The 288,358-nt window shown below is 36.9% G+C and overlaps 1 protein-coding gene and 2 long non-coding RNA genes across 7 annotated transcripts; 2 read left to right on the top strand and 1 right to left on the bottom strand.

Moving 5' to 3' along the window:
• Positions 1 to 3,401: 3,401 nt before the first annotated feature.
• Positions 3,402 to 15,243, top strand: LOC128312621 (uncharacterized). Its single transcript, XR_008292124.1, has 3 exons — positions 3,402 to 3,536; positions 9,187 to 9,379; positions 14,049 to 15,243. It is a non-coding gene; the product is annotated as an uncharacterized LOC128312621 (long non-coding RNA).
• Positions 15,244 to 102,920: 87,677 nt separating this feature from the next.
• CABCOCO1 (ciliary associated calcium binding coiled-coil 1) lies at positions 102,921 to 221,289 on the top strand. 5 transcript variants are annotated; one of them, XR_008292414.1, is made up of 10 exons: positions 103,061 to 103,242; positions 108,615 to 108,635; positions 115,659 to 115,762; positions 121,139 to 121,308; positions 132,619 to 132,763; positions 137,905 to 137,977; positions 215,030 to 215,152; positions 215,579 to 215,719; positions 219,441 to 219,828; positions 220,896 to 221,289. XR_008292414.1 is itself a non-coding variant. In XM_053207908.1 (9 exons), the coding sequence occupies exons 1-9, from the start codon at positions 103,162 to 103,164 to the stop codon at positions 220,968 to 220,970; spliced, it is 933 nt and encodes a 310-aa protein (XP_053063883.1). In that variant the 5' UTR covers positions 103,067 to 103,161; the 3' UTR covers positions 220,971 to 221,289. The 5 variants fall into 5 exon arrangements, 4 of the variants coding, with proteins under 4 accessions (XP_026917883.1, XP_053063883.1, XP_026917882.2 ...); XM_053207908.1 differs by lacking the exon at positions 219,441 to 219,828 and having other exon boundaries at positions 103,067 to 103,242; XM_027062081.2 differs by lacking the exons at positions 108,615 to 108,635; positions 219,441 to 219,828 and having other exon boundaries at positions 103,069 to 103,242.
• On the bottom strand, positions 117,111 to 215,583 carry LOC128312729 (uncharacterized). Its single transcript, XR_008292415.1, has 3 exons — positions 214,989 to 215,583; positions 118,365 to 118,461; positions 117,111 to 117,373 (listed from the first exon to the last, which is right to left on the bottom strand). It is a non-coding gene; the product is annotated as an uncharacterized LOC128312729 (long non-coding RNA).
• Positions 221,290 to 288,358: the final 67,069 nt, after the last annotated feature.

The following is a 288,358-nucleotide window of genomic DNA, read 5'->3' on the forward strand; positions in this document are numbered from 1 at the left end:
CCTAATACAGGTGGGATGTGCTACTGGCATCTAATGGGTAGAGTCACTGCTACACTTCCTATAAAGAGGAGGACAGCTCTCCACAGTAAGTGGATTTATCAGTGCAGTAAAGAATTATCCAAGCAAAATGTCAACAGTACTAAATGTGAGAAACCCTGGTTACAGTATTGTTTCTCAAACATTTTTTTTACCTCAGTAATATTTACCCTGTTTGCTTGTGATATACTCTATTTTCTGTTCTGTTTTCTGATGCTGGTCTCCATTCACTAAGTTTAATTCATGATACACTATTAAGTTTCAATGTGCAGTTAGAAAAATCCTCTATTAAAGGAACTGAAAGAAGGTGAGTGGTTGGAACCCAGAAAGCAAGGTGAGGCAGGCTGGGGTGAGACTATTTCCTAGAGGCCATATTAAGGATTTTGGTCCTTATCCAAAAAGGAAGACACTGAAAGCTTGTGAGCAAGGGGATGACATAATTAGATTTTTATTACCGTACACAGGAGTACTGTCCAACAGAAATACAAGGGATGCCACATTTCTAATACTAAGTTTTCCAGTATCCTCATCTTTTTAACAAGGTAAAAAAGAAATGAGTAAAATTAATTTTTATACTATGCTTTATTTAACCCAATAGATCATTTTAACCTGCAATCATATTATGCATCACTTGGTGCTTGCATGAGTTATAAGTCCCTTAGTTAATGAGTGCTAGTATTGATCCGTATCAAGGCATTAGTCTTTCCTCATTACCTACCCCAAGTTTCCCTGGAAGGCAGTTTTTTTGCCTTTTTAAAGTGTGTGTGTGTGTTGTGTGTGTGTTGTGTGTGTGTTGTGTGTGTGTGTGTGTGTGTTGTGTGTGTGTGTGTGTGTTCTGGGCTTAAAAATCTACCTGTGTTCCACTCACCATGTTATTCCACGTCTTTGCTTTGTCACATGTTAAACAGACATGCGCTTACGTGGTACAGATTTCCTGACCACTCTGGGCTCTGCCTCACAGCTGCAGTTCACCCATCAGTCACTCTGCCTCAACAGGAACAAGCATTACCATGTCTGGAATGATCTTTCCTATTGTTACATTTTACAGCATATACAACTAGGAAACAAAACATCTTTTTTAAATGTGTTTGTTACAGAAGTTATATATTTCATATGTTTCATGCAGATAGATTAAATATGTATATATATATATATGTGGAAATAAAATGGGATGACACAATATAAATTGCTCTGAACCCTTCTTTTCCCACTTAACAATAGCTGTCGCCTTCTTGCTATGTTATTAGAGCACTCTTTGGCATCTGTATCTATCAGGGGTGGAATGAATTCCTCATCCCTTCATTTCAAATTGCTTCCTGCCTTTTTGCTATTCTAAACACCTCTGCATAAACATTTATGTTAGTGTTTCTGCCCTTGTTTTATTATTTTTTTTAAGAATAAGATTTTAGAGGAAAATATTTCCATGTAAAAGGTTATGCAAATGTTAAGGGTCTCAATACAGCCAAACTGCTTCCAGAGAGGTCAGCTGGGTTCTCCTTCCCCAGCAGTCTGCAATGCTGGAGTGCCAAAACGCACACCTGTCCAATCAAACGCTTTGTCTTTGCCAATTTGATAGAGGAGGAAGTGTCATTTCATCTTTGTATTAATTTGCATTTATTTTATTACAAGCAAATCTGCATGAACTTTTTTTCAAGTGTATATTGGTGATTTGTATATATTTGTGCATCTTTTATGCATGTCTTTAGTCCATTTTTCCTCTCAGAAAAATCATCTTTTTCTCATTCATTCATAAATGATCTTAATATATAAAGAATATTAACTCTCAATAACATATGTTTTAAATATTTATCAGTTGATCATTAACTGGGGGAGACGGGAACTTGGGTGATATTTTCATTTAATATTTATGTCTGTCAATCTTTTTATGTAGCTTCTGACTTAATATCACATGAGCAAGTCATTATTCAATATAGGTTACATAAACATTCATTAATATTTTGTTATATTACTTTTACAGTCTCATTTTCAATATTTAAATATTTAATCTATATATACTTAATTTGATACAAAGTAAGAATATAATTTAATTATTTTCCAAATAATTAGCCTATTAGAACAATATACCAAAAGTATAATCGATTCTTTGTTCACTGACTTGATTTTCCAACTTTATTACATAGAAATGTTCTACTAAATGAAGTAATATAGGATTGAGTTAAAGGGGAGGATACTTTGACAGCTAAAAACAGTAGTAAGATCTCTAAATATGAAACAGATGTCCAATTTTTCTAAAACTTTGTTAGGCAATGTGTATGCAGTTGCTAAAAGCCTCAATTTTTTTTAATGTTTATTTATTTTTGAGAGAGAGAGAGCGAGAGAGAGAGAGAGAGAGAGAGAGACAAAGTGTGAGTGGGATGGGGGAGAGAGGAAGGGAGACAGAATCCAATGCAGGCTCCAGGCTCTGAGCTGTCAGCACAGAGCCCAATGAGGAGCTCAAACTCATGAACTGTGAGATCATGATCTGAGCCAAAATTGGAAGCTTAACCGACTGAGCCACCCAGGTGGCCCAATAAAAGCCTCGATTAAATGTGAAATTAAAGTATAAAATAAATTTCCAAAGTTATTTCTTATCTCTCAGTTATAATTTCTAGTTCTCTCAGTTTACTTGAAACAACTTTTATGAAGCAGAGGAAATTGGGAAGAAAATTTGCCAGTGTTAAGCTTCAGCAGGTAATTGAGTTTCTAACTTTAATGGTATCTTATTAACTTCCTTGAAATATTAATCAAGAAAAGTCGAACATCAAAATTCTTCTCGTGATAAAGGAGTTCTTGTTGCTCTTAGTAATGACCCAAATTTTAACTAATGGAAAAATTTTTAACTTTTTATTATGGAAACTTAAAAACACACACAGAAGTAGAGAGAATAATATGATAAACCTGCTTATACCCACCACCAAGCTTCAATAATTTTTAAATTCCTACTTTTAGGGCTCTTGTATTTCCTTAATTACAAAGCCACCATCACCTTAACATAATGTAAAACATTTTCTTAAATCTTCAATAATCACTATTCTTCACAAGTCCCCCATTGTTTTTTTTTTCACTTTTTAAAAAATTTACAGGATGCCTGAGTGGCTCAGTCAGTTAAGCAGTCAACTCTTGATTTTGGCTTAGGTCATGATATCAGGGTTATGAAACCAAGCCCAAGCCCCTCATCAGGCTCTGGTGCTGGGTGTGGTGCCTGCTTAAGGTTCTCTCTCTTTCTCCCTCTACCTCTCTCGTCCTCCCCATCTGCTCACACATACTTTTTCTCTCTCTAAAAAAAATTGCATATGGATTTTTGACTCAAATAAGGTGCATACATTGCAGTTTACTGATATATATCTTGTCTCTTTATAGATTCACCTTCAATATTCTGGGTTTTTATCTTTGTATTTTTTTTATTTTTGTTTTGCTAAAGAGACTGCTATTTTGTCATACAGAATTCCTACAATCTGACTTCTGCTGATTGCATCTCCATAGTGAGATATAGAAGAAAGGTAAGATTCAGATTCAATTTTCGGTGTGTATGCCATGACTGTTTTATGGGTAATTTTGTATATTTCTATCAGGAGGTGCATGATATCTACTGTCTCTATTTTTTAATGTCAGTAACCATTGGTAATCATTACAATACAGTACGGGTAGTATTCCAATTCTACCATTTCTTACTCTTTATTATCCGGCATACGTAGTAAGAAGCTTGGTTTCATCAATTGTTTGACTACTGTAACATGCAGATAATACTGGAAAGTCTGGGCAAATATTTGGATCACTCTGTTTACTAGCTTTTAAAATAATGGGTTCTTCTCTAGCATCCAGAAATCACAATTAATTCTGAGTTTTGCATATTTGATACATCTAATGTTTCCTTTCCAGCTGATTATCCCATCTTTGTTCAGTGGGAGCTAATTCAGGTTAACTATTGAGTCCTTTTGTTATTAACAGACTGTTTGGTAACTTCTGTTCTATCAGGTACAACATGTGCCAAGTTTCCCTTGTACATTTCTTAAATCAGATCCAGCATTCAGTCATTCTTTAAAAAGCCTAGTTTCCTTAGTTGGTTAAATGATATTTCACAGAGCCAATCTGGGTGCTGATGGGAATCAACTGGCCTGACAATTGTTTCCTGGCTTTTTCACAGGACCAATTTACAAAATATCTGTTTTATTAAGAGATACATTGATAGTGCATACTGATGCTTCCATTTCAAATTCAGGATTATATATTTATATCAATATCTCCTTTCCTTCATGATGAAAAGCCTTTTAATGATGTCAGTATGATGAAAGCTTTTTAGTGAGGTCAGTATAATTATTTGCTCTATCACACAACACATAAAACAGTCTCAGAATAACCATAGCACCACTGCCACCCATAACATAATTGAAAATAGCATTTACACATGTTCTGCAGCTCTTTCTCTGCTTAGAGTACATCCTACTTGTAATGTAGTTAGACTACTGAGTTTTAAAGTCATTTGGGATAGTTGTCTCCATGAGATTAGGTCAACTGAAGATAGAATTAAATTCATCATTTTAAGATATTGCTTTTTGGGGCACCTGGGTGGCTCAGCCAATTGAGCATCCGACTCTTGATTTCAGCCCAGGTCATGATCTCAGGGTCACAGGATCGAGCCCTGCATGAGGCTCCACACTGAGCATGAGGCTTGCTTAAGATTCTCTCTCTCTCTCTGTCTCTTTCTCTCTCTCTCCCTCTGCTCCTGTCCCCTGCTTGTGCTTTCTCTCTTAAAAAGAAGAAGAACGGGGCGACTGGGTGGCTTGGTCTTTTAAGCGTCCGACTTCGGCTCAGGTCATGATGTAACAGTCCGTGAGTTCGAGCCCCGCTTCGGGCCTTGCGCTGACAGCTCAGAGCCTGGAGCCTGTTTCAGATTCTGTGTCTCCCTCTCTCTGCCCCTCCCCCATTCATGCTCTGTCTTTCTCTGTCTCAAAAATAAATAAACGTTAAAAAAAAGAGAAGAGACATTGCTTTTTCATTACATTTTCTTTTATGATAATGTAAAATTTTTTAACTTTCCAAAGTCAAATCATCCAAATAAGGTATATTTAAAGAGATCTGTCTCTTCCACCCTATTCTTTACCCTCCCATTATAAGTAAGCTTTTTTTTAAATTTTGATTTTATGGTTATATTTTCATTGTTTGTTAATAAACATTCATATCTCCTCTTTTTGAAACATTAGCATATTTTTACCACCTTGTTGTTGTCTTCATCAATATATCCTGGAGATCATTCCACAATGATACAGAAAGGTATTTCTCATTCTATTTAAATGACTTAATTGTGCAGATATGCAAGTTTAACAACAAGCCTTACTGATAGATATTGGGATTGTTCCTAGTCTTTTCTATTACCCCTGATGCTGTAATAGTTTTGTGTATCTTTTCAAATGTTTTGCCCATGTTTTGGTCTTAATAAATTTCTACAAGTGTAATTGCTGGATCAAACATAGATAGTTTTGTTAGATATTGGAAAATCCTCCTCCACAGACTGTCTACAATTTTCACAAGGAATATATAAAAATGTCTATTTATCCATAGCCTTTTCAGTCAAGTATGCTGTCAGACTTTGGAATTTTGCCCATCCGATGGGTAAAAAAAGGTCTAATGGTATTTTTAATTTGCATTTCTTTTGTCATAAATGAGGTTAAACATTTTCCATTTCATTTTCTATTTCTGTGAACTTTCTATTCATTTCACTAGCACATTCTTTATGGAGCATTTGCTCCATTTTCAGAAGGTCTTTATATTTTAGAGATTATTAGTCTGTGTCTGTGATTAACTGCAAATATTTTCCCAGAGGTTTTAATTTATCTTTTTGCTGTGTTTAATCAGCTATACAAACTTTTTTAGTTTCCCAGAATTAAACTAAGCACTCTTTTCTTTTATTGCTTTTAGAATTTTGAGTAACATTTTGAAATATTTTTGCAAATTCCAGGTAATAGAAAAATTCACTCATGTTTCCTTCTAGGACTTGCAATGTTGTGTAGTTCTTTCTTACCCCCTGCATTTATCCATTTGTATTTCTGACCCATTTGGAAATTAATGTGATATATAGGAAAATTATTGAGATAATAAGTAATATGAAAACAAAGATGGGTGTAAAACATTTTTGATAATCTATAATTTTAATGATCTCTTTATTTTCTCCATTTATCTACTATACTTATTCGTTTAGGGGGAAGAAAAAAATCATGTTCTATAATGTAATTCCATGATTCAGTATATTATCTTTATTTTTATTATATTAATTCAACAACTGGCCAGACAATGGATGAGCTTAAGCCAAAATAAACTCGCTATAAAAAAGAAAGATGCAACATTTTTGGCCCATCTGATAATTTCCAGAAACATCTTAAATATATTATCACTAATATCAGCATTTCCATTTTTCTATGTTTACCTCATTATAATAGGCTGACAATTTTTTTAAACATTCCAAACACCAAAAATTGCTCAAGCAAACATGATGACAGAGTTCCAAAAACTGTTTTAAGAATCAGAGGTATGCTCTGGAGCAACAGAGTTGGTGATTCACATATACATAGCAACCCATATTTGGCTGATGTACCTTAGGTACGTTAGTGTGCGAAGTACAGAAAAATGTGTCACATGAAAATTGAAAGCGATTTCAAATTGTTAAAAATACATAGATCCGTTTTCAGACTTTCTATTTTGTCTTATTATGCTACCTACTATTGCTGTTACCACACTGTTTTAATTATTGCAATGTTATACATATTTTAATATCTGGTTGAGATCATAAAATGGAGAGGAGTCAGGACTTTCTCTAGTTACTTGGACTTCCCCAGCTGGACACCCTTCTCTAGAGCACAGTTAGAACAAACACTTGGCAATGATGTTTTATGGCTCATTATGATGTGTATTGAAATTTCTAATATTCTGTAAGAGGAAGTATAACCATGGATGGTGGGCAGAGTAACTCCTCCCCTGCAAGATGTCTATGTCTTAATCCTCCAAACCTGTGAATATGTTACATTATGTGGCAAAGGGGAATGAAGTTTGCAGATATAATTAAAGTTACCAATTAGCTGACTTTAAAATAGGGGGGTTATACTAGATTATCTACGTAGGCCCATGTAATCAAAGAGGTCCTTGAACATGAAAGTGGGAAGCAGGAGCATCAGTGTCAGAGGGACACAGAGTGCTAGTGTTTCAGCTGGCCATTGCTGACTTTGAAGATGGAAGGGGACCATGAGCCAAGGAATGTGGGCAGCTTCTAAGAGTTGAAAAAATAAAGGAAAGGGATTTTCCTTTCGGGCTTCCAGAAGGAACACAGCCCTACCCACAACTCGATTGTAGTCCAGTGAGACCATATCAGATTTCTGACCTCTAAACTTTTATGTAATAGTTTGTATTGTTTTAAGCCAGCAAGTTTGTGGTAATTTGTTACATCAACCATAAAAAACTAATGCGCCATGGAAGTTTAAGCATCCCGCAAATAATACATTAGGACACATTGTATTAAATTATGATTTTATTTGGATTGAGTTATTTGTTTATTCATAGGAATCCCCCAAATCTAGGCAAGAAGCTATGCGAACCCAGGCAAAAATTAGGTTATGATTTTATTCTTAGAATCTTCTTTCTATTCAAGAACTATTGATAGAGATCCTGCTATATGAAGAACACATTTTAGTTACCTCATCTGTGCACGTATCTGTATGAACACATACATACTCACATAACTAAGTTTTCATAGGTTCCCAATATTATCTCATGCACTCCACTTATAGAAATTTATGCTATAAACTTACCTTCAACTGCTTCTTGCTATAAAATTTACCTTTCCTGTCTTTCATTCATCAGCCACTCAGTCAAACATTTATTGAATACCTACAGTGTTATGGGAATGTGCTTATTCAGGAGATTCAGATGTGTCCCTCTGTATCTTTCCCTCTCAACTTTGGAATGCAAAAAACTCATGAGATCAACTACATTAGTTGCTGATACTAATGGAAGTCCATTGTGTTTAGTGGGTGTGTTTTAATGGGGGGGGGAACATTTGCAGAACACTCCAAGGGCAATAGGCAACACTGAACAGTTTCAGCAGTGTACTAATAGTCAAAACATTATGGCCACCATGTTGAGAACGGATTGGAGGGAGACAAGATTGAAATATGGAGACTGGGGTGCCTGGGTGGCTCAATCAGTTAGGTGTCAGACTTCAGCCCAAGTCATGATCTCGGGGTTTGTGGGTTTGAGCCCTGCATCGGGCTCTGTGCTGACAGCTCAGAGCCTGGAGCCTGCTTTGGATTCTGTTCCTCCCTCGCTTTCTGCCCCTCCGCCACTCACACACACTCTCTCTCTCCCTCTCTCTCTCTCTCAAAATAAACATTTTTTTTTAATTTTAAAAAATTAAAAAAAAGAAAATATGGAGACTAGTCAGAAAGCAGTGGAAGATACCTAGAGGGAGAGATGCCTAGGATGCTGGCTGCAAGAATGAGGAGAAGCATTTGGATTCTAGAAAACTTAGGAGTTAAAACTAACAGGAATAGGTGGTGGTTTGGTGAGAACAAATAAAGAACTGAGGATCACAATGAGTGACTGTTTGGATGGTAGTAGCAGATCTAGATCTGGGGAATAATGGGAGGGGAAAGCACCCTTCTGGAGAAGATCAGATGTAGAAGAAGACACCTGTTTAATTGGAATGGAGGGTGGTGACTAATCAATGTTGATATTATCATGGGTGCTAATGTCCAAAAGAACTTTTATAGGTGGGGTTTAGAAACAATTCTGTGGTTTTGTTTCCTAACTCAAAGGAATTAGAAATAACAGAAATTTCAAACCAAGATGGAGAACTTAAGACCAACTTAAAGAAAAGGTCAGAGCAGGTATGGAGGTCTCTTGGAAGGAGAGGTGATTTTTGGAGCTCTTCATATCATTCTGTAGAGTTAGAGACCCATCTCATCTGCTTATTAGATAACGCCAGTGTATACTTATCCTCACATATGGGCCATAATGTAGCCCTGGAAAAAGCAGTGACCTGAATTATCTTTAATGAGCCACATGATCCAGGAAAATGCAGACTGTTTTCCCAGAGCTATTGTGATTGACTGCATTCCCAGTGCATTAGTGACTGAAGTCCCCTATTTGGTTTTGGTTGTACAGACACTGCTGAAATGCATCACTGAAGCCTAACCTGGAACTTGTAAGAATGAGTGCTACCCAGGCAACAAAGAAGAAAGTAAATGCAAAGACAGTCTTGAAAAAAGTGAAACGATGTGTCCTCTCTCACTCACCTGATGCCTATTCTGAGGTAGACTCATCTCAGATTGTTCACTGAGGTCCTCACCATGAAAAAGTATGATTTTTGTGCCTGTCTATTCTGAAGATTCCTGAAAAGACCTAATAGGTTGCTGGGTTTTTCCAAATATAATTTGCTCTGGAGACACTGTGAAAGAAAAGAATTATTGATCTGAACTAATAACATAAAGACTGTGAGAAATCCCAGAGAGACTGCAGGCTGTTGCGAATTGGTCTGGGAAGAGTTGGGAATCCCCTTAGGACCAAGGCAGCCTGACAGCAGCAATGAAGTATAGATTGGAGCAGATTTTTTAAGCTCTGCTCTTGTCTTATCCTTCATTGCCTTTGGATAATCATTGCCTGCTCCTTTACATCAGAAATCATACGTAAAAACAAAGGCCTATGGATATGGATGTCCTTTGTTTTTAATTTTTTAAATGTTTATTTATTTTTGAGAGAAAGAGAGCACAAGCAAGGCAGGGGCCGAGAGAGAGGGAGGCACAGAATCCAGAGCAGGCTCCAGGCTCTGAGTTGTCAGGCACAGAACACGATGTGTGGCTTGAACTCTTGAGTTGTGAGATCCTGACCTGAGCTGAAGTTCGACCCTTAAATGACTGAGCCATGCAGGTGCCCCTGGGTGTGAATATTCTTAGAGCAGCCTTAGCCTTTTGAGGGTAAGGAGAAGGTGTAAGTATAAGCTGCCCAGTCACTCTTGCCTATTCATTAATCCAACTCCTTTCCACCAAACCCCCAGGGCTGAAAATTTATAACCCTAAAGGATTGTCACCTAGTGCTGCCCCTAAGAGTTAGAAGTGAATGCTAAAAACAGGGCTATTGCCAAATGGAATGGAGCAAACTAGATTAGTCTGAAAGATTCTGTGGTGCCCAAGGCTCTACAGTTTATTCCTCTAATCCCTCCCTCATAACCACTGCCTGACCTTCAGTCCTTCCCTTATGTATCATAGACTTTTCACACTGTGGGTGTGGACCCATTAGTGGATAATTAAATTAATATAGTGATTAGTTACTAGTATTTTTCAATAAAATCAAATAGAGTACAAAATACCAGAGTGCATGGCTCCTCATAAAATACACATTTTTTTGTAATATATATAAAATAAATATACAAGTATCATTTTGTAAATCTATATCAAATGGGTCATGAGAGGTAAAATGTAATTCTTAGTGTAGAATAAAATCAAAAAATTTTAAAAGCCTCTGCAAGGCTGTTATCCCCAGGGAAACATGACTTCACTGAGAGATACAAGCTATAATATAAAGATAATAAACTGAACAAAAATAACCGTATGATGAAGAACTGTTGGAGCAGATAATCCAAATATGCATAAAGAATATACTCAAATAGGGGCACCTGGGTGGCCCAGGTGGTTAAGTGTCTGACCTCAGCTCAGGTCACGATCTCATAGTTCGTCAGGCTCTGTGCTAATAGCTCAGAGTCTGGAAACTGCTCCTGATTCTGTGTCTCCCTCTCTCTCTGCCCCTCATCCATTCATGCCCTGTCTCTTGCTCTCACTCTCTCTCTCTCTCTTAAAAATAAATACACATTAAAAAAATTTTTTTTAAAAGAATATACTCAAATGGAGAATGAGGATATTAGGAGTGTTACATGGTTCTAAGAAGAAAGAAAAAAAATAAGGTGAAATACGAGGTGTGAAAGTATGGTAGGTGAATAAAGAATACCAGTTGGTAATGTGTAAAACACTGAAATAGCAGACTGAGGACCTTTCCCAAAAGACAGCAGGAAAAGAAAATGAATGGGGACATATAAACAAAATAATACTTGGGAATATTAGAAATATAAAGAAAAGCAGATGAGTAATAGATACTGGATGGATATTTTTAAAAATATAAATTAAAAAGTATTTGATAAGGAAAATAAATTTTCCCAATTTAAAGTAGGATTAAAAAGAGGGCTTTTTAAAAATGAACCATTGGGACCTCATCAAGATAAAAAGCTTCTGCACAGCAAAGGAAACAATCAGAAAAACTAAAAGGCAACCAATGGAATGGGAGAAGATATTTGCAAAGAACAGATCTGATAAAAGGTTAGTATCCAAAATCTATAAAGAACTTATGAAACTAAACACCCAAAAAACAAATAACACAGTGAAGAAATGGGCAAAAGACATGAACAGACACTTCTCCAAAGAAGACATCCAGATGGCTAAAAGACACATGAAAACTTCTCAACATTACTCATCATCAGAATAATATAAATCAAAACCACAATGAGATTCCACCTAACACTGGTCAGAATGGCTAAAATTAACAACTCAGGCAACAACAGATGTTGGTGAGGATGTGGAGAAAGGGGAACACTTTTGCTGTGTTGGTGGGAATGCAAACTGGTGCAGTCACTTTGGAAAACAGTGTGGAAGTTCCTCAAAAAATTAAAAATAGAACTACCCTATGACCCAGCAATTGCACTACTAGGTATTTATCCAAAGGATATAGGTGTGCTGTTTCAAAGGTGCACATGCACCCCAATGTTTATTATAGCAGCTCTATGGACAATAGCCAAAGTATGGAAAGAGCCTAAATGTCCATTAACAGATGAATGGATAAAGAAGATGTGGTGTGTATATATGTACACACACACACACACACACACACACACACACACAATGGAGAATTACTTGGCAATCAAAAAAAATGAAATCTTACCATTTGCAACAAAGTGGATGGAACTAGAGTGTGTTATGCTAAGCGAAATTAGTCAGAGAAAGACAAATATCATGACTTCACTCATATGTGGAATTTAAGATACAACAGATGAATGTAAGGGAAGAGAATCAAAAATAATATAAAAACAGGGAGGGAGACAAAACATAAGAGACTCTTAAATACAGAGAACAAACTGAGGGTTGCTGGAGGGATTGTGGGTGGGAGGAGGGGCTAAATGGGCAAGGGGCATTAAGGAGGATACTTGTTGGGATGAACACTGGGTGTTATATGTAGGGGATGAGTCACTGGATTCTACTCCTGAAATCATTATTGTATTATATGCTAACTTGGATGTAAATTTTAAAAATAAGTAAGTAATTAAATTTTTTTTAATTTTAAAAAGAGGACTTCATGGGGCACAAAATAATGTATAAAATCCTACACTTGCACAAAGTATAGTAAAATGTAATAACACCCAAAAAAGAAAATCCTAAAAGTTTCCAGAATGAAAGAGCAGATATATTACAAAGAAACAAGAAGTACATTGAAAAGAAAGAGGCATGACACAGTATAATATTATTTCTGAGGTGTAGAAAGAAAAAGTCTGTGATTATAAAATTTTATATTTACCAACATGTCATTTAAATCTGATGGAAAACACATCCTTACAAGACTTGCTGAAGTCCAACGTTCAGGGCCTTCTTTAGGGAAAGCACTCAAACAAAATAAAGCTGATCCCAGGAGGATAACTGAAGACATTCAGACATTAATGTACTCAAATCACTTTTTGAAACATATTGTCATCTAAAAAATAAGGACAATATAAATTAAAATACACCTGAAACAAACCAGAACTAAAATTCTAAAAAATAAGAAGAAACAATGCATGAGAGAATATTTATCTTTTGGAAGGAAGATATAGATAGTCAAGAAATAAATATAAAATGGAATTTTTTTTTTAGAAAACTACAACTTACCAAAATAACCCCAGTGGAGATAGAGAATCTAAATAGATAATTTTTCATAGAAGAAATAAAAATAGTAGTTAAAGAGACCACTCCCCCAACACACAAAAGCACGTGGTCCAGAAGGTTTCACAAGAGATTCTATCAATTCTACTTTTATGAAACAATTAAAACATGACCCCAAAACCTGACAGAGATTTCCCCGTAAAAAATACAGACGAATCTCACTTAAAAATAGTGCTGCAAAATTTTTATATGACTTGTATATTAGCAAACAGAATCCAACAACACACTAAAGCATTATTATCATGTTTAAATAGGGTTAACTCAAGAAATACATGTGTGTTCCAACATTAGGAAACACTTAATGTAATTCATCATTATAGTCAAGTAAAGGGAAAAAAATATCATCTCCATAGATACAGGAAAGACACTTGACAAATTCGATATTGAATTTTATTCATTTTAAAACACTCATTAAAATAGGAATGAATGGAAGATGTTCTTAATATATTTTCTACCTATCTACCTATATATCTTATCTATTCAAATGCTGGTATCTTTGTTAATAAGGAAGCATTCGAGGCTGTCCTACAAAGGTCAGGAAAAGGCTAGCCACTAGTTCTCCTGCTATTAAACATTGTGTTAGGGGCGTGTCTCAGTCGGTAAAACGTCCAACTTCGGCTTAGGTCATGATCTCGGGGTCCGTGAGTTCAAGCCCTGCTTTGGGCTCTGTGCTGACAGCTCAGAGCCTAGAGCCTGTTTCGGATTCTGTGTCTCCCTCTGTCTCTGACCCTCCTCCATTCATGCTCTGTCTCTCTCTGTCCAAAAATAAATAAATGTTAAAAAAATTAAACATTATGTTGGAGTTACTGACCAATCAAATTAGACAAAAGTATATGCTATAGACTAATGTTTGTGTCTTCTTAGAATTCTTATGTCGAAACTATAATCCCCAAAGTGATAATATTTGAAGATGGGACATTTGGATCATGAGGGCAAGCTACCATGATGGGATCACTGGTCTTTTGAGAAGTGACAGAAAACCTGTTTCCCCCTTCTGTCTCCACAATGTAGGGATATAACCAGGAAGAGGGCTGTCACCAGGAACCAAATTGACTGGCACCTTGATCTTGGACTACCCAACCTCCAGAACTGTGATAAATAGATTTCTGTTGTTTAAGGCATCCAGACTATGGTATCTTGTTTCAACAGCCTGCACTAAGAGTATGTATGGTATGCTACCATTTATTTAAGAAAGAGTTGAGTTTGATAAGTAAGTTCTTTATAGATTTTGGATACTAGCCCTTTATCTGTATGTCACTTGCAAATATCTTCTCCCATTCCATTGGTGTCCTTTCAGTTTTGTTGATTGTTTCTTTTGCTGTGCAGAAGCTTCTTTTCTTGATGAGGTCCCAAAAGTTCATTTTTGCTTTTGTTTCCCTTTTCTCCAGAGACATGTCTAGTAAGAAGTTGCTGAGGCCAAGGTCAAAGAGGTTGCTTTCTATTTTCTCCTCTAGGATTTCGATGGTTTCCTGTCTCAAATTTAAGTCTTTCATCCATTTTGAGTTTATTTTTGTGTATGGGTAAGAAAGTGGTCCAGGTTCATTCTTATGCATGTCGCTGTCCAGTTTTCCCAGCACAATTTGCTGAAGAGACTGTCTTTTTTCCATTGAATACTCTTTACTGCTTTGTCAAAGATTAACTGGCCATACCTATGTGGGTCCATTTCTGGGTTCTCAATTCTGTTACAGCGATCTAAGTGTCTGTTTTAGTGCCAATATCATACTGTCTTACAACTTTGCAATACAGCTTGAAGTCCGGAATGGTGATGCCCCCCCTTTGGTTTTCTTTTTCAACATTATTCTGGCTATTCTGGGTCTTTTCTGGTTTCATACAATTTGTAGAATTGTTTGTTCTAGCTCTGGGAAGAATGCTGGTGTTATTTTGATAGAGACTGCATTGAATGTATAGCTTGCTTTGGGTAGTATAGACATTTTAACAATATTTAAGAAACAAAACAGATGAACATTGGGTAAGGAAAGAAAAAATAAGATAAAAACAGAGAGGAAGGCAAACCATAAGAGACTCTTAAATACAGAGAATAAACTTAGGGTTGCTGGAGGGGAGGTGGATGGAGGCATGGGCTAAGCATTAAGAAGGGCACTTGTTAGGATGATGATTGGGTGTTGTATGTAAGTGATGAATCACTGGGTTCTACTCCTGAAATCAATACTACACTGTATGTTAACTAACTTGAATTTAAACAAATAGATTATGTACTCTAAAAGAATAATTAAACAAATTAAATAATCCTGTGTAAATTACCAAAACATGGGGTTTTATACTCTGGTGATCTGGCACACTATTTCCTACTTCACCTCTTGGACTTCTTAGAATAAAAAAAAAAAAAGGAAAGTGGGTGGATACATAATTTTTAAAGCAGTTAACTGCAAGGGAATGGAGGGAACAGGACAAAGAGATAAAAGCTAGACCCACATGATTATAACCAAGTGGTCATTGATTAAAAAAGCATAGGCAATTCAACGGAGGAAGGATACTGTTTTCAACAAATGGTGCTATAGTATAATTGGGCATTCATATGCAAACAGATGAATCAGAACACAAGCCTTTCACATAAATGAACTAAATATAATTTTACTATCATTCCCAACAATTGCACTCTTATGACTTTACCCAAATAAATTATGTCCATACAAAAATCAGTACACAAATACTTATAGTAGCTTTACTCATAATTGCCCAAAACTGAAAGTAACCAGTATATTTTTCAATAGGTGAATAGGTAAACTACGGTAATACAGCAATGCATTATTTTTCAGAGATTTAAAGAAATTAGTTATTGTGGCTCCTGGGTGGCTCAGTCAGTTAAGTTTACAACTCTTGGTTTAGTCTCAGGTTATGATCTTGCGGTTTCATGAATTGGAGTCCATGTCAGAGCCTGCACTGACAGCACAGAGCCTGCTTGGGATTCTCTCTCTTCCTCTCTCTCTGCCCCTCCCCCACTTGTGCTGTCTCTGTTTCTCTCAAAATTAATAAATAAACACAAAAATGTTTAAAAATGAAAAAAGAAAAATTAGTTATCAAGTCACGAAAAGAAATAAAGACACCTGAAATGTGTATATTAAGTCAAAGAAGTCAGTCTGAAAAGGCTGCATACTATATAATTCCAACAATATGACATTTTGGAAAAGGAAAACTATAGACAGTGAAAGATCAGTGGTTTCCAGGTTTAGAAGAAGAGAGAAGGGCTGAAAGGTAGAGCACAGGGGACTTTTAAGGTGTAAAACCATCTGTGTGAAACTTTAATGATAAATACATTCTATAATGCATTTGTCAAAACCCATAGAACTGTACAAAAAGAGTGAATCATAATGTAAGTAATGCTTATTAATTAGTTATTAATAATGTATCAATATTCATTAATTATAATGCACCACACTCATGTACCATGCTATTTAAAGAACTTAATAATAAAAGAAAATGGGGGAAGGCATATCGGTTGGGAATATGGAATTCTGTGCTATCTGCTAAGTTATCCTGTAAAGCCAAGAATGTGCTAAAAAAAAAGGTAATAATTTTTACCAGTTTTATTGAGATGTAATTGGTATATAACAATTTTATAAGTTTAAAGTGTGCAAATATAATGATTTGATGTATATATATATATGAAATGAATATCATAACAGTTTAGTTAATATCCATCACCTCATACACTTAAGAACTTTTAAGATCTACTGTTGTAGCATCATTCAAATATACAATATTGTTAACTATAGTTATCATGCTGTATATTAAATCCCCAGAACTTATTTATCTTATAACTGGAAGTGTGTACCTTTTGACCACCCCACCAATTTCCCCAGACCCGTACCTCCTGCCTCTGACAACCACCAATCTATTCTTTGTTTCTAAGGATTTGGCTTTTTAGATTCCACATATAAGTGAATTCATATAGTATTAATCTTTCTGTCTGGCTTATTTCATATAGCATAATACTTCAAAGTCCATCCAAGTGTCACAAATGGCAGGATTCCTTTTTTATGGCTGAATAATATTCTTCATGCATTCATCCATTGGTGGAAACTTAGGTTGTTTCCATGTCTTGGCTATAATGCTGCAATGAACATAGGGGTGCATATATCTCTTCAGGACAGTAATTTCTTTTCCTTCAGGTAAATATCCAGAAGTGGAATTGCTGGATCATATGACAGTTTCTCTATTAATTAATTTTAAAAGTATTTTTAATTATATAGAATATATAATTATAATCAAATTATATATTATATAATTAAATTGTATTTAATCATAATTAAATTATATGTAATTTATTAAATTATATATTGATTAAATTATGAACAGAATTTAATTTATAATTACAATTACAAATTTGTAATTTATATTATATACAATATAATTATATTTAATTAAATGATAATTGAATTATATTATTAATATATTGTTATTAATAATATACTATTAATATGTTATAATTATATTATATATGATTATAATTAAATTATATGTTATATATTATGCCATATAATACATATTATATATGATAATTTATAATTATATTTAACTAATTATATATTATATATAATATATAAAATATTATAAATATTTTTAAGTATTTTAATTACTAGCTAGTCTGTTAAGCATCTGACTTTGGCTCAAGTCATGATCTGGTGGTTCATGAGTTTGAACCCTGCACTGGGCTGTCTGCTGTCAACACAGAGTCTGCTTCAGATCCTCTGTTCCCTTCTCTCTATGTTCCTTTCTTGCTTGCACACTGTGTCTCTCAAAAATACATAAACATTTAAAAAATTATTTTAAAAAAGTGAAAAGAATGTGTATGGGTCACCCTAAGTGACTTTAAAATATAATAATTTGACTACATAAGCCTAGTGAATAAATCATAAGGATAAAATAACTGCAAAAAAAATCTTAAGTTGTTTTAACAATCATATTGTTGGTGTTATAATAGATATTGTTCTTCTGATGCTGTTGTGTATGTAATGTAGGATTCAGCAAGTAGTTATTACTTGATAGACTAATTCTAATAGGCCTAGTGTTATTGGTAGTTACGATTCTCAGTGAGAGAGAGAACATATATGTAATATTTTTAAAAGTTTAATAAAAACAAAAATTCTGTGGTTCTGAATTAGAATAATAAGAATTAATTACATATTCCTAGCTTTATGGAAAAATTTGAAAGTAATAATCAACTCGGTGTAAGTAATATGCACTCCTAGCACCCAGAATATAGCATTTTACTCTAAAAAGAAGCAGGGTTCCTCAGGGAAATGACTGATTTTTTAGGGACAGAAACGTACATGATAAGTGTGAATATCACAATGAAAAGAAAGAAGCTATCAAAACCTACTATAACTGTATCAAAATGATTTAGGAGCCAAACTGAAGGGTCCAAGAATGGAAAAGTATCAATAATGAACATAATTTCAGTGGCTAGAAACATATCAAATATATTTAAATCCATGAGTTCATGACGACTTTTCTTAAAAAAGAAAAAAAAAGAATAAAAAAGAAAAAGGAAATGATTCCTGTTTGAGGAAGCCAGATATCCTGGTTAATTTTATGTATTAAATTGAATGGGCCACAGAGTAACCTATTTGCTCAAACATTATTTTGGGTGTACCTATAAGGGTATTTTTGTATGAGATTAACTTTTGAATTATTAAACTGAGTAAAGGATGTTGTCCTTTCTAATGTGGGTGACACTCATACAATCAGTAGAAGGCTTGATTAGAGCAAAAAGTCTGACCCCCCTGAAGAATGAACTTCACTTGCCTGACTGCTGAGCTGGGACATCAGTCTTCTCTTGCCCTTGGACTAGAACTTAACACCATCAGCAGTTCTGGTTCTCAGGCCTTCAGACTCTGATTGGAACTATACTACTGGCTTTCCTGGTCTCCAGCTCACTGTTTGCAGATCTTGGGACTTAGCCTCCATACAGGTAAGCCAATTCCTTAAAATAAATCGCGTATACACAAATACACACTCTATTGGCTCTGTTTCTCTGGAGATCCCTGATACCAGGGGACCACCTCAGTACTTTTAAAAACCTGTAAATAAAAAGAATCAAACTGTAATCCTGCCTTTGTATATGAATGGTATCAGGTGTTTTTGCAGCCCTAATGACTTCATGGATCTAAGAATTGATCATCAGAGACAGACAGAAAAACCGTGTAGTATGTGACTCTTGATTAAAGAGGAAAATACCACCTTTGAAGAACTCTTATCAAGACCTTAGATCCAAATATTAATTCGTAGCAAATACACTGACAAGAGAAACCTGTTAAATGGCATCACAGGGATACAGTCTGTAAAATGCCAACTATGAGATAATCTATACGACAACCAGTACAGCTTTATCTACAGTAGGGGGAAAAAAAAGATTGCAAGAAAAAAAAACTATGAAGAGAAAACCTAGAGATTAAAAATATTTTTAAGAAAAAATTATAATGAGTGGATTTTATTTGGACTTTAGTTTCAAAAAGAAAACTGTAAAAATAAATAATGAGCAGAGGGGTGCATATATCTCCTCAGATGAGTGTTTTTGTTTTCTTTGGATAAACACCCAGAAATGGAATTGTTAGATCATATGGTAGTTTTATTTATTTATTTTTTTTTGAGGAGCCTCCATACTGTTTTCCATAGTGGCTCCACCAATTTATATTCCAGGCAGTGCATGACGATTATCTTTCTCTACATCCTTATCACCACTCGTTATTTTTTGACTTTTTGATAATAGCCAGTTTGACAGGTATGAGGTGATATTTTATTGTTATATGCCTGAAACTAATAGGCTATTGTATGTCAATTATACTTAAATAATGAAATAAAATAAAATAAAATAAAATAAATGATAACCTGCAAGTTTAAACTCTTCATGCTTGCTGATTTAATAATTGTGTTTATTTTTTATTTGTTAGAGATACTTTCTAAAATATTTATTGATAAAATAATTTAATATTGGAGATGTTACTTAAAAATAATGTTAGAAGAGGGAAGGTGAGTGGGAGAGGGAAACAGGAGCTGATAATTGCAAGGTTTGTGGTGTATCCAGGGCACTTAATAATTTTTTCCTGTGTGCTTTTAGTATGTTTTAAAATGTCTGTGTTACACATTTTTTATTTATATTACTAATGCATAGTAAAGAACAAGTGTTATCTGAGCTATTTTTAAAAACAAATCTAACATTTGTCCAGTGATTTAAAAAAAATGTACTCACAAAAGAGAAAGAGAATAGTGCAAAAAAACGGGGATAGAAGCCAAACTTTGATTTGTGGATTTAATGTTGGAGCCATAAAAATATTTTATATGATTATAAAATAAAATTCAATCAAAAAGAAATCATTAAAAAACTAAAAATGAAACAAATGAAGCTAACTCAGTCTCCAGTTGGTGGCATAATCATGCAGGGAAGATCTATTGCAAATGACTTTAAGATGCAGTAATTTTATTTTATAATCTCAGTGGGAAACAATCTAAGAATAAACCATTTTTGGTAATCATGTTTTGGGTGGTAGCAATGGTATTGTTCTAAAACTGGTGTATTTGTAATCTGGGATAGAGTAAATGAGTAATTATTAATTTTTTGTCACTAAAAACTGAGAATTTGGGCATGGGAGAAAATAGATATGATGTAAATTTAATGAGGGTAAGTAAATACTCAGTCCTGAAGTTGATTTGGAAGTAATAGTACAAATATATAATGCATTTTATCATATAATGTATTTTTTCTTGCTCCAGCCATGAAAAGTCCTAGAAACAATGACCAGTATCAACAATGTAATTAGGTTCTTATTGCTGCTATAACAAATTACCACCTAATGGCTTAAAATAGTGCAAATATTCTGTCACAGGTCTGGAGGTCAGAAATTCAAAATCAGTTTGACTGAGCTAGATTCAAATTGTCACCAGAGCTGGTTCTAAGCTCTACGAAAGGAACCAATTCCTTGTTTTTTCCCACTTTTATAGGCTGCCTACATAGAATGTATCTTTTCATACTTGTATTATGGTTATGTGTTTTAAGTCTTAATCTTTTAGAGATACATTGTGAAATATTTATGGTTAAAATGACTTTGTTTCAAAGTAATTTTAGTAGTTGTGGGGTGGTGGGCATGAGGAAGTTAAAGGTGAAATAATATTGGCAATTGATTGTAACAGTTGAAGTAAGATGGTGGTCTATTTGTTTTATTTTACTATTTTCTCTGTTTTTAACTTGATGGAAAGTTTGCATAATAAAAAGTGTTTTACAAAAATCTTTAGTTATAAATAAATGTTCAGTATGATTCTTAGGTTAAGGTAACTACATTGAAACAAATACATTCAGAAACAAAAGAATGCATAGCTTAAATTTTAAACCAGATGAAGAAAACCTAATCTGTCCAATGGAAAATAGGATAGAAGAAAAATAAAAGTAAAACAAATAAAAATTATTAAATAATAAAGTAGGATGAAATGCTAATATAACACAAATAAGTGGAGCAAATTCATGCGAGAAGAAATAGAGAATCTGAATAGCCATATATCTATTCTAAAAATTGAATCAATGATTGATAACCATCTGAAACAGAAGGCACAAGACCCAGAAAGGTTCACTGGTAAATTCTACCAAATATTTAAGAGAAAAATTATCAGTTTACTGCAATCTCTTGCAGAAGATAAAAACAGAGGAAATACTTTCTAACTCATTTATGAGTCTAGCATTACCCTAATACCAAAATTAGACAAGAAAAATAAGAAATTACAAGAAAAGTACACACCAATATCTCTCATGAATATAGATGTAAAAATTCCCAAGAAAATATTAGCAAATTAAATTCAACAATGTAAAAAAAGAATCCCACACCATGTCCAAGTGGGATTTGTCCTGGGTATGCAAGCTTTGTTCAACATTCAAAAATCAAGTAAAGCAATCTATTGCATCAACAGGCCAAAGAAGAAAATCATACATCCATACCAATAGATGCAGAAAAAGCAGTTGACCAAGTTCAACACCCATTCATAATAATAATAATAAAAAAGCTCTCGGTAAACTAGGACTAGAGGGAAAATTTTTCAACTTGATAAAGAATATCTACAAAAAACTTACAGCTAATATCATAGTTAATGGTGAGAAACTTAAAGTTTTCCCACTAAGATCAGGTTAAGGCAAGAATGCTTCCTTTCACCACTTCTTTTCATCATTGAAGTGGAAGTCCTAGCTAATGCAAAAAGAAAAGGTAGAAAAAGTGAAAAGATTGGGAAGGAAGAAATAAAATTGTCTTTGTTTGCAGATAACATTATTGTAGATGTCTATGTAGAAAGTTTGAAAGAAGTGACAAAAAACAAAAACAAAAAAATGGGGGCTAAAAAGGGATTACAGCAAGGTTTCATGAACCAAGTTAATAGAAAAAAAAGGATGCAAAAGTCAATTACTTTCTTATATACCAGCAGTGAACAAGTGGAATTTGAAATTAAAAATTCAATATCATTTAAATTAGCACTCCCCAAAATAAAATACTTAAAAATAAATCTAATAAAATGCACGAGCTCTATAAGAGCAAAACCAAGAAATTCTGACAAATGAAATCCAAAAAGAAATAAATGGAAAAATAATCCATATCATGGATAGGAAGATTCATTATTGTCAACATGTCAATTCTTCCCAACTTGATGAAGGTATTCAATGCAATCACAATAAAAACCCTCAGAAACTATTTAATGAATATTGAAAAATGCATTCTAAAGTCTATATGGAGAGGCAAAAGACCCAGAACAACCAACACAGTGTTGAAGAAGAACAAATTGGATAACTGACACTACCTGACTTCAAGACTTACTGTAAAGCTACAGTTATCAAGACAATGTAATATTGGTGAAAAAACAGACAAATATAGATCAATAGGAGAGAATAGAGGGCTCAGAAATAGACCCACATAAATGTAGTCAACTGTTCTTTGACAAAGAAGTAAAGGCAACACAATGGAGTGTAGGTCATCTTTTCAACAAATCATGTTCAAACAACTGGGCACCCACAAGAAAAGAATAAATAAACTAGACAGAGACTTTTTGCAAAAATTAACTGAAAACTGGACCACATATCTAAATATAAGATGCAAAACCATAAAACCCTAGAAGATAACAGGAGGAAACTAAGGTGACCTTATGTATAGTGATGAATTTTTAGATATAACACCAAAGGCACATCCATGAAAGAACACATTGATAAGCTGGGATTCATTAAAGTTATAAAGTTTTGTCTTGTGAAAACAATTTTAAGAGAATAAACAAGCAAGTCATAGATTGGCAGAAAATATTTGCAAAAGGTATACCTGATAATGTACTATTATCCAAAATCTGCAAATAACTCTTTAAACTCAATAATAAGAAAAACAACCCAATTAAAAATGGGCCATAGACTTTAACACATCACCAAGGAAGATATACAGATGGCAAATAGGCGTATGAAAAGATGTTCCACATCATATGTCTTTAGGGAAATGAAAATTAAAGCAAGGAGATGGTACTACACATTTATTAGAATGGCCAAAATCCAGAACATTGAAATCACCAGCTGCTGACAAGGATGTGGAGTAATAGGACTTCTCACTTATTGCTGAGGGGAATGCAAAATGGTACAGTCACTTTGGAAGACAATTTGGATGCTTCCTACAAAACTAAACACGCTCTTATTTTATGATCCAGCAATCATGCTCTTTGTTATTTACCTAAAAAAGTGAAAACTTGTCTCCACACGGAAACTTGCACGTTAATATTTATAGAAGCTTGTTCATAACTATTAAAACAGCAACCAAGATATCCTTCAGTAGGCAAAGTGATAAATAAACTGTGGTACATCTAGACAATGGAATATTATTCAGCTCTAAAAAAAAAATGAGTTACCAAGCCATGAAAAGACATGGAAGAATCTTGAATGCATACTAAAAGAAAGAAGTCAATCTAAAAAAGCGATATCTTCTATAAATCTAACTCTGACATTCTGGAAAAGGAAAAATTATGAAGGTAGTAAAAAGTTTAGTGGTTGCTAGTGCGGGTTGGGGAGGGATGAATAGAATAAATAGGTGGATCACAGACGATTCTTAGGGGAGTGAAAATACTCTGTTTGATGCCATAATGATAGATACATGCCATTATACATTTGTTTACACCCATAAAATCTTCAATCCCAGAAGTGAATCATACTGTAAACTATAGACTTTGGGTGAATATGATGTGTCACTGTAGGTTCATCAATTATAACAAATGTACCATTCTGGTGGGGAATGATGATAATACATGCGTGGTATATGGGTAGCCTCTATAATTCTCCCTCAATTATACTGTGAACCAAATATTTCTCTAAAGAAATAAAGTCCTAATAATTAAAAAAAAGCTAATGATGACTCATGCCACCATATATTGACATATTACAAATACATTCTAACAAAAACATTTTTACTCTCACAAAAGCAGACAAATTATAACTGATTAAAGAATTCAGAAACAGACCATTTTTATATGATGAAAGTTGAACTATAATAGGGGAAAACACAGACTAGTAAATGTTGTTGGGGGGGGGGCGGGAAACTGGATCACTATATGGAAATAAACCTGATTTTCCACTTAACACCATAACAAAAGAGCAATATGCGATCAATTATCAATATAAATGTGAAAGGTAAAACTGCAATGAAGGCACTAGATAGTGAATAAGCAGGAAAATGACAGAGAGGAGTTAACACTTCCTGTAAGGAAATAGTATAAAGTAAGTTCCCCCATTTTTTTGTAACCTGAAGGCAAACCATAATCAAGTTGTATGAGCTGGCTAAAACTTTAGACTAGGCTACTTAAAGAACTAGAGGATAGGTTTCAGAGCAACTATCATAATGGGAAAGTGAGAGGAAATTTTAGAAAGTAGAAATCCAGACAAAGAAAACCCCAAATTCTTTTTGTGAACTTTGTCCAAGCATCTGGCTAATATTAAAAGAAATAAGTCAATCTGAATATATTCAAAGAATAGATTTAGTAGTCTAACTAATGATAAAGAAAAAAAAAAGGAACGAAACTGAACTGAAATTTGGACTGTCATTCCCTATACAGGAGACAGAGATTCTCAGTTTGAGTTCGGTTGATTTAATTGCCTACTAGAAGAAAAAAGAATCAGCATTCTTTGAAGAAACATAACAGAACCCAGAGTCTCCACAGCATATCATTCCCAATGTCCAGGATGCAGTTCAAAATTCCTTTTAAGAAAAACAGAATAATGCTATCCATTCTTAATAAAACAATTAATCAACAGAGACTAAACAACCAAACCTGAGATGACTCAAATGTTGTAATTATTAGAGAAGGATTTAAAAATATCTATTATAACTATGATCAATGATATAAAGAAAAATATATGTACATTCAAGGAGAAGATAGAAATTTTCAGCACAGAAATAGAAACTATAGAAAGAAATTAATGGAAAATCTAGAACTGGAATATAGATCATCAAATAAAAACTTCAGTGGCTAGCCTAATATCAGAATGGAAATGACAGAGAAAGAGGAGATTGGTAAATAGAAATTATTCAATCTGAGGATGAATAGGGACCAGTAGTACAATACCAAATATTCAGTTATATGTGTATTTGGAACTCTAGAAGAAGAGAGAGAGAATGGAACAGAAGAAGGATTTAAAGAAAAAAGTTGGTATATAATGTTGAAAAACATCTTTCTGTCTTAAACTAAATCTCCCAAACACAAACCATATGTAAAAATTGCATAAAAGCACTGCACTGAGGGCATCACATACAGAAGCACTCAAGGTGAATGTGCATTCAGGGAAACGGTTGAATCTAGAGATTACTGAGTCACTCCTCACAAAGGTGTTGAATAAACAGGAAAAATAATTGGAAAATACAGATAATTTAAGAAATGATGTGGGGGAAACTGGATGATTCTCAATCTCTCTATTTGCTGTTCTTATTTATTTATACATAAATTCTAAGTAAAATGAACCACTGACTGATTACAGAGTTGCTTACTTGAATTCCTTCACACCACACTACCCCTCTCTACCATGACCTTTGACAAATGGGAATACTTTTCAACCAACTCACAAGATGAGCTAAAGAAAGAATCTGAGAATCTAGCAGAGATGGGCAAATTTAAGACAAAAGGCAATCCTGCTCTTCTTGCTTTCTGAGGCATCCTCAGGGATAAATGGCCAAGCCAAGAAGGAATTCAGTTACGAGTTATCATGAAATTGAGCTCTAAAACAAAGCCAAGCAGACCCCTAAACCAAAGGTTTCCTGAAAGTCTAGGATCTACATTGGGAAGGTTGGGCCACTTTTTCTTCTTTCTGTAGTACTCTGTGGGTCTCCCAGGCCATCACTTGGGCAAAATAAGCTCTTAAAGAGTCTTCAGTTTTAATGAGGAGTCTCATCAAATGGAGCAAACACTGAACCAGATTATCAAGCTTAGAAGTAAGGCCTAAAAGTAAAGGCAGGTACTAGTGTTATTTCAATAACCTACTTTCTCTCTTTCCATAATAGTTCCCTTTCTGGCCTACCTTTTTTCATTCTACCAGACAACCAGTGTTCTGAGGCTGTTTCCCCCAATGTTTCCTATTTTTTGTGTTCATGTTCTTTCTGACACAGTCCAAAATACTTTACTTTTCTCCTCAGTATCTTCCCAAATTAGAGCTCACTTCTCCTCTGTCACAGCCATTTAAGCTCTGTTAATTACTAGCTAACAAAAGAGAATAAAGGTAGGCATTACTGATAAGTAATAACAGAATGTGAAAGTCTTTCCTGATGTAGCTTTCCATTGTGGCTAAAACCTTTAGAGTCTTAAAGGCAGATGAGTGAGTAACTAGGATATTCCCCATACTATGGAGGAGTCCATAGAGGAACTGACTCCAGAGGGAGAGTTGGACAGGGAAGAGCCTCAGTAACCAGGCTCCCATTTCAAAAGAGCTGATCTGCTTTTTCCTGCTTTCATGTTAAGGTTCTGAATAGATTTAGCAGAGGGAAGAGCATATGACTATTTTAAATTTAAAAAGAAAAACCAGTGAGGTAGAGGGCTGTGGGTAGGAGCTTCCTAACGGTTCCTGAGCTTCAGTGTAAATGTGAGCCCTGTCATAGTCTCATTCTGTCAGGAAGTCCTATGTCATGAGTCCCAGGCTGCCTCAAAATGTGTCAGAGGGGTAAGGAGTGTTATTTTACAAATTGCTCTCAGTATTTCTATTCCTGAAAGTGATTATTGTACAGTTTTTTCCAGTTTTATTGAGAAATAATTGACAACATTGTATAAGTTTAGGGTGTGCAGAATGATGTTTTGATTTACGTATATTGTGAAATGATTACCACAATAGGTTTAGTTAACATCCTTCAGTTCATATGGCTATTATAAAAAGAAAACAATTCTTTCTGTGATGAGAACTCTTAAGATCTACTCTCTTAACAGCTTTTCCATCTACCATACACCAGTGCTAGTTACTATTATCAGGGTTTATATTACATCCCTAGTAATGTAATCCCTACTCCTCCCTCGCTTTTCCCATCCTCTGCCTCTGTTAACCAGATCAGGATTTCTTTGGCTAGTCAGGGTCTTTTGTGGTTCCATGTAAATTTTAGGAGTGTTTTTTTCTATTTCTGTAAAAAATGCCATTGGAATCCTAAGAGGAATTACATTGAATCTATAGATGACTTTTGGAAATGTTGATACAACATTAATTCTTCCAATCCATGAACACAGGATACCTTTCCATTGATTTGTGTCTTCTTCAATTTCTTTCTTCAATCTGGTTTTCAAAGTTGTCCTGTAGCTCTTTGGTTAAATGTATTTCTAAATATTTTATTGTTTTCGATGTTATTGTAAATGGAATTGATTTCTTTATTTCTTCTTCAGAAAACTTGTTAGTGTTACTGAAGTTTTTAAATGCTCTTGCAACTGTAAATCATACACACACACACACACACACACACACACACACACACACCATATTGTCATCTCCACAGCCAGTGTTGATCCTCAGAAGTATTACAGAATTGTCATATGACAGGATGGGCTTTTTTTTCCTTTTCATTTTAAAACATCCCTGTCTGCTTACTTGTTTTAGTCCCCTGCAGTGAATGAAGAAAACCTTGCAAAGGTTTACAGATACAGGTTAGACTCCCTAAGCAAAGAACACTGCAGGATGCTTTTATATGTAATGAGAACTCCCCAAATCCACATTCTTAAAGCAATCCAGGTATCTAAATTACTGATGCATTAAATTCACTCAGATAATACAGTAGTAAATAAAATAACTTTTAACACAAACATCATTGGCCAGTTTTCTAAGAGTTTTCATAAACTGAAATGTATCTTCATAATCAAATTCCTTTGGCTTTCCTTTGTATTGTTTCAACTTTGTACATATAAACTAAGATTTAAAGCGTATAGGTAATTCAATAAACATTTAATGCAGAATGTTTGTCATTAGAAGAAATGTTTGTCATTATACACTAGGCCCTTATATTAAGAAAGAACAGTAAACAGAAATATTGTTTTCATTTCTTCAAATGTTAAAGCCAGAGCAGTCTACGGGTGAAAGTAATGCTGAGTCTAGTTCAGCTGAAAGATAGAAAGAAAAACCTATAAAAGAGAGGTAGAGAAGGCGGGAAAGAGAGAGGGAAAAGGAAGAGATTACCCACATTGGATTCCAGTTCTAAATCAGCACTTCAGTTTACAAATCCTCCACCAAGGGGTTTAGTAGAGGAGAACTGCAGTATTTGAGCCACTAAATCAATTTAAGTCACATTAATGATTTGTACACCTTAAAACTGTTAGTTTTAGCAATTCCGTAGCATTCCTGATTTCAAATGAACACGTTTGTAATCACGAGAACTGCTATCTGGTTGTGGAGGCAAAGGGAGATAGGGATCGGCAGTGGTCACACTACATGATTATCCAATTATGTTTAATGGAGAGCTCATAGTGAATGCGAATGATAAGAATTCTTGTTTCAGCCTAAATCAATGTTTCACCTTGCTTAAAAAGTTGCTAAAATATGGAGTAAATGTTCCCCTTTAGTATTGGAGTTATAGAATATAATTACAATGTAGTAAAATAAGTGAAAAGAAACCAACTTTTTTTTCAATATGTGAAATTTATTGTCAAATTGGTTTCCATATAACACCCAGTGCTCATCCCAAAAGGTGACCTCCTCAATACCCATCACCCACCCTCCCCTCCCTCCCATCCCCCATCAACCCTCAGTTTGTTCTCAGTTTTTAAAGGTCTCTTATGCTTTGGCTCTCTCCCACTCTAACCTCTTTTTTTTTCCTTCCCCTCCCCCATGGGTTTCTATAAGTTTCTCAGGATCCACATAAGAGTGAAAACATATGGTATCTGTCTTTCTCTGTATGGCTTATTTCACTTAGCATAACACTCTCCAGTTCCATCCACGTTGCTACAAAGGGCCATATTTCATTCTTTCTCATTGCCACGTAGTACTCCATTGTGTATATAAACCACAATTTCTTCATTCATCAGTTGATGGACATTTAGGCTCTTTCCATCATTTGGCTATTGTTGAGAGTGCTGCTATAAACATTGGAGTACAAGTGCCCTTATGCATTAGTACTCCTGTATCCCTTGGGTAAATTCCTAGCAGTGCTACTGCTGGGTCATAGGGTAGGTCTATTTTTAATTTTTTGAGGAACCTCCACACTGTTTTCCAGAGTGGCTGCACCAATATGCATTCCCACCAACAATGCAAGAGGGTTCCTGTTTCTCCACATCCTCTCCAGCATCTATAGTCTCCTGATTTGTTCATTTTGGCCACTCTGACTGGCGTGAGGTGCTATCTGAGTGTGGTTTTGATTTGTATTTCCCCGATGAGGAGCGACGTTGAGCATCTTTTCATGTGCCTGTTGGCCATCTGGATGTCTTCTTTAAAGAAGTGTCTATTCATGTTTTCTGCCCATTTCTTCACTGGGTTATTTGTTTTTCGGGTGTGGAGGCAAGGGAATTAAAAGCAAAAATGAACTACTGGGACCTTGTGAAGATAAAAAGCTTCTGCACAGCAAAAGAAACAACCAACAAAACTAAAAGGCAACCAACGGAATGGGAAAAGATATTTGCAAATGATATATCGGACACAGGGCTAGTATCCAAAATCTATAAAGAAACCAACTTTTAACAACTATATAACTTAATGTATTTAGCTTTGATTTAATGCTTAGATTATATCTTCAGTAGTAAAAAATATGTTTTAATTGAATTAATAAATAATTAATAAATTAGATTGTCATGATTCCCTCTCCCCCTCAAATCTCTCCTTCTTTTTCCTTTCTTTTCTCAACTGGTGACATGACCACCTATCAATATATAGTTAGTCTCTGGTAACACTGACTGTAATAAGTTCATAAATGTACAAATGAACAAATATAAAAATTATGAGTAACAATAACAGTGTACTTCCCTAGGCCAGGCTCTGCATCAAGTACCAGGGATTCCTCTATGATTAAGACATGGCAGCTCCCTGGAGGAACTGAGTGTTCAGCATCCTCACTAAGGACTGATTTCTATTTTCACTAGTGGCTTCATTAGAGCAAAAGAATAACAGCTTTTAATTCTTTGCACGGCCAGGTGGATGGCTTGGTCACAGTGGATTCAAGGTATATTCGACTTACAGTAAGCGTTCATATGAAAAACTTCATTAGAAATGCCTGGAGGACAATGGAGACACCATGTTAGGAACATGTTTCTCACTGAATGAGTGCTAATAAATGCTTCTCTTCCCTCTTCATAGAAGGTCTAGTCTTGGTTTGAAGCTGTGTTTCACTAAGTGGATCGCCTCTACCAAATTTATAATTTTTGCCATTATCTATGCATTATCTATGCATCAAGTAAATACTTAAATACTCGATAATTTTATTTACCATGCCTCACAATATTTACGTAGTTTATCCTAAGCAATAATATAAGTGAATCAAGTTTTTATATGCCTGCTATATACTTTCTACTACATACTAAAATGTATAATTAAAATCTAACATGTTTATTGATGCACCTCCCTAAAACTTCTCATCCAATTTATCCCAGGAATGTGAGAACCATTCTTGGGAAAACACTGGTTTAGTGCAATATGGGATCTGTTCCAATTGGGAAAATGGCACTATTAATAATTGTAAGTCATATTTTTTAAATGCAGGTATAACTGATTTTAACACATGGAAAAACAATCTGTACAATGCTAATCTGACTCAACATGGGTGTCCCAAGAGATTAAGGAAAATAGCATTTGTCAGATACTTTGTTGAAACAATGATGTTAGAAAAATTTTGTCTGAAATAATAGGTCTTGAGCCTTTTTAAAATTTACTCACAGTAAGCAGACAATCATTAATTTGTGACAACTTTCTTATAAATTTATTATAAGAGAAACTCCAGTCATGTCTCAAAATCCATTAACAATATAATTAGAAAGTAATTTCAAATAAATTCTTCAGGAGGTTCCTTCCTCTCAAGCAAAGGAGGTTGAAGAACAAAGCCCCATGTGAAAAAAACCTTTGGGGGGCCTCCTGGGTGGCTCAGTTAGTTAAGCATGGGACTCTTGGTTTCAGCTCAGGTGGTGATCTCACAATTCCTGAGTTCAAACCCTGTGTGGAGCTGTGCACTAACAGCACAGAGAGTGCTTGGAATTCTCTCTCCCTCTGTCTCTTTGCCCCTACCCAACTTGTGCTCTCTCTCTCTCTCTCAAAATAAACAAATAAACTAAAAACTAATTAAAAAAAAGATAAAAACCTTTGGGAAATCATGATATCAGGGTCTCTTAACATGAACTGGTTCCCAGGCAACACCCTTTCATGATTCCTTCATTAATGCCCATGGAAGTGATTGACTGTAGTTTTACTCTGCTTAAGCCATTCCCACAAGTAGAGATGTAGCACATGGTACAATATTGCGTGCCCAGGGTCATGCTTGCTCTTATGAGGAGACCTTCATGGGAGATGCGATCTCTGGTCTCTCAAGCAGCCTACAGTCTAGCTGATGAGACAGAGAGAAATTGAAGATAATTTACAGCCACGGGCTAAATCATGAACCAGTGTCAATCAGCACTGAAGGAAAGGGAGATCAAGGGGACCAGAATCCTTCAGAAAAACTTTATGGAACAAATGGAACTCAGACTGACCTTGTGATTGGTCACAGTCAAAGAAACAAAAAGAAAGAAAGGCATGCCAGAAAAGATAAAACATGAACGAGGAGACAGATGCCAGTGGGAGTGAGCTGGTGTTTCGCCTTCCCTCGTGGGGCATTGCGGAGACTGGACTAATCATCCCTGGGACTGCCAGCCTGTGTTTGTTAAAATACATCATTGCCAAGATAAAAGAAAAAAGAGATTTAGTTTTCACAAAATAAAAAAAACTTCCAGAAAAACTGAATGCATTCCCTTAGGGTAAAACAAAGCATGGAGAATTCCAACTCCAAAAGCAGAATTTTTCCGAGTTTGAAATAATAGGGGGAACAGAACTGGAAGCCAGTATGTAGCCCTAGGAAGGAGCTTACCACTATATGCTGCAGCCACACATTTTCCCCTTTTCTTTATATTAACATCACATCATTGCTCACATTTATTTCCTTGGGGATGGGTATCTGTTTCTCATTAGAACCCCTCCTTTATCTTCCTTTTTGGTATCCTTTCTCAATTATTAAATTTTATGCCAATTAATCCTATTAATAAAAGACCCCAGATTCAAGTAACATTATTTTTTCTTCTCAGGTTTGGAATTGCTTAAGCAGACAAAGGGTAGAGTCAAATCAATTGTCCCCATGGGCATTAATGAAGGAATCATGAAAGGGTGTTGCCTGGGAACCTGGTTCATGTTGAGAGACCCTGATAGGGTGATTTTTCACAGGTTTTTTCACATGAGCCTTTGTCCTTCATCCTCTTCCTGCTGACTTTGCTTCATGTAGAATTTTTGCCCTCACAGCCAGATGTGCCTGGTTGGGAGGAGAAAATATCAGCCCCAAATGGACATTCCCTAATACTCCAGTATTTAGATATGTGTAGGAAGATACCTGGACTGTGGGGACTGTGTTTATCCAAATGATTTGACAGTCTTCATTGTTCCATTTGAATCATTCTAGGAAAATGTAGATTTTTATCATTTGCCTATAATTTATTATTGAGTATTACTATCGCACTAGAAATTGGTGGCTTAGTCTTAAAATTTAATGTTAAAATTGTACCACAATTCAGATTTTACAAAGCTCTTCTTAAACAAGTTACTTCACCTGCTTTCTCCCCACTGAGTCGTTGAGCTACCTTAATATCATTCATACAGAAATAGTTCCTCATTTTGAGGGAACAGCCAATGAGCAAACTTCAATCCCAAGCATATGCATAAGGGGCACTATATTAATGCTTTCAATTCTGATAACGTTGGCAGAGATCCTGATATCAACCTGAGGCACACCCTCTCTCTCTGTTCAAAACAAATGTACCCTGACTGCTTCAACTTCAAACTAAAATGCAGCATCACTCAATACGCTTGTGTGAGTACTATAGTTCAGGGGGAAACTGTATTTATGAAAACTTCAGACTAAATTAAGAATAGGCTTCTGGATGCAAATGTACAAGGAAGGCAAGGGAAATAGGGAAAACAAGCCCATTTATTATCATTACCTTCTAGAAAATACCCAACACACTTTGCACTTTGCACACTTTGCAAGATATAAGAACACCCTTGACGGGTGATCTTGTTTCTGTGTCATGATGTTTGCAGAGAGGGTCTGGCACACCGACAGCACTCCCAGCAACAGTCTAGGGAATTGGTTTTCCTCTTTGGGAAGTCATAAATCTTGCGGCTGTTTACCATGACCTAACAAAACCTCTGTCTGAAGGAATGGCAGACGCATTCTGAATCTAATCTCTGACATCAGCCTGGGCTGGCTGGTAACGTGTGTTTACACAGAGCCCTCCGAAAGCTGTGACATGTGATGAGTGTCACGGCCCTGCCTTCCTTGGGCAGCCTAATTGCCTATCACTACCTGATACAGTAGGGAAGCGGCCCCTCACCAGGCTGGAGAAACCCAGAAGAGTAAGGGGAAGCACTTACAAGGCAAAGTCTGAAACCAAAGGAATGCAAACATGGATTCAACAGATTTCCAACACTTATAATCAATACATTTGGCAAAATCACATGTCTTGTAGTTTCTATTCCAGAGAGATCTTAAAGAAATAAGATGACAACAGGAAGAAGCTACAACTAAAACTGACAGATGGAAATAACAACTGCATGGCCTGGGACTCGGGCTGCAAGAGAAACCACAAAAAATCAGACCAGAAGAGCTTTCTCCTTAGATGAAGAGCACCCAGGAGGCAGGAAGAGAGATGGGGCTAGGAGGCAGGAGGGAAGCTTCCGGAACAAACCATAAAAGTGCATAACTGGGCCTGCCAATGGTGGCATTAAGGAAAGTGGCTGGAAAATCAATATGGAAAGGAAAAATTTTTTTAAAGAAGTCTTGAGAAAAATGAAAAACAGCCTCATTAAAACATTTGGAAGTGATTATAAAAACCACCTTGAAATAATCAGTGTTAAACACAGCTTCAGAAAAATGTACTGGGATTTGGCTCAATTAACTCTTTCAGTCCTACACCTATGTCAGTTTCCACGGACACAACATTTTACTAAAAAAAACCCTCCATCACACTGTCTCAGTTCTAAATAGGAAGCCATTAATACAAAGAGGAAGTGGCTGGAACTAAATTGAGAGAGATATGAATTAAAATACCCATGCAAATTAACTCTGATTTTTTCTTTAAAATGTAGAAAATTCAAAAAAGAACTCCAAGCAATTCCATCACGATTTTACACAAAAGGGAGCCACTTAAAACGAAATATTTGTAATTAACTGATAAAGAAACTGTATTATTACATCGGACTTTCCTGATTCATTTGTTAAATGATACAATTTCCTTGGCCAGAGGAGAAGTCACAGCAGAAGTGGGGCTTAAGAAAATCAGCAAAGGGGTGTGTGGACTTCCTGGCCCTTCCTCTAGCACCATGGTCCCCTGACCAGAGGTCACTGACACCCGAGGCCAGAATTGCAAGGAGCCCATGAACCTTAAGGACCTAAGGTTCTATATGTGTTTATTTATACTTTTTTTCCTCTTGGGCAAAAGGTCTGTTAACTTTTCAGCAGCATCTCAATCGTAATCTTAAAGAAAATTTAAGATTAAATTGTAATATGAATAAGTGACTACTTTCACACTGTGGGGGGGGAGGGCAGGTAACCCTAACAATGCTGCCACTCATTAGCTTCCTATTAACTCCTGTTAGAATAAAAGTCTTCTACATGAATATAAACATAAACATATGCCTGTATATACATATACTTACATAATATATGGGTGTGTATACATCAACATATATATGTGTATATACATATGTAATATATGGATGTATATACATATATGTGTATTCATGTTAGTATATACATAAACAACAAATCCTCTTTCTCTTAGGAATAGCCTCTTTGAATTTTAGCAGGCCATGTGGCTACCCCAATACAAGTGACATTCATGCTCCCTTGCAGGTTTGTGTGACAATCTGGCATCTAAATTCTAGACAATGGGCTGTAAAGAAAGTATCCTTAAAGGGAGGATCATTCTCTTTCTTTCTGCTTCTCCCTTCCTCTTGACTAGAATATGGATGTGATGGTGGAAGCTTCCAGATTTAATGAACACCTTGGTCTATGGTTTGATTTTGGGAAAGTGAGAAGAAGGTGGGACATGAGAAATAAATAAGCTTGTATATTGGTCATACCACCATTATTTGGGGTTTTTATTTTTGTATTCCTTGCAGCCTAATCTAATTTGAACACCTCTAAAGAAATATCACTCATTTAGATGCATCAGAAAGATAAACCTTGAGACTAAGAATGGACTATCTCCAATGTCATGGAGATAGGATGTTGATGTTGTAAGGGCAGCTGGTTCTGGATGCAAGCTGTTTCTACGACAGGAGAACCCTTACGCCCCAGCTCCTCAGACAATGAGGGAGGGTCTGCCTCAGGAAAATGGCCATAGGTTATATTGAGAAACAACAATTTCTTGGTAGAGCCATAAGAACAGGAGCGTGGGTAGCCATTGCTCTACCTAACACTGCTCGAGACAGTTTCCTTTTGCTGCCTACATCAAGTCCACCACCAGCCAAAGATGTCAGTGTATAGTAGGTCTCTGTTGTGCTTGGCGCCGTGGACCCACTGCTCTTGCCTCCAACTGCAACAACAGGGAGATCCTAGTTCCTGGGAAATTCAGTAGACTATTTTGGATTTTCATCCACATTATGTAATGGACTGAACATAACACTTCTAGTGTTTTCAGGCTTGTTATGGAAAGGAGGGGCCAAGGAGGAAAGAAAGATATCTCTATGACAGCGAGATGGGGCTTGGAGTCATTTGATTTGAATATTAAAAGACAGATGACCTTGTTTTGAACCCCTAGATGATGACATGGGACATATCAGTTACCTGTGTAAGATTTCACTTAACATAAGGTTAAAATCACTGCCTTACTCAGAATGAAAGCTCAGGATTTTGTAGCACACTGCTTTAAATGCCAGACTTCAGGTCAGAAAAACAGGTTTTGAATCCCAGCTCCCCCTTTTAATGATCATGGATGCCTAATTTAGTCTTTCTGAATCTCCATTAGCCTGGCTTTGTGTCCAAGAAACACTATACCAGACTTCTCACCCATTCAATGATTGGCAAATGACTTTCATTTTGAGTCTCAATTCAAGTAGTTTGGTTGCCGCCCGTTGGAGTACTATGTTGAAGATCTTGATGTAGCCTAACTTCACTGGGAAAGTGTTCTGAGTCCTCAGGGATGCACAACAGGGGTACATGCGTGGAAAGGGAAGAGGTCCAACACTTGCCATGTATTTAGCTTTCTTGTTCCAGACTCATGCAATAATTTGCATGGACAAGCACATACCTTGTAAAGTCAGAGAAACACAAGAAATAAACCAGAAAATTTGCCACAAAAAGCAGAAATTCCCCAAGGGTTTCAGGTGAAAAGAAAGATTCTGGCAACAGAAACTCATATATGGAATTTAACCTCTCATTTACACAGGTTCTAGAAGAAAACATCTGAATATATGTTTGTATATATAACATTTAAATGAACATGGTTGATATCGAAATGACTATACATAGTTGAATAACATCCATAAATATGCAAATCCACAAACCATGTCAATTAGCTTAATACCAGCTTTCATCCTCCACCATCTTGGAAATTCCTGATGATCACCATTTAGGGCACGTCAGAGGTGAAGGGCTGGGAAGTCCCCAAAAGGGACACAGTTTATCATAATTTTTTTCTCAAGTTTTACTACCGAGTTCATATGTGACTTCCTATGGGGTTAAAAGTTAGGGAGGCCAAATGACCAAGAACGGAAATGGGCATTTGACTCTCTTCTTCCAACGTTGCTCCACTGTGGCTCTCTCTCCCTGAAGACTGCAGTGTCTGTGCTAAACAAGAACAAAGCATGGTTGGTCCTATACCCAGTTAGGAGGTAGATCAAGAAACAAGCTGATATGGGAATCACGTGAAAGTTGCAACTTTATTTTGTTTTTATTGTTTATTTTTGAGAGACAGAGAAAGAGTGTGAGTAGAGGAGGGGCAGAGAAAGAGTGAGACACAGGATCCAAGGCAGGCTCCGGGCTCTGAGCTCTCAGCACAGATCCTAACACAGGGCTCGAACCCATAACTGTGAGATCATAACCTGAGCTGAAGTCAGAAGCTTAACTGACTGGGCCACCAGGTGCCCCATAAGGAAAACTGCAGCTTTAATTGCAAATTCCAGTTCAAACCAACCTTGATCTGGACCATAACAAACTCAAGCAGTTTGGAAATATTCTATATTGCTTTACATCTTTTTGATTAGCTGGTGAGATCAAACCAGAGTATCTCTGTAGCAACACTCTAATTGCTTCTTGGCCCCAGTTGTCTTTCCAGTCCCCATTTGCTGGCAGTGTCATAGCTAGCCTTATGAAGAAAAACAAAAGGCCTAATAAATACTCTGCAAGAAGCCTTCTCTGATACCATCAGACTAATCTCTTCTTCCGTATTCACCGAGTTCTTTAGAATCTCACCCATCACTATAGGCACTATATACTATACAGATACACATTATGTTAATACTAGTGATAAATACATATGCATTTGTTATGTATATGTGCTTATAACATACAAATATATATGCATATTATGAATACATTTATTGAATAATATTTATATAAATAATGTGTATATACATTGTTTTAATACTAGTGATAAATATATGCATATAATGTATGTATATACAAATGCATAAAATACATATGTACATATATATGTGCATGTCACGAGACTCAGGAACTTCTAGAAGGCTTTCTATATAACCAGTAAGATTTAGCACTTTGTTGGGGCGCCTGGGTGGCGCAGTCGGTTAAGTGTCCAACTTCAGCCAGGTCATGATCTCGCGGTCCTTGAGTTCGAGCCCCACGTCGGGCTCTGTGCTGACTGCTCAGAGCCTGGAGCCTGTTTCAGATTCTGTGTCTCTCTCTCTCTCTGCCCCTCCCCTGTTCATGCTCTGTCTCTCTCTGTCCCAAAAATAAATAAACGTTGAAAAAAAAATTAAAAAAAAAAAAGATTTAGCACTTTGCACAAAGTATGTGCTCATATCCATTACGACATGTTCAGTCACAAATAGCAGAAGCAATCCCCTCAAAATGGCTTAAACAGATTAGGAGCTATATTTTCTTCACTGAGTAAGAAGCCTGGTAAAACAGGTAAGGAGTCCCTGGCCAGTACAACATCTCACAATGTCATTTGGAACCCAGGCTCTATCGGGCTCTTGCACTTTTGCTTAGGATGTACTATTCACAGAAGCACCTCATGAACTCCACACAGTTCTTCCCCATCCAGCCTTGCATCCACATCACAGCGAGGAAGGATGGAAAGCAAAGAGCATTTGTCACGTGGATCAGCCCCTCCCTTAACCTTAATTAGCTTTCTGGGAGCCCAATCCTGTGACTTATCTTCATATCTCACTAGGTCAAACTATGTCACTACCCTTGCTACAAGAGAAGTGGGTGAATGTAATATTTATAACACGTGCACTACCACACCAAATGACATTGAGGATCATTTAGTTAGTAAAAAGGGGGGCAAACAGATGATTGATATAGGTGACAAGCAGTGTTACAGCATCTGGAATGTTTTCCAGTTGTTACATGAGATTCCTGGCCAATCATTTCTACACACTCTGTCTTTTTTAGTATGTGTTTTGAAGACAGTGTTAGCATAACAAAAAAGCTATATATAACATATTTATTTAGACATACTCATTGGAATTACTTCTTTCCCACAGCCTTCAGTCATTAGACTCAAATGCCAACAAATTTTTTTTAAGTATGAGAATTATCTCAAAAGAAATGAGAAGACAGTTATTCACTCCTAGATGAGTCAACTCTTAATAGATTTATTTGAATTGTGATAAAGAGATTTTAAAGATCAGAAATCCTCAATATAGGAAAATTAAGTGGTTAAATAACAACAGCTATAATCTGCAATTATTCTCTAGACCTCTCATTTGTCACTTAATTAAATGTGCCCTCAATCATAATTCTGTTCTCTTCAACAGCACTACAAGCTCCCCAAGGGCCCCCAACCAAACTCTATGATTCTTTGACTCTCAGTGCTGAGAGCCCTGCACTCCGTCAGTGCTTAAGAATTGCTTGTTGAAGATTCTGGAGAGGAAAGAATTTCCTAAAACTACTGTTCTAAGCACTGAACAAATATGTTGTTAACATGCATTAAACTGAAAAGCATTTTTGTAAGGGACTAAGGCCCAATAGGAGACCGTACAGATGAGGTTAATCTTAGTTGATAGCAATTTTGCAATCAAGATCAAACAAATTATTAGTCTTTATCCTTTCGTTAATTCTTCTCACACTTCAAAGATGATAACAGAGATGTCTACGCTTCAAAGGAGGTTCCTGGAATACAAAGGGAATTTAGCAATAACCTAATCCAAACCCTTTGTTTACAGATAAAGAAACTGAGTCTTGGAGAAGTCAAGGGGCTTGAAGCTATTTAGCTCCTGAGTAGAACAAGTTTCCAGGCTTCTGAAACTCTTGATAAAATCAGTACAGTGGACTGAATATTCCGTCTCCATTCAAATGTTTTCTTTCTCAAAGTGTTGTGTCAAGTGGCCTGATTGTTTTACATTAACATGTTTCATCAAGACTTGAGAAATGCTTTTTATAAATGCTGAACTGAGGCAGGTACAACCATCTGTCTTTGCTAACCTTTGTCAGTGGCATCCCCAGCTTTAAGGAAACACATTTTGGGGCTCAGTACTATCATGTGAGAAATAGGTCTGCCTAGAGAGGGCCTTGAGGATTTCAGGACCACCATGGCAGTGAAAAGATTGTGAGCCGTGATACTATCAGTGCTTTGGGTGGAATAATTAAGCCACCATTTGTGTGACAGGGCTGTGGTCATTCCTAAGGGCAGAAGTGCATTCTATCAAACGACACCAAAATTAAATTCAAGGAAAGGGACTCACAGCAATGACAGCTATTTGAGACTGAATAAGTGCTCCCAAGAAGTGCTCCAAGGGAAAGCCAGGAGATAAGATGGCATGACAAAAAAGAAAATGCCTCTTCTAACTCAGCCAGTACCAGTGTGACCCTTGGCATGACATACTCTATCTCTGAGCTTTATTCTCAATGTCTTTGGAATGAGGTTGAACAATACATTTCACTCTAAGTTCCCTACCAGTTCTAAGTTTTAAAGCTTCTCAGTGGTAAGAATTCCAAAAAGCTCACTTTATTAACATTTCTTTCTTTATGGGTAAACATGTAAAAAGTCTTATAACAAAGTCACTTTCCTCTTGATGGGCTTTTTTATATGTCTTCTTACTTTCCAAGAAAACTGCTGTGTTTTATCAAATCTTTCAATCATTGTTTCTAAATATGAGCCGTGATTGGATGGTTTCCTGAGATAGCATAAAAAATACGTGGTTCTTACTCTCCCTTTGCTGTTTCATCCAACTTTTTTTTTCTGACCATTATGCCAAAAACATAGGATTCTAGGTTGTGTTGAAATGAAAATAAGATGATTTCCCAAACTTATTTAACTGCCAAAATTATATAGCCATCACAAAAGGCAAATATTTAACTTCCAACATATTGATAGAAAATAGAACCATTATTATTAATTATTATTAACCGAAGCCTCCTCTTTTGCTTGTTGATTCTTTCATGCTAGTCCATCACTCAGCCTGTGAATCAGACCTCCCAGAATAACCTGATTGGGGCAAATTCAGCACATTTTAGTTTAATTTTCTTCAATTCAAACACAACTTGCATAAAGAGGTGAGCGTCTAACAATTCAAAGGAACAAACCATTAAATTAAAATTCCTAACTTGATTGTTTGAATCACACTGGGATAAATTTACATCCTCCATAGCACTGTGGGAATTCACTCTGTGGGAGATTTTTCTGGCTACATTTTTTAAGCAAACCTTTTCTTTTCTCTTCTTTTTGAAAGGGTGAATTACTTGTCGCTGTACCTTTAACGATAAGATGAAAGAAATAAAAACTGGGCTCCAGGAGAAAACAATGAGGCAATAATTCTGAAATTAAAATACAGCACATGATATATCAATATAATTGTCCTGCGTATGTGAAGATAACTCTGCTTTGATGGTGTTATTTCCTGAGCACGCAAAACCTAATAAAATCTGGAGGGCTGAACTGATGAGAAATTCAGTGTTAGACATTATGAAAAACACACACTAAAATAGCCAAACAAAATTACTGAAAAACAATTTTAGTGGCAAATTATTTATCTAAGTAATGCAGGAAGATTTATAGAGATCTTCCAACATTAAAATAAATTAGTTACATAAAACACTTAACTTCCTTGACAAAGGAAAAGGATATGATTATGTAACTATTTGTTTGACCTTGAACAACTCCGTTCACATTTCTGTGGCTCGGTTTCTTCATGTTTTATTATTCATACTTGATGAAACCTTAAATTTTTCTAAAATTTCTATGACTATTCTCTGTGCTGATACTCCCCCCTCCTTGTCTTTTATTCATCTCATTTCTTCAAAATGGAATCATTAATTATAAAATAGAAAAAATAGGTTTGGTTTTGATCGTATCACAAATTGATTATATAAATACCAAACTGCAACAGAATCAGTCATGGAAGTATCCAGGATGATGCTTCCAAGTATCCAAGTAAGCATGAGGCATCCAAAGGAAAAAACAAAAAGATGCTAGCCTTCACTACACAAGTAACAGGGGGACAACATATTTGCTTGATGTGACCTTGGGCGTATCATTGAACTGTTCTGCATCCATTTTCTTTTCCGTGTATGTAAAGTGGAGGCAATAACAATATCTGTTACAGAATCACTGGGAGACTTAAATGAGATAATTTCTACCTAAATCTAGGAACTGCCATATAGTGAAAGCTCAATAAATATTTCCCATAGTTAGCATTTTACTGTAATTCTTACAGATAAGCTTTCCGCTGTGTTTACCATTTGGGGAATAAATTTCAGCAACCAGAACATTCCACTTCAACATGAGCATTGCTAGTTAACACGACGTAGGAGAAGTTTGGTAGAAGTTTTTCAGCTCTTTCCTTATAAATAATAAAACAATCACTCAAATAAGAACTAATTATCTTATAAGAAAGTGATGAACCTTGATTTGCATAGTCATAAAAAAGGAATTTGCAAGCTACAGCTTTGCTAGGATGAAAAAGATGGAGAAGGAGGAAGAAAGATTTGTTGTTCCAATTTCTTGGTATTTGTCCCTAGGTTTTGAATTATGTTCCCACATGATTGGTCCCTTAAACTTATAAACCTACAAATCCAGCTTTATAAAAGCTCCAAAGGTTTTTTTTAATTTTATTTTTTATTTTTTAAAATTTACATCCAAATTAGTTAGCATATAGTGCAACAATAATTTCAGGAGTAGATTACTTAGTGCCCCTTACCCATTTAGCCCATCCTCCCTCCCACAACCCCTCCAGTAACCCTCAGTTTGTTCTCCATAGTTATGAGTCTCTTATGCTTTGTCTCCCTCCCTGTTTTAATATGATTTTTGCTTCTCTTCCCTTATGTTCATCTGTTTTGTCTCTTAAAGTCCTCATATGAGTGAAGTCATATGACATTTGTCTTTCTCTGACTAATTTTGCTTAGCATAATACTCTCTAGTTCCATCCAATCTTGCAAATGGCAAGATTTCATTCTTTTTGATTGCCGAGTAATACTCCATTGTGTCTTCTTCATCCATTCATCCATCGATGGACATTTGGGCTCTTTCCATACTTTGGCTATTGTTGATAGTGCTTCTATAAACATGGGGGCGCATGTATCCTTCAAAGGGTTTTTTTAAATATACTTTTTATAATCTTCTCTTCTCCCTATTCCACTAACAGCTCTTGCTCACATGGACATACTGGGTTTCTACCAGCTCACTTGGAAGGCATGACAGTACAGGTCTTGCTTCGTTGCTCAGATGTTGACATATTATACCAAGGAAATCCTCTTGCCTCAACCTGCACTGGTCATTCCTAACCCCAAATTGTTTGAGTAGGGCCAATTTATTCACCTGATGTTGATATAGAGAAAAAGATCTCCAACAGTTGTAAAAATTAAATAAAATGATACAATTTTTAGCAAAGGGCTTAGAAGAGTAAGAAAATAATTAGAGTCAGGGAAACTTAATCCTCAATCCCCAAGAATCTTTGGAGAAACTAAGAAGGATTCTTTGGTTTCATTTCATATGTAAAATGAGACATTAGGTGAATTTTATGTGGCAAATACTTAGAATGCTTAAGTGCTCAATAGCAAGGATACTATTAGTGATGGTTTTCTTTACTTGGATTCGGGTGGTTGCAATAATAATAATTACAATGAGGTGAGTCATAGACTAGGTATGTCACATGCCACTTTTTTACAAGTTCTTGACCTTTTCACATCTTGACCACAAAAGAATAAGAGACATTTTTTTGGTTATTTGCTCTGATATTTGCACCCTATTTGCCCCTTATAGCACCTACTAAAATTTGCAAAGTTACATTTATTTCACAGCCTCATTGATTGTTCTTCTTTAATCTGATTTTTTTTTAGAATAAATTTACCAGAGCTCTTATGATTCCATACACACAGTAAGAAACTTGTACTATTCGATTCTCCTCTTTGTCCAGCACACAAACATTCATTTACCCACCATTGAATCAATCTATGGTTTTCTTTGTCATTTCTCCTGACTATACTCTGGTCACCTAGTGTGGATTCCAAAAATGCTCTTGTCCTAGAAAAGACAATCACAGGCTTCTCTCCTAAAGGGAAACTTCTGCAAACACGGATGAGGAGGCATGAGATAACTATGTCAGATGGAGAAAGGAAGGAAAGATATTTCATAATCAGAAACTTGCATCAACCTCTGAGTAACTGAGTTGCATCAACCTCTGAGTAACTGAGTTGTTTATCGATTAGATTTCTTTATGTACCAGCAACAGAAGCCAATTCTGGCTAACTTAGCCAAGCACTAAAAAAAATAGGGTGGGGAAACTGTAATTTGTCACCACATAAAACTGAAAAGTCCAGGAGTAATGGCTTTGGCATCATTTGATCCACAGGCTCATATGTTATCATTTGTGTCCGGTTTCTCTCCAACTTCTTGTTCTGTCTTCTTTCATAACGTTTTATTATCTGGGCTCCAATAGTGACAAGAAGATTGCCAAGAACTCTAGGGCACATCAACTCAGGTTCAGTTCTACCAGGAAAGAAAGCATGCATCTCAGAAGCCCTAGAAAGGCCTTGGAATGAACTTCCTTGACATGCTTTTGTCTTAACTCAATCAATCACCATGACTGAGGAAAAGGAACTATGCTAATTAGGTTAAGCTTAAGTCACAGGTGCACATGAAGGCCAAAATATGGACTGAGAATGGAGAGGAGGTTCTTACCTAAGATAAAATTAATAATCTGATACCTGGAACATAGGAGACACTAACAACAATAATAAAGCTAGCATTTTATTGGTCCTTTGTGTCTTACTATATACTAGGAATTATTCTATGCACTTTATGTATACTAATTCATTTAATCTTCACACCAAGGTACATGTGATTATTATCTCATTTTGCAGGTGAGGATATTGAGCCTTAAAGCAGTTAAAAAGAATCTTCTCGTAATTACCCAGGTACTTCCTGATAGAGTTAAGATTTTCACCCAGGCAATCTTAAGCCAGAGTGTCTTTATAACAATTCTAATATGCCAACTGTGTTATGTCTAGTGGGGGAAAAGTCTGTTACAATTGTGTATTTTCATAGACTTGAGGTAAGTACTTCTGCTCATTGATTTACCTCCAGACCCTAAGTATAGTATTTGGCATATAAGAAGCATTTGTTGAATGAATGAGTTAGCAAATGAATAAAAGAGTGAATGGATGATGTATGAAGCCTACTGCAATCTATCTCAGCAAACTTGAAACTTCAACTAAATCATAAATTCCTGAAGACAGTCATATCTTATGAGTTCTCTGTGCCTTTTCCAAAGGGAAGCACAGTGTTAAATACATAAGGAACTTTAAAAATAACAACTACAGGCACCTGGGTGGTTCAGTTGGTTAAGTGTCTGACTTTGGCTCAGGTCATGATCTCACGGTTTGTGGGTTTGAGCCCCATGTCAGGCACTGTGCTGACAGCTCAGAGGGCGGAGCCTGCTTCAATTCTGTCTCCCTCTTTCTCTGCCCCTCCCCCTCTCGTGCTCTGTCTCCATCTCTCAAAAATGAATAAAAGTTAAAAAAAAATCTACTTATCCAAAGCCTACCTTGCCCAATAAACTTTACAGAGTAATATAATTTAGTCTTTATAGCAAGTGGCCCCTTTTACGGATGACAAAAACTGATGCTGAAAAAGATGACACCCTTAAGGTCAGATAACTAGCAGTGGGAGAGCTGATATTAAAAGTCTTGTCAGTCTTACCATCACTGATGTTTTTCACAACCTGTTCTCTGTGGTACTTCTTCCCTAAGAGTCCACTCTACAAGACGTCATACAGAGTAACCAAGCATTTGTGTATTGACAAGCTCCTATGTAGGTGGAACTGTGCATGTATGAAAGTCTAAAAAAATTCACATTCAGTATTTAAATTTAAAAGGTAATTTTTCAGAACCATACACTGGTTGGAAGGAGGTGTGTTTTCTTTCATGATAGTGATAGGAAAAGAAAAGAGGAAATTTTAAGTAAAGAAGAAATAGTCAAGGCAACTAATGTGATACCATGTCAGGCAGGTGAACAAAAGGGTCTATCAGGTGAGGAGACCCAAAGATAAGCACCCTTTATTGAAAATGATTTGACCTGCCTTAAGTCTCCTGAATTCAAATCAGGAATCTGCCAAGGGTGCTCAAATGCACTCAGCCAGTCACCTGCAATAAAGACAATGAATGGGCTCCGGAATTCTCTGTTACTGAAGTCATTGTGAAAAATTTTAGGGTTTTGTTTCTGTATTAGATTACTTGTCAGCTGAATCAAAAGTTTGGGACTAACAGTAAGGAATAAATCAGTGCAGAATGCACGCCTTTCTCCTCAAAGACTCCAATAATATAAAATTACTAGAGCGAGCTAAGTTGGAATATACTGAATAACTGAATATATTTATACATCACAGATGGTGTGGAAGGCTGCCAGTGATACCTTGGGGATAACTTAAAGTCTGGCTTTCCTAGGGGCAGAGAGATAAAATAGCCAAAATAGAATCCCTTCAAACTTGAATCAAAGAGATGGAATGAAAATGTAAACTCATTTAAAAACTCGGAGGACTTATCTACCCTAATACAAACCAAGGGAATAACTCAATACCTTTGAAAAAACTATATTGTTTCTTATCAAACCATCAGAGTAAAAGGTCTTCGGAAAAATAAATAGGCCCACAATGCCACCATACAGACGAAAAATCTGAGACTGTGTGTTCAAAGGCAAAGTGGAAAGGAGAAGAGATGAATCCATTTTTTGTATAATTCACATAAACTATTCTCCATTTTACAGGGGCTGGAGACTCAGAATTAACCAGACTGGCAATGTTGATTTAACTCACAGAGCAATTTATAATTTTATTTTTATTAGAACCAAAGGACACTTTAAAAATCTAGTCCAACCAATTCATTATATAGCTCAGACAATCCAGGTTCAAAGGTATTAAGCTGCCTGCCCCAGGTCACACCACTAGTTCAGCTGTAGAAGAAAAAAATAAATATCTAGGATGCCTAGCTCCTAGCCAACTGTTTTTTCCAACACACTATACACTTGACTTGGTTTCTGTGTCTATTATACTTTTTCTGGCAGCCACATTTATGAAGACTTATCTAAATATAAGCAAAACAGCATTTTAGGGAGCTGAATTTAGTTGCAAAAGAAAGTGCCAAATCTGAATTTCCTTAAAATGTATTAAGGCAATATTTTATCATCATTTTCATCAAAATATCTACTGGACACCTGTGAAGTTCACAGTATAGTTGAGCTAAATATTCTACCTTGATTTCATTCCGGAATAATTTGGAACTAATGTTTTCTTAATATTAATCTTAATGAATTCATTAACCTAGTAGGGCAAAAAAGTTTCCAAAGTATATGAATGCATATATATGTATGATTATGTATATATCCTCTTCGATGAGATCATGTTTCCTGTCTTTTCTACTTATGACCTCATTGTTATTATAGGGCCTCTTGACATGTTTAGAGTATGATCATTATATGTGTTTAATTTCACAAAGATTATGCTAGTAAGAACTGTATTTTATTCTTCCTTTCATTGGTATAAAGCTTAAATATTCTTTTCATAAGTCTGACTCCTTGTCATCAGATAATCTATTTTAAATGAATTTTCCTTCTCTTGGTTCCAAAATGCAAATTGAGGCGGGCACTCAGGAAAGATTATTCCTTTGTTTTTAGGCTGCTTTTTTTCAACTAAGATGTAGATCTATCTTGATACCCATAAGGACTTTTAAGAATGCTGGTCCAATATTTATTGTCCAATAATTATTGTGACTGAATGCTGATGATCTAGTGAAGGAGAACTATCATGTGGTTTGAAGTAGGATAGTCTTCTCTTCCTGCCCAAATTTGCAGTTATGTGTTTTCTCAGGATAGTGTTGTGTATCATAGGACCTCTGCAACTGGGTGAACCACCTCATCCACATGCCAGACATCCTGGGCACAATCATTTTTTGTAAGAGGTGAAAGGATTAAGGTTGAGATATATTCTCAGTGTGCATGCAATAAGTCCACTCAATTCCCTGAGATGGCCAGTGTTAATCTCTTGATATTATCCATATTCTACTGTCATTAATGGCATCACATTCTGGTTTGGGGGCAGAAATTCCTTTCCTCTGATTGACTTAATAGAAGAATTAATAAAGCACAGACTTGCACAAATAACAATTTCAGAGGAACTGCACACTCCAGAATTTGACTCTATTCTGAGTTTCTCCAAATAACAGCTTATTAGATCACAAAATACTCTGCATTTGCAATGGTTCATCTCTCTGAGAAGGTTAATGGAAAGTGGGTAGATGAGTCTAAGTTGTATCCAGCTTGCCAAACACACCTTCCTTTTATGTGAATTTAAATGATCTCTAGCATTTTCTTCAGGTATAGATAAAGAGCCACACAACTGTATCCTTAAGAGTAACTCTAAAATCTATTACTTAAGTCTTAAGCGCTTCCACATTAGTAAAACAAGGGGCCTGTGGAAGTTTTGAATCCCATATGGGACATATAGTCTTGTCCCTATACTTATGTCTCCTATTGAACACTGAAAGTATTACTGGGGTCTTCAATAGAGCAATCAATAAATAATCGCTATTTGATATGGCCCAAATCTGAGACTTGAGTAAATTAAAAGAAGTAGCAATTTGTTTACTTCATTCATTCATTCACCCATTCATCCACCCAACAAATAGTCATACATGCCTGGCCTTTTAAAATTTCTGACCAGATAGAAACAAACAAACAAACAAACAAACACATTTTCAAAGAATTTTACTGGCTTCTCTTGCCAAACACTTAAATCATGGGTTTGTAACCATACAGAGAAGTCTCACAGATTCCTTAGAGAAATTATTGAAAGCTATGGACCTTCCACAAAACAAACAAAACAAAACACAACACAACACAACAAAACAAAACAAAACAAAACAAAACATCTAAGTCCAGACAAACACACAAATATTTCAGTTGTCCCTAAAATTTACCTAAAGATACATGCTTAAAAATCATTGCTCTAAGGGACACCTGGGTGGTTCAGTCAGTTAAGCATCCACCTCTTGACTTCAGCTCAGGTCATAATCTCATGGTTCCTGGGTTGGAGCCCTGCATAGGGATCCACCAGGGTGGAGCCTGTTTGGGATTCTCTCTCTCCCTCTCTCTCTGTCCCTTTCTCGCTCTCTCTCTTTGAAAATAAATACACTTTAAAAAATCACTGCTGTGTCAAAGTCCTGCCAATTAATAAGCTGCTGATAGTCCATATCCTGTCAGTGTCATACTTTCCCCATCCTCAGTAATCACTCTACCACACACACACACACACACACCATTTGGCAAATTCACCACCTGTTAAGCTCATTGTTCTATTGCAGGGCAAAATATACATTCTCAAAAACTATAACTATTCAGTACAAAAAGTAAAAGAAGACTAGTTCCTTTATTTGTATAGGTAGGATAAACACAAATGTTTGTGTGTTGAAAGAATTTTAGAGAACTTTAAAAACTATTTTAAAGACTAATTTATGATTTCAATGACAAATAGTACAATTTTTCTCCACAAAGGTAAGAAAAAAAAATCAACATAAGTGTACATTGATAAAATCAGTGAATCCCAGACATTCTGCCTGAAAAAGCAGATTGTACCCTACCCAGAGTTGTTGATTTCATTAATTTCCCCCATCTAATCTAATGGGACTGCTTCCACTTTCATGGCTGCGGCTGAGGCCCAGCATGTGTTCCATGACCTACATATACAAATAGGAGTCCTGGCTGGCAGATGATTGCTTCTGCAGCAGAGCAATGTCCCATTGCTCCAGTTCATGGAGATTTGGCCCAGCTTGTCTCGGCTAGACCTCAACATTTCTCATGTCCCTCTGGGATCTTGGTTTGGGTACCTCTGAACCCGGGGAAGGGCTTTGGGGGGCCCAGGAATGACAGGTAGAGGCAGATTCTGCACGTGACAGCTTTAGCCATAGAAAGTCTTCATGTCTTGCAAGTTTAAAGACAGAAGAAGTATTTTCTTCTAGCACATTAAATGATCCTAAATATAAATCAATTGGCTTTGACAATTTCAATATCCACTAAATAAATCAAATCTAATGTATGAAGACAAACATCTCAATGAATATTAAGGCATCAGTGAACCAAAAATCTGATAGTATTAAGGAATTATTATTTTTTAGGAGTGTATTGGTGATTTTTTTAAAGGTGTTCTTAACATTTACAAACACATACTGAAACATTTATGGATGAAATGATGTGATGTCTGGGATTTGCTTCAAATAACCTAGAGAGCAAGGAAGTGCTGAAGAGTGGATGAAACCACTTGGGTCAGAGGTTGATAATATGTAAACACTGAGAGGCTACTTGGGAGTTTATTGCATTATTCTCTCTCTTTTCACACGTTTGAAATTTTTCATAATAAAAAGGGATTTTTTTAATAAAAGAGAAATCACAAAAAAGTAGAAGCAACCCAAATGTCCCTCCACTGATGAATGGATGAATAATATGTGGTATATCCACACAATGGAATACTATTTGTCCATAAAAGAATAATGAAGTAAGAGAGATGCTACCACATGGATGAACCTTAAAAGCATTATGCTAAATGAAAGAATCCAGCTACAAAGAACCACATATTGTTTGATTCTGTTTGTATGAAATGTCCAAAATCGACAAATCTCTGGAAACAAAAATTAGATTAGCAGTTGCCTAAGACTGGGGAAGATGTGAGGACTTCGGCATGATGGTTAAGGAAAGTAGGGATTTGGGGGAGTTCAAAATATTTGTAAATTGATTGTAGTAATGGATGCACAACTCTATGGATATAATAAAAGCCATTGAAGTGTATACTTAATAAAGAAGACATATGGGGAACAATTTATAAAAAATTTACTATCAGCTTTGTGTTTGACATCATTAAAGAAGTAGTATTAATTTTGTTAGAAGAGATAATAATATGGTAGAGATAGATAGATAGATAGATAGATAGATAGATAGATAGATATGGACATTTCTCACTTTTTTATAATAGCATACCAAAGTATTTAAAGATGAAACATGGTATCTGGGATTTGCTTTAAAATCATTGCAAGAAATAGGTGAAGCAATGTGGCAAAATCTACATGGTTGTTATATTAAAGTGATAGGTGTATAGAATCCATTATACTTTTCTTCTTATGTGTGTTTAAAAGATTTCAGGATAAAAAAATTAGAAAACAAAATCAATAAGATTTCGGAAAGGAGACATTTTGTGCCAGAATGGTTATTTGTATGTGAAGACTGCCATCTTCTACAGAATACTAGTTCCATGTTAATAATCATTACTTAAAATGGGATAATGTGGCCAAATAAGATCATTAGACCTTTCATCATCTTTACCTTGTGAAGAAATAAGGTGAATCTGCAAGATTGAAGATATGCTATGTTATCCCAAAAGTTCTTTTCCCTGTACATGCTGTTTATTAGATCAAAGAAACAAACAAACGAAAAAACAGCAAGGTAAGATCATTCTGCAAAACACAGCCCATCATTTTTCACCACTGTGACATGTCGTCCTGCAAGCAGCCCAAACTTATACTGGTATCAATCTTTCCATTTAGAGGTAAGGGGCTAATAATAGACTAGTTCAATTTTTTTTTAAATATCTCAAATTCTCATTTGTTTGAAAATTGTCTATGGTTTAGGACAAGACACAGTCCATACCCATGGTGCACGATTGGAAGCATATAGTTGGTATTGGCAAGCTTTGCTCCCACTGAATTCCTAGAGTTTTGCCTCGGTACGGTATTCCATGAGCTGAAGTTTGTGGTGTTGGAGGAATAGCTGGTTTTGGTTGACCAACTCAGCGATCCATGCCAAACAACCCCAGTGTTTCAGTTATTCCAGTCCTTCAGAATATAGTGTGCACCCATGACACAGATTCATGGAACAAATCCAATGTTCATAACCCCCTAGAAATTCCATCATCACCTCGTGGCAGAAACTTTCCTGTCGATCAAGGGATGAGAATCTTGAGGAGCTATTCCATGAACTACACTTTTGCCTTCTGCTTTCCTCCATCTTTCAGTGACTCCCTTTAACGTTCAAGCCTTTTTGAAGGATCACAGAATTTGAATTGCAAATTAATGCTGCAGTTAGCTCAGATGTGATAAAATACATCTAAAAGACTCTAAATCTTAGGTACATTAACATTTGCTTCAAGGTGATTCCAAGAATGGATATCAACAATTCACCTTTCACATTAAAACTTAGCATCCACTAAACTGGCTACTCATGGAAAATAATTGTTGAGGCCCTCTAGACACACTGTTGTGTTACAGAGTTAAAAGTATCAGGTCTAAAATCAGACTGCATTTGAAGTTCAGCTTCACTGTAGGTTAGCTATTTAGAATACCTTAGCTAACCTTTCTAATCTTCAACGATTCTCTGAAAGGGCAATATAATAGTACCTACTTTTATGACTTTCATGAGGACTAAATGAAATGATATGGATAACATAAAGTGTTTAATGTAGTATTTGCACATAGTATATTAAAATGCTAGCTGTCATTATAGGTTTTTTAGATTCTTGTATTTTTTTCTCAAAAAATAGTATTTACTAAACACACTTGGGGACAACATCGATTTAAATAGAATCAACTTCTGTCCCCCATATCAAGCATAGAACCCTTATATGTGGATGCTCAAAAGTTTATTACTGAAGATGGTGGATGAATGATCAAATCAGGCTCTGCAAAGACTATAGATAAAAATGTTGTAGAGTTTTTGAGCTGGTGGCAGGAGAGAAACTTCCCCTCATTTCACTGAGGATCTATAGTGTATCCTGCTACAGAGAATTGGAATATCTTTCTCTAAATGAAGCTTAGTATGTTACTGAAAAGATCATCATGACCAAATTCCATGTTACCTTGGCATCAGAATTTCTTTGAATCTGATTATTATCTTAAGCCACATTCCAATGATCGCAAGGTGTCCTGTGGGGAAAATAATTACTCAATTGCTAGTAGTTGGCAGATATCCCACTTGGAAAAAAAAAAACAAACAAACAAACCCAACACTTTAAACTTGCCTTTGCATTCCTCAACTCAATACCAGTAAAATCAAAAGTGGATTGTGATTAAAATGAAGGCATTGTTATGCACTAACATTGACTGTATATATTTTCTAAATTATGTTCTTTTTGGTTTTAAGAAAAAGGTTGGTTCTTCAGGGTGTTTCCTTGCCACATGAATTAAATTTTAAACCTTACTTTTCCTAGTGAGAAAAGTATTAAAGCTCTACATATGACCCTAAATGACATATGATCTACCAATGACTTCATTACTGTTCATTTTCAGACTTTACATTCAAAAGTGACATAAGTGGAGAAGACTTACTGCTTAAAAACTGACCTCTTTGTTTAAAATGTTCAAAAAATATACAAATTGAAGAAGTACAAGTTTGTTTCAAATTCAGAAGCACCAATATAATGATTTGTTTTTAAAGTTACAGTTTTCAAGAAAAGTCACAATATAACATCTTTAATTTGCAGTCATTCTTAGGGATTTCTAAACATCTTTCTGGGCTGAATTTAGTATGTAGTACATAAGTAAAAGAATTGTTTTTTTCAATAATTCAAAATATTTTAGTGGTCAACCATGTATTCAAGCTTGGAGTCGCTTGGAGAAAATGAGATCCATGGTTTCTTCCTAGATTTTCCAAATTATTAGTTATATTACTAGTGTTGGTCCCAGGGTCTCTCAAGGGTTCTGTTTCCTCCTTTCTAACACAGGGGACTGGACTAAATGACCACTAACATTCCTTTCAGTGCTCTGACCTTATGTTGGGACTAACTAGATTATGGGAAAATCTAAATCACTGTGAACTGAAAGAAATGTGAAGGAAGCTTTTGATAGTAAAATATTGTGAAATACCCAAACCTTATTGAATCACAATCAGGCTTTAATGTAAACAACATCTGGATGTTATTGTTAAGAACCAAGTGCAAAAGGGAAAATCCAAATTATGTTAATGTTACACTGGCTAACATTGGAACCTTGGGAAAAGAAACAATTTAAAAGAAAAACAAGACAGGAATGACCCATAAGAAAAGTGCACTTACTATAAACCAGAGTATATTCAAAAGATATACAGAAATCAGGGAAACTAACAAAACCAGAAAGGTGAAATATTGTATCAAAATAACCCTTTATATTAATGTTGGCCTAACTGATTTTCTAATGTTATATCTTAAATATAATACAAATCTATATCTTTATGAAAGTCTACATGATAGACATTACACAGACAAGAGTTCTGTCTTAAAATGTGTTCAATTAGATTTACAACTGCTTTTCTCAGACCGTTAAACATTTTCATCTGAGCTTTCCAGTAAAAACATTTTTAGTGGTTATGGCTACTATTTAGAAGGGAATTAGATGGGAACATTCTCACTGGTGGGGCTCAAATTTTTGCTAAAAATTTCCTTGCCCTCATTTGACAATACTGAACGTCTTCCTGGGGCTATTTTTGTCCACACATCACTCAAGATTCCACCACAGCAGAATCTTATGAAGCATATACCAGGGCGAAAACCTCAGGGTTATGTGAAAACACAGTAATAATAAAAAAACAGTGATAGCTAGCACTCCTATCATTTATTGACAACCCAAAATATAAGCCTGTCATATACCAAGATGTACCAGAGGGGCGTTATCTTTGTATTCGAGTTAAAGAAACCAAATTGAAGCTCAAAGATGTTAAATAAGTTATGTAAAGTCAGGGACCTGGCAAGTAGCAGGGCTAGAATTTAAACCCAGGTCTACTAGCTTCTGGAGTCCACACTCATCCACTGTGCCATGCTGGAATCGACAGACACGGCAGGACGTGAGGTCAATATGCATGCAAAATGTGTGCGTATGCATGTGCTCGAACACAGGCACAGGCCCATTTCTCGGCAGTGAGAGTCTATTGCTTCAATCAACTTCTCAAAGAAGGGCACGACACCCCTCCCCTCAAATTAATAACTCCAGCAGTGAATCCAGCAGATCTTGGCCGAATACCTCACTTGGGGAAAGAGGCAGGGGAAGAGAGGGAAGAGAACTAGATTAAGAAGTTCCCAACCAATTACTTCATATACATTCTCATCTGTATATTTCATATATGCAAAGTGCTTTAAAATGTACATGGCTTTTCTTTTCTTTTTTTCTTTTTTTCATCCTTACCAAACCCTTGCTAGACTCTCTGCTCTTGCAAGGAGGAAATAGAGACTCAGAGTAGGTAACTCCTGTAAGAGCTCAGCACAAGTGAAGGCTAAACTTCCCCAGTCCACACTTCAGATCTGGTCTACTTCTCATTCTGAGGATGAATTCCCTGGGGATGTGCCATCAGGCTGGCCATCTAGGCTCTCAGAGCCTCTGCTCTCTCATTTGAGCTGGGTCTTTCAAGTTCTCCTTAGTTCTAACACTCCAAAATTATTGGGGTCCATGCCACATGCTCTAGAAAATATTACAAGAAAAGAATTTCCAACCCTTTCTGCTGTCCACCAGGGAAGGGAAGAACTTCAATTTCCATCTGAATAATTATTTTTTAATGTGGGTTTCTTTTTAATATAAGTAAGCTTTAATAAAGTATCCCTTTCTCCTTGTTTCAGAACCAAATTTTAAAGTAATTTCAAAATACTGTCCCCATCCAAAAAATACTATTTCCCTTCCCAGGCTACTAAAGGATCCAACTATTCAGGAAAACACTCTTGTTCCAACAGTTGTACACCAAAACTAAATTGCAAATTTTGGCAGATGCCTAATCTATGAATTTTCTTAATCTCACATTTTTCTGACCCTTTCCACAGTGTTTCTATATATCTTATATGTCTTTTAGGCTGTTCAACTTCCAAAAATAGTCAAATATTTCACTACAAGCTTAAACATGCCAAATACGCACAAATCTTAACCATCATTAGTCCAAAAACAGTGAGAAGGAGGTAATGGGGAGCAATAAAGGGAAACATATAGATGTATATTGTAGACTCATGGACCCTTGATAATTCTTCTAGAGGGAGCAGGGGGAGATGAGAGAAAGAGAGGGGGGAAGAGACAGAGAGACAGAGAGAGCACATCATTTTAGATAACCTAGAATAACCTGAGATCACAGCTACCAAGGGAATAAAGCAGACAAAGGATTCCCTCTGAAACACCTCCTGCTTGGAGTTGCTCTGCCATCTTCCTCCATCTATCCTCTGGTGCAGACCCGTGGCATTTGCTGTGGGGCAAACGTTTAGGTTTGTGGCCCTGTGAAGGCTATGAGCATCTGCCTACTGTTCTATTTGCTCTCTAGCCAATTGGAGCAATTAAATCTCTGCAGCCCTGCTTAGGTAATTTGAAAACCAATGATCAAAGGAACTGCCCCTTGTCTGATGCACATTCCAAAACACTGAACTCCTCCAAAAGCTGCCATACCTGGTTTCCATCTTAAGAAAATAGAGAGATCAGCTCTTGAGTGGCAAGCCTGTGTCAGGGTTCTCCCTTGTCAGCATGACAGAAACACAATGTGGACTATCTTTTTGGCATAGCATCTACACATGACCACTAAATATTTTCACCGAGGGGATTTTGACTCTTAGATTCGTGGCTTTTACAGACTCTTAGACGTGCCCTTAACTGGTTTAATTGGTTTTCTTTAAATAAGTGAAAAACAAATCAGACTAATTTAAATCTGAAAAAAAATCCCAATTATTATTTCTTAATAACTAGACTTTGTCTTTAAGCTCTCACTTAAGGTGATACCTCTAATCTCCTTTAGTGATGCCCATGCATTAGCCCCCACCCAAATATGTCATTCATTTTCCTGTATAAACTTCCCTAGATCCTGTCTTGTGTTCCTGGGCTGTTTACAAAAACAGATAAAGGAAATGACTCCTTACTTTGTTCTTTTATCCGTATGGCATAGATGTGTCTGAGAATGGAAGTCACGGGTCCCATGGGCAGAGAGTAGAGGAAGGGAGAGAAATGATTTATGATGGTCAAAGTGTGGGATGGTGCAGGAAGATAAGAGAATAAAGCAACCTCTTGCATGAGCCTTGTTCTCTAGGATGATTAAAAATAAACAGCTAATCTTTCCTTCTGCTTAAGTGAAAGTTTTGCAGTGACATGTGGGTGGAGAAGGAGGCCATTCCTTCTCCTGAGCACTCTTGAAATCAAATCAGTCAAAACAAATGTTTATCAAATATTTACTATGTACAAGACTCTATTAAAAATTTCACCCTCTGTACTTGAATTAGTTCAGATTTAGCTAACAGCTACTTTTTGCCCTTCTTCTTATCCCTCCTGGATCTTCTAACCTAGAGTCTTACCCAGCTCCTATTTTCCCATTAAATTCTAAGATCATATGAGGCTATTTTAAGCATTGGCTGTTCGTCATCAAAACTTTTTTCTCACCCATATGTACACCGGGTAGTTATTTTGACATATATTTACCAAGCTACGCACTATGGTTCCTGGCACATCCCTTCACCAGAAAGCTGATTAAACATGTAAGTCAAGAGTTTTGCACAAGCCTCAAAGGACATGTGATTTGTTGCCCAAATGATTTTTCTCAAGAATGCCCATAATTCTACAACTTTAAAAATTGTAAAGCACTTGATAGTATGACTGTGTCTTGCATTTCACTTCTGTTCTTCACAAGCACAGGGATATAAATAAACTAGAATCTCAATAGATATGTATTAAATAGGCTTTATTCATTCTCCTTCTAGATGTGATTCTTTCTCAGAAACTGAGTTCATTTTCTCCCTTTCTTAGCTGCTATATAAAAGTGATTCCAATTCAGCCTCATGGCTGGTATTATCTGAGATTTGCCTAACAAAAGTAGTCCAGCTTCACAAGAGAAAGGATAAATCTCACTGTGTGTATATTTACATTATATATTATAGGAAAATATAAATATGTAATAAACAAGCAAACAATCAAGAATAAATAAATAAATAATAGCTTTGCGGTGGGCTGTGTGAAGAAAACACATGAAAAAGGCAAGGAGTGGAGCTGTAAGACAGAGTGAAAAGAACCAGGGATGGGTAAAAGAATCCACACAGAGTATATTCACTACCTCCCACTGAGTCTAATATGAGCAGAGACCCGTGCTAATGTTGATATGAGATAATACATGTAAAGTGTTTGGAACAGGGCCTAGCACACAGTAAGTGCTCAATAAAGCTTTTTTATTGCTACTGATTTTGGTGTGCTTACTATGTGCTTGGGACTATGAGGTGTTGGGGATACAATGGGAACAAAGCCAACTGGGAACCAGTACTCATGGATCTCATGATGAAATGAGCAAAATAAACATGAAACAAATATACAGGTTTTCCCTGCTATCCAAAAGAAGAACATTCCTATGGAACCTTTCTTGAGCCAAAATGGCATAAAGCAGAGAAGCAATTACCATTAATTTATATGAAAAAAATGTTGAGCATTCCCAGACCCCAAAAATAACCTCTCTTGGGCTTTTCAGATACCTTAGGACATATTTTGCCAATGGATACACAAGATAAATCAAGATAAAGCACAGATGCTCACAGGTAGTTCAAAGCTATGGCGTCTTGCTGCTGAGGTGCTGAGTGTAGTTCTGGGGGAAGGAGCCTGGTAGGGCCCCTCTTGCTGCTCAGGCCTTCTGACTCAAGAAGCGTTCACTGCAAAGCAAAGCTGAACACTATTTTCACTTCTTGTCTTTTTCATAAAAGTGAAAATATTCTTCCGATTTTTTTTAGTTTGTGAAAACAGGCACTTACTGTGAATATTTTGTAAAAGTAAAGTGGTGTGATAGGAACTTTAGAAAAGCTGGGGGTGGGGGGATTCTTGTGTATATAAATGAACATTTTCAAATTGTGACAGGTCATATGATAGAAACAGAATGCATGTGCTCCTTTCAAAAGAGAGGCCAAGGGAGGTCTGATGAGACATTGATACTGGTTTGGGGACATCAGCTGGGAAGATGTCTTCCCCCCCCCCCATGACCTCTTTGTGTTCCTTCTCCAAAGAAAAGAAAAATATTGTCTTCTCTACTTTAATTATATCAGAGTTACTTGTGAGCTCTATCCCCTTAGTTATAATTCTGTATAAAGCAAGCTTTGTTCTCAGTTATCCCTGTATTTTTTTTCCTGACTAGTGATGAAGTGCTATGGTTTTTGGCATCAGACAAATCTGGGTTACAATCCCCCTTATGAGCTGTGTGCCTCTGGCCATTTTCTTCATCTGTAAAAATGTGAAAACTAAAATCGCCTCCTTCAGAGAGATGGAGTGAGATAAATAAAATAATTTATGGAATGCCATTATCACAGTTACTGACAAAGGGTAAGTGCTCAATAAATAGAGTATAATAAGAATTCGAAATTTTAGATTATTCATAACATTTCAGTGGGTTTGTTATTGAACAACCTTTATGTTATTCCTGATTATACCAATTTCACCTTCATCAATCCAGTCTCCTCCAGGAAGAAAGAAAGAAAGCTCTACAAAACTTATATAAGTAAATATTCCTCAATTTGCTTCACTATGAACTTAATTTGTGAACAAACACCTCAAGGAGCTATGGAAATCTCATCTGGTTTGTTTGTGTGTTTGTTTGTTTGTTTGTTTAATGTGGATGTCAGTCTCTCCCATATCACCAATTAGCTGCTGGTCACTAGAACAATCCATGTCGTCTTTCACATAAATACTAAAATTTCCAAAAGCAAAGCCTGTAAAAAGCGAGGGAAAGGGATCATTCTCTCTGCCAACTCCTTTCCAGATTCTTCCAGTTTCGTTAGAATGACAACTAACTTATTCCTTCTTTTTACGTTTTTTTTTCTCAAAAAACATGGATAAGCATTTGCATTTTAAAAAGTGGCAATTATCACTGTGAGGCATTCGGATTGAAAGCCAACATCCACTCTTGCCATATTTCATCACAGTGTGCCTGAAGGCCTTCACTCCCCTTTTATAGTGCATGCAGATTCACCCTCAGACAGTTCTAGTGTTCCACAATGATTGTAACAAATTATCTTTTCTATGAATTGTGGAAACTATTGTCCAGTGCTGTGTACACACACAGAGAGTGGGTATAATTACCTGACCCCAAAAGATCTGAACAATGCCCTTACCAACAAGAGTTAGCTCTCTGAACTTAACAAAGCTTTTGGGTGCTATTTCCTTATTCAGTCTTCCCAGTTCCATGGAGAATGGCAGCTGTCACAGCCCCAATGTACAGATGGAGAGAAACCAAATTCTAGAGAGCTTAGAGAATTTCTAAAAGCCACTATCAATGATATTTATTATTTATGAGTCACTCATTAACAGGCCATCTGAAAGAGTTTAGCCTGGAAAGGTCTCCTCATTTTGATGGAATAGGAAGCAAATGTTTTCAATCCATGTTCAGTTGGGATATGTGCTCACACAGCAAAAAAAAAAAAAAAAAGAAAGAAAGAAAAAGAAAAAGAAAAACTTGTAGCACATCCATCACTGTAGTCCTCAGAATGTTGATTTTGTCTGGTTTGGATACCCCATCAGATTCAAGTATGGAGATAAAAGAGCCTAGATCACAGGTGTGATACTCTCCCAGGTGGGATGCATTCTCCAAGTGCAATATCTGTCTCCCTTCTAGAAAGTCCTACCCCTTGGGCCCAGCTGGCTGCTTCATAAACCCAGGTTTCTCATCACAGGAGCAGCTAGGTGAGACAGTGTGACCACTTCAAAGCAAAGTCACCACTTCTGGAAGTCTCTAAACATACGCCCTTTTGTCTCTCGGCCATAAGAAGGGGCAGAAATTTTCTGGGAGCCTGGATGTGGCTCAGTTGGTTAAGTGATGGCTCAGGTTATGATCTTGCGGTTCATGAGTTTGAGCCCCACATCAGATGAACTGCTGTCAGTGCAGAGCCTGCTTCAAATCCTCCGTCCCTGTCTCTCTCTGTCCCCCTCTGCTTGCACTCTTTCAAAAGTAAATAAACATCAAAAAAAAAAAAAAAAAAAAGAAGAAGGGGCAGACATTTTCAAATACACCAGAAGAGAATGTAAAATCTTTATTCACGGAAGCCTTCCCTTAAAAGTAAAAACTTGTAGTTCTTTTATGTCACTGTGAATGGGGGACATTTAAAAAATGCTATAGAACAGCAAACCAATGCTATAGAGCAGCAAGCCTGCCATCTATTTTTGTAAATAAAGTTTTATTAGAACATAGCCATTCCTTTAATTTATGGTTTGGCTATGAATTCCATGTTATAATGGGGGACACTGTTTGGCTCACAAAGCCTAAAATATTTACTACTTGTCCTTTTACATAAACGTTTGCTGACTCCTACTGTATAATGTGGTCCCAAAGTGTGAGGCAGCATAACATCCTGGTTTAAAGCACAGGCTCTAAAGTCAGTATTCTGTTTAAAGCCTGGTTTTGCTGTTGAGTAACTGAGACTTCATGCAAAGTATCCAAAACTTCTCTGGGCCTCGGTGTCCTCATCTGTAAAACAGGAAGATTAATAGCATCTACCTAAGAGAAGTGTGGAAAAGATTAATTGAGATAATACATCTAAAGGGTTTCAAATATTGCCTGGCATAAAACATCTTTATTAGTATCACATTGGCAACAGCTGTATAAACTGAACTCCAACAGAAAAGCTTCAGCTGAGTTGTAAATGGCACTTACACATGCATGTAAGAATTTCCAAGATTCATCGCTGTGTTATACAAAGGGGATTCTCAGCTTATTTCCAGTGACAAGCAATAGGCTGACATAAATGACAGCTTAGGAACATAGCCATTTTATATCCTTCCTTCACAGTATCCCCAAACCATTGCTTTTGATTTCAATAGCTTATGTCTACATATGTCATACATTAGTCTGTAGTCAGACATTCAGACTTCAAATTATTTGATCTTCAAACTTGTCATTCTTCATGTATTTTGTCTTCATATCATCTCCCTTGGATTTTTTTTTATGCCTAGCACTCACTCCTTAATACCGATTTTACAACACCCACAAATTTTAGAGGTTATGGAGGATGTTGGAGAGGAGAACCCTCACACTTCCACTTAAGCCAATGATACTCGAAAGATAGTGTACCAAAATCTCTGGAGTTGTTATTTAAAATGAAGGTCCCACCCCCGCCTCCCCGAGAATTTTATTTCATAGGACTGGGATGTTTCTAGAAAACTGCTTCAGTAGGACACAATACAGCTGATTCTTACATTGAATCATACTTTGGAAAACACTAACCTATTCCTCCTCTTTCTTCTACTTTATCAAGAGAAAGGCTTTTTGAAGTAGAACATACATCACCATGTCCCCTTTCTCTCTGGAAAACTGGCTGGTATATATTGGGGGCTAGCAAAGGTGGGAGTGGGGTTAATATTTTGATGGGCCTACATTGGTCCCAGCTGGATAGCACAAATGGACTTACTGAAAAGAAAACAGAACTTTATGTCTGCATGTAGGAACAGTATAGATTTTCGGAGATGCGTAATGATGCATACCATGTACCAGAGGGTAAAATTAAGCTCATAAGACTTTTCAGCTATAGTTGATACTTTGGAACATGAGGGTCCTTCCAGATCAATTTAAACTATCTGGTTGAACTATCTGCTTTAGTTATTACATGATTTTTTTTTTTTTGGCTTTGCCAGTTTCAATTTGTAACTCCAAGTTTGGGAAAACCATCTCAAGTTAAAGGCTGGTTTTTAAAATCATTGTGTTCACCGCTAACCACACTCCCCCCCCCCCCCCCACCCCAGCAATGGAATGAATTCTTAGTAATATGCTGAGGGCATGCAGCTCTGCCAAGATTTACTTCCTGTTTCTACTTGGGCTGGATTAGTATTATTTTCCAATGTCCCGAAATTGCATGTCAGAATTTATTTGAAAACATAATAATTTGGAAATGGATATCCTGCTAATTGGAGCATCTGTCTCTAGCTACAGCTCTTTTCTTTTTGTAACATCCTGATTTATAATGATCATCTCACCTTTGCAGATATTGCAGTATTTAGGAATAATGCTCAACCGTGTTCTGTCTCCGAAATAACATAAAGTCATCTTGGGTTATGCTATTATTCTACTACCTACGAATTATCTCTGTGCTTCACTCCCTATCGGTTTGGTTTGTTGCCAAAGTGGTGATTTATGTCTGCTTGCTTCTAGACTATATTATTGCAATGCTTTCATATACAGACTAACTGATTAGACTCTACACAGAAAGAAAGAAACACAGTTCAGTTAGTCATGTATGTTACACACAATTCCCTGTTTCCTTAGGCTTCCTCGTGGTTTCCTTTCCTGAGGTGGGGCATGGAAGCCATACCACCAAAGTCAACACCCTGACCATTTCCATTAAGGTCTTTGAAGCTTATACATTTTAGGTCTCTTGAATTAAAAGTATCACATCTAGTATAGCAAAAGAGCTGCTGATAGTTTGAAAATGGGAAGTTTTATCCAAACAGCTGTGCAAACTAGAGCTGATTTTGCTTTTCCTCTTAGTTTTCTTTCAGATGTTCTGTATGGTTCAACATGATGTATACAAACAGCCTTATCCTTATGGAGTTGGACCTTTTGGATTGCCTGGTGTGAAGGAATGATGGTCCTGGAGGAGGAGTTTCTCACATAGTCTACTGTCTCTCTTCATGCAGCTGACTTTTATCCAGCATCCCTGGCCGATAACCATTCAGCAACCCTCTGGTCACTTTCAGTAATGAGGGTCTCAGTATTTTAAACACAGCTGGCTACCACTGTTGCAAATTTCTAGTTGTTGTTTCTTTCTTCCTTTTCAATAGGATCCCAAGCCTCCTCTGGGGTAATCTCCGCCTTGAAGCCTTGTTTTGTTTTACTGTCTTTTCTATAGCACTTGCTGTGGACTGGTTGTGTTCCCCCAGATTCATATTTGAAACTCGTATCACCAGTGTGATGGTATTTGGAGATGGGGCCTTTGCAAAGTAATTAATTAGGTCATGAGGAAGGAATCCTTATGATGGCATTAGTGCCTTTATGACAACAGGCAGGAGACAGCTTGCTTCTTTTCTCTCTCTCTGCCAAATAAGGGTACAAGATGAACTTTTGTAAGTCAAGAAGAAGGGCTTCACCAAGAATATGCCATGCTGTCACTCTGATCTCTGAATTCCAGCTTCCAGAGCTGTGCGAAAGATGGTGATGACCATCCAGAGGAAAAGACAGTTCTCCCATTTGTCTTAAGCCCCTTCACCAACTAAACATATCCAATTTATTTTGCTATCCCTCACATCCCTGGTTTGCAAACATTTTACCTTTCTGTTCAAGTTTTTAGCAAGTACCTCTCATTGCCAATGTCTCTCCCTGATGAGCCCATGTGATCCTGGTATTATTACTTAACCACTTCCTAACTTGTACTGCAATAGACATTATTGGGCTATATTTTCCTACTTAAAAACTCTAAATCCTAAGAAATTCACAGAAGAAACCCAAGGTAGACAAAAATACTTATCAGACAAAGCACTCTGCACAACTCTAAGGGAGAGTAATACACACACACACATGCACAATGACTAATGGATTGTGACTAATGACTGAAATTTCCTGTTTACTTCCTGAAAGAATGGACATAATATTATTTTTTTATAGTTTGAAAGGACAGAATCCAAATGATAATAATTATTATTCTGGAGTGAAAGTATTACAGGTAGTTTTTGTCGCTTTTGCTTATTTTGATACTTCTAATTTTTTCTACAAAGAATCAGCATTGTAGGGGTGCCTGGGTCGTTAAGTCAGTTAAATGTCTGACTCTTGATTTCAGTTCAGGTCATGATCTCACGGTACATGGGATTGAGCCCCAGGGTAGGCTTTGCATAGACAATGCAGAGCCTGCTTAGGATTCTCTCTCACGCTATCTCTCTCTGCCCCTTCCCCGCTTATTCTCTCTCTCTTTCTCTCTCTCTCTCTCTCAAATTAAGTAAAATAAACATTAAAAAAAAAGAACCAGCATTGTTTATGTAACTTTTTTCGAGACAGTCATAAGAAAGACCAAATATTCTAAAAATAATTTGTCAATTATTTACTCTTTACTATGGCATAGACGACTCCCAAATGTGTACACTCTGGGCATTAAAAACCTTGGAAATTATATTTTAAAATCTTTCAGTATAAAACAATTATAGTTTTATAATTGAGACAAAATTATGAGAAATTTTCTATGACCCTAAAGTAAAGACAAGGATTCTGAACAAAGAATTCATTAGAAACATTCAAGCAAAAGCACTGCCTCTGGGTACATTGCTTTAAGTCCATTTTTTTTTAACCTTAATGTGGAAGATACACATACGATGATGTTAGCCCATGGTAACACACAACAGAAAATGTATTATTAAACTTGGAATACTTATAAGCATCCTTAGACAAAAATGCCCAAAGTAGCTGCCTGAATTGAGACATCTGGAAAATGGAGGCTTTATGTGTTGACCTAGGATAATTTGCTATGATGCTGGTGATTTTCTATTCATTTTCTTCAGTACTTTTCAAAAAGACTATTGTATTTAAAAACCAAATTGCTGGCACCACGCAATTTGAAAAAAAAAATACATCAAGTACACAAATTACTGGAGAAAAATGCTGCCTGTAGTTTCCAACCAAGTCAGCTCCACAGAAAATGTCATGTCAAAATCCTGCAGGGTCATCCTTTCTACATTTGAGGATGAATTTATTACCTTATTACCCAGACCATGACAGCATTCTAGAGCAAAAGCTGCCTGTGTAATGGAAGCTTATGCAAACATTGATTTCTTGTGGTTAACTTCCAAATGTCTTCGGATTATTCTTGTGCGCTCTTGGAACTTATCTCTTCACCCAGCAGCAGACAAGGGAGTTAATATATGGTGCGTGTGTGTCCATTTCTGTTGACACAATGCACAGGCTATCAGTCGCTATTAATTCCAGGAGAGGAAGGGCAGGGCAGAGGGCAGGCAAAGCGGAATCCCAACGAAACAGAAAAAAGAATACGTCCTGTCAGATCTCTTTTTGTCGAGCAGTTCAGTTGGGCACCACTGATCTTTTAAAGTCTGTGTTTGTACTACCTTCAATTACTTGTACGTGTCATTGTTTGTATAGCACAGAAACATGAATTAAATCTGTCAGGCTTTTGATCTGCATGCCAAGTCAACAGTGTAGTCATTGTAAGCACTTATCCAAAAAAATCCCAACCCTCCTCACCGCCCCCCCCCCGAAAAAAAAAACACAAAACACTTTGTATTTGGCCGTGAAGAAGAGAGGGAACATTTTTTGCTCTTTTGACTATTTTTATCACTCTTCCTGTACTATTCCTTTTTAAAATGACATTTTTTTGTCAGTACGGAAAAAAAATCTCTTGTCAGATGCAGTGCTTAATTATAGATTTTGAGATCTGTGAAGGCTTGCATTACTTTCTTCCATTCAGGACATAGCCACACAAGTAATGGAGAGAGAAAGGTAAGTAGTAACCCAGGGAAAATACTGTTTTGTGTTGGTCATGGTACGACAGTGTGCAGTTTCTTCCCTTAGTAGTTTTTATAAAACTGAATACTCTGGAAGTAGAACATGAAACAATCTTTCAGGAAGAAAAGGGAGGAGACACTGAGTTTCGTTCAAGCTGAAGTTCAACATTAAAAAAACATAATCATCTACTGGAAAAAATTAAACTGGCACTCTCCATTTTGTCTAATCACCCAAAATAAACACTCTTATCATGTAGAGTGCTTCAAGAAAGAAGAAAATTCTTTCCAAATCCTGTCGTTGAAAGCACAAAATCTGAGGACTAAGATTAAAAGCTCCCTAATTTTTTATTTAGCTTGTTTTATGGTTAATATTAATAGAAAAAACTGTGCAATCGTTTTACATTTTAATAGTCACAAATAGTTAGAAGATGGATAGCACTGATGGTTGAACAATCCCTAGATTTCAGTTTATTAACTGTTTCTTAGGCATCTAATAAGTAGGAGATTGACTCCGTCTAGCCGTTTGCTGTGGAAAGGGATGGGGCAAACTCTAAGGAAGACAAGCAAGGTGAAGCAAAGGATCTCGATCATAACCTATGTGACCAAACTCTGATTAACAGAGCAGCCTCCTTACGATGGAAAATCATTTTGAATTCATAGCTAATCCTTATCCCCACAAAACAATCTGGAGGTAAACCAATCAGTTTCCAGCATGGAGAGTTAAGTCTCTGGAGCTTCTGGGTTAACATCTTTAATGAAAGCTACATTTATTTTCTTTGAGGAGCTTAAAAGGACTCCCCCATCTGACCAGCAATTAATATCCAGACCAGCGATGTGCTGAAAAATCACTCTGACCATAACCGAAGTCACTCCAAGTTACCTCTTTCAGACTAAGATGAGAACATGAGAACAAAAACGCTACTGAATGTGTTGTCTTGGGTCTTTTTGTCTGGCTGACCTCTCTGTAGATGAAAAATCGGTGACAGCTGTAGCTGTGTATGGCACAAACATCGCTCTCAGTATTCTGTGTAACACACACACTTCAGCTCGCTTTGCTTTGTTTCCAGAGGCGTTTATTCTCGAGTTTCAAAGCTGAGAGGCAAGAAAAAGTGCCAATTGAAGTCAAAAACAAAACAGTGAGGAGATACACTTTAATAGATTCATCTGCATCGCTTTGTTAGCAGTCTGTGGTTCAGACTTTTCATTTCTCCATCACTCAAATGAAGTACATCTGAGTCACATAAAGATATAGTCTCTTAATAGCAAATTGTCATAGGAGGGGTGATAATTTGTGGCCCCTCATTCCAGCGAATAAAGTTTGCAAGTGGCAATGGAAGAATTTCAGGTTTTGTTTGGACTGGAAGCTGCCAGCTTCCAGTGTTTGATTATCGACATAAACCAAGTATTTCATCCTGCTAAAGTGGAGTAGAAATCTCATGAGAGCATGCCTTTAAACAGTATTTCTAGTACTTCCTGCTTTCAAATGTGTTTTCTCCCTGCCCCCTCTCTCTGTCTCTGACTCTGCTCTCTCTTTGTCTTTTCTGTCTCTCTCTCTGTCTCTTTGGCTCTTTTCCTCTCTCTCTCTCTCTTTCTCTGTCTCTCATGTGTGTGGTTCTCTTTCATAAGTTTTGGCCAGATCTGAAAGCAACAGGAATCTTAGAAATAGTTTTTTGTGCTTTTGTCCATCAACAATGCCTGCATTTGAACTTACTTGCTGAATATCACAGGTCTGAACTCTGTCATATAAGGACAGGAAGTATCCCAAGCATTCAGTATGACTGAGTTGTGGGAATATGTAAAATTTCAGAGTTAATAACGAATGGATACCAGTGGGTTAAAGTCGCACTCTACCAAAAATGCCTGTCAGAAAAATCAGGAAACTTTGAGTCTGAAAATGAAGGTGATGCTCTTTTCCATGCCTTAATAAAAGACCAAACAAACACATAACAAACACATCCTTCTATGTAAGTGATGAGGAAAACCTGGCCTTTAGTTAAGACAGCAGCTGCCATGTTTGTGATAATGTTCTCTAAGCCTCATGGGGGGCATCACAGTAGTTGATTCAGTAATCAGCCCTGATTCTGAAGAATCTTGCTGTAACAGCCCATACTCAAAGTTTTAAATGGAGGGAGACCCTATAGCTTAGCAGTTATAAATTTGGAACGTGGAGCCAGACAGACCTGAGTTGAAGTCCCAGTTCTGTCATTTACTGGCTGTGTGGCCTTGGGCAAATTACTTTACTCTCTGAGCCTGTGTACTCAACCATTAGAAGTGGAAAATAAAAGAGCTTTACACGTTTGTACAAGTTTGTCTATATTTGCTGGAAGGATTAAGAGACAAAACTCCTATAAAGAGCTGGCAGGTAATATGTGCCCAGTGCAGGGCAATGACCTCATTTTATTATTATTGAAGTAAAGGTTCTACATCAGTTGTCAGGAGGCCCCTGGGGAGTTAGTTCCTTGATTTACCCCAGAGTAGAATTCTTCACACTCAGTGAAACTTCCAGTGGCTCCCAGAGGAGGTAACAGAGGACAGGGAGGCAAGGAGAATGGCAAAGGAAGAAGGAAGTGGAGGAGAAAGTTTCGCTTGTTGACTAATATGCTGTTGACTCTGACCCTCCCTGCTGAAGGGAGAAAATTAAGCTCCAGCCTTTGAACTCTAAACTGTGAACTAAAACTATAGGCATGTGCCGGACATCTTCCCACTTGCCACTCCAGAGATAACCAAGGAAGGCTGGTGGGAGCCGGGGCATTTGCGAAACATAAAACAGAAATGGGGGAACCGGAGATGGACAAAGTCTTAGTTCCATAAATATTATGCCAAGTGCAGGGTGGTAGGGGTGAGGTTGAGCAAGGGGCAGCTTTGGAGACCCCTACTGAGAAGGAATTCTAAGCTCTGCTCTTGAATGTCAGTCCCGCAAGCAGATATCCACAGCCTCAAGAACACACTCTGCACGCCCACACATGCACGCTTGCACGTATGCACACACAAGCACAAGTGCCCTTCTGATTTCAGAAATACTTCCAGCATAAGCATTTAATTACCTAATAGACAGTTTAAGACTTAAAGCTAAGAGTTGGAGCCCAAACTAGCACTTAGCATACAGACACTTTACTGTCAGTACTTAGCCTAGAAGTGCTCTCTGATAGAATACCTAAAAGCTCACCAAACGGCTTCTCAGAAAAAAAAATTATTATAACTAAATATAGTAAATGTCAAGACAGTAAATAGGACCTAGTTGTTTAAGCCAAAAAATGTTTTCTCTATCCCTTGTCTCATCCTAACTGTTGGCAACCCTGTTTTCTCTACTCCAAATAGATCCCAAATCTGGCCACATTTCACCAGTGCTCATTCCCACCTCTCATCCAAGCACCACCACTTCTCACCTGTTGCTTCTCTCAGCCTTTGGGAATCCACGGTTTACACAAAAGTCAAAGAAATTGTTCTAAATGGAAATCAGAGCACATTGCCCCCTGCTCACCTTCCTCCAGTGTCTGGGAAGACAGGGAGCTTTCTAGACTCACACCTGACTTGACTCCCCAGCCCTTGGTCCCTTCATTTGAACCTTGAGAACCTTGCTCCCACTTTAGCTCCTTTGCACATTCTGTCCCCTCTGCCTCGAACATTTGCCTCCAAAATTTCCCGTGGCTGTCTCTTTGTATTCCTTTAAAATGTTTGTTTATTTTTGAGAGAGCAGGGGAGAGGCAGAAAGAGAGAGAGACAGAGGATCTGAAGCAGACTCCAGGCTCTATGTTAACAGCGGAGAGCCCAATGTGGGGCTGGAGCTCATGAACTGTGAGATCATGCCCTGAGCCGTCGTCGGAGGCTAATTGACTGAGCCACCCAGGCGCCCCGTGGGTATTATCCACATCTCATTTGAAGTGACACTTCTCCTCAGGGTTCTTTGCGGACCACTCAGGGAAATGGTCACCATCCTCACAGCCACACCCTCACATCAGTGTTCTCCTGGCTCCATAGCTCTTACTGCTATGTGACCGTATCTTGGTCATTACCTTGTCTACTTGCCTAGTGTCTGCTTCCCCTAGCCTAGAATATAAGCTCTGTAAGGGCAGACACTTTCTCTTATTTGCCACTGAATCTTCCATACCTAGAACACCGTCTGACATGTGTTCTTGTTGAGTAAGTGTGTGTCGAGTGCTTCCTATGAACAAGCATGATAGTGAGTTCTTTATATGGTATATTTTATTTAATATTCCCCAACATATTGAAGATGGGTACAATTAGTATCCCCATTTTCACAGAAGGAGTATGAGACTTATATAGATTAATAACTTGTCTAATCAGGCAGCAAGTAGATGATGGCACCTGTCTTTTAAAAATAAAGTCTACTGAGGCATAATTTATCTATAGTAAAATGTCCCCATTTTAAGTATAGAGATAAATGAGCTTTGATAAATGTATGCAGCCATGCAATCAGCACTACAATTAAGATATAGAATAATTGCTATACCCCAAAGGGTTCCGTTGTGTCTTTTCTAAGCCATCCCTAACTAACCCTGGCCCCTGGCAACCAGCGATCTGCTTTCTATCGCTATAGATTAGATATAGCATAGACTCCCTTGTGGCATCTATGTTTAAACCCAGTTTGGAAACCACGCTCAGCTACTTTGTTTGGCCCTAAAGCCATTTCTGGCATTACCATCTTCTTTGATGCATGAACAGGTGACATTCAGAAATTTAGATCAAATTGCTATATACTCCAAAAATTTTATAATAAAAACTGATTGTGCAAACATAAATAAAGATTTGTATCAATTAATATACAATATTTGTATTGTATTTGTATCAATTAATACACAATAACTAAACAGCCATCATTTATTAAGGTAAAAAAATACTCCAAAACTTGGTTCAAATTCTGGTTTTGCATCTTATTAGGTTTTTGACCTTGAATTAGTTTTTCACATACCAAGTTTTAGTTTCCTGATCTACATATAAAAATGCAGATAATTTTATGCAGAGGTGGTAAAAAGATTGTGAGAGATCTCGTAATTAACATAAAACACAGGTACCTGCACCTAACAGGGCATAGATAACTGTAACACTCATTACTACTTCTATTCCAGAAGCTGGGCCACATTGCCTTAAATTCTTAGTAGTGTTTGTCTTTTCAAAGCATGACGATTGCCTGTTGAGACTGGGGCATCTCTGTGAAATAGGTAGAGAAAGGAATTATTACTGAGATTGTTCAGATGGAGAAATCACAGTCAAAGTGACTTGCACAGGCTGCAAACAGAGCTGTTGGCAGAGTGAGGTCAAGAACACAGATTTTTCCAAAGACTTTCAAAGTAATTCCTGTACATTATTCATCGCCTCTGTATTTTTGTTAAGCTAGCGGGAGAAAACTACCTTCATTGCATTTAGTAAGTGGGGAATCTAAGGCAAGGGTGTGTTAAATACCTATTCAAATTGTTAATGTTAAATAATGGCAGAGCAAGGATTAAAACTTTAGCCTGTGGATTTATCGTTTTCTTATCGCTGAGTGTGTCTATTCCACAAGCTTTAAAACTGGAGCTTTCCATAAATGAATTACCAATCAAAAAGAATGGAGAGAATTAAGAAGACAGAAGGGAAATGGGAAGAACACTTAGGAAATTTGACGAATAAAGATAAATACTGAAAATAGTAGAAGTTGTGAATATGGCCCATATGTTCTTCTGAAGCCAGAAATTACCCAGACAAATAGGTGGGAATATATGACTGCTAGACAGACAATGTACCAGAAATACCCATTTAAGGATAGAGTAATCAATATGTTATCAAGAAATGTGTCTTCAGGATCATGGAGAATGTGCTATTCGAATGATGACTCAGAAATTTCAAAATTCTTGGCCTGTGGCTGCATAAAATGAGTTATTGGCTTGAACAAGAGCAGAGAAGACAGACTTGCAATGCAGAAAAAAAAAATTGACTCCCTCTTAGCTAGCTCCTTGCAAAAGAATGTTGTGATAGTTGGTGAAGAAGCACTTTCTAAAATAAGAATATCTGTTTGGGGTACAGAACAATTCTTAATATCTCGGTGTTTAAAAGCAGTAGTTTCCAGCAGTGTTTAAAATTAATAGAGTATGATGTTCCAGAATTCCTCTGCCCCTTTTCTGAAGACACAGAGTGGGGAGGAGGGTTATGCCGCTGTTAAGTCAGGAGGTACATAAGGCATACTTCTTGACTACTTGCTGGCACAGACTTCATTCTACACCCTACCTGCCAACCCACTTTTCTTGCCCTTTAAGATACAGCAGAGTGAAGGTTATGCCTTCAGCGTTTTGATGGAGATATAGAACCTCATTCTTTAAGAGAAAGATACTTTCTGAGTATTTGTAAGGAGATCTTATTCCCAGGAGGGCTTAATGAATACCACAGGTGCTGATATGTCAAGAACACTTTAAGAACAGTCCTGCCTAGAGGCAGAATGACAAATCTTAGTGGGAGGTGTTTGAATTATGCTGGAATTCAGAACATGCAATGACACACTACAGTATTTTACATCAGTTCATTCCTATCCCTAGCTCGTAATAAAAAGAACAAAACAACACTCCATGTTTCCACACACTTAGGATGTGTGGGATGTATGTATATACGTGGTTAGGGTTGGAGACAGAGAGTGTCCTTACTCCTTATTGAAGTGATTCTCTCCATGTTTGAGGTCCACAGTTCATTTTAACAGTTGATCTAAGAGAGAATATACAGGTAGGAAAAGATAGACCCTCAAAAAATGGGGAATCAGTAAAGGTTGTCACCAATGTCTTTTTATGGGACCTCTCTCCCCCACTATGTGACTTTGTGATTCCCTTTATGTTCAGTTTGCCTATCCTAACCCCCCCACCCCACCATTACTCAAAAGTCATATGCCAGAACTTTCCTGAGCCTTTGTCAAAATATTGAACTGGACCCTTTCCCCTTCAAGGCACAATGACATGTGATTGCAAATGTGTCTACCATGGCTCGCATAACATCTTTTAAAAAAAAATCTTTATTTATTTATTTTGAGAGAGAGAGAGCTCACGAGCACTCGAGAGTGAGCATGAGTAGGGGAGGGACAGAGAGAGAGGAAAAGAGGGAATCCCAAGCAGGCTCCACACTGCCAGTGATCTCACCAACTGTGAGATCATGACCTGAGCCAAAATCAAGAATTGGATGCTTAACCAACTGAGCTACCCAGGCACCCCACTGCATAGCATCTATTCAGATGCAATTTAGTGCCAAACAAAAATGAACACTGTTCACATACAAACCTGAATTCTATACTGCTCCAGAAGAATCGGATATCCACAAATACCTGCAATGCATCAGTCTCCAGGAGTCCAATGCACCATCCTGCAATGCCACAGTCTCCAGGAGTGGGGTGGCCTGGCGCTGCCCCCTCTCAAACAGGGTAGGAACACGGCAGTTTCCCAAGCTACCAGACGGTGCCCTCCACCTTTTTTTTACCGTCTACTGTGAGCTGGGCTGTGTGGTTAGGGACTGTGGGAACATAATGGGCAGGAGCTCCCCAGCCAGAAGCACAGAGGGGAGTCCAGAGGCCGGGGAGGGGGCCTCAGTGGTCAGAAGGTACGTCGTTGTTGGCCATTCACCTACAAGTACCAAGTAATCCACACAGATTTAGGGAGATCTTTACTGTCTGTTTATTTTGTTATTTTACCATAGAGCACAAGCTAAATTAAAATAACAAAAGGAAGGAATCAAAGACCAAAACTACCTACAGCCCCATCATCCAAACAAATCAGTGTTGTCTTTAAATGTGTTACCGGGGGGGGGGGGAACTTTTTCCTAGGCACATTTAGTGATTACCTATTTGAGGTAATGTAGATGAAACTGTGTTATTATATATGTTCCCTTTATATTACATTAGGAACCTGCTTACCGTTTTGCCCTCCTCTTTTTATCTCTTTCCAGTACCCAAGGAACACTCTAGGAACACGTAACTTCTATAAACATAGATGTAGGAGCGTTTTGTTAGGAAAAAATAGGTTCGTGCTGTATACATTTCTCTGCAACCTGCTTTTCTCATCTAACAACACACCATAGATACAGGGGAGGTGTGTGGGACTTATAAACCTGTGACCAAGTTTCACTGAGTGTCCTAGGAAGTCTTTGTCTCTTCACAGACGTTGTCTCCAGCCACATGGCTCTCCCTAATGATCAGCAGGGATCCACAAAACAGACACAAGTCACCCTTTAATTAACTTACTCGGGATTTAGCTATGAGAAAATCTGAAAATAAGCTATTTTAACTCTAGCATGTATATGAATATGAAGTATGATATATTATTTTATTCTGAATTATATATAGGGAGGAGCGCCATAATCTTTTCAGTGTTGAGTTATTCTAAGAATCTGAATCATGTCTCATTTATGTGTGTGTGGGTTAATTAATTAATTTTAAAACTTTGATCATGAATGAGACAAAAAAAAATTTTGTCTTGGGACGCCTGGATGGTTCAGTCAGTTGAATGTCATGACCTCAGGGTTTATGAGTTCTAACCCCACATAGGGCTCACTGCTGTCAACTATCCTCTGTCCCCCCTCTCTTTGTCCCTCCCCCACTCACGCGCATGCTTTCTCTCTCTGTTTTTCTCTCTCTCAAAAATAAATAAACATTAAAAAAAATTGTCTCTAAATAAAGTTAATAGAGGTGGGTTCACAGAGGCATCATGAAGGTTATAGGCGATGAATTTATGTGGAAAGTTCTGGATCCCTTCTGGCACTCCGTAAGGGTATTCCCTTCCCACTTCTGCCCACGTCCTCTGTCACAGTCCTCAAGGCTTGGCCCCTGAACACCTCTTTCAGGAAACCCTTCCCAACCTCCCTCTTTCTGTCTCCTTGTCAATTCCCTTACAACATTCTTAGTTGTTTTCTACATTTTTGGTATCCATGTCTCCACTGCCAGTTTGAAAGCTCCTGGAAGGCAGGAACCAAATTGCTCTATCCCCAAGGATTTCTTGGACTGAATGAAGACAAGTGACTTCTACTCACATACTAGGAGACACACAGAACAGGGGAATGTGGGGAAAGAAGGAAGATCCCCAGTGCAAACATTGCAGGTGGTTATCGTCCCCAAAAGGTTTGGGGCACTCTGGCCTCCTGTCCCTCTCTCCTTTCTCCCCTTGGTCCTTCTGGCTTTTTCCTGCTTATAGTCAGCCTCTCTTTTTCCACTCAGGTGTTGGATACAAGTGTTAAATGCCTCATTGGCACCGTTCTTCTGGAGACTCCAGAGAGTAGATGCCTTCAAGTGGCTCCAAAGACCACAGGCCCATCCGGGCTGTGGCGGCAGGGCAGGAGCCTGCCTCCTGGCTTTCAAGTGGGTGCAACATCAAAGGAGGCTGCAACTCTGTTTCCTTACCAGCCTTTGCCACAGCTTTCATTTGGGGCTTTACCCAGTTTCCAGATGTACAACCTGGCTTCTTCTTCTACTTCTTTTTTTTTTTTTTTAAGGGGCCAAAGTGTATTCTTTAAGCACTATTTGAAAGAAAATATGGCTTTCAATAGTCCATCGGGTATCTTTATAGCTTTGTAGTCATTCAAAATAAAATTAGGTAGACGTGCCATGATAAAGAGGATTTTAAGATTAAAAAAAAATTCATTGCTGTCATTTGTCTCCTAAATAATAACAATAGATGAGCTATAGTCTCTTTTATCTGAATTTTTGCTGTCTTCGTTTACTCCATGACACAGTGCCCAAGACCTACATTATTGCATTAAGTTTGCAAAGCTATCGAGATGCCCTTGAGTAAGATTCATCATCTTGTCCTAAATTCTCCACACGCTCCACTAAAAGCCTAGTGGCAGACTGAAGGGATTGTCAGAAAGCATAAAAGACAAAATAAAAATTTTATGCTCTTTTAGGCAAGTGAAGATTTGCCCTCTAGCAATTTCTGATATTAACTCACTAATCCTCACAACCCATCTAGAGGATAGATTTCGGGAAGGAGCAGCCCCTTGTCATCTCAATCACCTTCAAAACTTGCACCAAACGGAGCACTGGCCATTCCCCTGGGCTTGGTCTGAACATCTCCTCAGAGCCCAGGAGGAGCCAGCACTGAGACAGGCAGGATTCAGAATGCGTCTCTCCAACTGCCTACCTCTGTCACCAGGACCAGCAGTGGCCCAGAATCTGTGCCTGGTGGAAGGCACCTCTGTTGCCATCTTGAATTTTTGTTCAGATGCACGTTGATCAAGAAATCCTGCATCTTCATTTTATACTGGGCCTGCCAAAATAATATAGTCAACCCTGTCTCTCATGCCTTCTAGAAGAAAAGACATTGGTGGTGTAGCATTTAGGCCAAGACATGTGTCCTTGATCTCCATACAGATGCCAATGATGCAAGAGTAAAGTACACTATCCTCTTGCCTTATTGGTACTCTAGTGTTGCTCTGCTTGTTTCAAAGCACATGGGGGCTTGTGCTGAGAATGGTATCTAACAGTGAAGTCTAGCTATTTTCCTTCTCTATTCTATTTAATGCCACATTTACTTTATGTTTTCTTGGTTTGAAATCCTGTTTACTTTACTTTACAGTGTTTTTAATTGTTGCCATATAACACCATACCTTCTTTGCATGTGGCATCTCAACAATGTGCAATTTCTAATAGTCAGCATGAAATCATAACTTAGGAAAACATTGCTGAGCTAATTACAGGGACTATCAAAATAAATCCAAATCTTTTCTGGGCCACAGTCCATATCTGAATCATAATAAGTGTGAAAATGTTTACAAATCATTACAAATTTTCCACGTAGTTTCGCTCAGTGTTAGGACCAATAGTGTTTTTCTAGTCATTTGAGTCGATGGGTTGGATCATCTCCAGTGAGAACACTGATTTTAGAAAAGAGTTCCTTAGAGATTATAAAAATCAAAAGACAAAATTAAAATATCCCTTAAAACGCAAACTGTAAGGAACATTGTTCATAGAGCTATTTGAATACACCCAGAACACAATATATTATTTATTTTGGAAAACATTTCACTGATGTTATAAAGGTAAGAAATAGAAGGAAAGTAGACAGGCACTTTATTTTGTCTATTGTAATGAATTTACATGTGAAGAAAATCCTGTTTATAAGCCTAAAAATTGTATGGTAGTGCAGCTGTTTGTTTTACAACAAAATAAAGGAGAATTATTTTAATAGGTATCCACCTAAAATTACTTTGATGACATTGGAATTTAACTGGTACCTTAGGGAGAATTCTGAGACTGATTTTTTGTTACTTTATACAGGATTCATTGTACCTACTATGTGCAGCACATTGAAGAATCCATTCATGTTGCACATTTCTTACTCCCTCACATGTTCTTTTTTAAGCTTTTTTTTTTTTTTTTGAGACAGAGAAAGAGAGAGAGGGAGAGACCTAGGGATGGGCAGAGAGAGAGGGAGAGAAAGAATCACAAGCAGGCACTGCGTTGTCAGAACAGAACATGACATGAGGTTCAATCCCACAAACTGTGAGATCATGACCTGAGCCAAAATTAAGAATCAGATGCTTAACTGACTGAGCCACTCAGGTTCCCCCCTTCAACATGTTCTTAGTCCTACTAGACTGAACTAGAAATGTATTTTAAGACACAGTGAACTCAGTTCTTTCAAATTCCTAAAGCTGTGCCTGTAAAAAGCTAAATATTGTATTTTGAAATTTAAGTAGGGGGTGTTTAGTTTTTGTATTCTGATAAAATTGGTTATGTGTGCTTGGGTCTAAAAATGAGTTTCAGGGAGTCCATGAACCCTCAAAATTGTATGTGAAATTTTGGGTGGAGGAAATTTGTTCTGGAATGAACTTTGTAACTGTTACCTGATTCTTAAAGAGTCCAGGACTCCAAGCATCACCAGACTGCCCAAAGTTCTGCCTTCTTCTAGGCTAGTTGGTCACTATCATGAGACCCTGACACACTCAAACACCATGAAAGTCCAAAATAAGTCAAATTCCTTATTCTGAAAATTCTCTAAGATTCTATGGTTGCCTCATTTTGTTCTACTTGGCATCATTCAGTTCTGCAATTATTTTTCCTGTGAGGTATACATTCTCCATGGGGATACAAACTACTTTTGAGCCATAATTATTTTTAGTCTACTGGAGCTTAGATACATATTGTATCTTCAGATAGTCATGCAGTGTGAGCCATAGTGTTCTGAGAATGTCAGAATCGAGAGCATACATTTGTTTGATAGAAACAGAAAAGAATTTCCAACTTGATTAGTATTTCGTTAAATAATATGTGTGGAAATAAGAAGGATTATATGTTGATGATGCTATGAATTGCTAAAAGTAGAAATTATGATTGTGGTCAAAATGATTCACACGAATTCATTCCAATCTCATTTCTATCTTGCTTAATAATGATTTTTTTCTAAAGCAGAAAATTCAGTTACACGATAACACAAAATAAGACAAATAATCTGTCTTTGGGTTCAAAGCTTTGAATACCACCGTCCAGAGATTCTGCAATGTGCTATATTTAATTTAATTGATCTAGACTTCCTGTCCAATGATAGTAATCTTTCCATGTGCCCCTGCATTGGGAGGAGATTGAGAAAATTTGAATAGAAGTAACTAATTCTTTAAATATCATCATGCTGACATACTTATGTCCATAATGATTACTAATCTGTGAAAAAGCAAAGAATTTGATGATATGTAAAATAAAGAACTGTGGTAATATCTAACATTTGGTCTCAAGCTTGGGACATGCCAGTAGCTTTGGGGAGATGTAGCAGACATTTGGGTTTACTCATTATCCATTGTCTTTTTCTCTTAGTTAGCATACTCTAATTCCTTTTGAGTATCCTTTCTTCCCAATATAGCCTGTTTAGTGATGGAGAGCCAATTTATCTCCAACACCAGAAATGTATCCAGACTGGCAAAAATAGCAAATCCATTCTCAGACATAATGACCAGAGCCCACTGAGGGTCAGTGAAACATGAGGAGATCTTTGCTGAGAGTTCCTGAAAAAAATGTTTGTACCCTCTTCTCTAAGAGCTGCCAGAGGAAATCTTCTCTTACTGCTCAATGTGAATTAAGAAGCATTTGGTTCTTCAAAGCTAAGTCTTTCTTGGATGAAGCAGATACTTTGCAGGCAGAGAGGAGAGTCATAAGAAAAGTAGGATTTTGATAATATAGTTTAATTTCTTTTAAAATTTTTCATTGGGGTATAAATGACATGTAACATTATATTAGCTTTAAGTGTACAGCATAATAATTCCATATTTGTATATAGTACAAAATGATCACTACAATAAATCTAATTAACATTAATTACCATACACATTTGCAAAATTTTTTCTCTTGTGATGGGAACTTTTAAGATCCATTATCGTAGCAACTTTCAAATATACTATACAGCCTTACTAGCCATAGTCACCATGCTGCACATTACAACTCCAGGACTAATGTACTTTGTCTTTCTCTGACTTACTTAATTTAGCATAATGCCCTCAAGGTCCATTCCTGTTTTTGCAAATAGCAAGATTTCCTTTTTTATGGTTGATTAATATTCCATTGTATAGATATGCCACATTTTCTTTATCTGTTCATCCATGACAGACACTTAGGTTGTTTCCATATCTTGGTTATTGTAAATAATGCTGTGGTGAATATGGGAGGGTATATATTCTTTGAGTTAGTGTTCACATTTTCTTCAGAGAAATATTCAGAAGTAGGATTGCTGGACCATATGGTAGCTCTACTTTAATTTTTTGAGGAACCTCCAAACTCTATCCTTGATTAATTTCTGAATCAAACCTTGCTTGAGCTCTGACCTACCTTTGACTCACCAGCTAGTTAACAAGTTACTATTTGGGTTGTTTTTTTCTGTATCATACAGATGAGGTTGTAACATCTACAAATTTAGAAATACTACTGACAAGGCATATAATTAAACACATCTGCAAGTTTTGTCTCCAAATACTATCACTAATCACTTTTTTAATAATATGGAATGAGAAATATTTTTAAAGGTAATAATGAAATCTCAGAGTTTTTTCCTAGATTCAAGAGATGAATGTCATTTATTGAATGATAATAATGAAAGCAATATTAATTGACTATACACTATGTTCACAATAATAAGCAAAAGATATTTTCTTTATGAGGAAACTGAGGCTTAGTTTAAGTAACTTGTCAAGAGTCACCAAGTAAGTGGCAGAGCCAGGACCTGAATCTGTGTCTGTCAGACAGCAAAGATTCTGCTCTGAACTAACCATGTATTCAAACTTCAACAGACTAAACATAATTATTGCTGAAAAGCAGTTGGCATTCTCATGGAAGTACATGCCTTACTCACAAGAACAATAATCAAAAAGTTAAATGATACCAAAGCACAACAAAATGATGGACCAGTAGAATCTCAGAGAATTTTCACAACCCCATACTCTCAAGCGAGTGGCAGAGTGGTACCAGGAAGAGATGTGGTCTACTTGCAGGAAGTTAAATAATTGAGCTACCTGGGTTTTAGGCTCCTCATCTTGCAAATAGCCTGGTGAACTGAAAAAAATTTAAATTCCTTTCCAGCTCATAGAGTCTTGTAAGATTTGTCAGAGGAAGATTTCAGAGCAAACTCATGTGAAGTTTCAGTTCCAGTTTTTACTTAAAATTTTTTAAAAGTTTACTTATTTTTGAGAGAGAGAGAGAGAGACAGACAGAGTGTGAGTGGGGGAGACACAGAATCTGAAGACACAGAATCTCCAGGTTCTGAGCTGTCAGCACAGCGTTGGGCTCGAACTCACCGACCACGAGATCATGATCCGAGCCGAAGTCGGATGCTTAAGCAGCTGAGTCACCCATGTGCCCCTCACTTTAGTCTTTAAATATGGAACTAAATTTGTCTTTTGGGCGATAATAGATATTCCTCATTAAAAGGATTCTAAATCGTGGCTACATAATTTCAACCCCTGGATAAGTTAGTCCATGAAATAACACAACCAGGAAAAATAAGATTTTTTTTCAAAGAAATATGGCTGATGTTCTTCCAGGCATTTAACACACTTTGGTCTAACTTGGATTTTTCTGATCAATTGTTGGCTGATTCTGTTATATTACATTACATAGATTTTCAAAATATGTTACTTATAACATTGGGAGTTTTCCTGCCAATAACTTCATGGTTTTAAATTTCCAATAGGAAAATTAGAAGGAAGATGAATATTTGTTGTTGAGTCTTGTGATTTTCATCTTAACCTGCTATTTTACAAATTGGCTCAAGAGCTCTAGGTTGAATTCAGATGTCAAAGGAAAACTCTACCTTGACTGATTGCTTTCCAAGGATCAGAGTTGGATAAATGTGTCATAGTGTTCCTTTGACAATGATATTTTAAATGAAAAGCTAGTATCAAAGTCACTGAATTAAGATCTTATTTCACGTTTTCAATGACCACACTCCATCTTCCTCAGACATCTACCAGTTTGCATATAAACCAGTAAACCTGTCTACACCTTCCATCCCCAGAGGTCTAGCCCACACCCCATCACTTCTTAAAATTACTAATGCAGGTGTATTACATAGAAGCTCTTAAGAGGACCACAGTCTTTCATAAGAGAAAAAATGTCAGAAATATTTTGCAACATTACATAGAATGACCCAGTCTGACAAATTGACGTATAGTGCATCAATATAATATTGCCATAGAGCAATAAATAAGCACAGGAAGTCTGTGGATGACTGGAAGCCACATGAACATTTTCAGGTCTCCTGGGTCCTATCTAGTGCACAGAAGAAGTAATTTATTAAATGGAACTCCAGCCATGTAAAATCTTATATGTGGCTTTGAAGGGTAAGTTACATCCTGAGAAAGTTAGGCTAATTGAACTCCTTTATAGCCCCATTCTTGTCAATGAACTTTGTGGAATTTGAAAATAACCCAGGACCTGTGAGTTCACTAGTAATTTATAAATTTAGTATAATTCTTCCCTAAATTTGCCCCAGTGTACCACATAATAGAGACTTATTAAAATGGTTAATAGTGAAAATTGGGTTGACATGAGCAGCATTCAAATATTTATTAAAATAACATCCAAGAGGCCCACAACCCTCAGCACTCATTATTAATACATTAAATGGCAGGTGCACACAGCAAATGATTGATCTTCTAAAGGCCTGAAAGAGTTAATGCAATTGCCTCATTCACGCCAACTTAATAGTGGAAACTATGAGAATCTGATTCTTTAGCATTCATTCATTGAAAGAGCCAGTTGTCATTATTTCTAAAAGAACCAGATACAGTAGTCCTTATTTCCTCCCACTTTCCAGGAACATATTTGTCGAATAAAGTGCACATTGAGTAATATTTTTGTGTTGACTTGCACCATTCTCCCATAAAAATATTCTTTCCTAGACAGGTTGTTCCTCTCTGTCTGCCAAACACATTTTACCTTTTTCCCATCACTAACCATATTGCCTAGTATTCCTTCATCTGGAACTATATCTCTTCAACCTTGCTACATTCTACCAAGCCTTCTGATCCAGTTCCAATGTTGCTACCAACCCCACCCTTCCCCCCCACCCCCCGCAACTAAAGTCATCTTTCTATACATGTTGTCCTCTCCACAATGAGTTCATAGGCAGCTTGGAGATAGAAAACATGCCTTGCCTCTCTTGGCATCCCCCACTGTATATAAGACAATTTCATTCTTATAATCTAGGCTCACAATGTAGATCCCAGAAGGTTGACTTAGAGAGGGAGCATCTTCTTTTTCTTATTAACACTCAATTTGCAATTGGTCCTGGAGCTGCTGGACACACTGCTATATCTTTGTATTAATTCTGCTGTGCTGATTGTGGTTTTTCAAACTATATGCCATCAAGGAGATGGCTCTTTTAAAAAAACCTGGCAATGAAGGAAAGAATAAGCCTAATTCAATTGCATAAAGAGAAGGTCAGATCAGGAAAGGTATTGCTTTATGGACAGGGGCTTGGAGGGAGGCTGAGAATGTCCATAGGTTGCAGCAAAGAGGATGGTGGAACAAGAGAGCCTGAAGTGATGGTCGATGGCATGTCTGCTCAGAAATAGAGAGGATGGGATCAGGTCAAAGAGTTTCACATACTTTTTAAATAATGTTTATTTATTTATTTTTGAGAAAGAAGAGAGAGAGAAAGAGTGCACAAAGTGGGGGAGGAGCAGAGAGAGAGTGGGTACAGAGGATCTGGAGGATCTCTGTGCCAACAGCAGACAGCCCGAGGTGGGGCTCAAACTCACGAACCATGAGATAATGACCTGAGCTGAAATAGGAGGCTCAACGCCCTGAGCCACCCAAGCACCCCATACATACTTAAAAAAAAATACACATGGATGTGCTGGGAGATAATGGAGAACACATCCAAGTTTTCAAACAAATGGATGCCCATTTGAAACCCAATATGTCATGTGAACATGGTCAACAGCCAGCATCCCTGCTGGCTATTTAGCATGTATTGAGTATTCCTCACCTACCAGACACTGCACCAAAACACTCGCATACGCTATTCCGTTTAGTTACCACCTTGGCAATTTAGCATGCTAACACCATGAAATTATTAAATGCATTAAAAACTTCTACCAGGAAAGCTTATCAAAAGGGTCATTTTGGTTTTTTAACTGAGTTGTAGCAGAAGGTCTTGGTGCCATTTACAGGAAGTGAAGGAATGTATTTACATACTGAGTGCCTCCAGAATAACTCCCTCCAAGAAAGTTCCCATGAGGCAGTTACAGTGCTGTTCTGGAGTTGTAATAAAGCAAATGATTCAGTAAGTTGAATCCTTCCATTGTGTGATTAACAAAGGCACAGAACATTTCACGTATCACCAAACTGCAGTGTGCTCACACTGAAACAGCTTCAGTCTGAGAGCCTTGAGGACTGGCCATATACCAGTGTAAACCGTTGTCAGGAGGAAAACCAGCCTTACCCGTAAAAATGTTTAGCTTAGTTAGAGCAGAGTCCAAAAACAGGCTTTTCTTATTGTTTCTGTTTCATTTTGTTCATTTACTATTTTCCTATTGCACAGGTAAACCAGGCATCATTGTAAGACAATTAAAAAAAAACAACCAAGGTGCACATTTTTCAGGCAACCCTTTCATATTTTTCAACAATATTACCAAGAAATACTCACCACAACAATATGAACCACCTGGACATCATTCACCAATGAGTATCAGTCACCAGATTTATGTTTTGAAATCATAGGTTAAAAAAAAAAATTCCCCAATCGTTGAGATGAGTTAATACGTAGAAATACAGCACAGCAGAAAATGTTACTACCACTACTGGTAAAGCTATGGAATATTTCAGAACATACAGAAAGAAGTAGAAACAAATTAAATTAAATTTTAAAAGATAGCCTAAAGCCAAGAAAGCAGGCTTAAGAGGCACAGTGTCTCAAGATTGCTTCACTCATGACATCAATGTCCATGCAAACTGCCCTAGATTGCCCTAGATTGCCCTACATTCTCCCAGAGAGCCTGCAGTTATAAAGAACTAAACTTAAACTCAAGAGGACAGTCTCACCTCACAGCTCAGACCCCACTTCTCTAATCAGTGCACAGGGATTCTTGAAACATAATCAAAACAGAGAGACTGAGACATTAAAACACAGAGAATGAAATATGAGTCTCAACAATACCTATAGCCTTCCAAAATTCAGAAGAAAAAAAAGATTACATTGTGATGAGACTGACAAAAAAAGAATATATATATTTATTTGCTGCTTTAAGTCATACAGTAGAAAGATTATATTACAGCCAGATTTTATTATTCTATTCAACACGCATAGATTTTTGAGGTATTCTATCTACCTCATATCAATAAATAACATTAAATGAAGTAGGACTGATTCATGGCTGGCATAAATTTTTTTCTGTATTACTATTTCTGTGGACATTGCTGCTTTAGTGTTTGCTCTCTGATACCAACACACACACACACACACACACACACACACACACACACCGCAATCATAACCATAAACTAAATGACTGCATACTCAGAATAGATGGCCGTTAGAAAATACTCACACTAATTGATAATGACATCATGCTGGTGTGCACATTACAATGTAAATGAGGCTTCCAGACTCATTTATGGCTCTTTTATTCAAAGTTTAGTACTTAGTACTCTTTTTTCATGGTTTAGAAGGTTCTTCTTAAGGCTGTGGGATTACTTATTCCTGCTGATTTTGCCCCTTGGAATTGGACCAAGAGTACCAATTTTTAACTGTATTTTAAAACAGATGCTTCCCAGCAATGAAACAGAATTGAAATGTCTAATGGAAACCACATTACTGAAAGAAAACAAGCAAAGAGAAAAACTGATTAACAGATTTATCCAGGCAGCCATTTGACTTTATTAAATATGAATTATTCTTTGCATCAAAACATAACGGTTTCCATGCTTCTGAGTGTGTGAAGAAAAAGCACCTAAATGAACACCCTTTCTACTGATATATTTTGAAAGGTGGTTTAGAATTTAGCTCAAACACATCTGTATGCTTAAGTGACTTTTCAGGGTCATATGAAAGATCGAGGAATAAGAGGCAGAACTCTAAACTTGCCGTGAAGTGTTTATAAAACTTCGCCAGATTTAGCAAAACCTGGAAAGAAGACTATGCAGATATAATGCCCAACTTGCCTCTGGCTCTTATTTGTGGTGATTCAGAGTGAGACCACATGCTTTCCCTACATCGCAACTCCTTTTTCTAAGAAGTCATATTTCTAGAAGCCTCCATCATTCTCCTCAACTCTAAGAAATATAAAGGAATATTGGGGGAATTCAGAGTTGGGGTCCTGATGGAGATGTACAGAATATTTTTCTTTTTCAAGTTGTGGAAGGCGAATGAATCACATTATTTGGTAGTAAATTTGTGAGTGCAAGTAGGTTTATGTTTAATCCACTTATAAGAACACCCCTCTATGTTTAAAATAGTTGCACTTAACATGTGTAAATCATAGCATGTAACTCATTGCCTAGATATTGTTTACCTGTTACATCTTCATAACAAAGGTGGGAGAAAACTTCCTGTGTTCAAAGACCTGAATAAGTTTTTAAAAAAACTAATATAAGGTCTACCAAAGTGAGGGGGGATAAAACACTTCATTACAAAAAATAAATTACTGAGATGTAAAATTGGGATCAGAAATGAAGGAAACATTAAGAGAAGTAGACTGTGATGATCTCACCAAGTGATATCACCGGAGTCATTCTTCAGTGCAGTAGTAATTTGGCAGAGGGATGGTCTGACAGTAGCTCTACGTTTTGCTTAGCTGAGAGCTTCCCTTGTAGCATAATACATCATGGAATTGAAAGCATTCAGCTTTGTTTTGCAATTCACAATTCAGCCCAGGTGGGCCACTATTACACAATAACCGTGCAGCTGTTAGTATCATTGCCTAAATTGCCCTTCCTTTTTAAAATTTACAGTATAATCTGCTCAACCAATAGATACTAATGTCCAAAAACTCAGCTCTTATTTACCATTTACTCCCTATAAAGGTCCAAAATAACTAACAAATCATTCTCAAAGGAATTCCAATTATGCTGCTTGTTCCCTCAAAGAGTATAAAGGAGTAAAATGTCAGCATTGTGTGTAAGAAATAAAGTACTCACAACACCTGCTAACAATACATACTGTATAAAGCACTTAGCCTGTAATGCGTTTCTGGAAATCATTTCAGAAATTTACAAACATAATTTTTGGCCTATCTTCCCACCATTGTAAAGACTCGACCATATGCTACAATTTTCATCTGAATTGCCTGGTTCTCTATTCCTGATGTTAGCATGGAGGGAGTGTTTTACAGATACAGAGGTTATGTCAAATACATAGATTTTTGTCAGTTAATGCTCATAAAAATTAATAGCTTTTGCTGAAACTTTCTGATCCCAGGGAAGTTCATTTTTTAGCTGATCGTGTTTGTCTTCATCCAAGAGCTGTTGACCACATCCAAAGAGCTTTGTTCAGTCTGACAAAATGATAAGTAGAGCATGTGTTTACTCATTTGTTTTCAAGGCTTTAAAAACATGTGTTTTTTTTTGATGTTCTAAGGGCCTTCAGAATGGATAATAAATTGAATTAGCAGGCTGAGGACTGAAAAGTCAAGTCCAGGTATAGTCCGTAACTTGTTAATAGACGATAACTGACATAACACAGTCTCCATATTTTACAGGCGAGATTGACTACAGGCTAAAGAAGCTTCTGGCCAATTTTGGCAATCTTTGTGGGATTTGTCAGAAGGGGAACATTTTTTTTCATAAAATTTCTGCAACATCATGTTGCAGAATGAACATGAAATGAGTACATATGCAAACAAATTTATTCAGCCTCTTGCCCCATACCAGCATATTATTTCTTTATTGTTCACACTATCCATGTGGGCTTAGTATCTATTTTCTGAAGTAATGGTTCCCTCTGACCTGGGTATTTCTACTCCAAAGTATTTTACTAGCAAGCATATGAATGAATACACCTGACAGTTTATGACCATAATCTCTGTGAGCAATTTCCGAGTTTGTGCTGTTAAAAAGTTACCGGATCCTTATCTTGTTGTTTTCTGCTCCTCCAAAATAGCTTTAGTCATTAATTATTTATTTTATATGTATGAAAAGTGTTTGCTGCCCAAGGACTTCAGGGCTTGTGCATAAAATTTAAACTAAATCCAGCAGCTAAAATCCCTCTTAAACTATAATGAAATTACCAAGTTAATGGAGCGGTATAATCAAACCAGAGTTAATAAATATGGTGTGGCCTTAATAGATGCCATAAGAACAAATGTCAATAGATATTGACAATTTGCCACATGAAAACATGACATTTATTATGTTTATACTCATGTTATGACACATTTATTATTTTTATGGTCCAGTTATACTAAGTGCATTGGAACCACACTATTGGACCTTATGGAAATAAAAGAAACAATTTTCCAATTTCCAAAAGGAAGTTACCCAGAATTTTTAAAAACAGCGCACATTAAAGTTTGCCAAAGGGGTTAGTCCATCAAGATGCACACATTCCCACTAACACACAGTTGAAAATGTGCCTTTAACGCTTGGTACAAAATCAAGAGTCTGGAGGAAAGGTTTTTAGTTGTAAACATACTTGATGGTGATTGTTGTACCTCTTTGTGTCTTTTATTCATTCTTCAGTGGGGAAAATATTTAAACTCGTGACAGTCTGTTTTTAGCATGTAAGCACATAATCCTTTGGAGAAAATGTGGCTCTTCACTTCTAGAAAACCTTGTAAACATCTGCTTGCAGACCACGTTCTGTATTTCAGCTTCCGAATTCAAGAATGAAGGCATGCTCAACACTGATTGCAGAGTATCTAGACCCTTTCACTTAAACTTGCTTTACCAAATCTTGCCTCAATTCTAACCTAGACCACACACAATGGGCCATATCACCTTTTGGATCTCATTGTACACAAGCTTCTGGTTTACATCTTCAAAGCAACAATGGTAAACTGCCAGAAAATGGAGATGTGTTTTTTACTTTGTTAAAAAAAGAAAGAAATCACATTATTGATTTACTATTTTCATTAACAACACTGAAATGCTTTTAGCTTTCCTTTACAAAAATGTTGGTGACTAAGCCGATGTTTTGGAAACAGGATTTGGACTGTGGAAACAAATTATTTTCAGGGGAAGATATGAGAAATTCTTTATGAAGAATCATAATTAATAAGTAGCTCCAGGAAGTTTGAGCACAATGGTTTGTGGGTATAAACTTAAAAAAAAAATTTGTTTTAAAAGAATCTCAGTTGATAGTGTTGAAAAGGAGTGGCTAGATACATGTAGGTTCATTATACTATTCTCTCTACTTTTGTGTGTAAGTTTGAAGTGTTCCACTAAAATATAGAAAATGACATTGCCTATTTATTATAGAAGATTTACGAAGTACAAATAAATAAAAATCACCATAAGACACTAAATATTTTAGTATTTCTCCAGTTCTTTTACTAAATATATATGTACATATATTTATTTATAAATATATAAATAAATATATATAAATATATAATAATATTTATAATAAATAATTATAAATAAATATATATTTATATATGATTATCACCCTGTATTTCTTATTTTGTACTATACTCCTTTTTAATTTATCATGAACAATTTCTCAAACATGACACTTCATGACCATATAAAATTTCATCTTATGAATCTAAACGGATTTATTTTATCTTTCCCCCATTATTAGACATTGCATTATTTCTCTCCCTGATTATAAACAATGTTACATCACAAACTACAGATGATATTTGTAGACATTTATGTTTATGTCCTTAGAATACATTAATAGAGATGTAATATCCAAGTTAGGGAGTAAGCAAACCCTTATGTTTTTATCTGTATTTTCACACGAACTTCCAGAAATTGTATTAATTCACATGTCCATAAGAAATACAGTATTTCGCTGCCTTACCCATGGGGGGATACATTCTCAGACCACCAGTGGATGCCTGAGACAGGGAATAGTACTAAACCCTATATATACGATGTTTTTCCTATATAGACATATAATAAAGTTTAATTTATAAATTAGGCACAGTAAGAAATTAATATCTAATAATAAAATAGAACAACTGTAACCATACACTGTAATAAAAGTTATGTGAAGTGATCTTTCAAAAAAAACTTGTACTGTACTCACCCTTCTTGTGATGATGTGAGATGATATAATCCCTGTGTGATAAGACAAAGCAGGTGGATGACGTAGGCATGTGACATAGCATCAGGCTACTAATGACCTTCTGACAGTATGTCAGAAGGAGGATCATCTGCTGTGATGGAGGGTAATTGAAGCCACAGAAAGTGAAACAAGAGGAGACCCCTGTACCTGACTGAGAGTGTTTCCTGTCCCACGCATTTGTGAATCTTGATAAGCAAGGCCTGCTACAATTACTTTAATTGATATTTCTTTCATCATTAGGGAGGTTGAACCTCTTTCATGTGTTTCTCTTCATTAATATTTCTTCTTTTGAGATGTACCCATATATACTTTTATCTAGTTTCCTGCTGGGGGCAGGGGGGTAAAATTTTCTTTTTCTTACTATCTCACATCCATTTCAATAAATCCACTAGTTCAAAACAAAATAAGGTTTTTTTTAAACAACATAAGTTTTGGTTACATATTTTGTGTCTTGATTTTTCCACATTAAGGCATGGTTTCCATATAAATGAAACCATTTTAAACTTATTAATCAACCACTGTAGACAATTCATTCTAGTGACCAAAGTAATAATTATGGAAATGATATTATGAACGCCCACTTCTCATGTTACTGGCAATAACCAACTTATATTCCACCTAAATAAGAAGGTAAACTTTAGGGGTACCTGGGTGGCGCAGTCGGTTAAGCGTCCGACTTCAGCCAGGTCACGATCTCGCGGTCCGTGAGTTCAAGCCCTGCGTCGGGCTCTGGGCTGATGGCTCAGAGCCTGGAGCCTGTTTCCGATTCTGTGTCTCCCTCTCTCTCTGCCCCTCGCCCGTTCATGCTCTGTCTCTCTCTGTCCCAAAAATAAATAAAAACGTTGAAAAAGAAAATTAAAAAAAAAAAAAAGAAGGTAAACTTTAGATGAAAGTCTGCTAGTGAGTTGAGGTATGATGGGGTAACATTATAGAGGTCTGTTGACATAACAGTGGCCATCTCAAATTCAAATGAATTGTTTCTTTGCCCCCAACATCCCAACAATAATGTCCCTCCAAGTTCACTCACCTAACATCAATGACTGAGTAATGAAATTATGAAAGTTTTTGCACTATTCTACTTCCTTAATGGTATAATTATATAGATTAACACAGGTAAGAGGGGAAAAAACTATTTTGATCACTGGACTATTTATATTCACAAAAGGAGTAATATTTTCTAGTTTCATTTGGGCAGCTATGGGCACAATATAGGTTATGTCCTAATTTCCTAGGTAGTTGCCATCTTTTAATCACTAACATGTTTACATCAATGAATTTCAAACTCTACCCTTCCCCCTGATATTTTTTAAATTAAGGCTCAATATGTAAATAGATGAAAATGTTATATAATTTACATATATATACTGCCTATAGTCTATATTAACATGGCATTGTTATAACTATAAACATTTATTTGCTGATTATAGCATATATTAATTTATAAGTATAAAAATTAGCATAATAAGACTGTTCCAGCCATGTCAGTCTCAATATTAAATTTATTCCAATATTCTGGCTTGGTTTCATAGTGTTAAAACAAAAACAAAACCTTGATCTACATAAATAATTGCAAATGGTAGGATAAAAAAGCAAACAAACAAAAAACAGAGCTTCCCCATAGTCTCAAGATATTCTCCAATTAAGCAATTCAGAACTTACGATAAAATCTAGGTTTAGTCACTAATTATATCTCAGCTTTTCTCAAATATAAGTCAGGCAAAAAGCATCTAAACCTAACAAACAGCAAATTACCTTTCATACCACATTATGTAAACATGTTATGGGTTCTCTTGTTAATGAATTGTCAACAATTCTGTAATGGTGAGAACATGTACCCAGCAGACATTCCTGATCCGACCCTGTGCTACACATGAGCTATTTCATCGTTTTATGTTGAACAGACATGCCAAGACCTGATTTTTTTTTAAATCATGCACATTTACACATGCCTAACCAATGAAACATTTATACAGTGTTCAAATGTGTGCTCAGAGGAAAAAAGTGTGCATGCGTGCATGCAAAAAGTTCCTAGCCCAATTTTAAGAAAGAGGTCAAGGTCCTCCAATCGGTAAGCATGTGGATTTTTGTATATGGGAACACATGTTTTTACACATAGTTTTAAAGAGATGGCTAATAATAGGTGCTTTGAAAAATTAACGTCACATCAAATTTCAGTGCAACCTCTAAACCACTGTCCTGAGACACAACACAATATAGAATAATTTAGGCTCTTAATCAGATGGTCCTGAGTTTAACTTCTATCACTTTTACTAAATAGCAGTGTAATCCTGAGTAAATAATTAATTTCTTTAAGCTTCAGTGACCACATCTGTTGTGAGATTTAAATGAGGTAATGTGCAGAAAGCAGTTAGAATGCTAGTTATGATAGTGGTGATGATAAACTTTGCTCAGTTAAAACTGCAATGTGCCCAGATTCTCCGAACCCCACCCTTCAGATCCCCTTTCCCTCTGCTGTATTTTTTTTCCATAGCACTTACTACTTTCTTTCTAACAAACCATGAACTAACAGCCAGTAGGATATGATTTCCAGAGAAAGAAGCATCACATATATCAGACTCTTTAAAGATCTTAACTTCTCAGACTCACATAGACAAAAAGCCTTCCAAAATGCTAATTAATGGGTTCTTATATTTGAAATAGAATCTAGGTTTATTAACTCACTAGAGTGGAATTTCTGATAGGAAATAAGGCTTTCACTAAATGCTTACAATAGTGCCTGCCGCCTAGTCAGTAGTCAATAAAATTTTGTGGAACAAATGGATGAATGAATGATAAGAAAATGCCTCAGGCCACATTATCAACAGTTTTAAACTGTCTTAAATTGTAGAGAAAATTTCTTTTACTCCATTTTCAGTTCTTAACACTCAATATAATCATATAATTAAGCACTACTTACTGGAGGTGGAGTTAGAAGCAGGAGTGAGTGAGTTCCTCGTAGTGAGTTTGTCTTTCCATGAATGGATACAACCCAAGCCAGTTTCATGGGCACCCCCACCTAGGTTTCAGTAGGGAAGAGAAGCCTCCCTAGGCAAAGAGGAGAGTTAAAGTCTACAGTGGCTTGCCACTCCAAGTAGAGCCTAGTACCTGCTGCTGCTGCAGAAGAGTAAAAAGAATTTTTCCAGGAGTCCATGGAAAAGCAGGCCCTTTTCTATCCATCCCAGAGAGAACAGTAATGTACCACCTTATACCCAAGCTATGTCTACTGGGATACTCGTGACTATGAGGTGGCACCATAATGGGCATGTGGTGATACTTTTATCACAGTAACAAGATAGAAGTCAAACATAAGTTTCAAATTGGCTATGGTATAGAGTTTGGGAACTACCACATATAATCTTCTCATACTCTTTACACGTCTAGCTTCCCAGCACATATAGACAATCAGCTCTTTCAAAAAAAGCTAATGACTTCTATTATTATAAAATAAAATATAAAATGGCCTAGTAAATTCTGTGATTCTTTAGTGTACTCCTCCAAAAGCTGCATGATGGCATCATGAATGCCTGTAGTGGAAATGCTTAGTCCAGCTTGGAGGCACACAAAAATGTGTTTCATCTGAAAGGACACACTTGAGCCCTTTGGTGAAATAGAAAATTAATGTTTAAAATTATACCATCAGGGCACCTGGGTGGCTCAGTCAGTTAAGTGTCCGACTTCGGCTCAGGTCATGATCTCACGGTTTGTGAGTTTGAGCCCTGCGTCGGGCTCTGTGCTGACAGCTCAGAGCCTGGAGCCTGTTTCAGATTCTGTGACTCCCTCTCTCTCTCTCTTACCCTCCCTCGTTCATGCTCTGTCTCTCTCTGTCTCAAAAATAAATAAATGTTAAACAAGTTAAAATTATACCATCTATTGTATTAGAATCAAGCATCACCATAGCTACATTGATTCATTTACTTTTTCATCAACCTGCTCTACCTATTAATTGAATGCTTATCAGAGCATTGCAGCAGCTGCTGTGGAGTAGAGAAGAAATCACAACATCTTATGACACCAATAAGTGGAATTAAGCTGTCTCTAAGGTGAGGTCTAAGAAGACACCAGAAGAGACCTTCTGTTTCCAAAATATAAACCCCATAATTTGGCAATCCTCTATTAAAACTGCATGCTTTTGAGCTACAAAAGAATTTTCCATCTTTAAGAGTCTCCTAGTATGGGGCACCTGGGTGGCGCAGTCGGTTAAGCGTCCGACTTCAGCCAGGTCACGATCTCGCGGTCCGTGAGTTCAAGCCCCGCGTCGGGCTCTGGGCTGATGGCTCAGAGCCTGGAGCCTGTTTCCGATTCTGTGTCTCCCTCTCTCTCTGCCCCTCCCCCATTCATGCTCTGTCTCTCTCTGTCCCAAAAATAAATAAACGTTGAAAAAAAAATTTAAAAGAGTCGCCTAGTAAAATACAAAGATACCTTAGTAGATGCTGTCATAACACCTCATACTTTAGTTATCACTATAGATAGGCCTTGGCTGATAACCTACTAAGAGTAAAACACTAAATGAATTAGCAATTATTGTGAAGGCACTGAGGAAGCAGGGTGGGGATGAGAGGAAGACATTGAGGGGAAGGTGGAAAGTTTCCAGTGGAAAACCTCACCAACCTACCCCGGCTCTGGAGTACACAGAACAGCTGAGGTAATGTGATGCAGTGGAGCAGAGCAAGTGAGCTGTGCAGTCACAGCACCTCGCTCATACTTGGGCCTGCCTGCTACATACTTAGCCACAAGACACAGGGTAAGTTGGCTCTCTGAGATTCTGTGTCCGCATCTGTAAAACAAAATAATACCACTGTATTAGGGTTCTCCAGAGAAACAGAATTGATGGGATATATACATATACATACAGAGAGAGAGATGTATCATAAGGAATCACCTCACATGGCTATGGACACTGAGATGTCCACAAGCTGCTGGAGGCCTAGGAAAGCCAGAGGTGGAGTCCAAGTCCAAAAGCCTCACAACCAGGGAGGCCAATAGTGTCACTCCTCCTCTGAGTCTGAGGGCAAACAAAGACCGTCTCAGCTCAACAGCCAGGAAGAGAAAGCAAATTCTTTTCTTCCTCCACCTTTTGGTTCTATTCAGGCCCTCTTGGGATTGGATGATGCCACCACATTAGAAAAGACAATCTACCTTTTTCAGTCTACTGATTCAAATGTAATCCCATTCAGAAATACCCTCACAGACACACTCAGAAATAATGTTGAGCCAAATATCTGGGCACTCTGTGGCCTAGTCAAGTAGTCCATAAAATTAGCCATGGTAAGTTCACCCCTTGTCAGCTGGCACCTGTATGCATCTCCTTAAACCATACTTAACCTCCAAATAAAGAAAATAACATGGTCATAATTCTGTTTAACGTGATACAACTATCCTGCGTTGGTGAAAATGCACCAACCCCTTCTCCAGAAAATCAGGTAAAGCCCAGGAGTGATGTTTAGTCTTCTCCTTGATTTCCTGTCACTTCAATGCCCTGAGGTAAAATTAATAATACATAAATACTATGATGTATTAAAGTGAACACATCTTATGTTACATAAGAGAGCAAGAGAGGAAAGAAAACACACATACACAAACACATTCATAACAAAGTAAGGAGAAAATACTCATGACAGTTACAGTCTTTATTTCTGAAACTAACCCTTGGTCATAGTTGGCATTTATAACCACCTTCTTCCACTAACTCAGTATGTATTCCCTTTGCCTTCAGCAAGTAACTTAGCTGGGTCATGGTTCTTTACCTGGTGTGGTAACCTGACCCTTCATTCCTGAAGAGACTGAGCCATTAGTAGCCCTGCCTGGGTAGGCTCGTTGTAGTTTTCCATTGACCTTAATCACAGGGCATGATAATACTAAGAGAGGACTTAGGGGTCTCCTGTATACTTGACATACTTTTCTTTACCTCTATGGTACAGAAGAAACCCCATTTCCCATTGGTGTTAAGTATCAGAGACTCCAGCCAACACTGTAACTCCTCTTTTGCCTGTTGATTTAGGGCCATGAGAAGCCCACAGTGGTCAGGTGGCAGTTTTAACTTTCAGTTTAATGGGATCATTGTTTTGTCTCCTGGTAGAAGCATTCCCCCCTCTGGAACTAAGACCCGGGGGGCCAGCAGAGCAGAAGGTCATGGGAACAGGAAGTGAAAATGTTGCCAGTGGGTTATTACGGCAGTAATAGTGAATGTTCTCACTACCATTTCCACTCTTGGATTCCTGTTTGCATGAATCCTAGCTATGGAAGGAATAACACAATGTACTGGATGCTCATTCAGAGCGTATATATCCTTCTGGACGATACCTTAGCCCTGCCAGGTACTGACACCTAGTTGGTATCTTCAAACTCAGTAACTGAGTTCCACTGTTCCATCAAACCCTCTACTTGAGGAGGAGGAGGAACATTGTTAAAACCAATGAGTGTGGGCCCACTGCCATGCTTCTTTTCCTGTGAAATAATTTCCTTTATCAAAAGCAATGCTGTGTAGAATACTGTCATAGTAGATCCTGATGATTAAATGAGATCATGCATGTTATTTTACTGTCTTAAAATCATAAATATGAATATATATCAAAAGTGTTTGATGACAGTAATATTGTCTATTTGCCAAAATGAACATTTTAGACAAAGAATGCTTTAGGAACTTATATTGTAATAGAATTTTCAGAGATGAAGATTCCTTAGAGATTACCTAGTGGCTTTCAAACTTTTTCAGGCCTGCAATCCTTCCTTCAAACAAAATTTATAAGACAGCTATTATGTAAAACAGGTAAAATTAGACTTGCTATATTTAAAAGTAGGATGGGGTGGGAGGTAGTGCAGAGAAGGAGGCAATGCTTGCCTGCCCAGTCAAGGCACTTCCCAGAATCCCCCAGGATAAGTCTTCTCAAAAATGCATTGAACGAGTAATGGAACCCCCTGCCACTAATTAAGTGGCACCCAGTCACCTTTCGGCAGTTTTAGAAGGGAAAAACATCAATGCAACTATTTGGATCATACAGATTTCACAAATGTAAAATAGGGGATGAATCTTGATTTTTAAAAAAATTCTTTATGGCTAACTCAAATCATGTGTTTAGAGATTCTGTTTGTACTTTATGAATTTGGGTCAGGCTGCCTTGGCCAACATTCTGGAAACAGGGTACAGTTTCTGTCAGCTAAAGCATGGGCATTTCGCTTACTGTGTCTGTCATTGTCTAGGTTTAACTTGATTTTTTTGCATTAGATTCCCAGTCCACCATTACGGATTGATGCTTCAAAAGTAGTTCACTGAAGCATAAAAGGAATGATGAAACTACTAACATAAATACTACCATAAAAAAACAATTTGTAAATGAACATAATTAATAGGATTTGTGTGCAAGTACAGATTATAAGTCTAAATGTGCTGCAATGAGTGAATCTGTGAACCACATGCATTCTCACAAGCACACTCCCCTGCCTGGTGCGCCTCTCCTGGATTCCTGATGAATGCCATAGCACATGGCATGGGAGGTTTTATTGGGAAAAGGTCAAACCTCCAATGCCAGGATCAGCATGAAGAGAAGAAGAAGGTACTACTCCTCCCCCACACTTCCTATCATTTGTGGAGAGAGCAGGACACGAGGAGTTTACATGCTGCTGAGACGGACAGCTGCTTAGGACATAGATGACATAGGTCCATGGGTAGTTACAATTCTCCCCTGCTTGTCATCAATCCTGAGGGTAGTCGAACTTGGGTGTAGCTCCTTCAGGCAGAGAATGGGTGAGGGTGGGTTGCAGTCCTACCTAAATAATTGTTTGAGATTTCTTATAGACGACACTGCTCACTTCGAAACAACGAAGTGGTGGACAACAATGGTGTTGAGCAAGCCAGGCTTTAGTCTTCTGTGTTAAATGTTCTGGAGTTAATTTTTGCTGATATCAGTGAAGATACCAGCGGGAAACAGATGGCAAAAGGTGGGAACTGAGGAAAGTTTAGTAAAGGAGCTATTTATAAACACGTGGGCAGAAGACATAAGGGAAGCAAGCAAGGGATGGGGAAGAATCCTGGGGCTGGCAGCAGGATGGAGGCATCACTTCTCCTAGGCCTGAGGGGCAAGGGGAGCTCATTACTAAAACCCAGAGAGAGCTGTAGCTCTGGAGAAGCTAAGGGATGGGCTGTGGTCTTGACGGCCTTTCATGTAGGAACGTACTACCTCCAACCTACAATCCTGCAGGGAAAAAATAGGGGATAATAAATGACCCTCACCTCACTCTTCCCCCCTCTAACCTCCTGCTGGTGTTTCCACTGGCCAAATTGAACAACAAGTCAGAGGGCAGAGGATGTAGTAAATCCAGCTATTGCAATCCATAGTAGTCAGACTTCCAGGGCACAAGACCAACTGGGGAAAGAAAAGAGTATATACAAAGGGCAAACAGAATACCCACACACCAAAGAAGACAGAGCCCAATGGTAGCCCTTGAGGGGACAGCTTGAGGAGAGTAAGGGAAGTAAGGGCATGGAGTGGTTTAAAGAGAGGTAAGAGTAAGATCCTACTCTTTCAATAAATTGATCAGGGAGAAAAAGAACAAGTTTTAAAACTATCTTAAAGAGGTCTCTGGATTAGGAAAAGAGAGTATTTTCTGATTTGGAAAAGAGGCTTGGTGTTTTCATTTGAAGAGCATAAGGGTCCACTATGAAGGGAATAATTGAAGAGAGGATAACAGATATACCCAGGCCTGGAGCATAGAGTATATGGAGAGTATAGAGTCTTGAAGACAAGTTGCAGGTAGTGAACAATGTCAAAATTGTACCAACTGTTTATTGGAAACCATTACCCCTCCACAGTTAGTCCTAGAATGCATACTACTATGGTAGGTTTACTATGCCATCTCCTAAACGTGTTTTATTAGGCTTTAAAATGTTCTCACGTATGATTTGAACAGATTAAGGCCCTTGATTGAAATGAGGAGACCAGATTTGAGGATTAGGTAAAGGTTAAGAAAATTAAACATATTTCAAAATTGATTAGCTATTGGAATACTTTCTAGGCTAAAACTAAATATGTAACAGAGAATGAAGGCAATTACAAATTAAAATGCATTTTATACTTTTTCTACATCTAACAATTTTAATGTATTCAAGGCTAAGATACGATGTGTTATCTAAATTCCATCTGCAGAACTTTGTGGTGTCTCAGAACCATTTAAAGGACAAATTGGAATTTTTCCAGCCTGATCTACTTAAGACTATCACAGGTGTTAACAGATTGAAGACCTCAGGAATCACATTGTTTGAACTACTAACATGTCATTAATAACACTAGTGATATTTCATTTCCTGTTAAAGAACTTCATTCATACCTAAAATGAGCCAATAACACAGGCACCATGAAAAGCAGAGTAGGCATGTTTCCCCACTGTAAGAAGACAGTGGACATTTCACTGTCAGTGCTTACTGCCATATATTACCACACTAGACCATCAACATCCATCAGAGCATTATTTAGTCCTTTCCTAAATGTTTCTCAGGTATTATTTTTTATTTTTTAATTTATTTTATTTTTTTAATGTTTCTTTATTTTTGAGACAGAGAGAGAGCATGAGAGGAGGAAGGGTAAAGAGAGAGGGAGACACAGAATCCGAAGCAGGCTCCAGGCTCTGAGCTGTCAGCACAGAGTCCGATGCAGGGCTCAAACCCACCAGTCATGAGATTATGACCTGAGCCCAAGTCGGATGCTTAATCGACTGAGCCACTCAGGTGCCCCTATTCATTTATTTATTTTGAGAGAGAGAGAGAGAGAGAGAGAGAGAGAGAGAGAGAATCCAAAGCAGGCTCCAGGCCCTGAGCTGTCAGCACAGAGCCTGACATGGGGCTCGAACCCACAAACTATGAGATCATGACCTGAGCTGAAGTCGGAGGCTTAACTGACTGAGCTACCCAGGTGCCCCTGAGCTACCCAGGTGCCCCTGTTTCTCAAGTATTTAAAAGTATGGTGTCTTTTAAACATTCAAAACTTGAATTGGCAAAATTATGAAAATGCCTCTCTTCAAAAAAACCGATTCTATTTGTAACATGTGCTCCACTCAGGTTTACAGGTATATGGATGGTAATACTTTTATGAGAACAGGGGCCGATCCAACTGATCAAAATAACGGTATCAAGCTATCCCACATTTCACTGTGATGTGGTAAAAGTCAAAGGTCTTTTCAAACAATAATTGTAAACTATAAGACCCATAGGTTTCCTTTTCTCTTCCATCCTATAACAATAAGATAAAAAATGGAATTTTGCAGCCTTTGGTTAGAAGCCTTTATCTTCAAAAGAGACCTGAGAAGGAAGACTTAACTGACCTTTCCATGTAAGAAAACGCATCACCTACTGAGATTTGTCTTCCTTGTGGGCACCTCCCTACAAAAGAAGTAGGAGGCTAAAATCAGCTTCAACTTGTGCAGATTAAAAGTAACCTTCAGGCTAATGGGTTTTCAACACCACTCCTTACCGGGCAAAAAATTTTGTGTCCCATAAAATTAAATTACCTCCTCGGAAATGACTTCTCCAATAAATTACACCATTAAATATAGTAAAAAAATGGAATTCCTAGAAAACAATTTTCCCCTCTCTGAGGGAACTCTCCCATCTCTGTGAAAATTGATTCCATCTTTAATGGAGTATCCATCTAGTCCAAAAAAAGGGGCACAGAAAACCTAAAAACTGTCAAAGAAATAGCAAGACAATTAAAGGCCAGAAAAATAAATCAGGTCTTTGAGGAAACTAGAACTGCAGTTTAGAGAATTCAATGCTTTAGCACTCTACCAAATGCTAAATTTAAAGAACATGGAGTGCTCTCACCTAGCAGAAGGTGACTTTTTATTTTCAGTTTCTTTGAAGTAGCTATCATAAGGAAACAATCAGATAATTAAGCATTGTAATGAGTTTGCGAGGTGGTAGTTCTTGTATTAACTCTGGCAATCACTATAAATTGACTATATTTTCACTAATTGCGGAAGTTCTAATGTAGTCCTTTTTAAATGGGGTTGGAAGTCATAAACACATTGTTGAATGACTACTCTGTATTAAGAACTAAACCAGTTTCTTTAGGGATGAAAATATCAAGACACTACAATCCACTTGAAACATTGGCCAAACATACACAAAACAAGAGAATTCATGAACATGGACTGATAGTACAAATTTTGTGCATAATTTGAACTGTGAGGCAATTGGGCACAATTCTCACGAGCCTATGCTCGTGTTCAGTTTGACCTGAAAGGCAATGGGCAAATATAAGAGGCCCATAATGAAATATTATCCTGGCAGCTATGCACAGTGTGGACTAAAGTCAAGAGAAATATAATACAAACTAATGGTAATCCTAATAATATCTAGCAGTTACAGGTGCCAGACATTGTTCTAAACATTCTCGTATATTAACGTGGTAAATCCTCACAGTAAGGCTAGGAGGCAGGCACTGTTATTATCTCATTTTACAGATGGGAAAAACCAAAACTTTTTTTTTTAAAAATGTCTGATTCTGGGGCGCCTGGGTGGCTCAGTTGGTTGAGCTTCCGACATTAGCTCAGGTCATGATCTTACAGTTAGTGGTTTGGAGCCCCATATCCGGCTCTGTGCTTACAGATCAGAGCCTGGAGCCTGCTTCAGATTTTGTGTCTCCCTCTCTCTCTACCCCTCATGCTCTGTCTCTGTCTCTAAAAAATGAATAAACCTTAAAAATATTGTTTAAAAATGTCTGATTTTTTTTAAATTTTTTTTTCAGCGTTTATTTATTTTTGGGACAGAGAGAGACAGAGCATGAACGGGGGAGGCGCAGAGAGAGAGGGAGACACAGAATCTGAAACGGGCTCCAGGCTCTGGGCCATCAGCCCAGAGCCCGACGCGGGGCTCGAACTCCCGGACCGCGAGATCGTGACCTGGCTGAAGTCGGATGCTCAACCGACTGCGCCACCCAGGCGCCCCAAAAATGTCTGATTTTTACAGGAAACTTTCTGCATAGCAACTTCCACGCAGGTAAATACAAGGTAGATTTTCAAAGCAGGTATTGTTATTCAGAGAAGAATACGAATACTGCCATTAATATATTATTTTTTAAATACTTTTATCATTGAAAACTTCAAATGTATCCAAAATAGAAAAAGTAGTGTAATGAGCACCCTCCTCCACGTACCCAGTCTTGATTCATCTACTCTACTTTCACTCAATGACGCAAACCCCTCCTCCCTCATTATTTTGGAGTAAATGCATACATTCTATCATCCCATCAACACTAAATCTTTCAATATGTATCTCTAATACGACACTTCTTTCTCCTAAACGTGACAATAACACCTTAAAATTACTGTAATTTCTCAATACCAATACAGTAAAATCTCAATACCAATCAATGATCAAGTTCCAATAATATGTCTCATTTCAGTATTTATTGAGAACTGGCTATGTTAGCATTAGATACTGCCATTTAAATTACCTCCCCCCCAACCCCCCCTTGCTTTCACTCTTACTAAAAGGAAGGAGCCTGTCTCTCTACCCGATGATTCAAAGCTCTGCTGTGAGGGGACTTCGCAGAGCTGCCCGCAGCAGCCGGGACCCAGGTCTCCGGCCGCCCCGGCCCCGCCCCTGCCTTTTCCCAGAGGGGCCCTCTTGCCGAACCGGAAGCCGCTTCGCAGATGAATCTGTTCCCCAGACCCAGACCCCGGCCCCGCCCCGGTTGCCTAGGCGACGAAAGGCCGCAACTCCGCGGCTAGTTAATGACGATGTCTGTGGGGACTACTCCCGGGGGAACGACCCCCGCGGCGACGACCCCGGCGGGAACCACACCGGAGTTAGAGGTACGCCGCTCCTTCCCCGCACCCGCGACCCCCCGAGTGCACGCCCCGGGCCCGTAGGGTCCGCGGCTGAGGCCGGCCCCCAGCGCCCGGGTTGGGAGCGCGGCACGGGATGAGGTCGGGTTGAGAGCGGGCCTAGGGCGGCGTCGGGGTCCCAGAGACAGGCGGGGATCACTGAGGCACCGCCCCGCGCCCCCGAGCCCTGCCGCAGACCGCGCGAAGTGCCCTCGGGTAGAAACTGTGGAAATAACTCCCTTGGACGTTTTCGGGTCCCCGCGACCTCACGACGGCGCGCTTCTCTTCGCTTCTCTGCCCTTGAAAGGGGATCTTGGAATCTAAAATGGGCCGGTCAGTTTTTGGAAAGTGCTACTGATTTTTTTGCAGTGATCACTGTTCTTACTGTTCAAAGGTCATGGAATAATAACTCTTCATTGTTGGTAGATTAACATTTGAAGGCCAGGGCTTGGTGTCTCCCTGGTTATTTTATCACTTCTCTAAATAAACACATGATAGGACAAAGGAGGGGCGCTGGAAACTCGACCTTGTGCTTATGGCTTAGTTGCACAGCATCAGCTTGTCGTTAGGAAAGTTATTTAACTTCCTTGGGTCCCAGTGGTTTCCTGTGTTAAAAGAAAAAAAAAAATTAAAAAAAGAAAAGGTTTATCTTTAGACCCCTCCCAACACCAACTCTCAAAAATAAATGGGTTTTAGGTAACTTTAATTACTCATAAGCTTAGTATGCTATGATTTTAATTAAGGACATATCTGCTTTGCCAGATATTGCTAAAAAAAAAAAAAGTTTAAATTTTCATGCACTGAGTCCATCATGTTGTTCTATGAAGTTTCTCTTCAGTTTTTTTTTTTAAGACTGCATAATAATGTTATAATTAACGTTGCTATGCTCAACTCTCTTATTAGTCTAAATAACATTTTTTTGTGTTCAGAAGATAAGTATTAGCTGCTATTTTATAAATGAGGAAACACGGAGTCAATAATTTAGTGCCTGGCTTCAGAGATATATACAAGTTGTTCCCAATCAAGATTCTTCTGAATACTGTATGCAGACCGCTAAAGCATGCTGGCTCTCCTATGAGCCTTTTGAAATTAGCATATATTAAAAACACATTTTAATGTGATAAACTGGTTACTAAGCTAGTTACTCCCTTGTGACCTCTAATGTAAGTAATACAGTTTCAAAAGTGGCAGAGGAAATTTCCCAATTAAATTGTTACTTAAATATATACAAAAACTTACCTAAGAAAATGCTCATTTGGCATTGTACACTGCATATACTTGTTTATCCATGTAGATATGTCCTTTCCAAGAAGACTGATAAATTTGGGGCTAATGAATCTGCACTTAAAAAAAAAATCATTTTTAAAGATGCAAAGAAGTGCAATACTCCATGAAAAGAAAATCACCTTTTTCTTTTTTTTTTTTTTTGGTTGGGTCAGATGAATGAGTTAGTTATAGACCTTAGATGATTATCTGCCATGTTAGCACCTGTCAGTGGGCACATTTGTTAATTTCCTGGAGGAGCAGGTATTCCCTGTAATAAGCAATTCAGAAAATGCTCAGTCTTTTAGTTAGTAACAAACTGAAGAAATCTAGATGGAATTTGGACTCACTTAGCTGTACTCACTTAGCCTGTACTGAAAGGAACAGGCATATGATATGCTGCTTGGTAGGAATGCCATTTTCCATTCTAATGAAAGCAGAGTTCCTGTAGGTCACAGAGAAGCCAGCTGATCCATCCAGCTAGCATTCATTAGAGTGACAAGGCCTGCCTGCAGTCCACTGGTGCCCACAATGTGTTTTAGGGGGCAGATGGAAAAGATGGCAAAGACCTCTCTGAGTCTGTTCCCAAGGCTACTGCTTTTCAGTTAGATACTGAAAAGCAGCTCAGCTCAGATTCTTTCCAGAGTTGATCCCCCAAGACCTAGTCCCTTATGGTGTCATTTCTAATATATTCTGTATCCAAATTGACTTAGCCAGTAGACCATCTAAGTCATCTGAGCCAAACAGTAGTGAAATATTTCCTTTTTCGCCAAGTCGATCAAAAATAAAGCATAAGCTTCCAGTAGTTTGAGGTTTCCAGACTTATGTGTTGTCAGTACCTAGAATAAAAACAATCAATTATCCTGATCACATAGTAGGCACTCAGTAAAACATGATAACTAATTAAAATCACAGGTAGTCTCACATACTCCAAGGAAGGTACTTATCATAAACCAAAATCTATTGAGATACTGTGAACAAGCAGGCATGAGATGCAGGTCCAGGATTTTTTTTTTTTTTTCTGTAAACACTGCATAAACTATTTTTGCCAACTTTTTGAATTCGACATTCCAGTTTCTTTAGTAACATGGGAGTAAATGCCTCCCTCTAGAAGATAAGACTAAATGTTTTGGAAATACCTGTGTAAATTCATAAGACTAGACAAAAATGACAAAAATCTGAAAATGTTTGCTATGTATAGATCTGAAAATGAAAGGTGTTTATAAATATTTATAAATTAAATCATAAATGAGTTTATAAATGAATACTTAGACTGTAATCATTAGTCTTTTATCAGTAGCTTGTTCATACATAAACTGACTTTCTTAGTATCTTAAAAAAAATACTGTTTAGGAAATATAATCATTTAAGTAGTATATACATAAAAGGACTATACTTCAACTCACATTGGAGACCTAAAAGAAAACATAAATGATTATTGCCCAATTGCTTCTTCTGAATTATGTCTCTGAGTGTTACCCCATTCCTAATGGATGACATTTACTCAGTGCCTTCGAGACTTTATCTTACTTACTGAAGTAAGGGCACTTACATAATCTTGGGTGGAAAGGTAGTGTTACTTGTCTTGGAGATCTTCAACATGTCCAGGAGGAGGCCATAGACAATTCTCTCTACATTAGGTGATCTCCCTACAGACCTTGAAAGCAGCCTTCACTGCATCATCAACAGGTTAGAGAGAAACTCTTGGGGCTCAACTTGAGCAGCAAGATGATCAGGGTCTTGCAATTTCTGTATCACTCAAGAGATATTTATTGAAACCATTTTTAGCACATACCATGGGAAAACCTGAGCAGAACCATGGGGAGGATGCCAAAAATATTACTTTTTAAAATATTGTTGAGAAGATAGTACTAATGTTCTTCAAAATGTTAATATGCAGTAGTATTATTTATAAAACATTTAGAACCTCTGGGAATAGTGGCTGTGGGTTTGGAGATATTGACAGACATTTGGGCTTGTCTTTCTTTTTACTAGTGGTCTTTGAGTTTCCTCTCTTATTTTAAAAGTCCTGCTTCTCCTCTCTTCAGCTCTTTAAGGTTATGCAAGTAAACTTTAATATTTTTCTAACATATAAAGTTTTATTTTACGGGGTGCCTGGGTGGCTCAGTTGGTTAAGCGTCTGACTTCGGCCCAGGTCATGATCTCACAGTCCGTGAGTTCGAGCCCCGCGTCGGGCTCTGTGCTGACAGCTCAGAGCCTGGAGCCCGTTTCAGATTCTGTGTCTCCCTCTCTCTCTGCCCCTCCCCTGTTCATGCTCTGTCTCTCTCTGTCTCAAAAGTAAACAAACGTTAAAAAAATAAATTAAAAAAAAGTTTTATTTTACTACAGTTATGTCTTTAACATTGCTAAAATGAATTTTTGATAGATATATTTGGTATATTTGAAATGAGGATCTAATTTTATCTTCTTCTAGACATGAACCATCAGTTATGCCAACTTCATTTACTAAATAAACTGTCCTCTCTTTCCATCGAAAATGGACTGTCACTATCACATGTGTATATACACATGAATAAACGCAAGGATGGCCAGAATAGTAGAACAGAATAGAGAATCCAAACTTATATATGTATACATGTATGTGTATAAATGTATATGTATGTATATATGTGTGTGTGTATATATATATATATGTATGTATTTTTGAATTTCCGAAAACTTATATATATTGTACATTATTATATTTTTAATATCCTTTCTTTTCCAGTGACCTAATTTGGAAAGGTTTCACTCACTATTTTTCTTCTTGAAGATGTATGTATTCTTGCATAATTTTAAAAAATTATTTTGTAAGTTTCCAGAATGATACAATTGAGATTCAAAATTGTCATCACATTACATTTATGATGTGGGAAGGATTTAATTTTTTAATTTGAAATTTTCCAGTGAAACTCCTTTATTAAGCCTTTTTATTAAACTTTTGATAAAGTTTGTAACTTCTTTAGGTCTATATCTTTATTATATTTATAACCAAGTATAGTTTAATCAAGTTTCTACCATTTCCATTTCTGATTAGTTTCTAATATAGAGAAAAGCCATTGGCCTTTATATATTTATGTTATGTAACCATCTTATCAAATTTCTTATTAACTCAAACCATGTTAGTACAATGTCAGGTTTCTTAGGTATGCAACCCTGTAATCTTCAAATAAAGATTTTTTATTTCTTCATTTTCAATATTTAAGACACATATTTAGTTTCTTATTATATTAGTTAGGTTCTCTGTAGAGTGTTGAATTACAATAATGTTACTAACCAAGATCCCTTTTTAGTTTCTGGTTTCATAAGAATGACTTCAGTTTTTCACCATTCAATCTGATGTTTTGGCAACCAATTATTTTTGTGTTTAAGTTTTTTTTTTTTCTATTTATGTTTTACTAAGAGTTTTGCTGCTGAATTCCAGCAAATGCTTGCTCATTATTTACTTATATAATTATACCATTTTAATCATTTAATTTGACATAAAAAATATGCTGCAGTTGTTAATGATGATCCATCCTCACATCTCTGAAATTAACCTTATTTGCTCACAGCTTATTTTTCTTTGAGTACACTGTTGGACACAACTTTCTAAGATAATATTTTAATTAAAATATTTGCATCTGAATTCATTAATGATTTTGGTTTATAATTTCCATTTTGCTCTAGTTTAGGTTTTTCTGTGTGGACTATGCTGACTGCTTAAAAATAAATTGTCTACAGTCTGTAATTATTAGACTAACAGAATTTATGTCTTCCTGATTGTTAGGTAGAACTTCAAGTGTACAACTGTGCGGGCATGGTGACTTTTAAAAAGTATACTTCCAGTTTAATTTGGTCAGTTCCATTGCCTTTTTCACCTCTGCTCAAATTTGACAACTTCTATATTCTAGGAAATCACCCATTGTCTTATAATTTCCAAATGTATTTCCATATAATGTGACATATAGTTATTTTTTCTTTTAATCACATTTGCCAAAGGTTTTTGCCTATTGTATTCATTATTTTAAAGATCTAGTTCTTGTTTTGACTTATCCTTCTTTCATCTATTATTTAAAAAAATATATATTTTTCTTTTTCTTACATTGGCTCCTTAGGATGGCCTGGACTGTAGTGAGGTGAGTGAGGCAGTCTCTTTGGGCACAAAATTTAGGGATGCCAAAATTTAGTAGTCAAGATGAACTTTAGTTGAAGGCATTTTTTAAAAATTGAAAGTTAATACAAAAAGCCCATAATGGATCAAAATTTTACATAGAGACAGCATCAGAGCTACTGAGTTTTCCTTTTGCCTTAGGCTCTGACATCACTCAACACAGCGCTGCTTCTTAGTACATTTATTTTCATGCTTGAAGAGAGCCTTTCAGAGTGTGGAAATTGCAGACTAGTCTATGTTCTCTAGGACTGTGAAACCCCTCTGTAGTCATGTTTGATGAATTGTGTTGTCCTTCTTTTAATGAACATTTATTAAGAATCTTTTGAGAATACTACCGGTGATGTGTAGAAAGATGCCCCGAAAGCTTAATTCTAGAAGAAAGACATATATACAATGTGGAAATTTTAGGTGAGTTAGAGAAAAAATTCAGAGACAAGATTATCTGGCAAATAATATTAAGCTTACAATTTTATTGCTTCTGGAATAATTGCTAAAATCCACCAGGTGGTGGAGTAAAATGAGTTACAGTGAAGTTTAGCTTACATATTTTTCTAGTCAGAGATGTAATTTTACAGAGAAAACCAAATTATATATCCACATTTTTATTAGGCTATTCATGAATTTTCTATTGTATCTTTAATTTTTATAAGTCAGAATATATGTGTTGAAAGATTAAAGATTTTTTTTACCACCTTATATTCTTTCAAGTGCAAGACAGCATATAAACAAACAAAAAAAGAGTTATAGTTTAAAATAGGTTCAGGAATTCAATTTAAAACAGAAAACAACAACAAAACCAGAGGCAAGCCCTCCTACAAGATGATTATCGTAAGCTGTCGAGTTTTAGCAAAAAGAGAGACACTAATATTGAGCATCTTAGCTAGAGTTATTATTGTAAAAAAGGTTTAAGATTGTTGTAGTCTCTTTCAGACAGCTCTTGTGTGACCTATTTTCTTCTAATGTCTGTGTGAACATTTTCACATCTAATAAAATTTATTGAATGTACAATGTACTTTTCATGCATATTTTTATTTGTTAATAATGACAGCAATCTTTGTTAAAATATCATAATGATATTTAACATGAACTCAAACCTAGGTTCAAATGACTTGCTGTGAGTCACAAAATTAGTCAGTAGTCAAAGTCTCATGAGCCCTCCAAGTCCAAGTCCTACTGTTCATCATGCTCTTTCACCTATAATGGCATCAGATGATAGAGATGAATTCAGGCAATTGATTAACAACCTATGTTGACATGACTAGGATCTGCAGAATTCTAAAAAGAAGTAAAAGATTGAATGACTGTCCCTGATAAATTTACAGTCTAATGGAGTTGACAGTACAAGAATAATTATACTTTACTGCCAATAATAAAAAACATAACCAACAAACATTTAACAAATATATAGTCATATGTTACAGACTAAAATGCTGTCCTATCCAAAAACTGAGTGCATATAACTCAATTTACAAGTATCTGAGGGCCTAATAGCTGCAAGATATTATATTAGGTAATAAAAGTATTTTTTTCTTATTGAGTATATAATCTAATAGAATGACCTAGTTTAATTTGCTAACCCTGGGTTACAAAAAGATAGGTAATAAAGTACATTATTGTATGTCTGAATTAGATTTTTAAAAATAAAAATACAATAATATTAAATTACAAACATTAAGATGATTACCATTCCCAATAAGTGTTAGCTTTGGGATTTTTCTACTCTTGAAAAGAAATAAGGAAAATGTGGGATGTTATCTTGTTAACTATAGCAAAGCATTTTGTTGCTGTTCTTATTTATTGGAACCCATTCACACGGAAGGATAATTAACCATTTGTTGCGTTGAAAACATTTGCTCCCTCCCCCACCCCTCCAAATCTCACAATTCTTGATTTTTGTGGAGCTGCTGCTTCCTATTTCTACTTCTCCATCACCTCTTCCATCCCCCATTCACAGCTCTTGTCCTCATGCTCTGGCTCTAGGCAGTTTGATCCATCCTCACACTTGGAGTGACTCCTAAAGCAACATTTTAAAACTTGACCTTTCTGAGTCTACCATTTCTAATTACCTTCTAAGCATTTCTTCCTTGGTATGCATATTCCACTTTAAACTCAACCATTGAAATCAAACTCATCACGTTGCCTTCTTAAAACCAGCATCATCTTCTGATGCTTCCATTTTTATTGGTGTAATGAGAGTGCCACGTATGGTTCTTACAGACTGTACTGTGAACAACAGGACATGGCTGAGGGTTGAACAGGAGGTAAAACTACTGTATTCACAAGTAGTGCACTTAGAGGCAGGGCTGTATCAGCCTTAAACCTTTTAACACATCCTCTACTCACAGAGGTTGCCTGGTCACACAAAGGTGGCATAGGTGCTATTGGAGGCCCTAAGAATCACCGCCTTTCTCTTTCAGTCATCTATTTCAAAAACTCATACCCTCTATTCATTCTGGCCTCTTGTAGTCCCCCATATATAATATGTTGCATTCACCCCTTTCTTTTCATGCACACTGCTAGGAACCCAGTGCAGTCTGATGCCTCATTCCTGAAAAGTTCAAAAACATTTTCATTGAACTCTCCTCTAAGTCCTTTCTCTGCTCCTGTCTGTCCTTCACCCTCCTACAAAATGCCTTTCCTTAAAGCACAATTTTATCTTGTCACTTGACTGCTAAAAAATCTCATGGGTTCCTTATTCCCTATATTAGTAAAAACAAACTCTTCAGCCTATCACTCTTTGACCAGCCAAGGTCTAAAATATTTGTGATCTCTTGTGCAGTATCTTGCATGTTGTAATCAGCAAATATTTATTTAATTATTAAATTTGAGGTCTCCTACAATATGTTTCCATGCCCACTTCCCACTTAGATCCAACTAGTCCTTGACTTGTATCCATGGCACCATTGTGTGAATTAGTTGATATTCATAGAACCAGTCCCCAAGTATCCTGTTGCCGATTCATCCACCTGGGGCATCATTCTTGCCCAATCTCACCAACGTCCATTTCTGGACCTCCTGTCTATAGGCTTTCCTTGGCCTGTCTCTGTTCTTGTTCCTTTATTATGGCTCACTTTTCATTTTATTTTCTTGTCTTAAAGTCACCCTTGGTTTGTTCCTTCCACTAGACGTTAAGATAGTGAGGCTAACAAGTTGTTTCGTTTTGTTTTGTTTTACTTTTCTTTGCCTCCTCTTGAAGCCCAAGCACAATGAGGAAGATGTAGATATTTTATAAAGTTTGTAAATTGACTCATTCTTGTTTTATCGATTCCTGGATGCCTAAGAAGATACATATTCCAGACCATTGTCCTCCATAAAAAATGCAGAATACTCAAGCAAAGATAGGACTCATGCTCCTTTCCTTTCTGAGTTTTCCAGATCCTCTGTCTGTATCTGTTCTCTCTGTGTCTCTCTGTTTATATGTTCTATGTCTCTCTGTCTAAACTCTGTTCTTCCTCTTGGTTCATGTTTGATTTCCATCCTGTGGGAAGCCAACGACCCACTTGAATGGTCCACTTCTGGGTTCCTTGGACCTGGGCTGCCTGAATCATCTTGGTGATTATGAGGGGACCCTCAGAGGAACAGTTGTACCCCCAAATTAAGTCTGCACAGCACCGCTTATTTGACCTTTTAGGATCAGTAAGTTCCTCCTCTGGGAAACAGAGTTGGTTTAATGCCAATGTAATTTTTGCCTCTGTGCTTCTCTGAATAACTGGTCTATTCACTGGGGAAAAGAAAACCTGGGAGAACTAATATGGGGACCTGTTCGCACTTCCTATTCTCTTTGTGCTCTAAATTTCTTTAGCTGGCCCTGAACCTAGTCTCATTTTAATCATAAGACTCTGGTTCAGCTCTTGGACAGTTTTTCTTAAGCCTGTTAGCTAGAATAAGAGACTGATTCACTTAGCTCCAAAGACAAAGGACACTTGCTCCTTCCCACCAGAAGGTGTTCTTAGATGACTCAGAACTGAGGGAAGTGTCAGTCCCATAGAGATCTCCCCCATGATATTTCATTTTTGGCTTGCCTGGGATGCACACGTAAAACTGGTCATCCAGTGCTCTGAGCCCCACAGTGGTTTTAGACTGTCACTGGGAGAAACCAAGACACATATGAGGGGAAGATCAGCCCTTTGGTGACTCTCTGGGAAGTTCTCGCCATAAGCAGCACATTCAATCCACCAAATGCTTTCCCTACAACAGAGTTTCAGCTTCTAACCCTTTTTCTTTCTTTTCCAGTGCTGGGTAGATGTGTCCTCATGGCAGTTCTGGAATGTTGGTATTGTGTTGAGGATTGGTGGCCAATCCTGTTGACCAAAACTCTTAGAATAAAGAAGTGGCCCTGCTACCCCTGGTTGCACTGGGTTTTCAGCTTACCTGGGTGAGGCATGTGGCAGGCTGGTCACTGCTGGGTGGTTATCTCCTTGTTGGATTGCCTAGAAACATGTAACCTGCCATAGGAAAAAATAGAAAATTTGAACAGACCAATTACCAGCAATAAAATTGAATAAGTAATCAGTAAACAGTAGTCCAGGACCAGATAGATGGCTTCACAGGCAAATTTTACCAAACATTTAAAGAAGTGTTAACACCTATTTTTCTCAAACTGTACCAAAAGAATACAAGAGGAAGGAAAACTTCCAAATTCATTCTCCGAGGCCCGAATCACTCTGATACCAAAACCAGATAAAGGCACCACCAAAAAAAAAAGAGAACTGCAGACCACTATCGCTCATGAATAAAGATGCAAAGATCCTTAAAAAATATTAGCAGACCGAATCCAATAATACATTAAAAAATCATACACCACAATCAAGTGGGATTTATTCCCAGGATGCAAGTGTGGTTCAATATTCATAAAACAATCAACGTGATACATCACATCAATAAGAGAACGGATAAAAACCATATGATCATTTCAATAGATGCAGAAAAAGTATTTGACAAAGTACAATATCTATTCCTACTTCAACAAAGTAAGTCTAGAGGGAACATACCTCAACATAATAAAGGCCTTATATGAAAAACACGCAGCCAATATCATAGTCAATGGTGAAAACTGAGAGCTTTTCCCCTAAGGTCAGGAACAAGACAAGGATGTTCACTCACCACTTTTATTCAACATAGTATTGGAAGTCCTAGTCACAGCAATTAGACAACATAAAGAAATAAAACACATCCAAATTAGTAAGGAAGAAGTAAAACCCACTATTTGCAGATGATGTGATACTATATATATAGAAAATCTGAAAGACACCACCAAGAAGTTATAAGAACTGATAAATGAATTCAGTCAAGTCACAGGATACAAAATCAATGTGCAGAAATCTGTTGCATTCCTGTGCATTAATAATGAAGCAGTGGGAAGTGAAATTAAGAAAGCAATCCCATATACAATTTTACCAAAAACAATCAAATATCTAGGAATAAACTTAACCAAAGAGGTGAAAGACCTATACTCCGAATGTTATAACACACTAATGAAAGATGACACAAAAAAAATGGAAAGACATTCCATACTCATGGATTGGAAGAACAACAATGTTAAAATGTATGTAATACCCAAAAAATCTACAGATTTAATGCAATCCCTATCAAAATACCAACAGCATTTTTTATAGAACTAGAATAAACAATCTTAAAATTTGTATGGAACCACAGAAGATTTCAAATAAAGCAATCTTGAAAGAGAAAAAACTGGAGGTATCACAATTGAAGGTTTCAAGTTATATTACAAAGCAGTAGTACTTAAAAACAGTATAGTACTGGCATACCATAGACACATAGATCAATGGAATAGAACAGAAAACCCAGAAACAAATCCACAATTGTATGGCCAATTAATCTTCAACAAAGGAGGAATGAATGTACAATGGGAAAAAGACGGTCTCTTCAACAAATGGTGTTGGAAAACTGGACAGCCACATGCAAGAGAGTGAAACTGGACCACTTTCACCATACACAAAAATAAACTGAAAATAGATTAAAGATCTAAATATGACACCTGAAACCATAAGAATCCTTGAAGAGAGCACAGGAAGTCATCTCTCTGACATTGGCCATACCAACATTTTTCTAAATATATGTCCTGAGGCAAGAAAAATAAAAGCAAAAATGAACTATTAGGACTATGTCAAAATAAAGTTTCTGCACAACAAATGAAACAATCAACAAAACTAACTGAAACTAAAAGGCAAAATACTAATGGGAGAAGATGTTTGCAAATGACATCTGATGAAAGGTTAGTATCTAAAATATATAAAGAACTGATACAACTCAATACCCCCAAAGCAAATAATCCCATTAAAAACAGGCAGAAGACATGAACAGACATTTCTCCAAAGAAAACATCCAGATGGCCAACTGACACATGAAAGGATGCTCAACATCACTCATCATCAGGGAAATGCAAATCAAAACTACAATGAGATACCACCTCAAAATGGCTAAAATCAAAAATATAAGAAATAACAAGTGGTGAGAATGTAGAGAAAAAGGAACCCTCATGCACTATCTGGAGGAATGTAAACTGGTGCAGCCACTGGAACACAGTATGGAGGTCCCTGAAAAAATTAAAAATATATCTACCCTATGATCCAGTAATTGCACTGCAGGGTATTTATCCAAAAAATACAAAAACACTAATTCACAGGGATACGTGCACCCCTATGTTTATTGCAGCATTACTTATGATAGCCATAAATATCATATTTATGATAGCCAAACTATCATAAAGAAGTTTGTTAACTGAAAGCCATCACCCAGTTTTAAATATGTGTAAAAGACAAATTAACTAGAAATTCAACTTTTCAGAAGAGAGGTACCATTACTTGAAAACAGAGGAGAAAAATGATTATCTGGAAGACTTTCATATTTAAATTTTATTTCTTATTGCAACTAGAACACAGAACAAATTTTCATATCATTGGATTAATATGTAGAACATGTGATTGAAATAACTCATTCTACCTTTTTTTGTTGTTGTTGTTGGTAGAGAGATGCTGAATTCCAGGAGCATGAAAAGATTCTGTATCCAGATTTTCTTTCAGCTGCTCAAATCACTGAAATGCTAACAGAAGACATAAATGGAGTTCAACAGTAAGCACTTCAATATTACAACAAAATCTAGAAAAGTTCTAGTTCTGCATCTATAAATGGCCATGAAATGCTATTAGAAATTTTAAACTTTTTAAAAAAGAGTTATTGTATCAGGCAAATATATATACTCTGGAGATTATGTGTATATATAATTATATATATCTCCATCCAGAGTCTGGAACATGAAAATTCTCAAACAACTGACTTTTTACACTGCTCAGCTATCTTCTTTGTGGGAGAAATGTGTTTCAGTTCAATGTGTTAATGTTAAGAGAGAGTAAGGATTTATTGTTAAAAGCAGCCTTTAACATATGCTGTCTTCTGCTTCTTTTCTTTTTCATTCATAAAACTTTCAATATGCACAATAACCTTTAGGTCTTCTGTCTCATTGTGACAAGGATAAGTTGTACTTTTTGTAATATTATAATTAATACATTTTAATATTTTGGAAATCCCGAGTATTAAGCCATCTACCTGGGATTTTTATCAGATATGAAGCTATACTAAATACTCTGATTTCATATATTTTGCCTAAAAATGTGAGTAAAACTGAATTTATGGGCAACAATTCTAGTATATGTACATCTCATTCTTAAGGCCATTGATTTCTACAGCAAATTATTTACTTAGAATTCTAGTTAGATATATCTAACACACAAGTTCCTAAAACGTGTTTTGAATAATCAGTCATTTCAAAAGTTATGTTTCTCTAATAATGGAAACCTCATTGACTATAATGTGTAGAGAGTGGGAGTGATGTGATGTTCTGGATTATACTGTCTCATAAGAAATCTGTAGGCCTGTCGTCCGGATGTTAGGGTATTGTGGACTATAATGGACAAACAGAAAATGATCCTGTCAGTGTCTGTCATTTGCAGATCTTACAAATATTGTGAAATAGAGGTGATTTACTACTGAGAAGAAAATATGACAGATGTACTGGCTGGAAGAGAAATTTGAGAAGAGAAGGCATATTAAGAGCAGGCAAATGACACTGACAGCCTTTTCCCACGATGCTCTTTACCTTCAGGGCCTGCAAATCCTGCTAGAAATCCTGGTGACCTGTGATTTGGCCATACTGCTTACTATCTATATCTTTATAAGTATTAGTCAGTCAATTAAAAAATTTCACAGATATTTAAACAAGCATCTCATGATGATTTTACCATTTTTAAAGAAATGAATACCCATTGGGAATTTTGGTTTTTAGTGTGAGAATTGATTAGTAAACTGCATTCATTGTAATGGTATCCCTGATTATTTGTGCTTAGTAAATAAAATACTATTTTCCATTTCTAGGTAATCTCAAATGTTGGTCATTGAAATGCAAAACATAGGTTATTTAATACTGGGCAAAATAATATGCAAATGACAGATATTTAATATATTTTACAATTTATTTGTATTAAATATTAAAGATGTTTTATTAAATGCAATTAATATTAAATAAAAGGTATTGCAAACAAATTGTTTTTAGACTCATTTCTTACCAAATTTTAAGTTTTACTGCATCCCATACCTTGTGTGACAATCTTTTTTTTTCCACTTATTGGCTGTTTGTTGTTAAATATTTAAATTTTAAAAGTATTTTCAGTCTTTAAGAGGTGACTTCTAGGATAAAAGAAATGATACAGAGGGTGATACAGAAGTTAGCAGTATAGAAGCAATGAGGTTCAATGCAGGTTGACCTTTTAGACTTTCTCATTAATAGAATTCACCTGAAGTAATCTCATATTTTAGGATATCAATTTTGGATAAATGACAGTGTTATGTCAGGAGCCATTTCTTCGCAAAGTAATTTTCTTGAGGTTCTTTATGTGATTTTTAGAACAGTAATCCTGAAATATTTGCAATCAATCATTCATTTCTATTTAAAATAGCATTATTATAAATGGGGATTACATACCTTTCAAAATGACAGAAATATAATTTAGGTATCCTGTCACCAAGTGACAGAAGTATGCCAAAATCATACAGTCTACAAAGCTATAAACCTATTTAAATAAATTACAGGAAATCAGCACATTTCCTTAGCTTTTAAAATTAAAAATTGTGTTTCATGAAAGCAGCCAACCAAATGAAACATTATAGTATCATTAAAACATATTTCTAGAGTACACTTCAAGTGAAGTTAAATGTCTGCATACATTTCTCATGATCTCCTATTATCAATCATTCATGCTTTTAATGTAACCCTGATTTTTTACAGATCCGCCCAAATCCTTTTTGAAAAAAAGGATAAGGACTAAATTGAAAATAACTATTTGAACACAGAAATAACCCTGAAAGATCTTTTAATAACCTTTCCATAACTGGGCCTTCATGCGCTGTGCAGCTCCTGCCTTAAGGCTTATTTCTGCATGTCATCATATTTAAAAAATAAGATGCACTCCAATTTCAAGAGCATGTAGGAATAATGTAATGCTTTCACTGGAATTCTTGGTGAGACAAAGTTGATAGTTACATCACCTATCACTATAGCACAATTTCCTAGATCCCTGTGAAGCATCTTTCTCTTCCTGTAGTCTCGAATGCCACAACAATAGCCATCTCTCCCCTCTCCCATGTCCCGTCTCTTCTTATCCCCAGAGGAAAAACTTACACGTTTGCCAGTAAAATGCGTGGAAGCTTTGCATTCAGACTGTGGCAGCATCTTGCTCCAAGTGCTTCCCTGCATAATCTCCTTTGGGGTGAAATGACTGAACAAAGAATAGAAATGGTTAATATTCGGCCCTGCAATTCAAGTTGAAGGTTAAGATTCAAATGGTACTAGGGGAAGTGGTGGCAGGGGGATGAGGGAGAGCAAAGATACAGGGATGCCAAAGAAGTTTCACTAAGATATTCTTAGGCAAATAGTTGCCTTCATTTACATACAGTAAAACACTGAAAAAATGAAAATGAAAGGCAAGGAGCACATGTAACTATTTAGGTCAAATATTTAATATTTAAAAAACGTATGGAGATGGCAGATGAAGAGTGCAGTTAGAAGGAAGACTAACTGTTGGAAACAGAAGACAATGTTATGTATATGTAAAATATACATAACAGAACTTTCAAAGATAGATTGAGTCCAGAGTTGATTGATGCAAGGCCTCGGTGGTATCATCAAGAAATAAGTATAATTTGGGGACTGATTTTTCTTATGATTATAAGATGGGTACCAGTAGTGGTCAAATGTATTTATTTACTTTTTTGTATTTCTGTTCCACAGAAGAAAGTAAACCTCATCCTTAGTTATGAATTCAAACACTTTTAGGAGAGTGTTCACCATACACCAATAGTTACTATAGGGAATACATATACGGAATACCATTTTATGGCATGATGGGATGGGGGTGAGAGTATCACAATTGGTTTAGAAGAGTCAGAACTCATTTTTGGCATTGAGGTCTACTTTGATACCACTATAGATGAGATGGATGTTAGAGAGTTAAACACAACACCAGCTTCATTTGTTCCCAAACTTGTTTAATCCTGCTGTATTTATCATTCTGATCATAAAATCTATTTCAATATTATTAATAATAAAGACTTCCTGTTTGTGAAAATAGCAGTATAAAGTTGTCACACACCCACATATGCTCCCTCAGAAATCTATTAAGCAATGAGGAAATACCAATCACTTCTTTGTCCAAACAAGGGGAATGCTGTAAATCCAAACTACAAAATGTGAGGATGATTGCCAGAAGCATTATAGATCAAGCAGGAGTGGAGGAGAAAGAGCAAGAAGGATATACATAGTTAAAGATCTTAGAATGAGCTTAAAAAAAGATAAGTATTCTCCTAGATCAGAAGAAAAACCTGAAGTGCCATTTCAAGAACCCTTGTATGCAACATCAGGATGAGGAGGCACAGGCTTGGAACAGATAATTGCCATATTTACAAGAAATAGATTGTTTATGTGATGGTAATGAATACCTATCCTACTTTTTTCTTTTCTTTTAACCCACTAATTGAAAAAAGAGTAATAACCTGGAATAATTGGAACAAACTTATTTTGTAGCTTGTCACTTGGCCAGGTTTGAGTACAAAACAAAGAATATGCATACAATGACATTTAAAAAATAATTGAAGAGGGGTGCCTGGGTGGCTCAGTCGGTTGAGTATCCGACTTCAGCTCAGGTCACGATCTCACAGTCTGTGAGTTCGAGCTCTGCATCACGCTCTGTGCTGACAGCTCAGAGCCTGGAGCCTGCTTCAGATTCTGTGTCTTCCTCTCTCTGCCCCTCTCCCGTTCATGCTCTGTGTCTCTCTCTGTCAAACATAAATATTTTTAAAAAATTTTAAAATAATTGAAGAGTAAGGGGTAAAAAACCTGGCAGGCAAAGAAAATACAACCAAATGAACAATAGCCATGAGTACATAAAATATACTGTCAAATATTTATCATGAACTAAAAAGAAACTTAGGAAACAATCACAACAAGAGCATGAAACAGAGATACAAAAACTCAAGGAAGAGATAACAAGAGATAAAAGGTGATAAAACATGTAAAACAGTAAAGAATAGAAAACACAGTTCTTATAGAGGTGAGATCTATTAGCAGCCCAAGGGTTTGAAACTGCTGAAAACACTAAGGAACTGTATTGAGAAAGATACATAAATGAAAAGGCAATGATTTGAAAAAATTTTTGAAGGTTAACAGAAATTATAGCTATAGGCAAAATGAGTAAAATAGACATAACTGGAATTCTTTAAAAAAGAAAACAGAACAGGGGCGCCTGGGTGGCTAGTCAGTTAAGTGTCCGATTCTTGATTTCAGCTCAGGTCATGATCTCACGGTTCCTGAGTTCAAGACCCACTTCAGGCTCCTGCCCTGACAGCTGTGGAGACTGCTTGGGATTCTGTGCCTCCCTCTCTCTTTGCCCTTCCCCCATGTGCTCATGCTCTCTCTTTCCCAAAATTAAGTAAATATTAAAAAAAGAAAGAAAACAGAACAAATATTTCACAATACAGTTCCAGAACATTGTCAGAAATAAATTTGATCATATAAATGGAAAAAGGAATTGAATTTTGGAGAAAAAAAATGCTAGTAAAGTTACTATACTTGGAAGATGGAAGAGGAAGAAGAGGAAGAAGGTGAGGAGAACAATGAGAAGATTAGAAGTGGAGGAAGAAGCCCAAAAAGAGTGCTCATGCTTGTTCTCTTCATCTCTTTCTTTTCTTACCTCTCTTGTTTCCTTTTTTGTTGTTGTTTTTTCTGTTTCCCTTTTGAATGTCATTTTAGACTTAGGATTTTGACGTAACTTAGGGATATTTTTAGATTCAGGGCATTATATAATTTTAATTCAAGAAAAATATCTGCATTTTTAAAACGTAGAAGAGGAAATGTTCACTAATCTGATTTTAATGTCTGGATTTTTCTTTTCGTTACAGAAAACTGAAAAAGTTTTTGAATTTCAAAAACCTTCAAACCTGTTTAAAGGAAGCCATTCTACTAGATTATTATGTATCTGGATTTTTGTGGGCTAGAGGAATGGACTTTTCTGTTACTCAATATTCAAAATTTATGACTTTACTAGATATGTTACTTCATAATCTTAGAAGTAAGTACATTGTTTTTTCTTTTAAGAAAACATTTAGTCCACTGTCTAAATGAATGTTCTTACACAAAAGTTCCTAATTTTATTGTAATTCCTTTAATGAAAATTATGTTTTTTTTTTCCCCAGGTAGATCAAAGTTCTGGTTCATACCTTCATTAAGTTGTAAAATTTCAAGTAGTGTTAAATAATGCTAAAGTTCTCTTAACTTGCCAAAGATATGTTAACTTCATTTAAAAATCGTGTCAATGCCATCTATCCCCAAAATGTCAAGTAGTTCACATTTATTTAGGTATTTTTTAATTATTTGAGATGTTTCATTTCATCTAACCTACAAGTATTACTAGATATCTCAGAATGATTAATGAGAGGAGGTAACTTTAGTCAATATCTAAACCCCATTAAATGGACATTACTCACATTCACTTAGATTTTGTGACTTTTTTCTTATATAACTTATATATAAGTTTTTTCTTATATATTTCTATATTTTCTATAGAATGAGTTACTATAGGGAATTCGGATCTTCCTTAGAGCCCTTTTAAATATGATAAATTTTATTTCAGAATAAATAGGATTGCTTCTTGGAAGGAAGAAAAGAAGGAAATCTATCACTGATATATTGCCAACTCTGTGTGCTAGGCACTATGTTTGGTTCTAATCTTTAACATGCATTATTGAATCTCAGAGCAACTCCCACATGGGAGGTATTATAACCATTATCTCAGAGCTGAGCAAGTAGTCCACAGAGCAGGGTTGCAAGCTGTGAAGTGGCAGAACTAGAACTTGAATCTCCCAGTATATAATGAAAAGGCCATGAGCACTACAAACATAAAGGTATTTGTGTCTCAACTGAAAGACATGCTAATGTCAGTTGATAGCTCCTTCCTTCTTTCCTTCCTTCCTTCCTCCCTTCCTTCCTTCCTTCCTTCCTTCCTTCCTTCCTTCCTTCCTTTTTTAAAACTTTTCTTTTCTTTTTGGTCGTTTGCTTGTTTTTAGTTCTTTTTTTTTAAATTCGGCAGGTAGAAGACCTTGCTCCTCCTAAAGAATTGTCACCATCACTGTGGCAAAATATATAGATGCCTTATTGTGGTCACATTTTGTGTATCAGTTTCTAGGAGGAGAAATTTTAAGTGAATTAGCAAAACTAATAGAGAAGCCACTCATGCCTTATGCACGCTTCCTGCTTTTAGTCAACCTTACAAGGGAAGAGTTAGTAGTTCTTGTATGTGAGAAAAAGAAAACACTATTTTTCTTCTCTGCAAGTGGGGGAATTTTATCTTTGCTTATACATAAGTATATAGTGCTACGTTACAGATAAATAATAGTACCAACAGGAGAAAAAATAATTATACTTGATAATGAAAAAAATTGTATGATATTAACTGATCAGACTAAGGCTGTTTTTTTTCCCTCTCATGAACAAAGATCAAATATTTATAGAATCTTTGAGTACTATATATCTCTAAACAATAATTTTTCAATACCATTGCCAGAATCGCTTGGCAAACAAGGAACCGTGTAAATCTCAACTTGCATGGAATATAAGAAATAGGTGCCGACAATAAGATGAAATGGATATTGAGATTATATGTTTAAGACTTCAAAACAGGTATTATAAAAGTGCTTAAGTGAACAATCATGAACATCCTTGAAATAAGTGTTAAAAAGAATCATGAAAGAAATAGAAGGTATAAAGAAGAAACAAATGGAAATTTTAGAATGAAATTATATAATAACCAAAATCAAAATCTCATTAGGTAGAAAGAATATAATGGAGAGAAGACAAAGGAAAAATTAGTGAACTCGAATATGAAGTGATAACAATTATCCAGTCTGAATAATACAGAGGAAAAACGATTGGCAAACAAATGAACAAAACCTCAGAGACCTGTGGGACAACCAAAGTTCTAATATCCATATTGTTAGAGTCCCAAAAGGACCAGAGAAAGAGGATGTTGCTAAACAAACATTTGAAGAAATAATGGCTGAAAACTTCCCAAATTTGGCAAAAGGCATAAGCTCATAAATTCAAGAGACTGACTGGACTACAAACAGGCTAACCCAAAAGAAAAACGCCATCAACCAACTGGGTCTAATTGACATTTATAGAACAGTCTACCCCCAAACAGCAGAATAATCATTGTTTTCAAATGCACATAGAATATTCACCAAGGCAGACCATATCCTGGGCCATACAACAACTTTGCATTTAAAATAATTGAAATTATACAAATATGTTCTCTGATCATAATGGTATTAAACAAGAAATTATTAACAGAAATATATCAGGAAAGCTTCAAACATATCAAACAATGCAATTCTAAATAGTATGCAGGTCATATATCTTGACAGATGTTAGAAAAGACTTTTAAGTAAGTAAAAATAAAATGTATGAAAATTTATGTGGCAGAGCTGAGTCCATGAGAAGAGGGAAGTTTGTATTATATATTTATAATATAATGCTTATATTATAAAACAAGTCTAAAATTAACAATCTAAACTTAGACCTTAAAAGGCAGTTTTAAAAAATAAGCAGAAATCAAGCAGAAAAGAAAGACATAATAAAGAACAGAAATCAATGAAATTGTAAAAAAAAAAAAGAAATAGACAAAAATCAATGAAACCAAAATCTGGATATTTGAAAGCATCAATAAAATTGCTAAACATGAAGAAAAACTTGTCTCAGAAAAAAAAAAGAGATAGAAGGCACAGATCATTACCAGGTATTAAAAAAGGGGGATATCACTACAGACTCTGCCGACATTAACAGGATATTAGGAGAATACTACTTATATACATAAATTAGAAAACAAAGAGGAAATGAACCAAGTCCCCCAAAACCGCAAGCCAGCAAAACTTGTGCAAGATGAAACTTATGACATGATAGTCTTAGAACTATTTAAGAGATTGAATTATTTGTTGCTCAAAACTTCTAGTAAAAAATCTGTAGGCCCAGATATTTTCACTGGAAAGTTCTATCAAGCATTTAATGAATAAATTCCACCAATTGTACATAATCTCTTATAGAAATAATAGAGAAAGAGTTCTTCCTAACTCATTTTATGGTGCTAGTTATCTTCATACCAAAACCTGACAAAGATAGTATGAAAAAAAAGAGAGGGAAAAAAGGAGGCAACAACAGCAAGAGGAGGAGGAGGAGGAGGAGGAGGAAGGGGAGGAGAAATTACAGACCAATATCCTTCATAAACATGCACAAAACATTTTTTCAACAAAATATTATCAAAATGAATCAAGCAACATATAAAAAAAATAACACAACCTATTGGGGTTTATCCCAGAAATTCACTGGTGGTTCAATATTTGAAAATTTCATCAATGTAAATGATCAAAAGAGGACGAGCTACATGGGATGATATAAATAGATACAGAGAAAACATTTGGCTAAATACAACATCCATTCATTATTTTACAAATGTCAGAGAACTAAGACAAGAAATGATACTTTTCAACGTCATAAATGACATCTACAAAATACCTAAACCTATCATTATAGTTAGTGGTAAAAGACCAAGTTCTTTCCCCATAAGATCAGGATCAAGACAAGAATGTCTACTCTTAGCACTCCTATTCAACATAGGATGGAATTCTTAGCAATAAGTGCAATAGAGTAGAAAAATAAAATACATGCAGATTGGGAAGGAAGAAATAAAACAGTCCCTGTTCTCAGATGAAAGGATTGTCTATATAAAAAATACACAGAATAAAAAAAAATCCTAGAACTAATAAGTTAAGCAAGTTTGCAGGAATAAGGTCAAAATACAAAAAGTCAATTGTATTTCAGTGTATTAGCCATATACATTGTATATCAAAATTTTAATAAATAGTATTATTCACAATAGCTCAAAAAATAAAAGAAATACTTAAGTATAAATCTAACAAAAATGTACAAGATCTGTATGCTATAAACTACAAAATGATGATCAAAGAAAAGAAAACCCAAATAAATGGAAAACATACAGTGTTGTTGGATTAGAAGTTTCTACATGGTAACGATGTCACTTCTTCCCAAATTGATCTGTACATTTAATGCAGTATCAATCCAAATCCCAGCAGGATTTTTTTCTAGATATACCAAGCTGATTTTTAAATTTACATGGAATGGCTAAGGACTCAGAATAGCTAAAGCACCTTTGAAAAATAAGCATAAAGCTGCATAAATCATACTACCCAATTTTAAGACTTATTGTAAAGTTAAAAAAATAAAGTCAATGTTGAATTAGTGAAGACGACACACAGAAGGAACAGAAGACAGAATGCCGAAATACACTGACACAAAAAAGGTCATCTGATTTTTTTGGTAAATATGCAAAAGCAATTCAACGGAACAGGGCAATCTTTTCAACAAATATTGGAACACCTATGCTAAAAAAAAAATACACATCAGCCTAAACCCTTTACTTGATACACTTAGCTCTAATTGGATTTTTTGGAAAAAAATTTGAAGAAAATATTCATGGCCTGGTGTTTTACAGAGTTCTTACCCATGACCCCCAAAACATGACCCATACAGGAAAAAAATTATAAATTAGATTTCACCAAATTTTAAATCTTTTCTTTTATTAAAGTCACTCTTAAAGGAAGGAAAAGCTACAGAGAGAAAAAAAATCTGCAAATCAGGTATTTGACAAAAGACTTGTTTCTATAACATGTAAAAACTCTCAAAACAACAATAAGAAAACAATCCTATTAAAAATAGGCAAAGCTGTCAAAACCCATAAGTCCTGTCAACCATGAGGAAAACACTGGACAAACCCAAACTGAGGAACATTGTACAAACTATCTGACCAGTACTCCTCAAACTAATAAGGCTATTGAAAAAAAGAAAAGATTGAGAAATTATCACTCTAGGGAAACCTCAGGAGACATGACTCCAAAATGTAATGTGGTATCCTAGATGGGCTCTTCAAACAGAAAAAGAACATTAAGTAAAAGTTAAGGAAATCTAATAATAATTTTAAAAATATATACTTATGTATAAAAACAAAGATTTAATGGAAGAAAAAAACATATGCTCTAACAAAAAAGACAAACTTTTTAAGAATAAACTTTAAAAAGAAATGTACAAGTTCTATATGAAAAAAACTTCAGAGAACTTTTAAAGGTCACAAGGAAGTTTTCAACATTTGGAAGAACTTGACAATATTCATGGAAATACTCCACATCAAAAAAAAAATGCTAAATCTCACTAAGTTAATGTATAATAATAGTATCGCAATAAAATTACCAAGTTTTTTGTTGATGTTTTTGCCTAGAGGTGGCTTACTAGGCAAGGTAATTCTAACAAAAATATAGAAAATAAGCAAATACAAATTGTCTTTAAAAAGTGTAGGGGTTCCTGAGTGGCTCAGTTGGTTAAGTGTCCGACTCTTGATTTTGGCTCAGGTCATGATCTCACATCTCATGAGTTCAAGCACAGCATCAGGCTCTGCACTGGCAGTGTGGAGCCTGCTTGGGTTTCTCTCTCCTCCCTCTCTTTCTGCCTCTTTCTCTTCTCTCCCCTCCTCTTCTTGTGCACATGCACTATCTCTTTCTCTCAAAATAAATAAACTTAAAAAAATAAAAAGTATAATAAACTATAGCCTATCTTGGGATTAGAATAGTAGTGTAGTGTTATAATATCTCAAATATTTGAACACAGTGGTTAATGACTAAAGAGACAGACCAATAGAACACAATGGAAAGTTTAGAAATAGACCCAAGCATTGAAATTCAGTATTTTATAAAATGACATCTGAAATATCCATGGTGAAAAGATGTACTATTTAGTAAATAATACTGTGTCCATCTAGAAAAAATAGAATTGGATCCAACCCTCTGTATTTCCATAAACCATGGTATATTACAAGTGGATCACTTTTTTTACTTAATGTAAATGTAAAATAAATGGAACTGTAAAAATGTTGGAGGAAAACATGGATAAATTCCTTATAACCTTGGATGGGGAAGACCTTTAAAACTATGCCTCAAAATTCCAAAGCCATAAAGACAAAGATAATTAAAGTTGATATATAAAAACCAAAAGTCTACAAAGAAAAAATACCAAGAGAAAAATCAAAAAAAGAATAAGAAACTAGGGAGATTATTGTATCTCAGACACCAGCAAACAATTAAGTTCTATAATATAAAAAAAAAAAAGCATGAAAAAGTAAGGAGAAAAAGACCAATACTTCAATAGAAGAGTAAGCCAAGGATATGACTAAATAAGTACAAGTGATTCTTAAATGAAAAGTTTAGCATTAAAGATAATAAGGAAAATGCTAATTAAAACTACACAGAAATGTCATATGTCAGATTGACAAAACTTTAAAATTTTGGTAGCATTTTCAGCTGTCAAAGCTATAAGAAAATAGGTACTATCCTATATTGCTAATGGAAATATGTATTTAAAACCCTCCTGAGGAGTTTAGGTTAGCAGCTGTCTATCAAATTCACTAATGTATTGTCCCCTTTGACCTAGCAATTCCACTTTTGTGAATTCATCCTACATATTTACTTACATACATGTAAGTAAAGTCGTTAGTTTCAGTCATGTTTGTAAAAGCAAAAAATGAGAAATATCACCTGGAGATAAATCAGCATGAACTCACTTAACTTAATGTAGATACACATATATTTGTAGAGTTAAGTGTATGTACATATACTTCTTAGCTCTGTCTGCAGAGAAGGCCTAGAAGCGACAGCATCCCAGTAGTAATGAGCATACCCAGGAACCAGGTCTTGGTTTATAATTTAATTCTCCAAGAAAAGGAGAGAAGGCTTACTGTAGACCTGGAGCAGGGAACATAAAAGATGAGCCTGGGGGCATATTGTAGTGGCCAAGAGTAAATGCTCAAAAATCAAAATGATGGTTGGTGTGTCAATGAAATAGAGAAGCCAACTGAAAGGTTTCCAATGTCCAAAGTTGGAACAATATGAACAAAATAGCATGATAGTATTGAATTATAATACAAAGTACAAAATTAACATCCACCAATCTATACTGATAGAAATTAATGATTTATATAAATAATCAGCAGTATGAAGTTTCCTCAAAACATTAAAAATAGAACAACCATATGATCTGGCAACCCCACTTCCGGGAATATATCCAAGTGAAACAAAAACATTAACTCAAGAAGATATCTGCACCCCCATGTTCATAGCAGTATTATTTACAATCGCCAAGATATGGAAACAACCTAAGTGTCCATCTATGGGCGAATGGATAAAGAAGTTGTAGTATATATACATAACCATGGAACATTGTTATTCACCCTAAAGAAACAAATCTCACCATTTGTGACAACATGGATGAAACTTGAAGGCGTATGCTAAATGAAATAAATCAGACAGAGAGACTTATACTGTACAATTGCACTTACATGTGGAATTTAAAACAAGAACAAAGAAACAAAACACCAAACCCATAGAAATTGTGGATACCAGAATGTGGAAGGTGGTCAAGCTACAGACTTCCACATACAAGATAAATAAGTACTAGGGATGTAATGAACAACATGCTGATGACAGTTACCAGGTGTGATATACAAGAAAGTTGTTAAGAGAGTAAATCCTAAGAGTTCTCATCACAAGAATTTTTTTCCTTTGTCTTCTTTTCTCTCTATTGTGTCTATATGAGAAGATGGATGTTACCTAAATCTATTGCAGTAACCACTGAACAATAAATCAAACCATCTTGCTGTGTGCCCTAAACTTACACAGTGATATATGTCAATTATTTCTCAATAGCACTGGGGAATTTTTTCTGTAGGGAAGGATGTGGGAAGTGGACGTGTGGGCAACAAAGGTGAGGAAGCCTTTTCACAATATACATTCACCTATGTTTTTTGAACCATGTGAATATATCACCTATGCAAAAATTGAAATAAGTCAGACAGACTTATGGTAAAAAAAAAAAAAAGAATACATGACGTGAACAGTCCTATGGTTTGCAACCTCTTAGCTTAATGTTCACAATCTAGAAACAGAATAAAGGAAAGTAAAACATTTTCATGAATCTTCACATTCCAAATTTGACAAGATATTTCCATTTTATTTTTTTCTGTAACTTACAAATGACTCAAAAATATTTCTTTTATGTGAAATTTTATATTGTTGATATCAGTTCAAAAATGAGTTTTAAAAACTTGAGCAGGACCCATGCAACTACTCATAAACTAGGAGAGCGTGAAAGTACATATGTAAAATCTAACCAGAAAAAAAGCAAGGGATCTAGTTTTCCCTTTGGGCAGGAAAAAAAATTCCCTCAAACCTTTAAACGTAAGAAGGTTATAGTTATCATCATGAAAGAATATAATCATAGGTAAGTGTGTCAGAGAAAGAGGTAGTCTGTTTATACTTGGACTCAGAGGAGGTAGAGTCCTGAGCACACAGTGAACATTTGCATCCAGCAACATCTTAACAGAAAAAGCACTGTAGAACATGTCTAGGCTGTTGGCTGCAGCGTGGTTGACCGTTAATAAAATTCTAGCGTAGGACCTGCATTTTCTACTGACTCAGTTTCTGATCTGTTCCTTGTCTCAAGTTTGTGCTGCATTATCCACAAGGCATTCTGCAGACAACTCACCTGGAATCACATTGGATCAAAACTAAAAGATAATGCAACATAGGATTGTCTTAACAATATACATTTTGGGCTCTAGTTTTTCCAGGGTCTGACCAAGGACAAGCTGTTGAGTATTAGACTGGATATTTGACCCCTGTCCAGGTTGATGGGCCTAGATTGATTCTCCTCTATATAACATGAATATTAGCACATAGCCACAGAATACTTTTTTTGTTCCATGAAGTTTAATTATTTCCCCCTAAATAGGAATGATAATAATAGGTAACATTTGTGTAGGATTATCTTGTGCCAGTCAGTGCATTTGCTTTCCAAATACTGTCTAATTAATTCACACACAACCTTGAAATAGTTCCATTATTCTCCCCATTTTAAAAATGAGAAAAATAAATGAGATTTAGAAAGATTAAATAACTCCTTAAGGTCACAAGCATCAACCCCAGTGACTGAGAATTCATCCTTCCTACTGCTACATCAAATGTGCCAGCTTTGAGCTGACTCTAGAAAGCTCTATATACATGTAATATAGTAGTGTACATATTTCAGTTTACCAAGAGTTTAACATGCATGCCTTCCTCACAACAGCACCATCATTTTGAAAGTTAGTCTTATGTTCGTTTACAGATTTAGGAAATGAAACTTAGATCACCTAGCTAGTAAGTGGCAGTTATAAGGTACCATCTTACGTCTTCCAACTAATTATTCTAGCGTGTTCGTTCATTATCCTAAATTTTCAAAGAATAACTTTTATTTCTAATAGCCCTTACTATTTGAATGGTTTAATCTTTCATATTTTAATAATATCACTAAATATGATTTTTAAAAGCAAATATTTCAGTTAGATGAGTGAAGTGATAACTTTCCTAATTTTTAAAGCCATTATCTATAGAAAGACATTAGACATAGAAAACAGTTTTAAAGTGTCAATTATATTTCAACATAAGAAAATAGTCATATAAATGTATTTTTGTGCTTGATTCACGTAATTACATCTAGAATTATAATCATCTAAGAATTACTTTTTCCTCCAGCATCTCTAATTAATACCATTTTAGTAATTAAATGATTCAGATTTTTAATCCATTCATTTTTGAATTGCTTTTATCCAACAAATTTTTCATTTCTGAAGTTATCCCCAAACAGTTTCAAGTTTATCATAGGAAAAGAAATGTACAATAATAACTGAGCTTCCCTTAGAATGATACAGTAAAGCCCAGTTATCCAGCAATAACTTGTGTGTCTAACATGTATAAAAGAAAATCTGAAGGGGCGCTATGAGAAATGGACCAATTGTCATTCGTCAAACCAGATTTTAATTGTTACACAGTTTTTTGCTTCATTCTCATTCCCACAGGTAGAAAAGAATCTAGACTAAACAAATTGCAAGTTAGTGTTCATCATGTCTTCCTAAGATTTTTAATCATTTTACTGTTATTTGATCAGTAATTTGAGGGCATAACACATCCCAGAGTGAAAGAGTAGCTGTGTTACCAGAAGTGGCTGGGTCCAACAATCTGCTTATGTTCTCATAAATCCTCTGCATTACCCACTCCGACCTCCCTGAAAGATGCACTCCATTAGCAAGAAGTAGAAAGTTTACTGCTGGTTTCCTAAGAGAGATAGAGGTTGGGTCCGGGAGGGTGGGGCTCACATTGAGCAGCACAGTGCTCCCCAGAGCCTTCATCCAGGCCCCCAGCTAACACCTCCCCCAACCCAAGCAGCTGCTCCAATCTCATCTTTGCCAGAGATTTTCAACTCCCCACCTCAGTCTCTTCAGTCTCATGTCCATACACTCATCACTTGTCAGTGTGTGTGTGTGTGTGTGATGGAAATAATATTTTGCCTGCCACAAATAAAAATGAGCATAATTAAATAGGAAACGAAGATGGAAGTTCATATTTGTGTTATAGACACTGTAAATGTTGAGTCTAAGGCTTTTGACATTTATCTACTCCTTTTTCAACTTGACACATGCCATAAAAGATACTATTCTTTCTTGTTTGTTTTTAGTTGCAGGAGAATAGACCATAACCATTGACTTGTTTATTTTTGGTGATGGTGGCAAAGTGGTGTCAGCCTCGCTCTGTGCTGTCATCTGGCTCTCACCACCACCACCAGGCATGCATTTGAGAAACAGCTTACATAAGTTATAAGTCTGTATCTTGGAGAAAAAAAATATCTTGATGTTTTCCATAAAAATACATATTTCTGGCATCTAATGAAAATCTTCAGTCCCAAATTGCCACGTGGTAACAATCAGCCAAAGCCAAGTGTTGGTTGACTCTGTTAATCTACATTTTCAGCTCTGAGTTCAGCTCTCCTGTCTACAGTAACTGAATCCACCACGTAGGTGTTCCTTAGCAGCTAATTCAAACCACCATTGTGTCATTTCCATATTTTCCTTTATTCTAAGATCATTTAAAAAGTATATTTTCCATTTTAAAGTTATCTTAGGTAGATTTTAAATTATTTGTGCATCTTAAAATGGAAACAAAATCTTTAGACAATTGTATAGCATGACAGTAATTTATTATTGTTGGATGTGTCAGTTGCTGTTCTTTTACAAAAATGTAATTACTAACATATCATTAAAAAACAACATTGCTATTAGCATTGGCCTTACCAATATTGGAAAAGTAAATATTTGGACGTTAAGGACATCTTGAATTATTTTGTTCCCAAAACATCTATCAAAATAATGCTTAAGAGTCTCTGGGTTTTATTTCAGCACTGCATATGTCCTTAGAAGACAGCATAAAATGGCTTGGAGAAGTTATGGCTGAAATAGGACCACCCCATTCACAGAAAAATGAAGAATGGAGTTTTTTTAATATAAAACAAGCCAATGCTATCATCGATTACTTAAAAATCAGGTATGGATTTTTCTTTCAGTAGCATTTATTTTTCATTTCATTTTATTTTATAAAATGTCTACTAAATAGAAACCAATTCAATTTTTAGACATTCACAGTATTTATGCTATAATAAGCCCAGCCAATAATGAGATAATATTAAAATCTTTAATCCAATAAATAAAATTCAGAACATTGAATTTTTGGCTAATCTTGCATTCTTAAAAAAAGGTTTGTGTTTAAAAAGTATAAGTTCATGTAGAATTATTTTTTTTCATGTAGAATTATAATAAATGATACAAAAATTTATTTTTTCTCTTAATCTTTAATTAATAACATTTTATTAATACATTTATTCTTTCACATTAATCCAACTTGATTACAATGGACTTTATATTTTAGGTAGTGGGCCTTGACATCAAAATTTTACATTTTAGAACAACATTAATTTCCATTTAAACATTTATTTGAAATTTTTTGTGCTAGAAGTTAGAGAGGTATATATCCATGCTTCCTCAAATTTATTATGTGCCCTGAAATACTTTGTAGTATTAACCAATTAAACTCATTAAGTTTTTCTCTGTGCTTAGGAAATTATGGTGAATTGAGGGGAAATATTTTTATTACAGTGATTCTTCAGTGGTGAACTAAGAAATTGGCCTTTTATATAATCTGTCACAAGGTCTGCATTAGAGGCATGCATCTTTCCCAAAGGACATTTTGAGAGTTTGCAAATATTTAAACAAGAGTTGGTAAAAAATCTGTCTTTTGCCTAACTAAAAGCTTCTGCAGAATATCTTTTTTCCTCCAACACTATACACTGCAGTGTTTTCCAATTTTAAATTTTAAAATTCCAAAATAAAGGGTGCTGCATGATGTCCTAGACATGCTCATGATTTGCTTGGCAAGGATCCTGGCTGTAGTCTGGAAGCTTTTTAAATATTAATGTGTTTAATATGATAAGGTTTATATGCTGGTTTCTGGCATGAATTAATAATAGAATATGATATAAAATGTTTTTATATAATAGCATTGGATATAATTTGATTTCTTAATGTAAAATATATACCTCCTAATGTCTCTCGCTGAGAGCTGCAGTACCCTTCAAATCAATTAGAGTAAAGCAAGGTCCCTGTGTTGGAGGCAGGAAGGGAATGGAAATCCAGAACTGGAAACCTTGCTCCCCAAGGTCTTTTTGCCCATCAGAGTTTGGTAAACCCTAGGTGAGGGGAATTTTCTGCATATTTGTATAGCAACCTTCTTTCTCTTCTTTATCTATTTGAAACTGCCAGGTTTCTCTTTGAAGAACACATTTTTACATCTGAGCTCTAAGCCCAGGGGGTTTATGACGGGCACCAGGACTGATAGCTAACCATAGCAGCACAACTCTATGCAGGTGCCCTACTGACATCTTCTAGATGGTGCAAGATTGCACCTCTTTTCTCTTTAATCGAAGGATGCTCATGAGTCTATTACTTGACATTTCATTTCAGAAAATTAAGTTAGGAAGGGATGTCAGTGTTAGTCATCATTAAATGCTAACCAGAGTAACTTTACTTACCAAAAATTTCTATTCTCATTTCTAAAAACAACAACAACAACCATAAAATGTTTGAGAGATTGGTCACGTGAAGCAAATCAGAACTTTGATGACATTAAATCTTCATATTGTGATTTCAAATAAATTATACACTTTTAAATTTTTTATTCAAATTTTGGTTAACATACAGTGCAATATTGGTTTCAGGAGTAGATTCCAGTAATTCATCACTTACATACAACACCCAGTGCTCATTCCAGTAAATGCCCTCCTTAATACCCATCACCCATTTAGCTCATCTTCCACCCACTTTCCTCCATCAACCCTCAGTTTGTTCTCAGTGTTTAAGAGTTTCTTGTGGTTTGTTTTCCTCTCTCCTCTTTTTCCTCTCTATCCATATGTTCATCTGTTTTGTTTCTTAAATTCCACATACGAGTGAAATCGTATGGTATCTGTCTTCTCTGACTGACTTATTTTGCTTAGCATAATACACTTAGGTCCATCCGTATCACTGCAAATGGCAAGATTTCATTCTTTTTGTTGGCTGGGTAATATTCCATTGTACATATATACATCTTCTTTATCCAATCAGCAGTTGATGGACATTTGGGCTCTCTCAATAGTTTGGGTCTTGTTGTTAAAGCTGCTATAAACACTGGGGTACACTACCTCTTCAAATCTTTATTTTTGTATCCTTTGAGTAAATGCCTAGTGGTGCAACTCCTGGATTGTAGAGTAGTTCTATTTTTAGTTTTTTGGGGAACCTCCATACTGTTCTCCAGAGTGGCTATACCAATTTGCATTTCCACCAACAGTACAAGAGGATTCCCCTTTCTCTGCATCCTCGCCAACACCTGTTGTTTCTTGTGTTGTTAATTTTAGCCATTCTGACAGGTGTGAGGTGGTATCTCATCATGGTTTTGATTTGTATTTCCCTGATGACAAGTGATGTTGAGCATCTTTTTTGTATCTATTAGCCATCTGGGTGTCTTCTTTGGAAAAGTGTCTATTCATGTCTTCTGCCCAAGGAACTTATACATTTTAAATGCACCTTTTACAGAAAATAAAATATCAGTTAGTAGGATATCTAGAATTGGTACTGAAGTTGTATAAAAAGAAATGTGCTTTTTTACAATACCTATTTAGAATGCCTCATAGGTCCACATATATACATTTAATGGCAATTAAACCATATAATATTTTTCATTTTAATGACTACAAAGAAGTTTCATAAATATGAAGCTAACTCATATTATAAGTTTTATATAGTGTAAGCATGTTTCAATTTAATCTGATATTAAATTTACTCAACCAATGTAAGCCCTCGTCAATTCAGGAAGAGTAGTTTTTAGAACATGACCCATACCACGTGAAACTTAACTAGCAATAAAATTGGAATTTTGTTTGATACTGTTAATAGAATATAAATTGTATATTCCATCATATACATATGATATACATATACATATGCATATGCATATACATATACATATAAATGCTACTGCAGCTTTTTAATATAAGACATCACTTAGATATATCTGGTCCCACTACACTTCTGTCATTGTGTATTCTACCTATTCCTTGGAAATTAGGTGAAGGTAATGTGCATAGGCATTTACTCAATATAAGAAAATCAACACTGCCCCTCTGTGCACAACAGGGTATACTTCCTGGCAGTGAGCCCAGATGTCTTGACCCATTTTATTTCTTAGGATTCTCCCTTTGATTTAGAACTATGACAAGGTATTTGACAAAATAGTCTAGGGGCTTGAGTCAGCTGGAAGTCTTCCTTCCAAAGGAAGAGGGAGGAAATGTATTCCCATAACAGAGGTGTCACTTCACTCCCAGAGGAAGTTACCTAATAGTTCCCTGGTAAAGTTACAGACCCCAACCAAGATGGGGACCAGAGCGAAGCAATGGAGGCAACTTGACCCACCCCTGAAAAGTGCCTCGTTAGGTGCCTTCCTCCTCTCATCTATCTTACCCTAGTCCTGGTCTTGCCCCAGCTCGCTTCTTTGACCACTGCATCCAAGTCATGCATTTTATTTTCATTGTGAGAAGTGAATTTCCCCTTTGGCATGAGACAATCTAATTCCTATATGCAATGAGGAGAGTGAGGCTGAAAGATTATAAAATTGCAGGAAGGAAGATTTATGAATTAACTTCTTTGTGTAACATAAGATGGAAGAAAAATTTTACACTAATTCACAAAGAAGAAGCCAAGTTGTTTCCAAATACTCTACAGTCTTTATTTTTTCTACTCAATCAGTTATTGCCAGTGTAATATTTTTAACCTTAAAGCTTTCTCTAGGTAAGCAATGTAAGGAAGGGAGAATTTGAATTTATTTTGCTTCATTGAATCATCAAACTTCACTAATCTTGATGTATTTTCTAGCTAACAAATCAAAGTAATGTCAAAAGCTAAGTTAGTTTTCTGAGTGTTGAGGAATAATTTGAATGTACGAGGTCTCCCCACCCCGCCTCAAAAAAAAAAAGAATAATAATACCATGACTGAGTCTGCATACCCATCACTTTTTAATGGATTGTGTTAGTAGTGAAATCAACTGCTGATATAACTCAGAGAGACCCAGCTGCCTGAGGATTTCTTCATTGATTTCAAATGAATTGAAACTTTGATCCATTACAGCATTCAGGAGAAGCCATTATTATACATGCTCTGTAGCTACATTTTGCAAATGTTAATTTCTAAGTTATATTAAAATCAATTTTCTTGAATAGCAAAAGGCACCAGAGTGAAAGAGAAACCAGTAAGACAATTTTTTTGTTCTTGGGCATTTTGCTGTATTATGAGTCTATTAATTTTCCCAACCAGCAGGAAAAGATTTAGAAAAATTCAAATATTATCACAAACAGGATATTAGAAATCAGCCCTTCAGAAAATTTTTAACTCTCAATAACACATTGCTGAGATCTTTAAACTTACCAGAAATACTTGTTTTAAGAGGCTCCTATTCTTTAGCTCTTCATGGTTTTTAGACACTGACCACCTGCTCTTTAGGGTAAAAATTGAAGAAATTACCTTTCTTATATTAATTCCTCTCTTTGACGTGTGAACAAATATTCTACAGGAAAATCAGACAACTCCTAAATGGATTTCAGTACATGCTGCATCATTTTCAGGTGTTATCAGAGATTAATTTAATCTTGAATCAGTTTGAGAATGTGAGAAGTAAATAATACAGACGTAGATTATAGATTTCAGTCCGTTCATTCCAGAGGAAACTGACTCCAGTTTAAAGCAAAACATGAAAAATAATGTGAAGTTTGGTGTTATTTAGGGACACTGCATTATTTGCCAGCCAAGAAAAGCCCAGAAGCAATCTAATTGCTCCCTTATCCCAAACCTATCCATTCATCACAGATTAATTGACTGATCTTATATTCAGTACTGTGTTATACTGTCAACGTCTCAAAAAAGTAAATCTTTAGTTTTTTACCATTTCTGGACAATTCATTTGGAATAAAACAGGTAGCTCTCTCCATGTTAGTATTTAATGTCTTGCTCAATATGAACAATTTCCCTTTCATAAATACTCTTACATATTTGCTTTCTTTCCTAAAATAAATTTATCAGAGTTGCACATTTATTTTGTATTTCAGCTTATTTCAACACTACAAGCTATATGAGTTTCTATTCTACTCTACCAGGGAAGAAATTGTGATAGGAACTGAGGTAAGTAATTTATCTAGATGGAACCAATTAAGCTGAATCACTTAATGCATGCTGATCGGCATCTGGATCTTTAACTGCTTAAAGCAACTTCTTGTCAAGATTACTCGAGTGTTAATATAACCAACTAGTAGTTTGCAAAAAGAATAATTACATAAAGCGAGCGTTGGATTAAGAAAATAAGCTGTCTTTTCGCATTAAAGGCATTGTTAATCACATATACTTTATGTATTTATGGATTATTTGACAAAGAAAAGCTGAACAGGTTATGTATGTCTTCATACAAAGAAAATTGGGAAAAGTGAGATAAATTAATTCAGTTAAATCTCTTCTAATATCGCATTTTTTCAATCTAATCATTTTTAAGGTCTAATTCAAATCCCACTTCCTCAATGAAGCAAACCTTCCTTAATTGCATCACATCTCAAAGGAAAGGTTTAGACAAACTCTTTAATCACATTCTATTATTTTATTCTGGTTGATCTCTTTCTGCTGAATATTGGCTACTCTTTTTACACGTATAAGCACATAAATATGCACTGTGCTATATGGTTTTCTAATTATTTTTTGTGGATTGATATAGTCAGCACAACTCAACTGTAATTTCCTTGAAGGCAAGGATGAGGTGATGCCTTTCTACCAAAGCATAGTGTAGAATGAACCATAGTGGCCCCTCAATTAATACTACATAAGTGATTCAGTGACATTGAATACAATAGCATTTCTACAATAAATGGTCTACCTTAAGATATTTTGGAACAGCTTTACGTATAATTACATGTTCATAATTGCTACAAATTAATCCGAGGTAAGAAAACATCTTAAGGAGGCTAAAGGTGCCATAAAAAGTGCTCCTTAGGTTCCCAACTACTTGAGAAGTCTATGTTGCCCAGAAGTATCAGACATAGGAGTGGCCATGGTCACAAATAAACAATGAATAGGGGTTCCTGGGTGGCTCAGTAGGTTGGGCGTTGGATTTGGGCTCAGGTCATGATCTCGCGGTCCATGGGTTCGAGCCCCGCCTTGGACTCAGTGCTGACAGCTCAGAGCCTGGAGCCTGCTTTGGATTCTGTGTGTCCCTCTCTCCCTGTCCCTCCCCCACTCACGCTCTGCCTCCCTCTCTCTTTCTCTTAAAAAATAATAAGTATTAAAAAAAATTAAATCACATAAATGGTGAATAAAGGGATATTTATGTTATCTTTTTAATTTCTTGATACTAAGCACCAGGTGGAATGTGCCAACTATTATATCTGCCAGGGTGCTGTTGTTCTGGATTTAATAAAATGCCTACTTCATAAACACCTCAGTCACTGTTACTCATCTTCCATTTGAGTACTTGTTCTCATGTGGGCCTTTTAAGTTAATTGAAGGAAAACAAGGAGCCCTTTGTGCCTTTGACTTCTCTAAAATTTCTTCTTTGTGGTCTCCTCATATGAGCTTAAATTAGGTGTCACTTGACAAAGTTTCACTGACAACATTTCCATGAGAGAATTACATCATATAGTGCAACAGGTGCAAAAATTATCAGTTTAGAATACAATGCTATATCATTTATTCAGCAAAACTTTGGGAAAATGATAATGGCTTTGCCAGTAGCATAAGCAGATACTTAGAATCATCAAGAAAAAGTTTCATAAAGGAATTTGAACTCCCTTTTCTCTTTGTTAGTTGCACAATCGTTCCTTTCTTCTTTGTTGTAAGGATATATTTAGGTGACATTTATGCTTATGGAAAGATAAAATGGAGAAAGTAGACTGGGATTGGCGCTTTTATTTTCCTTTGTCATTTACATTTTCTCCAAGCTGACCAGAGTTATAAAAAATAATCTTTAATGAAGGGATTTTGGGTCTTCAGGAATTAGGCCACTCTTGGAATTTTAAAGGATTAACCAAAGCAGGTATTATACTATAATATTTAATGACATTGTTGAAGTGTCTGATAACCCTTGGTGCTAATATCTGTTTTTTAATTAACAACCTTTCATACAGGATGCAGAGGCCTGCCCTGTTAATGTGATTATTCATGCTGACCTCAGTGCTCTGAGAGCAAACAAGGTCCACACAACAACTGCATAAATGTTCCAAGTTTAACTCTCAGGCTGGTGTTCAAGTTAAAGAACACTGACAAAATTTAGTTTCTCTCTTAATTGTGGATAGGCAATTATAACAAAACATATAAATCCCCTCTATGAATAATTGTTAAATATTAATTTTAGTTGTTAATAAGTCATACTCATACTTTTCTTGGGTTTTAGTTTAAAGGAATTGGTTTTTGCATTTAGCAATTGTTTCTGGCTAATCTCTACTCACCTTTTTCAAAAAATTTCATGTTGTGCTTAGATCATAGAGGCACATTTTCAGTAAATTATTATTCTTGACCTGAGATGCTGCATAATGTAGGAATATTTCTGATAGATAGAGTTCTATAAACGACATGTTTTGTAGTTCATTCAGTGGTTCACAGATCATATACGTTGAAAAGGTAGTAAGCAACCAGAACAAACCAGGATAATGACAGAATGGAGGCAGCAAATACCTGTGGCTGTAGCCACCTGAGAGGATGAAGTGTATGAGTTTCACTCACTTTAAAGAGATGAGGACTGCCTTTCAGTCGTTTAAGCCAGCTCACCAAGACTTGTTTTGACAATGCAATTAGCTCACAGATCCTCTGACATAAGAATTGTAAGGGAAACAGACTCTCCTTAGGGGATATGATCTATATCCTTCCTTGGCCTAAGGCCCCATCCAGAGAGAAATCTGGAAACTGCTATGTTCTTTCTTTTGTTACCTGAAAACCACAAATAACATTTAATAATTGCACACAAAAAGAATACTTTCAGGTATTAGCAATGGTGATGATCAAAAACTCGTAGCAGATACCCAAAGTCATGGTTCTACTCAGGTATTTAGCACAAGGCATCTACTAAATGATACAACTATAAGTTATTTATTTATTCATTCAACATGTGACCCAGTTCCTATGACATTGTGGGTTTTGTGCTAACTTCCAGAGATACACAGTGATAAGCAACAATTCTTGTCCTCAAGGGGTTGACTGTCTAATGAGAGGAGAGAGGTGATTAAATAATTCATTATAGTATAGGGCCCCAAATATTATGATCCTCTGGGAACAAATAGAAGACAAAGAGGAACACCTAACTTGTAGATTTAAGTTTATAGGGGTTTCTAGGAACAAGTGAAATCTAAGAGGAAATCTGAAGGTTGTGAATGAGATAGTCAGTGTACTGTAAGTTTTTTGGTGCAGTGAAAGAAATTCCACTCAAAATAGTTCAACCAATTAAAAAAAGGAAAGGTGTATTACGTGATCACTAACTGGTAAATACAGGGGTGAGCTGGACAGAGGTTAACTGTAGTTAAACAATGTAGTTAAGAGTGTATGTGTATACACGCATATATCTCGATCTTTCATCTCTCTTAGATGTTTTTCATCTCTGATTCTTTTTGCTTTGGTCTCGTTCCCCTCTACTGCAGACAGTCTTCCTCCCAACTGGTGGGAGACCTGATAGAAGCAGCTCTGGTTTAGCACATCTAGGAAAAAGGGGAAATATTCCTCACAGTGTTAACATTATTGGCTATGTTTATGCCACGTGTCCACCCTTGATTAACTACTGTGGCCAGAGGAGTGGAGTAATGCTACCCGAAGACTAAAGTAGAACTTATTGAGTGGGTGACAGAGGATAAAGAAATCCCCAAAAGAAACAGAGAGAGTCTTTGCAAGAGGGATGAGTGATTTTATCAAAAGAGTGAATTAAGCCGACATGTACAACTCTTCCATCCAAAATCCCATGCGAGGCCAAAAATTTCAAAATCCACAATGCTATGGATAAAAGATTTTATGACATGTAAAATTATAGATTTTTGGTTAGATGAAACCACAGCCCTGTATGCACAAAGAAGATGCTACAGAGTTAATGAAGTTTCCTTAGGCATGCTCAATTGATACAGAAATAGGAAAAGCTTTAGAGGGAAAAAACCCAAAAGCATGTAGGGAACTGCTTTCAGAGCAACTGCGCCATTCAGCTCCTTCACTTCTGCTGCCTGTGTAGAGCACAGGGACTCCATAGCATTTCCCCCAAAACTGAAGAAACCACTGTGGACATTGACACCGAAGAGGAGACCAGTTCTGAGGTTTCCAGGAGAGATCATGAATATACCCTAAATATAACCTACTGGTGCATCTAGCTACCATTATTATTTGCCCCTCTCCTACAGTCTCTAGTGGCAAGCTATGGCACACAAACATCGCCAGGCAAGTGAACAAGGATTATCTAATGTAAAGATTTTAAATGGCAGCCCCAAATCACCAAGCAGTTGAGGAAAGCAAATCATAGATAGACATGAAACTCTATGAACAAATCAAAGAATAGCTAAGGAAGAGAGTTGATAGAGCAAGTGGTAGAAGACTTGAAGTCCGTTTAATAGTCTTAAGAGAGTTTTAAAGGTTGCTGTATTCTTGAAAAATTAACTAATAGAGATCTTGGAGATTTAAAATAAGATTTGAAAACTCTTATTAAGATATCAGGTACAATTTCATGTTGATAGGTTTGAAAATCTACAAAAAAACAATACTCGGAACTATACCAATATTTACTTAAAAGAATATTGATGATCTTAGTAGAATGATAATTATGTAACATATTGAAAAATCCAAATGTAAAAGTGGCATGAGACCTAGACAATTTTACAGGCTAGTTTCACCAAAATTTCTAAAGTAGATCATTCCCTTTTATGTAAATTGTGATAGAGGATAGAAGGAGATGGAGAACTTTCAACTCATTCTTTGAAGTTAGTATAATTCTGAGAATGTTTCAACTTATTCCATGAATTGGTAATGAATTATAACCAAAAGTAAAAAAGAATAAAAGTTATGGGCAATCTCAGGTATGAAAATAGATGCAACAATCTTAAATAAAATATTAGGAAGTGAAATATAGCAGAGGATTGGGTCTTCAAATAGGATATATTCCACATATTTAAGGATTATTTAACACTGAGATATCTGTTAATGTAATTCTGTACATTATCAGATTAAGGGAAGAAAAACCAAGTGACCATCTCCATAGATATGGTAAAGTATTTGATAAAATTAGACACTCATTTTTCACTTTAACTAGACTTCAATTAATCAGTAATATAGAATTACACTCTTTAAAAAAAAATAATTACACTCTTAACTCAGAATAAACCAACACAAAAAACTCTCTTCAAATATCTTAATGAAAACGTTAAAATACCCATCAGGAACAAGACAAGGCTAATTATTATTACGAACATTGCTTTTTAGTTCCTAGCCAATGTAGTAAAACAAAAAAGAAGTCAGAAATAGAAGAAAAGATAAGTATTGACAACAAGACACAAAGCTTTCATTGTTTGCAGATGGTATGATATAAAACTATCATTAAGAAAATATTTTCTTATTATATTAGTAATAACCCAATAGAAAAGGATCACATTGATAAAAATAAAAACCATAACATTTTTATAAATGAACCTAACAAAAATTTTAAAGAATTATACAAAAAAAATTGAGTAGTTTTAGTAAAGATATTTTTTTTTCATTCTGAGTAAATGGAACGTAAAACATGTTTCCAGTTTAGAAGACTCAGTTTTATGAAGATATCATGTCATTTCAAATTAACCTATAAACTCAGAGTAATCACAGTCATAGTGCTATGATTATGGTGTCTCTTTACCAAGTAATTCTTCAATTTTTTTGTTGTTGTTGTGGAACATTTCAATCATATATAAAATAGAAGGAATTAGATATTAACTCTCATATGTGAGCTTATGGCCATAATAGTTAAGTATTTTAATATGTGACTCTAAAATATAATGAATTTAAAGTAACTCTTCAATATCATCAGTTGTGCAGCCAATGTTCAAAAGCCCCTGATTATCTTATAACTGGTGTGTATTTGTGTTTTATTTATGTATCACTTTGTTTGTTTGTATGTTTGTTTGTTTGAAATAGCACCCAAATAAAATACCTATGTTGCAATTAGATTCTTAAGTCATTTTAAGTTTATAGGCTCACTATTTGCATTTTTTAATTTCTTTGTAATTTGTTTGTTGAAGTATCCACATCTTCTATCCTATAGAATTTTCCACAGCTACTTTCACAATTGCATTCCTGTGGTATTCTTAACATTTCTCTACCTTCCATGTTTCTAGCAAATGGGTAGTTAAATGTCAGAAGACTGGCTAGACTTCAGTTCAGATGTTTAGCAAGAAGAATTTATAGGTGGTTTTGTATATTTATATTAGGAAGCAAATAATGTCTGGTTTTCTCTTTTTTGTGATGTTAGCAACCACTGACCATTATTACCTAGATCTATTATTTCATTAAGGGTTAAAAAATGGTGATATTCTATGTCATCATGCTTTTTTTCATTTATGGGCTGGATATTTCTATGAATAGAAACTTCCACTCTTCAATTATTTGATTCAACTGAGATACAGTTCATATAGAAAAGACAGGATGAGTGCTAGATTCTTCTCCTTTCTTTAATAGTTTTCAGAATAATAAGTTGGATTTTTAATATCCTCCAAAAGTACTTGTGGTAGACTGACTGATGCCCCCACCACCTCAAGATGCTTGCATGCTAATTCAATAAATTCAGGACCTCTGAATTTATAACCTTACATGGCAAAAGGGACATTGCAGATTGACTAAATTAAAGGATTTGAGAGGGGGATATTATCCTGGATTATCTAAGTGGGCTCAGTGTAATCATAAACTTTCTTATAAGAGAGAAAGGGAAAAAGGGAAGTCAGAGTCAGAGACAAAGGAGAGAAGTTTAAAGGTGCTACTGATGGCCTTAAAAATGGAAGAAAAGACCAGGAACCAAGGAATTAAGGTGGCCTCTAGGGGATGGATAAGGCAAGGAAACATTCTCCTCTAGAGCCTCTAGAATGAATGCAGCCCTGTCAATATGCTAAGTTGAGAACTTCTCATATCCATAACTGTAAAATAAATAAATCTGCATTGTTTTAAGCCATCAAGTTTGTGGTAATTTGCTATAGCAGGAATAGGAAACTAATATAGACTTTGACTTAATAGCACACATTTTTATTTGCATTTTGATCCATTTTAATTACCATTCTTATTAATCCTCAAGTTGTCTCATCTTTGACCAGTGTTCTCATTGTTCTGTTTGCCAGTCTCTGTCTTAATACCATATTATTTTAACTACCATAACTTTATAGACTGTTTTAGAATATGATATGGCAATGCCTTCTCCTTTTCCTCCTTCTCCTTCTTGTCCTTTCTTCCTTCTTTTTCTTCTCCTCCTCCCCATCCTTCACCTCCTCCTTCATTATCATCATCATCACCATTAGCATTTGGTTGATTATATAGTTTATATATGATAGTTTAGTTTTCCTTCAATGTGAAATTTATCATTAAACCCATGCATATGTGTATTTCTAGTATACAACATATACAAGTATTTAGAGAGGTGGCATTTAAAACCAGTCAGGATAATTGGCTATGTGTTTCATTTAAAAAGCTAGATTTCTACCTCACCCCAAACTGGAAAATGAGTCTAACCTATTAACAAATCTATTTCCTATAACAATAGACATATCCTATAATGACAAATTATAATTTGCCCCAATACTTCCACTGAGAACAACTAGAAAAGCTGGACAAGTTTTTTTTAAGACTTAAAATGTTTGAAGGTATTGGAGCTAGCAAAACTCAAAACAATTGGAGCTCAACAAGTGAGCCTGAAATGGTTTGGTGTTAGAACAAAAACTGGAGGAGAAGGGAAATATAGCAAATCCCACAAGTTGCATGTTGGGACTCCAAAGGACCATACTTTAAAAAATCAGCCTTCACATAAACTGAACCTCAGCTTCAAGTTATCTCAGTTTTTGGTAAATTTAAGATTATCCATGTATAGTGCTGTTAACCTCGTCTGTAAGTAAAACAAACTCATGCTACACTTCAAATAATACCAACTGTTTTTGTTACCAGTGTCTATCACTCAGTAAAAGTATGAGGCACACAGAAATAGAAACAGACCCATAAGTGTTTCAGATAATGGAGTTATTAGCCATATACTGTAAAATAATTACGCTTAAGAAATAAGAAATATTCTGGAAAATAAAATACAAGACAGTGAATTTCAGCAGAATATTAGAAAATATTAAGAATACTAAATGAGGGCACCTGGGTGGCTCAGTCAGTTAAGCATCCGACTTCCGCTCAAGTCATGATCATGTTTGTGAGTTCGAGCCCGACGCCCCCCCCCCCCATCGGGCTCTGTGCTGACAGCTCAGAGCCTGGAGCCTGCTTTGGATTCTGTGTCTCCCTGTCTGCCCCTCATGCTCATGCTCTGTCTCTCTCTGTCTCTCAATAATAAATACAAGTTTAAAAAAATTTTTTTAAGAAAACTAAATGGAAATTCTGGAATTAGAAGATATAATAATTGAAATTAATAACCGAATAGATGTGTTTAACAACAGGTTAGTCATGAATGAAGAGAAAATTGGTAAATTGGAAGATAAGTCAAAATAAAATACTAAGATGAAGCATGGGTATGCAAAAGCTATCATGATAAACACAGTAAAAGGTGTAGAAGAATATTGATAGAGTGAAAAAGATCTGACATAGAGATAAACAAGTCAATTCCAGAATGAGGAGATAGACACAACATTCAAAGAGTTCATTTTCTGGAAATAACAAACTTTAAACCACTTTAGATTTGATTCACTGTGAACTCCAAATACAAATGTCCACATCTAAACATTCCATAGTAAAATTTCTAAAAACCATAGGTGGGAGTACTGGTTTCCACATCTGCATGTAAGGAGTTTGAGTTCTCCACTCTATCCTAATGACAAGTAAAAAACTGAGCAGACTGAAAGTCAACAACTCTTGGATCCATATGAGAGGGAAGGACACAGAGCAAATGGTTACCCCCAAGATTAGAGAGATAGGTAAATACAGACCATTGTGGCTTATTGTAACAGACTTATGAGTGGAAACTGCCACAGGACCCAGTGCCAAGTTAGGAAAACCTGAACTATAATTGATGAAGTACTCAGTGGAGGCTCAGTGCCAATAACTCTGAGAGTTAAAAACTCCAAATGGACCCAGTCCTGAGGGGCCCCACTCTATTGTGAGATTTACCTCACAGAGCCTGATCAGAAGTCCATAGTAAATATTAATCCTTCCCATTGTGCTTCTGGCATGGTGAGAGGAAAAAGAACCATATCAAAATATGCCAGATCACTTATTTATTCTTAACAAGTCCTGTACTTAAGGGAATGGGGTTAACCAGAGTCTAACCTGCTGAGGTGTTATCATAGTCTGACCAACCCGGGCAAATGCAAACACCCAACTTCAACCCACCATAGCCATCCTGTCCCATCTAAAGAGGGAGAAAAAAGCAAAAACTCTTGTGAAATTTGCAGTCCAGAGGCACAGGCTTCCTAAAAGACTGAGATGTAATCATAGAACTATAGAACATGTTCGATGTAATCATAGAACCATAGAACATGTTCTCTAACCTCATACCTCACCACCACATTACTAAAGGCCTATCTTCAGTAGTTCTTTTTGCCACTTTACCATTTACATTAGGTCCAAAAAAATAAAATACTTAGGTATAAATTTAGAAAAAATAAGTACAAGGTCTATATGAGTGGAACTGCAAAACTCTGATAAATGAAATAAAGAACTAACTAAATGGAGAAGGATGGTCTATGATCATGGATAGGAAGACTCATTACTGTTATGATGCCTGTCCTTCCCAATTTGACGTATAGATTAAATGCAATCACAATAAAAAAAGTTATTTTTTTGAGTTAAAATAACTCAAAAAGTTATTTTATGAATATCAAACAACTCATTTTAAAGTTTATATGGAGATGCAAAAGGCTCAGAATAGCCAATACAATGTTGAAGAAGAAGAAGAAAGCTGGAGAACTGACACTATCCAACTTCAAGACTTACTATAAAGCTAAAGTAATCAAGACAGTGTGACAATGGTAAAGAATGGGCAAATAGATTAATAGAACAGAATAGAGACTCCGGAAATAGACCCTTTTAAATATACTCAATTGATCTTTGACAAAGGAGAAAAGTAATGCAATGGAACAAAGTAGCATTTTTAACAAATGGTGCTGGAACAAGAAACGAATCTAGACACAAAACTTACACTGCATAAAAAATTAGCTTGAAGTGGACCATAGATCTAAATGTAAAACACAAAACTATAAAACTCCTAGATCATGACAGGGAAAAACCTAGATGATCTTGGGTATGGCAATGACTTTAAGATACAACATTAAGGCACAGTTCATGAAAGAAACAGTTGATTAGCTGGACCTCATTAAAATCAAAAATTTCTGTTCTGGGAAAGTCAATATCATGAGAATGTAAAGATAAGCCACAGGCTGGGAGTAAATATTTGCAAGAAATACACTTGATCCAGAATATACAAAGAACTCTTAGAACTCAACAGTAAGACAACAGTCTGATTATAAAATGGTCCAAACACCTTAACACACACCACTCCCAAGAAGATATACAGATGGCAAATAAGCATATGAAAAGATGTTCCACATCATATTTCATCAGGGAAATGCAAATTAAAACAATAGGATAGCACTACACACCTATTAGAATGGCCAGCTGGAGCACTGACAGCACCAAATGCTAATAAGGAGGTAGAGCTCCCTAGAACATTCCCAAGAAGTATTGGGCACATTTTGTAAATTAAGTGCAGGCATATATAAACATGTTCCCATACTAATAAATTGACAGAGAGAGATCATCTGGGTGTTGACAAACTAAAAGACTGAATAGAAAAAATAGGTGAACTCTCAATCCATAAAATTAAATACTTTGCAAGTGTGTTGCTGCCACATTTTAAGTATAAACTAGGTTTAGCTGAAAAGTCATTTATAGAGTAAAAATCTGGCGTTGTGCTATAGCATCCCAAATTTTTCCTAAGAAAATAAAATTGATATCATGAATTATGTATACATAGTACATTTTAAAAATATTTATTCATTTTAATTTTACCAAAGTGACAACACATCAAATCTTGGATCATTTGTACTTTCAAAGGTTATATATATATATATATATATATATATATATATATATATATATCCCCCACACGAACATATTTGTGTTTGAATATAAAAACCTCATAAGACTGCTTTGATAGTTCCCTAATTTACAAAATATAATAGAGAGATATAGTTTGATTTTTTTGCCGTTTAAGCCAGCATACTTAATATGTTTCAGGATTTTGCTTTATCATGCAGGCATCTTCACACAAGCCCCCTTTGCACTACTCCAGGAGGCACCATTCACACTCTAGTCTGTGTGATCAGTGGGGTTGTGCATTGTGCCGACAGTGCAGCTGCTGGTGGAGGCCCTGTTTTCACAAGGGGTACTCCAGCAGAATCATAGTATTATAAATATGGTATACTTAGAAAGATATTTAAAGAGAATGAGAAATATACCTAAGTGGTTACCTTGCCTGGAGCCATGTTTCGGCAGCGTTTCATAACCCAAAATAATACAACTTAACGTCAGCAACTGTAGAAAATTCAGACCTCCCTAAAATCAGTGAATGTCAGTTGTATATAATTTCATGTTCTGAGCACTTATTCCTAAAGAAAAACAAAATAAAGAAAACACTTTTTTCTTCCTTATTTCAAAACCCACACAGATTATGGGGGTTAATGACACTATACTTAAAAACTGTTAGCTTTGTGTGGGGAGTGGTGGCAATAACCAGATAGGAACATAAATTTTATTTTTTTAAACTCCAAAGTTACGGTGTCCTGAATAAACAAAATATGAGACTTATGTAAACACTTACCTCTTTAAAGGAAAAAAAGGCAGCAAAAACAACATTGCATGCCTGATCATATTTTGAAAAGGAGAAAGGCAGCTGAAGCATAGCTATAAAGATATCTTTTTTCTATTCAGTTTACCCTTGAGATGTACCTATCAAAATAATCTAAATTTATCCAGATGATATTTTTAATCTTGAGAAAGGCTTTTTTTTCTTGTTGGATGATCCTATTAGCAAACTGCTGGAAGGGAAAATCATACAGGACATAATTTGTAGTTTGACCTACTCACATTGGGTGTTGCTAAAGAAAATCAATCAGAAATCGTTGTGTTAAAATAACTCTATCTGCTCTACCTGGCATGTGTGACTGACTTTAGAATCTATCATTTAAAGAAAATGTTGATGCTTGGGTATACAATTTATCAAACTTCACTCTAGTCCTTTTTCTCCAAAGCACAGAAAAATAATCATCCCTCCCTAAATATAAATCTTTTAAGAGAAATTCAGGGATCTGTCTCCAGTAAAATAATTGATAAATGGCAGAGCATAATTTAAAGATGGTTTCCATCACAGATCACATGGCATCTAAACTCTTGAACCTGTCACTCAAGTCTCTTCATCAGTTTGCCCACTGACATTAATCGCAGCTCCTCTGTGACCAGTTCTCTGATTGGCCTTTTCATAATTGCAGGTTTCCTACTTATTGCTGCCTTGAAGTAAGCTCTTCCTACTGCCTGAAATGCTCCCCAACCTCTTTTCTGCCAATCCAAACCTATTATTCCCTTACAGCTCTGCCTGAGGGACACTTCTCTCAAGGAATCAAAGATAGAAAAAGAAAGGAAGAAAAGAAGAAAAGAGAAAGGGAGGGGGGAGGGTAGACTGGACGGAAAGGAAGGGAGGGAAGGAAGAATACTTTCTCTGACATTACTTTTTATGTTTTATTTCATCAGTATTAAATGCCTTCTAAATATAGAGCTACATCTTGGGAACTAATTACATAGTTCTGTGAGATCAGGGTAACTGGCATTATTTTTTCTATTGTTTTTCTCCAGTGTTTGATAATTGTTTACCGAATCAGTTAATGTGAAAGAAGAAAAATCTTATTTCATTAACTAAATCCAAAACATTATTTGGAAAATGTTATTTTGGTGTGTGAAGTAAAAAATCTGAATCAACCTTTTTAAATCTCAGTCATTAAACCCATTACTAGGAAATTAAAACCTGATATAGAAGAAATATGCTTACATTAGTCATTTTTAATTATGAAGAATCTGCTTTATATGCACCACCTTGGGAATGTTTATTGTATAATGGGAATGGTCATTATAAATTGAGACTCTAAGACACCACAGCCACTAATATATCGACAATATCAAAATTTATAACTTCTATTTTAGGGGAGGGGAACACTACAAACAAAAATCAAACAAATTCTAAAAAAAAATTTGCAGTACAAATGACAGAAAGTCAAAACTAGTGTTAATATTCTATGTAATTTCTTATAAATCAATGAGAAAAAGGTGACCATGCTAATGGAAAAACTCACAAAGCGTTTTTAGAAGAGAAATATGTAAAAAGCCAATAAATTTATGTGAAGACATTCACACTAGTACTCAAAGAAATGCAAATTGAACTAAAATTATCAGATTCTCAAAAATCACAATGATAACACATTGTGTTGTCAGAGGGTGGTGAACTGACACTCTCATATACTGATGGGAAGAGTGTAAATTGGTAAACTTTTCAGAGAGCAGTTTGGCAAGATATATCAAATTTTGAAATGTGTTCACCTTTTGAGCCAACAATTGTACTTTGAGTCTATCCTAAGGAGGTAATCAGACAATAAGCAGAAAGAACGATGGCTGCATATATTTGTTTACAGTGGGGAAAAAAATAGAACCCAAACTGTGAAATACCTAAATGTCTATCATTAGAAAGAAGTTTTTAAAAATTTGCGGTACCTCTAATATAATTCTGTCATTTTATTAAGAGTACTCATATAACGGGGCAGTTGGGTGGCTCAGCCCATTAAGCCTCTGACTCTTGGTTTTGGCTCAGTGATCTCACAGATTGATCCCTGCATCATCAGACTCTGTGCAGGTAGTGCAGAGCCTGCTTGGGATTCTCTCTCTCTCTCTCTCTCTCTCTCTCTCTCTCTCTCTCTCTCAAAATAAATAAATAAACTTTAAAAAAGAATCTCGTTTCTAAAAAACAAAGTACTCATATAGCATTGTGCTTATGATGGAAAATTATTCATACTATTTAAAGTGAAAAAAACAGACTCCTAAATGTGTTTATTGTGGTTGCAGTTTAAAACTTTATATCCATATCTATCTGTCTATCTATGTGTCTATCTATCTATCTATCATCATCATCTGTCTACACATAGAGAATAGGCTCTGAAGGACATACACCAAATTGTTAGCTATAGTCATTTGATGTTCATAATGTACCAGGTAATCTCTGCTTTCCCTTTACACTTGTCTGTATGTCCTGATTTTTTTTTTGCAATTATCATGTATTTATAGCATATAGCTTTTTTTTCAGAGTAAAGACTTAAACTATCTTTTATCTTATTTCTTTCTTTTTATTTTCCTTATTCAGCATTATTTCTCTTTTCTTTCTTATTTAACTTTAAAAGATTGCATAACATTATGAAAATGTCTGTTTTATTTTGAAGAGCTGCATTTCGTGTTTATGTGATTAGGCAGTGTTCTTTTTCTCTAAAGCAAAAGGTTCTATTGCAAATGAAAATTTAATTATTACTCAAGGATGAGCATCTTATTATTCATGAGTTATATAAATCACCAAAATGTCCACAGTGATCACAGCAAGACCTAGAAAAGAAGGACTCTAGCTACAGGGATTTACTCTGTTAAGATACTATCTGGCCAGTAGATAGTAAGAAGTTGCAGGATGAACAGAGTCTAAGAAAAATCAATATGTGTCTGTACTGTGATTACATACTCAGCAGAATCCATTAATAACCCAAGCTCCTGGTTTAAAGAAAAAGTGATCTTTTCGTTCTTTTCTAAGATGTCCAGGCATGTCTAAAATAGATTATATAATGTTCAGCAGCCCACATTTGAAAAGGAGCATATTCAAATCACACTGTGTTCAGAGAAAAATAACCTGGATTTTCCAGGACCAGAGGACTGATTCTGAAGAAGAAAAAGTTCAGAGAAGATATAATAACTGTCTCCAGATCTAAAGTTCTGGCAAGATAAAAAAGAGATTTGTCTTGTCTGTATTAACTCCCAGATGGTACACCAAAGACCAGTAACTGGCTATTTTGGGGGAAGATTTTGACTTAGGTATATGCAATCACTTTTGAAATGACAGATTATCCAGAAATGGAAAGGATAAGATGTGCAAAGGCAGGAGCTTACACCTTCCACACTTTGATACTAGTGATTCTTAGCAAACAAAGGTCTTAGCAATGCAAAGGTCCTTGCAAACAAAAAGCAAATATTCAATTTTATTGAATAAATTGAGAGGTAATAAATTGTGTCTTCATTGAGTATATTCTGATTCAGCTGCATGATTTTTGTGGAAAGATTTTTTTTAATTGTTTAAAGCATTAGATGGGTGATTGAGTCAGTTACCTATAAGTGTGTGGCCATCTATCCTAGATTTTTCTAGGATTTTCTAGTATAATTCCAATTTAAGCTATTTTGTCTTATTCTTGCCTTGAGTATATTTCTAAATGTTGTTCTTGTTAGAAAAGTCCAAAATTTATGATGAGCTGGTCTTACTCTAAGCAGCATAACTAATAAAATGACAAAGTAGATTCTTTTCTACAGCCTCAAAATTACGTTGGACTGCTACAGTTGGTGCAGATAGAAAATTACAGTTGTTTAGGAAGTCATTTGCTATATATGTATAGCTAGCTCTATCTTGGTAAATGTAGGCTTAAATGTTATAAATTTCTGTAATCAAACGAAATCAACCAAGATTGTATGTAGAGTAACATTTTTTATTGATTACTTTCTTTAAGAAGAAGATTTTGGTCACAGCTCTATACTATTGGGCCATACATTTACCAATGTTTCCATAGCATTCAAGTTTGATTACGAGGCCAGACTTAAATCTTGGTAAGTGTTTGACAGATGGCTGAGAATATGCAAGTAAGTGTGCATTGTGCAAAAAGCATGCAAGTGAAGAGTCAATCAAGAGAGAATAAACATGCTTAGAAAGAGGCCACCTTATTGGTATTCTGACTACAGAATCAAGCAACTTTCTATGCAAATTATGCAGCTGCATCAGCACCATTGACACTATAGGAGTAAAGAGGATAAAAACCCCAAAGTTTTCTGTGGCAAACTAGCTCTGTGCTAGATCAAGGAAATAATATAAGGGTAGGTGAGGTAAAGTTTTGTTTGTTTGTTTGTTGGTTAGTTGGGTGTTTTTTAATTGCTTATTTCTTTTGTTTTCTTGAAGCACTAATGACCATAGCAAACGTGGCAAGTTTAACTGATGAATATAGAGTTTCATAGCTCCCAGAGCATGGCTTTTGGACTAATAAGAATTTAGATGGGAACAGCAACCTACTTTCCCTTATTTCACAATTTGCATGCCTGCTGGTACACACAGAATCATGCCAATGGTTATGGGTGGAGACTCTCTCTCTCTCTCTCTCTCTCTCTCTCTCACTGTCTTTCTCTCTCTCTCTCTTTCTCTCTCTCTCTCAAGAAGAACCAAATAGGTGCAACTATCCATTATTCAGAGAATGTTTTTCAGTCCTTATTCAGCACTCAGTAATTTAAAGAATTAGGGCCTTTTAACTAAAGAGATACAAAATTTTAGACGGGAAAAGACACACACAACTAACAAATGAACACAGATATTTTTGCTCCGTTTAAACAGCAAAAATCTAACTTGAATTATCTTTTCTTCATAAAAAGCAAAATATATTAACATATATCACATATTAATATTTACAATTTGAAGCAACTTGTGTGTCTTCTATGAAGCAATTCCTGACTTCCATAAACCATGCTGAATCCTCCCTTCCTACTGACCACTGTTGGGATTTGACATTAAAACGTTGTGCCTTACAGTGTTAATTTGTGTGTTATCTGACTATAGGAGGGTTCCCTTCAGTCTTGCCCTGCCTTTTGAAACATACACACACACACACACACACACACACACACACACACACACCCGCAGTTGATTCCTAGGAACTGGAGGGAAATAATTAATCTTACTTTGTATTGTAAGCTTTCATTAAAAAGTCAGCACAGACATTAGGCATAAGGTACCACACAGAGATCTGGATATTTCCCTCTCCCTTCATGTTTCCTCTATCACTCTTAAATATATGTGCACAAGTTCCTTAACACTTCTCCATTTGGGAGGTGGACCTTAATTTCCCTTTCCTTGAATGCAGGATGCATTTAATGACTCTTTTTTAGAGAATAGAATATGGCAGAACTGATGGGATGTCACTTCTAAAATTAGGCTATACAAACTATGGAAAGAGCCTAAATGTCCATCAACTGATGAATGGATAAAGAAATTGTGGTTTATATACACAATGGAATACTACTTGGCAATGAGAAAGAATGAAATATGGCCTTTTGTAGCAACGTGGATGTGGATGGAACTGGAGAGTGTTATGCTAAGTGAGATAAGTCATACAGAGAAAGAGAGCTACCATATGTTTTCACTCTTATGTGGATCCTGAGAAACTTAACAGAAAACTGTGGGGGAGGGGAAGGAAAAAAGAAAAAGAAAAAAAAGAGGTTAGAGTGGGAGAGAGAGCCAAAGCATAAGAGACTCTTAAAAACTGAGAATAAACTGAGAGTTGATGGGGAGTGGGAGGGAAGGGAGGGTGGGTGATGGGCATTGAGGAGGGCACCTGTTGGGATGAGCACTGGGTGTTGTACAGAAACCAATTTGACAATAAATTTCATAATAAAACAATTAAAATAAAATAAAGTAAAATAAAATAAAATAAAATAAAATAAAATAAGGCTATAAAAAACAATGGCTTCCATCTTGTGATTACCATGAGGCTTGCTTTCACTCTCTTGCTATCTGTCTCTTGAATCATTTGCACTGAAGTAAGCAAACTTAACTGCTGTTTCATAAGGATGCTCAGGAAGCTTCTGGAGAGGTTAACTTGGCAAGGACCTGAAGCCTGTCAACAGCCACATGAATAATGTAGGAAGAGGATTCTCCCCAAGGTGAAATGGTTAAGGTGAAATGACTACATTCTTGACCAACAGCTTGACTGGTGATAACCCCTGAGCCAGAACTACCCAGCCTAGGCAGCCCCAGATCCTGACCCAGAGAATGGTTGATTCTAAATGTTTGTGGTTTTTAGCTGCCAATTTGGGATAATTTACATAGCAACAGATAAGTCATATATTTTCCATCTAGAGCAATTGCTGATATCTCCTTCTCTTACCTCATGTTTCAGTCCCCCTCCAATGATCATTTCTTCATCTTCTTTCATTTTTCTCCTCCCTTGTGTCAAGCTGCTGTTACACAGCCCACTCAGCCTGTTCTGATGGCTCTTCACTCTGAGGAAGCCTGCTGTAATTGTAGTAAAAACAACCAAATTCTCCACCATGAAAGGCTTATATAGCAATCTGGATTGTTCATAATAGGTGCTTAATAAATATCTCTTCATAATATAACCAATTTCAATTTCTTCTGCCTAATGAAAACAAAAATCATTCATTTGAAAAATAGTATTTTTTATTAGTTCAGACTGGAGTTATAGAGAGAAGCATTTTAAGTGTTTGAAGCTAAGCCTTTTGTAAGCAAGGCTTACTACTGGTAACTGTACAACTTCACCTGGTACCTGTGCCAAGCAGATATTGGACTCAGTGCACTCTTTGGCTTCAGGAACCAAGGTTAGGTATGCATTTAAGTTACACATGGGCAATGCTCAACAAGCACTTTATCCTGAGGAACAATTACAGGTTCAAGATCACTGTCTTATAAATGTATTTCCAATTTTAGGTCTTGTCAGTAATTTTCAGATTGGTGTCTATTGCCACCTTTCGTAAGACCATTATTAAACAATTGGGATGTTGCACTCAGTTCTCCAAGTCAGTTTGTTTACAAATATTTTTTCTGCTATCATTTTGTGACATGGGTTAGCAAAACAAACACAGTTACTCATAATGCTAAATAGGCAAGAGAAATGGACAGTGATTTAATCAACCCACAGGCATGTAATTACAAGCCAAGTACTGTACAGGAAAAATACAGATTACGGTAAAGACCTGTATTAGAAAACTTTCTCTAATCTGAGGAATAGTGAATCACAGAAAGCTCTGAGCTAATTATCTTTGGGTGGAGATCTAGGATAATAAGAGGTAACTAGGCAAGAGTTTAGGGGGAAGGGGAGCTAAATTATTTGAGCATTTACAATATGCCAGGAACTATCTAAGCACTTTAGGTATCAACATATGTAATATTCACCATAGGTGGTAGGCCCCAATGTCACCACATTTTAAGATAAACCTGAGGAATATTGTCCACATGCTTACTGCTATCCCAGAATTCCTCTGTGGAGACTTTGATTTCATCTCTACAGGCACCAAAGACAACTTTGAATGCAAGACATTATTTAGACCACTTTTAAGCTAAGTAGCATGCCATGATATTGGTTACCCACAGAAGTTTCAATAATTAAAACACAAATAGAACATAGTTTAATTTTATGACCTTCCAAATATGTAGTCTAAAAAAATAAGATGATATAAATGTTATTATAAAAATTTTAAGTTATTAATTACTTTTACATTTTTTTTTAATTTCTTTATGCTTTCTACACAAAACCCCATGTTATTTTTTTTACAATAAATACTGCTAACCAAATATATATACTCTGCTTACACATGGTTTCTGAAAATGGTCACTGTTACTACATATTAAATTACTGCCAAAACTGAGAAAAGAGAAAGGAAAGTACTTTATTATTCTTTGTCAAGTAATGAATGTTTGGAGTCATGTGATAATTAAATGCACATAACTCTGATACAAATATAAATTTTTTAAAACTTAAAATGTACCTTAAGATAAACTCTTTGACTGAAATTCTGAATATTTAATTGCTCCATTTTCACAAATGAATGCAGTCACCTATTCAATGTAATTAGCTATCTAGGTAAAAGCAATTATAATTGAACATAGCTGTTTCCTAAATACATTTGTAATACCGTAGACAATGCTACATTAAATATTTGGCCTAATTATTTGGATAGCTTTTGTTTGCCCCCTAAGATCCATTCTATCCTTTTCCATCCTACTTGTGCCTTAGAAGGCCAACATTTCTGGAAATTATCAGTAGACTCCTTTATGGTTTGACTTCTGGCTGGGACAGTGGAGGGGCATGAGTGGGAGGGGAGAGGCTGAACTGGCTTTCCTCCAGCTCCCTCTCTGTTGGGTCAATGCATGTTGGGTATGTCCTCCACAGAACGATAGGATTCCTATCCTATCTGTGCAGCCATTCTGTCTAAATTCTGGAAACTGCTCCAACCTCTTCCCTCATTAGGTGCAGGGACAAGAACGGATAGGGTGCTGAAGCATCCTTGTAACTTCTTCCCAAACCAGCTGGCATCTTTGTAAATAGCCCCTTTCTTAAGCCATCATCAATTACCCAGGGCTAGTGACCTATTTTCTTAAAGAACCTGACTATAGAGTAATTGATAATAGGAATGGCCTCAGAAACTAGCCTTTGTGGAATTCTGAACTGGGTTGATCAGATACACATGTGGTGTCCAGATAACTTATTGGGCAAGAGTAGAGGGAAGCGAGGATGCAATACTGAGGAACATGATATTAGACAAAGAAGATAAAGCAAAAGATGAGACAATAGAACTTGAGGAGGATGAATGTATTGATGTAGGTGCACTTACTCAGGATTCAGGGCTTGACAATGTGGCTTGAGTACCCAGAAGTGGCTTTATTAGTCTGCTAGACTGGCTAACTATAAGGTTGAACTCAATGGTGGCCTACAGTCAATTAGAACGATGTGTCAGAATTTCCCTCCTATAATGCAAAGAAAGGATTCAGATGGTTCAGGAGGAGGAAATGATGTATAACCTATTTAACCACTTTCTAACCATTACTCCTGAGTGTGTCCTTTGGATTGTTGGCATTAAGGCATTAAGAAATATATTGGTGAGGGAATCAGTACCATCACTGGTGATGACTGGTGATGATAGTCACTGTGGTGACTGTTCTCTGTGGGCTAACTCTGAGCTGGAGAGTGAGGCTGAGAACTGTGTTTGGGATGTGGATCACATTTGCCTTTCCTATGACACGTTTATACTTTTTTAACCATTAAATGAATTTTTAATAATATCAGTTAGAAAAGAGCGCTGCAATGAAATCCTCTTTTAAAAATATCTCCAGTAGAATCTACACTGGTCACTAATGCCTTAATGAATGTACTCTGGATAACCAATACAAAAAATTACTGAGTCCTATTTCAAGTTTGGCTCAAAGTGAAAACACAAGCTAACACATGAGCTTGGTCCAGAAGTCAGCCACTTACTATTTGGGCTATTATTTACAATTCTCTTAATCTCTATGAAGCTCAATTTCTTCATCCACAAAATGAGAAGAATAATATATGCCTCTCATAGTTGTGAGGATAAAAAAAAAAGAGGACAGCAACTCAACTCACAAGCTAATTAAGTTTGCCATCTTCTGAACTCCAGCACCTTGGGCATTTCTCTCTCATAGCACTTGCAATCTAGTACAACATACCATACTACAAACCCCTTGAGTTTAGGATCCCCAGTGTCAACACATATCAGAGGCCAACTGTGTGAGCAATTGAATGAATGAGTATATGTCTTATTCTGATAATGAAATGGAAGTGGTCAGCTTATGATTTACCTTTCTTTCCATCCTTCTGTGTGTTTAAATTCAATCTCCATCTGCTGCCTTTATAATCATGAGCAAATTATTTAATCTTACTGAGCTGTTGTTTCCTCATCTTTGAAATTGAGATAACACTTTGTATACTCATAGAAGTGCAATAAAAAATAAATTATATAACAGTTATGAGATCTGGAAAATATGGAATACTCCATAAATTTTATTTCCTTTTCTATTCCTCCTTTGTATCTCAAGTGCCTGGCACATTATATGTACTGAAATAATGTTGTCTGTGATGGATCACACATGAAGTTCTAATTTTGAAAGCCTGTACACCATTCATTTAAAAAAAAATTCCTGCATGTCAGATTACTGCCTATGGGATTGAAAAATATTTTTAAGCCTTTTATGGTTCAAATTCTCTAAGAATTTGGAAGAGGCCCCACTTCTGAAACATTTCAATAAATCCAAAATGTATAGATGTGGAAAATATTTAACATTCAACAGTTGATTTTGACAAACAAAGGATAACAAAGGATATATAGTTAATTTTTCCCTTTTATTTACACAAATCATAAGAAGAGACAGTTTAGATAGAGTACTCAAAAGAAGTTCCCCAAATCATTTGTAATGGGATACATCAACTCAGGTGTTGCCCAAAGACTATTCCTAACAAATGTACATATTGTTTGGCTTTACTTGGAATAAACAAAAAGCCTAAAATTAAATTATTGCTTAGACATAGAGCCATTAAGTTAAAATAGGGCCAGACATTTTGAATTAAATCAGTTTAAGATAGTTACCTTTGATTAAACATTGCTACAATATTTGGATTGTTTTATTAGCTTTATGCCATAACCATAAAAACTCAAATTTTAATGGTAAATTCATAGTGCCTTTACACAAATTCACAAACACGAAATCAGTGCCTTTACACAAATTCCCTTTAAATACAAGGGAGTCCCAAGAACCACTAAACCACTAAAACCAAAAGACAAAAAGAGAAAAGATTTATTATATATATATATGTATATATATATATATATATTCTTCCCTTCAAACAAAAAATAAAACATATAATTGACAAAACTCAGTGTTTCTTCACTCATTTTTTGTAGGGCTCTAGCACTGCCTCACTATCTAAAATATAAGTAATTTAAACTGATTTAGAAAAGGAAGCTTTACTTAGAGCTTATTTGTGTTGAGTGGCTTTTCAGAAATCACATTTTTCAGATTAAAGGAAATGTTTGTGGTAACATAAGCTCCACTTGCCGTTTCAAAATTATAAAATGAGTTAAAGGATGAAGGACATGAATTAAAGCATGAGTGACTTCATAAAATAAGCATTTTACATAACTTATAAATTTAAATTTTTAACTTGAAAACAGAATGATTTAAAAGTGTAATGCATTAATTTGCCAAAAAAGGAGAAATTTACCTACTCACTATTTTAACTAAAATTTCCAATGAGCTTTTTTTGTGTATGTAGTCAATGGAAGCCTTTTGTTCTATGCCAGAGATTTCCAGTTCCTAATACAGCATTGTGACTGGAGGCTTTAGATACTGAATGTGTGTGTGTGTGTGTGTGTGTGTGTGTGTGTGTGTACAGACATGGATAGAGACAGAGATAATAATAAAGGTTTCATTATAATAGCTTCTTTAATGAGCTCATAGACTTAACTAGAGAAACTCTAAGTTTCTGTTGAACAGTTTGGATCCTAAAAGCAGTTGTGATGCTGCTGACATTCCCTGAATATATAGTGAGCTGAGATTCTCCCCTTAGGAACAGTGACAGGTCTTGGCACATCTTCAACTACTGGGAACTATTAAAAACATAATAGGTTGCTTGGACAAGCACAAAGGTTTGAGAGACAACAAAGAGCAGAGGCAGGGCTGAGTGACAAGGATCATCTCTTACATAAGGGCACTCCTTCAAGACTGGGAAAGGCATTTATCTCATACAGAAGCCAATACAGAGAATCAAACAAAGGAAGAAACAGAGGAGTAGATTTCCAATGAAAGAATAACATAAAACCTTAGAAAAAAAGCTTAATGAAATGGAGATTAGAAATGTACCTGATAGAGAGTTCAAAATAATCATCATAAAGATGCTTACTGAACTGGTGAAAAGAATGGATAAGCACTTCAACAAAGAGATGGAGAATATAAGAAAGAAAAAAAATGAAAGAAAAAAACTGTCAACCAAGAATATTCCAGAATTGAAGCAGAGATAAAGAATATCCCAGACAAGCAAAAGCTAATAGACTTCATCACCACTAAACTGATGTTTAAAGGAAATGTTAAAGGTACTTCTATGAGCTTAGAGGAAAGGATGCTAATTAGTAATAAGAAACCATAGTACAGAATGCAGTTCACTAGAAAGGTAAATGTATAGCAAAAGTAAGCATGATATTATATATAGAATACCCTAAGTAGTCCATCAAAAAACAGTAAGAAAAATTCAACAAATTTGCAGAATTTAAAGCCAAATACACAAAAATCTGTTGTTTCTATACACTATCAAACTATTAGATAACAAACAGAAAGAGAAATTAATGAAACAATCCTATTTACAATTACATGAAAAAGAATAAAATGCCTAGGAATAAATTTAACCAAGAAGGTAAAAGGCCTGTATGTTGAAAACTATAGGACATTAATGAAAAAAATAAATAAAGACACAGACAAATGGAAAGACAGTCCGTGTTCATGGTTTGAAATTATTAATTTTTTTTAAAATGTCCATACTACCCAAAGTATTCTTAGAGATTCCGTGCAATCCTGATCAAATTCAAATGTCATTTTTCAAAGAAATAGAATAATCCTAAAATTTGTATGGCATCACAAGAGACCCCACATAGCCAACGCAATATTGAGAAAGAACAAAGCTAGAAGCATCATGATCCCTGATTTCAAAATATATTACATAACTATAATTTTAAAACATTATGATATTGGCATAAAAACAGACATATAGATCAATGGAACAGTGTGGAGAGCTCAGAAGTACACTCTTCACATATATGGTCAATTACTTTAAGACAAAGCCAAGAATATACAATAGGGAACATTCTCTTCAATAAATGGTGTTGGGAAAACTGAACAGCCACATACAAAAGAATGAAACTCAATGACTATCTTATAACATAAACAAAGATAAACCCAAAATGGATTAAAGAGTTGAATATAAGACCTGAAACCATAAAACTCCCTAGAAAAAAACATAGGCAGTAAGTACCTTGACATAGGTCTTGATGATAATTTTTTGAATCTGACACCTAAAGCGAAAGCAACACAGGCAAAAATAAGCAAGTGAGACTACATCAAACTAAAAAGCTTCTGCATAGCAAAGGCAACCATACACAAAATAAAAAGGCAAGCTGCTGAATGAGAGAAAATATTTGCAAAGCATGTATCTGATATGGGACTAATTAATATCTAAAGTCTATAAAGAACTCATACAATTAAATAGCAAATAAAAAAATCACAAACATTCCAATAGAAAAATGGGCAGATGATCAGAATAGACATTTTTCCAAAGAAGGCCAAAAGGTACATGAAAATATGGTGAACACCATTAATCATCAGAGAAATGCAAATCAAAACCACAATGAAATAGTATTTCATACCTGTTAGAATGGCTGTTATCAAAAAGAAAACAGATAACAAGTGTTGGCAAGGATGTGGAGAAAAGGGAACCCTTGTACACTGTTGATGGGAATGTAAATTGGTACAGCCACTATGGAAAATAGCATGGAAGTTTCTCAAAAACGTAAAGATAGAACTACCACATGATCCTGCAATTCAACCTCTGGATATTTACCCAAACAAAAAAACACTACTAACTCAAATAGATATTTGCATCTCCATATTTATTGCAGCATTATTTATAATAGCCAATTTAAAGAAACAACCTGAGTTTCTATCAATGGATGAATGGATAAAGAAGATGTGGTATGTATGTACATATGTATGTATGTATGTGTGTATGAATATTATTCAGCCATAAGAAAGAACAAAATCAAGATTTTGCATCAATATGAATGGACTTCAAAGGTGTTACGCAAAGTGAAATAAGGCAGACAAAGAAAGACAAATACTGTATGATGTCTCTTATATATGGGATCTTAAAAAAAAAAAAGCCAAAAAACCTAAAACCCAAAAACACAACCAAGTTCACAGATAGAACAAATTGGTGGTTTGCCAGAGAGGTTGTGTGAGCAGGAGGGGAGGAGAAAATGGATGAAGAGAGTCAAAAGGTAAAAGGAAAAAATACATTCTCACTTTTCAGAACAGTAGAAATATTTCTTTGGGGGCATTAAACAATGAAGCATAAATTTTAGAGATAATTATAGATCTCTCCAATGTGAAAAGTACTTCAAAAATAATTATTTTGGTACATCTTCTTCCAGCTCTGATGGATTGATTATCTTGTAATAGACCATGCACTTATCAAGAACAAATAGAAAAGTAGATAATTTTTTAGACATTCATTTGAAGGCTTTGGATATCTTGCGAGGCAGTCAGGGCTTAGGAGGCCACAATCCCAGAAGAAGTGAGCCCAGTATTTATATGCTGCTTTTCCTCTTGAGACATTTGTTTTGGGAAGTACAAGGCAAGAAATTGAGAAACGGGCAGAGGGCAGTCTTTAAGAAGCAGAAAAGCCAGTAGAACTTTTGGCAACTTTGTAAGAATAGGAAAACAAAAATTAGAGTGTTAGTATGCCAAGGCTGTCAGGATTGAGATAAAAATCACAAGTAGAAGGTAGGTGTAAATCAGTGAGCCTGATACTTTATGACAGCAATGCACTCCAGGCATGTGCTGATTCTTAAGCTTTGACGGGCAGATGACTCACATGCTATGCAGATAGCTTCTGTATAGCCAAGCAGAGCTTTTAGCAGTCTTATTGTATGAGGGGCACTAAAAAAATAAAGTTTAAATAACTGGTTATTTGGGATCCTGGAGTGATATATCCTAAGAGTAGAGGTGAATTAAAGGCATGGCTTGCCTTAATAATGTTTGAAAACCAGCTCTATTATTTTCTAGCCCATAAATGGATTGAAATCATCTACTTCTAATTTGTGTTTGTCTAGAGGAAGATAAAACAAGTCAGTGAGTTTCAACTGGCCAAAAATGTGTAATGGACTCCTGGAAAGAGAGAGGGAGAAGGAGAAAAAATATTCAAAGAAATAGTGGCAAATCTTTAACCAAATTTCTTGAAAACTATAAATTAACAGATCCAAGAAGCTCAAGAAACCCCAAAATGAGACACATAAACCTAAACTATGATATATCATAACCAAATTGCTATAAAAACAGTGTTAAAGAGAAATCTTAAAAGCAACCAGAGAATAAAAATACATCATCTTTTTTTTTTTTTTTACATGGAGGAACAAAGATAAGAGTGAGCACAGTTCTTATTGGATGAGAGCAAAGTTCTCCTGGGCAACAATGCAAGCCAGAAGATGGTGAAGCACTAAAAGAAAATAAACTATCAACATAGAATTCTATATCCAGTGAAGATATCTTTCAAAACTGCATGTGAAATAAATAGTTTTCCAGAAATACCAAAACCTTAAAAGATATCAACAGCAGACTGCATTACAAGAAATGTAAGAGAGTCTTTCAGGCAGAAGAAAATGGTACTAGTGGGATATCTGGATCTATACAAAGGCATGAAAACAGTGGAAATAGTAAGCATGTGAACAAACATAAAATAATGAAAAAATTATAAACATTTGACTATTGAAAGCAAAAATAAAAACATTATTGGATTTATAACATATAAAGAAATTTAAAATGTGCGACAATGGTAGTTTAAGGCCAAGAGGAGGGAAATGGAAGTATATTGCTGTAAGTTTCTGTACATGGAGTGATACAGGATATCACTTAGGATAGACTGGATTAAAGGTATATACTATAACTCCTAAGTTAACCACTAAAAATATACCAAAAATATAACTAATAAGAAAGCAGAGTTGAAATGAAATAAAAATATGCTCCATTAGTCCAAAAGAGGAAAAAGAAGAAAAAGAACAAAGGACATACAGGATAATAGAAACAAATGGCAAGATGGTAGATTTAAACTCAACTATATCAATTATCACATTAAGTAGAAATGTAAACCTAACCATATCAATTATCACATTAAATGTAACAACTCAAATAAAAGATCATCAAATTGTCAACTGTATGACCCAGCTATGTGATGCCTACAATAAACACAGTTTGAATATAAGGACACAAATCAGTTAAAATTAAAAAAGATGTACAATATATATTCCAGGCTAATAGTCACGAAAACAAGGGAGGAATAACTTTATAAATATCAGAGAAAGTATATATCAGAGTAAAGAATTGGCCAGTGAAAAAGTTTATTTCAAAATGATAAAGGGGTCAATTCAAGAGGACAATTCTAAACATTCAGGTACCAAATAACAGATTCAAAATCTATGAAACAAAAACTGATAGAATTACAAAGAGAAATAGATAAATCCATAATTACAGTGGGAGATTTCGAGCTCTTTCTCTCAATAATTAACAGAATAAGAAAACTAAATAAATATGTAGAAGACTTGAACAATACTATCGAATAACTTGACATAATTGACAATTAAAGAACAAAAACAGAAAACATTTCATAGGGTGCCTGGATGACTCAGTCAATGAAGTGTTCAACTCTTGATTTCAGCTCACGTCATTATCTCATCATTTTTGAACTTGAGCTTGGCCTTCATGCGGAAACCACAGAACGTGCTTGGGTTTCTCTATCTCCCTCTCTTTCTGCCCCTCCCCTGCTGGAGGTCTGTCCCTCTCTCTCAAAATAAATAAGTCAACTTTAAAAAAGGAAGAAAGAAAGAAAACATTTATTTAAAGTAAACAAAAAAATATTTACAAGCAGTCCATATTTTGGACCATAAAACAAGTCTGAATTAATTTCAAAGAATTCAAATCCTACAAAATACGTTTTCTGATTGCAATTGAATTAAATTAGAAGTCAGTAACAGAAAATTCCATATTTGTAATTAACACAGTTCTCATCAAAGAAGAAATCAAAAAGGAATTTTAAAAGTATTTTGAATGGGGTGAAAATTAAAACCAAAAATATCAAATTTGTGGAATGAATGCTGAAGCAGTATTTACTGGGAAATTTCTACTATTAAAGAAAACATCTCATATCTCTGACCTCAGCTTCTACCTTAAGAAATTAGCAAAGAGAAGATTAAACACAAAATAAATAGAAGAAAAGCAGTAATTAACAACAGAAACCAATAAAACAAGGAAAAAAAGCAGAGCTATTAGAATATTGATAAAATTTATGTCTCTGTGGAGACTGAGTGGAGAAAAAAAGAGAGAAGACATCATTACCAGTAACAGCAACAAGAAAGGTGGTATTACTAAAATTTTCACAAATGTTGGAAAGATAATAAGGGAATATTATTGTCAAGAACTGTGAAGGGCCTGAGATTTTACACACTTAATAAGTTAGCTTTCATATTTTCATTAATGCTGGCAGAAGAACCCAGACTCCTGAGCCAGGGACAAGTCAGAAAAATAAATGTAAAAAATACCAAATTACATTCAAAGAAAGAATAAGGAAGGAAATTAAAAAGCTAAGAGCAGAAATTAACAAAATGAAAAATTTGCAATCAGTAGAGAAAATTAACTAACCTATGAGGTTATTTTAGAAAGACTAATACAATCAGTAATGTCCTAGCAAGACTATTTAAGGAAAAAGATAGAGATGGCACTAAATACAATGTTAGTAATAAATTGGAGATCTTTAAAAATCATACAGACATTAAAAAGATAATAAGATATTATAAGCAACATTATATCTAAATTTCATAAAATATAAAAATTATAATATTGTAAAATTCAAATAACTCTATATCAAAGAAATTGAATTAAATTAAAATATTTTTTAAATTAACTTAAAATATTTTCCATAGGAAATTTCCAAGGCCAGATATCTTCATATTTAAGAAAGAAGTAAAACTAATCTTTTTTTAATGTTTGTTTATCTTTGAGAGTGAGAGAGACAGAACATGAATGGGGGGAGGGACAGAGCGAGAGAGGGAGACACAGAATCTGAAGCAGGATCCAGGCTCTGAGCTGTCAGCACAGAGCCTGATGTAGGGCTCAACCCCACAACTGCAAGATCATGACCTGAGCTGAAGTTGGACGCTTAACCGACTGAGCCACCCATGGGCCCCCCAAAATAAAATTAATCTTTACACTGTTTACTAATTTTTGAGAGAGAGATAGAGAGCGAGCTGGGGAGGGGCAGACAGACAGGGAGACAGAATCTGAAGCAGGCTCTAGGCTCTGAACTGTCAGTGTAGAGCCTGATGCAGAGCTGGAACTCATGAACCATGAGATTATGACCTGAGCCAAAGTCGGATGCTTAATTGACTGAGCCAGCCAGGTGCCCCTGCATTAAAACTAATTTATATAAACTTTTCAAGTTTAGAAAATGATCAACCTTAATATCCTTAATATCAAAAACATAACCTTAACAACCATAACCTTAATATCAAAACCTGGTAAGGACATTACAACAAAGACAAATTCTTGACACATCTCATATGAACATACAATGAACCAGACATTAACAAATCAAATGCAATGGTATATGAAAAGATACTCCACCATGAACAAGTTTTTTATTTCAGGAATGCAAGTTTTTTTTTTAATATTTGAGAATGAATCAATGCAGTTTAACACCTTAGAATAAAGAATGGCAATCATATGATCTTCTCATCAGGAGCAGAACAATCATTTCATAAATCTGACACCCAGCCATTATAAAATCTGCTAGAAAATGTGGAATAAGTCTCGTAATTAATGGTCAAATATGGAAAACTTCCCCTGAAAATGGGAAAAAGGATGTCCGCTCTCATTACTTCTATTCCATATACACTGGCAATCTTAGACAGTGCAATAAGGCAGGAAAAAATTAGGGGTATAGAAATGGGAAAATAAGATGTAAAACTACAATTTTTCACATTTGACTTGATTGTGTATTTGGAATGCAAAAGAATCTACAGAAAAATTATGGGAACTTAAAAAATAATTTTGTAAATCTATAGGCAAATAAGCAATATACAAAAATATTTTTTCCTATATACCAGCAAGAAACAATAAGGAATAAAGTTTAATAAAATGACAGCATTTATAATAACATCAAGAAGCATAAGATCTAACTGGAAGTTATATACATAGAAGACTACAAAATGTTAATGAATGAAATTAAAGAACATCTAAACAAATGAAGGAATACCAGTGGCTATGTATTGGAGGGCTCAATATAATAAAGATAGCCAATTCTCTCTAAATTGATCTACATAGTCAACATAACCTCATTAAAAATCCAGCAGGGGATGCCTGGGTGGCTCAGTCAGTTAAGCTTCCAACTCTTGGTTTAAGCTCAGGTCATGATCTCCCAGTTTTGTGAGTTTGAGCCCTGCATCAGGGCTCTGTGCTGGCAGCATGCAGCCTGCTTTGGGGTTCTTTTTCTCCTTTTTCTCTACCCCTCCCCACTCATGCTGAGTCTGTCTCTCTCAAAATAAATAAATACACTTAAAAAAAAATCCCAGCAGGTTTTGTGCATGAATTGACGATCTAATTCTAAAATGTGTGAAGAATAGTGAAAGGCAAAAAAAGGCTAAAACAATCTTGAAGAAAAAAAAATTGAAAGGTTTATACTACTGTATTTCAAGATTTGTAAATCTGTAGTGATTAAAAAAACATGCTTAATTTTGGACAAAAAGACTACTGGAAGAGAATAAAAGAGAGCAGAAAGAGACCCACAAGTACATGGTCATTTTAATGACAAAGGTGACAATGTAATGCAGATAGGAAAACGTAGTCTCTTCAATAAGTGATGCTGGATCAAGTGTGTAACTCCATAAATAAAAGAATGAATCTGGACTCTTAGCTCACAATATAAGCAAAGATAAGTTCCAAATGAGGTATAGATCTAAATATCAAGGTTAAACATTTAGGCTTATAGAAGAAAACAGAAAAAATATAATGGCCTTAAAAAATACTAACCATAAAAGAAAAACTTGGTAAACTGTACTATATTAACATTACAGACTTCTTTCCAACAAAAGACACAATTAAAACTTCAACTGGTTTGGGAGAAAAAATTTGCCATAAAATGTATGAGAAAAAAAAAGGACATATCTGCAATAGATAATCAGCTACAAAGCAATAAGCTAGAAGGCAGATAAACCAATAAGAAAAAAACGGGCAAAAAATGGGCAAAACTTGAAAATACACTTCACAAAAGAAATGAAAAAGGGTGTCCAGCTTTGTTAGTCATTAAGAAAATGCAAACTTTTGGAAGCTGACCTCCCTGTGTGTGCTTTCTCCACATAGTCTCTCTATGTGGGGCTGGGCTCATTACATGGTGTTGATTACATGAATCCCACTAGTGAAATTCGCAAGAAGGAAGGGGAAGCTGCCAGTCCTCCTTGAGGTTAGGCTTAGAGCTAGTACGGTGTCACTGACCAAGTTGCATTGGTAAAAGCAGTCACAGAACCAGGTTGGCTTCCAGGGGAGGGGAAATGAATTCAACCTCTCAGTTCGGGAAGTGCCAGGATTTGCAGCCATCCATAATCCATCACATCTTCCCACCTCCCTCAAATTCATGCTTGTCCAAAACTATCTCTATTTCAAATCCTCTCTTTTATGAATTATTAACCCCCTAAACTGAAAATAGCTCTTCCATTTCCCCCTGTGAACTCTCATTTTATCTGTACTTTTCTTGGGGCACTTTTAACTCTCAACCTGAATTATTTATATAAGTCTTATCTCCTCTACAGTTCAAATAACATTATTTCTAGTTGCTGAAATAAGAAATTAATATTGTATAAAATTATCAGGATATATTTCTGAATTATATGTGCCTCCCCAACACTGCTTTACAAATATGAGATGATTAATAAACATTTATTGAGGAAAATTGGAATAAAATCCAAACTTTCTAATAAGCCAATACTAGGTACTTCTGAGAATATTTGACTTGCTACTTTCTTCCTTAGACTTAATCATATTTTTAGATACAAATAAGCAAAATAATACTAAATAATGCTTGTATATATTTCACTAGGCTCACATGGAGGGAGTGTCATAATAAAGAAACAATGAAAATAACACAATGGGTAACACTACTGAGCTCTTAGTCATGTGCCAGGCACAGCTCTGAAAACTTCATCCTAACAGCCCCACAAAGCTTTCAAAGAAAAGGAAGAAATAACCAAGGAAGGAAGAACAAAGGAAACAAAAAAAGTCGGAGGAAAATAGAACCCATAGAACCCTGAACAGTTCCAAGACTTCTGAAATTCTGACATAAGTTGGCTTACTTGATGAGGGAAACCAGACTCAAAAAAAAAAAACTTTTTTTTTTTTTCAGGAAATGACCCTGGAGGAAAAAAAAGGCATCTTTCCTCTGAATTAGAATCTACATTTCTCATATATATATGAAATACAGTCTATCCCATGAATTCTTATTTTTGAAAACAAAATCATCCATTTTCTACCTTAATAGAATTTTAAAGGCTTCACATTACCTTAGTGTAGTTTTTAATATAATATCAAATTCTTTACTCATCCATACAGGAAAAGCAAAACCTAACAGTGACTTAGTTTAAAAAATTGTGCTCTACCTAGAGTCAATAGTCCAGTACTACAATTAGAGAAAATTAAATATATTTCTCATAGTTCTGTTTAACAATAAAAAAGTATTACATGCTCAGTGCTATCCTTTATAACTGTTGAAAAATTTTAAGAGTGTAATCTTGTACCTGATGTCAGAGTATATGCAGTCTATTTGACAAGATAAATATTTAGGGAAAGCTTTAATAAAAAAAAAAGATAAAGGGTCAGGAAAGGGAGGAACCACTGTGGAATATAACACAAAAATAAAATTTGGTAGAAGACTTGGGAAGTGAGATGGCCCTACAAAGTAGAGCAGGATTTGAAAAGGTTAGCAATAAATTTTCCAGATTCGAGAAGATAGAAATTAGTAACAATATGAGCAAAGTCTTGGAGGCTAGTATGCTACATTTTAACCAGATAAGCAGGAAGAGCCTACTCATCTTGAGCAGCGCTGTGTATTGGAGAGTATTGGAAAATATAATTTAATGGGTAAGGCAGGCTAGATTATGAGAAGCTTTAAATGGATGCTAGTCAGTGCGGTTCAGGCTTGGTACAATAAACAACTAGAAACCATTTTCATACTTGACTGTGAGACTATTTAATGAAGTAGGGAACTTTACTGAGTTTTAACATAGGAAAATCCTTCCTGAAGTACAGTTGAAATGAAAGCTTTCTACTTGTTTGCCATAAATTCAGCATGATTTTCCGTAAAGAGATTATTATTTTTGACATGAAGCAAAGGTCAGAGTTTGGGTGTGTATTTGTGTCCCTGAACATGATGATGTGTGTAGGTGTTTTAATTTACAAAGTCAGGGTCAGGAGGCAGGTTAGGGCTACACAGTGTCATGGCAAACTTTCATTTCACTCCAGAAAGTAGTCAGTTTACTGGAAAACACTCAATCAACTAAGTTTAAATTAAAATAGTTACAAATTATTGTGAAAAGCAATCCCAGCTTGTTTAAAGAAAGGTATAAAAATAAGCATGTTTTTCCATAAGGAGATTATTATTTAAACATGAAGCAAAGGTCAGAATTTGGGTGCGTATGTGTGTGTATAAGTTTTAATTTCCAAAGTGTGGGTCAGAAGACAGATTAGTACTACACTGAGTCAATACAACCAATTAAGTTAGTTATCTCAGGTCACAAAGTAGACAATTTTTTGGAAAAGTTCAAAAAACTAAGTTTAAAACAATATATTTACCAACTCACTGTGAAAAGCCACTGTAAGTTTATCTAATTAAAATGTTAATAATTATTTCTTGAGATCTAACAGCTTGTCATTCTGCCATAGAAATAAATTTGGTTAATCTGATGGGATACATTTCTCACCAAAAAATTGGTTATTTCTACCCAATGCCCCAATCTTCTGGGTGTTAGAAATTGATATCCAAATTCATTATAAAAAGTCCCGCAATATTGCTAAATAAGAAACTTTCATCAGTTACTTTTCATTTCATAAATATGCTTTGAAAACACTGTTAATTTTACAGAAAGTCATTAGGTTAAATAAATTACCACTTGGATACACTTACTAATGGAGTAAAATAATTCCAATATATAATTTACTTCTAAATGGCTCAGAGTTTCAGAAAGTATTAATAAAGCCCTGACATCCTATATCTTACACCAAACATTAAGTCTGATCATTGCTTTCCTGGGTCTTACTAAAACAAATTATGAACATTGTAATGGGCTTCTTAGAAAGGTAATGACATGGGCATGTTTACAAAACTCTTTTCTTTGATTTCCAGATGAAACTAAGGAAAGTTAGGTCTCTACTATAAATTCCACAGAACAGCTATTTGGTACAATACTCTTCTTACCACATTGAGAGAGGATTCAGAGAGCCAAGCTTAAACTCTCTAGTTTATAACACAGTACAGAGCTGCTATAAAAGATTCCTACTTTTTTGTTATTGTTAGCTTTAAAAAGCCAGAAAATACTCAGCATAGGGCCTACTCTTCTGCAGATGAGCAAGATCGCCAAACAGATGGGAAGTGGTTTCTCCAAACAGTATGCTGTTATCTCTGAGGGATTCTTTTAATCAAAAGTGGTGCCATCTTGGGGCAAATATTACATGGTAGGGCATGAAAGCCTTCCTTTTGTGTTTTTTCTCTAGATTTTTTGAAATTTCTAGACTGGAAGCAGCTTCTCTCTGTTAAGAGTTTGTTCTATCTTGTGGTTTGCTTCCTTACCTTCCAATTACTGACTTGGGATGACATTAATGCGTACCAGAAAAAGAGTCCCTTGATCAAAAATAAATAAGCATTAAAAAAAATGAATCTATAATTAACAACAACAAAAATCAGAAAGAAGGAAAAGAAGGAGGAAGAGGAGGGAAGAAAGAGAAAAAGAAAAGAAAGAGGAGGCGAGAAAGGGGAAGGGAGGGAGGGAAAATGAGTGAAACATATAAATAGGCCTAGTAAAACTAGATGAAAATGACTAACTTTAGAGAAAAGACTTAAACTATAAATGCTTTATATTTCCAAAGAAATTAAGGAAACATGTATGACATATAAAGATATGAAACAAAATAAAATGAAAAAAGAACTGACATTCTAAAGAGAGAGAAAAATGATGACATGGAAGAACTTAAAATATTCAGAAATAATAAAGAGTGGAAACGGCACAGTAGAAAAACCAACCCGTGACACAGAGAACCAGCTTTAGAAAATCACACAAGAAATGTGAGGGAAAGAACAGAGACAACGATTGCAACAGGTCCAATGGAAACCCAATATACGTAGGACTGCCACCTCTGAAGAAAACAGCAGAATTAATGGAATAAAAAACATCACTCAAAGATATAATTGAAATAACATTTCTGAAGTGAAGGAAGATAGGATGGATATAAAGAACAAAAAGAGTCACTGTTCTAGAAGCAAAAGGTGAAGAATGACAAACTCTGAGCTAGCCAGGTGAAGTTATTGAACTTCATGGCTAAAACACTCAAGCAATAAAAAGTAAGTCACCAACAAAGGAGGAAGTAAAAACAAACAAAAAACAAAAACAAAAATACAGACTTAAGAATTCTCTTTTGCAGTTTTAGATGCAAGGATATTGTGGAACAATGTCAATGGAGTTTGGAGGGAAAAGAGATTTGACTCTAAAATTGCATATTCAGTCAAATTAGTATTCAGATGTCCAGACAATATGAAATAATTTAAGATGTACAAAGTTTGAGGTAGCATATCTCCTAGATATCCAGGTAACATTTTTGAAAAATCCATTAGTCTACACAATCCAGTCAATATAGAGAGATTCAGCCAAATAAAAACTACGGAAATGGCAAAGTCACAGGATGAGAGATGGTTGGTGAGTACTGAATTTGGCTAAGCATAAAATTAAGGCCCAATTCCTAGCTAACAAAGCATAAAACAATGTAATTATAATTTCTAAAAAAAAAACTACATAATGTTGAAAGGAAATGATGATAAAAGTCTCAGTGAATACCATATCATCAAAAAACTTTTAAAAACCTTATTTTACATAGGGGCAAGAATCCCCATAAGCTGGTGAGTACCTATATGTACTAGCAACAGCAGGAAAGACATTAAGAGCTCTGGCAGATTGTATTACTTTCATCTATTTCTGCTTCATGGGGAGGCTTATACTTCTCTGCTCCCCTGAAGTTAGCCTTGCCCATTACCTGTCTGGGCCAATAAAATGTGATCTGAAATGTCATGAAACAGATGGACAGAAATTTTTAAAGGTAGTTTGTGCTTCTTCCATCCCCTGGATCCCAGATCAGACATCAGGAAGTAGCACCATGACCAATGAACAATAAATAACTTTCATAGTTATAAGTCACTGAGATTTGGGAGTAATTTTTCACAGCAGCAAATCTAGTTTTTTTTTTTTTTTCACGAGTATACTATCCCTAAGCCTGAATGGAAAAGGAAAGGGCAAGTTGTCACTAGAGTCTAAAAAGTTATGGAATCGTGGAAAAGGAGTCACAAAGCTGGAACCGAAGTCAAAAAGAAACACAGGGTAGGCCAAAACTATCCCAAAGCAGCAGGAAATAGGGTAATAAATGCTCTGACTTCAATTTCTCTCTGCTCTTTCTCTCACATTCTCCTTGTGGCTCCATTTGGCCAAATCCAACTGGAAGCAGAGGTCTAAGTAATAAGGCATTCCATAGAATTCAGTGTCACAAGTTGGGTTTCCATTAATCAGATGCTAAGATGGGGTTTGGATGCAAAATCTGTACTAGGCATAAACACATGTGAAGAAAAGGGGGATGAAACAGGATTGGACAAAGATATTGAACAATACAGCCAATTAGCTACAAAACATCAGCTACCCCATTGGAGAGCTCTGGAGTGAGAATTACTTATCAGAGCATCCCACACAGGGCCAAAACAGCCAGTCATGTGTGCACATCTTGCCAGCAATGGGAAGCCTAGTAGCAAAAGCTAGTTGACGTCACCTGGCTGAGTCATTTTGTCTACTTGGTTGTTTAGTTCTTCCATGGTGGATGGCCTCTGTAGGCATTAACATGTGATACATATACACACACAAACTATATTTATATTTTATTATTGTCAACAGAGAAGACATTATTTTTTATTTTTTAATTTATTTTTAATTTACATCCAAATTACTTAGCATATAGTGCAATAATGATTTCAGGAATAAAATCCAGTGATTCATCCCCTATGTATAACACCCAGTGCTCATCCCAACAAGTGTCTTCCTTAATGCCCCTTACCCATTTAGCCTATCCCCCACCCACAACCCCTCCAACAACCCTCAACTTATTCTCTATATTTCTTATATTTCTCTGTATTTATTTCTTTCTATATTCTTATGTTCTATCCCCCTCCCTGGTTTTATATTATTTTTGCTTCCCTTCCCTTATGTTCATCTGTTTTGTGTCTTAAATTCCACATTTGAGTGAAGTCCTATGATGTTTGTCTTTCTCTGACTAATTTCGCTTAGCATAATACCCTCTAGTTCCATCAACATTGCAAATGGCAATATTCCATTCTTTTTGATTACTGAGTAATACTCCAGGGTGTGTGTGTGTGTGTGTGTGTGTGTGTGTGTGTGTGTGTATACATACACATATGTATTTATATATATTATATCTTTCCATACTTTGGATAAATACCTAGTAGTGCAATTGCTGGGTCGTAGGGTAGTTCTATTTTTAATTTTTTGAGGAACCTCCATACTGTTTTCCAGAGTGGTTGCACCACTTTGCACTCCTACCAACAGTACAAAAGAGATCTTCTTTCTCTGCATCCTTGCCAACATCTTTTGTTGCCTGAGTTGTTAATATTATCCATTCTGGCTGGTATGAGGTGGTATCTCATTGTGGTTTTCATTTGTAATTCCCTGATGATGAGTGATGTTGGAGCATTTTTTCATGTGTCTGTTAGCCATCTGTATGTCTTCTTTAGAAAAGTGTCTATTCATGTCTTCTGCCCATTTCTTCACTGCATTATTTATTTTTTGGCTGTTGAGTTTGGTAAGTTCCTTATAGGTTTTGGATACTAACCCTTTATCAGATATGTTCTTGCAAATATCTTCTCCCATTCCATTGGTTGCCTTTCAGTTTTTCTGATTGTTTCCTCCACTGTGCAGACACTTTTTATCTTGATGAGGTCCCAATAGTTCATTTTTGCTTTTGTTTCCCTTTCCTCCAGAGACTTGTTGAGTAAGAAGTTGCTGCAGCTGAGGTCAAAGAGGTTTTTGCCTGTTTTCTCCTCTAGGATTTTGATGGCTTCCTGTGTTACATATAGGTATTTCATCCATTTTGAGTTTATTTTTGTGTATGGTGTAAGAATGTGGTCCAGGTTCATTCTTCTGAATGTCACTGTCCAGTTTTCCGAACACCATTTGGTAAAGAGATCATCTCTATTCCATTGGATATTCTTTCCTGCTTTGTCCAAAATTAGTTGACCAAAAGTTTGTAGGTCCATTTCTGGGTTCTCTATTCTGTTCCACTGATATATGTTTTTTGTGCCAGTACCATACTGTCTTGATGATTACAGCTTTGTAACACAGCTCGAAGTCCGGGATTGTAACGACTCCAGCTTTGGTTTTCTTTTTCAGGAATGACCTTTGGCTATTTGGGATCTTTTCTGATTCCATACAAATTTTAGGATTGTTTGTTCTAGCTCTGTGAAGAATGTTGGTGTTATTTTGATAGGGATTGCATTGAATGTGTAGATTGCTTTGAGTAGTATCAACATTTTAACAACATTTGTTCTTCAACTCCATGAACATGGAATATTTTTCCATTTTTTGTGTGTCTTATTCAATTTCTTTCATAAGCTCTCTAAAGTTTTCAATGTATAGATTTTTCACCTCTTTGGTTAGATTTACTTTTAGGTATTTTATGGTTTTTGGTGCACTTGTACATGGGATTTATTCCTTGGTTTCTCTTTCTGTTGCTTCATTATTGGTGTATAGAAATTCCAACCAATTTCTGTGCATTGATTTTATATCCTACAACTTTGCTGAATTCATGGATCAGTTCTCATAGTTTTTTGGTGGAATTTTTTGGGTTTTCCACATAGAGTATCATGTCGTCTGTGTAGATGAAAGTTTGACTTCCTCCTTGCCCATTTGGATGGTCTTTATTCCTTTGTGTTGTCTGATTGCTGAGGCTAGGATTTCCAATACTATGTTGAATAACAGTGGCAAGAGTGGACATCCCTGTCAGAGAAGGCATCATTTTAAGCGGTCACCAAAATTTTTTAAAAATATATTTTAGTCCCTCCAAAAAGCCTCCACAAATTCCTGTATTAAAAATAGTACATAATACACTGACAATAATTCATTAAAATTATGAATGAAAAACAAAGTATAAAGAAACAACACAACAATAGCTACTTGCAAATGTTAAAATTCTCCAAAATGACTATAGCCAAAGAATAAATCCAAACCGAAATTGCTAGAAAAAAAACAATTCAACCACCAATTGCCAAACCTACTGGATACAGGAAAACTCTACACAGGACCTTAAGGTTGTTTACTATCAAGCAATAAAAAGAAAATAATAAAGCATTTTACTCAAGAATTTAGGGAATAAACAACAGTAATAGCAAAGAAATCAGAAGAAAATCATTAAGATAAAACCAGAAATCAATGAATTTTAAAAAAGAAAAGCAGCAGAATTAATAAATTTAATAATTGCTTCTTCAAAAAGAAAGTATCTTAGGTAAAATATTAGCTAGCCTAAAATTTAAAAACATAAAGAAAAAAAGAAAAACATAAAGGATAAACACTGATACAAAATTAAATATGAATTAAAAAGTAAAAATGGCCATAGATTCCTGCATAGAAATGTGGTTGGAAGGAAAGAACAAACTATCCAAACAGTCACAAGATGATTTTGAAAGCCTACACCAATAGATAGCTGTAGCATGGAAACTAAAAACAAGGAAGTCTTCAGAGGTGAATTTTTTAACCTTCAAATGATAGATAGTTAACATGTATTTAAACTCTTCCAAGGGCTACAGAAAGAAAGGCTGCTCATATTGTTTATGAAGCCAAGATAAAAATTCTAAATCTTGTCAAAAATAATCTGAAAGAGAAAATGACAAAGCAATTTACTAGTGAATATTGGCACAAATAACCCAAATACAATTTTAGCAAGTATAACTCAGTGATACTTAAGAATAACATGCTGGGATCGAGTAGGGTTATATTAGTTTTGTTAGTAGAGTTATCAACATAAGTCATTTCTTGATAGACAAGAAGAAAAATTATGTTATCCCACTGACAAATATTTAAAAAGCATTTGATAAAATCTAACAGTCATGCACATTGCTGATAGGAACTCTTATTAAAATAGTAATAGAAGGATGTTTAACATTTCTAAAGTATGCATTTCCCAAACCTAAAGGTGAAGTATAAATACCACAAGCAATCCCATTAAAAATAGGATTCCTGCTGTTATTTAATATTTTTAATGACTTCGAGCTTGTGTAATAAGAGAACAAAATAAGAAGTACATTAGTCTGCTTTCGCTGCCATAACAAAATACCACAGACTGGATGGCTTAAGCAGTAGAAATTTATTTTATCCCAGTTCTGGAGGCTAGAAGTCTGAAATCAGGGCCAGCATGATCAGTTTCTGATGACAGCTCTTCCTGGCTTCGAGATGGCCACCTTCTCTCTGTGTCCTCACGTGGCAGGGAAGGACAGGGTACTCTCTGGTCACTCTTCTTATAAAGACATTAATCCTACTGGAACAGGGCTCTACTGTTATGAACCTTAATTACTATCTTATTCTAAGCACAGTCATGTTGAGGTTTAGGTCTTCAACATATTAATTTGGGGTGGGAGGACACAATTCAGTTCAAGAAATATTAGTACTGGAAAAGGAAAGGCAACATTATGATTAGCTCCAAATTGTGTAACTATTTATCTGAAAAAGCCTAGAGAATCAATTGAAAACTTGTATAAAAAAGTAGCATTCAGTATGGTAGCTATTAATAATTAAAATTATAATATAAAAGTCAATAGCATTTCTATGTTTAAACAGTATAATTAGAAAGTACATATTGGAGTAAAAACTCCATTTGCAAAATTAAGAAAATTTTTAAATTTTTTAACCATTTACTTATTTTTGAGAGAGAGACAGGATATGAGCGGGTGAGGGGCAGAGACCAAGGGAACCAGAGCATCTGAAGCAGGCTTCAGGCTCTGGGCCATCAGCACAGAGCCTGATGTGGGGCTCGAATCCACGAACTGTGAGATCATGACCTGAACCAAAGTCAGTTGCTTAACCAACTGAGCCCCACCCAGGTGCCCCAAGAAAATTTTTAGATAGCAATGAAAAAGTGGCCAGAAAAGCAAAAGAAACATCTCTTTTTCTTTGATAGAAATGCTCGATATTGTGAAAATTTAAGCTCTTAATGTTTAAATCTAATGCAATGCCATTCAAAATTCTATTAAAATTTGTGGCTGAGGTACCCTCATTGTAGGGTATGTAGATTCACAAGAGAGACTATAACAAAATTATTCTTCCACCTGGAAGAATAAAATTACATAATGAAGAGAAACTTATCCTATTAGATACAATGATACAGGATCTGGAAAAGACCCACAGATCATTGTGGCACAGTAAAGAATTTAGAAATAGCTGTGAGCATTTGTGGGATCTTAATATATGATAAAGATGGCATTCAAATCAATGATTGAAATATGGAAAATGGAGAAATGCCCATTACCAGCACACTCCTTACATCAAAGAAAATACCAGATAAATAAAATATATGAAGTTAAAAAATTAAACCATATTAAAACTAGATGCAAATATGAGTGAATTAATTTCTAATTTCTTTATAATTCTGGATGGGCCTATCTGAGCATGTAGGAAAAGACTGTAAGCATAAAACATCATAATTACATTTTTAATAGGAAGAGACACCAAAAGTAACTTTGAAAAAAAATTTTAAAAGAGAAATCTTATTTGTAACACATGTTAAACAAAGAATTAATATCCCCAGCATCTTATAAATTAATAGGAGAAAGAAAACATCCCAACAGTAAAATAAACAAACAACATAAACAGCACTTCACAAAAGAAGAAACAAACTGGCCATTAGATATACGAAAAAGACATTCAGGCTCAAAGAAATACAAACAAGATAATGTGATATCACTTCCTTTATTAGAGTGGCAATCCTGAGTGTTAGCCCATGTGTGAACAACTCTCCAGCAGTGTTTGTGGAAATTTAAACTGGTACTCTGCTAGAGTACAGTTTGTTAAAATGTATCAAAATTTTAAAAAGTCATATCCTCTGGCCTGGCAATTCCAATTTCAGGGCTTTATTCCAAGAAGATAAGTCAACATGTACCAGGATAAGTCTATGAGGATTTTTATCCTAGTTTTGCTTTTTACAATTATTAAAATTTGGAAAATAATGTTCCTCAATAGGAAATTGCTTAAGCACATATTCATACATCCACCCAATATAAGACTACATAATACCCATTAAAAATAATGAGCTCATGTATTTTCCCACAAGATAAACAATGAAAGATTATCAAATACCTATATCATATCAATCTAATTTCTTAAAATAAAATATACACATGTGCAATATTAAACCTATCAATATAAAAGATGGATTTATTTTTACGTCATATTTGATTACATAGAATAACATCTGGGAAATGTTTACATGTTAAAGGTTTTTGGAATTTGGATGATTGTTAGTTATTTTTCTTTTATATTTTACTATTTTGTATTGCTTGACCTCTTTCAGAATGATTCTGCTCATTTTTATGATTAAAGTGCAATAAACTTATTTTCATCGGTGGGAAAAAGTACTGTGATAGGGGATATGTTACTTATTCTAATAGGAAATATTTTTCTCCGTGGAATCATGTATGGTTGCCCAGAATTGGATGACTTCCTTTGAACTCCCACATCACTTCATTTACTACACTTGTATAAATTGCAATAATGAAAGACAAAATGTAATTTTTAAGCTATCACCTTCCATTAGATTATAAGTTCTTGAAGTTAGGACTCTTTCTTATTTAATTGCATCTCCTACAGACTTTAACATAAGGATGTACTCAGTAAATGTTTATTGAGTTGAACTAATTAAACTTATGCAACCATTTAACAAAAATCATGATCTTTATACCTATACTAATCAAACTGGAATTTTCAAATAATTCTGAAATCAAAAACCAAACTCTGCATACTGAATAAAAGAAAGTGGAAAGATGAGATTATCACAAAGCTTTTGACCTCCAAGCCCAGAAATTGGAGGCTACAGGAACAGAGTTCTGAGTTGCTCACACTAAGAGATTTTTTAGGGATAAATGTGGAAGTTATTTGGCTTTTTCAGCTGATTTGTTGCCTACTGCTCTTCTTTCTGATTTGGATCAGGGTAGCTGAGGCAAGGGAACCAAGAAGTGCAGGTATGGCATGAACAGTACTGGTGCTTGGATATTGGCAGGTGTCCTCTGCTGATTTCTGGAAAGAGCTGTAAATTCCTGTAAAGTTAGGTTAAGTTTCCTTTATGTGACTGCACTGACTGTCTCCATTTTGTCCTTGACATAAGTGACTTCATTTTAGTTTGATTCTATACTAGTTACAAATGGAAATACTTAAGACTTGGCCATTGCATAAATCTCAAGAATAATTTTTATAAGAGTAAGATTTTCACTAGTCTTCTCAGAATATTGAAGAAAGAGATGTAAACTGTTTCAAGTTAATTAAAATTCATCTAAAAGAGCTCTGGAGTTCAAAGAATGTACAATCAAGCCCCTTACACACAACATTTCTCTCCAGTAAAAAAAATAACTACAAATATCTGTTTTCATCCATAACTCTGCAAATAGCACAAGCTCAGTCTTAAAAAGTGATTTTTGAATGTATCGAGGATAAAAGAAAAGCAGAAATGTTTTTCTGATAATTGTCTGTCATTCTGTTCCATTTCTGTATTTTCTGTAATGTGCATCTATAATGATCAAGAACATTTTATAATTTTGTAAATGATCAGCATGACTCAATAAAAAATAAACCAAAATAATTCTGAACACCTAACTGGTAATATTTTTAAATATTCTTTGAGCTGAAACAATTAGATGTTTGAATTACTTACTCCAAATGCTAATGTATGACTACTTTTCTTCTGTTCCACATTCATCTCTCTATATATAAACTATTTAAATCACAGTATAATTATGGAATATGTTAGTAGAGGGAAGGCAAAGTGTTTTATCAATGCCTGTAAGCATCATTTACATTAACATCTGTTACAGAATTGGTTTTAAATTTATTTCTAGAGCCTTAAAATCTGTGGGTCATACACAATGTTTTTAGACTATAATGTCATAGGACTACAACCATTTTTTCAACCTTCCTTTGTTTTAACCTGTTTTGAATGCACATGAAGATATGGGTATTATATCTCTCTATCTAATTTCTTTAGATCCTTTTACCTCTGTAAGTCTTCTTATGTGTTGTTGAGTTTTCTATTTGTGTTGTTGTTTGTTTTTCTTTTTAAATATACAAAATAGTTCTCACTCATGTTTATATCAAGGCCTTTAACACTTGGCATATCAATTTTCAGATACTTTTCAATAAAAATATCTTTCTCAAAATATGGAAGTATGAGACATATCTGCCAGCACTGCAGTTGGCCTGTGGGTATTTACAAAGCGGCACCAATGTCACAGGTGATTGTGAATCTCTGGGCAAAAACATATCATTGGGGAACTAGCCTCATAAGTAAATTCATTAGATATCCCCTTGTCAATTAAAAAGAAAGAATAACATATAATATTTATATGCATTTTATATCTTCCTTAAAAGATGATAAACATATTTAACCCTTGAGATTATAAGGGAAAGAGAATATAACAATATTAATCCCTTTTATATGCTTATATAGATAACCTGATTGTTTCAATTAATATTGAATAGACTCCAAAAGATTATATCAGAATTTGGAGTTTCAAAAATTTTGACTGAGCCAAGCTTCTGCCAGCACACTAGGCAAGAGGCTGGAGAAATGAAGTATATCCATCCAGAGTCCAGCGTTCAGTCACTACAGCTAGCGGCAGGATGGGAGACTGATGTGGCCAGAGCCAAGATTCTTAAGCCTTTCCTCCTTCCTTTCTTCATCCATTTCCCTTTCCCATCTTGGAATCTGACTGGGGGGGGGGGGGGGAACAGGGAGAGAGAGAGGGAGGCTTATGTTGAGGGTTGAACTTTTGATTGGCACAACTTTGAAAATTGGCTGCATATGGTAGGGGGAGGCATTGAACAAATAAGTATGTCAAGAAAAAAGAGCTTTGCATTCTAGGGGAAGGGAGTTACATATGTGGTAAGAGGGAAGACTACGATAAACCACAGGGTATTGGAGTTATCAGTGTGAACTAATGGATTTTAAGATGGATAGATAGATAACATAATGATAATCTTTTTCTAATATTATCTTCTGAGAGAACCTAACACAATGATACCTCAGTAACAGTGAGCACACTAAGTGCCCAGCTCTTGGTTTCTAAATACCATTATCCAATAAAAGAAATGGCTGAATTTGGGTTTGGGGAAAAACAAGTTAGATGGATCTGGAATATGTTAACATGCTAGAAAGCAAAGAAATATACAAAGAGTGATGGAATCTTGTTCAAAGGGCACAGGATTCAGCTTGAAGTAACTCCTACTAGCCAATTTGAACATCCAAATAAATTACAATAGTAACAAACTGTAACCATTTGAATAAAATACATATCCATGAAGCATTATTGTCAAAAATACATGAATTAAAAAAATAGATATGGGGGGAAATAGTAGAATAACAACTAATATCAACAATCTAAAAATACTAAATCTAAATCTAAAAAATACTAAAATCAATAGAATAACAACTAATATATCCAAAAAGAAAAATGAAATTAGAATATTACCATTCGGTAACTATCACAACAATAATTGATTGCAGCATGATTTATCAAAGAATGCTGAAGCTAAAGGTGTAAGTTTGATAAGGAAATGAATATTTTCGTAGTCTCAATATCTTCCCATATTCCCATATTCAATAAACATATCTTACTGTTTATTGAATAATTAGTATAATATGCTGAATAATGAACTTTGCAGCAGAGAAACTTAACCAATACCATCTTATTCAAGAAATACACATTAATATCAATTCACATTGTTGCTTCCTCATAAGCTGCAATGAGAAGAATATAACACCACTTCTGGGGTACTCCTGTCAAAAATGCATAAATCATGAGGAACATCAAATAAACCCTAAAAGATCAATATCTTAAAACATAACTGTTTTAGGCTCTTCAAAAATGTCAAGGTCAAGGAAAATAAGGAAAGAAGTGAAGAACTCTTATAAATTGAAAGAGACTGAAGAAATATTTAAATACCAAACATGCCTCTTCTGGATTGGATCCTAGACCTATAAAAGACATTATTAGGATAATTGGCAAAACTCTATTGGAGTCTGGAGATTATATGGCAATATTAGATCAAACTTAATTTTAATAGCTGTTCTGTGATTATATAGGAAAGGGCCATCCTACTTAAATGTACTCTAAAGTCTAATGAGAAATGCAGCATTACTCTGCAATTTAATATGAATGGTTATTCAGGAATTCTTCACTATTTCTATAACTTATGTGAAAATTAGAAATTATTTCAAAAGAAAAAATGTAAAACAGACAAAAAACAATTTTGACCAAATATTTTTTTTAAATCTTAAAGTCTGAATTATGGGAGCACTGAAAATGTTTATGTGGGCCCTTCAGAGAAGTTACTTCCACATGTCCTGGCTCCTGTTTATATTGGATTTTATTACATAATCCTGCCCAAGGAAGCACAGTGTACCATTTCATTCACCCAAAGATGAAGCCCATATAAAATCCAGGATTGTAAACTTCCCATTATCTTCTTCTTTTTAACTATTGTATTGTGATGGTTTCTAGTACTCAATGTCATATTTCACCTTCTGGTTGTTCTTGTTTCTAAAATAGGAACAACAATCACTCCTGAAAATACTGATTCTTTTTCTTTTTTTTTTTTTTAGTGGAGTCAAACTTGTAAATTAAATAAATTTTTGCAGCAAAATTTTGCTTATACTTAAGCAATGGAGCATTTTCATTAACTAAAACTTGCTTTTATTTTGACATGTTAGATCTTGTGAAAAATCTACTGGTATCACCTACCGACTTTGGTAAAAATAATAAAAGAAAGGATGGAGACAGTGGGAGAAAGAAAGAGAGAAGGGAAGAGAGAAAGATGGAAAAGGAAAAAAAGATTCCTTAATAAAACTTTTGTTTTTAAGGAAGACATTTTAGTATCCAAGAGTGATATAAAATTCAATGGAAACTTGGCCTATCCCTAATATAGATCCCAGAAGTTGCATTTTTTGAATTACTAACATTAAGTCTTTTGACTACAACTGAAATAATCTTCGACAAGGGTGCCAGGAGTACACAATGGGGAAAGGATAGTCTCTTCAACAAGTGGTGTTGGGAAAACTGGACACCCACATTCAAAAGGATGAAATTGGACTTCTATCTTACACCATACACAAAAATAAACTCAAAATGGATTAAAGATTTAAACATAATACCTGAAACTGTAAATCTAGAAAAAAGAATAGGGGGAAAGCTTCATGACATTGGTCTTGACAATGATTTCATGGCTATGACACCAAAGCATAGACAACAAAAACAAAAAATAAACAAGTGGTACCACATCAAACTAAAAAGGCTTTTGCACAGCAAAAGGAAACAAAACAGTGAAAAGGTAACCTACAGTATGGGAGAAAATACTTTCAAATTATATATATGACAAAGGGCTAATTTTAAAATATATAAGGAACTCCTACATTTCAATAGCAACAAAACAAAACAAAAACAAAAACAAAAACAAAAATCAAAGTGCTTTTAAAATGGGCAAAGGGCTTGAACAGACATTTCTCCAAAGAAGACATACAAATCAACAACAGGTATGATAAAGATACCTAATCATCAGAAAACTGCAAATCAAAACCACAATGAGATATTACCTCACACCAGTTAGGATGGTTATTCTTTATTTTTTTAATATTTATTTATTTTAGACAGACAGAGAGAGAGAGAGAGAGAGAGAGAGAGAATGTGCACATGCACACACAAGCAGGGAAGGGGTTGAGAGAAGAGTACAGGGAATCTGAAGAAGGCTCTGCACTGACAGCAGAGAGCCCAGTTTGGGGCTCAAACTCACGAACCTTAAATCATGATCTGACCTGAAGTCCGAGACTTAACCAACTGAGCCACTGAGGTGCCACTAGGATGGTTATTATTTAAAAGAAAAAATATAGTAGACATGGGTAAGGATATGGAAAATTAGAACTCTTGTACTGTTGGTGGGAATGTTAAAAGGTACAGCCACTGTGAAAAATAGAAAAGAGGTTCCTCCAAAAAACATTTTTTAATAGAACTACCATATGAACCAGCAAACCCACTTCTGCATAGGTAGCCAAAAGAATTGAAATCAGGGCTTTGAAAAGATACTAGCACCCCATATTAATTGCAGCACTACTCAAAATAACAAGATGTGGGAACAACATAAATGTCCATCAATGGATGAATGGATAAAGAAAATATGGTACATATATAATGGAATATTATTGAGTATTTAAAAAGAAGGAAATTCTACTATTTGCAGCAACATATGGATGGATCTGGAAGACATTATGCTAAGTGAAATAAGCTAGTCACAGAAGGACAAATACCGAATGGTTCCACCTATACGGCAGATATAAAATAGTCAAACTCAGAAGCAGAGAGTAGAATGGTAGTCATCAGGGGATAAAGGGAGCATTGATGGGGAGTTATTCAATGCATATGAAGTTTAAGATATACAAGATGGATAAGTTCTAGAGAACTGCTATGCAACGTAGTGCCTATAGTTAACAATCCAGTATTGCGAATTTAAAAACTCCTTAAGAGGATAAATCTCATGCTAAGCGATAAAACCACAAAAATAAACAAATGAAAGAAGAAAAGGGATGTAAGAAATCTTTTGGAGATAATGTTTATAATCCTGATTGCAGTGATGGTATCATGGGTGTATGCATATGTCCAAACTCATCAAAATGTGTCCATTAAATGTGAAATTAAAGAAAAAATAAATAACAGTACACCTCAGTAAAGCTGGGAAAAAAATTTTTTTAAACAGACGTTCTAAAAAACAAAAAATCAAGTAAATGGAATATTCTGGTTAGCTAGATTCCACATTAAAAAGCAAAGAAAACCTTGATGATATATGACTCTATTATTTATGATAAGTATCTGATTATGTAATTTGCCAATTTTACATAAGATAATATTTAAAAGTAATTTTTATTATATGCAAACAGATTATCCAAGTCTTACTTTCTTATTTTTTTATTACTTTTCAATTTACTTTTTCAATTCTTTATTGGCTAAAGAATCTGTAACTATGAGCTAAAAGAAAAGATATGTAAATTAAAACAGGCTGTCTTGAATCCCCAGGGGAGTGATGAAATAGCATTTTAACTACCAACAAATTTAATTATTCAACCAACATTTGATGGTGTGAAGCATCAAAAGTTTTAGTTTTCTTCTAATATAGAATGTAGATTCAGAAAACTGTCAGATTTGTATTCCAGTTATGTTATTTTGCTTCAACTATGAATTCCCAGAACATTAAAGTTATCAGTATTTGATCATAAAGAAGGATATGTACCACCAAAAAGTTAAGCCTGGTTGATATAGGAATTTTCACCCCTTTAACTTTTGGCCAGTCTTTTCCTTCATCATTAGGATTTACCCAAATGCCTGACATTTTTAGGTAAAACTATAATGAAATGACTAATTTCCTTAATGGAAACAGGTTTGTTATGTACAGTCATAGAACTGTGTAACTTTATCTATAACCACTGCTCTTTTTACTCTTCAAATGTTATGCAACTGTCTATTCAGTATAGCTTTTTTGGACTTGTATGGCATTCTGTTAGTCCTCAAAATAACAAGGCAAGGCCTACAAAGACTTACATGGTAGCTGCCAAGATTACAATTACTTTCATGTTGATTTGACTCTGGTTCAGTATCAAAATATTTTATCTCCTGAAGAACAACTTGAAAATACAGTAGTGAAATTGAAAGTTATGACCAGGAACATTTTAAAAATCTTAATTTTTATCATTACAGTGAATGTTTTTAAAGCCTTATTGGGAGAAGGTAAACCAGTTTGGAAATGCTTTGCTACTTGGATTTTGATTCTCTTTCTACATTCACTGAGATTGATTTACCCGTCTACTGTCTAGTTAGCTAGTCATACCATTATAATACATATTATTTGTAATAACATTTACATATATTATTTATATACACTACTTGTAACAATGTACCACTTATAAGTAATAATGCATTTATCTGTTGAATGTCTTTTAGTTTTGATTGCTTAGCTTCATAGTTCTAAACTATTCCTACTGTTTGTTAAAATATTCATCCAGACCACACATCATACCAATTTTACTGTATCTTGAGATAAGATTTTATGTTGAATATTTGCCATAAAAAGATCAAATTACCTATATTCCTTTTTATCAAGGAAAAATTATTTGACACATATGCAATCTGCCTATCTTGAGTTTTGAAAACTAGAATTTTCTAATTAAGGAGAAAGACTCACTATTTTAGATGTTTAATCAAGGACCAGATAACGATAGAATGGGTTGCTGTAGTTGCAATTTATACGAGAATCACACTACAGTGCCCTCCTGTGGAGGTTTGGTTAAAACTTCATTTTTATGCCCATGAGGATGATTTTCAAACTAAGTGACAAAACCATTACATTCAAATTACTGAAGTTTGATGTAATTTGGTCATTTTTTTTCATTTGTAACTAGATGTTAAATTACTTTTAAAATATAGAAATATTCAAAGTTCAGAAGATTTGCAGTTCAAAATACAAATTAAAGCATGTCAGCTTGTTATCTATATTTCTTAATTATTTTATTGAAATAGATTTCTTTCCTTGGTTTTTCCTTAAATAATTAAATAATAAAGAATAAAGAGCACAGTCAAATCCTTAACTAGAAAGACAAATTCTTCATCTAAGACATTTTTAGATTTATGTAATGAAAATGGAGTTTTACTGTGAGAAGCATAAAGACTATAATATTTTTAAACTACAAAAGAAAAAATGACAATAAAAGTTTAGTCTAGAATATATACTTATTTATATTTGCCAAAAATATGCAAAAGGCAACTTTCTTCAAACTCAAGTGTTTTTACTTTTCCAATTCAAGATTTAATTTTTTTTTTCTGAGGATAAGTTAATGTTACATATTAGTTATTTCAAAATAAGTTGATTTGTTTGTTTTACCTCTAAGTTCTAAACCTCCTTTTACTCTTAGTTTCTGGGGTTTGGAACTGTTGTTAATTACCATGTGAGGCAAGCACACACACGCACATGTGCACTCATACGTATATGTATCCCAAGCCCTTTTTTACTCTGGGTGCATGTTAACAATCAAGTTCAATGTGTGCAAAATCCTCATATGTGTGGGTTTAGGTGTCTGATTATTCCTTTTGTGTTTAGTCTTTTCCTCCAGTAGCCTACTGCTTTACTGCCCAAGCTTTTCCATTTGCTAATGCAAAGATGCCTGCTAACTACTCAAAGCCTAAAGCCCACCTTCCTTCTTAAATGGGAAATTAAACAGGTGTTAAGAACCACTGGAACCTAATTAAGACTTTCTTGAAGAAGTAGGGTGTGGGGGGGAAACATTAACAAGAGTTGAGACAAAAACCAGAAAGCTATCTGCAGCGCTTTATGTCAACAACAAATACAATGGATTTTTGTCTCTTCACATAAATCTCTTTAAATCTGTCTCCTGCAAATGAGAAGGGAAAAACACTGGTTTTTCAAAGTTTAAATGTCTATAATTATAGACCATTAGTTAGCTGGCAACATTCATGACTAGAGAAATAAGTGGAGCTCTTTCTGAAGCAATAGCCATGATCAAAGAGATTATAAGTAAGCTCATCCAAACTAGAAGTGTTGGATAAAATCTTAAAATAAAAATAGGATGAGATAATGTGGAACAGAGTGGAGGATGGCGTTAGTTTTCTTTAGTGAAATGAGATTAGAACCATAGTTGAGACACTCAACCTAACTTAAAGTGACCTAACTCTCCTGCTCACACTCTGTCTCTCTCTGTCCCTCAAATAAATAAAACATTCAAAAAAATTTTTTAAATGGGGCACCTGGGTGGCTCAGTCAGTTAAACGTCCGACTTTGGCTCAGGTCATGATCTCACAGTTTGTGGGTTCAAGCCCCAGATCAGTCTCTGTGCTGACAGCTCAGAACCTGGAGCCACCTTCAAATTCTGTCTCTCTGTCTCTCTGTCTCTCTCTGCCCCTCCTCCACTCACGGTTTCTCTCTCTTTCTCTCAAATTTTTTTTTTAAAAAGTAACCTTAAAATTTTAGATGAAGCATGCTTAGTACTGCATATCCTTGTTCTTCTATGTTCTAAAGAGAATCTAGGAGAAAAATGGGATTTTCCAAGTCCAGGAATATAGGAAGCTCCATTGACAAGGAATTATATAATCTAAAGTATCTTTGTAAAATCAGTGGAGTAAGATGGGGGCCCAAGCAGAAAGTTTCCCTCAGAGGGATCTAGGATAAACCCCCAGAACTGTGTACCGCACAAGCACCACGTGGTCCACAGTCAGAAAGGAACATGTGGGGCTCAGAAGACCACCTTAGAAAGCTAAGTCAGCACAGAAGAAGCTTTCTGTCTCTTTCGAGACTCCAGGCAGGTCTGACAGCAGTTCTCATATAACGTCAGCCAAATGAAACCATCTAAGACTAGGTGATGGTAACTCTTAAATATTGAGTCTCAGTTTCCCACCAAAAGCCCCTGGAACAGCTACACCAGCTAAACCAGTCTGGTACCAATACAGCTTAGTATTCCCTCACACCGACAGTTTTTGATCTCTTCCAGGCCATCGTCCCTGGAGGTCCTCTTGAAAAAGATGAAGCCCTTACCTTCAAGTACTTCACTTTATAGCTGTCAATGTCATTTATCTATCACTTAAGTTGCCTGCAGAAAACTTTTTTTTAATCCTCAATTCCTTTTTTTCCCTCTACTTCCTTTGTCACGTGAGCTATGGGCAAATTGCTCTGAGGGCTTGATGACTGGTGGCGAAGAGAAGAATAGGTAACCAGGTCAGACAAATGAGGGAAGAAAGGAACATTGAAGGAGATGCTAACAATTCTAATCCAATGTTTCCTATACTTTCTTCCCTTATCAGTTCAGAAATAAAGTGGTTCAGATGTCCCATCAAGGGATCGTGCTGCCATCTAAACCTCACCATGTACCTGAATCATCTGTAACTTTTAAAAAATAAACTCTTGACCTCCCCCACCATAATCCTAGTTCAATACACGTAGGTTAGGGCTTGGCATCTCTACTTTTTAACAGTCATGGTGACTTTGATGTTCCAGCATCAGTGAAAACTGGCAAATTAAACTTTGCCTGCTACAACTAGGTGTAATTTGCTGGCATAGCTCTTACCATCTCCTTAGCACATAAGGTTTATGATCAGACAGTGGAGACTGTCAATGAGGACAATATGATCTGTGGCAGAACTGCTGAATTGTCTCCCCAAATTCACTCTTTCATTTTGCCCTTAATAGATTTTCAGCTGGGCAAAGAGTTGATTGGAATAGACTTCATTTTCCAGACTTTTTTTCAGTAAATAAATAAGTAAACTTAGCCATAACAATTCTGGCTGATAAGATGTTAGCAGAAGTAAAATTTGGAACTTAATGGAAGTGCCCTAAAGGGGAAGGACAAGATCTTTCTGCCTTTCTCATATTTTTCTGGCTAGAATATAAAAGGGATGGCTTCTGATGGAGCACTTATTTTGGACCATGAGGTAATCTTGGGAATGGAGGCCAACATGGAGGAGCAGCAAGATAGAAGGAACTAGACCCCAAAATAATAGCCTTCTGTTGCTTACCTCTGGATTTTTATGTGAAGGCAAGGTTATCTTGTTAAAGCTGAATTTTTGGATTTACTGCCGCTTTAACAGCTAACTGCCATCCAAATACACCAACATTACTACCTTTTATTATTAACAAACAAATGTTAGCCACTTTTAATTTAATTTAAAAACTAAATTTAAAACTTTTTTTTTTTTTTTTTTTTTTGAGAGAGAGAGAGTGTGTATCCAGGAGGGGCAGAGGGAGAGGGAGAGAGACTCTTAAGCAGGCTCCACACCCAGCGTGGAGCCCAGTGTGGGGCTCAGTCTCACAACCATGAGATCATGACCTGAGCCGAAAACAAGAGTCAGACGCTTAACCAACAAGAGCCACCCAGGTGCCCCAGAAACATTTTTAATGATAGTCCCAGAGTCAAAATATTGTATCATATTTTATCCTTTCAAATATTTGAGAATCCTCTCAAAATATTTGTATGTTTATATAATTCTAACATAAACATGGTAGTATACATTATATGTTAACAATTATGTTGGACAATATACATTGTAGCAGTTAGAGTGTTTTTGCAAATTATAAGCAGTAAAAACTTCACTAATTCAAACGTAAATAACTTAGAATTTCAGAATGTCAACCTAGTCTGTGCCAATAGTAAAATTTTAGTCTCTAAAGAATAGAGACACATAATTTAGACAATATTACATGGAGACCGTCTATAAACAGCCTATTGCTTTCTTAAGTAGGACAGGATTTGAATTTGGCAGTATTCACTGTTTATATACAAATGGACATTGTTATTATAAATGAAGTGGGTTTTTTTAAGTCGTTTAAGGTAGACACAGAATCTCTACTTATAATATTTTATTAGCAGTTTATTTCAGTTACTTTAACAGGGGTTCTACAAGAGAACTAAGTCCTACAGAAAGTTGTTTAGGTGACTATTTTCTTGATTTTCTTCAAGAATGATACATAGTAAGATTCTATATGCATAGGAGAGAAGTTAATTTGTGATAAATAGTGGATGTCTTAGGCACAAGGGCTAACTCCTCCTGGCTGAAAGGCTGAGCATGCTATCACTTAAAAGTAAAGATCTACTTAGAAAATATTCTATAATGTGACTGCTGTCAAATTGAGACTGGCTTTTCACTCAAGTCATCCAAATTAATAATATTAATTTGAATTCCTCAGAAATTTGAACTTAATTTTTTATTCCATCTTTGATAAGAGCCCATACCTAAATGTTAAAAAAAAGCAATTCTAGATTACAGTTTTGAAGCATGAGATTGGCATGATAAAAGCAGTATTTTGATCAAAGTAACTTGGCAATGTTACACACAACATTTGAAATGAAAAGGGATTAGAGACAAAAAGATAAATGAGGACATTATAAAATTGAGAAATGATAAAAAAAAATAGGCCTAGGATATAGCAATGGAAATGGAAAGGGATGAGCATATGTAAGAAATATTATAAAGACAAGTAGCACAGAAGTTGATGTCCGTTTAGATATGAAAGACTAAGAAGTTAAGGTGAATCAAAACTTGTACCGATTTGAGGAAGAAAATCTGAAAGTAATTGTGCCATCGACATAATTAGAAAAGACATTTTCATAACGATAGTAAGGATTGTGATGATAATTGTAGTGTTAAATGCATTTAAATGTAATGTGATAATGGAATGACAAAGTGTAAACTTCCTACAGACAGTTGGAGGTATATAGCTAGATATATTAGAGAGGTCATTGAGTCGGGAGAGGGAACTCTCATATAATGATCTATATCTAGCCATCTTTGGGCAGGTATGGCTTCTACCACCCACTGTGACATATTGACACAAAGGTCCAAGGTTCAAGGTCATACTGTAATGTGAGTGTGTCCTTTAGGACCAGGCTCCAAACACATGTAAGTAGTGGAAGAGAAACCAGGTTTGAAATGTATTGAGCTACAAGCGAGTCAATGGAAAATTCTAATAATTATCAGCAGTGTATAAAGCTATTCAAGTCTTGCAATAAGAGTTAAATGACATTTTAAGAATTCTAAAATATATTTTTGAAGACTTGGAAGAAAAATCCAAGTGCAAATGAAATGCAAACATTTTATTCAATAAATTTTGAATATACCATTTTAACTGCAATTTGGGCAGACTTTTGGAATGTTTTAGTTCAACAAGTGAGAATTACAGCTTGTGATTTGGACTTATATTCAGAGTACCTTCTTTTGTCATCTTTAAATTGATTTATTAAAGAACTGAGAAAAATTCAAAGTTTGGTAGAATATGAAACCAGGGCAACACAGAAGAGCAATTAAATCAATAGAAATTACTCTGACATCCATGAGTAACTGTAAGCCCCCAAAACTCAGATCATAACCAAAGTAGTAATCAAATAAGGGGAAGAAGTGCATTTTAAATTGAAACAATGAATAGCCTTCTGGATTGCTTGATAGTCCAATTAGTGAAGAGGAGTGAATCATATGAACACATTGTAAAAAGATTTAAATTTCTTGCATTTTTATAAAAAATACTAACATCAATGAAGATAACATCAAACCTATAATATGGCTCTACAATGAAGACATTGACACAAATTGGTTAATGAGTGCCATCCATTCGAGTAGTAAAGATTATTTTATATTGTTCACTGAAGAAGAGAACCTAAAGAGAATTTTAAACTTTGCAATTCATTTAGGAAAGGAAACTTGATACAGGTTTTCTGAAATTTGACATCAATCCTGACATGTACATGATACAACCAATAATGAATTGTGAGGCTGAAATTCCATTAACAAGCTAGAGAAAAGACTAATCTTTCCTTTCTTTCTATGGAAAATAATATTACAAAATCGTTGTCATGTGAAGAGCTGATTAGAGTAGAGTAAAATGTATTACAGGTGTAAGGTCAAGCAGTTAATGATCTTTAACTTGTTTTTTTGTTTTGTGGTATTTGTAGAATTTGTCAGCTCTCTGATATATGTGATTTCTCGTTACTACTTTTATCACTCTATACATTCACTTTTGTATGTAATTTTGTACCATAACTTAGTTCCAGGCTCCCCAAAACCTACTCTGGCTGCTCCTTGTCCATGGTCCTTACTGTGTACGGGAGCAGCGAGCCTTACTTTCCACAGCTAGAAGGTGATGGCTATGGTCCAGGGTGCTTGGAAAGGGTGGTGGCAGGGAAGATAGACAGAAGTAGATATCAGATAGATTTCTGAGCAGATATGACAGGACTTGCTGAAAGTGTTGGACACAAAGGGTGAGGGAGAGGAAGGAATCAAGGATGGCCCCAGGATTCTGACTTGAACAGCCAGGTGGGTATTAACACCATTCATTACCTGAAAGATTGGGGAAGGAGCAGGTTTAAGGGAAGGAACAAAGTTCCTTAGGACATGGTGAGTTTGTCATGATTTCCCCCACAATGCCACTCCACCTTCCTTGCTGCTTATCATATTATGCTTCATATTATAGTCACATCCACACTAGACTGTAAACTCGAGGAGGGTAAGAACTCACTTCTCTTTGTCCTCTATGAGCGTAAAATTTCTATTCAATTGAATTTAACATGTAACACACCAAACATACAAGATGCTCTACCAGAACTCAATTTAAGTCACTTGAATCAAACTCATCCTACAAAAAGAAAAAAAATGCAAATGGATAAGAACCCAGGTTTAGAATGAAGTAGACCAGAGTTAGCACCTTAGCAGTCTCTTGCTAATTGTGGCATCTTGGAAAAATACCACATCTGCTCAGAGCCTCTTGTTTCTCATCTAGAAATGAGAATGACTCTCCTTACCTCATAGAATTATCACAAGTAAAACAGTGCATGTAAAATGCTTATCACAGTGCCTAGCACACATGAGCACTCAATAAATGGTAGGATGTGCTTGCATTTGGTTTTCTTGATAATACAAATAATGTCTGTAACACAGACATCACAAAATCACTAGAAGTTACTAGAAAATGTTGAGAGAGAAAAAGTTACACTTTCAGCATAAGAACCTATCTTAAATTATTTCAGGAAAAGATAATAGGCTTCTGCACTCTTTCAGTCCCAAAAAGGGGGAGGGGGGACTAAAAGGCACTATGAACAAAAATAGAATAAATTTACCCAATTCTTTACTGCACTATTTAACCTCTGCTTTCTTAATCATATGCACAGCAGGGGAAAGGATGTGCTAAAACAATTCATGTGTCATGAACAAAGCAGGCGCAGATTTTAGCTCAAAAATCACACTAGGAAAACCACCAGTTGGAAGTAAAGTAATAAGGCCAAATTTATTTTTTTAATTGAGTCTTGAGTTACAAGCAAGCCTTTAATTACATTAATCAAGCAGGCTTCCTTTCAGCAAAGGATGAGGGAACTGCATTGTTCTAACTTTTGCTAAAAAACTTGTTTTAAAAATTACTAGATATTATTTGGACATATGGAAAATAAATCCTTTGATTTCTTTTTTTATTTTTTCCCATCGTTTCAATGTAGCTATAGCAAAAGACAAACATACACTTACTTCTTGGACATGACATACTCTAAATGACTATAAATCACATTTAAAAAATTTTAATGTTTATTTATTTTTGAGAGAGAGAGACACAGAGCATGAGCAGGGGAGAGGCAGAGAGACAGGGAGACACAGCATCTGAAGCAGGCTCCAGGCTCTGAGCTGTCAGCACAGAGCCCCACGTGGGGCGCCAACTCACAAGGTGTGAGATCAAGATCATGATCTGAGCCGAAGTCAGAAGCTTAATTGACTGAGCCTCCCCCGCACTCCCCATCCCCCTATAAATCACATTTTAAATTTAAAATATCCAAATATTGAAAACATTAGTATTCAACAAACAGAATTTCATTTTGTTGTTAGACTTTTACATGATAATGTTTATTACCATTGCTCTGAGCTTTGAATTTTTGATCTATGTTCCCCCCAAATCCCTAAGAAAATGGGTTCTACTGATTAAATGTCAGTCAGTAGGTTACTTGCCCCACATGACAGGTGAAAAACCTAGGCATATAAGAAATTAAATGACTTGCCCAAAGGTCATGTAGTTAATAATAAACACCAGAGCTGGGACTAAACCCAGACCTGTGTGACCCCAGCTCGTCACCAACACTGTGTCATCTCTTACCCTAGAATGCTCTTCTTACATACTGTGTTTTTGTAAATGCCATTGTGTCTGTCTTTCTGTGTGAGATTTTCTCTATCTGACCCCATCTGCTTGCTAACCCTATTTATTCTTCAAGATTTAATTCAGGCACTATCTCCCCTTCACATTTCCCCTAACTCTTCCCCTCTTTCCTTCCACTCCAATGAAGTGGCTGTCTTCCCTCTACACTTCTAGGATACCCTACATATACTTCTAATAATTATTTCATTCTACAAATTACTTTGTATGTCATCCCCACCAAGCCCCCAACCCATGCTCTAGGTTGTGACCTCTGTGAAAGTCAAGGAACATGCGTTGGTCGTGTCTGAATGCCCAGGGCCTAGACAGTTCTTGGCTTTTAGTGCATGCTCAGTGAAGCTATGCTAAAAATGACTGTATATGTAAGAGTTTTAGAAACAGAGTGCCTTGTTTTCTGAAAAAAATTATGAAAGCTTTAAGGAGGAGCTGGGAGTTGAGCTGAACTTTTGAAGACATATTGGATTTATATTAACATCTTTACAGGAAATATAAAGAAACAAATTATATTTCTGTCACTGCCAGTCATCCTTTGAGGATGCAATAAAATAATTAATATTTTACAGTAAGAGCCCTAAGAGTATACATTAAACGTTTTATGTTCTCTTGTCTTTAAAAATGATTATTGCCATGTAATTTACACTTTGTTTAAGTAAGTATGAAAAACATGGCATATTTTTAATCAGTGTCACGAAGCGGCCCAGCAACAATTCATTTCATCTAATATTTCATAAATGAAACCTGTTTGAGCCAGGCGGATTCTTGCAGATAACTAAGGATAATCTTGGTTCTTAACCAAACGAAACTAGCCCTTCATTAGGAGGCACTCCTGTGTTGCACTGGCATATCAGCCCTCCGCATGCTAGGAGGCGCTACAGAGCCAGAGCTGAGGTCCTCAGAGACGAGATGCCATCAGCCCTGGTAGGTACTCACTGTCATGCAACAATCCTAAACTAGCTCAATCTCCATTTAAGAAAAAAATACAAACACCATCTGTGTCTTAGTAAGAGAATGGAGTTAAATAAAACCACTAATTCAATTAAGTTGAAATAGAATATGACAAATGCTTGGGGAGGGAGGTACTGTGGTGTGAGTTTTCATTTCCAAATGCACACCTATATTCTGCAGACCTATATTTAAGTAGATCAACCATTTGCTACTTTTCTCTTGAATCTACATCTTGTCCTTTGAAAGAGTAGCAACATTTCAGTGCTATTCCTGTATGTATCTTCAGTAATGTTTGTCAAGGGCTTGGGAAAAAAAGACTACATAAATGTCAGTAGATATTAATATTTGGATTTTTAAAATATATTTAGCTATCGATGTGTTTTCCATAATCTATGACCAGAGTCCTATTTGTATCCCTCCAACTATAAACATTTTAAGTAAAAGTAACCATTAACAAACAATGATATTTCTTCTGTTCTTCTTTATAATCAAATAATACACTCAATTCCTTATAATCAATTATATGCTTCCTTATAATCAAATAATATGCTCAAATTAATAATTATGCTCAACTTCTTCAAGAATCAAATTTGTTTTAAGATATTTTTATATTCAAGTGGTTTAATGCCACTTATTCCTCTGGGTTTGGATCATTATATGAAGAGTAGATAGCTGACAGTGGTATCCACCCGCATACTCCACCATGCCCTTCCCTTCCTTGCTAGTGTCTTTGTCTGACTGATCTCCTACCTAGTACATCATTCAGTCATTCGCTAAATAAAGTATGACTAATCTTGTAGTCCCCTATTCTAGCCCAGTCATAGCCATGTTCACATATTGTTATAATTGATTTTGTATCCCCTGCCTTCTAACTTCACCTCCAGTTATAATTTGTAACCCTGTGAGTGCAGAAGTCCTACCTGGATAGAATGCACCCAGATCAACTGAATTGAACTGAAATCAAAATCTTACTCAAGAGGCAAAACTTTTTTTTTTTTTAACGTTTATTTATTTTTGAGACAGAGAGAGACAGAGCATGAACGGGGAGGGGCAGAGAGAGAGGGAGACACAGAATCTGAAGCAGGCTCCAGGCTCTGAGCCATCAGCCCAGAGCCCGACTCGGGGCTGGAACTCACGGACCAGAGACCATGACCTGAGTTGAGGTCGGACGCTTAACTGACTGAGCTACCCAGGCGCCCCGAGGCAAAACTCTTTTAAATATGTGATCTGATACAGCATACAGCTTACTAGCAGAAGGTCATAGCAAAGCCAGCAAAATGGTGTTTTAACTTTTCTCTTAAATGGTATGTCTAGATCCAGTGTATTAAAAGAGGGGACAGAGGATAATGAAACATTTGAGGTGACCTATAGCTGGTTCTCAAGTTCTCTTGAGAGAACTATGTTAAAATTCTATTTTAACTTAAAAAACAAAATTGATTTGAGGACCTCTTACCACATGCTTCATCCACTAATGCATTTTTAAGAATTAAACAAATTCCCATGTTTGGCAATGACTCATAAGGACAAGAATAGGTCAAAATGTAATGACAGTGCTACGTAACCAGTCTACAAATACAGGCCTATCCTCTTTCTGGCTCAAGCTAGCAACATTAGCCCTTCACTTTTATGTGCACTAAATTTCACTCTAGTTTTAATAATAATAACAATAAATATAATAATAAAACCTTGTTTATATAAGAGGTTCATCTAGTTAAAAATGCAGTGAGACTCATGGTACTTTAGAGGACCCAATTTATACTCCCTTTGATGACTTGAAGGTGATAACTTCATGTGATTCATTGCCACCTGGTTCTGAATTTTAATAACATAATGACTCATCATGATTTTTACATTTCTTAGAGAACGAGCTTGGCTAAAACCATTGTAGTTGTTTTTACTGGGGTCATCTGAACTACGGTTCCCAGAATGCTCATGAAAGGGATGTGCTTATGTGTTCTGAACAGCCATAATCTATCATGGCTGGTGCCAGGTCGACACATTATATGAGTTTATAGTGTCAGCCCAGTGAATTAAGGCTTTGTTGTAGACCAGCTTGCTATGCAATTATTTCCAGTTCATATCATATAAATCATCACTCTTCACGTGACAATCAGCAACTTCCATATAATATTCTAAACATCCATGTTTTGCCTTAATTGTGCTGTCTGATTCTGCACCTAGAACAATGTGACAAGACTGGTACCAATAGCTTAAAAAATAAATTTCACTATCACTAGAACCTATTTAAGGAATACTCTATGTTCTCACATTTTTTGTCGAGCTATTTGGTATTTATGTTAAAATAATAGGAAATGAATTTAAATAGAAGCACTTCTGTGTCTTATCTCTGCAAACAAAAAAACATAATTTACAATAAATTAGCACAGCAGTTGTTAGTGTAGCTCAGCTTTATTTTGCAATTCTCACACCTAAGCTCACAAGTTGACACTTTTTCTGATAAGGTAATCTTTATAAGGTAGTTCTGTAGGTGATTAAATCTGACAGATGCTAGTGAGATGGTGAAGTTCAGAGATGTAGCAGCAAACGCTTTAAAAAATTCTTGCTAAAATAATAAAATGCCTTATGATATACCAGCAGAAAAATCGATCTAATAAAAGAATAAATCAGTTATAATGCTGTGCTTCTGTGTCTACAACCAAAAATAAAATTACTTTCCAATAAGCAAGTAAACAAACTGATTACAACAAATAAACTGTAAGGAAAATGGTATCCTTTAGAATAACGAATTACTGTAAAATATCATCTTCCCAGTTGTTTCTTAGTATTTGCAGTCATTGCTGAGATGAACAGAAATAAAATGTTTCAAATACAACTAGAAGCTGAGGAAATAGAATGTGCCTTTTCATAACATTTTGATACTCTATCTGTTTTTCAAAACATGCCTTGAACACCAGATCCTTCAAAGGTAAAAGCTTCATCTTAGGGCAATGATGATAATCAGATGGCTGAAATTTCCAATGATACTTCAATCCAAAATCTGTTAAGGCTTAGTTGCAGACTGTATAATTAGATTAACCCAATTGGTATTATGGCTTAGTTTTGCAATTTACCTGTAATATTTGAATGGTTTCAGTCCTGGTTTCTTATTTCTAGCAGGATTTCAAAACAGTAGCTCATTGTCCTTGCTTGTTTTTGATTACTTAAATGATGGTAGCTTTGCTGGAATCAATCGATAATACAATCTGTTAAAGCACTATATTACAGCATGTGCTGTTTTCTGATTTTCTTATCTAAATATCAGTTGCCTAATGTATGAAGTTCATTTATAAATACCAGGAAGTTCCCTGAATCAAGTAAATTAACATGCTGGGCCACATTCTCTGGCTTCATTAGCAACCCCTCATGCCAGGGCTGTGTTCATACAAGTGTGAAAACCAGAACGATCCTTCAAGGGCTTTCCTGTCCTGAATAATTTCTTCATCAGGGAACTGACTACACTCATGCTTATATTCCAGTCTTACCACTACAATGTATTCATTTGGCAGGACTCCATTTAACACGAGCACCTTTTGGAAGAATCTAACCATTAATGGGGAGGAAAATGTCAAGTCAAGGAACCAGGCTGGACGCGCAGATGAGGGGAAGTCTTAGTTATAGGTCACAGTAGAGGATCGAGGTTTGGGGCATGGGCTGGTAGCAGGGAAGAGAAACAAAAAAATCTTAAAATTTGGCACCCTGTATGTTAATAGCAAGGGGGAAAATGGTGATAGAATGGTCTATTGACCACAAAGATTTCCTACATTTAATTATTCAGTAAATATTTATTACTTTCTCAATATTTACCAGCCACCTGCCAGGTAATGAAGTGGGGAACAAAACAGACCAAGTCCCTACCCTACCCTTTGTTTATTGTTGTTGTAGACATAAATATGTGACATGAAAATATATATTTTAAAAATCAAGCTTCACGCTTTTAAGCTGTTTCCACATGCCTGGCACTGTGTAAGTGCTTTACACATGTTGATTTAATCTTTTCAAAACCCTTGCAGTGGGGAACGACTGTTATCCCCATTCTCTAGACAAGGACAGTGGCCTTTGTTGTAGGACCAGGTATGAATAACCATCCTCTGAGAGCTGCACTTATGCCTTTTACTTGTGACAATGACTGTGTTTCAAAATAGCAGATCGTATTTTGGGGGCAAAGAATTTTAAAATAATGTTTGTTCAGTCTGTTTTTCACTCAAAAGAAATGAATTTGGAGTGCCTGGGTGGCTTAGTCAGTGAGGCATCTGACTCTTGGCCAGGTCATGATCTCATGGTTCATGGGTCTGGGTCCCACATTGGGCTCTGTGCTGACAAGGTGGCCTGCTTGGGCTTCTCTCTCTCCCTCTCTCTCTCTCTGCCCCTTTCTCTCTCTCTCCTTCTCAAAATAAATAAATAGACATTTAAAAAATAATGATTCAAACTGAAAACAGGTGTCTAAAATCTATAAGACAGCACAAACTCTATAGTCCCTATAGGACAGCTGTTGAGATAAAGCCAATGCACCACTTGGGCTCTGCTAGAAGAATAACTTGGTACAGTTGTCTAATTCCTTTTATGAAATGGATGGGACTGATCAGGAATTAGAGCCACAGGATGGACAATGAAACTCATCCACAAGAGAACTAATATCTCATTCACCCAGGTCTGACTTTAAAATTATATCAGCCATGAAAATTATTTCACTGCCTTCTGTTGTGAGTAATCGGACTATATTTAATTTTAATCATTAAAATGTAAAAATAATAAAAGCCACCAAAATAGTCTATAGTCAATTTTCTGATAAAGCAAATTTGTTTTTTCCTCCATTTGTGATTTAAATGGCCTCCAGAAAGTTTTTTGGAACTAAGTGTTAATTAAAAATATGGAAATGGATTTAAAGCACATTACAGCACACAGTGGAAGAATAATCACAAGAGATTTGTTCACATAACCATACTCATTTCTCAATGTGTTTTTAACTGTCTATGTTATTGGTTGCTTTTCTGCATATGCCTGTTCCTAGAAAAAACTGTGATTCCAAAGAAAACAGTAATTACAATTACAACAAATGAGACAAAATGCTATTTGAGCAGGAACATGCAGTTTTCGTCACCAAAAGCAAACCGATGCTCGTATACTTTCCTGCTTACAGAAATGAATTAAGCATGTTCTCAAATTTCTTTATAAGCCAAATGCCTTTTATATCTTGCCATCTTAAAAAAAAATAAATCCTCCATATCTTTTGTTGAGTATTTTGGAACTGTGCACAGTAGGACTGTGAGGAACCAGAGAACAAACTCTTTCTGAAATTCCCTGAGAACTTATACTTTCAGATCCCTAGTGTGTATATATCATTTTACTTGTCTGAACCCATTTTTTCACCTGTAAACCAGAGAGAATCATTTTTGGGACAATACACACACACACACACACACACACACACGGGATTCTACTTGCCACCAAAGGTTGGGTGCATGGGCTTTGGAGCCAAAGAGATGTGGGTTCAAGTTCTGACAAATTTGTCATTCTCTAGTTGTGTGACCTTGACTGAGTTACTTAACCCTGTGAGCTTTACATTCTTCATCCAAAATATGAGTTCAATAAAACCTCTCCTCACAATGTAGTATGAATTGAAGTACCTAATATTTATAGTGTGCTTTCTAACTAGTCCCATTCCAAACTCAGAGTAGATTCCCAATAAACAAGAGCTTCTTTTCTTCATCATCAATGTTCATTTTACTGCTTGGTGACCAGTGCTGCCACAACTCCACTGGGTTCAATTCACAGTACTTGGGGGATTGGGGATGCCGGTGGGTGGCCTATGAAAAGCAATGTGAATCATGGGATCCTGGAGTTGGGCAACTCAGAAAACTTAAGGATTTTCTGACGGTACATCCATCAGGAGCTATGTGGGGGAAGTGGTATCTCTGATGAATGATTTAGAATTTTAAACTATGCTGTGTAAAACAACCATTAGTCAGTTTAAGCAATACAATCCAGTCAGTGAGAGCTTGTTTTGTCGTTTGGCATTATGATAATCAAACGAATACCCAGGACTCCGTTCATAACTGAGAAATACAGGTACTGCACAGATGCAACAACAAACCGTTAGATTTCCTTCTCCAAGTGGCATAATTTTTCATGACAAACTTTTAAACTGAATCATAGCACATAAAACAAATTCGCAACCCTGAAAACTTTTTTTTATTTTTTTATTACATGTCTTTATTTTTGAGAGGCAGAGAAAGATGCAAGTAGGGGAGAGGCAGAGAGAAAAGGAGACACAGAATCCGAAGCAGGCTTCAGGTTCTGAGTTGTCAGCACAGACCCTGATGAGGGGCTGGAACTCACGAACCATGAGATCATAACCTGAGCTGAAGTCCGATGCTCAACTGAGCCACTCAGGCACCCCAGCCCTGAAAACTCTTAAATGAAATGTTACCCTAATGTAGTACCTAACACCTAACGAATGCCATCTTTGTACAAAGACCTGAGCTACTGTCTCAAGATGAATGGCATGGTCTATACCCTCAAATTGTTTCCACAAAGTGGTGGGAGATATCTCATGCATGGCTATAACTCAAAGTACAAGGTAACAAGTACTGTACAAGGGGAACAAACAAAAAACTCTGAAGCACAAGAAAAACTCCACTGAGGTGAATGAGCTAACCTGGAAGGGCAAATGGAATATTGACTAGCTTGGATGAGGAAGAAATGCCCTCCCAGCAAAGAGGGCAGCACAAGCAAGACTCACTTCTGGGAAAGGACCCCCACCCATGATGTCTGGCTAGCTGGCTCACTCTTTTCATACAGCGAATATTTATTGAGCACCCACTATGTTGTAGCAGCATGCTTAGTGGGAAAGTAGGGAGTAATCCAGTATGGCTGGAGCTCAGGATCTCTAAAGGCAAGATCTTGGATCTGGAGGCTACATGGTAGGAATGCTAAGAAGAAGAAGGAAGAAGGTGTGACAGATATCCGAAGGTGCCCCCAACACCTGATTGAATGGTAGGGCTAAGGGAGAGGGAACAACTGAAGACAATCTCAAAATTTTGAGTCCTGAGACCAAGAAAATGGTGATGTCATTGAGAGATAAAGAAAATGAAGGAGAAACAGGTTTGCAGGAGATAATTAAGTAGAAATAAATGGACAAGCTGCAACCTGTATAAGATTCCATTAAGTACGAAGACTGTAATCCAAATAGTCTCCAACTTTGTGACAGAAAAATACTGAATCTGAGGATCTGCACAGGCTGGCAACTTTGAGTCTTGTGTAAATAGAGAAAAGGCCACTTGAAGTTTAGTAACATAGGATACAGCATCTGTGACTGAACTAGAGATGACCTAGTCTAACCCCCTAATTTTACAAATAAAGAAAACATGTTCCCGAGATACTCTCTACTGAGGGACAGATCCAGTCCAAGACTCTGACTGTGCATGTAAAGGGAAAAAAATCTAGATTGCTAAAACACTCAAATCTGGAATACAAACACCACCTAAGATTTTCAGAGTTGCTATTATTTCAGTTTGTTTTTAACAGAGTATAGGTGAAAGGGCCTTTTTGAAAAAAATCGATTGCTGTATGTGCCATTGTCCACAAAATCAGTCTTGTAGTTAATTTCCAAGAATTTAGATTCTGTGAAAAGCCTCGGAAACTTAGAGGGCCTAGAGCTCTTCCTGGGAAGGAAAGACAAGACTCTTGTTCAGTTACTGAAATAATGACACCCCCATGTATATAACAATGGACTGCCCTGCATGGAAGGAAGGGCCGGGGTGCTCCCTGAGAGAGCTTTGTTTCTAAATGCCAGGCCCACAAGAGTAATCAGCAGCACTTCCCTCCTAAGCAAGAAAAGCCTGACCCGCTGATCACAGAGGAATGACTATAGCAGTTAAAGAATCAGTTAATGGAGATTTAAAAAAGGGGGGGTGGGGTGGGTGAAGGGAGCTAAGCTGAGGGGGAAATATTTATAACTGTGACAACATGTTTCCTTGTAATAATTTATGAGCCCACTGGAGAAAAAGGAAACACACAAACTATGAATAAAATATCCAAAATGTAAACATCATGCCTTCTGTGAATTTTCTTTAGTTAAAAATTAAGGTTGAGGTTGACTAAAGTAAATGACTACATTTTCATGGTCTCTTATTTCCTTGATGCTAAGGGTTACCAACTGATTTACAACTTCCTGTGTTGTTTTTTAATCTATATTTGTCAGCACATTTTTAATGTCAGATTACTTAAAATAGACATCTTGAGTCCAAGAGGTCAGAAATAATAATATTATGTTGACTTCTCTAAAGATTTCAGAGTACTTTACAGATATTCTCATTTAGCCTAAAAAAGCTTTATATTTCTAAATGAAATTAATTTCAGTGTAGTGTTAAGAAGGGTTTTTTGTTTGTTTTGGTTTGTTTTGGGGGGTTTTGTTTTGTTTTGTTGTTTTGCTTACAACCCTTGATGACTTCAGGACTGAAGTGCAAGTCAATCGGTATGCTTTGAAGTTAAATAAATTACATGGATAGCTTTATCCAAATAGTTTCAGCCTCCTCTTACTCAGGTAGTTTAAACTGTGAAAATAACAGGAAGTCCATGAAAAGAAAAAGACTAGCACCAAGGACTTAGGGTTCCTTCATTTATTGTAGTTTCCCTTCTAACCATTATAATTTATTATCTCCTATAATTTCTGTAAATTACAGGTACTTGTTCAAAAAGAATATTCTCAAATATAAAAGCCATGCAATAGTTTTGTCTTCACAGAAGTTTTCATACGATGTAATTAAAATGCAACATATATAAAATCAATTTTTAAAATTTATATTTGAAAATTCAAAACAAGCTTTCCACAAAGATAATTGCATAATCATCTTTATTATGCTAATTTACACATACTGATACTTAATTTCAAATTCTTAGAATAGGAGATAATTTAGAGTATTTCCTCAATTTTAAATAATAAAAACCATCAAACTTTACATGGAACACCAAGATAAAACCAAAACAAATTTATCCATGATCAGAACTTTTTGAAATACTTTATACTGAATTCAAGGATATGCGTTTTAACGTATAAGCTAAGCAAACATACTCTGAGTGGCTTTTAAAAAATACTTTTGAAAAGCATTAGTTATTTTCCAACTATATCTAATAGAACCAGCCGGACTTTCGCTCTCTGACCCTTAGGAAGTCACAAGATAAGGTCAATCTAAGAATCAGAAGTACAGTGTTGAACTTAGCAGTTTCAAGAGCTCCAGTGTTTCAATTTTCACAAGAAGGACATGCTAAAAATGTGTCCTATGTGCCCTAACTCTTTACTTTTGATGAAATCTGTTAAAGGAAATCTTTCTGAAATGAACTCAGTCTGGGCAACCACAGACCACATCGGTTGCTGAGAAACAAAAGGTGAAAAGAATGATAAATGGGGTCGGGGGTTGGGGGGGGGGGTGGGCGGGTCGGGGGAGAAGCAGATTTTCTACTTTTGAAAGTTAGATGTAAACATTCTCCTTTTCTAAATAGGTGTCTTGCTGTAGTCCTGAGCATGCCACACAACAAAGAAGTATGTCATGCTATCTAGGTCTCCAGAGAGAAGTTATTTGGGTCCAAGGAATTCTTCAAATAAGATGGCATTGGATATGTGTTTGGTAATTTAAAGGCTGTGACTATTTAGAAACAGGGTGATGGCATGTACTTATTAACTAACAAATTCTTCTGAGTTAGCTGGACTCTTTGGGCAATGTGAACAATTACATATAGACATAGCATGGACCAGTATTCTTAATATGGTTACTCTACTCTTTCAGTTCTGGCTTTAGAAAAATGATCCTTTCAATAATAACAGTAATTATAAATAATAATAATACACCTTTGGGTTTAATAATACTTTCCCTTTGAAGAACTCCCAGAATTTTCATCCACATTACCTAATTTGTGTTTGAAACAATTCAACGAAGTAGCCAGGTAGCAATTATCATTATCCTACTTTTACAGATAAACAAACTGAGGCCTAGGGATTTTCTTAGCATCACACAATTAGGAATAGAGCCAAGTCTAAAGCCTGTAATTCAGTGGTCTATCTTCCAGATTATTGCCATCTTTAGAAAATATCTGGGTATCTGAAGAATTGTTCTATCCCTCAGGAAATGTTTATGCTACAGCCAGATCAAAACATCTTTTTCTTTTAAATTGCATTTACATTATGAGAAGGTACTTTTTTTCCAAATTCATTAGAGAGGATTTTGCTGTCGGAGGTCATTAAGATAGGAGTACTCAGATTTCTTTTCAAATTGTAATGTTGGCCTTAAGCAGAACTATGGCTTGGAAATGCTAAAGATGTCTAAAATATTCTGGAATCAGTTCCTTTAGTTATTTAACTTAAAAAAAAATGTTCAAGCCCAAGTTAAACAAGATCAAATCAGGGGATATAAATAAAAATGGGCACAAGGTGTTAACTCAAGTGTCCTAGCCAGACTGCAATTTGGTTTACTGCAGCCTGCCAACTTAAATTCCTCCTTGCAGCTTCAGCTGGAATGGGTAGTCTTCATTTCCTGTCCTAACTTGTCCTGTGTCACCCATCACCGTTCAGGTGATTAGCATGTGGATCTGGTGGTCTCAAAGCTCTATTAAGTTATAGATGTTCAAACTGCCAGTATGTTGTGGATAAAAATAGAAGTTGCTATTAGATGTCTATTCATACCCTGCAGAAGCCTGGCAACATTTTGAACCTTTTCAAAATGTAAATACTGCATATTAAGCACAGGAAAGAAAATTAATGTGCTGCATTTGCAAATTTATTTCCAAGTCAAAAATGCAAAGGGGAGGAGGGCTCTTGTAGCAGAATTGATATTCTACATTTACAGGGTATATTAAGAAGTTTGTGATGGCCTGAACACAAAAGAAAACACTTTAGAAATGGATTAATTGAAGTTTCTCTGATAATCTTAGCTTGTGAATTTCCTCTCTTTTGATTTCAAATTTATGGCCTCAGTATGACATTACCAGAGTTTATTGCATTTTACAGGTGGCATTCATATGTTGTTACTTTTTGTGTAGTATATTGTGGGCAATGGGTTACGATTTTTGTTAAAAATTTCCAGAACCACACATGTACCACTTCATTAGACTTGCAAATGAGTAATGCCTTTTTTCAAGGGGAGAAAATAGTTAAAACATTACAGGAATTTTTATGCCTTTTCTCCTTAGTTAGTATTGGGAAATGTGTGCAATAAAGTTTGCTTTTTGAAACTTTGACATTTTGTAGTAAGTTTTGATTTACATATGAAGTCATCATCTGACAATTTGAAACAAATGTCTTTTTAAAGCATACCAGTTTTTTGTATGTATTTCTATCGCTCAGAAAAGGCTTAACAGATTTATCTTGCTTCCTGCCATTCAAAACAGTGGAAAGTTTTCATTTCAATGACATTTTTTAATATCTTGAATAATTTAATAATTGTATTTAATAATTTAATAATTGCCACCTTGATCATAGATTTCATCAGTACAAACACTACCCACAAATCATCTACCCTTTTTTGCCAATGGAAAACAATAAAAGAGTAAAATAAGTAACAATAAAAACAATAAAAAACAAAACAATAATAAAAACAAATAAATAGCAAAAACAATTACCAGAGTTGATACTATCAATGATGTTAACACACAAAGTAGAAAAGAAAGCAGGAAGTAATGCAGTTTTCAGATAAAATTTTTATACCTTTTCTCAGACATAGTAAAGATCTGAAGCAGATTCTAATTCCTGTCAGCATTTTGTAAACCTAAACTGTCCCTGTACTTAGTTCCAAGGGGGTTCAAAATTCCTATCATTTATTCCCATGATGGATGTCCATTTCATACTGAATATGTAAAGTCTTAAAAGTATTCTAGTGATTTCATTTGGCTTGTAAAGTAAAGATCTTGGATTTTTTTAAAACCTACATAATGTTCAGCGATGAAATTTTGTACTTACGAGTATTAAATTATTCCAAAAAACCATTTACTTGATATTCTTTAAATACCATAGTACAATTCCACTAAAGCTCAGATTGTAAACCATCTTAAATAATGCTAATGCAGTATGCACATAATGAACAATATAACTAACTTAAGTTAATTTTCATGTAACAGATAACATCTGGGGGAAATGTATAGTGGTAAGTTATGCAAAACTAATATTCTAGCGACCACATCTGTAGATGTTATTTATTGTATGTTCACTTAACAGTCCATTATTCTGTTTAGAAATCTATTCTCTTCTTTATTAGAGCTTTTAATGTACTCACCTTGGTTCAAATGGTCTGCTCATTATCAGAAAAAATATAAATGGCATTCACATGGAACAACATGATTGTTTTTATTATATCCATTTGTGTGCAAGCATTCAAAAATGGCAAGAGAAACACATTTATTGCTTTACATTCAAAGTAATATTTAGGGGGTATTTGAAAGTCAAGCAAAACCAATCATTTGGCCAAATGGATGTATGTGTATAATCAGAAACTCCTGATTTTTAATCTCAGCATTAGGCCTCAGGCAAGTCACTTAAAGTCTTTTCCTTTGTTTCTTGATCTGAAGATTATGGGTGCTATTCTCTTATAGAAGAAGAAAGGGTGTTGCTAACACAGGGTACCAAAGAGGAGTGTTTTTTTAATAAACACACTTGATCTTTCTTCTGTTTTTATTTTTTGAGGTTTAAGAGGTAACGTATTAGACTTTTGAGGAAAAAAAATATGAGACAATTACAATGCTACAGGAATGTATAAAAATAGTTATAAAACTAGCTTTATTTAATTTGCTTCAACTATTCATAGACTTGAGGAAATTATAACGTTCTTTCAGAAAATCTAACTTAATAAAGCTGACCATGTCTTTCTGTTTTAAATAGATTTTATTACAGAACCAGTGATGTTGTAAAACATGAGGTTTTGTTAAAAAAAAATACAAAGGCCTAATTGTATTTTTTTAAGAAAGTATTGCATCAGACGGTTTCATTTAAACATATTTGCTGGCTCTGTGCTCTCACCACAATTATTGATTCTAATTTTCCTTAAACTTGTTTTTGAAAAAGACTACTTAGTGGGGGGAAAAATCACTATGATGCTTCTGGTATTATGTTTATTTCAAACTATATATTTGACAGTACGTTTCTTATTATTAATGAAATGACTTTATATTTACTCCCATCTGAAACTGGACTTTTCTTTCCTTTACAGTGTTTTTACTAACACAGCCAAATGTAACTCTTTGTGAAAGAGAAAAATGTAGCTGTGATTTGATTCGTTGATAGTATGCAAGACACTCTGAAGAAGAGAAATTCTCACCCCCAGTTTTTGTGCAGGAATTAAATCAAATGAATTCCCGTATGAGCTATATTCATAAAAATTAAGCAAAAGAGGTTCTTGAGACAAACAGGAGCTTCACTCCACCAAAAATATAATAATGTAGAGCTGGGAGTGACCCAAGTTCCCAAGTGTGTGCCCAGTGCGCGCGCGCGCGCGCGCGCACACACACACACACACACACACACACACACACACACAACCAGTGCCAGAGACCAGGAAGACTGGTAGTTGGCAGGTATTTTGGATGAGCCATATAAAGAAATGCAGACCAAGGGGATGTGAGGGATGGAGTGAAAAAACTGAGCACCCGTATCTGCTTGCAGTTATGTGTATGATCCGATGGAAGGAAGGGCACAGGGGGGCAGGGGTAAGAATTTGCTACCACCAGGATGCAGGGGTGACCTACTGAGAACTTCCACCAAGGGGTGAGAGAAAATTAGCAGAAAGCCCTACCTGTGTGCAGAAAAGCAGAGCTGTAAGACATATTTAGCAAGAGCAACAAAATAAAATTCTGTTTCATGAAAAGAAATGTTTTACTTTGCAGATTACCTCATGCTTTCTTTCTCAGTGCTTACAGTAAACTCAGGAAACCCCATTCAGTTCCTTTCTCTCCTCTTTCCAATGTCTAACTCAACTCCACTTCCCCCAAATTCCTATTCCTCACCTTCTGTTAGAGTCTATACTACTAAATAAATACCTCATCATCTGCCCTTGTCTCTGGATTCCCATGTGCAACTTATTTATTTTACCTGTAATGTTGCAAAGGACACTAAAATATATTTAGCTGTTTCATTTTCCTAGTTTGGGCAAATAAAAAGCAATGTAAGGTTTGGGAGGATGAAAAACAAGCATGATGAAAAAAGGTACAAATAATTTTGTGGGAAGATGAAAATGCTTGTACATCCCATTTGGGGGAAAAAATCACGTATAAACATGATGAGAGAAAAGAATTGCTCTGATTTTTTTTTGTATTCTATATTGATTAACCTTTAGTCAATTTGAGATGAAAATCTGGTGAACAACAATATAAGATGTCACCTAACAGAAGAGATTAAGCAATTGATAACATCAATAATTTCCAAGTATGGTGGCATGATGATGTGCATACTGAAAACCACATGGGCCAAGAAGTTGGCACAGTGGGTCTAAATCCCCGTCCTGTCACTAGTAATGAATTGACCATAAGACAATCATTTAATTGCTTGGTTTCTAAATTGCCTTGACTATAAAGTTTTAACACTTCTGTCCTTCTATATATCTATACAAACTAGCAACTTCCTATAAAATTGAATTAAAATTAATAATATGAATTCAATGCAAACATATGGGGATGGCTAGATAATAGCTTAGCTTCCGAGACCTTCCCAAACCTATCGTAATAAATAATAGTATTAATATTCAAATGATGAAATATTATAACACGTAAGTTATACATTATTACATTATTACATATTTAACAGGTAAGTTAACATGAACTATTGTGGAAAAGTCAGAAATTAATGTATGATGACTTCAGATTTTCCAGGTCCCATAGGATGGTGAATATTTGGTGATATTCTGCATTTCTAGAGTTTTGTCTTTAAACTTGTATGCTCAGGGTCTGAGTTTGTCAGCAGACAGTGGGTGACTTCACCTCAGGGCTTCAAAAATGAGCTCGTGAGAGCTTACTATACAAACTAGAACATCAATGTACTGATTTACAGTGAAGAATGTAATAGGCATGAAAATCAAAGCACTCAACTGAGCATGTCTTTACAGATCAATTGAGATGGGAAGTCAAATTGTGATCAAAACGTGGCTTGTCAAACATGGAATCAGAACAAAAGGAACTAATTAAATGATTCAGATGTTTGATCCCATCAGTACCTCATCTCTTTCTAACTTCCAAGTCAGGGTGGAATGGACACTGCCTAAGTTGACTTCTTTGACTCCTGTTTTTCATTTCTGCTGTTGACCACCCATCACCCTCCCTGAAATTTGCACATTTGCTACAGAATTATTCAATGCTCATGGTGAAGTCTTGTCTTGTCCCCAGTGTTTTTGGTTGATTTTGCAAATCCCCCTGATTTACAGTGTGCTGGCTTTTATACATTAACCTTTAGAGCCTTTATTGTCCTCATCACAAAGTTCTTGGTGGCCACTTTGTTATTGCCCCCAAGAACAGCCGCACTCTGCTGAGTAACATCAATCACCATTAGGCTGTCATTGGGTGTTTCAAGAACCCAACCTCTGCCAGAACTGGATAAGGCATGCAGAAGATCTAAAACATGGTTTCCTACAGAGAGCTTGTAGGCAGCAGGAAGGACACACTGACACATAAAACAGTTAAAGATCAAGGCAGTATAAAATAAAGTTCTAACCACATAGTATAGAAAGAGAATAAGACAGTGGGAAGAATAAAATGCTAATTATAAGATACAGAGATACAGAGACCAAAAAGCAATAGAGAACTAACAGGGCAGTGGTGTCAAGAATTCAGAGGAGATAGCACTTAAAATATAATAGAATTGGAACTATATAAATATATATTTAATATATAAATATTATATATTTATAAATATAAATATAAATATTATATATTATATGTGTAGTTATATTAATTATATATAATTATATATTAAATCTCATATACTTTTAATTAATTTGATTACCTATTATATATGTTATATAATATATGCTATGTATTATATATTCATTATAATATATAGAGAGAAATTAATGGATTGGCCGAAACTGTGGTTACTCACCAAAGGCTTTGTCATGATTCAGTTCTTTTCTTCCCCTCCAGCAAATGATAGAGGTTGTCAAGCCTTCAGGTGGTCTCCTCCCAGATCCTCTAGAAGAAGGAATCTCATTTGACATTTATTCAACATTCATAGAACCACCCCCAACATTGGATGCAGAAGTGAAGGTATGTTTCCTTTTGTCTCCTAATTCACCTTATCTCAGTGTTATATTCTCTAAGGGCAGGAGGAAAGAAAGCAAATGCTCTTCCATTTTCTTTCCCCTCTGATTTTTCCTAGCTCAATACAAATACTTCTTTTAGGGTTGCTTCACAGATGGGCCAGATGAGAACGGTTTAGCAATTTTAATCTCTCCTTCTCCAGCCTCCCCAGTCTCCACCTCCACTTTCCTAAGAGTAAGCACTGATTGCCACCGTGACTTGATCTGTCAAGATGCTCATGAATAATGAAAATGCAGGATAATAGCAAATCAAATTCTCCTTCGAGACTGGCATCATTCCTTGTAGAAAAGTACCCAAGAGAACTTGAGGTTACATATAGATCACTGAATGCTCCTGAAATCACTTGAGTGTTGTTCTCTTTTGATATTCCAGGGGTTGGATCAAGAACAAGTCCCTGAGGAATTCCAGTCAGAAGCCAACATTTCCGATGCAGATCCTTTAGTGGGTTTCACCATTGAAGATATAAAATCAGTGCTGGGTCAAGTCACAGATGATATTTTAATCGGCATTCAGGTACTCAGCCTTGATAGCGTGCTCACTTACTTTATTATTATTCGTTAATTAGGCAACCTCCACCTTAGGTCTGTAAATATTATCCACACTCTGCTAACAAGAGCGATGCTTAATGATGGAGGACCTCAGTTCAACATCTCCACATAATTCTCAGTTGAGTCATCGGAGATTCCAGAAGATCACAAAACAGATTCACTAACAGCACCTAGTGTGCTGTGTGTTGCCAGTTTACAAAATCATCTGGCACTGAAACTGAAAAAATAACATGGTAAAGACTTAGTGCCTGTCATACTGTAAACATTGCTCCTGCAAGAGTAAATGGAGTACATTGCTAACAGTAAACACTGATTCTTCAGGAAGTCTTCTCACCAAATTTCTAACGAGAGGTTTTCAAATCTTTCTCTCAGATACTCTCAGATACTCTCAGAGGTTACTCTCTGAGAGAGGTTTTCTCTCAGATACTTTGTTCCATTTTACATATCACTAATAAGCAATTTACACCAAAGGCTGCATGGAAATAGTGATGGAACAGCAGTCCTGGTAGCAACTGTCAATGATGTATCCGTCAGTTCAACTCTGTGCGTGGATATTTTTCCTGTCCAAGAAAACAAAGCAAACCAAGACAAAAACCACTTCTACCTCAACACAAAGGCTTGCATCATTTTCCAGGCAAAATGATTAACCAAGTGAATTGCAAATTTGAAGAAGATTTATAATTTCTTATAGAAATGACTATGAATCAATAGAACAATATACTACATGTTTCAAATATTAATGCATCTCAGGGAAAGATTTAATTGTTATCTGAACATGAGACTATATATAAAAAGCATACTGTATTAACAACTAATTTAGAAAGAGCAAAAGATTAGTTAGCTTGGCATAAGCATACCTTGTTACTTGTTAATCATCAAATGTTAATGCACTATTTATGTGAACGTTTAATGATTTGATATGAACAGAATCAGCCAAAGTCCTCGGCTTAATAAGGGGTGTTTAGTGTTTACCAGAAATAGTGGTAGAACACGTTTCACACAAAGCTTTATTGTTAACAACCCCATGAATGTAATAGCTGGTTACTGTGTGGAAGGGCAGAGTGCAGTTGAAATAAACTGAGTTCAGAACATATCTGCTTTATAGATTTGATAACGTTTCATCTAAATATAGTTTATGTATAATCATGGCCCTGGGCTCCTTTGCCATCCTACAGCTCTGAAATTATTGCTGAGGAACTACTAGACAGTAATAGAATTGTTTGCAGGCCCCCAAATTGAAAACATCTTTACCGAGGCCATGTTCCATGGAGTGAGCAGTGTATTTTTAACTATTCATTGACTCTTTTTTTTTTTTTTTTACTGTTAGTGTTTGTAGCATTTATATCACTCCTCTGTAACAGAGTATGATTGCTATATGTGCGTGTTATTGTCCCTTTGGCCTGAAGCCAACCTTGCCAGGCCTGGATGTTCATTAGCTGGTTCATCCCAGTGTGATTAGACATAGAAAGAACGTGGACGAGGGGTGGGAGGTGCGGATCCTTTAGGTGCCACAACCATTTCCATTTTCAGTGTATTCACGGACATTAGCCTGGGCCAATTACTGCCAATTTTTCAATAAAATGGCTTGGTGATGTGGATTTACACAATGTCTCAAGATAACAAACCTCTTTATGTATTTTTGCTTAATAATCCTCATAAACTACATGAGAATTAGCCAGGCACTTCCCTGATAAATAAATTGAAAAATGATAGACACAGGAAGACTAAATCATTTGTCCAGAGTTTCCAGGGTCAGAAACTGATGAAAGGCCCTAAGTGGAAGCTATGACCTGGATTCTAGTTCTAATTCCAGTGTTACCCACAAAAACCACATAACCCCTAATATCATGACCAAGCTACTTTGGATACTTTAATACGACCGTGGTGTGGCACTATTTCAGTGTTTACCCTTGTGTCTTGGTCAGGTTCCAAGTTTAATTATTTCTCTGCCTACCTAAATGTCTTCCCCTGTTTTAGATGGGTAAGTTATTCTCGCCTTCTAAACCCTGCCTTCCAGCGTCAATGGCCCTTAAAACTGCAGCATGCCTGTTCAAAGGTAGCCCCCTGTCAGTGGTTAGGGTATGAATACACTGAATTGCTGTGGGAACATTTAATGAATGAGTATTTGTAAGATGTTTTAAATTTTCCAATATTTTTCCCTCCTTTATTTAAGAGCCATACTGTTATTATGATTTTTAGAGGAAAAGGCAGTTAGAAAATTCATGTTTTGGGTTCAGTTTTTTTTAGAGCTCCTTCTCCAGTGTGGTTTCAGGCATTTTCCACTTTCTATAGCTCAGAAATTTCAGAGAATGTAGTGTGAATCTTTACATTTTGTATATTAATCCACTTACTTTCCCATCGACTCACTTTATAGTTCTAGAGATTTATTAAGAATGAAGTTATCTTGGCCCTGAGATGTTAATTAAAATTATTACTGAAGAGAGCAAACATTTTAAGCTTATATAGTTTAGGTATTTTAATTTTAAAGATACATTCAAGATGAAATTATTTTGGCCCTGAGTTGTATAATAAAAATTATACCCAATGGAGCAAACTTTAATATATTTAAAGAATTACATTTCAGAGAAATATGAATACTAACACTAAATTCTTACATTAAATGTTGGCTCTTGGCCCTGTCTAAGCAATAGGGTAAAATAATGTGAAAACCTTGAAGGAAGTTTGCCATCTTGGGACATTAGGTATTTTTAGGTAAATTTGAATTTCCAGGTTAGAAAAGCTGAATTTGACATCACCTCAAGGTAGTGGTCATTGAGAGGCTGTTGAGCCCAGATCATGGATTTTCCATTCTTCCCTTAAAATAAATAGAAACTTTCACTCGCTAGTGGTCTTAGGGCAGCTTATCTGTTCAGCAGTGTTCTGAGGAATAACAAGGAGACATGGTAGACTGACAATCTCATTCTTGACCAGACAGGGAGTCTTTTCATCCAGGCTCTGCTGGTTGTGCCTGAACTGAAGTACTGATCACCACAGTCCAGAGCTGTGAAACGTAGCTCCCCTCTGTCAGTGCACTGTGCTGCTGGGTACACATCTTACCCACATGAACCTTCTCCCCAAAGGTTTTTTGTCCGTGAATTTTGTTTCAGTGAAATAACAGAAAGATCTCCAGGTTAATGTGAAAATACTGGTTACACAGGGAAACTGAGGCTGATCAATGCTAGTACATATCTGTAGTCAAAAGAAATGAAATTATTAGTGGACATAGAACACATGAATTGAAAGTGGAAAGAATTAACTGTTTAGTGAGAGTAGTGCTTCCCAATCCTCTGGAATTGAGACAAGATTATTTCTTCAAACCTATATGGTCTAATATGTTGCATGCCAGAAAGAAACAAGAGAAACACATTTTAAAAATATTTCTCAAGGGGTCCCTGGGTAAGTCAGTTGAGCGTTAGACTCTTGATTTCGGCTCAGGTCATAATCCCAAGGTTGAGGGATTGAGCCCCGCATCGGGCTCCTGCTTAGGATTCTTTCTCTTTCCCTCTGCCCCTCTCCCCCAGTTGCATTCGATCGCTCTCTCTAAAAAAATTTTTAAAAATTCACAAAGTCATACTAATGAAATATAACACTGGTGAATATATCATAAAATCAAGAGTTGGAATTAAGAATTTAAAAATTAGCATGTAATGTTAACATACTTAATTATCAATCACTTAATTTTTCAGGTAAAAACTAATACCCAAGGTAGCCAAGTGACTTGTCCAAGATTATGTAACTAAATTAATCCCTTGGTCTCCAGCTCCTAGACCAGTGCTCTTTCCAGATCTACCAAAATCATGCCCAAGGGGATCAGTGACTCCTAAACAATGACAGAGTTCCTTTGTAACCCTGAGGACCAAGTTCATTCTTCCTTGCCTCCTCCACCTAAACACCAGGAAACAAAAAAGGAATACAATGGGAAACCAGAGGCCAGAGTTTGATAAAACTTGTAGGGCTTGATAAAACTTGAACCAAAGAAGGATACTTTCATGAGGATCCAGAATTGTTGACACCAATGCCATCTTCTCAGAAATACTGATTCTTACCAGTGAAGGTGAAACAAAATCTCATCAGGTAAGGTAACCAGGGTATACATTTCAAAACTACCTGTTATGGTTACACTTATAAATAAATAAATAAATAAATAAGAATGAAAATTTATATGTGGACCAAAACAGTATTTGATTTTTTAAATTTATTCTGTATAAATTGAAATAATAGATGTTTTCTCAAAATACAGTTACCCTGAGGACATCAAATTACGTTGCAGATGTTCACATTCTAAACTTCGAATTGCTTATTAGTACTTATGTGTATAAACTACTCCTCATACACGCGTAAACTTTTTTAAAATCCCCTAAACAAAACACTAGATTTACCACATTGCTTACCACTGGTTTCTCTATACCTAATTTTATTATCTATCATGAAAAAGGGAAGACATTTCCGGGACTACTAATGTTCAGATAATGTAAAAGGATTTCTGGAATTGTGCAGGTAGCAATGTCAGCCCACAGAATATCACTGCCAGAGGCTAAATGCTATCACAGCTGCAGCAAACACTAAAACCTGTCAGCAATCGCTTTACTTTTTTATACCAAAACTATACCACAAAGTGGCATAATTCCAAGAGTTATAATGTATGATGAATATTCTTAATCATCAGGATTGTTCTAATTGTGAGATTATTTGAGTTGTTATACCACAACAGAGGCTTTCCGGGATCCCATTTAGAATGTATTACACAGGAGACAAAAACATCATTGAACAGGGGTGGGGGTACCAACAAGAGCGCATTAACTGAGCCCAGAGCAGTTATTCTGATTCGGTGCTTATTGGTAAAGTCTGTCTGAAAATACAGATAAATTAGCCTATCTGCCAACACGAGGCTGTGTGAAAAATGGCTGTCCAAATACCACTTCCTGTTCGCAGCAGCCACGCTATACATGGGGAGTGTGCGGAGAAATATGATAGAGTGTTATCACATCACTACAGGCCGAAACACGGCTCTGTCTGCAAAACAGGAAGGTGTGTGAGGGATAATGTCTGTCTTTAGGCACTATAGTATGTCAAAACCGCAAAGACAATGTGCAGCAAAAGATAGCTTCATCATAACCACTTTTTTATGATTGTCTTCACAGACCGAGATAAACGAAAAGCTGCAAATACAGGAAGAGGCCTTCAATGCACGAATAGAAAAACTGAAAAAGGCCTGAGGACTTAGTGCAAGGAGAGTGATGCTAAACTTGAGAGAAACAAATAAAACCAGCCAGAATAATAGACTCTCCAGAGCAGCAGATATCCTTCCTTTCGTTGGGAGAGGGAAACCAAGCCCCACTTTTTATTATCCTAAGTAATTAGAAAAGTATTGGCCCCCATTTTGCTATCTCCTGTCCCATAACAGCCTCTGAATTTATTGCACTAAGTGTAATAAGAACATTCTGTATACAAGAGTTTGGAGAATTATATATAAAAATACAATTACTTTTACGATACTCCTTTGACATTTTGACTAATAAATGCTATTCATCTTCAGGGAGAATGAAGCCCACTTTTTTTAAATAAGGAAAAATAATAATAATTTTATCCATATTGACCCAATGAACTGCCACATTACTGGAGCCCTGTGAACAGATAACCACATGGCCAAGGATAAAACTTGCTAAACAATAGCAATTAAAATGCATATACTATGGGTTTTTTTCCCCTTAAATCGCTTGGTTTTCTTATTTAAATGTTTCAGTGTGAAACCAATTTTCTGAAATTATATAATGCAGTTTGAAACACTTTAATTTATTCTGTACTGTATTTGTTATTTCTAATCTTGTTACTCTCCCAGGAGAATACATGACCTATATAAAAAGAAGCAATGTATAAATGGTTATTAAAGACCAACCTATATATAGATTGTAAAAATCTTAAATACAAATCAAACTCACAGAGCTCTTAAAATTAACCATTATATTGCAGTAGAATGATTGAAAACATCTCAAGCCTTTAAATACCTTTATGAAAATATAATTTTAGAAGAAAAATATCCATTTGCCAATTGATTGTTTCAGGTTGGATAAATTAAATTAATTATGAGCTATATCCTTTCCAAATTTCTTAGACTTCAGAGTATCCTAGAATGGAGAACATTACTAGGAAGGGGAGAGTTCCTTTAAGAAATTCCCAGTTTATACCGGAACCAGAGGTACTTGGTTGAATATGTTCTATCTGCATCCTAACTTTGGGCCAGACCTTACCTTCTCTATCAGTATCAGAGGGATTGCCCAAAATGTATTCATCTGAGGTAGAGACAGACCTGACAGCATTTGATAGTTTTCTAACTGTGCTGATCAGTAAAGCCAAGAGTGGTCCTTAAGATAAAGCCATGTTTATTGTTCATCGGTTCCTAGTCTGGAAGGCCTGGAGATACGCTGTGCTTCTTCCTTGAGCTGTCCTTCCCAGCTGAAAACATTGATGGCCACAGGAGATCAGTAGGAGGGCTTGTGAGGCTTGATTTTGCCAAGCAGTCTTTTCTCCAGGGAAAACAGAGGTGAAACTAGAGAAACCACAAATGGAATAAAGGAGCTCCTGGAAATCACCAAGCACAGCTTCAAATACAATCATTGGCACAGAGTGGACCCGCATTTCTAATAAAGTCCTTATTTTGAACAAGAGTACCAGCAGTCTAAAAGTGAATAAAAAAGTAGGAGTAACATCCCTTAAAACTACATAGATACTAATAAGCACACCTAAGGCATGGCTTTGGAAAAGACTGGCTTCACCACTGGCTAGTATGTGACTTTGAACAAACTACACAACCTCTATTTCCTCATCTATTCAATGAGGATGATACTTATTTTTGAGGTAGTTATAAGGATCCAATAAATTCATATTAAAGGACACTTGCTGTCAGGTTTGGCTTCTGTTCGCCTCTTAGGATACCCGAAAAGGCACAGGCCATCTCTCATACCCACTGCCCAGATGTTTGATCAGCCTCTTTGCCAGAATTCCTGGCCTTCTCTGTCTCTCTATTGGCACCTGTAGACCAGTGTGTCCTCCCCTGGTAACCACTTTGCCACTGTGCCGCCTACATCTTTCATGCTGGAGGACCCCGGAGGTCTCTGTTGTCACCTAACCCTACCCTCTAATAACAGGAGGAAGAGCAGCCATGGTAGTAGCAGCTCATTTCAATTAATTTTGAATTTATAAAGGAATATATGCACTCAGTTAAAGACAACAAAACGAAGGGCAGACAATGAAAAATAAATTTCGCCCAAGCTGGGCACCCTCATTTCTCACTCCACAAGCCAACTGCAGCTTCCAGTAAATTCTTAGAGAAGTATTTTTAACCCATTTAAACACTGGATGCTTGTAGAGAGTGATCTTTTTTAAAAAACATAATTTGCACTGTTGTTCACTTTGGTCTTTTCATCAAATAATATATTTTGGAGATAATTCTACATTTTAATGACCATATAATATTTCATTTTATCAATTTCATAACTTTTAAACTAGTCCTATTGATGAACTTTTTATTGTTTCCGGTAATTTATTATCACAATGCTACATTGCCATTTTTATAAACACATGTGATTGTATGGTTCCTAGGAAGGGAAGTTTCTAGGTCAAATTTAGTGCCTTTAAAAGATATTTCACCAACAGTGTATGAGAATGCCTATCTCTCTCTGCATTGTTACTGACAACATGCATTGGCCAATTTCTTATCTTTGGTATTCTGATAGGTAGCACATAATGTCACACTGTTGTGTTAATTTGCTTTTATCTTTTTACTCTACACAAATTGAGCAACATTGGTATGTTTATAGGCAAATGTGTGTGTGTGTGCCTTTGCGTGTGTCTGTGTGTGTGTCTGTGTGTTTATCCTCCTAATAAGCCTAGGACAGAGAAAGATAGGTATTATTGGCCTCATTATATAGTTATAGAGTCTGAAGCTTAAAGAGATTATTAACTTGAACCAACTTGTACAATTACTACTTGATGGATGAGGGCTTCAAACCCAGGCCTGATCTATTTTATAGATGAGGAAGCTGAAACTCAGAAAATTTTTAAGTACTGTTCCCATGATCACACGACCAGTAAGTGGTAGAAACAGGTTTTGAACTTAGGCCTGTATGATCACAAACCCCACATTCTTCACCTTTATCTTCATTGAGCTCTCATTGCCAACATGAAACTGTGAAAAGTAAACACTGGACTTTCTTTTATTAGTTATTAGTTATAATAAAAGAACAAACTTGGGGTGCCTGGTTGACTCAGTCGGTTAAGCAACTGACTGGCTCAGGTCATGATTTCATGGTCTGTGGGTTCGAGCCCCACATCAGGCTCTGTGGCTGACAGCTGGGAGTCTGGAACCTGTTTTGGATTCTGGGTCTCCCTCTCTCTCTCTGCCCCTCCCCCATTCACACTCTGTCTCTCTCAAAAATAAACATTAAAATTTTTTTAAAAAAGAACAAACTCATCTTATCGTTAGCATATTAAGTATTTAGAAAAGTTATGCAAGAATGAAATGTACAACTCAGCTGTGTTCATTCATTCATTCATTATCATTCACTCATTCATTCATTATCCAGTATATAGCCACTGAGTACCTACTATATCCCTGGGCATTTAGTAGTGAGCCAAACAGACTTGGTCTCTGCCCTGATAATCTATAGGGGAAACAGATACTAACTGTGATAAAGACAAACTTTGGGGAATTATGAGAGTATTGAACAAAGGAGTTTATCTAGTCTGGGAGGTCGGGAATGTGTCCCATGGGTTTTTACATTTGGGGACTGAGCAGTACATAGAATTAACTAGACAGAAGAAGGTGAAGGAAGAGGAATTTCAGGCAGAGAAGTATGTACAAAGTCCCTGGGACACAAGAAGAGACTGAACAATTTAGCCACAGTCAGAGCTCTCCCAGGGTCCCGTAGACCACGTTACAGAATTTCATTTTTAAACTAATAGCAATGGAAACTTGTTGGTAAGTTTTAAGTAGAAATTGACACCAGATTAGTATTTTTTAGAAAGGTCATCTCCCTGGTGCTAGGACTTCTATCCATGGAGACAAGGAAAATAGTATTTTCATAGAAGGATTCCTACTGCTAATGATGCTAACCTCCACTTCTTAGCAATTCCTATGAGTGGGAGAAGTGAAGAAAAATTTTAACTTTTTTAAGTCTCAGGGTTCACTGACTCTAAGCAGTCTTTGGCACAGAGGCAGCCTTTTGAAGAGCCAATTAAAAACCAATACCAACCTATTACTTAGACAAGCAGCAACCTTTCTCTTACCATCCACAGGAAGATAACTTTCTTCCATCTGCAGGAATAATTTGAGGCACTTTTTTCCTCACCCCCATGATAAGTTTCAAAGAGAAAATATATTCATTATGTTATGAACAGCCACAGACTGCCACAATTTCAGGTATTTGCAGGCACTGTTGCGCCTAAATATAGCTGTGGAGTCATTTTTCCAAAATCCGAATATAAAGCCCCTATTTCTATCCTCCATTTGATTGGAACCATTCAACCATCCTGGTAGATAATAAGTTTGCATGTTCTTAGATTGCATTTCATTATGCTTCAGTTCCCCTAGAGAATAAACGTGCTCCTTTTCCCAACAATTGTAGAGGAGAAATACTTCTGACATCTCAAATTTCAGAGAGCCTCAGGAAGACGTCCCTCTTCTGGACATCAAAGTCTTTTTTTTTTCCCCTTGGACATTGATTTGTTAAATAAGAGAAGTCAGTACTCCTTCGTGGCAGCCAAAATACCTATTAATTTAAGTTTCCCAAGCAAAAAGGAATCTAAATCAAAATAATACCATCTTGTTGGAATTCAAATTCCAAAACAAAGAAAGAATACTAAAAATCTCTTGTTTTTAGGATCACTCCCTTTTTCATGGAAGCACCAGCTGTGGAGATTGGCTTATCTCGTTTCTTGGTCAGAGCCACCAAAGAGTTTTGTGTTATTTTACTTAATTTTTAGCTTCAGAGAATGTTCACTGCAGATGTCTCCAATGGTCATTTGATGTTTATTTCTTCTTTTTTTTTTTAAGTTTATTTATTTATTTTCAGAGAGAGACAGAGACAGAAACAGAGAGAAGGAAATAGAGAAAATCCCAAGGAGGCTCTACACTGTCAGCGTGGAAACCGACACAGGTCTTGAACCTGCAAACTATGAGATTATGACCTGAGCTGAAACCAACAACCAGATACTTACGCAACTGAGCCACGCAGGTGCCCCAGCGTCTTCCTTTTAATATATTCAAGGCACTTTCTAGGTAGGACAAATGTAGTAAGATAGATAAGGTCCTTGACTTCCAGGAGTTCATAGAATTGATAAAGTTTATAATCTAGAAGCAGATGATACACAAGTGAACAAATAAGAGGATCTTAGATAACAATAAATGATGGTAATGATTAATACAAAGCCATGGGATAGAAGGTTCTGGGATATGGGAGAGGTACCTTACCTGGGGTGCTCTGAGAACTCTGATTGGATGGGGTGACCTTCAAGCTGAAACCAGGGTAGGAAAAGAAACCAGCGATGGGCCACGCCATGGAACATTTGTTCCAGACAGCGAAGATGGCAAGTAAGGTGATATTGCCAAGTAGAACTTCTGATCACACAAAGCAGCTCTCAGAGGAGATGTGTATACCCAGGTCACACTTTTGATAAGTAACCTGGCTGGTTTGCAACCTTAGACCTCACATTCCTAATCCAGTACCTTCTCCACCCCATCATGTTGCCATGGTCATATTGCCTTATCTAAAAATATATATGCATAATCATAGCCACAAAATGCTTATTAGAATATCCCCAAATCCAAAGGTAAGCCCACCTACTTAAAAGAATCTTGGTCCAGATCTCCCTTGCAGAAGAATTACAAATAAATTATGTAGATACTCTACTCCAAAAGAGGAGGACCGTAACTGCCATCATTATATGTGGGCTGTACATAGTGACTTCTTTCCAAAGAATACAATATGGAAAGAGTACCTTACAGTTAAGAAACCTGGCAAATGCTACTTCTTCAGTATGATTAATATCAACATCAGTAGTCATAAATCATGTTGATGGCATATATACTTCTCCCCAAAATGCATAACCCTAGACTAATCATGAGAAGAACATCAGACAAAGTCCAATAGAAGAGCATCCTACAACATACCTTATCAGTACCACACAAAACCATCAAGGTCATCAAAAATGAGGAAAGTGTGAGAAAATGTCAATAGCCAAAGGGAGCTTAAAGACACATGACAAGTAATGAAATGTAGAATCATGGATGCGATTCTGGAACAGAAAAAGGAAATGCAAAGACATATGAAGATGAACTTTACTTAATAAAATATATCAATATCGGTTCATTACTGTACCAAATGTACCATACTAATGTAAGACAAGTAATAACAGTAATAATTAGTAATAATAGGAGAAACTGTGGGGAGGCAGGGGAACAGTATGTGGGAAGTGTCTCTCCTGTCTACTCAGTTTTTCTGTATATCTAAAACTGTTCTTAAAAATTATTAATTTAGAAGAATCTATGTCAAAACAAAACAAAATTAATTAGAAGGAAAGATGCCCCCAGTCAGATTTCACCACTCGTGTAGTGACATCCCCTTTCTAGTGACACATGAAAAATCAGATAGAGCCATCTTGCAAACTAGGAGGAAAAAGAAATGCTCATAAAGGTCCCATTTTTAAGAGAAACTACAAGCATCATCAGTCTTGCCTCACCTTACCTTCTCAGTTCCATGGTAGATGTTGAAACTTTCTAAAGACGTGCATGACTTATAAAAGCAAGGGTATATTGGTTCCTTTTAAGTACCCAACTCCACAATATAACATGATAATATGGTCTATCAGCCAACCTTAAATAAAGAGATCAACCATTAATAAGATGGCTCCAGTCTCTCAAGCTGTTCTCAGGCAAATTTCCTCTAGATCCTACTAAGACTTCTCTCAATGAGCATTCCTTGTCTTATATAATGTGGGTTTAATATGGAAATTGCTATTTTTAAATAGATAAAAGGAGAGAAGATAGATGATAGATAGATGATATAGGTAAGTGATAACCAACAACTTGAAATCAGGCATGGAAAATGATCTTCTGCCATTCTATCACCAAAAAAAAAAAAAAAAAAAAAAAGGAAGGGGGGTAAAATAGCTTGGATATTCATCCTTTTTATTGAATATCAATCTCAAAATCAAAAAAGTGGAAAAAAACCTGTTCTTACACCAATGAAATATTCATTCATTGTCAATACATGACCTTCATAAAACCAAGTTTTAAATTCAACCAAAATGAAAGTAACAGTGCTCATCTTCCAACCCCCTACAGAAGCTAATCTTACAACTATCAACAAAATGTTTGTGGATTTTATTTACTTACCTTTTTCTGTATAATAACTAATACTATTATTTTTCATTAACCCTCTCCAATCTTCTTTTCAGTTGTTATTGGACTTTATGGATTAGCATAAAGTTTGCACTGAAACTCAAAATGAAACAATTAGTGTTCTCGCTCTACCTTGCCAGACCCAGAACTTGCTACATCTGCTTAGGAAATGTAACTGAGTGATTGAACAAACTTCATGACCCACAGGATTCAATTATCAAATTGTAGGACCATAGGATCATGGTGCTGAAGGTCTTAAACATCATCTAATTCAACCCTTTCACAATGAAGAAACTGAGGCCCTGAAAAGGGAAGACTTTGTGATCACACAGTTAATTTGTGGCAGGGCCAAAAGTAGAATACAGATCTTCATTCATTCATTCATTCATTTATTCAAACATACTTATGTTCAACACATGTTTATTAAGTATCTTCTGTGGGTAAGAATCTATGCTAAAAGAGACATAATTGCTGACCTCGTGCAGTTTATAGTCTATTGGGAGAAGACTAGATTTTAATCAGTCACACAGGCAAAAAGCAAAAGAGTAATGGTTGCTTGGGGAAAAAAAAAAAGATACACTCTTCTACAGTGAGAACTTATTTAGAGGATTTTGACCAAATCTAGAAAGGTTCCACTGGGAGAGTCACATTTAAAGGATCAATAGGCACTAATGAGGCAAAGAGGGGAGAAAAGGGTTTTCAGGCCAAGGAGACAGCCAGTGTGAAAGTCCCTGAGAAAAGGGAACACGGGAAGCAGAGAATGTGAAAAGGGGACCATGTGGCAGGAGCCTCATAGTGAGAAGGAATATCTTGCAAAATTGAAAATGCTTAGGTAAGAGGAGATTAGATTATGCAAAGCCTTGTATGTCAGGATAGTTTTGTCTTTTTCGGAAATACAATGAGGAGTTATTGAAAGGTCTTAAGAGATATGGGGCTTGTTGATAAAGGACAAGCACATTTGCACTGCACACAGATGATTCTAATCGCAGTGGGAAGAGTGGAAAAGAGCCTAGAGAGGGTGGGATCACTCAGGAGACTCTTCCAGCCTACTGCTCTGTCTGTAACATCACATGCATGTCAGAAGCTGTCCATCAAAAACTGTTCTCCTAGAATGATGGGACTCCATTTCCCAGGTCACATGGCAGTTGGGTGTGGCCATGTAATTAAACTCCAGCCGGTGAAATGTGAACAGAAGGGAAAGGCGCTACCTGAAGGGTATTGCTCAAGACCAGACAACTCCTCCCCCTGCTCTCTCTTCCGCCTTTCTGCTGGATGGCAGTGAGGAGAGTGACAATTTGAAGGTGATAGAGCAACTATCTGCCTAGGTGACCTAAGTGACCATGCGGCAGTAGACACTTTCCCACCTGGATCACAAGTCCAGACTGTCTTATGAGGGAGAAATAAACTTCCATTCCTTAGAGTGACTTCATTCCTGGGTCTATCTGCTACAGCAATTTAGCGTGCCCAAATTAACTCCATGAATATGTCTGTGTTTATGCATATGTGATATGTCTCACATGGGTCAATGTCTATAAACTGGGAAAACAACTAGCAAATTCATTAACTAGGGACCTACTTATAGTTTTATTACATAAGGTAATTATTTCTTAGTTTATATAAGCCCACGGCCCCTTCCTAGACTGACAGTCTATGAAATAATTGACTAAGCCTCACAAGTGTGATGAATTGCACACTCAGGAATTTCCCATGAGAGGACACACCTTAAATACTTTCTACTTTAAGAGAGGCCTGTGAAGTTTTAAATGTCTATGGTTAGCTGGGGATTACTCTAATATAATAAGAAAAGTATAAATAAGACTCTAAATTATTAATTTGCCAGTAGTTTTTCCTTTCAACCCAGGTTATTTCCGGAGCTGAAGTACTCTTTAATTCACTAAAAATTATTTACTAAATACCTCTACAGGAACTTGGCTAAGTCCCTTATTAGAGGAAGTATTGATATGTTGGGTGCTGTCGATATTAACCATATTTATTTCTAAAAATGAACATGTGTTTCTGAAATATTCTGGTTTGGATAGTAGATGGGTTAAAATAAAAGACACACGCAGATCGTAGACAAAGTTGAGATTATAAAATTGAGATTCTGGGGCACCTGGGTGGCTCAGTCGGTTAAGTGTCCAACTTCGACTCAGGTCATGATCTTGCAGGTTGTGAGTTCGAGCCCTGCATTGGGCTCTGTGCTGAGAGCTCAGAGCCTGGAACCTGTTTCGGATTCTGTGTCTAACCTCTCTCTCTGCCCCTCCCCCACTCACACTGCCTCTCTCTTTCTGTCTCTCTCTCTCTCTCTCTCTCTCAAAACTAAATGAACATTATTTTTTTTTTTTTTAATTGAGCGTCTGTCAGAGAGAAAAGCAAGAATGGCCATCGGGTAGGCAACCACACATCTGCCCCATCCACAACATTTCATGCTTCGGAATATCCTACTGTTCTCATAATTCTCAAATTCCAAATTTAGAGAGAGCAATAGATGGATGACAGGGAGAGAGAGAGAGAGAGAGAGAAAGAGAGAGAGAGAGAGGCGGGGGGGGGGGGGAGAAAGAAATCTTGTCCTTTCCAAAGATTACGCTACTGGTGCTGATTGTTATCTCTTATGGGTAGGTGTGGTTTTTTAAATGTTTGCCATGGAAGAAGCTACCTGCATTCAAACATGTCTATGAATAATAGCTAGAAATTTTTGAAACCAAACCTTTTCAGCTCTTAAGGTGCTAGATTCATATTGAATTATTATTACCATTTCCTTTCTGCTGAAATTTTGATGACATGGCCATCATTCATTCAACCAAGTGTGGCTATTTTAGATTCAGTTAAGTGTCTTTATTCAAGGTGTCCTCATAGGCTCCTTTATTTGTTAGAACTATTTCAAAATGAATAGCCAGATGAATCATGAGAACATTGCAAAGCAAAACTCATGTGTCAGGGCTAAACTGAGGAAACAAAACAAACAAAAAGATGAGGCAATTACAGACTTGGGGAATTCTTTATGATACAATATTGAATGAAAAAAAAGGAAAAATCTATCATTTAATATGAAATGTGTTTTCTGCAGAAAATTTGATAGGCAAAGAAAAAGCATTCAAACAAAATGGAGGTTATCTCTTGGTGGTGAGAGTACTGGTGATGATTAAAATGTTTGCTGTATTTCCTATACACTTTAATTAACATGTTTTTAACTAATGAGAAATAAACACTGCTTCTAACAGGTTGATGCTATACACTAGCCTGCATTGTCACTGCCCTTTTGCCAGCTTCTGGACCAAGCTGTTGGAAGCTTGGGTATCTTCCCTGTGCTATCTGGGAAACCATTAGAAAGCAGCAGGTACCGTTTGGACAAGGGGAAGCACAAAGAGCCACCCAAAATGGCTACTGTTCTCAAAAAGCAATAGACACATTGCCCTTCTAGTCCTGAGACCACTTCTAGAGCTGGATTCCACAGAGGGTTCTGTCAGGAGAAACCGCATAATGGTGGGTATGTCACATTACCCCGCTGTGCCTCGGGTTTATTGTTTATAAAATGATTGACAGTTGGTAAAAGGAGGTGACACGGAAAAGCCTTTTCCTAAAACTTTCAGATTTTCAAAACCTAGAAACTAGTCTTAAAGGAACACAGCATGTTAAAGAAAGTCTCAAATTGGCTTAAAATTGAAAGACCAGATGTATTCTCATTTAAGCCAAGAATGAGACAAGGGGAGTAAGTAATGGAGTAACTGTGTGAATACCTGTCTAATATCTGTCTCCCAGTCCAGGCTATAGCTCTAGGAGGGCAGGGACTGTGCTCTGTCTCCAACGTCTAGCATAGTGCCTGGCAAAGTAGGTACTTCATAAATATTTTGCAGAAAGGAGAGCAGAAAGCAAGCAGACTGACTGGCTGGCTGGCTCTTTTCACCACTGGCACTGGAGCTTTTCCTACCATTACAATAAAACATCATATAGAAACTAAAAGTGTAATTAACACAAAGCTAAAATTACTATTGTTTTCAGATCATAAGATTATCTACATTGAAAGCCCATGAAACCCCATTCTAAAAAAAAAAAAAAAAGAAATCAGCTAAAAATAAATATTATTGATTTTTCCATAAATTAACAATGATTACAAAATATAATGGGAAAAAAAAGTCTCTTACAGTAGTGACGCACATACCAAATACTTACGGTGAAAATAGGACATGTAAAGGACCTGTCTGAAGAAAAATATAAAACTCCCCTACAGGGCCTTTTTGCTAGATGCAATGTTTAAATATAGTAAAGATGTCTTTTCAAATGTAATTCCAGTGAAAAATCTCAGGGTTTGTAATTGCCAATGCTAGTCTGAGATCAACATGAATGCTGAAAGAATAGAAAGGGCAAGGGCTTTCCAACTTAAAAACATTACAAAGGTAAAATATTTTAAAGTATGGTGTTAGTGAAAAAATAGCCGCCAAATTAGTGAAACAGAATAGAGAACCCTAAAATGGCCTTCATACCAAGAATTTGTTTTACAGCAAAATTTACTTGGGTGGCTGAGATGATGAATCTGGAGTCCCTCAGTCCTGAGATCCATTCCTAGACCTGTGCCCCCTGCAGATAAAATCAGTGTCAACTGTCTAAGTCTCTGTTCACTCATCTATACAATAGGGATAAAAATAACTCTAGTTTCAGGAGAGATGGGAAAATAAAGAAATCTACAAGAAATGATGCTGGGACGATAAACTGAGAAAAAAATGTTTATTTGTTACATACCCACGTTCTATTTGTTACATTTTACCAAGCATATCAATAGGTTAAAGCATTCAATGCAAATGCAAATGTTAAAACTACAGAACAGCTAGAAGAAAGAGTAAATGATTCTTTTCCTAATCTTGTGATGGGAAAAGCTTTAACAAATAAAAGCAATGAAACAACATCACAAAGAAAGGCAAAAAGGATAATTTTAACTACAGAAAAATTTTGAAGTGCTCCATGTGAAAGAAAATTCACCATAAGTTAATAGAAAAAGAAAAAGAAAAAGAAAAAAAATAAAAGAGAAAAACGCTTTCAGCAAGATGTATGACAGATCTGGAATTAATAACTTTAATATATAAATAGCTCTTTAAAATCAATACAAAGAATGCTAACAATTCAATAGAAAAATTTCAAAGGATCTGAACAACAGATTCACAAATGAAAGAATTAAATAATAAATACAAATCGTCAGAATAATGAAAAAGTGTGTAACTTCATCAATTCTAGAATTTCCAAGGGCTATATATTTGATGTATTTAAAGTCAAAGAAATCAATAAAGGGAAATGCAGAAATGAAAGTATTTTGTGTGCTTTATGCCACAAATTGTCTAAAAGTGACTCAAATAGCACTGTGCAACTCCCATTTAACCCTGACGTGTTAAGATGTACTTCAAAAATTTTGCTGAGATATTAGAACTCCTTTTTGGTAACATGCAGTATGCCGTTGACTCACTCTCTCTGCCATATCATGTTGTTCTCTACTTTTTGAACACGGCACACATAGCTGTCACACCTGATCATTTCCACGTCATAAATATCAATGTGGATGAGCAAGAACTAAGTGGGTGATGAAAGATCTCTGAGGATACCTTGAAGAGATCTTGTTCTGAGTCTTGTGCTCTTACCACTAACTGTGAGCTAGGTCATGGAAGAGGCACATCAGTTCACCAAATGAAAGATGATTAAATCAGTGTTTTCCCTAGTGAGTTCTCAAATTCCTGTACCCAACTCCATCCCTTCTAAATCAGAAGGCAGGACCTAGAAATTGGCATTTTTAACAAGCACCCCAATCAATGCTTTCAAGTCCCTTCTAATGCTCCAAATTAAATATTCTGAAGGAAAAAAAAAATATGCACGCTGAATAACAGTTCCACTCTGTATGTCCAAGAGTGACACCCACCTCAATTCTCAGATCCTTGTTATTTTTGAGTTGGTGTCTCTTTAGGTTTGTTCTCTCAATCCCATGCATCATATTACACTCATCGAAGCTGCCAGTCTTCGAAAGTGCTTTCAGAAGGCACATAAATTCAACCCCGACTCCTTATGATTCAGACATTTAATCACGTCATAAACTTAATGGAATCCAATTTGAATGTAGACACCTCAACAGCTACATTGCATTGAATTCACAGCCTTCATAAAATGTGGGTCTCAAAATGAATCACCAGCCTAATGAAAAGTTCAGGAAAAAATGCTGCCCTCTCATTGGTCACTGTCCTGGGTCTTCAGCCGCCAGGAAAAGGACCGGAGCTGTCAACACAACATTGTAGCCCAGGCAACCAGCCATGCTACTGGGAACTTTTCAACACTTTAAAAAAAATAAATACAAGTTACTATAGAAACTTTCAGATGCTTTCTAGATTGTTTGGACAGCCCATGGCTTATAACAGTAATGATGCAGGGTTAGACTTCACCTGTCAGTTTAGGACCTCCCATCATTAACAGTCCAGAAATGGGTTGCTTTGGAGGTTCTCCAGACCCTTGCTTGATTGCCACCATAAAGGGTGTCCCTTCAGTGGTGAATGTTCTCTGGGTAAGAAGAAATAGGAGCCCCGGGGTGGCTCAGTTGGTTAAGCGTTGGACTCTTGGTCTTGGCTCAGGTTTTGATCTCAGGGTCATGAGTTCAAGCCCCACACTGGGCTCCATGCTGAGTGTGGATCCTCCTTTAAAAAAAAGAAATAAAGATGTGCCTGGGTGGCACAGTTGAGCATCCAACTCTTGATTTCAGCTCAGGTCATGATCCCAGGGCCATGGGATCAGGCCCCATGTCAGGCTCTGTGCTGAGCATGGAGCCGGGTTAAGATTCTTTCCCTCTCCCTCTGCCCCTCTCCCCCACTTGTGTGCTCTCTCTCTCTCTCTCTCTCTCTGTCACTAAAATAAGAATAAAAACTAAATTTTTTAAAAGAAGAAAGAGATACTATGTTTCCAAGACTCCAACAATTCATGACTTAAACAGGAAATAAAAATACAGCTGGCCCTACAAACACCCAGAAATGGTCTCAATGATTTTTGGCATCCACTAGGTGAAGACATCTGGGTGACCACTTCTGAGCTTTTGATCCAGATGTTTAACCATAGTGGCAACTCAACTTTGCACTGAAGCTGAGTAACGTTTATAGTTACTACAGAGGTATCTGTGGGCACTCCTTTTATTGGGAATGTCTTGTCACATTAGCTTTTCTACCGTGGGTAGGGTGGCTTTGCCTGAAAGAACCTCAGGATCTGCAGAATCACTGAGACCAACCTTCTCAATTTTCTCTTCTTTCTCTTCTTTAAGCTTTTGTTGTCATCACTAAGTGGAAGGGAGACAAAATCCTTTCTTATTTTTTTTTTTGAGGACAGCTGATGGAATCTACCCATTCTTAAAAAGTTATAGTTATTTACCTGAAGTAGGAACCTTATACATAAGGGAAGGAGGCAGGACTCTCAAATGTCTTGTATACTTTTTGAGTCTAATATGCTGAACTGCAAATTTAATCCACTGAAGTGGTTTCATGCAAACACTCCTCTCAAATTCCTTTTGTACAAAATCTTGATGCATAATGTATAGAGTCTGAAAATGGATTAAGCTACATTTGGAGATGGTTTGAATTTTTTTTTAAGCAAGCAAAAACAAGCAGCTTTTTGTTGTTGCCTCATTTAACCCTTCCTGCTCAAGCAATCACACATGGATTGTGCCTTCTACACAATGTTTCTTGTCTTTTTTTTTCTGTCAAAAAGTTTGAAATGTAAGAAGTTTTAATTAGAAATTTGAAGAGTGAATTAGACTCATTTCCCTCAGATTTTCCAACTAAAGCAAGCAAATAGAATGGTAAAACCTTCTGATTTACTTCTGGAAGATAATTTAGCAACTGAATAAGCAAATGAGTGGAATCTTACTGAATAAAATGTTTCCTGGTACTCCAGATCTTAATTACCCTGAGGACTGTGGCCATAGATGGAATGCTCAGTCTGCATGTTGTTGGAAGAAGGTGTGGTAAACACTCAGAGACACATTTCTGCCAGTGCCGATCAGGGCCAAAATGATGGAAAAGGAGACAGCCAGGGGGAATTGCCAAAGCTTTTAAACGAATCACAGATACTTGGCTACAATCCCACAACTTACGTACCAATGAGTCAATACGTTTGTAATGCTCTGCTTCATCATTTGCTTATTTTTACATATCATTTGAATATTATGTAAATTGTACTGAAAAGAGAGTTGCCGCTGGAATGAGGAGATTTTGGCTGAAGCCCTAAGTTGACCCAATATAGTTATGTGACCTTAAACTCACTTGCTCCTTCCAGGTTGTGTTTCATCATCTGTCAAGGAAGGAGAATTACGCTCCCCTAGCTACCCACCTGCATCTGGTCCATGGGGAGAGATGGGTGGGAAAGTACTTTGTCAAGTCTCAAGCCTCATAGACATGGCTGAATTCTCTGTTTTGCATTATCTTCTGAGAAAATGGTAGCATCCTTGGCTCTTCTGCCTCATCCTTCTTCATCCAGGCTTCTCCAAAGGGTGAAGAGAACAGGCTGTTCTGAGGGAGACTTGCAGCTGGCACAGCTGGCCATTTCTGGGAGGCCCCACATACTGAGTCCCAACAGGAGCTTTCTCGCTGGCAAGGCTCCACCCACAACATACAAAAAGTGGCTTCGGATCAATACAGAGAACCAACACTCCCTGGGGCCCAACATTACCTACGGCCCCCATTCTGAATCCTCACCTGGACCCACCTTGTTTCTGACCTCATGACTAGCCTTTCTGCTATTATTTGCCTCACCTCTCCTGTTTCCTAGATCATTCTAGTTATCTGGTTTGGACCTTTTGATTCTCTTCTCCATCATGATTCAAATGAGTCACTCACATTCCCTTTACCTTGGTCCCAGAACCTTACAACCCCAGCCCCATGAACAGACAAAGAGCAGGTTTTAGGGGCAGGTGTAAAAGCTAGATGTGCCTCCCAAGACAGACAACCTAAGGGTTTCTTCCAGCACTACAGACATTTCCTCTTTTGGAGGTATAGACTTAGAACAATTGGACAATTTCAAATTCTATACAACAGGTACCTTAGGGGAAGGTGACAGAGGAAAAGGGAGAGTTTTTCCCCCAATTCACCTCATCTTCCTACTTTAAATGCTACCACACAGTAGCATATGTGAAAATACAGAGGAATCATATCCTATTTGTGCCTCTCCATATAGAACTTGATTTGTTGGTTGCAGTGTTGATTGGGAAGGGAAGACTAATTTAAATTCAAATTTATTCTCCATGACTTCACAATAATATGAACTTTACTAAACATTTTTTTTGTTAATTTCTACAATGTAGTAAGAGCAAGACCATGCCTGTCTTGTTCATTGGAATATCTCAAGGACCTAGCACACAGAAGGTGTTTAAAAAATATTTGTTGCCTGAATGAATACATAAGAAGAAAAAACAAAGTAATATTTGAAAGATTTCTTATTACCTGATGCTGATAGAGAGTAAAGTTAATGATTTAGAGAACAAGTATGCAGCAGTACTGCTCACTAATACCTTTTAAAATGTGTTGATACTCATAAATCCAAAATAAACGACCTGTAAAATCACTTAAGAAGAAATAATACGCATTTAATCAGGCTTCCAGAGGAAAGTCTCAGGAAAAAGCTGAGAATTTCAAGAATTATTAAATCCCTTCAAATTCAATCACTGGCCGATCACAGACACGCCACATGTCCCTCTGCCTGCAGGGCTGTCCCGTTAGGCAGTCCTGCTCAGACCTTCGTTATAAAACTCCTAAATTACAGTCACCTCCTGGAGCCAGAGGGAAAGTCTTTGGATCAGCTGCAAAGGGTAAGTCCCCTTACAGGTCTACCCAGCACGTGTTTCCACCTTCCACAGAGGGATCTGAAGTAAAGGGGGAGAAATTGAACACATCACCCACCCCCTAAAGCCAGCATCTTCAAAGTCTTACACACGGCTTTAGCTTCAAGTCAAAGGGCTCTTCCTCTGGCAAATAAAATTCAAAATACTGTGAAATGCCAGTCTGTGCCTCTGCTTTATAATCCTGTTGAAGTTTTTGGAATTTAACAGTGTTCTGGTACCTTCCGTTCCATCCTGGATTTTACCTCTTAGTCTGCTAATGAGAGTTACTTTACCTTTCCCAGAGTTTGATTAAGGTCCTGAGGGTGGTAGTAAAATGGATCCATCTTTTTGTTACAAACTCAATTAGCAGAAGTTGGAATTGCTCTCTTCAACAAAGTTAAATAAATTGTTAATGAGAAATTTACCTTCACTTGATTCGTTAGTTGCCTTATTAGCTTGGAGTCAACACTATTAAAGGAGAAGATGTTTATTAAAGCTTAAGGTGTTTGCTGGATTGAATGTTAAAAAGAAGATGGCGGGCTAGCACTACTGACTGCCTGCTTCCAAAACCCGGAGGGATTTCCATGATCCATTCAAAATGAGTAACTCTGAGCTTTCATTTGGGATCTCCTCATCAGGGAAACAGATTTACCTGGTAGGTAAAAAAGTGCCACACACTCCTGGGTAACATCCAAAGCTTCTCTTTTCAGCCACTGTGGTGGTTTTCTTTTTTTTTTAAATATGAAATTTATTGTCGAATTGGTTTCTGTGGTGGTTTTCTAAGTCAAATAGACATAGACCTGAAGGGAGGCCACTCAGCTGCAGGTGAATCTGAATACCTTGCCTCCCCTGGTAAGGAAGGAACCAAAACATATTGGAGGAGGTCCTTGAGGGGACTTGACCACCAGCCTACCTGTGAACTGGACCCCGACAATCAGGGGCTCCCCACCACCTCCCCTGTCCTTGGAACAAAGATTCTACCCATTGTTCCCACACTGGGAGCCAGTTTCAGGGAAGTAGCCTTGAGAGAACAATATGTTGTTGAGACCATCTGGACAGTATACATGACTGAGCCCAGTTAAGACCTCTATTTTAACTTTTAAAGATTCTGGCAGGAGGGTACAGACATCTACTCATTTTGCAGTTTCCCAAGACAAGCCTCATATGGAAGTTCCCTTGTTTACTAAATATTCCACCTATCCATCTGGAGTGGTTTGCCTCCTTCTTGGGTCTCTCCTTGCCCTCCTTATATGGGAACCAGTTTTCAAGCCAACACCCCACCGTAAATGTCAAGGGCATAGGAGAAGGAAGCTATTTACTCAAATAAGTTTATAAGCAGATCTTAAAACCACCTATCCAAAGAAAACCATAATGTCTCCCCGATACTGCATTTACTGATAACTGGGACTAGGTCTAGGCATAGTTGTGAGGTCAGTCAAAATTGTTTCCAGTCCTGGGGTGCCTGGGTGGCTCAGTCAGTTAAGCATCTGACTCTTGATTTTGGCTCAGGTCATGATCTCACAGGGCTCTGCACGTTGACCATGTGGAGCCTGGTTGAGATTCTCCCTCTCCTCTCTCTCTCTCTCTCTCTCTCTCTCTCTCTCTCTACCCCTCCTCCACTTGTGCTCTCTCTTTCTCAAAATAAATAAATAAATAAATAAATAGGAAAAAAACTTCTCCATTTCTCTCTCAAAAAAGCTTCCCTGCATTCCCACCATATAGCTCCTGTGGTAGAATCTCCAGGCTGGTTCACTCTAGTCCATCTGTACCCCTTCATTGACATTGTATGGCCCTGCAGAGGCTGACAGGCTAAGTGGTATCATTTCCCAGAGTGCTCTACAGTTTGGGTTCCACATGGGACCTAGCTTCAGCCAACGAGACACTCCTCCAGGAAATGTGGAAGTAGACTTTGAGGTGGGAGCTACACTAGCCAGCAAGTGTAGAGACAGGTGGGAACTCTAACAGATTCTCCAGGCTCCAACCCCTAGCACTGTGGCTACTGAGAGGCCAGCAAAGGGCATGTGTTTTGCTGGTGTGGGCTGGAATAGACACAGTGAGGTACAGTAGTCAGCAGTTGTGGGGATGACTTTCTAGATCGTGGCAGAGAGAGCAGCTCCTCTCTGGGCAGGTTCTGGGGTGTTGATCTAGGGTGTGATTCCTGGACGTCTGGCTGAAAGATTTCTCCTCCAGCTCTTCTAGGGGTTTTTGTAAACTCTTGATTCTGTCCATTAACTCCATTTCTGCTAAAAATAGCTAGACTCGATTCTGTTACTGCAACTAAACTCTGACAAAGACACCTCCTTCCTACACAGACAACCAAGTGCCTTATGTTCTCAGATGAAATGAGTTGACAAATTAATTCACAATAAGGTAGTTAATAACTAAAAAAGTAATTTCTCATGGGTACTTGCCTCAACCCAAGCAAAAGGATTCTAATGGTAAATTTCCAAACATGAATGGTTTACAATGCTGATGAGAATGTTTTGTTCCTAGACAGGGAAGCAAAGGGTTTTTAAACTGCAAAGTAGTTGTTGCTAGTTGTTAATGATGATGGGGATGACAATGGTGATGGTGATGTTTAAAAACGAACCCAATTTGTAAGGTTTACTGGGCTGACGTCCCCAACCCTCCCCACTCCCACTCAATCCTCTAACCAGGGCAGGAAACACCCTGGTCACCACCCAGCTTCTCATCCCTCGCTGCAGATATGTCAGAGAGAGAGCTCTATGAAGTCATGACCATCCCTGGAAAGAGAAAACTTGCATCATAAGGGGATGAACAAGAATCTCTCTGAAAGTCAATAACATACTCTCAGAGAGAAGACAAAGAAATGGGCAGGTGAAGAACGGGCAGTTGGAGGGAAAGATGATCAATGAAGTTCATCTGCACAGCCAGAGATGCTCTTGGAGCAGCCACTCTGTGGAGGCGCTACCCCAATAGTTGTGGAGCTCACAATTGGGAAAATAGGAATTGCCATTTCCCAATCACCTTCTGTGTGACGGACTTTTCTCCATTAATTTCATTCACTCGACAAACACTTAGTGGTTTTCCTTTTATTGTAGACACTGATGAACAAACTCCATTTCCTAATCCTTTACAGGGGGAACCAGATAGGACACCAGTACTCACACAGAATTTTCTCAACTGTAATTGGGGCAAGTGCTACAAAGGAAAAACCATAGCACCCTATCTGATGGGGGAAGGGGGTTAGCATAACTAGGTCTCAGGTTTTGTGGAATACTTCCCAGAAGAAAAGCCAGTCCAGTTGAATCTTGGGGGCTGCACACAAGTTAGTCAAGTTGAAGGAACAGCACCAGCAAAGGCCCTCAGGTTGGAGGAAACTTAAGTCAGAGAGGTACATATTATTATCCCCAGTTTACACACGGAGCAATAGGGACGTAGAGATTAGGTAACTCTCTAAGGTTATGTGGGCCGTAGGGCAGTATGACCTCAAAGAGAGCCTCCTTACATATAATCCAGCATCCGTGAGAGGTAGAGACAAAAATACCACGCAGGCTTTAAAAACAATTTTCAGGGGACCCTCTCAAGCCTTTCAAGGCCACCCCTCCTCCTGAAGGAGATGAGGACAGATTTTCATTTTCTCACTCTATTGGGCTCAAGATTAAATTAAATGAAAAACCTGCTATTTCAGACGCAAAAGTCCTGGGTGCTTTTCGGGAATGCAACCATCTTCCCGCCTCCCCAGGGCCTTTCATACCATTATGGTGCAGTCCCAAGCTATCAATGATCGTAAAAAAATGGGGCTTTGCGGTAGAGGAAAGAAGCTATTCACGTTGTTCCTGAATTCTATAAAAGAGAGATCTTTTGATCTTTGAAACAGCCAAAAGGGCAGTTTGATCTTCCTCAAACTCATTTATTTTAGATTCTTGCAAATTTCTTTTCTTTAGGTTTACTTCCTTAGAAAACTCAATATTCAATTGAACAGTGACTTTTATATATTGAAATGCAATATTGAATAGCTGAAGCCTAATAAATGCCATCCTGGCTATACAGGATATTTTAAAAGTCATAAAAGGGCCGATTGAGCCTGATCCAGGCAAAGATGACAAAGCGAATTCAATGCTTCTTTTGAAAATGAGTCATGGTCAGAAATACTCACTTTGACCAAAAGCATTTCTTTGAATGCCAGAGGTAAATTTGCTCACTTTCATTTTCTGCCTGGATTTCAAGTCAGCCCTGCAGAACTGAACAAAATCAACTCCGAGAGGCCCTGGCAGCTGTTCCAGATGTAAACGTGAACAGGATCGTGAGGTTGGGCCTATTCCCTTCAATGTCTTATTTTCAAATTATGCAGATGATATTCAGATATGGATGGATCACGCTTTGTATATTTTTTTCAGAGAGGAGTAAATCATTGCTATTTTCTGCTGCTTTAACATTCCCCAGGACCACCCTTCCTTTTACGTAGAAAAAGGATGTTTTATTATCACAAGCCTCCAAATTACTGGCAAAGGGAGAATCTGACATATGTTCCCAGTCGTGGGGGACTCGGGGGAGGACAGACACAACATACTCAATCGATTAGCCAAAAGGAACAGCCTTTGATGTCAGGGAACCTTTCCAAATTTCATTTAAGACTCAAACAATCTGTGGGAAATCAAAGTTCTCAATCAGAACCTCTGCCCCACTCCTCTGGGTGCAGCAGTGGCTGGAGTAACTTTTGTTTTAACTGTTTGTAGATGATGACCCAGTCTGAGGTTGTGTTTGCCCCACGGCCCTTTCAACACTAGGCTCTTTCAGAAGACAGATAGCTTCATTCTCCATTTTCTTCTTGTCACATGCCCCTTTTGCCTCTTACATGTGTGTTTCAGGAAAACCCAGGTTAGCACTGCCAAAGAGCCGTTGTCTTGCAGGACTCCCTCCTAGGTGTGACCTTCAAAGAAGTCTGATTGTATAAAGTATTACAGGAATGTCTATGTTTTCTCCATTCCCAGTATCAGTAGAAAGGCAGATCTGAATAATCGGGAAAGCAACTGGGACTAGGAGAAGCAGGATGCCCCACGGAGGAGGAATGACAGCCATTTGGAAGGAAGGGAAAGAGAAAAAGGAGGAACCACAGATGCATGGAAGAATCTGTGTCTCACTCTCAGAAATAGCAAAGTCAGGAGGAGGAGCTGAATGTGGTGTCAGTTTAGAGATCACGGTTTAGATTTCGAATAAATTTGATTTTACGTGGTTCTTTGGGTATCAGAGCAGAAATATCAAATCTCAGGCACTGCCTACGAGCCTGGATTACTTCGGTATTTGGAGGCAGATGTTTCTCCTATAAACAAGAACATGAGAAGATTCCAGAAAGAGATTCCTGAACCTTTGCCTGCTCTGCACTGGTTAGATCACATCCAGGATACCGCACCACCTTCAGTGTTGATATTACAATTCTGTTCACCTAAGCACCGCCAGCTCCTCATGCTGTCTTCTAAATATAGACCCTAAGTAGCTGGAGTTTCCACAGGAGTGGTCAAGATGATAAAACACCTGGACAGCAGTTAATACCATAGAGATGTTTAGCCCAATGAAGAATGACTCAGAGAAGTTAAGACAACACTGAAGATCTGTCATGTGAGGAAGGATTTGATGGGCCCTTTTTGTTCTAGAAGAGAGGTTCCGTGGAAGCAATAGGGGGTAGGGAGATAAATCTTCACAATGACAGAAATCCCAAACAATACCTGGCTAAAGTAATGGGTTTCCTATCATCCTTCCTATCCTTTGACACTCCGTCAAAAGCTGGATGTCCTTCACTTGGAAAGAAAGTTGTTGAAGAAAGAACTTTCACATTCCTGGATAATATTGGCACTGTAAGGCACCCTCAGTGTCACATAGTCCAAGTGTCCATGGGGTATAAGAAAATCCTGACAATCCCCCTTAGTATATACTTTCAAGTATACCAACAAGTGTATACTTTCCTTATGGTGTCAGGATTTTAAGAACAGAGCTCCTGGGTGGCTCAGTCAGTTAAGCGTCCAACTTCAGCTCAGGCCATGATCTCACAGTCTGTGAGTTTGAGCCCCTTGTTGGGCTCTGTGCTGACAGCTCAGAGCCTGGAGCCTGCTTCGCATTCTGTGTCTCCCTCTCTCTGTCCCTCCCCCACTTGGGCTCTGTCTTTCTCTCAAAAATAAACATTAAAAAAAAATTTAATTTAAAAAAAAGGGATTTTAAGAACATTCTTTGGGAGCCAGTTATAAAAGCGGCTTCAGTATCTCAGAGTCTTTTGATTTGAGTTGTTTTCCATCTTGAGACAATCAAAAACAATTCCTGCAAAAGAAAGTCTCTCTTGATCCAACAATCCCATTCTGGGTATATATCCAAAGGAAATAAAGTCAGGATCTTTAAGAGGTATCTACTGTCCCATGTTCACTTCAACATTATTCACAATAGCCAAGATATGGAAACAATCTAGCTTCTGTTGACAGATGAATGGATAAAGAAAATGTGATATAGATAAAAGATAGATAGATAGATAGAGATATATATACAACAAAAGATTATTCAACCATAAAAAAAAAAAGGAAAACCTGTCATTTGTGATAACATGGATGAACCTACAGGACATTATGCTAAGTGACATAGGCCAGACACAGAATGACAAATATGACCTCACTTATATGTGCAATAAAATAGTTGAACTCATAGAACTCAAGAATCGAATGGTGCAGGGGCTCAGGGGTGGGGGAAATAGGAAAACGTTGATCAAAAGGTACAACTTTCATTTATAAGATGAGTAGGTTCTGGCCATTTAATGTGTACTATGGTGACTAGAGTAAATGATGCTGTATTGAGGGGCACCTAAGTGGCTCAGTCAGTTAAACATCTGACTCTTGATTTCAGCTTAGGTCGTGATCTCATGATTCATGGGATTGAGCCCCACGTTGGGCTCCATGCTGTCAGTGCAGAGTCTGCCTGAGATTCTGTCTCTCTTTCTCCCTTAGCCTCTCCCCCACTCATGCTCTCTCTCCCTCAAAATAAATAAACTAAAAAAAAAAAAAAAGATGCTGTATAGAATACTTGAAATTTGGTAACAGAGTACATCTTAAGTATTCTCACCACCAAAAAAAAAAAAAAATGTAACTGAGGTGACAGACGTGTTGATTAGCTTGATTGTGGTAATCATTTCCCAATGCATACACCTATCAAGCTACCACATTGTACACCTTAAATATATACACTTTTATTTGTCAATGATACCTCAGTAAAGCTGGAAAGATATACAAAAAAGTTTCTCTTGGGGATGGGAACTATCCACAGCTTAAAAAACAATGGTGGATAATTAATGTCCACAACAGAACTTGAATTAGAGGCTACCAAGCAGCTCAAAGACAAAATTCGGCACTGAGCTAACTGAATATACATAGACATGCCCACACCTGTTTCTAGGGCTGTTAGTTCTCCAATAGGCATTTGGGGAAAGGAACTGTGTTTGTTTGTTGTTGTTGTTGTTTTCCTTAGAAGCAAATGGGGGCTTCCCTTCATTTCCTTAGAGAATTTTAAAACAAATTAACAACAACAACAAAACAATACCTAGATATCTAGTCACTCAGAAATAGGTGTCTTACAATCCAAGGCCTAGAACATAAGGTAACATGTTTCAAGAGAAACATAAGATATAAAACAGGTAATTTCATTCAAGGCACGGTAATAAAAATCAAAGACAAAACGGCACCGCCGGCGTCTGAGAACAGGCACGTGCTCGGCATCCAGGCTAACATTGGTTTGAATAACAGTAGTGTGACAAGATTGCCTTTGTCACTCAGTTAGCGCCTCCTGTCTCCTTTTATTCACTTTGCTGCTTTCCGGTTGTAATTTTATCAGGAGATTGAATCAAGCTGTAGACTTCTTATGGAATAACACCCACAGACACTCACCCAAGAGTAGTTTGGACAAAGTTTCCTGTGCCAGGAATAAAAATGTTGGAATTGAAAGAGAAGTAGAACCAAACAGAAATATAGAAATGGCAGAGAGGCTGCCCACTTAATTTGAGGGGGGGAAAATGATCAGGCAAGATACTCGATAGCGCAAGAAAAATGGAGGAACCTGGCCTCAAATAAGTAGGACCCACCTTCGTAACGGCATTTTCCCCATTCCGCTGCGAACCTCTGCAAGACGGACCATCTGCCATCTGCTCCAGTGAGAGTGTGTCACCCAATAGAATGGGTTTATTGGCCCAGCTGTTTGTTGTACTCATTAATTCGAGGACAAAAGAAAAGAAAAAACCTTCCAACGTAGAAGTCAACACTAATCTCGGTGGCTGCCACCCTTAAATATCCAAAGAACCTGTAGGAAAGCAGGAGAGAAAGCAGCAACGAACTTCCAAAGCAAGAACATAATTTTGCCAAGCACCGTTTGTAAACTAAGCAACAGGGTACAGACTGGGGAAAACGTTCACTGATGATACACCAAAAGTGAGATATTTGCCCCCTGACACCTTTCTCCCCAAACCTTCTATCAGTAAAATGCTATCAAAACAAGCAAGGAAAAATACATTGCTATTTCAATTCCTATTCCAATGCAAAACACAGCTCTCCAAATGTCAGTTTCATCTAGTCTGGCCTTTCCAAGGACGTGCATAGTTAAACCTCAGTGACCTGGAGTGTTTGGAGGAGGGCTATTTAATTGAATTTTCAGGTTAACTGGGGGTGAGGCAGAAAATTTTCTCTTTTGGTTCTGTTAGGAATCAATAGAAGATACTGATGGAATGAAGATGGTTTTGTCTTAGAGTTCTAGAAGCCTCGATCTGTAGACAATTTCTTGGGAAGTCATATGCAAGAAACTCTCACAAAAGAAAATGCCTAATGCCTCCTCGTCAGTTGTCCTTGTGTCCTGAGCTAGCAGGCAGACTTCTCTGATGGGGTCAACTATAGCTCAGGACTTCTGGGTCCTCTCCCTGCCCATCTGTCTAACCCCAAGTCTTATCATTAGGACATCACAGGAAAAAAGGATCTCACCAAGTCCCACATAGAAGTGAGCCCTAAACTTTGCTATTTCTGCCTCAAGAAGGGAGGAAGCTGAACTTTGCTTCTTACTTATAAATATGGTGCACAGAAAAACTGAACTTCACTTAATGGACAGTTTTATATCTTTTTCTAATTGAAATTTTGTTATATGCAGGGGACAGTTTGCATGTCACTGCTCCATGTCTTTACCAGCTTCAGGGAGTGTAACACTGCCACCATCACTATGATTACCATCATCATAAATGAGACTTTTCTAACACAGTTGGTTACACAATAGACTAGCACATCCATGCTGACTGTAGGGAAATGTAAAAGAAATGGCCAGTTCAAAGGTGAGTGGGAAATGGGGCACAGATCTAAATCAACCAAAACATCCTCCTAAAAACCCTTCAAGGTTCTAAGAAGACAAGCAGAATTAATTTCATTCTAAAGTAAGTATACTTTTAAAAATTAACAGATAGCTAAAAAACTAATGCATTTTTGTTTACATTATAGTGGTCAAATAGAATTTTATGTGATGTATGAATATTTCACATATAATTGCACTTATATACACAATGGATTAGGAATATATATTTCATTTAAAACTTGCGAGTTTAGATTTTTTTTAATTTAATAGCAATTAGATCCCAACCTCATTATTTTAAGAGTTTGCAGTTTGTATCTTGAATTTGGTGACAATGAAAGGTCATTTCTAACATATTTGAAACTGCAGCCTTGTTCAGGAGCACAACTCCCGAACATAACACTTTGAATGGAAAATATGATCGATTATGCAGTAATGGACTCAGTGATCCAGTTTTCAGGAATATGTGTTGGCAAAGAACCAGGACTGAGTCTGTGCCTCCCTGCTTTAGTTACTTATATACCCGTGAATCAGGAATAGAGAGCAGTCAATGAGTATATTGACTAATATGGTAAACACCATAGGGATCTTCACTGGTGCTTTATCAAAGGCTTCTAGGGAAGAGATGTTTCTATCCTTCCATCCACTGGACCCATTCTATGGGTGGAGTGACCAGAGCACTTAGAGACCAGCGTCCACCGACCATGAAGTCCAAATAGCCTGCAATTCCTTTTGATTCTCTAGCCCCCTAAGGGGACAGAAAGTGGTCTCCAACCTTGTCTGCCCATAGATGGACATGAAACTCTTTCAGATTCAGTTCTGAGACCCTGATTCTATAGGCTCAGAAGCTTTGTGTTACTTTGAAATCACAGAACACCCTCCCAGACCCCCGTGCACTCACTGTCCCACAGTTAAGCCCAGAAGACCAACAGGTAAGGTTTGGGCATGTAGTCAAATCTGTGTAAAACTATTACCATTCCTGGAAGAATAATCCCAGATGTGTACTCAGCTCCAATATGAACCAGGGCACATCAAGCAAGCCTCGAGCTTGACATTAGACTTGGGGAAAATAAGTCCAAACATGCCTGCTTTCTTGGTTCCCAATGAAACACCTAAGACAAATTACACAGATGCAAAACATATATGAAGAAGTGAAAGCATAAGGCAAAAACCACAAAGGAACAAAAAGCACTGATGTCAGTAATAAAAATACCATGGTATTTTTTTTCCGCTGAATCAGTCAGAACTCTATCAGTTGTTGGTGACCTAAATGCAACTCAAATTAGTTGCAACCAAAAAGGGAGTTAATCCATCAGTTCATACATTTAGAAATTCAAGGGATCATGTGTGATGGCTTCATCGATCTCTCCACAGTGATGCACTCAATGATCCCAAAGAACCAGCTGTTCCATGCTTGTTTCTATTGCTTGTAACCTTCAAAGGAAAAAGAGACCTTCTCTCACCTAAGAGTTTCAGCAGAAGTCCCAGGGTTACCAGCTGGAGCTGAGTGCCCATCCCTAAACTTGTCACCTGCACGTGGGGGATGCCATATGCTTATGAGGCCCCACTCCTGGTCCCAAGATGTGGGCAGCCCTACCTGCACAACACTAATAAAAAGTGGGAATTGGGACAGCACCCCAAGGGAAAAGCAGGAAGGTGCACACAGAGTAAGGGGAAAAGGATTTTTTTGTTTCATTTTGTTTTATTTTGACAAACAACAAATAGCCACATTAGCTACCAAGACTCAGATGGTATTATGAAGAATGAACTTGGAAATAGCTAAAAGTCTCTGGACCCTTTGTGGGCCCCCTGTGGCATTTGTTCTTGAGCTCAAGGATCCAAGACTATATCAATGAGAAGACACAATGTGCATCCTTCATTTATTTAACAACTGTTTATTGAGTGCCATCCCAGAGTGAGGTACTGGGGGTACAACGGCCAGCAAGAAATACACATGTGGTAGGAGATGGGGTGGGGAATGATAATAACAGTGCATGGTCAGGAAGTGTCATTAGGTGACAGACACTATGATAAACTTATGTATTTTTAAGGGTGTCATGGGAGCACAAAAGAAGAAATCCTAGCATAGAGTTGGGGGATCATGGAATGCTTCTAGAGGAAGTGAAATCAAAGCTGACATTTGAAAACCGGGTAGGAGTTTGGCTAGTCTGAGGGGGAAGTCGGGTAGTTCAAGCAAAGGAAACAGCACGTGCAACATCACCAAAACAAGAAAAAGTACAGTGTTGTAAAGGAATAGAAAGACTTACATAAAGCCAAATCATTTATTAATATAAATATCCTCAAGGGCGAAAACTGTATCTTACTTAACTCGCTTTGTGATCTCAGACAGGTCATTTGAGTCTCTGGGTCTCCCTCACAAAGTTGTTATAAGGATCGAAAGTAATAATGCATGTGAAATACTTCGTAAATTTTAAATCCTCTACAACGTAAGGCACATGTAGAGAACTAAAAGAAACACACAGAATCATAAAATCCTGAGTAATTAAGAAAAATGGCTCTATATCAGTGGGCTTCTGAAGAAAAACATGCTATAGCTTTATGATGTTGTCTGGTCACTAAGGCTTCCTTTTACTCACTGGAGGGTTTAAACTTTAGTCTATACTGTAGTTATTAGACTTATATCCTATAGTCTGTATACAGTGAAGACTGGGCCACATGTTCTCCTCATCAGCAGCCAGAAATTTAACGAGAGGAAATGGGCAACACGGAAGACTGTACACCCTAAACAAACAATGGAAGTGCTCAAAAAATGTGGGTCCTACACAGTGTTGTAAAAGCATCTTTGGCAGGATAGAGGGATCCTGGGATTTTGAAAGGAAAGGAAGAGAAATTTCGCTTGCTAATGTTCTAAGAGTATAATCAATGAAAAAGATGTACTTGGAAGATATCTGAAAGGGAAAAGAGAAATACGAGGCATGAAATGACTACAGCAGGTCACAGACTATGAATCTATGAGAAGAAGTACAGGAAATGGTTTGGGGACTCGTACTCTCAAAATGTCAACATAAGGTATGTTTAAATTGTAACTTAGGCCAGAGAGTCATGAATAATCAGTTTGTCTTGGAGAATTCTGGAATTATAAACAAAAGGATACAAAGCATGGCCCAAGGTAAATATTGACATGACTGAAGAGGAACTAGAAAAACTTTTAATGAAGCCAAAAATACTGCATCTGGGGAAGATGTTTCACATTCTTATAATAAACACTCGGATACAAGAAGTTTAAGGACGATGGGGAGGAATTATTGTCCAGTAGGTTGAAAAATTGAGTTAGAACAAAGGCTTTTTCCAATTTAAAACAGTAATACTATGAAAACATAAATATTAATTTTTAAAACCGTGTTATTTCTTAAAATAAAGATAATTGTCTCTGCCAAACACCTATTTGCCCAAAATATGAGAGGATTAGTATTCACATCCTGAGAGAGACACCCAATTTATATTGTGGCAGATGATGTGCTGGGGATTCTTCCTCAACTCCCAGCTGCCCAGGGGCGAGGCGGTCTGGGAAGTCCCTCCTGCCTAGGCACAGGTCCCCCGCCCCCACAGTGACAAACCTCCCCATCAGCTGAAACACATCCCCCATCAAGGAGACTGAGGGAAGGACTGCTCTTATTCCCCCAGGTTCACACCTTGCTTCCTTCCAGAGGATGTTCAGGTAGGGTAACCTGAAACTCAGAATAAACAGAAGCCCATTATTGCTGCTTAGTGGGAGCCAGTGTAGGATCTTGTCAGCAGAACAGCACCATGGCAACCAGTTCTTCAAAGCGTTTTTTAAAAATACAAGTCAAATTTCATCTGGAAACATCCCAATTACCCAATTAGACTAAGCTGCGAAGTCTTTTTAGAATAATCTCAGATCATAAGTGAGTGAATAGCTCAAACCCAAACCATTGCTTTCTGATACCCAGAAAATGCAAGTGGTGGGTATTGTATTCTGGTAGAAAGACTGTTCTCTGTTAGCAGGAGGAAGGGGACCAGTCTGCATTTCCACAGGGTTCTCAATGCTAACATAATATATGACTATATCCCATTGGGAGCCATGAGATTCTGGTTTTATTTTTCCCACCTTACAGAATGGAAAACTAAGGAACTGTAAGTAGTCTCATCCCCAACAGGACACAGAAAGTCTGGGGTGGGGTGAATCTGGCTTTCTCCTGCTGTGTGTGTGTGTGTGCGTGTGTGTGTGTGCACACGTGTGCACACACGTAGCTCCAAAGAGTTGGCAAATTCAGGCTCCAAGCCCTGTAGATTCCACCTCTGAGATGACTCTACCTTCCACCTCTTCTCTCCACCCTTTCTTGGTACTGGTCAGAAACGTTCAGTGTTGACCACCTGGGCCACTGTAGTCTTTTCGTGTTGTTGCTGGGAATGCCTCCAAATGCACAGGTCAGATCATGGGCTCCCCAATGCTCAGAGGACCAAAGCTACGCTGTAGCCTGTAAAAAAAAAAAAAGTTCACTGTGCTAAGGATGGCAGTCAATGTCTCCTTGATGCTGCATATTAATAGAATGAAAAGAATTGTCCACTCTACCCTCATCCACCAACCCAGCACACCATGAGCCATCAACATTCTATTCATTTCCTGAGATGTTCTGTCAACCTAGAATTAACCTATCTACCTGGGCTTCTTATCACTCACTCCTCAAGGCCCAGGCCGAGATCATGAGTATTTCCCTAATGCCTTACAACTGTATCTCTAAGACCTGAGAGACATTTGTCATATGCCAGGCTCTGTGCAAAAGCCTTTTCCATGCACTGTCCCATTTCATCCTCACAGCTATCCTATGGGGTGGGTACCCCCACTGGCCACATTTCACAGATGAGGAAACAGAAGCATGGAGCACAGAGGCGACATGGCCATCATCACAGATGGTAGGTGGCAATCCTCACTCCAGAGCACCGAGAGTCCCTTGGCTGTGCTATCCCTCTTTGGAGGTGATGTTTGCTCTGCACCCCCACTCTACTTTGACCCTCAAAGGGAGTGCATTTATTTCCCGCTCCTCTCCGATATGTATAGTGGTAAGCCTCTCTGGGCCCAGCTTCCTCATCTGCAAGCTGGAGATAATAACTGATTATACAGTTTTGTTTTCTAAGGACCACATGAGCTACTCTGTTAAAAGGAAACACTTGGAACTATGCCTGGCACACAGCAGGCACTGGATGAATATCAGATATTAATTGATTAGACTAGTGCTTCTCCAACAAGAATTGGAGCTCCCCTGTCCAGCTTATATTGGTATTCCCCAGACCTCCGAGCCTAAAGTAGTACTCTGCACAAGTTGAGCACGAGGTAAATGGATATTCAAATATTAGTTGAATGTGTCATTATGAATGGATGCAATGTATTTATCACTCCTCTTCCTGTCACAGTTAAAATAAAACCTATGGTCTCCACCCCACCCTACCAGGCACTCTCTTCCCTGGCATCTGACTACTGGCTCATTTCTTCCTTACTCCCTCTCCCCCCATCCACTTCCTGTGACCACCCTGCCATTCCTCAAATGCACCCAACACGTTCCTTCTCAGAGGCTCTGCTATAACCTCTCCCTCACTCTGCTATGTTTTTCTTAGAACTTGACAGTTTCTTCCATATCTATTTATGCATTTATTATCTACCCTCCCCAGTTAGAATGGGAGCTCCATGAGAGCAATAAGCGGTCTGGCGCACAGCTATATTCCCTGTGCCCAGACAGTGAGTGGCACAGAGCAGATGTTCATTGATGATCAAATGAATACATGAATGAACAAATCAATTTTCAAACCCCATAACAATGTGGAAAGGTACATGACATTTTACAGATTAAAAAATAAAAAAAAAAACTGGGGCTCCTAGGGGGCTCAGTCGGTTAAGTGTCCAATTCTTGACTTCGGCTCAGGTCATGTTCTCATGGTTCATGAGTTCAAGCCCCGCATCGGGCTCTCTGTTGAGAGTTCAGAGCCGGCTTGGAATTCTGTCTCCTCCCTCTCTGCTCCTCCCCTTACTCGTGCTGACTTGCTCTCTCTCTCCATCTCTCTCTCTCTCAAATAAATAAACTTAAAAAAATAAAAAATAAAAATAAATAAAAATTAAAAACTAGGATGCAGAGATATTAAGCAATTTTCCCAGAGGCACACATTTAGGAAAGGCAGAGCCTGAATTTTATCCATGTCTCTCTGATCCCAAAATTCATTCCAGAGTCTCCTAATCTTAAGGCATTCAGGTGCCACCTTTAAGAGCTTTGCCATGTTCCACAAAACATCTGAGCTAATATTTACCTCACATTTTTATTTAAGTCACTCATACCTTATGCAAATAATTTTATTTTAAAAGAAAAGCAATGATTTCCATGGAATAAATCACACTGAAATAGATGTGTATCCATTAAAATTCAAAATATTCACCGGTGTATTCTGAAGCAAGGCCACGCCTGCTGCATTTGAAAACATGCACCCTGCCTCTCTCTGCATAACCCTGGTGGGGGGCTGGTCCTGAAACCCTCAGCCCAGGGTCAGAATCCTCTACACCTCACAGTCTGTATTCTCAGTCCTTCTCCTTCACTCAGCCTCCTGCTCACAAATCATTCTGCTTTTTCGTGGAACATTCCTCATTGAGAGAAAGCCAGAAAGAAGCCTTTAAAATACACACACACACACACACACACACACATCCCGCGTGGGAAATTCAGGCAAGCCTATGAACACTCTAGCTCCCCAAATGAAAGCAAAAGCAGGATGCAGGAGGTGGGGAGAGAGACATTAATTGAAAACTTGAGGTTGTCAAGCCACACTGAAGAAAATCTCTCCGAGTTAAAGATCGGGGACATTTTTTTTTTTAATAGAAAGTGGCTTCTATCAAATCTTGATTGGTTGGTCAAAATCGCTAGTCATCCTGAAAATAATTGCCTGGAAGAAAGCACTGAGTGACCTGTCTGCTTGGAAAGGAGCAGCTCGCGCCGACAGCGAAGGCACCCCTCCAGCCGTCCTCCCCTTCTGCCCATTGGGGCCCTGGCCAGGATGCACTGAATCTGCTTAAGGAAGCATATTGCCTCATTATTTTCTGCTCCGACATGCATGCATATTTCTCATGGATGTTAACTCTCAACAACATAGAGGACGTGTTTGTGCTCTTTGTTTCCGCAGCCTTTTCATCTCGATGTCAGCGTTTTAAAAATATTCAGCCTATACTCCTCCTGGTGCAGCATGAGAAACAAGGAAGAGGGCCATGGGCCTGTTGAGGGCGAAGCTACTGCAAACAGGCCTGTGCCTGGCTCTCCCCTCAGTCTGCAGAGGGTCTTCTTCTGCCTGCATCTGCTCCTGTCCCATCTCCTTCCTGGCACCACAGTGCCATCGAAAACGCAGATATGACCACAGCTCCTCTTGGACAAGAAGTCTTCAACATTCCCTACTGCCAACGTGAGAAAACTCGTCTTCCTTGATGTGATGTGCGAGGCCTCCCACCATCTAGCCCTGGCCTACCTCTTCTAAGCTCTTCTCACAGATCATTCCTGCATCCGCTAGAAGCACTTCCTGTCCCTTCCTACCCCTGGGCCTGCCCATGTTGCTCCTACAGGGCCACCTACAAGGCCCACTTACCTCCTCTCCTCACGTCCTCTGTCGGCCTTCGAAACTCCTTTTCCTCCTGTAAGACTCTGCTCCGTGAAGCCTTCTCTCACCAACCCCCTGCCCAAGTCAACTGACTTAGGGAAGAGAAATGCCCAGAGCCTTAGAGAAATATCGGCTCATTAGGCTTCAGCCTTGTGTCAAAGGCCGACTCGTACTTCCAGCAGCCCACACAGATCCCCAGCTTTCCTGAGTTTTTATGTTATTTAAATCTGTGACACATATCTGAACACTTCTTTTCCACCACAGATTTGAAATAATGCCAAGAATTCTGACCAAGTCATTCTCTTCCAGGAATCTGTCCTGAGGAAATAATCAAAAAGCTGGTTAAACATTTATGAACACAGACTCTTATTGCAGCATTTTTTATAATTACAAGAAGAAAATTTTAAAAAGGGAACAATCTAAGTGTGTAACAGCAGGAGGTGGTTATATAAGATATATCCATACGGCCATTAAAAATATTTTAAAGAAGGGGCGCCTGGGTGGTTCAGTCAGTTGAGCTTCTGACTTTAGCTCAGGTCGTGATCTAAGGGTTTGTGAGTTTGAGTCCCGTGTCAGGCTCTTGCTTACAGCTCTGAGCCTGGAGCCTGCTTCAGATTCTGTGTCTCCCTGTCTCTCTGCCTCTTTCCAACTCATTCCCTCTCTCTCTCCCTCTCTCTCTCCCTCTCTCTCTCTCTCTCTCTTAAAAATAAATAAAAATTTAAAAATTTTTAAAAATATTTTGAAGAATATTTAAGGACATGGAAAAATGCGTATGAAATAATATCAACTTAAAAAGTAGAATCTAAAATTGCTTGTAAAATATGATCCCAGGTTTATAAAAGATTATATATATATATATAGAGAGAGAGAGAGAGAGAGAGAAAGAGAGACAGAGAATATATACATATAATTCTATATATATTTTCTCTCTCTCTCTCTCTCTCTCTATATATATATATATATATGTATATATACACCCATATATATCAAAATATCAAAATAATGAGTAGCATGGACTCCAGAACCAGGCTTCCTGGGTAAGTGTCATCTTCTGCTCTTGGGAATATTACTTAACCATTCTTCACTTTACTTTCCATATCCATAATATGGGATAATAATAGAACATTTCATGTAGGGGTATCATGTTGATTAAAGTAGTAAAGAGTATGAAATTATACCTGGCAAACCATAGTTGTTATATACATGTCAGTCATCTCTTATATATTGAAAAAATACTGCCCTTTCTGGATGGTGAAGCTGCAAGTGATTTTTATTCTTGCTTTTATATTACTCTATCCCTTTTTTCCCCAAATCACCTATTACTTTATAATCAGTCTTTAATCTGAAATATATATGACATTTTTAAAGAAGTACAGCTCCGTTCGAATTCTGTTTTTCTTGACTTCTAGGGTTCAGGTATGGATTCCTTCTTTCCTTCCTTCCTTCTTTTCCTTCCTCCCTTCCTCCCTTCCTTCCTCCCTTCCTCCCTTCCTTCCTTCTTTCCTTCCTCCCTTCCTTCTCTTCCTTCCTTCCTTCCTTACTTCCTTCTTTTCCTTCCTTCTTTTCTTTCTTTCTTCTTTCTTTCTTCTTTAAAAGATAGAGACAAACCGTGCTATCAACCACATTGCCTAAACCTCTGTTCCCAAAGAGAACACAACCCCGTAGGCTCTGGGAAAAAAGGTTGACTGTAGAATCTAGCTGCTAGGAACAAGAGCATTGGGGACCAAAGAGAAAATGGTACTGCATCACCTGGCCAATTTGCAAATTTAATTCTCAGATTTAAGTCGCAGATTTTTTTATCTGCAAAATGGGGAAAATAATTTCTGCTTCAGAAGGTAGCTGGAGAAACACATAAAATTGAATAGGGCCTGGCATATACTAGGGACTCCGGAAACATTCGCCATCATAGTCATGACCAAAACTCAGAATAGAGTTGCACAGTTGAGACAAGTGTAGTGGAAGGAACAGCTTTGGGGACAGACTAACTTGGGTCTAAATCAAGGCTTTAGTCCCTACTTGCATTGTGTATTCAAGATCAAGGTCTAAGTCAAGGTTCCTCTCACTCTGCACCCCCAATTATGCTCTATATTAACACACTATTTGAAGCCTTTGGAGCACTTACCACCATTTATTTCCCACTGATTTATCCTTTGTTTAGTTATATTTTATCTGTCCTCCCAATTCGATTGCAAGCCCCATATAGCAGGGATCAAGTGTATCACATTCAGCATGCCATCCTCAGAGCCTAGAACAATGCCTAGAACAGGACAGCACTCATTAAATAATTGTGTGGTAAAAGAATAGAGGGTCAAATGAATGAATGAACTTGGACAAGTTACTTTAGTTGCCTTTGCCATTATGAAAACTACATAATAGAAGGCAAATGTGGTGCCTGACATATACTAGGTGCTCTTCCAATACGAATTTATTCTTTCTGGGTATTCATAAGGTTAACTTTTATCAGACCCACACATTTTCTAAAATTACTTTGACTGTCTGGACAAATGCTGTTCAGATACATCTTAAACTATTATCCCTTGTGCCTGAACAATTGCTATCTGATAAAGGGAATTTTTTTGCCACAGAACAGAGCAAAAGAAGCTTTGAAACTAGAATTTTTATAGTTCACACCCCATGCATGCCAGACGCAAAAATCACTTTGAGGTGCTAATTGGTGACGTAAAAAAATGAAAAATAAAAATGTAAAAATGCAACAGTGGGTTTTGGCAGCAAGGAGAAGAGGTTCTTTTTAATCTAAAAATGGTTGTCATCTCAGTTTTTACTGCCTTAATTCATTTCTTAAGCAGAGGGCAAAAAAAAAAAAAATTTGATGATTAAGATGTGTAATGGAAAATTTTCAGAGCAGAGTAAGGAGGTGACTAGAGACCATATGTTGCCCAAGAACGGAGCCTTCAGCAAACGTTGGAGAAGAACGAATGTGCTGATTTGCATACTATTAGTGATTATGTCCCGATGAAAGAATACATCCCATTAGTACTAATGGGCATTATATACACATACGATTAAAACACCATATAACCTTTCCTGAGACCAAAAGCAAAGGAAAAGCTGATAATACATTGCGAGGAAAAAAAGGAAGAACAAAATGAACTGCTAGATAAGAATACTTCACACATGTCAATGTTAGAAAAAAACCAAAGTCTTAATGTTAGCAAAACAATGGGTCTCCGAGAATCTTATGTGAAATCATCCCCCTCTGTCAGGAATGCAGAATGTGTTGTGGCTGTAGCAATGAACAAACCTACAAAATAAGGTATAATGGGCCTTGTCATTTACCTTGATCCTTGGAGGCCAACTCAAACCGTTAAAACTTAGTTAAATCATGCAGTAAACATAAGCACAACACACACTACAGTATTTAGCAAGCAATACTGGCACAATCTGCCAGGAAAAGTTCAGTACAATTCACCCAAGAGTGGTTTGGGCAAAGTCTTCTATGTCAGAATTAAAAAGGTGGCCATGTGCTTCCATCAGCCAGCGGCATAGACTCAAAGAGTCCTGAATCATAAATTCCACCCAAGCTGATGCTCAAGGTTCTTGGCATTCAGAAGTCCAGAAGTCAAACCCAAAGTGGGTCAGGTCAAGGGTTACTGGGAGGCTACCCTCAGCTATTTCTCAGGCAAGGAGGGCAAATTCAGTGACACAAGTCAACATGAAGTTGCAGTCAATACCTGAGGAAGGTGTCTCAAGATTTCTATAGATGTTTCCATGCATCTGGATTGAGGGAATACAAAAACAGCGTGGCAGCAGATGTGACAAAGCTATGGCTATCCTTGGTCCTGGAGAAAGGCACTTCTTGCCTCAGCACTGTCACCAATGACCTGGCTCAATGATGTAACTATAAACATTTTAAAACACTGTGTCCTAAGGCAAGACCTGCATGAGGACACAGACCATATTGTAGTCTTGAATTTCCGACAGTGCTCACCACTGTGCTTTGTATACAGTAGGCACTCAATGAACAAAGACTAGGGAGATTATGAAACTAACTGTACGTCAAACATTTACTTTTTCCTCATCCACTGCTACTCCCCCTACAAGTTCCCAGTGCTCTTAAAAATGCACTTAGGGTCTCCACCAGAGCTTAAGACCCAGTCAGATCCAAGTTTAAATCTCGTTCCACTACTTCATAATAGTTAACACTTCTACCCTGCCAAAAATATATCAGGAACTATTCTAAATACATGTACATACAAACTCCTTTTATCCTCACAATAACCCAGAGGTAGATACTATTGTAATCCCCATGCATAGATGAAGAAACTAAGTCATAAAGACTGATGTTAAGTATCTGGCCAAAGTCACAAAACTAGCACCCTGGAGCCTGGGTTGGAACCCCTGCTGTAACACTAATTAACGATGTGACCTTGGGCAAGTTACTTAACCTTGTTGAGCCCTATTCTTTTATTCAACAAATTGTATTGAATGAATACTGTGTGTCAGGAATTGTTCTCAGCATGAGGGATAAAGTGGTGAATAAGACAAAGATGTCTTTTTTCTATCAGTTGAAGACTAATCAAAGACACAGGCAACATATGGTACATAGGATTATTTAACATAAGACCATTGAAAAAAATAACCAAGGTGACAAGATAAATTAGAGGGGGAAGGCCCTTAGTTAAAGTGGTTGAGGAAGTTCTCTCTGAAGCAAATAACCTGAATTCCAACTGAGAAGCTAGCCAACCTATTGGCCAAAGCTCAAGATTCCATAGTGGTTGTTAGTGTTGGTTTTAGGGTGGATGCTCTCAGGTGGAGGTTAACATACCATACAAAGATCTTCACTCTTCATGTCTGCTTTCCTAAGTCCATCCGCATGCCTGTTGCCCAAATCTAGTCCTCTGTCTTGTAATCTTATTCATTCCAGTCTCCTATTTCTAACCACGCCAACCAATTGCCATGACTCTGTTTGTGTATATTCTTCCCATGCATATTCTTACCTTGGGTCACCTGTCCTTTCACACAATGTGGCATTCCAGTGTACCCCGTGATGCTCTGCCCATTGAAAGCATCTCCTCTGCCTGCTGTCTTTCACTGAGCAAGACTATAGGGCAGTAACAGCCCATTCTTGGCTCCTACCCGCATATTCTACAGACCCACCTGTGAACCAACCTCTGCTCTTTCCTCCTCTGACAGTTAGTCATAAGGAACCTTCCACATGACCATAGGTGTGTACTTAGGGAGAAGGACTAGGGAAAAAGTGAGGATGGCACAAGGGTGTGGCCACTCACCTGTGAAGCTTTCTTGTGCCTTCTGACACTGCCATGCTCAATGCCAGTTGATGATGGTGGCAATGACAACGATGATGACAAGGATGGATTCCTGATATGTCCACCATAACTTGGTGAAGAGAACCCACTTTATGATGGGCAACTCTGGCTACAGGGCCTCTTGATAGCACAGGGTCAGAGGTTCTGTTCTCCCAAGGACAAATAGCATTGAAAGGGCCGCTTTCTAAATGCTATGTAATTCTCTACTGTGAATGGAATGTTCCTGCTCTAGAACCCTAGAGGTCTACATTGTGATTCTCCTATTGGGGCTTGCCATAAACTCCACATGGAGACTTTCAGTACCACACAGACTTATATTTTAGCACCACACAGACATAGGGTCTGTCAGGTCTTATGGTGTAAGTGGCAGGGCAGTTTGCAGTGTAGCCTGGATCTGCTACAAAGCCCTTTTCTGCTGTTGGCCCACTCAAAGCTGGCTGCATTCTATGTCACATAGTAAAGAGACTGAAGCAGTATTCCCAAGTGTGGAATGTGCTTCCCCAGAACCCAGCAATGCCTACCAAACATGGTTCTTCTTTCTTAGTGGTGGGAGAGGAAATAATTTCTTCTTGTCTCTAGAAGTGATGCTTTGGTGTGACCTAGACTGTCTGACCTCTAAAAACACCACCAATTTAGTGTTTTACCTTCATAAAGTTTATCTCTCACCCTGTGGAGCACATATATCTTATCCAAATCTCCACTTATTTGCTGCTTTTGCTTATCTGATCCAATAAATATAATGCCATCAGTAAAGGACCAAGGTGATGTTCTACAGTACATACAGATAGTCCAGATCCCTTCAGATTATATGGTGACTGTGAGGAGAAATAACAAAGCCCTAGGGCAAAAATGTCCATTCTCCATAAATGGGAAGTATTTCTAATCTTTTTTTATTTATGGGGATGGAAAAAAATACATTCATCAGGCCAATGACCACACACTGGTCTACACATCTGAAGCCACGTTAACCCATTCTAGCAATCATATATCCAGCATCACAACTGCAATTGGGACTACTACTTGCTTGTGACTGTGTGGTCCACTGTTGACCACCAGAATCCATCCAGTTTTTGTTGGGCTCAGACTGGTAAATTAGGTGGAGATACACCAACAATTTTGTATCCTTTAATTATTTAAGGCTAGACCTAATCTCTATAATTCCTTCAGCATACAATATTTTGAAAGGGAGTAAGAAGGCAGTTCCAGAAGCTTCCATTTGAACTTATGATCCTTAGATCATTATATCTCACAGACAAAAACAAACAAGCAAACAAACAAACAAACAAAAACTGATGTGATGATTCTGCCCACCACCAATTACGTCTGTTCCAATTATGTATTTGAGGTCCCCAGAAATGACTACTGGGTGCAACTAATGGACCCACGATGGGCCAGACAAAGATAAGATTCCATTTATTACCTGCACCCTAAACTCAGGCTAATCCATGAAGTTACTCTTTTCTCTTGAGCCTAGATAAGAAACTTAGAATCTTTCTCAACAAAGTGCTCTGGGAAATCACTAGTAATTAATTAATGTTGATACTGAACATGAAACCTACAGGCCACCTCTGGATTAAGAGTTCCCTTTTTGTGGCCATAAACTATGACTGCATGCTCAGAGCCATGTATGGAGAATCACAAGCCAACACAGCCCCAGTAACTCTTAGTTTAGATGTCCTAGGTGCACATGGCATTAGCAGGGCCATGAGGACAACTGCTGAGACAGAAGTCCCTGACTACGTCCCACTTTTTCCAATGCCCTTCATCCTCTCAGCCTCTAGGTAGGGTTAGGGCCAGGGTCCCTTCCATAAGCTTAGGCTTCAGCCCCATTTATACCTAACCTGGCCCAGTAAGGAGCTCTTCCGTAGAAGTGGCCCTAGGGCATGTCAAACAATCACACAGAGTGAAGCTATCACAAGGAAAACCAATTTTAGCAGGAGTCATCACTTCAGTGCAAATTAGCTCTGATCTTTACTTGTCCTTAATAGGCCTTTTGTTTTACCAGAATTAAACCTTTTATTTCCACAAGCAACCTGAAGACCAACCACCCCCAACCTCTCTTACCGCACAATTTCATGATCACTTTCCTCTCTTCCCAACAAACAGACACTACTAAGAAATCAACCGACCTATTAAGAGCAAGAGAAATAGTCCTCCTGCCCAGCCCATTTGAGCCCTGTCCCTCCCAAAGCTATCCCCTCCTAACCCTTCCCCCCTCATACTATCACCCTCTGTCTTTAAGTAGCTCATTCTACATAATGAGGGTTTTGCAAGATAAACCCTGTGGTTCTTAAAATAATCCACTGTCCTCATTAGGGTCCATCTTTTAAGGCCTTTTAACTATTTTGAAATTCTTAACACTGTCCTTGTTTCCTGATTTGTCAGTAATGCTGCCAGATACAATGTATCATTCAATAAATCCAACTGCTTGTCAAAAATAGCAACTGAATTCCCCATATTGCCAACTCAAAGCTTGATCTCCTGAAGCCCAGATTCAAAAATACATTAAGCTCCACTGGGTTCAAATTGCATTTGGAGATCTTTTGCTGATAGCTGCCAGCTCCTAGGACCCTAAGGCCTAAAATCAAGCATTAGGTAAAAAGTATGGCAGAATATAGAATGTCAGGGCTAGAGGGGACTTCAAAGATCATGTAGTCCAACCTCCTTGTTTTACAAACAGAGAAAATATGTCCAGGAAGGTTAAGTGATTTACTCAGGGTTACCCAGCAACTGAGTGACGAGTCAAGAATTGGAACCCTTGCCTGATGGGCACCCTACACACATACGATTGCACATGCCCATCAACTTTTGTTATTCCAGATATTAATAATGCACCATCTTTTGGGGGCGTAGAGAATGAATGGAGCCAAATTTCCAATACTCTCTTCTGACAATGTTATAGATTGTATTTTAATATCCCACCCAATAGCCATTTCCACTTCACCTTATTTTCCCTTATCCTGAGAGAACAAGAAAATCCAGAGGGGGAATTTTTTTTTTTTTTATATCTAAGTATCAAGTTCTGTCAAGGTCATAAGCAGTGTAGAACTTATAAGAAGAAGGTAAAGGCTGCTGAATTAATGTGGCTTGGGGAACCTACTGAAATGTCTCCTTGGCTCAAAATGCTTCCATTTGCTGGCTGTGGTGGCTATAGGATAGGTGCTTCAGGAGCTAACAGGTGTTAAGACAGAACCTCACTGACAAAGTGATGGTTGAATAGAGACCCAAAGGAGGTGAAGGAGAAAGTCAGGTGGGTATCTCGAGGAAGCATGTTTGTTCTATGCAGAAGGAGCAAAAAGGAACATAGCAGGTAAGGAAGTGGGGTTGGGAAGGGTGGGGAGCAAATCATATAGGGCCTGAAAAACCATTGCAAGGACTTTGGATTTCATTATGAGTGATGAGCCATCAGGGTACTTAGAAAAGAGGGTGTGTGTGACACGATTTGACTTATAAGTTTAAGGAACATCTAAATAATGAGAGATGACTTCACACTCAATAGGATGGCTATAAACAAAAAGTCAGATAAAAACAAATGTTGACAAGGATGTGGAGGAATTGTAACCCTCATACATTGCTGGTAGAAATGTGAAATGAGGCAGTCACTTTAGAAAACAATCTGGCGGTTTCTCAAAAGGTTAAACTTAGAGTTACCATATGACCCAGCAACTCCACTCCTAGGTATATACCTATGAGAAATGAAAACATATTGTCCATGTAAACACTTGGGCATAAATACTCATAACAGCCTTATTCATAATAGCCAAAAGTGGGAACAACAAAAATGTCTATTAACCAATAAACAGATGAATAAAATACAATATATCTATATATAGAATATTATTTGGTAATTTAAAAAAATGAAATACTGATACATGCTGTAACATAGGTGAACCTCAAACACATTATGCTAAGTGAAGAAAGCCAGTCACAAAGGATCATGTACTGTATGATTCTGTTTATATGATATGTTCAAAATAGACAAATCTATAGGAAAAGAACTAGATTTGTAGTTGCCTAGGGATGGGGGAGTGGTGACAGGGGAAGTTGGAATGAAATAGGGATTGACTACTAAATGGTTATGGGGCTTCTTTGGGGGGCAATGAAAATGTTCTAAAATTTACTGTGCCAACAGCAACACAACTCTATAAATATACTAAAACCCATAAAATTGTACATTTTTAATAGGTGAATTATATATAGTATGTGAACAATGTCTCAATTAGGCTGTTCTAAAAAATCAAGTCAGTCTATGATCAGGCTGCTTGGATAAAACATAGAGTGCCAAGGGCAGAAGCACAGAAAACAATTGGGAAGCTATTGCAAAACAAGATATGAGATGATGGTGGGACCAGGGTGAGAAGCGAAAGTGAGAGAAATCACTAAGTGTTATATACCTTTTGAAAGATGAATCAATATCCTTCATTCTGATCTATTAAGTATGAAATATGAGTTAGAGGTAAATGTCATTTTGGGGGTCTAGGCAGTGGTACTGTGTACTCTGAAGGGGCCACTGCTGGAGGATAAACCTGAAGGGCAGCCACAAGACCTGGAACTTACGTTGGGTTACGTTAACCTTGAGATCCTATTGGACATCTAAGCAGAAGTGTTGAGTGGGCACCTGAATCTGGCATCCAGGGGAGAGGTAAATACTGAATAATAAAATAGGGACTATATTTTGAACCTGAGATGGAATATCACCTAGAGCATGGGATAGATACAGAAGATAAGAATTCTAAGGACTGAGTCCTGGCATGTGCCAACATTTAGCAGTTGGAAAATGAGGAGAAAGCACCAAAGGATATGGAGAAAGAGTGACTATTGAGAGAGGAGGAAAAACAGGTAAATAAGGAGTCTTGGAGCCAAAGAAAGAGAATATTTCAATGAGGAGGAATTGATCATCATGTCAAGTACTTTTGGTAAGTCAACAAACTTGAGGACTGAGAACTGACTAATGAACATAGCAGTTGGAGATCACTGGTGTGACCTTCACAGGATTGTTTTTGTGGCGTTAATCTGGAGGCAAAGGATGGGTTGGCATGACTTCAAGAGAGGGTGAAAGGGGAGAAATTGGAGACGAGCAGAGACAATTTGTTCACCTAGTGTTTCTGTAGAGAAGTTCTGAGAAATGGAGTGGCAGCTGGAAGACATGTGTGTCAGGAAAGAGTCTTATCTTAAAATGTGAAAACTTACAGCATGTGCGTATGCTGATGGCAAGTGTCTGGTGGTTGAGTAAACGGGGAATATTGGTGGTTCGGGAAAGAAAGAGGCAATGGCGAGTGAGAAGAGCTGAAGTCTGCACCCAGGAGCGTGGGCAGCCCATCCACAGTGACAGGAGGCCAGAGAGGACAACAGCACGAATCCAGGTAGATGGGGAAATTGGAGTGTGTAGACATCTTCTTTTGATTGCTTCTCCATGAAACAGGAAGCAAGGTCATTAGAGGAGTGTGAAGAGGGAAGTGGGGAGGTAGGAATGACAGAATTTTGAGGAGGGAGATGAGGTAAAATAATCCCCTGTAAAGGGAGAGAATGATCAGACCAGGTAGTTCAGGTCAATGGCTATTAATTAAACTGCTACTGTTCACAATGTGTGTTTTCTCCAGGCACATTTAATTGTATGGGTACAGGCAGAGAGTGGAATTTAATCAAGCCTTAGGTTTTCCAGAAGAGAATAATGAAGAGGGAGAGGGTGGAGTAGCTGATGGAATGCAAAAAATGAATATAATGTTGGCCCAGGGAGTCTAAGCTAATATAGTGAACTGAGGACATGGAGGGGATTGAAGGACAGTGAAAGGATCATGGGAAAAATGGAGCAGGAGGTCTCAGTGGGGAAGAAGAGATTTGGAAGCTTGAGGAAGGAGCACATTAAGCCATCATCAGATATCACCACCTCTGCCTGAATTCATCTACAGGCACTTGTTAAATTGAATTAAATTTTAATACATTATTACCATCAGCAAAGTTATATGGTGTATGAGTTTCCTGGGGCTGCTGTAACTGGGTGGCAGAAACAATAGAAATTTGCTATAAGTTCTAAATCAAGGTGTTGTCAGAGCTGATTCCTTCTTAGGGATGTAAGGGAGAATCTGTTCCATGGCTTTCTTCTGGCTTCTGGTAACCTCAGGAATTCCTTGACTTACAGATGGTGTACTCTCTATGTCTTCAATAGTCTTCCCTTTGTGCACGTCTGTCTCTGTGTTCAAACATCTCCTTTGTATATCAGTCTTATTGAATTAGAGCCCATCCTAATGACCTCATTTTAACCATATTACCTCTGTAAAGACCCCAACTCCAAATAAGATCACATTCTGAGGTACAGGGAAGTTAGGACTTCATTATATTTGTTTTGGAGGACACAATTCAACCCATAACACAGGTATCCTAATAGTAATACACGTGCTGAAGGAATACACAAGCAGGTATACCAGCAGGATATTTTGATCTGAGAAGGATCAAACTTGAACTAAAAAAAAACAAAAAAAACAAAAAACTCTGTCTTCAGTTGTTGGATGTTCATGTGAACAGGAATCAAGTCATCCATTAGCCTTTACCTCTACTTGGGGACAATAGGAAGTTGGGCATACAAAAGTGGGGAGTGAGGAGATGGGGAAGCCAGAAAAATTACCTGGATAATGGTCCAAGCAGAGGCCCTGGAGGAGTCACAAAGAGGCTTATAATCAGGCTGCCCCAGCTAGGGATCCAGAAAAACCTTTCTCCACCTGGATCTGAAGCTCCCTTTCCTTCTTCAGCACTGTATCTATGAAACTGGTTGGCCATTCTATGCTGTTGGCCCATGAATGGACTGGCATTCTCCCAGTCTTAGGAAATAATGGTGCTAACCACTGGGTCAGGGCAAACCATGCAAGCCCTGGACACAAGGCACTTCTCTCTCAGTACTAAAACACCTGGCCAAATGAATGCATTCTCAGAAGTGATCAATAGATCCCCAAGACCTTTTTGAAAATATGATGCCCAGTGCCTGGACCCTCAGTTGTGAGGTATTTGCCAGAAACTCTGTCTAAATAGGGGCTTAATTAGAAAAAGTCAGGCAAGCTGGTTTGCCAGACTTCTGGAACTGTGATTATCAAACCAACCCATTGATAAACTGCCATTTAAATGGATGTAAAGTGATCTTGATTTAATTCATAGACATAAGGAGTATTTACTACTACGTGGGCAATTAGAGGTCACTAAATTTTAGTCTTCATAAATTAAAGTTATCACATTATGAGTTGATTGAGGATGCTAATTCACTGCTCTGCTAACAAGTCTGGCAACAATGCTTGGCAACATTGTAAGCTCCAGCGTAAGCTCAAGTGCACACAGCTGGAATTCATACAGGTTTCAGGAAGGATCCTTTGTTATCAGTGTATTAGCAGTGTTGTCCTGGGTTGGTTGGTTGTGGTTTTGGAATTATTGCTATTCTTGTTTTCTTTACTATCAATTACTGTGGTTTTATTATATTATTATTAATTGTGTTTGTTTTCAGTTGCTTGGTAAATCTTACTGTGTCTAATGCTGCATATTTGCACCAAGAATGTTTTTGGTCTAATATATATGTATGTGTATATAGTCGTTCAAATATGAATCATCCAGAACATTATTTCTAAGCAGATTTTATATATTATACTACATACTATATATTATATATAATATATATTTATATATAAATATATACATATGTGTGTATAAAATATGTAATTTTATAAGCATAAATATGTAGTTTTTATATATTTTTTACCATTTTATTTAATTTATTTTTTTAATTTACATCCAAGTTAGTTAGCATATAGTGCAACAATGATTTCAGGATTCCTTAATGCCCCTTACCCATTTAGACCATCCTCCCTCCCACAACCCCTCCAGTAACCCTCTGTTTGTTCTCCATATTTAAGAGTCTCTTATGTTTTGTCCCCCTCCCTATTTTTATATGATTTTTGCTTCTCTTCCCTTATATTCATCTGCTTTGTCTCTTAAAGTCCTCATATGAGTGAAGTCATATAATGTTTGTCTTTCTCTGACTGACTAATTTCACTTAGCATAATACCCTCCAGTTCCATCGATGTAGTTGCAAATGGCAAGATTTCATTCCTTTTGATTGCCGGGTAATACTCCATTGTATATATATATACCACATCTTCTTTATCCATTCATCCATCGATGGACATTTGGGCTCTTACCATACTTTGGCTATTGTTGATAGTGCTGCTATAAACATTGGGGTGAATGTGCCCCTTCAAAACAGCATACCTATATCCCTTGGATAAATACCTAATAGTACAATTGATGGGTTGTAGGGTAGTTCTATTTTTAATTTTTTGAGAAACCTCCATACTATCTTCCAGAGTGGCTGCACCAGCTTGCATTCCCACCAGCTGTGCAGAGAGATCCTCTTTCTCCACAGCCTTGCCAACATCTGTTGTTTCCTGAGTTGCTAATTTTAGCCACTCTGACCAGCGTGAGGTGGTATCTCAGTGTGTCATTGATTTGTATTTCCCTGAAGATGAGTGATGTTGAGCATTTTTTCATGTGTCAGTTGGCCATCTGGATTTCTTCTTTGGAGAAGCGTCTATTCATGTCTTTTGCCCATTTCTTCACTGGATTATTTGTTTTTTGGGTGTTGAGTTTGATAAGTTCTTTATAGATTTGGATACTAACCCTTTATCTGATATGTCGTTTGCAAATATTTTCTCCCATTCCATAGGTTGTCTTTTAGTTTTGCTGTTTGTTTCCATCGCTGTGCAGAAGCTTTTTATTTTGATGAGGTCCCATTAGTTCATTTCTGCTTTTGTTTCCCTTGTCTCTGGAAACGTTATTTAGTAAAAAGTTGCTGTGGACAAGGCCAAAGAGGTTTTTGCCTGCTTTCTCCTCAAGGATTTTGATGGCTTCCTGTCTTACATTGAGGTCTTTCATCCATTTTGAGTTTATTTTTGTGTATGGTGTAAGAAAGTGGTCCAGGTTCATTTTTCTGCCTGTCATCGTGTCCAGTTTTCCCAGTACCATTTGCTGAAAAGACTGTCTTTATTCCACTGGATATTCTTTCCTGCTTTGTCAAAGATTAGTTGGCCATATATTTGTCGGTCCATTTCTGGGTTCTCTATTCTGTTCCATTGATCTGAGTGTCTATTTTTGTGCCAATACCATACTGTCTTGATGATCACAGCTTTGTAATACAGCTTGAAGTCCACATATGTAATATTTTTATATATTAAATATTCCCCCCAAATTTGCTTGTGCGGTGGCATTTTGTTGGTGATAAGTATTTGTGCTTTTTATTTATATAACTTCCAGCATACTATTAAGTTAGTAGTTTAATACAATTTTTGGGTTATTTTTGTAGGTGTGGGGCATTAATTTATAATTAGAAATCATGTGTTTATGGCTCCTGTCTTCTCTTATATGATAAATAACAGGCTTTTTTTTAAGTTGTAAGCAACAAATTAGGTATACTTTCTTATTTTGTTCCCCAGATAATGAGAGATCATGCCTTTCTTTTTTGTTCCCTGGAAGGATCCATATCCGAGAGATCTGAGACTCTGAAGTCTTGGCACTAATGTGGGATGACAGCTTGACAAAGTTATTGGGATGGGGGGGTGTACAATAAAGTGAAACAGTTAAAGAGAAAGGACCAGTTCAAATCCTGACCATACAGTCTAGTGATGTGGCCACAAGAAACTCTTTCACGGGCGCCTGGGTGGCTCAGTCAGTTAAGCGTCCAACTTCGGCTCAGGTCTTGATCTCATGGTCCAGGGTTTGGGCCCTGCATCGAGCTTTGTGCTGACAGCTCGGACCCTGGAGCCTGCTTCAGATTCTGTGTCTCCCTCTCTCTCTGCCCCTGCCTTACTCTCTCTCTCTCTCCCTCTCTCTCAAAATATAAGTAAACATTAAAAAAATAAATAACGTTTTCAACCTTTTTGAGTTTCAACTTCCTCGTCTGCAAACTGAGGAAATATCTCTACCTCGCAAGATTGTTACCAAATTAAATGAGATGGGGCACGTAAAATCCTTAGCACAGGGTATGTGCTCCCCCAAATGGCAATATTCTTATTGCTGAGGTTATTACCATTACTAATCATCAGCCAGGATGGCTAAACTATACGGCCCCAGCAAAGAGCACCCAGATTAAAACCCGGTGGTTTACAGCAACAAAGATTTATCTCTGGAATTCACTACCTGTTCATTTCAGGCTTGTGGCAGCTTTGCTCCAAGTCATCTGTGCTCCGGGACCCAAGCTGGAACATTGCTAGCTATTGTGGCAGAGGAAAAAGAGAGAAAAACGTTGCTGGCTCTTAGAGCTTTTGCCTGGGAGCCATGTATCCCTTTGCCCTGTATTTCATTGGCTAAAGCAAATCATATGGCCCCTTGTACATTTAACAAGGTGGAAATGTGTAACTGCCCTGAAGAAAAGGTATCACAAGGAGAATGGAATATCTGGGGTGCACAGATACCATCAACCATGCTATTACTAACTCAGAGACAAGGGGAGGCAGTTAACTTACAAAACGATTCATCTGAGGTTTATTCACAGAACCACAAGTGAAAAGGAATGACGTTGAGGCTTGCTTACTGAGGGTGCGATCCTCAGCCACACTGTCTTCAGTCTGAGAGTTGACTCAGCTTACCTAATAGGGTCAAATCCCCTGAGAATGCAATGTAAGCTATATTTAAGAATAGTCTGAAACAGGGGCACCTGGGTGGCTCAGTCAGTTAAGCGTCTGTCTTGGACTCAGGTCATGATCTCGCAGTTTCTGGGTTCGAGCCCTGCATCTGTCTGTGTGCTGACAACTCAGAGCCTGGAGCCTGCTTTGGATTCTGTGTCTCCCTCTCCCTCTCCCTCTGCCCCTGCCCTGCTCACACTATCTCTCTCAAAAACAAATAAACATTATCAGAAAAATTAAAAAAGAAAAAAAAAGAATAGTCTGAAAACAAATCTTACAATGATGGCACCTATCCAAATTTCTCTCTTCTATATAGATCCAAGTAGGAGACAGCTTCTGCTACCGTTTCGCAAATGCTCAGGGCAGTGAGTTGAGGCTGTCCTCACTGCTATGACTTCCTTTGCAGCCAGATTCTCCCCATACCAGAGCTACTCCAACATCTTAACAAATGCAAAGTGCTCTGCAGTACGCACCACATTGTTGTTTCTCCCTCCGTTTCTTTCTTCCCTTGTTTCCTGAAGTAGCAGGTCTTGCTGAACCATAAATGTCCCCAAGGAATAAGTAACTAAATTATTTGTGGGGAAGAGGGGGGAGACATATAAAAAGGTAATACGATTTCCTGAGAACTGAACTTACATAAGCAGAACAATGTCCACTCTCAGGGGCTTTGTTTCTACACTCATTATGGGCCTACCAATGACCCAGACTGGGAGCTAGACTCTGGGCATGCTCACGTCTCTGTCAGTTCACAATCTCAGAGTGAGTGGCCGGTAACTCAAAGGAAGGATTTATGGGTGGGAAAGTCAGAGGATGCCATACTGAGCCAGGAAGCAAACCCATATCTAGCACTAATCAAAATTTGAGCTTAAATCATTTAGCAAATGCAAAAACACACCCAACCATGATGGCCCCTTCCCCAAAAGCCACTCAGATGCAGACCCATATTTAAAGACTGATACTTGGGGGTCTGACACTTCCCAGACTTGGCTAAATGATGAGGATGATAGATGAAATTCCCCCAAATTCACAAGCAGTCTCAGCATGGATGGCAAACTGACTGATGGGTCTCCTGGACACCACAAGAGGTCTAGTCTAGACCCTGGCTTCAGGAAGTCAAGATAGTATTGTTCACTCCTTTAAAGTAAGAGGTTCAGGCCCATTGAGATAAAGATACAAAGGTAATGACTGAAGTTCTGGCCTCCTGCCTTTATGCAGGAGCTTTCCAGAACTCTAACCATTCTTCTGCTACCTCTGGAAACCATGCCATAGCTATGTGCCACCTGCTGTATTACTTACTTAAGTCTTTTAATGTTGAGTGATTCCTTTTAAACTGAGCTTAAACTTAACCTTTTCCTAAGCCGGAGTAGATGTGAACTCACAGTTTGATGTGCTAATTATTTTGTCTGATATACTTCAAAATAAATAACTATTAAAATATTTGTAAACTGTGTTCATAAACCCTTAAAATCACTTGGGCCCCACCAGTGACGCACACACTGAGCTCAGAAGATGAACTCGGCAACCTGCTGCCCCCACACAGTCCTGCACTCCTGAGTCTCCATGAGGATGGCCATTCCTTTACTCTTTCTCCTATTCTTTCTTTACACATAATGCATACCCATGCCAAGGACATTTTTTTTTCTTTTTTTACTCAGAGGTGCCTCAGGTACTGATTCTACAACTGGTGGACTCCTGAATTTCTTTTTGAATATTTGACTAACCTGAACACCAACATGTACTTTGGGAGATTCCCCACCTAATTGAACCATCTCATCACAGAGCTGATACCAGACTCACCTTACCAGGCTTCCCTGCAACTAGTACACAATTATTTAGTTCAGATTCAGCCCACCCCACGTGAGAATCTGAATTCAAAATGTGGTTACACAAGGAAGTGCCACCAAGAGCCCATCTACAGAAGGTGGCAGATATATCCATCCCCCTCTTCATCAGGTTCATGATCTAGTGTGTTTCGAATAAATGTCATTGGATAAGTGCACTATAATGAAATAACTATTCTAATTAGGGCATACACAGAACAGTCAATGCAGAGATTATAGGAAAAATCACCAGGGAGGTGATATTGGTGTTGGCTCATAAAGGATGGGTTTTCCCAAGAGGATAAGGAAAAAAAGCAGCTCAATTAATGTTAACTATTATTATTATCATTCTTAGCAGATTTGAGTCAGACAGACATGGATTCAAGTCCCAACTCCACTGGGTAGATCAGTTTCCTCATCTGTAGTCTTGCCCTATTTGGTTTTGCCAAGAATAAATAAGACGACTTGAACAAGATACAAACTAAAATACTTGACACAGAGTTAGTTTCTTCATAACTGCTATTTCTCTTCTCAGCTCTAGTTTTTTTTTTTTTAAATTGGAATGCCCTTCTCCTCTCCATTTGCATTCTAGAAAAAAAAATATCCCCACTATTCCAATTGTACTTGAAATACTGCCTCTTCTGTGAAGCTACTATTTACTAGAAAGACACAATCTTCACTCTTTTGAAAATCCATTGAAGTTCATCTTGACCTCCATAATGCTTGGCTCATGGTTGGTACATGTTTGCTGAAATAAATTAAATTGCCAATCCACCCCCCACAATTCTGACTCCTATTCATAGTCTTAATGTCTGCTTGTTGTTTGTTGTTGTGGTTTTTAATTCTTTCTATGTGTCTAGCTAGCATTATGACCATACCAAGGCAAAGCTCTTATTTTTTTTAAAGGTTTGCCCAATGGTCAGGATAGTTAAACTACAAAATGCCTTTGATCCCAGGATTCTGCATGTTCTTCCACTGTTGGCCAGTCTTGTTCCAGACTTGTCTTCCTGTCTCCACATGATACATAGCTACTGAGCTCCTTCTATATATCAGACAGGGTCATAGGCACTTGGCATATGTCAGTGAATAACACAGACCTTGTTCCTTGTCCATTCTCTCAGGGAACTTATACTCCATTCTGGGTAGACAGTCAGTAAGTAAATAATACAATAACAATTACAATGATGTTACAATGGAAAAATACAGACAGACTTGCCCTAGACCCAGTCTGTCTCTTGTCTTGCTTCAGCTATTCTCTCCTCCCACCTTTTCTTCCTCTCCACTCTCACCCCAGTGTTTGTAGGTCTGAAGTCTTATCCTTTAAGGCCGCTTCCAATGTCAACTTCTTCATGAACACAGAGAAAGAAGTGCGCACCACGTAAGCATACAGATAGATTTGTATGCGCACCTTCTCCCCCATACTCCAAGCTTCTGAAGGCAAGGTCTGGATGCCAAGGGCTCCCAACACAAAGCCAGGAAAGAAACACTCAGTATCTCTTTGCTTTGAGCAAAGGGTCCTCTCCCTTGTTCTGCCACACAGTACCTAAGGAACCCACATCCATGTTCTCCAGATGAAATCCTGTTCTGTTACTGCCGCCATTCAGGAATATATTCTTTACAAAAGGTATATAAGCACTTGCAATCCAGAGATGCCAAGAACGTAGAACATTCTACATCATAATTTCCATGGTAACTAAGGTTGTGCACGAAAAACTCGACCGTGCTAGTATCTTATTCCAGAAAGGCTGAGCATTTTTCAAATTGTTGATGCTGTTATTTTGGCCATAATAAATGGTTACCTGGATTCCAAGATGCTGAATTTCTTTAAAAAAAAATTTTTTTTAATGTTTATTCACTTTTGAGAGAGAGACTCACACAGAGCATGAGTTGGGGAGGAGCAGAGAGAGAGGGAGACACAGAATCCGAAGCAGACTCCAGGCTCCAAGCTGTCAGCACAGAGCTCGACGCGGGGCTCAAACCCATAGACCGTGAGAACATGACCTGGGCCGAAGTCGGATGCCCAACCAACTGAGCCACCCAGGCACCCCTGGTAGTCTGCATTTCTAAGCCCACCGTTCCACTGTACAGCCACCATGAATGTAAAGTACTATTTACCAACAGAACATCTGAGGTTGTTTATGGGAGCCCTGGATCAAGTCAACACTTACTGCCCTCAGTAAATAAGCAGAAACTTCCAGAACATTAGGCTGGGATATATACACACTATTCCTGTGTTCATACAGAGCCTGCTACTTTCCACCATATATTTTTTATCTTAGGTGCTATGCATAAACAAAGCCATGGGCACTGCTGTGAGGGCTGGTGAATGTGCACGCCTCTGTTTATTTGGGAAATGTAAGAGCTGTGGGGTTTTAATTACCCTGAGCTGGTAGAGATCAATTTGAAAAACAAACATATTAGTTAAAATCCAAGCACTCTTTTGCTGCCAGAGGATTATAACTTGAAGTCATATCATCCTAGAGCTTTACAGCTAGAAGAAACAGCAGAGATGAGAGGGGACAAGCCCCTCATTTTACAGATTGGAAAACTGAGCCCCAAAAGGTGAAGGAGCATGAAGTGTGTTTAAGAGCTTGGGTTCTGCTATGACACAGATGTTGCTCAAATCCCAGGCCCACGACTTACCAAATGACCTGGAAAGTCACTTGACTTTTCTGGGCCTCAGTGGTGTCATCTGAAAAATGGGGACAGTGATAGAGTTGGGAGGATTAAATGGAGTAATGGATGTAAAGTGCTCAGCATGGCACCTGACATGGCAAATAGTCAATAATATGAACTATCATCGTTATTATTATCATCACATCATTGTCTAACATCACGTGGCTTATTAGTAACATTGCTTTTGCCTACACTAATAGTTCCTTACATATACCTGGGTTTGTGTCTATAGATAGCAAGAAATAAATATTTTATAAGTCTTGTCTCAGTAATCGTATGGTCCAAATTCATTTCCGAATCAAATTTTACAGTGATTCAGTGTTCTCCAGTGCTCACTGAATCTTCCAGTAATTGTAATTTCTACATTGTCGCAGTTCAGGAAACACAGTTCACTTAGCATGAATATATTCTTGTCCTGAATGTGTAGCCATCAAGAACCAGTAATGATTTACCAAGATGTATTTCTTTGACGCACACAGAAATCTCAGTAGATTTGGCTAGAATTCTTTTACTCTTTCCAAAGGCCCCAGCTTCACAAAACACGATGCTCTTTGTGGCTTGATCTAAATGGATAATCTGTGACTCAGAAAAAGATGATTTCTGAGCATGACACGTAAATGCAGAATTCATGGCTGTTTGTTTAAAATCTGGGCCCTTTTCCTTGACTGTATTTACTATAATTAGAAGACTGTTCATTCTCACAAGGGGTCACAAAACACACCATTGGCAATGTTATATGTGTGATGCCAGACAAAAAGATTCATACTTTTTTTTCTTTTTTTAAAAAAATTCATACTTTTATGCTGAAGCTGTCGGCCCCCAACATAACTTGCTATCTAAAAAAACAGAGAGACAGAGAGAGGGAGAGAGAGAGAGAGAGGGAATCCAGAGAAGGAAAACACTGGGAAAGTGGATGACGATTCATAGCCAGCCAAGAGAAGAGAAATTTCTACTAGATTCCCCATGGGATGGTGGGAGATAAGAATGGAAGGACTGGACTATGTGATGATCCAATCTGGAATAATATGGTGCTTTCAGTGTCAGAGTCAAGTTGTATGGAATCCAAAGCTTCCTAAGGAGACCCTCTTTGAGTAAAAGAATACAAAGTTGTAAGTAAAAACTACTGGGACCTCTCCCAGAGTCTTACAAAGAACCTGGCAAGTGGGGAATCCCTGAAACTTAAGTTTCACTAGCTTCATAATAAGTTTGGATTTTGGTGTTTTATAGTTTATGCCATTTTCACATAGGTCAGATTTAGAAAATTGATTAAGAGCCTTAGAAGGTGAAGATGATGGCGTGACTCCTGGCTTGACCATTTACAGCTGTTTCTGTCAGCTTAGGCAAATGTCTTTTCTTTTCTTTTTTTTAATGTTTATTTCTGAGAGAGAAAGAGAGACAGAATGTGGGGAAGAGAGGGGCAAAGAGAGAGGGAGACACAGAATCTGAAGCAGGCTCCAGGCTGTCAGCACAGAGCCTGACGCCAGACTCGAACTCACAAACATGAGATCATCACCTGAACTGAAGTTGGACACTTAACCAACTCAGCCACCGAGGAGCCCCATCATAGGTAAGTGTCTTAACTTCTCTGATCTTCATTTCCCCCAAAAATGAAAGAGAAAAAAAATAATATCAATTTTTATGTTTATGCAAGTTTTTATTTTTTAATGTTTATTTTTATTTATTTTGAGAGAAAGAAAGCGTGATCAGGAGAGAGGCAGAGAGAGAGAGAGAGAGAGAGAGGTAAAGATAGACAATTCCAAGCAGTCTATGTGCTGTCAGCACAGAGCCCAGTGCAGGGCTCGATCTCACAAACCATGAGATCGTGACCTGAGCCAAACTCAAGAATCAGATGCTTAAGCTTAACCGACTGAGCCACTTAGGTGCCCCTGGTTATACAATTTTTTAAATTCATGTAATGCACTTAAATAAGCATCTAGCATCCAGAAGGAGTGGCACAAACAGAAGATAGTAGTGTTTTTATTTCGTATACTTCTCATTCAACTTGCATCTTAGTCCTGTCAATATTCATTTAGAAAATAAGGTTTTCCCCTTCAGAGCCAACCTTTGATCATTTGATAATCATGATTCTCTAAGTCCGTATCTTTTACTTCTCTTTGCTGATGCCTACCTTGTCCTCTTGACTGTTTTACCCAGAAATGAGTATGGGTTAGGATGAGAAATGGAATTCAAATCAGCTAGTTAATACCTCTGGAAAAAGAAAAAAGAAAAAGATACTCGTGTTGCAAGCATTTAATCCCTGTCCCCCAGCTCAGCTGTTCTGTATCAGCTGTTGCCTCCCTGTAATGGTCACAGACATCCGCGAGCAAGGGTGGGATGCAGGCACACACACACCTGGGCTTCGGCATCTTGTTTCCTCCTCTGCCTGATTAAGAAGAGGGAACATGAGGTTATCCTTTCTCCTGAACATACAGATGATGCCTTTAAGTTTAGAAATAAGGGCGTGAATTTTTCATCGAAAAGAACAGCCCGACTTCCGGGGGGTGACGGCCTCACTTTTCGGACTCCGCAGGCAGGGACAAGCTTCAGCTCTGGGATCAGACACATGGCGTAGATTGGAAGTCCGGTTCCACTACTTACTGCTGGTTGACCTCGGGCAAGTTAGTTTCAGGAGATGTAATAATGGCACCCACCTCACGGGATTACTGTGAGGATTAGATAAAATATGTAGGTAAAGCGCATAGTATATTCCAGGGGCAGAGGGAAGTTGGAAAAGGAAGAGAGAGAGGTGGGGGGAGAGAGAGGAAAAGAGAGAAAGAGAGACAGAGAGAGAGAACAGGAAAAAGCCCCAAAGAAACTCAAAACAGTTGTTTCTCACAGTATGAAGAACTGGGGCATGTCCCAAGGGCTAAAGGGCCTTCAGAGGCAAAAAGACTTCATCCTTATGCGCCAAGACAAGCCCTGGATACTTAACACACTGAAATAAGAAGGTCTTGAGGCCACATCCAGGCATAGCTGTGATCCATTAATAATGTCTGCCATAGACAGGGGACAGAGGGTGTTGTAGCACACAGTACCCACCTGCTATCTCTGCCTTCTCTTCTCCTGGGGATTCAGATCATTTTCCCAGGTCTGCTACTAGTTCAATATATGAGGTCACTATTTTAGGTACAGCCTCGATCTTCAGAACTAAGAAAAACCTATCATTTGTGTAAAATTAAATAGCTGTTCACAATAAATATACCACAAAATAGCCTAAGCAAAAGGAGTCTCCATTTTTCTTCCTATTGATTTATCATGTATCTACTTGGACCCTCTAATTCCATTTAGTCTCTACAGTTCTCAGCAAAGTGTCAATTCTCTGTTGAGACAGAAAAAAAAAAACCCTAAGCACCTCCCGATTTACAGATTTCTAAAGATTTCAAAACAGATGGTGTTCATTTTAGTTCTGGGCTGTATATCTCAGCTGACACTTGTTTTGGTATGTAATAGGTGCTCAATAAATACTTGTAATGAATTTAATAAGATTTCTTTTATGCCAGCTCCCTCATTACGATACATGCTTCTGAAAGACAGATATGATGTATTACTCATTATCTGCTCCCTTACCCCCTTTTCCTCAAGTGATTGACATAGTGTCTAGTACATGGTAAGGGCTCTATAAATATTTGTTAAATGAATGAAGTATTAACGGCAAGACTGCCAACCTTCATAGCTTCACAGTTCTTCTGCTATCTGTTCAGGCCTCTTGCTACATAAATCTTTCATATCAGCACATTACAGTATTTGAGAATTTTCCATTTGAAGAGCTCACCAGAGAATACTCCCCATAAAGAGGAATGGGCCCCTATATTAGCTTATTACTTACTAATTTCCTAAGAAGTGCTGTTTGCTGCATTCTCCCAACCTTCTTCTTTTCTGTTACATTCCCTGCCACTGCTTGGCTCCTGGAGAGGCTCCTTATTCTGTGGGTGCCACCGGAGCCAAAACTGCTTTCGGTCCCTCCTGTAGCAAATCTCCCAAGCTTCCACACTGCACCTTTGGGCTGGAGGAATTTCCATCTGCCATATCCGGCAGGCACCTTTATAGATCAAGCGACTGACTTTTAACACTCAGTCAGTACATGCTGTGTTTCCATCACGTGTTGCGTAAATTTAAGACAAAGAGATTTCTTCGCACTAGTCTTCCATTTGGCTTGAGTTCCCAAGGCTATTTGTGTATGTGCAGAAACTGAGTGTGCTTCCTGCAGGCAGGTGGATGCTGGTGTCTACCTACTACCTACCTACTTATCTTCACATCTTTCTAGTCTTGTTTTTTCTCCCCGCAGAAACCTGTTTTTATTTCACTTAAACCCGTTTCATCTTATTTTATTGCATTCATCTTTGTAAGCTACTTAAATCCCTTTGAAATAATGTGGTTTATATAACTCAATGAATGTGTATATATATGTGTGTGTATATATATATATATATATATATATATATATATATATATGAATGTACACACACAGGCACACACACACACAGACTCACTAGAGGAACAATGAAAGATAGTCAGTGGCAGACAGCAAGTATGCAATAGGTTCCTGGAAGGTTAATTCAAAGGGACATTCGAAATCATCATGCCAAGGTTCTGGGACTTGACTGAAGTCACCTGAGTGTTTCAGCAGAATTGAAACAAGTCTGCAGATCTTCTAACACCAAACCTTGTTCTTGTTCCAGCTCCTCAGTACCTTACCCAGTGCTTAGTGTTAAGGCAAATATATGTAGTAATCCATTTAGGCAGGTCATTCAACAGATGTGAAATAATTTGTCATCATAGGGCAAACACCGTGTATCCTCTAAGAGCTATACAAGCAATGTCTGCTCTTAGTCATAAAGTCTTTTTCAATATATTTTTTTAGTCTAATGGAACCTAGGTTACTATTTGACTGGCTGAAAAACTCTCCTTGAATTCTGAATCAATTCAATTTAAATTTCTTTTTTTAAACACTCATTTCTCTTCAAGAAGTATTCAAAGCAGCTCAGAGTAGGAAAAAGAAAATTAATAAAATGGAAACCAAATTGGAGATTCAGTCTTGTAAAAAGTTTGGTAGTAAGTGACACTAGTTGTTATTTTTGCACTTTAAATATGGCTCTGAGCTTCCTGGAAGCCCAGTCAAAAAGGGAAACAAAATTAGTTGCATGGTTCCCTTTAGCTGAAAGAAGCAGAATAATTTTCTCACAGGGAGAAATGTACAGGGGAATGGGAGTGTAATAAGTGGTATTTTCAATAACAACTCTCAGCTAAATCAGGACTGAAATCCACACAACTTTTCTATAGCAAAGAGACCAAGGTGTTGCCTTAATTATATGAAAAAGATTCTGTGAGGGACCAGCAGTCAACTTGATCAAAGGAAAAAATATAGGTAATCTAGAAAAAAGGGCAAATTACATGAGCCTTAAATTATTTTTCCTCAGTTTTTCTCTCTTCCAGGCTCTGGACAGGTTTTAGATCTTACACAATTTCAAGGCCTTCCTCTCTAGCAAGAACACAGAGTGAAGTTACCCTGAAGATTGCTAATTGAGGGCAAAGTTAAAATTTTGAAAACATGTAAGCCGATGTTAAATTTGATATTGCCTTAGGCAAACTATCAAGCCCAGGCAATGTTCCCACCAGAAAGGAAGACCTCCACCCAGAGACTGGGCAAACTTCCTAGTCAGGAAGAAAGTTAACAACTCCATGTTGCCTTCCTGAAGGCTTCCTCAGTTTCCTCGGCTGTAAAATGGGAATAAGAGTGGGCCAACTCACCAAGCTGCCAGTGGAGAGTGACTGTGATAACATGTGAATGTACTTGGCACCTAGTGGATTCCCAGTAAAATGCTACAGGCATGAATAAATAAGTTTCAATTGATACTGTAGATTTCCACTGAATATGGAACATTCATCTTTCCAAACGACATCTCAAAATCAACTTGAAAAGACATGTATGTTCTCTCTCCTTTCAACCTAAGGTTGTATCACAACTCCAATTATCTAGAGCAGAAGTCAGCAAACTACTGCCCTTGAACCAAATCCAGCCTGCTACTTGTCTTTGTAAATAGTCTTATTGAAGTCCAGCCACACCCATTTACTTACATATTGCCTATGGCTCCTTTTGAGCAGTTGAGTGGTTACAACAGACACCAGCTGCCCCACAAAGCCTAACATATTTGCTATCTGGCCCTTTAAAAAAAAAAGTGTGCTGACCTCTGAATGGAGCACATGTCCTCAAACACAAAACATTCCAAACTAAGGTTTTCATATGAGCATGCACATTGATGCACACACGTGCATATGGCACCCATATCCCCGACTTGCCCTTCTCAATGTTACTGTACACTCTGGTTCCTGTCATGAATGGTCCCATCTCCTGAATCCAGTTACTTAGTCACATCCTACCGTCTTCTTTTCCCTTTAAAAATTCTCACATCCTTTGCATTCCACTCCCATTGTATCCCGGACTGCGATCAGCCCCCTGCCTCTGCTGACACCCTCTGTAATTCATCCTCCACACAACTTCCCGAGCCACTGGCCTAACATGCCATTTTTACACTATTACAATCTAGCTCAAGAGTCTGCAGTGGCTCCCACCTGCCTTTTACACCCAGTCTGACTTTACTCTATTGGCTTTTAAAACAGTTTACAGCCCGGCTGCACAGAATGTGTGAAAGTCTAAGCCCCATTTCTACCTGGACCACACGGAACACTGCAGTCTGGCCCAACTCCCTCAGCACCCACCTTGCGAAATCTCACCTCTGTTCTTCATTCCCACCATGGTGTCTGCTCGGGATTGAATCGAGGCCTCCAAAAATTCAGATGTTGAAGTCTGGACCCCTCATACCTCAGAATATGGCCTTATTTGGAAAAAATAGGGTCATTGCAAATGTAATTAGTTAATACTGGAGTAGGGTGGGCCTTATAAATGTTTTTATAGAAAAAAAAAGGAGAAATTTGGAACCAGAGACACAGAGAAAACACCGTATGAACATCAAGGCATAGATCAGGGGGATGTATCTATGAGTCAAGAAATGCCAGAGCCAGCAAGCCACCAGAAACTAGGAAGGAGGCCTGGAACAGATTCTCCCTCGTGGCTCTCAAAAGGATCTGCGAACACCTTGCTCCTGGACTTCTGGCCTCCAGAAGCGTGGGACAATAAATTCCTACTGTTTAAGCCCCCTCAGTCTCTGGTACTTTGTAAGGGCAGCCCTGGCAAGCTAAGACAGCCTCCTACCTGCCCCAGGCTCAGAGGCTTTCTGGAATAGGATGGCCCTGAAGGCCCTGTAAGATGTGGCCATACAGAGGTGACAAGTAGGAAGAGCTGGGAACGGCAAGAGAGCATTTAGAGGACCCAGTCCTCCCTTCCAAAAGGAAGCCCAACCTGCTTCCTCACAAGCCAGCAAGCTTTTCTGTGACTTCACCCTATCCCTGCTGGGTCAGAAGGAGAGAGGGACTGAGGAAAGCCCAGACAGCAAAATGTGCTCCAGGGATCTGCCTTCCTTGTTTTGCTTCTAAAGGTCTACTCTTCCCCTCCCTTCCTTTTCTCGCTGAAGACTTAAGCCACAACTTTTGTAAAAAGCAACTTCTGAGCCAAGCAAATCCACTTCAGGAGTCCAGTGCCCGCCTTCCCCCTGCTTCTGTCCTGGAAGTCTGGACATCTATCTGGAGAGACCGCAGTCCTTGAACAAAGGCTGGCTGCGTGAGGCTGCCAAGACTCGAGCCTTGTCCAGGAACTTCAAAGAGCTAAACTGGGACCTATCAAATCATTAAGGAGATTTCTTGCAGGGAATGTGACTCCGGGGAATCTAGAGAGGCAGAGTGGAGCTCTGTGGCCCTGGTTTGCTCTTATATGCAAGCCTTCATGACCCTGGCTGGTTGTCGGTGGGAAAACGAAAACCCCTCCAAGTCACTCGACTCCAAGAGGCCAAGGCCAAACCAACCCTTCAGCCATGAAGTCATCACAGACTGTGTGTCTGTAAGTGTATGACCCTCTTCCCCAGAGACATCTGGTAACTCCAGGAGGCTTGATAGACTTCTTACCTCAAATGATGTAGAATGAACAGTAATCAGATTTTCTTTGTCCCAGAGAAGAAGGAAGGAAACACACTGAAGTGAGGACATGTCTGATTAGGTGGAGGAAGAAGCAGGGCCAGCTTCATGTGTGTGCAGTGTGTGCACAGGACCTTGCATGTAACCAGTTCTGGAGAGCAGTATGTGCACCTTCATGCATATGTGTGTGTGTGTTTAGCCAGGGGGTGTGGTTTGATGATGAGTGATGATTAGAGAAAGAATGGCCCAATTTCTACCTGGGAGTAAAGAATAATGAGAAGTACAGGCTTTTTTCAGTATTCATAGCACCTAGGTTCGATAAAGTTGTTGTAAACTCTGAATTTGTAAACACTGAACAATGCTCCTAGGGGAAGTACACGGTTAGGTTCCTATCAGCCTCTGCTCCCAACATTTTCATCAGCTTAACAACATGCAACCTACTTTTATATGTGTTTCTGTTTATTTTACGTTCGTTTATTTACCTTGAGAGAGAGAGAAAGAGAAAATGAGAGGGGCAGGGGCAGAGAGAGAAAGGGAGACAGAGAATCCTAAGCAGGCTCTGTGCTGTCAGCCGAAACCAAGAGTCAGACACTTAACTGACTGAGCCACCCAGTCACCTCTATATGTGTTTCTGTTCAAACACACCTTATTAAACATGTTGTTGATTCGTTCACATCAAACTTACGGCCACTATGACTCAAGTGAGAACAAATCTTATCGAATGCATTTTCTCCACAAAACACATCTCAGCCTTTTGCATCTAGGAACACCAGACGGCACTTCAGCACTGTGCTTGGGGAGCATTATGAACAATGGAATCACCAGCAGAAAGCCAAAAATGTGAAAACACGACACTAAACACACTGTGAAAAGGACACATGTTTATAGTAGGAGAGAGGAAACAAGGGAGATGTTGCCTTGTTTGACCTCCGATGGAAAGAGGCCCATCCAGTGACACAATTCACCACTCTGCACAGGTCCACAAATAAAGGCAAAAATGCCCAAGTTTTGGTTCAGAATTACAAATAACTTGCAAATATGGAACCCACAAATAAGGAGGATTGAGGGTATATTCCACTAGGATAAGGAGCCTACCATACAATTTCTGTTCCATCACTGCTGTAGGACATTTTGCAAGTTATTTATCCTCTCTGTTGGCTTCCTTCTCTCCATCTACTAAATTTCTATTCAACATTTAAGACACAATAACCACCATTTCCTCCATAAGGATTTTCCAATAGCCTCCGTAGAAAATGAAATGGTTTCTGTTTTGGAGGGTGGGGGGGGGTCTGAGTCACTACTTTTCTATGGACATCTGTCCTTCATCTGTCACTGTGCCCCCAAATAACAGCCATGTTGTTGGGGCATGTGACAACTTTATCTACACACACTGCAATGCTCAGTCTTCCTCTTTATCTCCTTTGGTTCCACGGACTGCTACCTCCTGGCCCTCGTGGCCTATGACCACTGTGTGGCTGTGTGCCAATCCCTGCTTTATGTCACCATCATGACACAGAAGGCCCATTTGGGGTTTGTAGCTGAGGTTTATGTTTTCAGTATCTTCTGTGCCTTTGTGATGAATTGTTTCTTTCTCTCCAATGTTCCTTATTTTTGCCTGTTCTGCTCTTATAAAGCTTATTTAATTATGCTTTACTGCAATTCATTGTTGATCTTCTATTATTCCAATAAGTAGATTGTAAAAGCTGTTAGGAGAGGGATTATATCATATTCACCTTTATATCCACACCACTGGTGAGCTGTTTTTTGTAATACAGGTGGTAAATAGGGATTTATTAACCTGAAATGGGAATAATAAGCCTGGCCTTATCTATCATCATTTTTTTTTATTGTGATAAAACACACAGAGCACAAAATTTATCATTAGTAACATTTAGTACACTTACAATGATGCACAACCATCACAGAATATTTCAACACTAAAAAAACAAACTAAAAAAAAACCCAAACCACAAAACACCCTGTACCTATTCAAAACAGTCATTCCCCAATCTCTCCTTCCCTTGGTCTCTGGCAAGTACTAATCTGCTTTCTGTCTCTATGAGTTTGCCTCTTGTGGACATTTCATATAAATGGAATCATATAATATGTAGGCTTTGTGTGTGGCTTCTTTCCAAAACATGATGTTTTGGGGTTCCATCCATGTTGTAGCATATATCAGTACTTTATTCCTTCTTATGGCTGAATAATATTCCATTGGGTGGACATACCACATTTTGTTTATTTCACTCATCAATTGATGGGCACTTGGGTTGTTTCTAACTTGTGGCTTTTATGAGGAGTCCACCATATATTTTAATAATATGACTCACCATAGAAATGTTAGTGACAATTAATATTTCTGTTACACAAATGGACTGCCTGTTTATGAGTACCTTCCTCCATCCCCACTAGACTATAAAGTCCTGAGGGCAGGGATGTTATCTTGCTCCTCGTGGATTCCCTAGGGCCTTGGCTAGTCTGGCACAGAGTACATGCCTCAATAAATCTGTTGTCTGATGAATGATTTCTGCTTAGAGGACAGACTGCCCTATCACAATAGATACAAGACATAGCAAAAGTCACTCTCATAAAATCATAGAATACTGGATCTTGAAGAAGAAACCATCTGATCCAAAACTGTCATTTAATATTCTTGGCACATCACTTTGTAGCTGTGTGACCTTGCATAAGTTTTTTAATCTGTTATTCCGATCCCTTATTTATAAAATAAAGGTAATAATTTCATCTACCTCATAAAACTATTTTGATGATTAAGTGAATTAATGCATATTCAATGCCGATTACTAGGAATGAGGAATGAAAATCAAAAAAGGTGAGCAAATTACCCAAGATTGCACTGCTAGTTAGAGGCAAAGCTGGGACCAGAACCCATATCTCTTAGCTTTCCCTTCTTCTCTGTGGTTGTTTGAAGGCTACTCAGAGCCTTACCGGGAACAGAGCTTTCCCTATAATGAGATCAGTGTTGCTGCCACAGTCACATTCTCTGGGGCAAAAAGCCCCCTCCTTGAGCAGGTGGCCTCCAAGCCCTATTGGGGTTTTTTTGTTTTCTTTTGGGGGTGGGTTTTGTTCTGTTTTGTTTGCCTCTCCACATTCCAAATCCAAGTATGCTTACCTCAGGAAAATAGGACATCTCTTGGAAAGGAATAATGCAAATGAGCACATAGAGGCTACTAAGATATTCTAGATCCCTGCTCATGCAGTCGTTCCAAAGCATGAGGAAATATGAAATCTTTTCCCAGCAGAGAATCCCTACCACCATACTTGGAATGCCATGAAACAGTGTTTTGACAAACACTGGCCTCAGTTGTTATCCTTGACATCCAATGAAAGGGTTTTGTCTAGTTTTTCACTGCTAAAACAGTACCTGGCAACAAATGATTATTTGTTGTAGGAATGAATAAGTCTTTTTTTTTAATGTTTATTTATTATGAGAGAGAGAGAAAGCACACGCAAACGAGGAAAGGCTGGAGAGAGAATCCTAAGCAGGCTCTGTGCTGTCAACACAGAGCCCAACATGGGGCTCAATCTCATGAACCTTGGGATTATGACCTGAGCCAAAATCAGAACCCAGATACTTAACCAAATGAGCCACCCAAGAACCCCAAAGAAATGAAAAAATCTTCATGAAAATCACTACTTGGAATCTGAGGTATCAACCACCGGTAGAGAAGAAGCCAACGCATCAGCTGCTGGGTCTTCACTCTAATTGTCCCCATACAGAAGATCTCCCCACTGAGTTGGCTATCCCACAAGACAAAGGCTCCCATCCACCCAGTACTGGCTTCTTGCTTTCCAACATGGTGAGTCCTTGTCAGAGTAGACCAAGAATGTAAATCCCAGTCACTGCTGCCTGATTCACTAGACTCCTTCCCCAACACACCAGTGTTTCCAGGAGCACCAGTCTTCACGAATTCCACACAAAAATCAGGTTCCCTTACATATCTGACATGAGCCAATGGGTTCTAACCTGCACACTCATCGAAGAATGAACTCCCTTCCAATAGCCCCTGCCAGTCTTTCTGGGTTATCTAGGCATTAGCCAAGAACAGTAGGGAAAGGGAAGTCTGCTTCAACTTTTCCTGGCAAAGTGGCCTTCCTTTTCAGAAACTTTAGCTCAGCTAAGTGGAGACACCTGGTGTTTGTTGTTGCAACTTCAAGACAATACATCAAAGCCTCCAGGCAGAAAGTCAGGCTCCCCGTAAAAATTGCATCATCTCAAAGACAGAAAGGGGAAATGTAAATGGTAGGCCATCTCATGCCTAGGAGACTTTCTCCCCTCTCATATTTTCTACTGTGTATACTTTTCTCCATGCTCTTGCCTTTAAAACATGGGGGAAAACACAATGAAAAGGCACCCAAAATTTGTGAGTAGCCAGGAGGAGTGAGAAATCTTCTTTCCTGATTGCTTCATTTTGTCAGGTGTTTAGAGTGCTAACTTCTGAGTTATAACGTTTGGTAATACTTAATAAGTAGCTGGTGTACCATAGTCCTCCCCCTCCCCCCGCCCCAACACACACACACACACACACACACACACACACACACACACAAATATTTTAAGTCTATACAAGGCCAAAGGAATATTAAAGTTTCACTGCGGAAGAAATATGGCCACTGCCAAGAACTGATTAGTCATAAAATCCACAGATTATCATCATCCATCATGCCTTTCTTTTAATGACTGAATAAAAAGAGAGACATCAAAGTTTTCAAAATAAGGTTATAAAAACGCTGTACACAGATGAGGCCTCCAAATATTTTGATAGAACCTGAACAAAAAAAATATAGAAAAATCATTGAAACAAATCACAAAACATATGTTGTTATGTTTTGCTCTAAAAACCATGAAGTTTATCCAGAACCCTATTATGGTAACTGCTTAGCTTTTCATGCATTCCTAAATTACCATGTAATCTAAAACCTTGTTTTCAGCTGCCCTATATTGGAAAGTCCCTTAAAATAATCAGGATGAT

This window comes from Acinonyx jubatus, chromosome D2, assembly GCF_027475565.1.
Source record: "Acinonyx jubatus isolate Ajub_Pintada_27869175 chromosome D2, VMU_Ajub_asm_v1.0, whole genome shotgun sequence".
Lineage (NCBI taxonomy): Eukaryota > Metazoa > Chordata > Mammalia > Carnivora > Felidae > Acinonyx > Acinonyx jubatus.

Coding starts and splice junctions, on each gene's coding strand:
- CABCOCO1 (XM_053207908.1), top strand. CDS start 103,162: ATGACGATGTCTGTGGGGACTACTCCCGGGGGAACGACCCCCGCGGCG. Junction 137,978..215,029: donor AAATTGTGATAGGAACTGAG/GTAAGTAATTTA, acceptor CTTCCCCTCCAG/CAAATGATAGAGGTTGTCAA. Junction 215,720..220,895: donor ATATTTTAATCGGCATTCAG/GTACTCAGCCTT, acceptor TTGTCTTCACAG/ACCGAGATAAACGAAAAGCT.